Raw genomic sequence first — 288,358 nt, 5'->3', positions numbered from 1 at the left:
CTCAGGTGATGCTGCTGGCCTTGGGGCCACACTTTGAGAATCCATCTGACTGGGATAGATTTTTAAGGATCTGTGGTACTTCTAGATTGAGGGGTGGGTGAACTGTCGCATATGCTAATCTATAGGACCATTTAGTCATCAACTTTACCCAGAACCCAAAAGAAAGCCACCCAAGAAAAGATGAGGTTTTTAGTGCCAGCTTCTCATTGAAGGAGAAGGAGGTCACAGGTGAACCCCTCCCCAGCACTCACCTGTCTCCACCACCACACACATCCAGCTTCCTGGGTCACCCAGGCAAGAATCTGGGCTAGAAGGTGGACTCATACACAACTTATGTCCTTCTCTCAGGATGATTTTTAAATCTTTTCAATCCAACAGCCCCTGGAAAACTCTGTTTCCAGAGGTGCGATCAGCAGGGTGCTGAGGAATGCTGGTTGAGTCTCATCTCACAACCACGTTTCTGTTATGTCCTGACTGGATCTGGCTTTTTCTGGTGGCTGCCACAGTGGGGAGACGGCATGTCCAGAGGCCTGCCGTGTTCTGTCTCAGTGTCAACATCAGGGTCCCTCTGCCTCTGGCTGCCTTCATCTGCCCTCTGCTAAGACCTCACGATCTCACAGACCAGAGTGATTGCAGGCTATCCCTCAGCCAGCTTGCCTTCCCTCCAACTTGTGGATGAAATCCCACAATTAAAGACCCCTATCTCTGTCCCCCCAGAAGAGTGCAAGATGCTCATGCTTCTCAGAGCAGAGCATTGTCCATTGAATACCTGGGGACATTTATTTAAAATTAAAATGAAAAGCTGCTTCCCGAGGTGATCAAATCCAACGTTGTGGAGCCAGAGCCCCATCACCTGCATCTCAGAGCACCCCTGATCCCATCAGGCAAACTGAGGTTTGAGAGTCGACAAGAGGAAGCCTTGTCTTTAGGGACCGTGCAGGCTGCAGAGCAGGGAGCCGTCCTCAACCACTGCTCCGGACCAGGTTACCTCCACCCATTCAGCCAACACATTCACTGTCACTCCAAGAGGGGGTTTCCTAGACCATCACAGAGAAGGGGTGGGAGAGGGGAAGCAGAAACTCTCCCAGGCAAAGGTCAGCCAGAGACCAGCTAGAAGGGCCACTAAGAAGAGCCAGCCTTCCAGGTGGCCGGGGCAGAGGGGTGCTTGACCATGTGACGCTGCAGCCTCAGCCTTGCGGACTCAGCCTTGTGGACTCTGAAGTGATCACTGTGCACCAGAGAGCAAGTCGTCTTGCAGGGAACTGATCATTTTCCCCGCTGTGATAGACCTGCCTTGTCTTCCACACTGAATTTGAAAACGCTGGGAACGGTGTTCTCTGCAGACTTCTCACCTGTGTGTATGCACGAACACTCCGTGAACACCAACAGACCACTTGAGAGAGGCCTGCTAAACAGAGAATGTCACCTTCTGTGCAGAAACAGCCAACTGCCCCTGGGGGTTCCGGGGTGGGCTGGATCCCTGGGGTCTGTGCCGGCTTGGGGGCGAGAGCAGGAGGCTCTGCCAGCATGTTTTGTTTTTGTTTTTGCGGTACGCGGGCCTCTCACTGCTGTGGCCTCTCCCGTTGCGGAGCACAGGATCTGGACGCGCAGGCTCAGCGGCCATGGCTCACGGGCCCAGCTGCTCCGCAGTACGTGGGATCTTCCCGGACCGGGGCACGAACCCGTGTCCCCTGCATCAACAGGCAGAGTCTCAACCACTGCGCCACCAGGGAAGCCCTGCCAGCATGTTTTGATTCAGAGCTTCTCTGGGCCTGTCCAGGAGCTCTCTTGGGAAGCAGCCTAGACCCATCGGGTCCCACACAGGACCTCCCTCCCCAGGGGCCGGGCCCAACCCTCGGTGGAGAGCTCACTAGTGTAGCCTCAAGACTGCCCAAAGGCCTGCAGCCAAGGAAGGGCCAAGCCTGGGGCTCCCAGAGTCAGTCACAGAGGTGGGAGTGGGGAGAATGGGGCTGCTTTAGGGTGGCATCAGGCAGCTCAGCTCAGCTCTCCCCTACTCGACTCTTCCAAGGGGCCCCCTCAAATTCACAGCTCTGTGTCCACGGGGTCAGCGTGCAGCCTGGGGCAGGCGGCATTCCTGCAGAGCCCAGAGCTGCCCCATCAGTGGGGTGGGCCTCTGGACCAGCACAATGACAGCCCTGACAATACCATCACAGGAGCACCTGTATACTTTTAGGGATGTTCTGGAATTAGGATGCCACTTTGAAACTCCTTCAGACGCTCTATAACAGTGGTTCTCAGCTGAATGTGATTTTGTACCCCCCCCCCACCCAGGGAATATTTGGCAGTGCTTGGAAGATATTTTTAGTTGTCACAACTGGGAGGAAGGGATGTTACTGGCATCTCATGGATAGAGGCTCAACATCCTACAGCACACAGGACAGGACCCATAAGAAAGAATTTTCTGGCCCCAAATGCCAGTGGTACCAAGGATAAGAAACCCTGCTTTACATGTTTTTTTAAAAAAAGCTCATTTGTGTATTTTAATGATTCAGTTAAAAAGATCTCCCAAGCATGCTGTGCTTTCTCACGTCTCCAAGCGTTGCATCTAGTCCCACCCTCACCCCCATGCCAGCTCCCCAGACCACCCCACCCTGCCTGCTGGGTGGAGCCCTAGACCCTTGACCCCACCTGGCTCCAGGCTGTTTGCGTTTGTGTCTTAGTTTGAGTCTTTCCCAGAGCAGCTGCTGAGACAAAGTTTCATTGCAGTAGTTCATTTGGAGATAGTTGCAGGAAACACTTACTTGGAGAGAGGGGAGGAGGGCTGCTGAAGTGTGTGCTGCTGAGGCGCTAAGAGCACCTGGGTCTCAGTCCTGCTGGGAACCCTCAAGGCTGAGGGGACCCCCCTACCATGGGGCAAGGAAGACTGTGATTGGCAATCCCAGCCACTCCTGGGTGAGGGGTGACCCTGGGCATTGGCTCCCCAGCCCTTCCTGACATTGGGGCCTGGGCCTGCTCGGGGCGGGGTGTCTGTGGGAGGAGCAGGTGGCCTCTGGAGTGGGCCAGGGGCAAGGGCAGGGCTTTCGCCGCAGCTGCTCTCACTGAACTCTCCCAGCAAATGTGGGCATCACACCGCAACCATCGCCGTTCCCCCATAAACTCCTGTCCAACAGTGATCATGTCTTTCAGCTTTGTGTTCCCAGAGACAGAGGCCTGGTACCCTCAAGAGATAATTGATACAGGAAGGAAGGAACTGAATACCTGTAACATCCAAGTGGCTCCTGAAGGGATCAGTTACTTTGTTTCCAAACCCTGCCTGGTTTGCCAACATAATAAGAAATACACTGTGAGAGCCAATTAGCCAATCCACCCTGGTAAAATTATATTTGAAAATGCATTTTGTAAGGGCTTCCCTGGTGGCACAGTGGTTGAGAGTCCGCCTGCCATTGCAGAGGACACAGGTTCGTGCCCCGGTCCAGGAAGATCCCACATGTGTGGAGCGGCTGGGCCCGTGAGCCATGGCCGCTAAGCCTGCGCGTCCGGAGCCTGTGCTCCACAACAGGAGAGACCACAACAGTGAGAGGCCCAAGTACCACAAAAAAAAATAAAATAAAAAAAAATAAAAAGTATAAAATGTGGTAAAGGGGAGTCAAAAGATAAAGCTTTGGAATGTGTTCAAATTTAGGTTACTACCAATTAAACAGGCTACTACTTAAATAGGATGTTATATGTTATATGTGAACTTCATGGTAACCACAAGGAAAAATCTTATAGCAAATACACAAAAGAAAATGAGAAAGGAATCTAAACATAACACTATAGAAAACCATCAATACATGAGGGAAGAGAGAAAGAGAAGAAAGGAAAGAGATAAACTACATAAATAGCCGCAAAACAATTTACAAAATGTCAATAAGCACATACCTACAATAATTATTTTAAGCATAAACAGCTAAATTCACCAATCAAAAGACATAGAGTAGCTGGAAAAAAAAAAAAGACATAGAGTAGCTGAATGGATAACAAAACAAGACACATCTATATGCTGCCTATAAGAGACTCCCTTCAGAAAACAAGGGCACACAGACTGAAAGTGAAAGGATGGAGAAAGATATTCCATACAAATGGAAATAAAAAGAAAGCTGGAGCAGCTATGCTCATATCAGACAAAATAAACTTTAAAACAAAGACTGTAATAAAAAGACAAAGAAAGACATTACACAATGATAAAGGAGTCAATCAAGTAAGAAGATACAACATTCATAAATGTAAATTTACCCAACAGAGGAGCACCAAGATACATAAAGCAAATGTTAATATACTTAAAGGGAGAAATTGAAAGCAATAAAATCATAGTAGGGGATTTAACACCCCACTTACAATGGATAGATCATCCAGACAGAAAATCAGTAAGGAAATATCGGACTTAGGCAACATATTAGATCAATAAACTTAATAGATATATACAGAACATTCCATCCAAAAGCAACAGAATACACATTCTTCCCAAGTACACAAGGAACATTCTCTAGGAAATGTGACATGTTAGGTCACAAGAAAAGTCTCTATAAATTCAGGAAGATTGAAATTATATCAAACATCTTCTCCAACCACAATGGTATGAAAGTAGACATCAATCACAAGGAAAAAAAACAAAAAAACATGAAGATTAAACAACATGCTACTGAACAACCAATGGGTCATTGAAGAAATCAAAGGAGAAATTTTAAAATACCAAGGACAAAAAACCCCAGAAATACTAAAAGGGAAGTTCATAGCAATATGGACCTACCTCAAGAAACAAGAAAAATCCCAAATGAACAATCTAACTACACCTAAAGGAACTAAAAAAAAAAAAAAGAAGATAGGACACTGACTCCCACTTTAACAACACTGCTCCTTAAATGCTTCAATACATTCAAGGCTACTACAATTTATCCTGTGAATAGGCATTCAGGGACTTGTACAAATATATATTAAGTATGATGGATTATGTTAGAGTTCATACTTTGTCTATAATGGAGTATAGATGTTAGTACTTGTCCAGTAACTGACTAGTTAGATTATCTGAATATAAAGATGGCCCCTGTTCCATACAACTAATCCTGGCTTTAAAGCTAAAACCTTGAGCAGGATATTGAAGAAACCTCTGTTTTAAGAGATCTTTGATATCTCATGTTCTCTCAAGAGCATTAAATATTATACAGAATTCTGTCCAATTAATTAAAACCGACTTGCATTTTCTCTTTTATATATTAACCTCATATCACATACTAGCCAATAAAAAAAGAAGCCCAAAATTAGTAGAAGAAAGGAAATAACAAAGATCAAAGCAGAAATTAATGAAATAGAAACTAAAAAAAAAAATAGAAAAGATCAATCAAACTAAGAGCCAATTCTTAGAAAGGATAAATAAAATCAATACACCTTTAACTAGACTCAACAAGAAAATAAAAAAGAACTCAAATAAATAAAATCAAAGATGAAAGATGTTACAACTGATACATAGATGTACAAAGCATCATAAAAGACTGTTACAATCAATGATACGTCAACAATTTAGACAATCTAGAAAAAATGGATAAATTCATAGAAACATATAATCTTCCAAGACTGAGTCTTGGGGAAATAAAAAATCTGAGTAAAGCAATTACTAGCAAGGATATTGAAACAGTAATCAAAATCTCCCAACAACCAAAAGGCCAGGACTAAATGGTTTCACTGATGAATTCTACAAGACATTCAAGGAAGATTTACTACCTATCCTTCTCAAATTCTTACAGAAAATTGAAGGGAAGGGAAACCTTCTAAACACATTTTACAGAGCCAGCATTACCCTATACCAAAACCAGCCAAGGACACCACAAAGAAATAAAATTACAGCCCAATATCCTTGATGAACACAGATGCAAAAATCCTCAACAAAATGGTAGCAAACCAAATCCAACAGTACATTAAAAATATCATACACCACAATCAAGTGGGATTTATTCCACGGACGCAAGGATGTTCAACATCAACAAATCATATTAACAAAATGAAACAATAAAAATCATATGATTATCTCACAGATGCAGAAAAATATTTGACAAAATTAAACATCCATTCATGATAAACACTCTCAACAAACTGGCTATAGAGGGAACATACCTCAACATAATAATGACTATGTATGACAAACTCACAGCTAACATCATACTCAATGGTGAAAAGCTGAAAGCTTTTCCTGTAATATCAGAAATGAGACAAGGATGCCCACTCTTGCCACTTTTTCTTTTAAAGAAGATGTTGGGGGTAGGAGTTTATTAATTAATTTATTTATTTTCGCTGTGTTGGGTCTTCGTTTCTACGCGAGGGCTTTCTCTAGTTGTGGCAAGCAGGGGGCCACTCTTCATCGCAGTGCGTGGGCCTCTCACTATCGCGGCCTCTCTTGTTGCGGAGCACAGGCTCCAGACGCGCAGGCTCAGTAGTTGTGGCTCACGGGATCAGTTGCTCCACGGCATGTGGGATCTTCCCAGACCAGAGCTCGAACCCGTGTCCCCTGCATTAGCAGGCAGATTCTCAACCACTGCGCCACCAGGGAAGCCCCTCTTGCCATTTTTATTCAACATGCTATTGGTAGTCCTAGCCACAGCAGTTAGACAAGAAAAAGAAATAAAAGGCATCCAAACTGAAAAGGACGAAATAAAATGTCACTTTATATGATGTCATATCATATCATGTAGATGATATGATATTATATATAGAAAACCCTAAAGACTCCATCAAAAAACTGTTGAACTAATAAATCAACTTAGAAAAGTTGCCGGATATAAAATCAATAAACAGAAATCTGTGGCATTTCTACACACTAATAACAAACTATCATAAAGAGAAATTAGGGAAACAATCCCACTTACAATAGCATCAAAAAGAATAAAATACTTAGGAATAAATTTAACCTAGGAGGTAAAAATACCTATACAACTGAAAACTAAGACACTGATGAAAGAAACTGAAGAAGACACAAATAAATGGAAAGGTATTCCATGTTATATGTTATATGTGAACTTCATGGTAACCACAAGGAAAAATCTTATAGCAAATACACAAAAGAAAATGAGAAAGGAATCTAAACATAACACTATAGAAAACCACCAATACATGAGGGAAGAGAGAAAGAGAAGAAGAAAGGCAAGAGATAAACTACATGAATAGAAGATAAACATGAATAGATAAACATGAATAGAAGTATTAATATTGTTAAAATGTCCATACTACCTAAAACAATCTGCAGATTCAGTGCAATCCCTATCAAATTTCCAATAGCATATTTCACCGAACTAGAACAAATAATTCTAAAAATTTTATGGAATCACAAAGTTCCCAAGTAGCCAAGACAATCTTAAGAAAGAAGAACAAAGTTGGAGGTATCACACACCCTGATTTCAAACTATACTACTATATAGTATAGTAGCTATAGTAATCTGAATAGTATGATACTGGCATAAAAACATACAGAATAATAGAACAGATTGAGAACCCAGAAATAAACTTACACATATATGGACAATGAATTTATGGCAAAGGGAAGAATGTACAATGGAGAAAGGATAGTCTCCTCAATAAATGGTGTTGAAAAGAACTGGACAGTCACATGCAAAAACAACTAGATCACTATCTTACACCATACACAAATATTAACTCAAAATGGATTAAAGATTTGAATGTAAGACCCAAAAACATAAAATTCCTAGACGAAAACATAGGTGGTAATTTCACTGTCATTGGTCTTAGTGATGTTTTTGTGATCTAACTCCAAAGGCAAGGGAAACAAAAGCAAAAATAAACAATTTGGACTACATCAAACTACAAAGCTTCTGCTCAGTTGAAGGAAACCATTATCAAAATCAACAGGCAACCTCCCTAATGGGAGAAGATACTTGCATTAATATCTGAAATATGTTTATAAACCTCATACTACTCAACAACAAATAAATAAAAACCCACTTAAAAATGGCATGCTTGAATAGACATTTTTCCAAAGAATGCATCCAGATGGCCAGCAGGCACATGAAAAGATGTTCAGCATCACCAATTATTGGGGAAATGCAAATCAAAATACAATGAGATATCACCTCACACCTGTTAGAATGGCTATTATGGAAAAGACAAGAAATAACAAATGTTGGAGAGGATGTGGAGAAACAGGAACGCTTGTACACTGTTGGTAGGGATGTAACTTGGTGCAGCCACTATGGAGAAAAGAATGGAGGTTCCTCAAAAAATTAAGAATAGAACGACCATATGATCTAGCTATTCCACTTGGGGTATTTACCCAAAGAACACGAAAACACTAATTTGAAAAGATCTGTACATCTCTATGTTCATTGCAGCATTATTTACAATTGCCAAGAGATAGAAACATGGAAGCAACCTAAGTACCCATCAATGGATGAATTGATAAAGAAGACGTAGCATATATATATATTTTTTAAATAAAATATACATATATTATATATATAGAATACTACTCAGCTGTAAAAAAATGAAATGAAATTTTGCCATTTGCAACAACATGGCTGGACCTAGAGGGTATTACGCTAAGTGAACTAGGTCAGATGGAGAAAGACATATGCTATATGATTTCACTCATATGTAAAAGCTATAAAAACAAAACAAACAAACAAAACAAACTCATAGATACAGAGGACAGATTAGTAGTTACCAGATGTGAAGGGGGTTGAGGGGAGGGCAAAATGGTTAAAGGGGGTCAAAGATACGGTGATGGACAGCAATTAGACTTGTAGCTAGGATCACTCTGTAGTGTGTACAGATGGCAAATTGTATTGAATAATTCTGTACACCTGAAACTGATATAATAGGTAAAAAAGAAAAGAAAGAAAGTCATGGCCAGTAAAGTAATACATTTTCAAATCACCATTATGTTTAATGGAAAAAATCTGAAAAGACTATATATATATAACTGAATCATTTTGCTGTACACCTGAAACTAACACAACAGTGTAAATCAACTATGCTTCAGTTTTTTTTAAAAAGTGACAAACTATTGATGCATGCAACAACATAGATGGATCTCAAAAACATCATGTTGAATAAAACAAGCCAAACAAATAAAACAAAAACAAACACAAAAGTCATCGTTATGAAGAGTGGATGTCCCCAGACTACCAACCTAGGGATTCCCCCACCTCCCTCCTGCTGACCTATCTCGGAAACTTCTGAGGGGTCTGTGAGCCACCACAGGGCTGGTGACTGCAGACATCAGGTGGCCTCGGTTCCCACCCACCCGGCTCACCACAGCTGGCCACATCCTGCCCTGTCTCAGACCATTCTGGGAACCTTTGGTCGCAGTTCCTGACAGCCAGTTGAAACTAAGAGGGGAAGCTGTCTCCTGTTCTCTGCCCCAAGGTGGGGCACTGATCAGGGCCAGAAGAGCCCTGCACCTCCTCAGGAGCCACCTGGGTCCTGTCACCATTTCTGCACGCCCGTGCTTTTCCTGTGGTGGGCTTTTCCACCTGTCACCTGGCCAAAGCCCTTCCTCTTCACGCGGGACCTATGGTTCCCTGTGAGCTACTTGCTTATATGCCATCTCAGAGCCAACGTTTTTACCCTGATTAGGCCATCTGAGCCCTGGCACATCACATTGCTGCTAGGCTTGTGGGTGCTCTGGATCCACTCACAGCCCTGGTCTGGACAGTCGGCCCACATCGTACAGAGAGCTGACCTCTGCCCACACCACACCCCAGGTCCCAGTTCCTGTCACACCCTGCAGTGCTCCGTGCTTGCCCTTTGCCCTGTCTGGATCCCAAGGCCCTCAGGCTTCTCAGAAACCTGCATGGGGGGGCTTTGTCACGGTCCATGGGCTTCTTGCCACCAGCTATCATTTTGGAGCCATTATTAGGGCCCTGCGGGGTGAAATCTTGCTTGGATGTCTAGTTAAAGAGGTGGTTGTAAAAGTAAATGGTCTCCATGTGGTAGGAGAACGGATTAGGCCCTGGCCTCGGCCACTTCCAGCTAAGACTCTCAGGATCTCAGGGACAGGCAGGCTACTGTGCACCCCATCTCTCTGAATGGCACACCCGGTCTCCCCCAACTGAAATGCCTGGTATGCTGAATGTCACAGCTTTTCTCTCCCCAGTTCTTGCCCTGAGGTCACTCTCAAAGTTCGTCTTTTCATTTACTGCTTACACTTAACTTTTTTCTTAAAGTAAAAGACAATTTTCAAACGTACATTTGTGATGTTTGCCTTCCGCTCTCCCTGTCATCTTGCTGTGACTCAGGCTCGGGGAACCGGGAACCTAGAAATGGCAAGTGAACATCAAACTATGCAAAGAGTCTCAGCTCTGAAGATGAGCTCATGTGAAACCTTAGGTGACTCACTTTGAAAGTGAGGCCACAAGCCTGCAAAGAATCACAGGCAGGAAAAACACAGCTATAGACGCAGTTGGATTTTAATAAAACAAGTGAAAACAATTCCTACAGCATTTACTTGCTTAGTAGAAACTTTAGGACCGGAACAGATGTGTGTGTGAGTGTGTGCCAGTGTATGTGTAGTGAGTGTGTGTATCATGTGAGTGTGTGTTTGTGTGTACCCATATTAAAGCTTAGGTACAAAGCAGAAACTAACACACCAGTGTAAAGCAATTATACTCCAATAAAGATGTAAAAAAAAAAAAAAAAGCTTAGGTACCTTTGTTAGATGTGTGTTGGTTTGAGAGGAGGGTGTGTTGAATTTGCATACATGCCTGTATACCTGTATTATATACATGCATGTTGATTATACACATATATGTTGCCATATGTTGAATTTGAACATACATGTTGGGCTTGAGGAGTTGGAGTTTGAGGTCTAGGGTCTCCATGTACCCCTCAACAAGATGCAGGGGTTGAAGCCAGGGGTGGGGAGATCGCCCTGCAAGTGGAGGTGGAGAGAGACGTGGATCCAGCAGATGGAGCCGCTCTCAGCACTAGCTGCTCAGGGCACCGCCTGACCAGCTGGCTACATCGGTCTGGCCTGAGGCTGGATCTGGAGAATGTGAGATCTCGCGGGTGATGCTAACATGCAGGGAGGCGGGGAACTGCTCCTGCAGCCCAGGGCTCCTCCCACTCCAGTGCCTCAGAAAACACCTGCGGGTCTGTTAAAACACAGATTCTGGTGCAGGAGGTCCGGTGGGACCTCAGAGTCTGCATTTCTCATGAGCTCCCAGGCGATGCCAGACCTCTGCCCTTGCTTCCATAAAGAAAGTGGGCTCTTTAACAAGGTTTTCTTCTGCCCAGTTGCTTACACCAGCCAGCAGGGACACACCTCGCAGTGCCCTGGAGGTTGATGGATAACCTATTGCATTTATAGAGCGATCGACCGGGAGCACACGCCACTGTCTCTAAGACATTCTCAGTTAGCGATGACGCTATCGTCCACACCCACCAGTCTGCCTGCCCACCCCGGAGCTCGCGTCTCCAGCGGCTAAGAGGGTGAAGGCTCTTGCAGCCCCCAGCCAGGCCTCCCCAGGCCTCAGCCTCACCTCTCCTCCGAGACTGCACAGGGAGCACTTCCTCACCGTGTGCGCGCCGAGGCCTGAGGGCGGAGAGCGAGGCTGATGTGTCTCCTCACAGGCCCATTGGGTCAGGAAACCCCTGCTTTGAAGCCTGCAAAGGCCCTTGGTCCAAAAGGACATTTGGAAATCCTCAGTGTGACGACTGAGAGGTCGGATCCTTCCCACCACCTTGCCAACCCTGACTTCCCACTCCACCCTGATACACACACTGATCTCAAGCCGCGTCTAACCTCACGCAGCGCCCAGAGGGCACACGCTCTCCAGGCTTGGCGTCGGCCACCCGGCCCTCCGCTGCTGGGCCCTGCGTGTTTGTATCCGTTCTGTAAGACGGAGGTCAGGCCCCACCCCCGCCTTCGGTAAGCCTTACCCACCCCCCAGTCTGGGCTGGGAGCGCCCCCTGCACCCTCCTTAAGAGCAGCCCTGTCATCGCCTCCACCTTCTGGTTCTTCCCACTCTACTAGATTAGAAGGGTTTTGAGGACAGACATTTGGTCCTATTCACAGGATCCAATGTCAGTTCTGGGTGTGGCCCCACAAATGTTAGCTGTTAGTTGATAAATTGAGTTTAAAAAAAAAAACAGGGCTTCCCTGGTGGCGCAGTGGTTGAGAGTCCGCCTGCCGATGCAGGGGACACGGGTTCGTGCCCCAGTCGGGGAAGATCCCACGTGCCGCGGAGCGGCTGGGCCCGTGAGCCATGGCTGCTGGGCCTGCGTGTCCGGAGGCTGTGCTCCGCAGCGGAAGAGGCCACAGCAGTGAGAGGCCCACATACTGCAAAAAAAAAAAAAAATGAATAACAGATGAGAAGGAGGGAGGGAAGTTGGGAGAGAGGAAAGAATTTAGCTGTCCAAAGCCTGTTTCCTATTTCTTTTTAAGGCCTTGGGACTTACTCTCCATGTGGCACCGTGCGTAAGCAAGAGGGCCCGCTGAATGCAGCTGCTGCACCACCTTTATAGCCGTCAGCGCAAAGTGACAAGAGTGTAAACGTTTGTTGCTGAAGGGCTGAGTAGATCTACCCTTCAACTTGGTGGATACTCACGGCATAGTTACTATCCTGCAAATTCAGGTGAAAGTGCTCTAAAGGCCAGCAGGAATATTTAAAAATTCAAGATGAACACAGGTAATACTTTGCTTCATTGTAATCCAGATCAAATAAGGTTGAGAGTGGAGAGGGAAATAAGAGAGAAATAAGAATCATTTCATCTTAAATTGTCTTTCAACACAGTTAACAGAAAACAGGGTAAAAATACCACATACCAAAGCAGTAATTAGCATAAAACTCAAAAGTCATTGTCAGAGCCACCAGCCATCAGAGACAACTGCTAAGCAAGGAGCTCAGTGGGATGACATGGCAGCCACTCCAAAGGTAGCCTGCAGAGAAGTGTTGTCTGGACCTGAGACCTCTGCTCCACACGTGCCCACTCACGTATACACATGCACACACAGAGACACACATGCAGACACACACGTACACACAGGGACACACATGCAGACACACACGTACACACACGCACACTGTACACTTTTCCCAGAGTCACACTGAGCTCCAGACCACAGAGTTGCTGAGCCTACATTTCTCCCATCTCGGAGTTTGGAATCCGTCCAAAGGGGCCGTCTGTTTTCCCAGAGCCCTGGTTCCAAGTGTAGATTTCCCTCCTGCCCACTTATATTAAGCAATCAACTGTCAAACATTTTAATTTAGTGAATGAAAACCTCTTGACCCTGGAAGGCTGTGAATTAAATGAAACCTCATCTACACACCTGGCCACCTCCGTGGCTTCATCCCCCAGGTAAGCAGCCACTCAGCCACAGGGCATCAGGATTCCCAGGTGTTTCCTGGGGCTGCGGTGAACCAGATCCCACGGTGGGGTGGCTGTGGCATGTCAGTGTGAGAACAAAAACACTCCCCACATCCTGAAAGGTCACTGATGTTACATGCGCATTTTAATTACATTAATTCAAAAAAATAAAAACATCACTTCATGTAAAAAATTGGAAAAAATAGAAATCACACCCTCTCCTCAGAAAAGGGGCCAGGAACTGCATACTTCTAAGCACACCAGCAGAGTGAATGTAAATTGTGTTTCCACTACATGGGAGACCAGAACACCCTACACTCTGCGTTGGGACTGGCTGAAATGAGGCAAAACCCTCAGGAATGTGTTGCTCAAATACCACAGAGATCCAAGCCCTCTTGATAATGGAGCCTAGGGTCTGGAGGCAGATGCAGAATCCAGATGGGGGTGAGGGGAGGAGGAATTAGGGGAGCATTTATCTCTTTCGTGGCCAGGAGGGAACACAGAGAGAATCAGATGCATCAAGGAGGACTTCCTGCAGGAAGAGCCTCTTCATCCGGAAGCCAAAGTGTGGGTAGGATCTAATGAGATGAGGATGGTGAGAGAACAGCATGTGCAAAGGCCCTGTGGTGGGAAGCAGTGTGGCAAGGAAGAGGTTTCCACAGGTGGAGGGGAGAGGTAAGAGAGATGGGGTGTGACAAGGTAGGAGGTTGGTTGGAGAACTGACATGCAGGGCACCAGGCCATGAAGAATGGGGACTATCCTAGGAGCTGGGAGGGGCTGGGGTAAGGAGAGAAGTAATCACTTGTGCATTTTTTTTTTTCGGTATGCGGGCCTCTCACTGTTGTGGCCTCTCCCGTTGTGGAGCACAGGCTCCGGACGCGCAGGCTCAGCAGCCATGGCTTACGGGTCTAGCCGCTCCGCAGCATGTGGGATCCTCCTGGAGGGGGGCACAAACCTGTGTCCCCTGCATCGGCAGGCGGACTCTCAACCACTGCGCCACCAGGGAAGCCCCACTTGTGCATTTTGAAAAGATCCTTTAGGCTGCAGTGTGAAAGGAGAATTAGGGGCAGCTCAGCTGTGTTTGTGTATGCCCGCTGTGGAAGTTAAAGATGAGAAGGTCCTAGATCCAGCCCTGAGGAAAGTCAAAGGTTAGCCTCTAGTGAAGCCAGAGTTACCCACAAAGAAGAGCAAGGGAACATCAGAGAGGCAGATAAATAGATGATGAAGGAAAGAAGGACAGCCCAAAAGATGTGTCAATGTGACAGTCGGCTGAGGGGCCACAGTGAAAGAAATAGGGTGCTGGGCTTAGCAGCATGTAGGTCCTTGGTGACCTTAGTAAGAGATGTTATGGTTGGAGCAACAGGTCCAAACTAAATGGGAGTGAACTGAGGAGAGAGGCAGAAAGAGAGGAAACAGCAACTTTCTAGGAAGGAGAGGAAAGATAGTAGCCATGGGGAGGAGGCAGTTATCAAGGGAGGGGGTTCTTTTGCTGTTGTTGTTGTTATAATTGTTTAGAATGAGAATGTTTAAAAGCCCATCATGGGCTTTCCAGCTGAATATATTGCATTGACCAAACACTTGCCTCCTCTCCTTCTTAAAACCCCGCCAGAATGGCAATAAATGTATGAGGTTTGGAGGCCTAAGGGACAAAGAGAAATGGAACAGGGACATCAGGGAAAGAGACATTCATGGTACTTTTGGGAAAGAACACCTGGATGAAGGGGCAGGAACTGCCTTAGGAGGGGATAGATGCTGACAAGAAGAAGCCCAGGGAGCCTTCAGTCTGTGAGCTGAAACAGGAGAATCCAACTGGGAGCCTATGTCCCCATCCCACCTGTTCTCAGAGCACAGCCAGGTGATGGTTACAAAAATCTACACAAGGGGCTTCCCTCGTGGCGCAGTGGTTGAGAGTCCGCCTGCCGATGCAGGGGACACGGGTTCGTGCCCCGGTTCAGGAAGATCCCACATGCCGCGGAGCGGCTGGGCCTGTGAGCCATGGCCGCTGAGCCTGCGCGTCCGGAGCCTGTGCTCCGCAACGGGAGAGGCCACAAGAGTGAGAGGCCCGCGTACTACAAAAAAAAAAAAAAATCTACACAAGTGATTAAAGGGCACAGAACTACACACACACTCTCCATGTCAATTTCCTGGTTTTGATATTGTACTAAATCTATGTAAGCTGTGACCATCAGGGAACTGGGTGAAGGGTACCTTGCAGATTCCTATGCATCTATAATTACTTCAGAAAAAAAAAAGTTAAAATTTTAAATAATTAAAAATCAGAAAAGTCCTTTTTTTCTGTTGAAAGGTTTAACACATGACATCCCCGTTCCAGTGGGAAAATTGAAGGGTAAATATGTTCTAACGATATTTATGAGAACTAGGGTACAGACCCTCAGTGAGAAAGAACTGAATACCTCTCTGTTTACAAAGAATGGAGAGGAGGCAGAAAGACCCCATGTAAAGGGCCCATGGACCTGCTGCTCCTGAGCTTGTGGTCTCAACGTGGAGTGGGTTTTTTCTGAGATACCCCTTTCTGGACAATGCAATAGAATGCACAGAACTGAAAACCCTTGAGCCAGCAAGTCCTGGGATCCCAAGGTGACGGGCGAAGCTAGAGGAAGACCATGGAGCTGCAGGCTCTCTGAGCGCCTGGAGAAGTATTCAGAGCCAGGGCTGCTGGCCATTTCCTCCTTCCAGGCACAAAGCCTGGCCCTGCCTTCTTTCAGGTTCTCAGGTGGCTCATTGCCTCTGACTCAGCTTTTTTGATAACCACAGTCTCCGCAGCTCGGGCATTTGTTTCTCCTGGGTTTACCCACCGTTCTCCACTGACTCAGCCTGAGCCTCTACATTTAAAATCATAATGCTCCAAAGGTTTTTTTTCCTTTTTGTCCTCTTTACTTATTTTTAAGTGCCTAGGTGAGCCTTACAGCCTATGGAGCCCTGGAACATTCCCTGTGGCTTTTATTGAATGGAATTGGCTCTACTCTTTATGAATCAAAGTCAATTCCTTCCAGCATAATGGAATCTGTTTTCAGATGACTGGGGAGGATTCTCAGTTACCCTGGGGCTTCAGGCAGCAGGTTAGCCTTGCAGGCAGGATTTATTTCCGGTTTATGATTTGCCTCTGCTTTTGTCTGACTTTGCACGATCCTATAGCCCATAGAACTAGGAGTCTGGGGCACTTTCGTTGGCTTTACTAGTTAGAGATTGCAGCTCTGAAGCAAGGATGATCTGATGTCTTCACAGACTTCTGGGCCGAGGGACTAGAGAGATCCCTTTATTTTTTCCCTGTTGTTTGGAATAGAGAAGGGAGCAAGAGAGTCACTGTGGGAGGACAGGGTGGATTTATGTGCTGGGTTTATAGAAGACTGAAAGCATTTATACAGAAGACCTCCTGTGTTCACGCTATTCTTATTAGCATGAACCTCATGAAATTACCATATTAGTGGTTTAAAGTAGCCCAGTGTGGTCATTTCACATGGTTCATTCTAATATATTCCTTTGGTAGCTAACCCCCTCCCTCTACCAAAAACACAGCAATGTCTTTCCTCTCTTTCCCTTCCTGGTTATGCTTCCCCAGCAAGCCTCTGCTTATTCCAAATGCTCCCATCCTAAATAATTGCAAGATTTTCCCATTCCCCAGAGACAGCAATATTTGATGTGGTTCACACACAGAGGCCTTAAAGACAAAGGGGGAATAACTACAAAGAAAAGTGAGGGAAGATTATTTTCCAGGCCTGACCCTTTTAAACTTTCCATTGGTGTGAAAGAAGGGTAAAGATAATCACAGATGAGCCTCCTTAGACCCATCATCCAGAAAAGTTCCTTCTCAGGAAGGCATCATGGGATTTGCTCTCCCCATGTGCTTTAGATTTCTTACTTTCAGGGCCCATGCTGTTCTCTTTCTTAGTTTACTCTCTCATTTTGCCGAACCTCATTCTCAAGTAACTTCCTAAGAAAGGGGCATAGGAGGAGAATTGTTTCCATACTTGCTTTGTCTGAAAACATCTTTATAATGCCCTCAGACTTGGTTGATAATTTGGCTAAGTGTAGGATTCTGGGCTCCATCGTCTGTCAAAGCTACCGTTGAGAAATCTGGTGCTGTTATGACGACCATTTCCTGGCATGTGGCCTGGCTTATTTTTCCTTTCGTTGGAAGTCGTTAGGAATTGTGTTAAACCTTATATCAATTTTGGAGACTTGACCCCTTTTAATAAGTTGAATCTTCCAATCCATGAACATGGTATATCCCTCCATTCATTAAGATCTTTGATATCTTTTTTCAGCACTTTGTAGTTTTCAGGATACAAGTCCCGTGCATATTTTGTTAGATTTACACCTAAGAGTTTCTTTTTGTTTAGTGATTATCAGTCATATTATATTATATTTTAAATTTCAGTTTCCTTATGTTTATTGCTAGTATATAAAAATACAGTTCATTTTTGTGCATGGATCTTGTATCCTGCAAACTTGTTTATTAGTTCTAGGAGTTTTTTTTTTTTTTTTTTTTTTTTTTTTTTTTTTTTTTTTTGCTGTACGCGGGCCTCTCACTGCTGTGGCCTCTCCCGTTGCGGAGCACAGGCTCCGGACACACAGGCTCCGCGGCCATGGCTCGCGGGCCCAGCCGCTGCGCGGCATGTGGGATCTTCCGGGATAGGGGCACGAACCCGTGTCCCCTGCATCGGCAGGCGGACTCTCAACCACTGCGCCACCAGGGAAGCCCAGTTCTAGGAGTTTTTATGTTTGTTTTTGTTTGTTTGTCTTTTATAGATTCTTTTGGATTTTTATGAAGTCTATCATGCCATCTACAAATTGGGGCAGTTTTATTTCTTCCTTTATGACCTATATATTTTTATTCCTTTCTTTTCCTTATTTTGCTGTCTAGGACTTAACAGTACCATGTTGAATAGAAGTGGTGTCAGTGAGCATACTTGTCCTGTGCCTGATCTTAGGGGAAAGCATTCAGTCTTTCATCATCAGGTATAATGTTAGCAGTAGGGATTTTGCAGATGCTCTTTATCAAGTTGAGGAAGGTTCACTATATTCCTAGTTATCTGAGAGTTTTATCGTAAATGAGTGTTGAATTTTGTCAAGCGCTTTTTCTGCATCAATTGATAGATCATATGGTTTTTCTTCTTTAGCCTATAAGTATTATGGATTATGTTTCTTGATTTGTGAATATTAAACCAGCATTTCATCCTTAGAATAAGTTCGTTTTGCTCATGGTAATAACTATTTTATATATTGCTGAATTCTATTTGCTAATGTTTTCTTAAGAATGCACATGTCTATATTTATGAGGAATAGTGGTCTGTAGTCTTTTTCTGTACTTTCTTTGTCTGGTTTTGGTATCAAGATAATACTTGCTATATAAAATGAGTTGAGAAGTGTTCTCACCTCTTCTATTTTCTGACAGAATTGTTCAGAATCGGCATCAATTGTTCTTTGTACACTTTGGTAGAATTTCCAGAAAAACCATCTGGGCCTGAAGACGTCTGAGAATTTAAAAATTATGAATTCCTTTTCTTTAATAGTTATAGGGCTATTCAAATGGTTTATTTCACATTGGGAGAATGGTGGTAGATTGCACTTTTCAAGGAATTGGTTCATTATATCTAAGTTGCTGAATATTATATGTGTGGAGTTGTTCCTAGTTTTCCCTTATTATCTTTCTGATGTCTACAGGGAATGTAGTGATCACTTGTTTCATTCCTGATACTGCTAATTTCTGTCTTCCCCCATTTTTTTCTTTGTCAGTCCTGCTAGAGATTCGATTTATTGATCTTTGAGAGAACCACTGTTCATTTCATTAATTATTTTCCTGTTTTCATTTAATGAATTTCTGCTCTTATCTTTCTTGCTTCCTTCTTTCTGCTTGCTTTGGGTTTGTTTTGCCTTCCTTTTCTTGTTTCCTGAGGTGAGAGCTTAGATTATTGATTTGAGACATTTTTTTCTTTTCTAATCTCAGCTTTTTAAAACATGTTTTAATCAAGAAGAGTCTGTGCATTGTTTCAGTTCAATGAGTATGGAAGGAAAAACTTTTCCTTTTTTGTGAAAAACTGTAGAATTTCTATGATCCATTTAAATGCCCAGATAGTTAGTTTAATTCTACCCATTAAACGCGGTAAAACGTACCATTTTACAGACGTGAACCCTGACACTCAGAAGTTTAACAGTTTCTTTATTAATTAAGAATGATGGTGGAAGCAAGATTCCCCACCCTTCTCCCCACTATAGCATTCCATCCTGTGCTAGCCATCCTCACCAGTTGGGGCAGAGGCTGTCCATAAGGGACCTAGGCAGGTTCCATTCAGTCTCCCCCAAACCAGCCATGCACAGTCCACAACCCAGAGTAGATGTGGGGACTGTAAGAGAGAGGGTCAGTGGGTAGCATCTACCATCCTCTTCCTGCCCTCAGGCTCCAGTCAAGCCAGATGAAGGGAGCCAGGGACCCAGATATTGGGCATCCATGCATAAAGTCCAGCCTATGTTTTTCAGGAGGGTTGCAACCTCCAAAGTGCTAAAATAAATCAGCAAACTCCAAACAGACAGGGTGCTCCAACTCTGCTACTTACCAGCTATGTGACTTTGGGCAAATGTATGATTATCTCTGTGTCTCAATTTCCTCATCTGAAAAATGGGATGATATTGGTTTTCATCTCCTAGAGTTGTTCTGAGGGCTAAGGAGTTACTCTGTGTGAAGCTCTTTGAACAGTGCCTAGCAGGAGTAAGCACCAAGTCAATGCTGGTATTTGTTCTTACTGCCCCCAACCAAACTCCTTCAGCCCTTTCTGCTTAAGATCCATAGTGTTTGATGGTGGAGGAGGGAGGAAATTGGCAACTACTGTTGCAGTTCGTCTCACCACCTTCTCTCTCCACCCCATCACCAACCAACCCTTCGGCAGCCAAGAAAAAGCCAAGTTATTCAACAATGTTGCAGACACTTGTTCAAAAAGCCAGGGGCGCGGGAGGAATACACAGAAGTGGACCAAGCAGAGGGTGGACAGGTGTGCACGGAACAACCCCATCCACTGCGTGCTAGCTGAACGACTGGATAAACACAACTGGGGCATTTTTGTTGAATTACACCCATCCCCAGACTGTATATATCAACAGTCCTCCATAAACGGAAAACGCTTCTCCAGCAAGCCAGCCCCCACCACGTTTTCCCAGGCGCAGCATCCAACAAGAAGGGCACGTTTTTGGACTACTTTGACTCAAAGCATCAGGCTGCCGAAGACTGGGCTACCCAGTTTGTGGGATTCAGTGCCTGCATCGCCGCGAGCCCTCAGACAGCTCTCCTCATCAAAACAACGGAGAGAATCAAGGGTTCCTCCACCCAGTGGGATGCCTTGCAGACCACCCTTTCTCCTCTTGCTTTCAGAGCACACGGGCTTCCGCTGAAAACACACCACGTGGGAATACACACAAACGTGCTAGACCCTCACCACCTCCCCCCCAACCCCAGGCTGAGTTCACATTTCCCTGTCTATCTGCTCCCACTGAACATTCTGCCTGGCTGACTACCTACCTACTTATTTGTTTGTTTGTTTGTTTGTTTGTTTGTTTGTTTAGTGGTACGCGGGCATCTCACTGCTGTGGCCTCTCCCGTTGCGGAGCACAGGAGATCCGGGGCACGAACCCACGTGTCCTGCATCGGCAGGCGGACACTCAACAACTGCGCCACCAGGGAAGCCCCAGCTGACTACAAATTTGGAGGTTCCACACCCTCCTCAAGTTTGGTCATTTGCCGGAACAATTCACAGAACTCAAGGAAACACTTTACTTATGTCACTGGTTTATTATAAAGGATACAGCTCAGGAAAGGCTAAATGGAAGAGATACATAGAGCAAGGTATGGAGAAAGGGCTTGGAGCTTCCATGCCCTCTCTGGGTGTATCATCTTCCTAGCACATAGCTGTGTTCACCAGCCCAGAATCTCCCCAAACTCAGTTGTTTAGGGGCTTTTATGGAGGATTCATTATTTAGGCTTCATTGATAAAAATCATTGGCCTTTAGTGATTAACTCCAGCTCCAGCCCCATCCTCTCCCCAGAATGGGGCTGAAAGTTCCAACCCTGTAATCACATGGTTGGTTCTTTTGCTAACCAGCCCCCATCCTGAACCTATCTAGGGCCCAGCCACCAGCCATCTCATTAGCATGTAAAAGACAGTAAATTCAGGGATTTTAGGAGCTCTGTGCCAAGAACCAGGAGCAAAGACCGAATATTCATTTTGTTTTATACCACAAGGTCCATCGGCTTATCTTCCAGGGATGGTCAGACACATTACCTCCCTCACCAGGAGTACAGTCCTTCTGCAGCACACACACGCACACACAAACACACATGTGCACACACATGCACACACACATATATGCACAATTACATGCACACATGCATGCACACATGCATGCATACACACATACACCCCTATACACATTCATACACCCATGCACACGCAAACACATACAGTTACACACTTACATGAACACACATGCACACACTAGTCAGGTTTCTGAATATTAGAGACATCTTTATAAAATATGAAATATGAAAAGAACAATTCTTGGAATCTCTGTTGCCCTTGACTGACAGTGTGAATGGAGAAAGGGGATGCATGAAGCGTAAAGATGGGGACAGACGATGTACTAACTGTGAAGCCACAAAGTCGTGAGGTCCAGGTGTAGGCGTCTCTGTCAGCGAATGAGTACTTATCGGGAAAGAGTTCGGACAGCTAGTCAGAGGCTTCACTTGGCCCCAGCCAGGGTTGTTAGGTACAAAAGTTCCAAGTTTCATTTTTGCAAATCCAATCCAGATGGATGTTTCAGAGCTATTCCTCTCCAGCACTATGTAAATGACTTCCATCGTGGTGATCTTCTGGAGAACCACAAGACCTCAGTCCCCAACACTGCCCAGGGCTCCCCAAGGATTCTTTTCTACCAGGTTCCCTTCCCTGTGGCCCATCCAGCCTACCCTATGCCCTGCCCAGGGCTCCTGCCACAGCCTTGTCCACATGTGTGAACTCATACCACATTGTCCTGACTGTAGGCTTGAGGATCGGCCTCTGAAACCCCAAAAAAGTGGCAGGCACAATGACTCAAGATAAAAGCAAGACAGAGATCCAAGAGGCAGAGGCTGGGAGGGAGGAACAAAGGGAGAGAGAAGGTGCATTTATAGGCACAATTGTCTGGCCTTCCCAGCTTCTCCGTTCCTGCAGTCGGGTCCTTCAATGTCTCAGCTCTGCTGGGGAAGGCTTCCCTGTGGGTTAGAGTCTTAAAATTGGATGTCTTTTAACCAAGTGGTACCTGCATGCCAGGCTGCAGGCACTAATGTGTTGGGAAAATAAAATGTATTTCCTTTGTAAAAATTACAAATTAGTATATAATATTATATTACATATATCAATATATCATAATATATATTTGCTCAAATCATACTCAAGTTTGGGGCCACGTGGTTTTCAAAAGTATACAGAGATAAATCATCCTATCTTTTTATTTTAGTCCCATAAGCCTAGATTTGATTTGATAGTTTGAGACAGAGATGGACACATTTTTAAAATTATTTAGTACCTGGCATTTTCTTTTTCGCCAACTTTTTACTATGGGAAAATTTCAAGCACATAGAGAAGGGGAACCCATCGTACAACTCCCCCCATCCACCCCTGAAATCCCATAACTGCTAACATTTTGTCATATCAGCTTTATGTGTACATCCTGTTTTTGCTGAATTATTTAAAAACAAGTTTAAGGTAGCAAGACATTGCACTCTTCAATAGTTCAGCAGGCATCTCCTAAAAATAAGGTCATTCTAGACAAGTAGTGTGCCGTTATCACACCTAATAACACGAACAATAATTCTACAATATCATTCAATACACCATCATGTTGAAACGTCCTCCAAATTCTTTAATGCTGGTTAGTTGACCCCGGAGTTGATCAGGGTCCAGGTTTGTTATGAATGTCACTTCTTTTTAGCTGTTTTTATACTAGAACCATTCCCATTCTTTCTCTGACACTGACTTTTCTGAGGAGACCACGCCAACTGATACAGAATGCCCTGCTCTCTGGACGTGTCTGATCGTTTCTCCCCGGCGTCATTTATCCTGCTGGTTAAGACCTTCTTCCCCGTAAACCGGAAGTGAAGGTCACAGGCTTGACCTCTGACTGAATTTTAGCATTTTTAGCAAGAACACAGCCTTGGTGATGTGTGCTGGATTCTGGATCCCATAATATCAGGTTGATCCAATATGAGAGATGCTAAGCTTGATCCCACCTTGAGCCCCTGACAGCCAGATGTCTCCATTAAAAACAGAGAACGTTCTTCCTTTTCCAGTTAGCATTGTGTGCTTCACCAATTCTCCACACTTTCACCGTGCTGTGCATGAATTCACCTGGTTCAACTCAGTTATTTCAGCGAGAGGTGAACAATGGGAACTTCCTAATTCTCCTATTCCTTCTACCTTTATGAGCCACCATTCCTCTGTAAAGAGCTGTCGCTGCAGAGGGGGGGATTTTTGTTCAACAGACTCAGGGAGAGCTGGTTCTCTCCCGAGAAGTTATGAGCGAATATGATGTCTAGAGGTTGTGTGAGGGCACACAGGGCCCTCCAGTCAGGGCCCAGTGACTGAGCTTTAGGGCCCATGGAGCGGGGAGCAAGCAGGGGTGCACAGTAGGGCAGCCAGAGGACTGTGTTTGGAGAGAGCTGCTCAGGGTGGGGAATCTTTGGGCAAAAGGAGTCTTATCAAAAGAGGAGTTTCAGGAATCCTCTGGTCTCCCTTGGGACATTTACATTAAACAGTCCCACTGTTTTCCAGCCTTCTGGAGTCCAGGTCCTGAGGCTGCTTTTGGAGGCATCCCTAGACCTCAAGGTTGCCCTAGTAATGTCTGGATTTCAGACTTTGTCTAGTGAATGAAGACATGAGCACCAATCAAAACAAACTGCAGCCAGTAACCTAGTGGTGCATTTCTCGTAGTGTGACGCAACTAAATGAACAGATGTGTTGATGAGCTAACTGACCGTTTTGGTCAGGTGTAAGCACAGTGGCCAGTACCCTGTCTGGTTACCCTGGCCACGGTGAGTGGCTAAAGATGCATAGTCTCTCCTCTCCTTTTCCTGACTTGGTGCTGTAGGAGTGGAAAGATTAAGGAACCCTAATTATAAAGGTCCCCTTATAATTGGGGGCAGAAATGGCTTCTCAGAGCTTGCACAAGACACCCTGAGCCAGTTTGGAAGGCTACCATACTGGAGGGGTCTCACAGCAGTGCAGGCAGAGTACAGTAGATTAAGTGGAAACAGGGACAGGGCAGCACCAGCCCTCCACCGAGCCCCAGAGGTCAGCCAGAGCTCTGCAGTACCCCCCACCCCACCAGCCCGCTTTTTCTCCAGGGCTGGGGTTTCTCAACAGGGAACAACTGAGAAGGCCAGCAAAAGCGCTGGCAACTTGCACTCTGTTGTCTATGCCTCTCAGGGCTCAGTCCCACCCCTAATAAGCATTTGCTCCCAGCTCTAGGGGAAGGATGCTTGGGGCTCTTCCTCTGGAGGCAAGAGGGCAAATCACAAGCCAGGTAACTAGGGAGACTTTCCCCAAGATTCCCCAACTTGCTCCAGGGACCCCTGCAGTGCCTGTCTGGTCTGCCCAGGAATGCACAGCTTTGCTTTGGATAGCAGGCCTTCTGGTTCCTTTTTCTTGCCTCTCTCCTTTTCCTCCTACCCCGTTCTCTTTCTTTCTCCCTCCCGCTAGAAGCTTCCAGGGTCGGTTGCTGTGTTCACTTACTCAGGACCTTCACTTTCCGTGTCCAATAGATTTGGTAGTCCCCTCCCTCGGAATTCTTCTTTCGGAAGCTCTTCGCATAGATTATCTCATTTATCCACACAAAAGGGACGAATCCCCCTGAGCTGTGCCACGGAAGATCCACGAGCTCTTGTGCCCGGGGCGGGTCCGGGGATTCGGAGCTTGTGTGTGCCCCCCGGGGAACAGCCTCTGCGCTGGAGGCCCAGAGCACAACACGAGGGAGGTGGAAGGCGCAGGGTCCAAACCAAAATGTTGCCAGATGTTACCCCTCAAGTTGGGGGTCAGTCAGTTCCAACCCAAAATGATCATGATCGCGACAATTATGATAATGATAACAATAATCTGTCAGACACTCGCCCTCCGTGCGCCCTGCCCAAGTCCAACCCCGGACCCGGTTTGGACCTGCCGGCTGGGTCCTGAGCCCCTGGGTCGGCAGCCGGGAGCTCAGGAGGAGCGCAGGATCTGAAGGCCGTTCTGGGGCAGAGGCGGAGGGACAAGCCAAGCCCAGGGGGACTGCGGAGGGAGGCGGGAGGCCATGGGAGAATGTCTAGGACCCATCAGAAAGGGCCTCGACTGTGTGGGAAGGCAAGGGAGGCAGGAAGACCGGAGCACGAGTTCGGGGGCGGGAGTCCGGGAGCAGGACGCAGGGCTTTGGGGGCAAGTGCGGGCGCGGAGTGCGGGGGATGCTGGGGCGGGGAAGGAGGGACGCGGAGATGGGGGCGCGGCGCTGAGGGAAGGGGTATGAAGGTGGCGGGGGACAAAGAAGTGAGGGCAGAGGGCCAGGAGATGGGGGAGGGGGCAAAGGGTAGATGGGTGGGCGGGGAGATGCCGGGAGGCCGGGGGATGGAGCAGGGTGGGGGGAGGTGGGGTACGAGGCCAGGGGAGGAGGGGGCGTGGGGCCCGGGATGTGGGCGTGGGGCGGCCGGGCGGGGAGGCGGAGCTCGGGCCCCGCCCCGGCGGGCCGCTGGAAAAGTTTGCGCCCCGGCTGGCGGGGACAGAGGCTGAAGAAGCTGGTCTGGGAGACACGCGACAGGAAACCGGCGCCAGGCGCGGTGGCAGGACGAACCCGAGCGAGACGCTCCGGCCCGCGAACGTGCCTCCACTCCCGAGCCCCAGGACTATCCCGGCGTCCCAGCCCAGCTCGCATCTGAGCGGAGAAAGGGGTGTCAGGATGCCGGTGGCCCAAGTGCCCTTCCCAGACGGAGGTGAGACGGCACGGCCGAAGGCCCGGGGCACCCGGGGTGGGGTGGGGGCAGCCGGGTCCACTTTTCTCACAAATTTCCAGCCAGTCCTCGGCGCGACGGTGACCTGGGTGGGCGAACACATTACATCAGCATCACCCCCTCCACACAGATCATCCATTCTGGTGACTGAGCCGAGGCGGGGTGGGGGAGGGGATGGTCCCTTTTTTAAGTACAGTTGGAGCATTAAAATGCCGAAGGGAAGAGTAGTGACTCTTCACAGGGACGTTCCGTCAGTCGCTTTCCTGGGACAATTAAAAAGTTAGGCTCCCGCCCAGGATGAGGACCTGGGGACTCTGGAAGCGTGTGTATATGTGCTTGTTCTATTGGGGAAATTATTCTATTTAATTTTATTCGCCACAAAATTCCAGTTTTCCTTCTATGTCTCAAACAAGGCAGTCAGGGCTGTCAGAATCGGGGGGGGGGGGCTGGAAGAAAAAGTGCCTACCGTGCAATAAATGAGGTTCCCAGGGAAGATCAGTATGTTACATTCACAACAGATAAAGCTGGGAAGGTCCTTCTTTGGCCTGGTGCAGGAAAGTGCTAACTTTGCCACTTTTAACCCTCCAGTCTCCAAATGGTTCTCTCTCCTGATCCCTCTCCTTCTTACTTTCTCTCTCTTCCTGACATTGGACACTCCCAAGGACATATTACTTTGTGGTGTTTTTGTATTTAGAGGTAAGAGAGGGACTTCTTGTTGGATTTTTAAAGTGAACATGCTTTACTTTGAAGAAAGGTAGCAGCATGAACTGTGTCTGGCTCTTCTGGAGCTCTGGGTACTTCCAGAATTAGGCGTCTTTTTCAAGTCTGGAGTTAGAAGTTGCAGGCCTTGTATTTAATCACATGTTCCTAATTTACCTTTTAAACATTTATTTCTTCATTGATGAAAATCTTGCTGGCATGGTTAACAAAAACATAATTCCTAGAAAGTACGAGGGCAGGATTATGGTCTGTGGGTATATGAGTAATAAGGGATGGCCAAGCCTGTTGCTGGTGTAGGTGGTGGTTCTGGTGTGTATATATGTGTGGAGCGTGGTAGGGTGCGGTGTGTGTGTGTGTAGTACTCAAGGAGTTGTGGAATTATCCACATCTGTACAAGTTCTCAATTGATGCAGAGCTCAGTGCCAGTATGAATACTTTTGTTGCCGGAGGAGAACCATACACTGGATGTTCTCAGTCAGCAAACATTCACTTAGGGCCTGCTAGTCCAGGCGCTTTTGTTGCCTGACACCAGAGATCTGAAACACAAAGTCAGCCCTTAAGATATAGACAAAATGTTCCCTCAACCAGTTTTCGTCTCTGAAAATGCTGCTTTCCTCTTTACATGTGTGAATTTCATTAAAGGCATGACTCTCCTAATTTTCTACCATAATGTGGATACTGAAACTCCCATTTCCTGTACAAGGAGCCTTACCTATTGGCCTAATGAATTTACTTCTCAAAATTTACGAACTGATTTTTCTTTGTCTGGAAATAATGACACTGATTAGATTCCACGGTCTCTCTTCCATCTCCTAAAAATGTTTCAGGACCTACAGTGTATACATATATTTGTGTTGCAAAGACATGGGGATTCGAGCATACCATAATCTCGAAACATTTGGGGTTGCCCAACTGGAGAAACCCTTGTTTTTCTGCCAGGACTTGGGACTATGACTCTGGTGCTGCCACAGCTGGCAAGGCAGCCTCAGGCAATCTGTTACGTTGGCCAGTTAGCCAAGACTGCTGTGCCGTGGGCTACACGAGCCTTTCTGTTTCCTCACATTTGGCTTCGTGATTCCTTTCTTATCCGTTTCGGAGCCATTTCATATTATTCCTTTGCCATACATTTTCTGTAAAATTAATTAATTGCCTTAAGAGGTATTCCGTGATCTTTTGGAGTTAATATGATATACCGAGTGGAATCCTGTCTAGCTTTAGTTAATACTTTTAAGTTGTTGTTACAGTTACTAGGCATAAAGTTGCCTTTTCTTCTCTTGTTTTCATTCTACTTGTGAGGAATTACAGCTGCATCTAGAAGAGGCCAGGCAATAGGCCAGTCAGGTAAATCAGTGACAAGGTGGTTCCAAGGAGAGTGTGGTACCGATTGGGTGGCTCTAATGTCCCATCAGCACCGTGAGCTGGAGTGAGAGACCTGAGTCAGTTGACTAGGCTCTTGGGCCTTGAAGATGCCGCTCCATTTCCTTGGGGTCAGAGTTTTCCATATATTCCAGTCAAGCCCCCACATTAGCATTCCAGCATTCCGCCATCAGTTCCAAGCATGGTGGTGACACTCTTGTCACTATCGAGGTGAGGAACACATGGAAAGGTGACAGCCTCCAGAAGAGCTTATCCCTAATATGGTGCACTGGAATCCAATGACACAGGCATCCGGCCCAGCGCAGCCTCTTCCAAGCTGTGCTACAAAGGACACTGCGCCCGCACACCCAACCCCCCGGACTCAGTTTCCTCCTATGTACATTTGGAAGGCAGATGCTGTAGTGGGGATCAGACATGGTACCTGCAACGTGCAACATGCGGTACATGTGCAGTATCACCGAGTAAGAGCCCTGCTGTGGGAAAGGATGACAGGGACCCCACAGTTAGGACTTCCTGGGCAGAACACCTCTTATTTGCATATGCCTGGAGGAGCTCATTTCCACACACTTTCGTTCGTCCTGTGGCAGTCTTGGTAGGAATTCAGTCCCGTGCCCTTCCTTAGAACAAGTACAGAAGAGAAAGTTTGATAAGGCTGGTTGAAAACCAATGAAGGTAAAGACCTTTTGCATCTAAAGCAGTTGCCCTCGATCGACGAGCCAGGATGCCCAGGAGAGCACGCACGGAGGCAGATGCTCGAGCTGCACCAGGTCCTGGGTACAACCTGCTTTCCTGGGGCTCCCTGGACTGCCCCCAGATCTGTGTTAGCATCCGACCCTTGTTTACCGAGAGAAAGAGCTGTGGAGAAGCCACTGAAAAGCAGGAATCCTGATCAGGGACCAACTCACTTCCACACTTGAGAGAAGAAAGGGGAAGTTGTGGAATCCTGACGTGGTTCATCTGTAACAGCCGTTTTCTCACTGGGAGCTCCACTAATGGGCACAGAGCAACTCGCAGGCGTGCGAGGCTGAGTGTGTGAAGCCTCTTGTTATGAACTATCTCTGAAAGCAGAGTGAGGTCACCTAAGATGCTCGGAGTGAGGGGAAATACTCATTAGCAAAGGAATTTTGCTGGGGCCATGAAATGGCCAACTCATTATTTCCTTTCTAAATTCTTCTAAACAAAAAAACCAAAAAACCCCCTTGCTTTCCAAGAAATTTGGCTTGTTGGCAAATGCTTCATGTTTTAATTCAGTTTTGGGGATGAACTGGGAGAACGTGCCTTTAAAAATACAGTGCCCTGCATCTGACCAGGAGAAATAAATTTCTCACTATCTTATTGTGTGTGTGCGTGCGCTTTTTTGTTTGTTCGTTTGGGTTTTTTTTTTTTTTTTTTTTTTGGCCTTTACAGAGAGAAAGAGACAGACCCCAGATTGTGGAAATATTTTCCTTTGTTTTTTTCCTTTTCCTTCTTTTTACAGTTTGTTTATTTTTCAAATTGACATGTGTAGAGAAAGTGAATCTCTAGCACGGAAAGCACATCTGGAATCCATCGGCCCCTGCCGGGCTCACCCCTCCCCACAGATACTCCAACTTGGAATGGAGGGAAGAGGTGTGGGGTGACACACCTCTGAACCACCTTCTAGAAAGTGTCGTATTCCTTCTCTGCAAAAAGATAAAGGCTTGGTGTTGAAATGCCTTGAGGTAGACTTGAAGACCCCAACTGAATGAGGTTGAAGTGAAAACTCTTAGGTGTAGCGGGTCTCTGTTGAGTAGATGTAAGGGAAGCTCAGGTGTGGGCAGTATACTTCAGGGGACGGGTCTGTGGGGGTCTGGGCCACCCGAGCACAGTTTGAAAGTGAGAACTCTGCCTATGGACATAAGCAAGGCACAGCTCTGTCGGAATCTGGGTTTGTTGGAAGACCACTGCCCATAAGCAGGAGCATCTCTGTCCTGAGTATCTTCTATAACATGCCTGGCTTTTTGAATGTGTACACGACTAGCCAGCACCCAGCCACACTTCTCAGCATCAGGCTGTATTTTTAAGTATTCAGGTGGAAATTAAGCAGTGATCAGCCTTTTACAATGGAAAGGCAGATGCTGGTCACTGCCAGCCCCAGACACCTATCTTTTAAAATAAAACAAAACGTGAGCATTTGTAGTGTGTGACTCTCACCCTCTGTGTGGACTTCTCCAGCTTCCTACAAAAACCATTCGCAGGACCAGGGGCTAAGACCCATAAGCCTCTGCAGGGACCCTCCCATCAAAGCCCAACCTAGACATCAATGCTAGGAAATCCACGGTACTCCTTGGAAACACAGGCACATGCTCGCCACAAGGACATCCTCAACCCGTCCTAGCACCACTGCTAAGGACAACAACACTTGGAAACCACTCCATGTCCACAACCGGGAATGAATGGAGGCTGTTGCATCCATCCACACGGTGGGAGCAATGGGAAGGAATTACCGGCATCTCCACGCGTGGCTCACAGAAGCAGCCCATTGAGAGGACGGTGCCAGGCACACTGTATATCGTATGGCTCCATTTATATGCAGCCCAGACACAGGCTAAATTACTCTAGGGGACAAGATGTCCAGAGAGTGGTACTCTCTGGGAGTGACTAGAAGAGGCCATGAGGGATAGGATAGGTTGGTCTCCCAGGAGCCCTGGTGCCCGCAGTGCCCAGCAGCAGCAGGATGGTTGAGCCAGGGAGGGCCGATGCCCCACCTCACCATGAGCAGGACCTGGGAGGGGCAGGGTGTTCTTCCGGCAAACTCGGAGTCTGTGCTGCGCCCCTCGGGATGGAGGCCCAAACTCGCCCGTGAGATGGTTGGACTATGCACAGTGGTGTTCAGATGCATCCAAAATCAATCTGATCTTTAAACCAGCACTTAACTCTCAGATGGGGTCTACTTTCTAATGTTGATAATCCAAAGAAAATAAGCTTTTAGATTCCAAAGAGAGATGGATATCTTCCAGTTACGCAAAATGCGGAGATTCACATTTAATAAAAGAGGTTCTGAAAATATGTGCTCCCTGAGCGATAAATATTTAATTAAGGGAAACTATAAATCAAGAATTAATGGGAAAATATGTTCACCCTCAAGATTCATGGTCTGGATGAGTTTCTGGCACATGTTAGGCAATTTTTGTTTTGGTTGTTTTCTTGCTGGTTATCAGTTTTTATTGTTTCCTTTTGTTTCCTCCATTTTATCAAAACTCTACATATTCAGGAAAAAAAAAGTTGATGTGTGTCTACAAAGCCTGTGGTGTATTTCCTCTGCCCTTTATTTCCAAGAGAAGTCCAGATCCAGCAGTTTTAAAGGGACTCGCTTCCCTGCTATCCATACTATACAGCCTAGTCGGAGGGGTGGAGACTGTCCAAGAGGTATTCAAATGCCGTGGAGTTATCATGGGGGAAACTAAGGCACAGGAGACAAACTTTGGACACACCCTGGTTTCAAAAGCCTTTCAGCTGCAGATGCCTAGAGCCCTTTCACCCCAGTGTGAGTGGGAATTCCTGTACAATTCATGTTCCTATCCTTTTAGGTAATATTAGTATGTTTTTTATCATTCAGACGGCTCTGGTGCTGAGTCAGTTACCATTATAAATCCTCTTGTTATGTTGGCCGATATCAGGTCCTGGGAGAGAAACCCCTGATGGGAAAGCAGATGTCTCAGGCATTTGAGGCAAACCCGACACGATGGTGTCATGGACGGGGGGCGGCCACTTGGATGTGGCAGCAGGGGGTCTGGCATGGGGGGTGTTGCGTGTGTAGGGCCCTCGGGCCAGCCATGTGACCCCATTGCCGTCGGGGAAATAGCCGCTCTCAGGATGCTGCTGCTTTGTGGTTCTTGGTGGAGCGGCACCTGTGTTCCTCTTCCCTGCCTTTGTGCCATGCCTTTTCCATGAATGAGGTCACACGTGGTGCAGTGGTGGTGCACCTATGTGGGGATGCAGAGTACACTCGCCAGGGTTGTGCTCTGGGGTGGCAAGTGGTGGGAAGATAACCAGGCGGCTAAGGTCTCCTGTGCCTGGTTTCCTACAACAGCCAGGAAGGGTCAGCAAAGTGGGAGCACGGATTCTCCATTCGCCGCCCACAGATGACAGTACTTAGATGAGCAGTAATAAAGGGCACACACGTTTACTGGGCACCATTAATATACATGGTGCTGTGAGAGGAGAGATGCTGCGATCTTCACGGTGTCGGCATGGGGATTAAATAAGGGGCTCCGGGGAAAGTGCTCTGAGAGTGTCAGCTGCTGCGCCTATTTCTACTCTTAAAAAGACAGCTTGCAATTTGTTTTAAAAAGTGGGGTGCGGGTTTCCCTGGTGGCGCAGTGGTTGAGAGTCTGCCTGCTGATGCAGGGGACGTGGGTTTGTGCCCCGGTCCGGGAAGATCCCACATGCCGCGGAGCGGCTGGGCCCGTGAGCCATGGCCGCTGAGCCTGTGCATCCGGAGCCTATGCTCCGCAGTGGGAGAGGCCACAGCAGTGAGAGGCCCACGTACCACAAAAAAAAGAAAAGTTAAAAAACTGCACACAGTCGGCTGTTGTAAATTAAGCTCCTATGATCTAAATTATATATTTAAATACTCAAATAATTTTAATTTAGAATAAGTGAGTTTAGTGAAATCCATTTCTGCCTTGGTAGCTGGGTCTGCTTCACTGTGGACATCACAGGAGGCCGATGGATAAAGCCACAGGTGGGGTGGGGTGCATCCAAAGTCCAGTGGGGGAAGGACCATCGGAAGTCTGGCTCTTGGGTTTTCCGCCCCGCCCTCTCACTAGTGCTCCCAGGTTGGTTTCTTTCAGTTCACACACACACCGATTTAGTTTTGGCAGTTTAGACAGTTAGAGCTAAACTCTGAATTTTAAGCCAAACTCGAAAATCCAGTTGGTTGTCCTCTCTTTTCTTCCTTTAGTCTCAATAGCTGTTGATTCCACTTTTACAGGTTTGTATTTCTTCCTCCCCTGGCTCCACGCTCAGCTGCTTGCTAGGGGAGTGGCCATGTGGGCCGTGCGTGGCCTGTGCTCTTCTTCCTTTGGTGGCCAGGTGGTCGGTTTCCGAGCTCTCCGCTGGGCAGACCTGGGGGCCGTCTAGACTCAATTTCTGGCCCTGGCCCTGCTCCCCGGGGATCCCATCCAGGAAGTGTGAGTACTTCCCACAATGTTGCTCCAAAACCCACCAAGGATGTTTCAGAAATCGGACGGGCATTATTCCAGATTCTATTCTATTTTTTGGACCTGGCATAATACTGTTTCTCTCTCAGTAACTGGGAATAAGGGTTTACCAGCTCCTGTGCAGTAGATGGGTATGAACTGGTTAGCGTTCCGAAGTGCCTTGAGGCCCGCGCACCGCGATGAAGAGTGGCTCCCGCTTGCCACAACTAGAGAAAGCCCTCGCACAGAAACGAAGACCGAACATAGCAAAAATAAATAAATTAATTAATAAACTCCTACCCCCAACATCTAAAAAAAAAAAAGAGAGATTTCCAGATGGAAGTATTACTTGGGTGTGTGTGTGATGGTGACGTGACTGAATGATGGTGGTGCTCTTGCACCGAATTTCCCTCCTCAGCAACTGCAGACACAGAACTGCTCCCTCTGTCTCCATGGTCACTTAGGATCTTGACCTGTGTTAAAGGCCCTCTCTGGGCCCATGCGGACCAGCCGTCCAAATGCTTCCACATTTTTAGTGCCTTTCCCCAACTTTATTGTCGCCGTTGATCTTAGGTGCTGTTACTTTATCACTGGGCGCCCCCTCCTTTTATCTTTTTGCAGGAGCCTATTCTCAACACCCTAGCCGGGGTCTGGCTTGGATCACTATTGCAGCCTGAGCCGCAGACTTTCTTTGCCCGGGAAATGGACGTTCCCAGGGCGCCCTCTGGTGGATTCTGGAGCTAACCGATCGTGAGTTCCAAGTGATGGCGACGGTTCTCACGCTGCACCCCAGACCCTACACCTCCAACGAGACCCTGCACAAACATTACAGCTATGTAGGCAAGCTGAAGGACAGGCTGAAGGATGCCCCCGAGGGCAGCACGCTCACCACCATTGTTTTCTTGATAATCTGCAGCTTCATTGTCTTGGAGAACCTGATGGTTTTGATTGCCATCTGGAAAAACAATAAATTTCACAACCGCATGTACTTTTTCATTGGCAACCTGGCTCTCTGCGACCTGCTGGCCGGCATAGCCTACAAGGTCAACATTCTGATGTCGGGCAAGAGGACCCTGAGCCTGTCTCTGACGGTCTGGTTCCTACGGGAAGGCAGCATGTTCGTGGCCCTCGGGGCGTCCACCTGTAGCCTACTGGCCATTGCTATCGAGCGGCACTTGACCATGATCAAAATGAGACCTTACGATGCCAACAAGAAGCACCGCGTCTTTCTCCTGATCGGGATGTGCTGGCTGATGGCGTTCTCGCTGGGCGCCTTACCCATCCTGGGCTGGAACTGCCTGCACAACCTCCCTGACTGCTCCACCATCCTGCCCCTGTACTCCAAGAAGTACATTGCGTTCTGCATCAGCATCTTCACGGCCATCCTGCTGACCATCGTGATCCTGTACACACGCATCTACTTCCTGGTGAAGTCCAGCAGCCGCAGGGTGGCCAGCCCTCACAACTCGGAGCGGTCCATGGCCCTGCTGCGGACCGTGGTGATCGTGGTGAGTGTCTTCATCGCCTGCTGGTCCCCACTCTTCATCCTCTTCCTCGTGGATGTGGCCTGCAAGGTGAAGGAGTGTGCCATCCTGTTCAAGGCCCAGTGGTTCATCGTGCTGGCCGTGCTCAACTCCGCCATGAACCCCATCATCTACACGCTGGCCAGCAAGGAGATGCGGCGGGCCTTCTTCCGGCTGGTCTGCACCTGCCTGGTCAAGGGCCAGGGTGCCCGTTCCTCCCCCATCCAGCCTGCTCTCGACCCAAGCAGAAGCAAATCCAGCGGCAGCAACAACAGCAGCCCCTCCCCAAAGAGCAAGGAAGACCTCCCGCAAATAGCTGCCCCGCCCTGCATAACAGACAGAAACAAAACCCTGCAGAATGGGATCCTCTGCAAGTGAGGGCGCCGGGCTCCAGGAACGTGGGGTCCTTGCATCTCCATGGAACCAGCGGCAGCTAGCCCTGCGGCCACATTCTTATGGATTGCACGCCTCACCCACGGGGGCTATTCCAGAGCTGGGACTCAGGAAACCTGTTCTGCCAACAGCCTGCCTGGTGTGGATCGTCTCTTAAGGAGGGAAACCAAGGAATTGCCAACCCACTTCAGTGTAGACAGCGTGCCTTGTCCGTTTAGGCTCCAGGGTCTTCCAAATGTACCAAGCTGGCGATGTCATCAGTTGCTTTACCCTGAATTCCACTGACCACTGTCTGCTGTGCCTAGAGAAGGAAGGTCGTGGACCACACAGTGTACAATGTGTGTCCCAGAACATCAGGATGACGTCTGGTAACTTTACACTACACTCTGTGCACAGGATAGATGCTGTATATTCGTCATTTCTGTGTCACAGAGCACTTGCGTTTCATGTCTGCCATTGGTACATGCATAAGCTGCAGTATGTGATACTGTTACGTAACAGGGAGTACAGGTATGTTCTGACTGAAGCACCAGGTATGAGGCTATGGCTGGGAACTAGGTGGACACACTGGTCCCAGCCTCCTCAGACTGACATGAAGTCTCACGTTAAGCAGGTTTTGAAAGCCCAAATCCCCCCAAAGGGCTTGTCCGAGGCTGGTCTCAGATGTGTGGGTCTGACTCCAGACTGTCCTGAGACATACCCTTGACAGTGTCTGGAGTATCCTGGTGAGAATGAGCAAGTTCTGAGGGCGTACATCCCCCAAGGGGACCCCTGATTCTCTTCTGTCATTTGTCCCTGCAGTCTTAAGCACATCTAAGAGCCAAATTAGCCAAATTATGTGATTGTTTGGGGTTTCTCCAAATCACAGAAAAGCCCGCCAACGTATTCCAGGAGGCTGTGCCCCAGACCAACCAAGAAAAGAACCCACGAGGGGGAAGCAGAGGACAGACCCCTGGCTCATTTCACCTTTCCAATGTAATGGGGAGTTTCTATTGAATTAGAAGAGGTTTGCAAGACAGCACTGTGATCCTATGTTGAGTTTGAATCTGTATCAGAAAGCACCAAGTCAACAACTCCCTGTGTTGTCACAGCTGAGCAGCTGGGGCCGTCAGCAGCCTCATGGATTCCCGAAAGCTGACCCTGACCATGACTATTAGAGCAGTTTAACTGTGATCTGGCAGCTTGTGCTTTCTTCAAAGAAATATAGCAATACTTTAATCTTCCTTTTTCAACACAGGTTGACCCTGTATCACTGTTTACCTTAAGAAGCAATTACTTAGAAGGTATTTTTGTACACAGTCATCCCCAGTGATTCTTCATGCAGTACAAATGGGTGCAAAATACACAAATTTGTAGAGCTGTCATAAGCATATAGTTGATGTATTGAGTTCTTTGTTAAAAAAAAAAAAGCAACCTTTAAAAGGATTCTTTCTTGGGTAAGCGTCACATCAGAACCCCCTGAAGTTTTTAGGTTCAGTGGGACTTTTGCCTGAGTAAAGACTAAAAGAGTAGTCTTAATACATGAATAACTTTTCAAAGAGAAAGAGACTCCTCTTTGTTATATGATGCCAGTTCCTCTTTATTAAGGAAGATTTCTGTGGGTCCTGGGTGATCATGTACCGACCAACATCTTTCTTAATTTTTGTTACTGATGAGATAAATCCTATTTGTAAGGAGATGCTCATGGGTGGCATTTTTGTTGTCTTCATTACATCACTGAAAAGGAGCTGATTCTCTTGTCAAATAGCATGAGAAAATCCAGGGCATTTCTGGAAAAGTTAAGCATTCAGATACTGGGATAAGAGAACAACAACAACAGAATGGCCTCAGAGAGCCAAAATATTGAGTATTGCATTTTACCTTAGGTGGTGAAATGACTTAAGAAATGTATATGTTAGTTCTGAGTTGCTTGGGGGCCCCAGATATCTGGCACTAATATTAATAACACTATAACCTCAACTTTTTTTTGAGGTAGTGCAAAACTTTCAATCAATCTGAATGAAAAATACTCCAAAAAAGTAATTATGTTGATTTGATATATGCAAAACGTCATCAAAGTTAGTACCGATGTGTACGTTCCTAACTAGCTAGCTGGAAATCATTTAGAAGTTGAGTATGTCAAAGCCACAGAGAACCTGTGCATTAGATCTCGTTCAGTGAGTAACCTTTACTGCGTCCCATGTATGTTTGTTAAAAAAATAAATAAAACTCAAAGCCTTTGTATAAACTCATTCTTGGGAGTCCATGTGAGGGGCTGTGTACACTAGGGCTGCCCCTGGTGATGTGCAGAGTGGCAGTGTGACCTCTCACCTGGGACGTTTCTCTAGGAATTAAAACCCTCTGAGAATTCCAGTAACATGTCCCCTAGGCTTCCCACTAGCAGAGCTGGTGTTTTAGGAAACTTCAGGGTATTGGGTGCTTTTCCACCAATTTTGGTAGGTCAATAGGGAAGGAGGTCAATGGACTACCCTTTTGATAGGGGGAAAATTGTAGGGGTCATGGCAGCCAAAGTACAGCTGAAAGAGATGGGATGATGGGTTCTGTTCCATTTGGTGTAATTGAAGCAACAGGAGAGACTTGATCAGAACTGACCCTTTCTCTAGCTTTCTCCAGCACAAATGGCTAAGTTTTCGCTTCTCCACGCTACATTCTATGTAGAAGGAGACCAGTATTTGGCATCACTAGTTGGTAGTGACATTCTGCCACCTTTGACACTGCCCAAGGCCGAGTGGACAGAAGTTAACATAAATCTCAACAGGAATGCCTTTGCCAGGCCGCCATTTTCATCCCACACCTTTGGTGTCCCTGACGGGGTTCTGCTGTGATTGTATTTTAAGAGGTCTCCTGGGGAATAATAGAGACTATCTGCTTTCTACGGAAAGGTTTCAAACTCCACTCCTCTCCTTCATGAGGCAATGCAAGATCCACCAACCAGATGAGAGACTTTTCACGATATTCTTTATTGCCCTCAGACCCACATTGACAGTTAACATCAGACTATTTAGAGAACGGTTGTTTCCACCCTTGACCCCTGTTGCTTCTGCACTGGTAAAGAGCCTTTCACAGAAGTGTAACAAGGTGTACTTTATAGAAAACTTCTAGTTAAATGACCAAGTCCATGCTTTTAAATGTATCTACGAGTGCAAAACTTCCACACCCAAATGTTTTTAGTATCTAAGTCAAATATCAAAGGGTTTGCTACATAATCAGAAATGCACACACCACTATTCTGGAAATGAAGGCACGTTTTCCAATAACCAGTGATAAGAAGTGCAGCATTGCCTAAGTGGGTGTGACAGCCTCTGCCCCTGGGCCACAGTGATGGCGTCCAGGGACGACGTGTGGCATCTCCAGTTGGCTGCCCTACAAGCTCAGGGATGTGCCCAGCATGGCAACAGGGCTCACAACTGGAAGCCACATCATTTACTGAAGGAGTGAAGTGGATTCACTGAATGTGAGGAGGGAACTTAAGCCAATTCTCTTTACCCGTTGTGGTAACAAATATCCCAAATGTTGGCCAGATAATTTAGGCTTTATTATTTTTCGTAGAACAGAGATTAGAAAACTTGAAATTGGTTTTGTATTTCCACTCCTCAGAGATGTCCAAATACCGATTCTGTTCCAATATCAACGTAGAAAGTGGTAAATTGGCAATAAACCATAGACCTTCACAGTAATTCTTTTTTGTTTCACAAAAGTTAACGGAAAACAAAACACAGAATTTTCAAATATGTATCAATAGGTATAATTTGCCATCCAAATGCTTTTTAAAAATTAATAAATATCTCATTATTACACATTAGATGTACACGGAGTTCTCTCCTAATCCTTGGATTTAAACATCAAATTTTAATTCTTATTTAGTTCTGGATACAAAGAAACATTCATGTACTTAACTTTACAATATTTATTCAGGAACAAGTTATATTCAAAAGTCAAATGAACAGAGACCATTCCACTTGCAACCAACATACAGCTGTTACAAAAAAGTTAATTCAGTGTTCAAAAATGGATTTGCCCATTGATTTCTGCTTTAGTTGTCACTTGATTTGTGGTTAGAAACTTTGGTTGTGGTAAAAATGTCCCAGACAAGTGTGAATTCATGACCTCAAACACCAGGGCCACAGTGTGTGTCCCACTTGCATATATTCCTGCCTACAGCATTTCAAGGTGAAACAACAAAAGAGAAACTTTACATTGCATGAGATTTCCTTTCTGGTGCCTCCTTCCATGAGAATGGCTCTTCCAGCCCTCGGGAGGGAGCCCTGTGTATTTGGGCCCAGGAGAGTCGTTATTCTGGGCACCTGTGAATGCAGGAAGGAGGCGAGAGCAGGCAGGAGCAGCCTCACCTCCACCTCCAGCATCCCTAACACCGACCACTTTTCATGCACGAGGGGGTCCCGGCCTCCTCCTGGGCCACCCACGCCTCGTCTGCCTGTTCTTACCCTCCCCATCCCATCTGCAGCCTAGTTTGCAAAGCCTTCAGACTACCCAGACCCACCCAGGACTTCCACCCTCCAGGGTCCTAGTGAAGTTGGCCACACCAGCCATCAGGCCTGTCATGCTCCCACACCCTTTGTGCGTTTATTTCCTACTGGACTATATCCTCAGGCAGACGGAACCTTTGCACACTCACAGGAGCCCAGAACAGTGCCTGCCTCACGTGAACGAACGTAAGTTGAGGCCAAGAGAAAGCTGGTTAGAAAAGCCAACAAGCAGTGCGGCTGTACCCAGGAAGACCACACTTGGCCCCCAAGCATGCCTGCCCGGTTAGCCCCACCAACACCCACCCCTGCTTGGTTTTTTTACATGCTACTGGATGAACAGGGGATGTAGGTCTGGACTTGCCACCCCCTCCCTTCTTTTTTCTTTTTCTTCCTCTGTCCTCCCATCCTCTCCCTTCCTGTCTTCCCCCATGGACTTCTCTTCCCTTGTGTCCCTTTGTCACTTTCCACAGTGGAACCCCCGTGGCCCTCTTGTCCTGTTCCTGCAGCATCCAGGACCCTCCTCCCTGTGTCTGCAAATTCCAGGACATGTCGGTCCCCAGACTCTCTGCGTTTGTGTAACTTTCTAGTTGTCCTGGTGAGTTAAAATACCAAAACCCAGGGAGGAGTCCCGAGGTGCAAATTGCCCAGTCAACCTGCGTGTGCACACATACAGACAGAGATGCAAGTCCGTTGTAATCAAGGTAGGTATATGCATGTGTATATATGTATATACAGACAGACAGAGATGCACATCTGTCGTAATCAGTAGGTATATGTATGTGTGTGTGTATATATGTATATATACATACGCAATTGATATTCACAAGTCCTGGTATAAAGTTGCAATTTTTCTGGCTGCTATAAAATTTGCCAGTTTTAAAACTGTTTATTTGTTGCTTGCAAACTTATAAATATGTATAAACTCCATTATAAATAAATTGTGGCTGGCAGATGGCATTTTATCTGCCAGCAATGATTGCATGGAGTTATAAATGCTTATTAATCCTCCACTTTTAATCTCACAGCATGGACGCTGGGATCTATAACATGAAGTGGCATGAAAACATAATCGTATATTAGAGGGGAAAAACCATCAGTGAGACAGGTAAGGGCTAGCAATTCATACCTGAGGATGGTTCTCAAAGTCAAGACTGCCTACCAGCTTCACCCGCAATTTATTAGAAATGCAAATTCTCTGGCCCCATCCAGAACTACTGAGTCAGGAACTCCGGGAAGGACTCCCGATGGCTCTGATGCCTGCCTTTCACCCCAAGTCTGCTTATGAAGGCCTGGCTCTCTGCCAAAGGATTCCCTGGCTTGGTGTGCATAGGACTGGCCAGGGCACTGGGGCTAGAAACAGCCTTCCACCAGTGCTAGGCTGTTGGGGTAAATGTCTAGCTCTCCCCCCACGCTGGTGGATTAGCTCTGAGGTACGTCCAGCCCTGCCGCCCTCAGTCCCCAGTGCAATTTGTTATCCACATCCTGGTGACTTGCCTGACCACGCCTTCCTCATCAGCTTCCTTCCTTTCCCCACCCCTAAGTCTACATACGCTCTGAGCTTCTCTCAAGGTCTGCTTCTGAGGGACCCCGAACTAAACAAAGGAATAGAAACACTTCCTTGTCCTTGTGAATGACTGACACCTTTATGCATTTTGGAAAAAAAAGATGGAACATAAATGTAAACTCAAGGAGGGAAGCACTACTGGCCATTTTCCATCAGGGGCTGAGCTTTATGTACAAGCCCTAAAGGGCCCTAATAAGTCCTGCACTCTGTCCTAGATTCAGTCACTGACTGTCGCCACCCTCCAGCAAGTCAATTGGCTCTGGTTTCCTCACTGAAAACTGGGTCCCTCCAGCTGTATTATCCCAGGACGCTCCCTTACTTGCTGTCCTCTGAGGAGCAGGACAGTTCCAGGTTTACAACATGTGCCAGTCGTTTTTCCACTTCTCTTTCTCAGGACCAACTGAAAGTTTAACTACAGAACCCTAGAGTATCCTTCTGAAACCCAAGGCCAAGATCTGTGTGCCCTACAGTTACCTATTTGCAATCTTTCCACAATCTCCTTCCCATTTCCCACCGGGCTGTCACCGTTCACAGAAAGGCATTTATGGATGGCGTCCTTACATACTTGGCCAGCGAGGGAGCACAGATGTACACTTCTGAGGGTGAAGCCTCCCAGGAAACAACGGTCCTCCATGCTTACACATAGTCACCGGCCCCCACAGCCTCTCAGGACAGGGACTGCACAGCCCGGTGGTGCAGGCAGAGAGCCAGGGCTCAGAGAAACTGAGCAACCAGCTCAAGGCCACATGGCTCTGTGCATGCAGGAGCCAAGGTAAGCTGCCCAGGGAGCCTGGGATCCAAGGAAACGTGTGACTGGCCTTCAAGAAGCGACGGATTCAGGGAAATAAGGACCAGGACATTTGTTTGCAAGTGTTACTTATATAAAGGAGTCCCCCAGGCATCTGATGCTACCTGAAAGGAGAGCTCCATTTCAGGAAGTGGGCATCTTCAGGATAGCAGGCTGGACACGGAGCCAGGAGACATGAGTTGACACTGTCCCCAAGCACGGGGCCCTTTGAGGGGGCCGCACAAAGTGCTGTTCCATCCACTCCTCCCCCAGGCCTGCCCTGCTTTCAGGTCAGGCCTCTCCCTTCGCACTCGGCTTCTCACCATCTGTCCTCATTGGAAATGATCAGTGCTACCCTCCTCCACCGGGAGGACCCCAGTTGGGTCTTTGTCCAGCCACCCCAACAGCTGAGATGGCCCAAAACAGAATCATTGCTCAAATGAAACACAGGTAAAAGCCAGGAAGACTCCCGGTCCTCTGGCCTCTCCAATATAAAAAGTCCGGAAGTGGTGGCTTAAGCATAGGATTTAGGTGGGGAGTTATTTGATTTGAACACACCATCTGACTGTCCACCTGCTTCTTTTTTTTTTTTTTTTTTCCGGCCATACCATGTGGCTTGCAAGATCTTAGTTCCCCAACCAGGGATCGAACCCTTGGCCCCGGCAGTGAGAGTACCGAGTCCTAAGCACTGGACCGCCAGGGAATTCCCCACCTGCCTCTACTATGAGCTCTTCAGAGTACCCCTAGTAGTCAGGCGTCAAAGCTGACTGAAACCAGTGACCAGCGGCCCCACAGAAGCCCCGCAGGCCCCCAGCAGATAGGAGTGTCCCTGGAAAGCACAGCCAATTCACACAGGATGGTGTGAGTAGGAAGGGGAAGGGGGGGGGGGTCTCCAGAGCCACTTAGCAAGATGGGCCATTTTAGGACTGCTGGACCCTGCCTGGCTCTCCCGGCAGACACAGAGGCCTGGGTCAAGTGGCAGGGGGCCCACGGGATGGGCAGCAGGTCCTGGCACACTCCGAGGGCCCAGGGTGGCCCGGCACGGCGCTCAGTGACCACGCCCTGGGAGTTGGAGGCCCTGGAGCTGCCCCGCCTGAGGCTGCAGCGAAGTTTGCCTCTGAATCCCGAGCTCCCTGTGGAGCAGCTGAGAGAGTGGAACAGCTCTGCTGCCCACTGACCCTGTAGCCTTGAGCAAGGTGGGCACTACCTGAGCCTCAATTTCCCCATCTGTGAGTGAGGCTCCGTGACACCCAGCACGTGGCGCTTGAAGGAAGAGATGAGATGACCCAGGTGAGCTCTTACATGCTTTACATGCTTTACAAATGGGAGAAAACAAAGACTAGAAAATTGCTGCCATCTGCTACACCTCAAATCTGCTCCAATGGCTACAAAGGAGTGCCAGTTATGTCCCGCTAGCACTGTTCCGTGGGAAGCGATCTTAAAACCTGAGCTGAAAAATACATATTTTGAATGACTATTGAAACAATAGTTGATCCCCCATTACTTTTAATTTTCTATATGGATTCTCATGCAAAAAAACATATATTGCTTATCACCATTGAGATAAACACTAACTTCAGAGCAGAGAGCTACTAAACCTGCAGATTACCATTTCTTACACTCCCAAGAGAAAAACAAAACAGATCAAGTGTTCAGGGGCTCTCAGTTCTTAACTCTTGTTCCCTACTTTCCTTTGCCCTTAACATGAGAGTTTTGGCCTTATGCAGGGGGGCGTGCAAGTCTGTTGAAAGAAGTCATTTGATCCATTTTTATATGTGTGTACACTCGCACACAGAGAAGGATCATGCATTCCCCACAGAGGTCGGATTTTTATGTATACGTCTGCAGGGCTGCAGGCCTCAAGGAGACAGAGTGCAGGGCAATTCTCACAGCCACCCCAAAGTCTACATTGTCGCAGGGGAAGAGCCCGACCTGGCTGCTGTCCGGCATCCCTGTTCAGGCCCCACTGCTTTTGGATAACTTGGAGCAGGGTATCTGTTCTGCACCTGAAAACAGACCATTCTAGGAAGAGGCAGGGTGGTCTAGATTAGTGCCAGACTCCCCATAAAGTTCCAATTCACTGCAGAACATTCTAGAAGATTGAAGCCACTGTCAGCTTTGGTTCATTGGACCTTCAAAGGGTAAAAGCTCCACAGAAGGCTAACATGAATCCTTGGACCTGCCCCAAGCCATCCTCAGCCATCAGGTCTACCTCATCCTCCCATCCTGGCCACACACACCCTCTAAAAGTAGAAACAGGGTTCACACACGTAGCATTAGAACTTTGTGGAATTAGCGCTCATTCGAATTTTTTAAATCTACCACTAACTCCACATTCTGGAAGCATCAAACTTATTACTCTCCAATGCCAAGTGTGTGCAGAGCGTCCTTCTGTTGCACTGACGAAGGGGGTGCTGCCCACAATGCATTTCACTGGGACAAGAGCCAACGTGGCAGCACAAGTGAGAAGGTGCTAACGAATGAGTGAATCCTTCCATCTTTTAAAAGACAGCACCTGTAAATCGTATGGTAATCTCAAGCCAAACATTTTTTAAAAGTTAGAAACACTGTCTGTCGACTTCCTAACACCAAACGACCCAGTAGGAAATCAGTGTTTGATCCCGAAGGAAGGAGCCGGGACAAAGCACTGCCCAGGACATGAGTCCTTTTCATGGAGCAATTGGGAAACCATTGTAGAGACAAACCAGCCAATTTACCACCAATCTCTCCAGAAGTGGGACCTCAAACTGATTCCCAAAGCTCTTGAGCCTGGTCCCGAGCTTCAGGGAAACCTGAATCAGCCACAGCCGATGGAATGTCTCCAGGCAGGAACTCTGAGCACACGTGTTTGCACCCGTCTTCCGCAGATCGTACACATGCTTCTTCCTCTACTGAATATAAAGGGGGTGGGGTTTTACTAGCAGGTACTGCAGCAGCCCGTTGGCTAAGAGGATGTACAAACCCCCATCTACCCCTCCACACCTCCTCATTTTGTCCTTATACAGATAAAAACAAAGGAAGCATTGACCTGTCAAGATCTTGATCAGTGAGGCTTATTTTGTGCCCTATTTGGCAGTAAAGTGGATCCCCAAGAACCCCTGGACAACCAGGGTCATGGGAGACAGCATTCCTGTGCTCAGCCCTACCTGAAACAGCTGGAGTAATGCCTACTCTTCAGTGCAGCAGCCCTAATCTCTGGTGCTGGAAACCCCGTGCACACAGGAGTGATGCAGACAGCCTGGGAGGCGTCGCCAAGGAGGAGGGACAGCCATGAGGACCAGCACTTCACAGGGCTTTACATGCAGAGCATAGACAGCATCTTGCCTTATTTTATTACAATCCCAAGTGTTTATTACCAACCCTCCTGCTGCTTCTATTCCCTGTATTGTGCTTAGTAGGTAACACCTTCCCAGTGGAATGGGTCAGCTGAATTAACATTTTGCCCGGACAACTACAGTCAAACTTTGTTTTCATTAAAAACATACAGCACGGGACATCAGTCTTACATCTTTCTTAGTCTTAAAAAATATAAATATAGAGGGAAAATTTGTACAGGATGTATAGGTATGTACACCTTTAATATGCACATGAGAATTCGGAACAAGTTTATGAAACTTGCACTTTAAGGAGGCCTTCCTCCTGGGGCTTTTGAACAAAGCTCTGAGCCAGCGGGCAGATGCTTGAGTTCCCCTGGCCCAGCGCCCATCTACCGGGAAGACGTGAGCCCTCCTGACTGCAGGTGCGGTGTCGGGACGGGGCAGCTGGCAGGTCACGGGTTCCTCTCCACCGGCTGCTGAAGGCAGAGCTCGCTCCCGGCAGAGACGATGGGCAGGCTGTTCTCCAGGTGGTGGTTGATGAGGTCGTTGATACTGTCAAAGATCCTGTCCTTTGTGCGGATCTGTGAGGGTGCGGAGGGAAGGTTAGCACCACCCACAGGCAAAGGAAGGAGAACGCCCCCCCACTGGGAGTCAGAACTGGAGACGCAGCCTCCTTAGCGACCCAGGGTTTCCCTGTGCTTTCAGAGGTGGTGTCTGCTAAGTCCCTGGTCCCCGTCACTGGCCAGTAAATTCAGTCTGTTCATCTGTCCACCCCTCTGGGACTGAGCCATGGCCTCCGCCACCTTCAGCAACCAGGGGCCGTGGTGAGATCCTCTGCCTCCCAACAGCCTCCTCTCTCTGGCTCCGCTCCTGCCCTCATGGGATCCATCCCAGAAACCTCTGTCCTGCACCACCCAGCGGTGTCTGAAGGCTCCCCTGCCCCTGCCACCTGCAGCCCTTTGCCCGGCAGTACTGGCCCAGACCGCTTCTTCCACCTGACGACCTAGCTCAGCCTCCAGGTCAGCACCTTCAGGCCCCCGTCCTTCCTCACCACCCATCCCCAGGCCAGCTGTCAGCATCCTGTGCACCTGCCAGGAAGGAGCCCACAGTTGTGAGGAGGGGCTCCAAGTTCCCACTGGAGGGTGACCCTTGCTGGGATGGAGGGACAGTGCTGCACGTTTCTGGTCACTCAGTTCTAAAGCTTAGTAGGGTGCCTGTCCATGAACTTCTCCTGAATAGATGAAGGCCTGAGATGGGGTGAGGGTGCTGGGTGGCACTTTGCCTCTTCCCTCTGCACAATGGCCCTGTGCTCTGGTCCCTGGGGGCCACCAGTCCCCCCATCCTGAGCCGGTACACTCACAGTATAGACTGAAGGAGGCAGTATGAGTTCTGGCCAGGAGCAGTCTCCCAGCGTGCTCTGGATACAGCCCCGGGGGCCTGCTTCTTTGAGAGGGAACGCAGATGGGGTAGGGAGCAGGCACCTGTCTGTACCCACTAGTGCTCCAGGCCCTCACAATGGGTCTGGGATGCCTGGGTACCCCAACCTCTCTCTCCAGCCTCATTGCTGGGACCCGTCCCTCCCTTGGAACAACCAGGGAACAACCATCCCTCCCTCAAGGACCTGAAGGCACATCTATTCTCCTCACTTACTTGTCCCAATATTCTTTCCCCAAGTTCTTTTTTTCTTAATTTTATTGGAGTATAGTTGATTTAAAATGTTGTGTTAGTTCCTGCTGTACAGCAATATGAGTCAGTTATACATAAACATATATCCACTCTTCTTTAGATTCTTTAACAATATAGGTCATTACAGAGTACTGAGTAGAGTTCACCGTGCTATACAGTAGGTTCTTATTGGTTATCTATTTTATATATAATGGTGTGCATATGCCAATCCCAATCTCCCAATTTATCCCTCCCCACCTTTCCCCCCTGGTAACCATAAATTTGTTTTCTACATCTGTGACTCTATTTCTGTTTTGTAAATAAGTTATTTGTAACATTTTTTTAGATTCCACATATAAGTGATATCATATGATATTTGTCTTTCTCTGTCTGAATTACTTCACTCAATATGACAATCTCTAGGTCCATCCATCCTTCTCCAAGTTCTTAATCTCACTCTCCTTCCATAATGTGGCCACTCTTGTTTCTCCCCCTCCATCAACCCACCAATGGGGTGTCCATCTCTGGGTCTTCAGTCCCATATCTCATTCTCTCTCTAAATCTATGCTTCAGGTGTGCATATCAGAAGCCCCTGCCCAGGCCATCTGCCCTGGGCTTTAAACTTTTTAAAATTAAGATGCTCTCCTCTCCTGGGTTCCAACTCTGATATGAGGCTCCTCCCAACCCACCTCTGTAAGCACTGAAGGGGAAGAAACTTCCCAGGCCATGGGGTCCCCTGACTCTTGGGCATTAAGCCTCAGTAAGGGTGTAATCTGATGGGCACATTCAGAAAAAAATCTTTTTGCAAGACTTTCTGGCATCTTTGCATCAAGGTTGTTTAATCCTCCTGGGGCTCCTTAGAATTCCCCACCCAGAAAGGCTCCCTGGGTAACACAACAGGCCCCTTCCTTGGATGCTGAAGGCACCCAGGAGCTCAGCTTGAGCCTAGTATTATCGGGGTGTTGCCTTTACATCATTGACTCCTTATTTCCACTTCTTAATGATTGACACTCATTTATGTTCTGGGGCAATAGAGACAGATGAAGAAGGATTTATGCTGCGGAAGTGTCTGAGACAGTGGTCTAAACCTGGGCTCACGTTGGCATCACCTGAGTTGCTCTCAGTAACCCCATGCCCAGGCCAACTCCACCAGGAGCTTGGGATGGGGCCTGGGCACTAGCATGTTTTATGTTCCCTCCATGATTCCAACATGCTGCCAAGCTGAGGACCACTGGTCAGTGTTTTTGTAGTACATAGGCTGGCCAGTATAAACATGCACACATGTAAGCACACAGAAGAGTAAGCCATATAAAGAAATAGGCAGTTTACTTCACTCCTATAAATACTTGCTGAAACTCTGATCTGGCTCCTGCCCAGAGAACTTGCAGCCCACAGAGCCATCTGTGTGGACTCACCTGCCATGTGCTGGAAATGCCAATGGCTGATTTTAAAAGCCCAGCAGCCCAGACAAACCTAGGACAAACTTCTCCAGATATATAAAGGGATTCTGCTACAGTGATGACACATGAATGTTAACCCCAGAAAACTATGTTAGGCTTTGCATAGCAAAAAAGCATATAAAAGTGAGGATGAAAACCTTTGTTTTAGTTCAACATGCATATATTGAAAAAGGAGAAAAATCTGAAATCAATAATCTAAGCTTCCACTTTAGGATACTAGAGAAGGAAAAGCAAGTTAAGTTCAAATTAAGTAAAGGGAAAGAAATAATAAAAATTAGGGCAGAAATCAATGAAATTGAAATAGGAAATCAATACAGAAAATCAATGATTCCCAAAGCTAGTTCTTTGAAAAGATAAATAAAATCAATAAGCCTCTAACCAGGCTAAGTAAGAAAAAATGAAAGAAGACACAAATTACTAATATCAGAAGTGAAAGAGGGGTCATCACTACAGATCTCATGGACATTAAAAGGATAATAAAGGAGTATTACAAATAACTTGAAGTTTTCCCAGTAAGACCAGGAACAAGGCAAGGATGTCCCATCTCATTACTCCTTTTCAACATCATAGTGGAAGTCCCAGCTAACGCAATAAGTCAAGAAAAGGAAATAAAATGTATGCTGATTGGAAAGGAAGAAATAAAACTGTCTTTGCTCACAGATGATACGATTGTCTATGAATAAAATCCAAAAAAATCAACAGCAACAACAACCAAAAACAACCAACCAAACAAACATTCCTGGAACTAATAAATGATTGTAGCAAGATTGCAGGATAAGAGGTTACTATACAAAAGTCAGTTGCTTTCCTATGTACAAGCAATGGACAAGTTGAATTTGAAATTAAAAACATAATACTATTTATTGGGTTGGCCAAAAAGTTTGTTTGGGTTTTTCCCAAAACATCTTATGGAAAACCCCGAACAAACTTTTTGGCCAACCCAGTATATTTAGCACCCCCAAAATGAAATCTTTAGTTATAAATCTAACAAAATCTATACACAATTATAGAGGGAAACTACAAAATTATAATGAGAGAAAGTTTTAAAAACTAAATAAATGAAGATATATTTGGTATTCATGGATAGAAAGACTCAGTATTGTCAAGATGTCAGTTCTTCCCAACTTGATCTATAGATTCAATGCAGTCCCAATCAAAATCCCAGTAAGATACTGTGTATATTGACAAACTTATTCTAAAGTTTATATGGAAAAGCAAAAGACCAAGTGTAGCCAGCACAATACCAAAGGAGAAGAATAAAATTGGAGGACTGATAATATTCAACTTCAAGTTTTACTATAAAGCTTCAGTAATCAAGATAGTGTGGTATTAGTGAAAGAATAGACAAATACATCAATGGGACAGAATAGAGAGCCCAGAAATAGACCCACACAAATGTAGACGACTGATCTCTGACAAAGAAGCAAAGGCAATACAATGGAGTAAATATTGTCTTTTCAACAAATGGTCCTAGAACAGCAAATCGTGCTAGACAACCACATGCAAAAAAACTGAACCTAGACACAAACCGTACACTCTTCACAAAAATTGACTCAAAATGGATGATAAACCTAAATGTAAAATGCAAAACTGTAAAACTCTTACAAGATAACATAGGAGAAAACCTAGATGACTGTGGGTTTGGTGATGACTTTTTATTTATGATATCAAAGGCATGATCCATGAAAGAAGGAAATGAGAAGCTGGATTTCATAAAAATTAAAACCTTCTGCCCTTCAAATGACCCTGTCAGGAGAATGAGCAGACATGCCACAGATGGGAAGAAAGTATTTGCAAGAGACTTATCTAATAAATAAAATAATATATAATGACAATAAATAATAAAAATAAAATAATAAGTTTGGACTATTATCCAATACAATATTCTACTATACAAAGAACTCTTAAAACCAACAATAAGAAAACAAACAACCAGACTTAAAAATGGGCCAAATCAAGAATATATAATGGGTAAAAACAGCCTCTTCAATAAACGGTGTTGGGAAAACTGGACATACAAAAGAATCAAACGAGAATACTTTCTCACACCATATACAGAAATAAGATGGATTAAAGACTTAAATGTAAGACCTGAAACCATAAAACTTCTAGAAGAAGACCTAGGCAGACACTCTCTGACATTGGTTTTAGCAATAGTTTTTTGGACATGTCTCCTCAGGCAAGGGAAATGTAAGCAAAAATGAACAAATGAGATTACATCGAACTAAAAAGCTTTTGTACCGTGAAGGGAGCTATCAACAACAAAAAAAGGCCACCTATAGAATGGGAGAAGATATTTGCAAATAATAAACCCAGTACAGGGTTAGTATCCAAAATATACAAAGAACTCACACAACTCAACATAAAAAAAGAAAAATAACCTGATTAAAATTGGTCAAAGGACCTGAATGGACATTTTTCCAAAGAAGACATACAGATGGCCCACAGGCATGGAAAGATGCTCAACATCACTAATCACCACAGACATGCAAATTAAAACCACAGTGAAATATCACCTCACACCTGTCAGAAGGGCTATTGTCAAAAAGACAAAAAATAACAAGTGTTGACCAGGATGCGAAGAAAAGGGAACCCTCCTACACTGTTGGTGGGAATGTAAATTGATGCAGCCACTGTGGAAAAGCAGCAGGGAGATTCCTCAAAAAATTAAAAATAGATTTCCCATGTGATCCAGCAATTCCACCTCACTGTCCTAGAAGTATCTGCAAGGGTGGGAGCAGCAGTGGAGGTGGGAAGTGGTGGGTCAACCTCAGGATGTTAATTTTTGGAGTAGAGTATCAGGTTTGGGATCTGAGGGCACAGGAGAGACGGAGTGAAGTCTCTGAGCTCTTCTCACCACTCCCCTTCATTGATTCTGGACGTTTTCTCCATCGAGATTGGCTAAGCCAGGTGTGGACATCTGTCAGAAGGGACACCCTATGCCCGGGTTTTGCTCTGTAGTCTGGGCTCTTCACCTTGATGAGCAGTGGAAGAGGGTAGTGGTGGACGTGAGTGCCATGAGGATGGGGTGATGCAGGGGGCAGTCATCCGGGAGGGCAGAGGAGAGGAGAGCTAAGTTGCAGCCTGGTCTGACCACACCGGATCACCTCACAGGTGAGCCTCCGTGCCCTCGCAGATGTGGGGCTGCTTGATCAGCCCTTTGGAACTCTAACTTTCCAGCAGTATTGGGTTGATGAACTTTTGTTCTAACTGTTCAGAAAGTGTAATAATTCCTTGTTGTTTGTATCAACTAGCACAGCAAATTCTACCTTAAAAATAATTTGTTAGGAGCTCTGTAGATGGATGGAATTGTAGTCTCTCTAAATGCAGAACTTTCATCCCAGGAAGATCCTCCGGGGCCCTGCTAGTTCTAAGTGCTCACCTCTGTGAGGCTTCCAGGGTGCCAGCTGATAAGGCACTGCTCAAGAAAGCATCAAAAAAGTCCTAATTCCAGCTTAAAGGAGGAAGGCTGGGGCACTCACTCAATGCATCCCCAAGCTGTCTGACCCTGCAGAGCTCACCACCAGAGACCATGCCAAATGTACTTTGGCGGGGGAGAACCCTGGGCCCAGAATGCAGACCCAGGGAGGACACAGCCATCCCACAAAGCTAACCTGATAACTTTGTGAAAATCTGTGAACACAGAGCAAACTAGGAAGAGAAGAAGCGCAGAGTACCGTGGACAGCAGGCTCTCCTGCAAGCCTGCCTGGACTGCTGAGAAGCGGAGGTTGGACGCTCACCTGCGTCCTTACAGGTGAGGCTCAGCCATCCCTTTCCCAGGATAGAAGCTGCGTGCCCTTTGCTCCCTCTAGTGGCTGGCAGACCACAATGGCGAAGAAATTGAACTGAGAGCTGGAAGCTTCCTTCAATATTATCTGGTGTTGCCCTCCCCAAACATTTTCTTCTTAGCCGTGAAGCAACCCTGTGACACAAAGCCCCAGGCAGAGGCCCCAAAATGTACAAGCCAGGAAGGATGCATTCACTAGATGGTGGTTCTCAGCTTGAGCAGCATCAAAAGCCCCTGGGGTCTTCTGGAAGCACAGACTGCCTGACACCCCCACCCCAAGAGATTCTGACTCAGCAGGGGAGCCTGAGAATTTGCATTTCTAGCAGGTTCCAGTGGACAGGGGACCCCACTCTGAGAACCACTGAGCGAGAAGAGTACAGCTCGAAGCTCTGTGGGTCTAATTGCATTGTTGACAGGAACGTGACAGTACCTGTCCTGTTCATTCAGCCCCTCCACCCACCCAGTATCAAAACAGAAATGATGGGACATTCTCAAGATGCTCCACTGAGATGTAAACCAGCCAGACCCCAGCGCCTTCCTTCGTCACCCAGCTGGGTGCCAAGCAGCATCCTGTGTGCTTTGTGAACTACCATCGGACCTCCCCCCTAACCCCCAAGATAACTGTCTGGTGTAGTGACAAGAAGCTAGTTTCAAGCACCTGGGTTCCCCTCCCCACCTGCCACCTCCTAATGGTGCCATTTAGGGAAAGTTACTGACCTCTCTGAGCCTTCATTCCCATGTAAAATGGTTATATCATAATAGTCCTACTTCATAGGATTCTCATCAGAAGTAACTGATGAATGTGCATGAAAAACTTCACACAGTGCAGGGCCCCTAGGACGTGCTCAGTAAATGTTTGCTGTTCCTGTTTTTCATACCATACTGAGTAGTTTAAACTTACCACAAGAGGGAAGAGATATGGGAACATATGTATATGTATAACTGATTCACTTTGTTATAAAGCAGAAACTAACACACCATTGTAAAGCAATTATACTCCAATAAAGAGGTAAAAAAAATAAAAAAATATAAAAAGTTTTAAAAATAAAAAATAAAAAAAATTAAAAACTTACCCTGAAGGCAACGGCCATCCTGGAGAGATTTAGAGCAGGGAATGACATTAGCGGAGCCTCCTGCTGGCAGTGAAGGGTGGGGGGAAATGCACTGACAATCCAGGGAGAGAGGGACCCTTTCAGAGATATTTAGGGGATTGGTCAGTCAGAGAATGTGGAGTGTGAGAGGGAGGTGCTGGTGGCAGAGGCTTGCTGACTGGGCAAGCCATGGGAAGGCATCCAGGGGGAGGCTGGGGTGAGGAGCTGGGAACGATGGGATGATACCTTCCCCTTTAGACGTGGTGGGCTCAGGTTGCCTAGAACACTTATGTGGAGTTGCTCTGTAGGCATTTAGAAATTGTGCATTTAAAAATGGTACATTAAGAGAGTTCCCTGGGGGCCTAGTGGTTAGGATTCCAGGCTTTCACTGCCACGGCCCGGGTTCAATCCCTGGTTTGGGAACTGAGATCTCACAAGCCACGTAGTGTGGCCAAAAAAAAAAAAAATCTTGCCTTAAGGGGTACACTCAATCGATGACAAAATGATTACATTCAGCCCTGTCCAAAGGGTGGCACTAGAACAGGCAAAGCTGTCAGTTGAAGATGTCTCCTGATGAAAACTCTGATTCCACAGGAACAGTTGCACCTACAGACCTGCAGCCCTCTGTCTACTGTCTCAGCTTTGGCTGGATCCACTGGGACATCCTCCCACCCCCAAAAGTTCATGCCTGAATGCAACCTAACACAGATAGGATGTAGACCCACCCTGGCCACTTCCAGACTTGAAATTAAGGCACAGTCCAGGTCCCTCCTAAACCCAACGGCCACGGTGCTGGCTCTACATCAGCCCCCGGGGCTGCAATGCCAAGGGTCGTACTTGGAATCTTGCAGGCCAATTGCTTACATTTTCCAATTGATGCCTTGCTCCACATGAACACTCATTTTCCATCCAAATTGTAAGCCTGGTCATGAATCCCTGCACAGCTGGGATCCTGGACATCTTCCAATCTCTCCCTCCCACCCCATGGTTTCCCTGACCAGCCACATCCAGGGTGAAGGGGACTATTTTGGGCTGCCTGGCCCTGGTTCCTTCTAGGTGTAACGTCCCTTCCTTTTCCAGTTCCAAGGTACTAAGGAGCCTCAATCATCCTCAAGTTTGCCCAAAAGTCAGCAGAGTCTGTTTCTGATCATAGAAGAGAAAAAAGGTATAAGCCTGACCACGGTATCCAAAAGGGAAATTCACAGGAAATGTTCACCAGTCAGGGTTTCTTCAGAGCCATGCCAGAGAAGCACAGAAATGTTGCGGACATGTTAGCTTCAAGTTCCCCTAGGGCACTGGTGTATTTACAGAAAAAAGGAGGGAAGGTCCCTTACCAAATATTGAGTGGGGAAGATATTAAAATGTACCTATGTGTTTTTACTTCTTTAATTTAATTTTTACTTCATGTAATTGTCAATAGAAAATAGAGATGGGTGAATAGCTGATGTTTTACATAATTAAATGATTCTCTTCTTACAGGAAAGGTATGAGTAAAGGAATTCTAATTTAAAATGTAAGGCTGAGTATAGGCATTGTCGTATCCCATCTTCACCAACCCCAGTGAAATGACAGTAGAGGAATGAACTTCTAAAACAAAAGAGAAGGAGGTGGAGTGCCAGTGGATACTGTAACATCAGCACACTGTGGGCTAGCAGAAAAGAGGAAGCCTGTTGAAATAAAAGAGTGAGGAGGAGGGTAGCCTAGAATGTAGGGGGGAGGGCAGATCCTGGAGCTGAGGAGAGAGAGGAGCAATGGTGGGAGGGAGAGCAGTTAGGCTGCCTGGAGAATGCTCCAGAGTAACTGAGCCAGCAGCTCCACCACCCCTTCCTTCCCCTTTGCCTCCTTATAGCTAAACTAGTATTTTGCCTTCAGGGAAGAAGCCAGAGAATGTTTATCCAAAGAAATTAAATAAGACGTCTGGGGAAAATTAAGGCTATAGGAGGGTAAAGGTGATTCCAAGTAAAACGCTCCTGGGAGGTACCCAGCATAAAAGTCCAAGCCTCCTCCTCTCCTTCTCACCCTACAGTCCTCTAATCTGTCATACAACAGCTCCCCTTAACCTAATCCCCTCCAAAATATCCCTACCCCATGCCTCACCCACCACACACACATAATCTCAGTCAGTCTTCAATGCTAATGCCAGGAAAGACTAGAGGGAAAGATACCTAAATGTATTACAGCAGAGGAGATCCATCCCAGGAAAATCAATCCAGTCTCTTGTTCTTATATATGGCAAGGAAATGTACTGGGCATCTTAAGAATGTCAGTACCATGAAAAGAAAAATCATGATAAGCAAACAAACACCTGACCCCAGAAGTTAAGTTGGAAAATAGACAAAATATTTAAAACAACTCATATTAATAACACCAAAAAGTAAAAATGTTCTTCTTCTTTTTAACCATTAAAAAGAACAAGAAGAACAAGATGCACAAAAAAGTAAAACGATCAGAAGATAACAAATTTTCCTTTAGAAATTAAATATACAATTTGTAAAATTATACATATATTAAGTTTGGAAGATCATCAAGGAAAGCTTTCAGAACATAAGAGCAAATTTTCAAAGAACTGGAAACTTGCATGAAAGAAGAGACAGATCAATCCAAGAGATCCATCCCCTCAACCAGGTGTTCTAAGGGGAAAGAATAAAGAAGGTAAGAAATTATCAAAGAAATAATATAAGGAAATTGCTCTGACTTAAGAAAAAACAAAAATTTTCAGATGGAAAGGGTTCATCACATCTCTGGAAAAATGAATAAGAAAAGGTACACACAGATTCATGACCATGTCATTGTAGAAGGTAAAGAAAAAACTAAAAATGTCTAGTAGGTAAAGAAAAAGTAATCCACGAAAGATTAAGAATCAGAGCAGCCATGCTACAGCCAACCATAAGGTGAATCAAAGTGACTTCAAAATATATTTTCAGACATGTAGGAATGAGAAAGTTCATGCCCATGCACCTGTTTTGAGGAAGAACTCCAATTAAAGTGAGTGAAAACCATAAAAGAGGAAGACATAGTATATACAACAGGTTGAAACTCACCCAGGACTCGAATGAGACTATGTCCTTAGAATAATGGGTTTGCTTTAGAAATCTATTAGTCCACATTAGAAGAGAAAATCAGACTGTCTTCATGCATGTTCCAAAAATAGATGGAATGAGCTGGATAATAGTAATGGCATGGTGAGGAAAACTTAGGTCTCTTCTCTCAAGAAGAAGGCAATTGGAAACTTCAAGATTAACTTATTTAAAAGTAATTGTATAAAATAATATGAATATAATGTAATGTTGGGCCTAACATAGAAATGTAATATATGTATAACATATTTGCCAATAACAGTACAAAGGAGGTGGGCAGAGCAAAGCTGCATTAGGCTAGGGAAATAATTTCAGAGGGTAAGGTAATAGAACAATGCATTGTTAAGTCTGTAACATTAATATAATAGATTTAATATGTATAACAATAATGCCACACTAAGGGGATACATTCTCTGACCAAAATGGAATGAAACTGGGACTCAACAGCAGGAAAAAAATTCAGAAACTCACAAATACATAGAAATTCAAAAAAACTCCTACGTAATCAATGAGTCAAAGAGATATCAGGAGGGAAATAAGAAAATACTTAAAATAAATGAAAACAAAGACACAACAGACCAAACTTATGAGCTACAGCTATACTTAAGAAATTTATAGCTGTAAATGTCTATATTAAGACAGAAAAAATCTCAAATCAATAACATAACCCCTCACCTAAAGACCCTGAAAAAAAGAAGAGCATACTAAACTTAAGGCAAGCAGAAGAAAGAAAATCATAAAGCTTAAAGCAGAGATAAACAAAATGGAGAATGGAGAAACAACAGAAAAAATCAATGAAACCAAAAGCTGGTTCTTTGAAAATGTCAACAAACTTGACAAACCTTTAGCTAGATGGACCAAATTAAAAAACAAAGAAGACTCAAACTACTATACTTAGAAATGAAAAGGGGAGCATTTTCCCCACATTATAGAAATAAAAAAGATTATAACAGAATACCATGGAAAATTTTATGCCAACCAATTTGATATTAGTGAAATGGACAAATTTTTAGAAAGACACAGACTATCAAAACTGACACAAGAAGAAATACAAAATCTGAATACACCTATAACAAATGAAGATATTAAGCAGTAAACAGAAGTACCCCAAAAGAAAAGACCGGGACCAGATAGCTTCACTGCTGAATTCTACCAAATGTTTAAAGAAGAATTAATATAAAATTCTTTGGAATTTCTTCCAAAAAATAGAAGATGAGGGAATACTTCCAAATTCAATCAATGAGGCCAGTAGTACCCTGATACCAAAACCAGACAAAGAAACTACAAGAAAAGAGAACTACAGACTAATATCTCTTATGAATATGGATGCAAAAAATCCTCAACAAAAAATTCTAGCAAACCAAATCCAGAAACGTATAAAAGGAATTATACACCATGACCAAGTGGAATTTATTCCAGGAATGCAAGGTTGGTTTAACATATGAAAACCGATTGATGGAGTTGAATATATCAATAGAATAAAAAACAAAAATCACATAATTACTTCAATAGGTACATAAAGAGCATTTGACAAAATCCAACAATTTTTTTTTTTTTTTTTTTTTTGCGGTACGCGGGCCTCTCACTGTTGTGGCCTCTCCCGTTGCGGAGCACAGGCTCCGGATGCGCAGGCTCAGTGGCCATGGCTCACAGGGCTAGCCGCTCCGCGGCATGTGGGATCTTCCCAGACCGGGGCACGAACCCGTGTCCCCTGCATCAGCAGGCAGTCTCTCAACCACTGTGCCACCAGGGAAGCCGTCCAACACTTTTTTGTGTTAAAAGATACCCAAAAAAGTAGAAGGAAATTTACTTAACCTGATAAAGGACATCCACAAAAAACTCACAACATCATACTTAATGGTGAAAGATTGGATGCTTTCCCCTTAAGATAAGTAAAAAGATAAAGACGACCACTCTTGCCACTTCTATTATTCTATTGGATGTTCTAGCCAGGGCAAATAGTCAATAAAAAGAAATAAAATGCATCCAGATTTGAAAGAAGTAAACTATCTCTATTCACAGATAATATGATCTTATATGTAGAAAACACTAAGGAATCACTAAAAACTACTATTAGAACTAATAAATGAGTTCAGCAAGTTTGCAGGATACAAGATTAATATAAACAATTAATTGTAGTTATATACTTGCAAAGAACACAATGAGAATGAAATTGAGAAAACAACTGCATTCATGAGTGCATCCAAGAAACAAATATATAGAGAGGAATAAACTTACTAAAGTAAGTGGAAAACTTACACTCTGAAAACTAAAAAAACATTGTCAGAAGATATTCAAGAAGATCTAAATAAGTGGAAAAACATCCCATGTTCATGGACAGAAGATAGCACTGTTAAGATGGCAATACTCTCTATCCCCCAATTGATCTATACATTCAACACAATTCCTATAAGAACTCCATCTGACTTCTTTGTAAAAATTGACAAGCTGTTTCTAAAATGTATATAAAATTGTGAGGTTCCCTGAATAGCTAAAACAATCTTGAAAAAGAACAAAGTCAGAGGACTCACTCTCTTTGATTTAAAAACTTACTACTAAGCAACAGTAATCAAGACAACGTGGTACTGCCACAAAGGTAGACATAGAGATCAACAGAATGGAATTGAGATCCAGAAATACACCCACACATATATGGTCAATCAATTTTCAGCAATGCCAAAAATATTCAATGGGGTAAAGAATAGTCTTTTCAACAAATGATGCTGAGAAAACTGGATATCCACCTGTAAAATAATAAAATCAAAACATTACCTCACACCAAATATACAAATTTACTCAAAAGCCTAAATGGAAAAGCTAACACTATGAAACTCTTAGAAAAAACAGAGGGATAAATATTCATGAAAAAGACTTTAAAATAACTTGAAGGTGCCTTAAAGGTGCTCAAAGAACTAAATGAAGATGTGGAGAAAGTCAAGAAAATGATGTACGAAAATAATAGAAACATCAATAAAACCTATTTAGAAAACCTAAATAGGAACCAAAATGAAACTCTGGAGTGGAAAAGCACAAGACAGAAGAAAGAATCAGGGAGCTTGAAGATAGGAAAATTGAAATTTTTGAGTCCCAGGAACAGAAGGAAAAAAGATTGAAGAAAAGTGAACAGAGCCTAAAGGACCTGTGGGATACCATAAAATAGATCAACATATGCATTGCTAGAATGCTAGAAGGAGAAGAGAGGAAAAAGAGAAAGACATAGTACTTGAAGAAATAATGACAGAAAATTTCCAAATCTGATTAAATACATGAGTATAAACATCCAAAAAGCTCAATGAACACTAATAAGGATGAATATAAAGAGACCCACACCAAGACAAATTATAATCAAACTGTCAAAGCCAAGGACAAAGAGAGAATCTTGAAAGCAGCAAGAAAGAAGTGACTTGTCACATACAAGAGATCTTCAAGAATGTTGTCAGCAGATTCTTCATCAGAAACTTTGGAGGACTTCCCTGGTGGTGCAGTGGTTAAGAATCCGCCTGCCAATGCAGGGGACATGGGTTCAAGCCCTGGTCCAGGAAGATCCCACATGCCGCAGAGCAACAAAGCCTGTGCACCACAACTACTCTAGAGCCTGTGAGCCACAACTACTGAGCCCACACACTGCAACTACTGAGCCTGTGCACCTAGAGACCACGCTCTGCAACAAGAGAAGTGACCGCAGTGAGAAGCCTGCACGATGTAACAAAGAGTAGCCCCTGCTCGCCGCAACTAGAGAAAGCCCGCACTCAGCAACAAAAACCCAAGGCAGCCAAAAATAAATAAATAAATAAATACATTTTTTTAAAAAAAAGAAAGAAACTTTGGAGACCAGAAAGGCCGCTGGTTGATATATTTAAAAGCTAAAAGAAAAAGAACCCATCAATTAAGAATCTTATTTCCAACAAAACTGTCTTTCAAAAGTGAAGGAGAGATTAAGACATTCACTGATAAGCAAAAGCTGAGGGAGTTCATTTCCACTAGGCTTTCCCAGCAAGAAATGCTAAAGAGAGCCCTGCAGGTTGAAATGAAAAACACTAGATAGTAACTCAAAACTGTATAAAGAAATAAAGATCACAGTAGAGGTAAAATCATGGACAATTATAAAAGCTAGTATTATTGTAACTTTGGTTTGTAACTTCACATTTTGTTTTCTACATAATTAAAGAGATTATTAAAAATGTTAGTTTATGCTTTTGGAGACAGAGTGTATAAAGATGTAATTTTGGAACATCAACAACTGAAAGGAGTGGGAACAGAGCTGTAAAGGAGCAGAGATTTTGTATGCTATTGAAGTTAAGATGCTACAAATTCAAATTAGAATGTTATAACTTTAAGATGTTAAATACCATCCCCATAGAAACTACAAAGAAAATAGAATAAACACTAAAGAAAATTAGAAGGGAATTAAGACATTTCACTACCAAAACAATCAACTAAACACAAAAGAAGACAGTAATGCAGGAAATAAGAGGGGAAAAAAAGCTATAGGGTATATAGAACACAGATAGCAAAATTACAGAAGTCCCTTCTTATCAGTAATTACTTTAAATGTAAATGGACTGAATTCTCCAATCAAAACACAGAAATGTAAATAATAGATTAAAAAAAAATTTTTAAGTTCCAACTAAAAGCTATCTACAAGAGACTCATTTTAGATCCAAAGACACAAACACGTTGAAAGTGAAAGGATAGAAATATATATTCTATGCAAATAGTAAGCAAAAGAGACTCAGAGTAGCTATACCAATATCAGACAACATAGACTTTAAATAAAGTTTGCAAGAGACAAAGAAGGACATCATATACTAATAAAAGTTTCAATACAGCAAGAAGGTACAACAGTTATACATTTAAACATCTAATAATAGACCATCAAATTATATGAAGCAAAACTTGACAGAATTGAAGGGAGAAATGGACAGTTTTCCAACAGTAGTTGAAGACTTCAGTACTCCACCCTCAATAATGATAAGTAAGGAAATAGAGGGCTTGAACAACACAATACACCAACTATATCAAACAGACTATGCACAACACTCTAACATCAGAATATACATTTTTCTCAATTACAGTTTCCTAGATAGACCATATGTTAGGTCACAGATTAAGTTTCAACAGATTTTAAAAGATAGATATCATACAAAGTATCTTCTCTGACCCCCAATATCAATATGAGAAAAAAATTTTATAGTTTTAAGCATTTACATTAAAAAACAAGAAAGATCTCAAATCAGCAACCTATCTTTACAACTTAAGATACAAAAAGTACAAAGTAAACTCGAAGCAAGCAGAAGAAAGAAAATAATAAAGAATAGAGTAAATATAAATGAGATTGAGAACAGAAAAACAATAGAGAAAATCAATGAAACCAAAAGCGGTTTCTTCAAAAAGGTCAACAAAATTGACAAATATTTAGCTAGACTAAGAAAGAAAGAAAGAAGTTTCAAAATTACTAAAATCAGAAATGAAGTGGCAGCATTATTAATGATTCTACAGAATAAAAAGGATTATAAAATAGTACTATGAACAACAGTGTGCAAATTTGATAACCTAGACAAAATAGACAAATTCCTAGAAACACAAAACCTACCAAGACTAAATCACAAAGAAACAGAAAATATGAATAGACTAATAACTAGTAAGAAGATTGAATCGGTAATCAAAAATCTCCTAACAAAGAAAAGCCCTAGACTTGATGACTTCACTGGTGAATTCTACCAAACATTTAAAGAGGAACACATACCAATGCTTCTCAGATTTCTCCCAAAAAAATAAAGACAAGGGGATACTTCTTAGCTCATTCTATACATTCTATCAGCATTACCCTGATACCAAAGCCAGACAAGGCCACTACAGGAAAAGAAAAGTACAGACCAACATCCCTCAGGAACACCGATGTAAATATCCTTAACAAAATATTAGCAAACCAAATTCAGAAGCATATTAAAAGGATGATACACTATGACCAAGTGAGATTTATTCCTGCAATGCAAGAATGACTCAACTTATGAAAGCACATCACATTAACAGAATGAAGGGGGAAAAATGATCATCTCAAATAACACAGAAAACCTTTGACAAAGTTTAACACCCTTCCATAGATGGAAAATTCTTCAACATAGTACAAACCATACATGAAAAACCCATAGCAAACATCATACTCAATGGTAAAAAATACTGAAAGCTTTTCCTCTAAGATCAGGAACAAGGCAAGGATGCCTGTCCTCACCTCCTATTCAACATAGCAGTTCTGTTCAACATAGAACTTCTAGCCAGAGTAATTAGGCAAGAAGAAAAATAAAAGGCAGACAATTGAAGAGAAAGAAGTAAGATTATCTGTTTGCAGACAATATGATCTTACATGGAGAAACCCTAAAGATTCCACACACACACACACAAAAATTGTTAGTATCAATAAATGAATTCAGCAAAGTAGCAGGATATAAAGTTGACACAAATAAATCAGTTGCATTTCTATATACTAACAATGAACAATCTAAAAATGAAAATAAGAATGCAATTCCATTTACAATTACACCAAAAAGAATAAAATACTTGGGAATTAACTTAGCCAAGAAGGGAAAAGACTTGTACAATGAAGGCTGCAAAACACTGCTGAAAGAAACTAAAGAAGATAGATATTTTAAAAAGTGGAAAGACATTCCATGTTCATGAATTGGATGACTTAATATTGTTAAGATGTCAATACTACACAAAGCAAGCTGCAAGTTCAATGTAATCCCTATCAAAGACCCAATGACTTTTTTGCAGAAATGGAAAACTCCAATCTAAAATTCATATAGAATATCAAGGGGCATGAATAGCCAAAACAATCTTGAAAAAAAAAAAGTTAGAGGACTCCCAGTTCCTGATTTCAAAACTCACTACAAAGCTACAGTAATCAAAACAGTATGGTACCGGTATAAAGACAGGCATCTAGACAAATGGAATAGAATAGAGAGCCCAGAAACAAATCCTCACACATATGGTCAAGTGTTTTTTTTACTAGGGTGCTAAGACCATTCACTAGAGAAAGGACAGTCTCTTCAACAAAATAGTACTGGGAAAACTGGATATCCACATGCAAAGAATAAAGGTGCACCCTTAGCTAACACAATATACAAAAACTAACTGAAACTGGATCAAAGACCTAAATGTAAGACCTAAAACTTTTAGAAGAAAACACAGGATAAAAGTTTCAAGACATTGAACGTTCAATGATGTCTTAGATATGACACCAAAGGCACAGGCAATCAAAGAAAAAATCGACAAATTAAACTTCATGAAAATTTTAAAAGTTTGTGTATCAAAAGACACTATCAACAATATAAAAAGGCAACACAGAGAATGGAAGAAAATATGTGTGGATCATGTATTTAATAAGGAATTAATATCCAGAATACATAGAAAACTCCTACAACTCAACAATAAAAAACCCCAAACAACTGAATATAAAAAATGCACAAAGAACTTGAGCTGCCATTTATCTAAAGAAGATATATAAATGGCCAATAAGCACATAAAAAGATGCTCAACAAAACTGATCATTAGGGAAATGCAAATCAAAACTACAATGAAATACCATCTCACATCCATTAGGATGGCTACTATCAAGAAAATAGAAAATAAATGTTGGAGAGGATGTGTAGAAATTGGTACCCTTGTATACTGTTGGTGGGAATGTAAAATGGTGCAGCCACTGTGGAAAAAATATGATGGTTTCTCAAGAAAATATTACAAATGAATTACCATATGATCCAGCAAATCCACCTCTGGATATATACTATAAAAATTGAAAGCGGGGGGCTTCCCTGGTGGCGCAGTGGTTGAGAGTCCGCCTGCCGATGCAGGGGACGTGGGTTCGTGCCCTGGTCTGGGAAGATCCCACATGCTGCAGAGCAGCTGGGCCCATGAGCCATGGCCGCTGAGCCTGCGCGTCCAGAGCCCGTGCTCCGCAATGGGAAAGGCCACAACAGTGAGAGGCCCACGTACCGCAAAAAAAAAAAATTGAAAGCGGGGTCTGGAAGAGATATTTGCATACCCATGTTCATAGCAGCATTTTTCACAATAGCTAAAACATGGAAGCAACCCAAATGTCCATCCACTGACGAATGGATAAGCAAAATGTGATACATACATATAATGGACTATTGCTTAGCCTTAAAAAGGAAGGAAATTCTGACACATTCTACAATGTGGATGAAACCTGAGGGCATTGTGCTAAGTGAAATAAACCAATTACAAAAGACAAATACTGTATGATTCCACTTATATGAGGTATACTTAGAGTAGTCAAAATCATAGATACAGAAAGTAAAATGGTGGATGCCAGGGACTAGGGGGTGGGAATGGGAAGTTATTGTTCAATAGGTATAAAGTTTCAGTTTTGAAAGATGAGAAGAGTTCTGGAGATGGATGGCGGTGGTGGTTGCATAACTATATAAACGTACTTAATATCATTGAACTGTACACTCAAAAAGTGGTTAAGATGGTAAATTTTATATTACATATATTTTATCACAATAAAAAGTGAAGAGAAAAAAAAAAAAAGAAAAGGAAGAAAAAGTAGGCAAAGGATCTGAATAGACACTTCTCCAAAGAAGATACACACATGGCCAATAAGCACATCCAAAGATGCTCAACCTCATTAGTCGTCAAGGAAAATGCAAATCAAAACCACAATGGTATACCACTTTACATCCACTAGTGTGTCTAGAATCAAAAAGTCAGATAATAACAAGTGTTGGTGATGATATAGAGGAATTGGAACCCTTATACACTGCTGGTTGGAATGTAAAATGGTATAGCTGCTTTGGAAAACCGTCTGGCATTTCATCAAGTGACAAATTACAGAGTTACCGTTTGACCTAGCAATCCCACTCCTAGATATATATCCAAGAGAAATGAAACATATGTCCATGCAAAAACTTGTACGTACCATTTATAGCTGCATTATTCACAATAGCCAAGTGCCCATCAACAGACTAATCATAAAATGTGGTATGTCCAAAAATGGAATATTATTCATCCATAAAAAGGAATGGAGTGCTGACACATATTACAGCATGGGTAAGCCTTTAAAACATTATGTTAAGTGAAAGAAGTTAGTCAAAAGTCCACATATTAGGGCCTCCCTGGTGGCGCAGTGGTTGAGAGTCCGCCTGCCGATGCAGGGGACACGGGTTCGTGTCCCGGTCTGGGAGGATCCCACATGCCGCGGAGCGGCTGGGCCCGTGAGCCATGGCCGCTGGGCCTGCGCGTCCGGAGCCTGTGCTCCGCAACGGGAGAGGCCACAGCAGTGAGAGGCCCACATACCGCAAAAAGAAAAAAAAAAAAAAAAAAAAAAAAAAAGTCCACATATTATATAATTCTATTCACACATATGTCCAGAATTGGATAATCTATAGAGACAGAAAATAGCTGAGTGGTTCCTAGGGCTGTGGGATGGGAGGTATATAGGGAGGTGATAGCTAAGTGGTACAGCATGAAAATATTCCAAAATGGACGGTGATGATGGATGCTCGTATCTGCGAATATACTAAAAACCACAGAATTGTACACTTCAAGTATGTATTATGTAAATTCTGTCCCAACAGAGCTGTTTTTAAAGATCTTTATGTTTACCAGTTCATAGATAATACAAGAGACAAGAAGCAAGTTAAATAATGCCACAAGAAAGCAAGGACACAAATCACAACGTGGGAAATTCTACAGACAAATGTCCAGTTCATCAAACAAATCAAAGTGTAGAGGGAAACAGAAAGAACGCTTCTACAGAGTGCGAATCTTAAGAGACACAATGAAATGCGTGATGTGGACCATCTATGGATTCTGATTCCAACAAATTTACTATAAAAAGAATATCTTTGAGATAATCAGGAAATTTTGAGTATGTTTAGTAATTAGTTTTGGCTTTTGTTGGCTATAACAATGACATGTTGTTGTTGTTGTTTTAATGTCCTTATTGGTAGAGATGCGTGCTAAGGTAGTTATAGTAGGAATGATAGGAGGCCCAGGACCTGTTATGAAATACCTTGCAAAGCTCCTCTTCCCCTTGCTTTCCTCTCCTTTTCGGTCCTAAGCGAACAAAAAGTCCAAATGTCAAGAAGACAGGTGTCTGTGCTGTGGGGGTCATGTAGCCACAAGGGCCCCAAATGGCATCCCGGAGTGCGGGCAGAGTGGGTGTGCCCAAGGGTTGGGTGGATGGATGGACTGGCACAGGGTGTCAGAAGCATCCATGCCAAGGAGAAGGTTGGGCAGCCCACTATGGAAGTCACAGCCAAGGACGGGGAGGGCGTGTATGTAAGAGGATCGAGCAGTGTGGGTGTCAAAACATGAACAGGGTGAGGAAGGAACCCATGTGGGGAGCAGTTGGGCAGAGGAGTCGAAATCCAGGCTTGGTGAGGAAGGTTTCCACCTACAAGGAAGTTCATCAAAGAGGTAAAAACATTAAGAATAATGGGAGTCAGGTTTCTCATTGTTGGAGAAGGGAGTCCCTTATTTGTTACGGCAGCACAGGCTAGACTGACTGGTACAAAGGGAATTTCAAAATAACAACAGGACTTTACTAAGTGGAGAGATCAGGGGGCTTTTTGTTTTCTTAATTACCCTGAGAAGAAAATAAAAACCTGATAAATGTGGATGTTGGATGGTTGTCATGGTTTGGTGAGTTCAGGAATGCAAAAGCCCCTGTACACGCTCTCAAACATGCCGTAACCTGAGACCACGTTAACGAAGCCCATGGAATACCCAGCAACATGCGGCCGTAGCTTGTTCAAATGCAAGCACAGTGACCACATCACTTTGCTGGTCCTTCAAGGGCAAAGTGGTGAATCAATGATAAATGACTCAGGGAATAATTTTAGACACAGAGGGCTGACTAAATGATTCTGAAAGATGTTGAAAAGAAAAAAAAGTGCACCAGACTCCATATCTGAGGCTGTTCCTACAGACCCACTCGCCGGCTTCTTTCCAGCTGCTGTTATCTAGGGTCGGTAGCCTCAGCACCTCTGCAGGAGCTCAGAAGCCCTGCCACAGTGATCCTTGTCACCCACATTTCCAGCACCCCCAGGCGCCCTCGTCTTGAACAATCAGTGCACAGTGGGAAGGCACATAGGTTGGTATACTCTGGAGTAAATTTAGACGTAGAACTGTTTTGCATCCTTACTTATCTGAGTAATCTGTTCTGCCAAGTTTCCGCCTTTATAGTCAGGGACCAACCAATTACCATGAAAATCAGATGAATAAATATTGAAGAGAATGTGTTCATCGTCTATTTTGGTGTCCTCAAAGCAAGGAAGTGACATTACGTTTTTAATTAAGTCTTTCATTTCCATTTTCTTTTTCAGCTAAAGCTGTCCTCCATAGGATCAATTAAGCTAGATAATCAGATCCAACAAAAAGCCCCCCAAAAGAACAGTTATTAGTAGGTGTGATTTACAGATTTTCCCAACCATACTGCAAATTTCTCCTCCAAAATTAAAGCTGTAGAGACAGCACAGCTTGGGGTGTTTGGGCTTGCTCAGACACCTAGTCTAACTTCATGTCCTCCTTGTCTTCTACATTATCTTGATACTGGTTCATGAATGTATAATATATTAGTAGTAGTACATATCTTTTGTAAATCATATTTTTGTCTATAAGGACTGAGTGAACAAAAAAATGAATCATCTTTGATCTATAACGAGGTATAATTTAGCTAATTTTTTTTTTTTTTTTTTGCGGTATGCAGGCCTCTCACTGCTGTGGCCTCTCCCGCTGCGGAGCACAGGCCCCGGACGCACAGGCCCAGCAGCCATGGCTCACGGGCCCAGCCGCTCCGCGGCATGTGGGATCTTCCCAGACTGGGCGGGGCACGAACCCGTGTCCCCTGCATCGGCAGGCAGACTCTCAACCACTGCGCCACCAGGCAAGCCCTAGCTAAATTTTAACTTTAAAAAAATACCTAAAATTTTCAACTGAAATATTTATATTCTCATAGGATTTCTATTTCCCTCCTATTTTCCTTTAGATAACTACAACTAATTTAATAGGCAGCCAATGCAAATGGAAAGAACTCTGGACAAAGTCTGTGTAGAAAATCTCATTTGTGACCCCAGGTCACCTTCTTTGGTCCTCAACTCCTAACCTGAAAAACCCTGAGGCTGATTTATGTATTCAGTTATCTAATGCTTATTGAACACCAGCTATGTGCCAGGCACTATTCTAGATGGTGGGAAATACTGCAATGAACAAGACTGCTACCCTCATGCAGATTATAGTCTAGTGGGGGAAATGAAATAATAAACAAATTAGCAAATAAATGAGTGCTTGTTTGTGACAAGTGCTTAAGGGTAAAAATAAATCAGGGTAAAGAAATAGGGGGTATCTAGGGGATTCTATTTGAGGTAAAATGGTGGGGGAAGTCTCCTCTGACCTGAGTAAGCCTAGATCATTGTAAGAGGTGTGTATAACCACGTGATCTTGACACCCAAACCAGACGAGCACACACAAGTGAAGGAAGCAAAGACAATGAAGACAGATTTCTCTTATGAACTGTGCCTGAAAAAATCCTAAAGGAAATATTAGGACTCCAAATCCATGATTACTATGTCAAGACCAAGCAGGGTTTATGCCAGGATGCAACATCAGAAAAATCTACCTGTGTAATTTCCCACATGAATGGACTTTAGGAAAAAAATCATGGTATTATCTCAAAAGCTGCTGAAGAAGCATTTGATAAAGTTCAATACTTATACATGATAAAAGTAGTTGGGCCATTAATATGTATAAATAGGTAATGAGAGCAGAGATTGCCATTTTAACTGGCTCATGGACATATCTCAGGTGCCAAAAACAATGCCTGGATTAGTAGTCATCCAGTACACATTTGTTGAGTGAATGAATGAATGAAGTCTTTTAGGTTGATAAGGACATCTACCAAAGCTTACATCATCCTTAAGGGAACAAAACCTCAAACATTCCTTCAGGTTGGAAACTGAACAAGGGCGCCCTCTCCTGGCCAATGCTCAAAGGTGCCCTCTAATGTCTGGGATTGGAAGGCAGGCGAAAAAACTCAGTGTTTGCAATGGCAATGACCGCTGGTCCAGTAAAACGACCGCAATCAGCAAAATTTCCAGGCTCAAGATCACACTACTTTCCTCTCCCTGCAGCCACAACTACTGAGAAAAAGTGATCAAAAATAACATACCACTTACAACAGGAACTAAAACTAGACACCCTAGGAAGTAACCTAACAATGGAAACAGAAGAACTTTCTGGAGAGAATTTTAAAATTCTAACAAAAGACATCTTAAAACTAAATAAGTGGAGACATGCCATGTTTATGGAGGTGATGATTTAGTATTGAAAAATGTCAGCTCGACCCAAATTAATCTGTAAATTCAGTGCAAGTCCTATCGAAACCCCAGCATGTATTTTTGGTGACTTGATAAACTGAATCTAAAATCAGAACAAAGAATAAAGGTCTAGAACAGCTAAGACAACTTATAAAAAGGAGACTCAAGAGGAAGGACGCACATCACCAGATATGAAGACAGTTTAAAGCCGTAACGACTAAAGCAGTATGGAACTTGCACAAGGAATAGACAGTCAAATCAGTAGAACAAAACTGAGAGTCCAGAAACTGACCCATGACACAGAGACTTAGTGTGTAATAGAAGGAGCATCACTACCACAGAGAAAAGATGAATTATTTGGTAAATAGTGATGGGGGAATTGGCTCACTACATGGCGATTTTTAAAATGTTGGGTCCTATCTTATATCATCTTCCAAAGTAACTTCAGTTGGAATTGAAAGGTAAATGTGAAAGATAAACAATAAAGCTAGTAGGAGAAAATATAGAGTACCATACATCTGTGATTTGTAGGTGAGAAACCTTTTAAAACTCAAAACTATAAACCATAAAGGGGAAAATTGATGGATTCAGCTACATTTCCCCCCAAAAAGACTTTTATCTGATGAAGAATGTCACAGACACAACTATCTGATAGGTGAAGATGTGGGAGAGTACATATGGAGATTCCATTGCTGGAATAAACTCAAGAAAACCCAATAAGAAGATTAAAAGAGAAACATGGGGGAAAGATAGGAACATAAAATTTATGGAGAAACCTGTTAAAGTGCAATCAAAGAATTGCACAGCAAACAATGAGACATCACTTCACTCCTCACCCGCACCAGATTAGCAAAACTAGATAGAGAAGGGGTGGGTGTGGGACCCTCACACTCTGCTGCTGTGCATGTCAGTAGCCCAGCCATTCTGGAAGCAGATGCAACCCCTGATGACATTAGATGTATGTCCATCCTGTGATCAATACACTCCTGGGATATGCCCCAGAGAGACCGTCCCAGGTGCAGGGGAAACAGGCATGAGGTTTGCAGCACCTTCAGTTTTTCAATCCTTCACAAGAGAGCTCAGGAAGTGATGTGCAGATGGTGTATCCAGTGAGCCCCAGATGGCCCACCCAAGTAACAATTCAGTATACGGAAGGCACCACTGACAGATCTTAAAAACACGTACCGGAGGGAAAAAGAAAGAAATGATTTGTGGAATAACATCATGTTTGTTTGCAAATTTCTGAAACACACAAACACAAAATATGTATTTTCCCTGGTGTGCATATATGTAAAAAAAAATCCACACAACGAAAGAAGGTGAATTGGATATATGTTACATTCATGGGGAGTGGTTCCCCAGCTGGAGAGTGGAAGGGAAGAGAAGAAAAGGTGCAGAGGTCTAGGGAGCTGAGGTGTGCAGGCAACTTAGTCTAGACACCTGAGGCAACAAATCATCTCAGGTAACACCGCCTCTTTCCCCAAACACACACAGTTAAATTGTGTCCAAGTCCAAAGGAAGACTGTCTTCATTCCTACCTGTCAATCAAAAAATGCAACGTCCTTCATAGAGAACAGACTTGTGGTTGCCAAGGGGAAGGGGAGGTTGGGGAGGAAAGGATTAGAAGTTTGGGTTTAGCAGATGCAAACTATTATATATAGAATGGATAAACAGCAAGGTCCTACTGTAGAACACAGGGAACTATATTCAGTATCTTGTGATAAATCATCATGGAAAAGAATATGAAAAAGAATATATATATATATATATATATATATATGCATAACTAAGTCACTTTACTGTACAGCAGAAATTAACACAACATTGTGAGTCAACTACACTTCAATAAATTTTTTTTTAAATGCCATGTTCTTAACCACTATTGAGATAACTACCTGCTGCTTTGTTTTCACTGGATAAAAAAATTTTAAACAACAATCCTGGAATTTACTCAATGGCTAGGCTAAGGTAACTACATTTATTAAACTTAGTAATTCTTGGACTGTGCCAGGGTGAAGTCAAATTTATTTATTGACTGAAAGATGGTATATTCAGTCAACCCCATAGAATTATTCAGACACAACTGTATTGCCAGGAAGTGCCAAAATCACTGTCATGAGGTATTACTTCTCTGGGTGGGAAAGCAAGAGACTAATGAATAGGAGGCTTACTTACTGCTTCATCACATTTTATAACCTGCAAATTAAAGACTGGTGATTCAACTTGTAGAGATATTTGAGGTAAATATTAAAAGCCCAGGAGCCCTGTACTTCTTTGTCCACTATGAACGTATTTGGAAAGAAAACTTTCTCAGTGTTTGTATTTATTTTAAAGAACATGAGAATTAAGCCTTTCAACCTGGGCCCTGGGGATTTCCAAGTTTTATAACTTGCACAGGGGGCCCTGACCATGGTATTCCTGTAGCCTGGCTCTGGCCTGAAAGCATAAGTCCTCTGGGCCTGGTCTCCAGGGCCCTGGAGAAATGACCATCAGGACTTAGCAGGCATATGTGAGTAGAGGAGGGAAAGTGGCCCCCAGTGCAGTGACCCAGGGTAGACTGTCGGAGGGAGGTTGGCCAGTGCAGGCCACACTCCGCCCTGTGCTCACCGTGCCTTCCGGGTCCACGAGCAGCAGGTGCTTGGCCTGGCCATTGTGCATGCCAGTGAGGACAAAGGAGCCTGGGTTGGTGGTGCTCTTCCTGACCAGGAAGTCTCCGTCTCTCTTCAGTAGCCCCTCTGCCTCCTTCCTGCTCATCTCCCCTTGGTACCAAGGCTCTGCTTTCAGCTCTTCCAGCATCTTGGCATCCGGGGCTTTGGGTGAGATGGGGCTGATGCACTCCACGGAGGCTGCCTTGCTCAACAGAGGCCCCAAGGACTGGTTCTTGAGAGCATCTTCAAAAGGTTCTGCCAAAAACATTTGCCAGCAACACATTAATCCCAAGGAGAACAAATGATAGACAGTACAGTGTGAGGGTTGGAAATGCAAAGGCAATTTCTACCAGAAAAATAAGAAGTAGAGAAAAATGACTGGCTGGTAATACAAGACTCATCATAACAAGCATTTGAAAGCAAAGCCCAAATCTTGGCATGACTCATTCTGATGAGTCTGCTTTCCCAAGACAGCTGGGCATTGTGTCTTGTGCCAAAGACTCAAGCACACCCTTTGCCTCACTAGTTAGAATGACTCCCTTTTTGCACGCTGCAAGAGGCCATGAATATTACATGCCATCTACTTTCTCTGGAACATTGGCTAGCCTCTTCAACAAATGTGTTCTCTTCTGAATAAAAACCTGCCAATACCAAAGAAAATACACAAAGGAAGAGAAAAGTTGCAAGGTTTTGATTTCATGCAAAACTGAAACCCAGCCCAACAAGTGTTTCTTTCAAAATTTTTGTATTAGGTGAATTCTTAAAAGAGAAGAAAACTGACATTTATTGGGTGCCTTTTGTGTGACTTGCCCCAGGCTAGGAGCTCTACCTCCCCTTGACCTTCACTTGTTTCCCTGTAGAAAAAGGCTCTTGTGTGAGTGTTTGAGATTGAGCTTGACTTTATGCCCTTCAGAACATACTTCTCACTGCAGGCCATGGCTCTAACGGCAACAAATATCAGCGGTAAGAGAAGTCACCAGGCTCATCTAATTAAATCTCAATGTTCGATTTTCAAACAAGGCAATATGTACAACAGCACTCTGAAAAATGCCCACAGTGCCACACAAGTGTAAGCTGTTGTGATGATTATTTAGGACCCCACTGCCAACCTGCCACAATGCAAGCACCACAAGAACAAGAATGGTTCTCTCCTGGGCACAGCTACATCCCTCTAGTCCAACATTGTTCCTGGGACATAGTTTGTACCCATAAATATTCAGTGAGTGCTGTAAAATCAGACCAGTTTGCTAAATGTTGGTAGAGAATGGGCAGATGTGAAGTGAATACATGAAACCAAAACTAAATCATTTTGACACTTGTTAAATGATTTACAGATTTGGGGCAAAAAAGAGGTTAAAACTATGGACTAAAATTCTGTTCGTAGATTTTCTCTTTTTATGCTACTTTTTTTCCCTGATTACCTGGAGTAGTTGAAAATTTGTATTCTGTTCCTGTACCATCACCATCATCACCACCATCACCATCACCACAGCATCATCACCACCATCATAATCACCATCACCTCAGCCCCACCACTAGCATCAACATCATCACCATCACTATCAACATCATCATCACCATCATCATCATCACCAACACCACTATCACCATCTTATCATTATTATCACCTTCATTACCACCATTACCATCATCACCATCACCATATCATTATCCTCATCACCATCACTGCCATCACCATCACCACAACATCATCACCATCATAATCACCATCACCTCAGCCCCACCACTAGCACCAACATCATCACCATCACTATCAACATCATCATCACCATCATCATCATCACCAACACCACTAACACCATCTTATCATTATTATCACCTTCATTACCACTATTACCATCATCACCATCACCATGTCATTACCTTCATCACCATCACCACCATCACCATCACCACAATCATCAGCATCACCACCACCATCAGTACCATTACCATCACTATCAGCACCACTACCACCATCATTATTTAGCTATAGTGGTTCAAGATAAACACAGAGTGCTAGGTCTATCTTTCCATACTTTTCAATAGATACTAGCCTCTCCAGGGCTCTTTATACTTTCGGTTTCCCCTTCTCTAGTTTTGGGAGTAGGAGTAGAAATTGATGGATGAAAAAAGGGAGGTCTGGCGTTCATTTTTCCCATCTCAAACCCCAGCCCAATCTAACTCTCCTCAGGCTCTGGGGCCAAGAGTCACTGGTATATTGACTAAATTAAACAGTGAAAATTGTCTGACCATAAATACAACTACTAAACTGAAGTTGGGAGATATCGTTACAACAGGAGTTACCACTTTGCTCTGCATCTTGAGAAGTTGCTTCATACCTCCTAGGCTATTTCCACATTTTTTTAAATGAAGAGATTAGACGAGATGATTCTACAGTTCTTCTGGCTCTGGTGATTTTTAAAATCAGAATGGGAGTCCAGTGACCCATTCTGGGGAAAAATAGACTTTTGTTGTCATAGTACAGCCTGATTATAAAAGCACTCAGCCCTGTCCTCACCCACATACAATACCAGGTATGTATTGTATGTGGTGAACCAGCAGTGAAGTTACCAAACCTCTAGGGTTCTCTGTTTCCTCCTCTATAAAATGGTAATAATAATAATATCTACCCGTAGGACTATTGCAAAAATTAAATAAAATAATAAGCACCTAACCACGTGGTAGAAACTCACTAAGTGCTAGTCTCCTCTCCCTCCCTCTTCAACCTGTAAAATTCTCAAGGAAATTGAAAAAGAAATTTGGGGATGTAAAGCTGTTCATGAGCTTGGGAAGCTCTTTCAAAATTCCTTAACAACAATTTGCACTTTCATTAATCAGTTCACAGATGATTTATTTTTCCCAATCTATATGCCAAACAGAGGTCCATGGTACACATCATACTACAGAGCAATCAACAGGAGCTTGGGGTTACTCTTCTTATCCCATTTTATTTTTCATCAGAGTACCTGTCACTACCTGTAACACACAGTGGTTATTTAAACTTCATGGGAGTTGGGACTTTGTCTATTTGGTTTTCCTGTATATCCCCAGTAAGTAGACTAGTATTTGACACATGGTAGGTGTTCAGTAGAGTGGAAGAAGGGGAGAGAAAAAGTGAGAGGGAAAGTGAGTGTATGTAGGCAAACAAGAGGGTATATTACAATTTCTTGCTTATATGTTAGTCTTATTCAACAGCCTAACAGCTCTATGAAAACAGGGGCCAAGCCATTTCATCTTGGCATCCTTAAAACTGATACAGTATTTGGCACACAATTAATACCTAAGTATTATCCAATAATACTTAATAATAATAATAATAATTAATAATAATAATAATAAATAATAATCCAATTAATACCTAAGTGAATAAATAAATGAATGCGTTTATGTATATCATTTGTCTCAATACGATCTTCAAGAGCAAAGTCAATTATAAAACGGAGGTGGGGGGACTTCCCTTGTGGTCCAGTGGTTAAGAATCCGCCTTCCAATGCAGGAGACGCGGGTTCGATCCCTGGTCGGGGAACTAAGATCCCACATGCCGTGGGGCAACTAATCCTGCATGCTGCAACTACTGAGCCCATGTGCTCTGGAGCCTGCATGCCACAACTGGAGAGAAATCGGCATGCCACCACGAAGATCCCATGTGCTGCAACTAAGACCCAACACGGCCAAATAAATTAACTAATTAAAAAAAAAAAAAAAAGAGGGGGAAACTGCTTTGCCTCTGGACTGCAGAGAAGGTTGTAATTCCAAAGCAGGGGTCGGCCAAGTTCAAAGCCTTGAAAAGCTCAATCATAACCCAGAAAAAGACAGCTCATCAGTGTCATTAATCAAAACCCCACTAGAAGAAAATTCAGTAACTGCACAGATTTCAAACAAAAGACAATGTAAAAAAACAGCCTCAAAAGAGAAAAATCCAGTGGCAAATGGAAACCCACTCATGTCAAAGAGGTCTTTCCGTGGACTGCTTTCTGCACTGCTGCCCGTGGCCAGCCCAGCCTGCAGCGGGATGCACTGGGTGTTGACATAGGTGGGGGCTTCTCCTGTAGGGGCCACATGCGATTTCCTTTCCGGCATGCTGTAGATGTCCAAGGACCCTGCAACAAGAAAACAGCCCTCTTTTCTCTTCTGATTGTAATGCTATTCACGTTAAGCTATCCAGTGATTCACAGAAAAGTTCCTTTAGCCCATTCATAAGAAGATCCTTCTTTCAGATGCCCATCCGTTAAGTCTCCTCTCTGATCCTCTCACACCCTGTTGTACTCTGCTAGGATGCTCTCCACTCCTTCCTGTCAAAATGGGACCTACTGGCCCAGGATGATGGACGCCGTGAAGGTTAGGAGCCTTACCAAGACCCTAGGCACCTCTGACCTGGGCTGGGGGAGTGGCGGGGGTGGGTGCACACCTGCTGCAGAAGCTGCCTCAGCCTCCTCATCCCCTTTACAAAGGCCTGAGATCAAAATCACTGAGCAGGGCTTCCCTGGTGGCGCAGTGGTTGAGAGTCCGCCTGCCGATGCAGGGAACACGGGTTTGTGCCCCGGTCCGGGAAGATCCCACATGCCGCGGAGCGGCTAGGCCCGTGAGCCATGGCCACTGAGACTGCGCGTCCGGAGCCTGTGCTCCGCAACGGGAGAGGCCACAACAGTGAGAGTCCCACATACCGCAAAAAAAAAAAAAAAAAAAAAAAAAAACTGAGCAGAAGAACAACGGGCCTTATTTTCATTGCTCTTTTTTTAAGTGTAGGGGAATGCTTCATTATCTTAACTCCATTAGAAATGCACTGCAGGTGCTGTGACCCCCTTTTATTAGAAAGTTACTTCCTCATGAATGAGGCACCTTCCTTATAAAACAGAGTCAGGCTTGTGCCTTCATGGGACTTCCCAACTGGACCAAGACTCTGTCAAGGCAGGGTCAGGCTGTCCCTGTTCTTGTTGCCTGAGGCGAATGAAGTGTGTCGCCCTGCTTGAGCCACTATCCGATTCTTTGTATGGGATCGCTGTTTCTAACAGGCTTCCACAGACACTCTCAAGATCGCCTTGGGCCTGGAGAGAGGTCACCTCTCCAGGTGGTGGGCTGCGGAAGTTGGCTCAATCCAGCTGGCAAGAGTGGGTTCAGGGCTTTTGGAGAAGTCTTCCCAAGAGCCCACTGAAGGACTTTTGGCAGCACCACTGTCTCTGGCCTGCAAGCGTGAGAATGCAGGTGTCCTGCGAAAATCCCGTCTCTGGGGAGCATCTCCACAAATTCCTGAGCTGTGTCTACTCCTCTCCCTGGATGTGGTTTCTATGTGTCACTGGTCGTTCCTGAGCTACGAGTCCTGGCTTAGGGATGACTGTCTGCCGTTCAGACGTCTGTATGAACTGCAGACAACTCAGTCTGTAAAAATGACTTTACAAACTAATCTTTAAAAAGATCAAAAGCCCAATGAATAAGTTGCTGACGACGGCCCTTTCCCACTTCCGACAGTGGCAGGTGCTGAGTCGGGGACAGGGAGACACACCCTCCCTGGTGTTGGTACCCAGAATTCAGTTTCATTTAGGGGAAATGGCTTCTACCAGATCAATAAGGAACACTTGTATTTGTTCTATGGAAAAGATATTTATTGCTTACAAATAAGAACTTGACATTTATTTATTCTCTTTACACAAGAACTTGTGTAAGGCTCATTTTTGCCCTGGTGAACTTCTTACATTGTCTGTTCTTGGAACAGGCTGGAATAACTTGAATATCAAAAAAGACCTCATTTTCAAATAAACCTGATGAATTTTCAATAGAGTAAATATTTCATATAAGTAATGTGTCTCCTTTAGTCTTTAGCAGTTATATGTCTATGTACGCAATTGCTGTATAATACTTTTTAAATGTATATAGAACAAAGATGAAAAATGTTAAAAAAAAAGTGCCTCTGGCAAAGTTATAACTTTAATGTGCTATTTCCATCCTATTCTGAGATAGAGCCATGTGGTGTACTGACTGGGTTTTAGGGATTATTGGCTGGGCAGTATGGATGGGTCATCTTTCAGCTGGGGAAGGCAAGACATGAAATTCTTTCACCAGGGGGAAATTTTAAAAATATATTGTCAAGGGTTTCCCTGGTGGCGCAGTGGTTGAGAGTCTGCCTGACAATGCAGGGGACACGGGTTCGTGCCCCGGTCCAGGAAGATCCCAGATGCCTTGGAGCGGCTGGGCCCGTGAGCCATGGCCACTAGGCCTGCGCGTCTGGAGCCTGTGCTCCACAACGGGAGAGGCCACAACAGTGGGAGGCCCGTGTAACGCAAAAAAAAAAAAAAAAAATATATATATATATATATATATATATACATATATATATATACATATATATATATATACATATATATATATACATATATATATACACACATATATATATACACACATATATATATATATATATATATATATATATATATGGTCAATTACTCGCCAGTACAAATGGCAATAATGAATGGAAAAGCCTTAATGTTAAACCAACAAATGTAAATTTCTATACCCAGAAGTGTACATTGGATTTAGCTCATTTGTCACTCCATCTCCTCCAGGCCCTGAACAGTTAGTGGTCAGGGCCCCAGAGCTATTGAAAATGATAGAAATGTTTGAGGTGGGAAAAAGTTTAAAATTAAAAGAGACTTTAAAATTGTATGTATACATACACACACATATATGTATGTGTAGAAATAACTGTCTAGAGAATAGAGACATGTTAGCGGTTAGTTTAAATTAAATGGTCCTTAAATAGCCATATAATTTTTTTGTGTGTGTGTGGTACGCGGGCCTCTCACTGTTGTGGCCTCTCCCGTTGCAGAGCACAGGCTCCAGACGCGCAGGCTCAGCGGCCACGGCTCAGGGGCCCAGCCGCTCCGCGGCATGTGGGATCCTCCCGGACCGGGGCACGAACCCGCATCCCCTGCATCGGCAGGCGGACTCTCAACCACTGCGCCACCAGGGAAGCCCGCCATATAATTTTTAATGTGGGAGTTAGGTGCATGCTAAGAGGTTGGATAAGAGGTGGAAGTGTCCTCTAAGAGGACCCAGGGCTTGTGAGGGATTTGTATCCCTGGTACCATCTCTGCCAAGGGCCGGAATTGCTCCGCTCTTCCTGAAGCTGACTCTGGAGAGGGAAGGCAGGGGTGAGGCAAGGAAGGGAAAGCTACAAGCTACTGTTGGGAGCCACCGGGGTTCAGCCCTGCCAGGGAGCTGAGGGACAACACAAAGCACGCCCCACAATCTCCCAAGCCAGCCCCGTTTGAAATGGGTGCAGGTGCCCCTGGGGGAGGTGAATTCCTCAGCCCCTGGGCAGGCGAGTCCTCCTGCCAGAGAAAGGCCTTAGGAGGAAAGTCTCAGGGTGCAGGAAGCAATGGGGCGGGTGGGGGCAGTGAGCTGGTTCTGGTGTCAGGGGCGGCATCATCTGATGTGTGCCCTCAGACATGCCCGACAGCCATTATTTCTATTTCTATGATCTGGCTTGGAACCTGCAGCCACACCCACAGCAGGTATTTCCAGTGGGTCACTCTGCCACTCCACAGGAGAGGAACTACCCACTAGGGAGCACGTCACTTTTGAAAAGAATTTTTTATGTTTCTTGTCCACCTCACCTTGCCTCTCACCTTGCCTGACAGGTGTTTGCTGCCAGTCTTCGCCAAGCGGGTCTCCTAAGTGTCTCCCCTGGTAGTAAGTTTGCTCTTTTCCTGCAAACTATAGACATATGTAAATACACAGAGTGAAAAAGTCATCCTCTTCTTGTTTCTGCATCTTTAAAAGCCATAGTACAGTAGAAGGGCCTTCAATGGCCAATGGATTGCATGCCTATTACACCCAATTTTCCCTTCATGCTTCTCGGTTGGCATTAAGATTTGGGGAATAAGTTTGTGTGGGTGTGAGAAAGAGGCTGTATCTCATCAAAACTAAAACTGCCCCCTGTTTTCATTACCCCCCACATCCCTCCCCTAAGTGTGACATAAATTGAGCTCTTTTACATGTAGCCACATCACTCAACATGACCTAAAATAGATTTCAGTTAAAGATTATCTCTGTGTCAGAACATACTGCCCACCCAGCACGTACACCCATAACCATTCATGCCTTGGCAAGTCCACCTTGCTGATTTCTTCTCAGTGTTAGAGCTACTGACACTTGGTTTCAATGTTATTTGCCACTTTCATTGGTGTCATTGTCATTCACATAAGGTAGGTGACATCAAAAAATTCCCTATAACGAAGAGATATCATGGAGATACCATAACTCTAGAAAAGGAATGCCTTACTAGAATTTCGAGTTAGAGGGAAAATCAGGGAAATGAGCAAAACAGAAAAACTCAAAAATATCTCATGTTAAAGGCTTACATCCACTCTCCTTTCAGAGAACCCAAAGCACCCCAGGCCTTTTAGAAGGCTTGAACTCTCTCTTTTCCTCATTAAGTTCACAGTAGAATGGGATTTGTGCTAGGATGAAGAGGGAACTCCCAGACTCAGGAATCACAATATAGCTCCAAGGCATTTGACGTTAAAACAAAAGCTTCCCTACTTGTCTGCTTTGTGAAATTCAAGGGGAAAAAGTTTGTGAGTTTTTCCGTCTGGACCTGAAAATAAAGTTGAAGAAAGCAAAAGGAAAGTTCAGTTAGCCACCATCCAAGCAAAAAGGTATAAGATTCACCTGGGCTGTGTCAGGACCGTGGGGTCTGGCTTTCAGTCGAGCATCTACAAACCCCCCTGGAGGAGGCATCTTGCTTGGAATGCTGTTGTAGTATGGGTGGTCTGAGCCATCACCCTCCTCTTCAGTCCATGGCTCATCTAGACTCTGCATTCTGTTAAAAGAGGGTTTTCAGGGACTTTAGCCAAAAGTTGAGCTTTCAGTCAAAACCAAAATATCTAATGTTAGTCATTGTTGCCCCAGAAAGCAGAGTTTAGTCACTGCCCCTTTAGCCATCTAGGTCTCAGGCATATATATAAAGCAGATGAGTGGTTTGGCCAAATTTCCCTGACTTATTCACAGTTCTACCCTTTAGGAAATTCTGGTCATATTTGAAACAGGAAAGAACTCCTTTTAAAAAATTACATTTTAATGAGGAAAAATATAATTTATATGTAAGGATAACCAGTTTCTCAAGGCATAGACACACATTTTAGTACATTATGAAATTTACCCAAAACAAAATTAACTTTAAAATGGAGATTCAGTGACCTCAGGGAAAATGGCAGAGTAAGGACCTCTGTAATAGCAACAAGAAAGCTAGCAAAGAAAGTTTCATAATCAACTTTTTCAGAACTCTGGAAATTAACCAGAAGCTTGTAGCAACCTAGGGCATGTTTATTAAACAAACAAAAACCACAAACAGCTGTCAGAACAACAGCTTTGTTGCATTTTAACTTGCTTTATTGTCATCTCCATGGTAGCCTTAAAAACCCAAATCCCACAGTCACAGTGAAAACCAGCAGCCTAATAGCCATGGGAGGGGGCAAAAGAGCATTGAGGCTCCTTCAAAGCCCTATTCTTAGAGAACAGTCATTATGACGCTTCTGGTCATTCTCTAGAATCCTCCACTCCAAAGGTTGTCTTTATTTGACCTGATTCAGAGCTTGTCCAGGGAACATAGCTTCTTCCCCAGGGTCATTTGTCAAAAACAGTTAGAGGCACTTCTTTAACATTGTGGCTCCCTGAAACAGTAGATAACATTTGGGGTTAAGAGTAAGCTAATCAGAAAGCTTAAAAGAAAAGCTGGGAAATAATAAGCTTTGACATAATTCTGGCAATCTAGAAGGCTACATGTATACGAGGGCTGTTTTCATGGCCAGGGTTCTGTTCCTGCTCAGAAAAGATGTAAAAAAGCTCTAGTTCTCACCTGTGACTGACTTTGAAGCTTTGCACAAGCAGGAAGTAAAGGTTAATGCAGAGTTGTCAGCTGCATAACTGAGTGTTGAAGGAGTGCCCCAACACACACACAGAACCCCTCAGCAAAAACTGTGGGACTTAGTGGTTTCAGACATTTAAGGAAATCTCTTTTCAGTCATTGGCTGTCTACTAAATGAACTGGGCTGAGTTGTCAGTGGCCATATATGACAAAAAATACAGACTTTACTAAGTTAGTTTAGAAAAGTCATTACAACAAACAACCACAACAAACAGCAACAACAAATCCTGAGGAGGGGAGAAATCTGATTTCCAGAGTTGTCACACCATTTTATTTAAAATTTCCAATTTCAACAAAAAATTATGGGATGCAAAGAAACAAAAAAAATTGGCTCATACACAAGAAAAAAAAAGCAATCAACAGAAACTGTCCCTGAGAAAACTCAGGTTTTGGACTAACTAGACAAAGACTTTAAATTAGCTACTTTCAATATGTTCTGAGAACTAAAGGAAACAAAAAATCAAAGACTTTAAATTAGCTACTTTCAATATGTTCTGAGAACTAAAGGAAACAAAAAATCAAACATGACAATGCTGTCTCACCAAATGGGGAATAACAAAGAGATTCAAACCTAGACACCTCATAATCAAACTGATTAAAGCCAAAGAGAAAGAATCATGAAAGTAGCAAGAGAGAAGCAGCTCATCATATACAAAGGATACTCAATAATATTAACAGTGGATTCCTTAACAGAACCAATGGAGGCCAGAAGGCAGTGAGATGTCATATTCCAAGTACCAAAAGAAAAAGACTATCTACCAAGAACTCTACATAGGCATAGTTTGTTTTATTGTTCTTCACTTCATTGCATTTCACAGATTCCACAAATTGAAGGTTTGTAGCAACACTGCACTGAGCAAGTTTTCAGTGACATTTTCCCAACATCATTTGCTCACTTCCTGTGTCTGTGTCACATTTTGGTAATTTTCACAATATTTCAAACTTTTTCATTATTCTTATATTTGTTATGGTCATCTGTGATCAGTGATCTCTGACGCTACTATTGTAATTGTTTTGGGGTGCCACAAACTTCATCCATATAAGATGGCAAACTTAATCAATAAATGTGTGTTCTGACTGCTCCACCAACTGACTGTTCCCCCATCTTTATCCCTCTTCGCTGGCCTCCTTATTCCCTGAGACACAACAGTATTGAAATTAGGCCCATTAATAACCCTGCAATGGCCCCTAAGTGTTCAAATGAAAGGAAGAGTCATATGTCTCTCACTTTAAATCAAAAGCTAGAAAAGATTAAACTTTGTGAGGAAGGCATGTCAAAAGCTGAGATAGTCCAAAAGCTAGGCTTCTTGTGCCAAACAGTTAGACAAGTTGTGAATGCAAAGGAAACATTCTTGAAAGAAATTAAAAGTGCTACTCCAGTGAACGCCTGAATGATAGGAAAGTGAAACAGCCTTATTGCTAATATGGAGAAAGTTTTAATGGTCTGGATAGAATATAAAACCAACCACGACATTACCTTAAGCCAAAGCCTAATGTAAAGCAAGTGTAAATCTCTTCAATTCTATGAAGGCTAAGAAAGATGAGGAAGCTGCAGAAGAAAAAGTTGAATCTAGCACAGGTTGATTCATGAGGCTTAAGGAAATAAGCCATTTACATAACATCAAAGAGCAAGGTAAAGCCCCAAGTGCTGATGTAGAAGCTGCAGCAAGTTATCCAGAGGATCTAGCGAAGATAATTAATGAAGGTGGCTACACTAAACAACAGATTTTCAGTGCAGATAAAATAGCCTCATACTGGAAGGAGATTCCATCTAGGAATTTCATAGCTAGAGAGAAGTCAATGCCTGGCTTTAAAACTTCAAAGGACAGACTGACTCTCTTGTTAGGGGCTAATGCAGCTGGTGGCTTTAAGTTGAAGCCAATGCTCATTTACCATTCTGAAAATCCTAGGGCCCTTGAGAATTATGCTAAATCTGCTCTGCTTATGCTCTATAAATGCAACAACAAAGCCTGGATGACAGCACATCTGCTTACAGCATGGTTAACTGAATATTTCAAGCCCACTATTGAGGGCTACTGCTTGGAAAAAAGATTCCTTTCAAAATATTACTACTCATTGGCAATGCACCTGGTCACCCAAGAGCTCTGATTGAGATGCCAATGAGATTAATGTTGTTTTCATGCCTGCTAACACAACACCTATTCTGCAGCCCATGGATCAGGGAGTAACTTCAATTCAAGTCTTATTATTTAAGAAATGCATTTCATAAGGCTGCAGCTGCCATACATAGTTATTCCTCTGATCGATCTGAGCAGAGTCAATTGAAAACTTCTGGAAAGGATTGACCATTCTAGATGCCATCAAAAACACTCATGATTCATGGAAAGAGGTAAAATCACCACCATTAACAGGAGTTTGGAATAAGTTAATTCCAACCCTTATGGATGACTTTGAGGGGTTCAAGACGTCAGTTGAGGAAGTAACTGCAGATGTGGTGGAAATAGCAAGAGAACCAGAATTAGAAATGGAGCCTGAAGATGTGACTGAATTGCTGGAATGTTATGATAAAAATTTAATGGATGAGGAGCTTCATCTTAGGGATGGGCAAAGAGAGTGGTTTCTTGAGATGGAATCTACTCCTGGTGAAGATGCTGTGAAGATTGCTGAAATGAAAACAAAGGGTTAGAATGTTATATAAACTTAGTTGATAAGCAGTGGCAGGGTTTGAGAGGACTGACTCTAATTTTGAAGGTAATTCTGTGAGGAAAATGCTATCAAACAGCATCACATGCTACAGAGAAATCATTCATGAAAGGAAGAGTCAATCAGTGTGGCAAAATTCATCATTGTCTTGTTTTAAGAATATGTCACAGTCACCCCAACCTCCAGCAACAATCACCCCTGATCAGTAAGCGACCATCAAGACTGAGGCAAGGGCTTCCCTGGTGGCGCAGTGGTTGAGAGTCCGCCTGCCGATGCAGGGGACACGGGTTCGTGCCCCTATCCCGGAAGATCCCACATGCCGCGCTGCGGCTGGGCCCGCGAGCCATGGCCGCGGAGCCTGTGTGTCCGGAGCCTGTGCTCCGCAACGGGAGAGGCCACAGCAGTGAGAGGCCCGCGTACAGCAAAAAAAAAAAAAAAAAAAAAAAAGACTGAGGCAAGACCCTCTACCAGCAAAAAGGTTGCAACTTGCTCAGCTGATGGTTAGCAATAACGTTTTTAGCAATAAAGTATTGATAATTAAGGTGTGTACATTATTTTTTAGACATAATACTATTGCACACTTAATAGACTACAGTATATTGTAAACATAACTTCTAAATGCACTAGGAAACCAAAAAATTTGTGTGACTTGCTTTATTGTGATATTCACTTTATTGCAGTGGTCTGGAACCAAACCCTCAATATCTCTGAGGTATGCCTGTACCCAGCAAAACTATCCTTCAAAATGAATCAAAAGTTAAAACAGTGCCAGATAAATAAAAGCCTAGAAAATTCATCACTAACAAATCTGCACTATGAAAAAATACTAAAGGAAGTACTTCAGGCTAAAATGAAAGCCACTAAACAATAATTCATGTCACATGAAAAAATAGAGGGTAATGGTAAAGTTAAATACACAGGCAAATATTAAAACAGTATAAATATAGTTTTTGTCCATAACTCTTTTCCTCTCCTCTCTGATTTAAAAGACAACGGAATAAAGCAATAATTATAAATCTGTGTTGATGAGCACTCAATGTATAAATATGGAATCTTCATAACATAACAGCACAATGGAAGGTGAAGAAATAGAGCCACATAGGAGCAAAGTTTTTGTATACTATTGCAATTAAATTGGTGTTAATCTGAACTAAATTGTTACAAATTAAGATGTTAGTTGTAATCCCCAGGGCAACCACTAAGAAAATAACTTTTAGAAGACAGTTAAAAAAAAAGAAAAAAAACCCAAGGTAATGAAAAGTTCACTCATAAAATATTTATTTGACACCAAAGAAAGCAGTTATGGAGAAACAAAGGGACAAAAAAATGACATAACACATATAGAAAAAAATAGCAAAATGTCAGGTAAAATCTTAATTTATCAGTAATTACATTAAATGTAAACACATTAAACACTCCAATTAAAAAACAAAGATTGGGGCTTCCCTGGTGGCGCAGTGGTTGAGAGTCTGCCTGACAATGCAGGGGACACAGTTTTGTGCCCCGGTCTGGGAGGATCCCACATGCCGCGGAGCGGCTGGGCCCGTGAGCCATGGCCGCTGAGCCTGTGCGTCCGGAGCCTGTGCTCCGCAACGGGAGAGGCCACAACAGTGAGAGGCTCGCGTACCGCAAAAAAAAAAAAAAAACAACAAAGATTGGCAGAATGGATTTTTAAGATAACGTGATCTGACTATATGCTTTCTACAAGAGACACATTTTAGATTGAAAGACATTTTAGATTTAAAACACATTTTAGATTTAAAGATTTAGGCTGAAAGTAAAAGGATGTAAAAAGGTATTTCATGCAAACAGTAACCAAAAGAGAGCTATGGTAACTCTACTAATGTCAGACAAAATAGACTTCAAGACAAAATTTTTACTAGAGACAAAGATAAAAGAGCAACCAGTCAAGAAGATACAATAATTATAAAGCTATATGTACCTCACAACAGACCCTAAACTATATGCAGCAAAATCTGACAGAATCAAAGGGAGAAATAGTGCAGTACTAATATTTGAAGACATCAATACCCACTTTCAATAATGGATAGAACAACAAGAGAGAAGATTGGGAAATAGAAAATTGAACACTATACATTGACTAGACCTAATAGCATCTATAGAACACTCCATTCAATAACAGAATACAAATTTTTCTCGAGTCCACATGTAACATTCTCCAGGATAGACCATATGTTAAGCCACAAAAAAAGGCTCAAAATTTTTAAAAGATTAAAATCATGCAACATATGTTTTGAGACCATAATGGAATTAAAGCAGAAATCAATACAAGAAAGAAATTTGGGAAATTCACAGATATGTAGAAATTAAACAACACATGCCTAAATAACAAATGGATCAGAAAATAAATCACAGGGAAATTGGAAGAAACTTTCAGATGAATAAAAACAAAAATAACATACCAATACTTATGGGCTGAATGTAAAGCAGTGCTTAGAGGGAAATTTATGAACTGTAAATGCCTATATGATAACAGACAATCTCAAATCAATAACCTGACCTTCTACTTTAATAAACTAGAAAATAAGAGCTAAACCCAAGCAAGCAGAAGGAAGAATAATAAATATTAAGGTGGAAATAAATAAAATAGTAGAAAATCAATAGAGAAAAGCAATGAAACCAAGAGTTGGTTCTTAGAAAGATCAACAATATTGACAAAGCTATAGCTAGACTGATGAAGAAAAAAGAGAGAAGACTCAAATTACCAAAACTAGGAAGGAAAGAGGAAAGACTGCTACCTACCACACAGAAATTAAAATGATTATAAGAGAAACTATTAAAAATCATATGCCAACAAATTAGATAACCTAGATGAAGTGGAAAAATTCCTATAAAGACTCAATCTTCCAAAATGACTCAAGAAGAAATAGAAAATCTAAACAGAACTGTAACAGATAAAGAGATTAAATTAGTAATCAAAATCTTGCATCCCAAGAAAAGCCCAGCATCGTATGGCTTCTTGGTGATTTCTACCTAACATCTAAAGGAGAATTAACAGCAATTCTTCATAACTCTTCCAAAAAAATAGAAGAGGACAGAAGTTTCCAAACTCAGTCTCTGATGCCAGTATTACCCTTATATGAAAACCTGACAAAGACACCACAAGAAAAAAAACCCAAAAAACTGCAGACCAATATCTCTTATGAATATGGATGGAAAACAAAATACTAGCAAACCAAGTCGAGCAACATACAAAAAGAATCATACACCATGACTGAGTGGGATTTCTTCCAGCAATGTAAGATTGGTTCAACATTCAAAAATCAACTAATGTAATATGTCATACCAGTAGAATAAAAACAAATACCAAATACTCATCTCAGTAGACACAGAAAAATCATCTGACAAAATCCAACAATTTTCCATGAGAAAAACCCTCAGAAAACTTGGAATAGAAGGGCATTTTCTCAACCTGAAAAAGCATCTATGAAAAGCCCACAGCTGAGAACACAATTAATGGTGAAAGTCTGAATGTTTTCCTCCTAAAATTAGGAACATGACAAGGTTGTCCTGTCTTTCCACCTCTATTTATTGTACTAGAGATTCTAGCCAGGACAATTAGATAATAAAAAGAAATAAAAGAATTCAGATTAGGAAGTAAGAAGTAATAAAACTATATTTATTTGCACAGGACATGATCTTGTACATAAAAAGTACTAAGGAATACACACACACACACACACACACAAATGATTAGAGCTAATAAATGAATTCTGTAAGTTTGCAGGATACATAATGAATATTCAAAAATCAATTGTATTTTTATACATTAACAATGAAAAAGCAGTTCCTTTTATTATAGTATCAAAAAGAATAAAAGATTTATTCTTTTGGTAGTAAAAATTATCAAAGCAAGTGCAAGACTTGTACAATGAAAATTACAAAACACTGTTGAAAGAAATTAAAGAAACTCTAAATAAATGGAAAGACATCCTGTGTTCAGGGATTGGAAGACTAAATATTATTAAGATGGAAGTACTCCTCAAATTGGTCTATGGATTCAAGACAATCTCTATAAACATCCCAAGTGCCTTTTTTTGTAAAAGTAGACAAGCTATGCTAAAATGTATTTGAAATTGCAAGGGGCCCAGAATAGTGAAAACAATCTTGACCAAGAATAATGTAGTTGGAGGACTTATACTTCCTGATTTCAAACTAACTATAAAGCTGTATTATTCAAGGCTATGTGGTACTGGCATAAGGACAGACATATAAATCAATGGAATAGAATTAAGAGTCCATAAATAAACCCATACATTTATGGTCAATTGATTTCAACATGGATGCCCAGACAATTCAATGTGTGAAATAGTCTTTTCAACAAATGGTGCTGTGACAACTGGATAGCCATTTGTGAAAGAATGAAGTTGGACCCTTACCTCACACCATATACAAAAATTAAGTCAACTGGATTAAAGACCTGAAAATAAGAGCTAAAACTTAGAAGAAAACATAGATGTAAACCTTCGCGACCTTGGATTAGGCAATGGTTTCTTACATATGACACCAAAAACAAAAGCAACCAAAGAAAAAATAAGTACATTAATTGGACTTCATCAAAATTAAAAACTACTGTGCTTCAAAGGACATTATCAAAAAAATGTGAAGACAACACAAAAAATAGGAGAAAATATTTGCTAATCATATATCTGAAAAGAGACATATCTACAATATACAAAGAACTTCTATACAAGTCAACAATAAAAAGCCGAATAACTCAATCTTAAAAATGAGCTAAGGATTTGAGCAGACCTTTCTCCAAAGAAGATATACAAATAGCCAATAAACACATGAAAAGATGCTTGACATCATTAGTCAACAAGAAAATGCAAATCAAAACCACAATCAGAGACCACTTTGTACTCACTAGGATAGCTAAAATCAAAATGATGGACAATAACAAATGTCAGTGAAATTGGAACTTTCATACATTGCTGGTGAAAATATAAAATGGTACAGCCACTTTGGAAAACAGTTTGGTAGTTTCTCAATATTTTAGCATAGAGTTCCCATATGACTGAGCAATTCAGCTCCTAGTTATATATCCAAGAGTATTGAAACATCTGTCCACACAGGAACTTGTACACATCTTCAAAGTAGCGTTATTCATAAGAACTAAAAGGTGAAAATAACCCAATGTCCATAAACTGATGAATGAATAAACAAAAGGTAACATAGCCATACAAAGGAATATTATTCAGCCCTAAAAAATGCCATACTGATACATGCTACTAAATGGATTAACCTTGAAAACATTCCAATAAGTGAAAGAAGTCAGGCACATATTATATGACAACATTTATATAAAATGTCCAGAATTGGCAAATAAATAAAGACAGAAAGTAGAGTAGTGGTTGTCTGGGGAAAGGGGGCTGGAAAATGGGGAGTAACTGCTAATGAGTATGGGGTTTCTTTCTGGGGTGATGAAAAATGTTCTGGAATTAGATAGTGCTGATGATTGTACTTGTTCTATCTTTGACAATACTAAATACCACAGAACTGTATATTTTTAAAGGGTAATTTTATCATAAATAAACTATATATCAATTTTTAAAAAAATAATAAATGGAGCTTTGGCTACATTTGAATTCTTTTTCATTGTCTTCTCTGGTTTTGTGTTGAAAATAACCTTGGATTTCTGCAAGAGAAATCAGAGGAAAAAATCTTCTAAGGAAAATCATACCATACCAAAAAACCCATTCATTTAAAAGTATGATTTTTTATTTCCAGTTGGAGATGGGCGATGAATCCAGATCACAGAGTCTCTCCCCCAATAATTAATACAATGAACAAAAAATAATTCACGAATAAGTAAAGCCATCCACTCACTAGCAGCAAGAGAAGAAGGAAAGAGGAAGTCATGTGCCACCAACATGGAACTTTGAGATGCTGGGGCAGCTTGCTGGGACCTAATGCGGCCCCACTCACTCCACGCTCCCCTGTCCCCAGCTCTACACTGAGGAATGTGGACAAAGAAGCGGACTGTGCCAATTCTCATACCTCCAGCTCATGCCCAATTTGAAGAGAAATGGCCTGAGCAAGTGAGCAGAAAACCCAAGGAGAACTGCTCACAAATAGAACCTCCTGTTTTGCTGGCCCCTGGGAAATCTAGAAGGAAAATGGGCCAGTGCCCTCCACAGTCCAGGGTCCCCATAACAGGGCAGGGAGGGGAAGAGGGACATGGCAGCTGGAAGCAAGGTGAATTCTCTCATGGCCTAGGATATCCCCAGCTGGGACGGAAGGTGGTGCATTCCCACCTGCTCCCTGGATCTCAGACCTGCTCAGTGGACACAACAAGCAGCTTGTCAGACAAGATGAGACTGATGTCAGGGAACACAGGTCCCCTTGTTCCTGCTCTGCTGTAGAAACGTTATACCATTACTTGCATATTGGGTTGAAAGTTTTCTCGGTAGATAAGATCTCTCTACTTCATTGTCTTTCCCCAAAACTTCTTCAAACTTTATTATATAGAAACATATACAGGACTTCACACCTTAAGTATATTCCTGGAGAAGGATGGTAGTTCAGTTAACTCCCCCCACTCATTTTTTGACATATTATTTTAATAGGATTTATTTGACTTCTTTGCAACATTTCAAAAGTACAGAAAAGCCTAAATTAATATAAAAGCCACCTACACATCCACCACTGAGATTAAACAAGTATGAACATTTTGCTATATTTGATACCTTTTTTTTAAAGAAATAAAACTTGTCAAACTTGCTTTGGATGAAAAAATACGTGATATTAACTGTAAAATGCTAATGGTAGAATCTAGACGGTGGGTATACAGGTGTTACCTGAAAATTCTTTTTGTATATTGGAACACGGTTGTTATAAAATGTTAGGGAGGAAATACACTTAACAAAATCAGTTAAAGCCCACCCATATCCCTGTCATCCTCAGATGTCCTAGAGTTGGTATGTAATATTCTTGCATGTTTTTATACTCTTTATACACATGCACTTATCCATAAACTATATATACAATTGTTTATGTGTTCTTAAAATTTCCATAGATGGTTCATATCCTTTTACACTCCATTTAAAGTATTTGAGATTAATTCTGGTAATACACATATACTGATGAATTCTGTTTAATGACTATGTCCCATGATAATATAAAATTTAGAACTTTTTGTTCACCCACTCTCCTGCCAAGGGCTATCGGGTCCCCTCCACTTTCTAACTCTTTTTTCACACAACTTGTATGAGTTTGCAGAAGTCTTTATCAACCAGGAAAAAATGGGGCCTTCACAGGCACCTCCAGAATGAAGGTCTTAACGGAAATTTTCCAGTGGATGAAGGAAAAAAAAATTAAAAGTCTCTTTCAAGAAAGGTGAAGGGCTTCCCTGGTGGCGCAGTGGTTGAGAATCTGCCTGCTAATTCAGGGGACACGAGTTCGAGCCCTGGTCTGGGAGGATCCCACATGCTGCAGAGCAACTGGGCCTGTGAGCCACACTACTGAGCTTGCGCGTCTGGAGCCTGTCCTCCGCAACAAGAGAGGCCGCGATAGTAAGAGGCCCAGGCACTGCGATGATGAGTGGCCCCCACTTGCCACAACTAGAGAAAACCCTCACACAGAAACGAAGACCCAACACAGCCAAAAATAAATAAATAAACAAATGTGGGGTTAAAAACAAAAACAGGAGAAAAAGTGGGTTAATAGCTAAATACTATTTCAAAATTACCAAATCATACCTCATTTCTAGCATGAAATAGTAAAGCAAAGTTTAAAAAAAAAAAAAAGAAAGGTGAAGACTTCAGAGAGATGAAAGGAGGCTTCATAATAATGAAGGTAGAGGTAGGCACTGCCTTCACAACTAAGTCCTGGAATGTGGCTGCAGAAGTTGGAGAAAACATAAAAAGTAAATTCAGGAGAAATAAAGTTTTATTGACAGCGAACGCACCATTGTAATAGGCTTTCAATAGGACAGGTGACTGAATAACCAACATGCACCATATTATTTTTTTTTTAATGCTGCATGGAATATTCTTATGTCCTAAGGAAACTCAAGGATAGACTCTGAACATTTTTTATAATAAACTAAACATCTCACAATTCCTGTTTACATTTACTATTTCAGTTAACACTCAAAATACTGCCTAGCCACTATTATTCTTATTTTACAGAGAAAACTGCTGAGACCCAGACTGGTTAAAGAACTTGCCCAGGGCCACACAGGCCATCAAGTCTGAAAGCTATGAAAGCCAATAAAGCAGAATCAATGCTCGTCATTCCAAGCGGAGCGCCTCACGAAGGGAGCCTCTGAATCAGGACTTTGGCTAACCCTGAGGACAAGGACAATGGGACAGGTAGAACCTGTGGTGACACCGACCCAAGGAAGCAACATATGGAAACATCACGTGCTTGCAGAGGAAACAGAGCAAAAACATATTACAATGTTTTTTTTTTGTAACCTTGGCTACTGTCACTATAGTTTCAAGAAAATGTTTTTCTAAACATTGGGAGAATCACCCATATGTCGGCTTCCATCTGTCAGTTTCCTGAGCCATGGCCCAGCACCAGCCAGGTGTCTCTGGGCCCAGGAAGCCCTGAGATTAACTGTGTCTGTTCAGAGCACTCCTCGGGGAGGTGGTTTTGTGGTTTCCTCCTTTTAAGTGTTTTTAAGAGGAAAGGTCAGAAAATGCAGAGAGGCCACTGCAAACGGTGTCACAGCACTACTCACCGGTCATGGAGAGCGGGGATCTTGGAAGGACACTGCAAATATTGCTTAAACCGGAGCTCAAAGGCTTGTCCGATGGAGCCGATGACCTCCTGGGCCAGCCCGTCACAACATTCCAGAATGTGACAAGCTGTAGGAGCAAGGGACACAGGCTCATTAGAGACAGACACTGGAGCTACCCAGGCTCCTCCTTCCTGAGGGTGAAAGCCCGCAGCCTAGGGAAGAAGAGAGGGACAAGGAGGTGCCTTTCATGACATGTCCTGTCATCTCTGCGTGCAGCTTAATCCCTGAGAGCCCCCAGCAGTAACGTTTCACCGCAGAGATCCATTTCTTAATAGCCTATTCTCTCCCAAAGTAAAGGTTCTATTTGTAAGTACGTTTTAACATTTTAAAGTTCAACTTGATTGCTCTTCTATTGCTTTGGAGTCTATAAAATATCAGCTCAGAACTTAGTAGGGAAACAGGGTTTGGAAGGAAACCTTAACAAGACAAAGAACCTGATAGTAACAAGAAATGAATCCCTTTAAGACCCCGCGAGGCTTAACAAATGGACTTAAACCGGCTCTTATTGAATGAATCCTGAGGTATCCGATGGACTCAGAGCAAGCTGTTTGCTTACTTCCTAGTGGGAGTAAAGTGTCACCACCAGACGTGGCAACTCAAAGCAATAAGATCAACAACCTTGTAAGATGAGTTTAAAGGGATATTAATTAACCACTATGACCATTCCACCACATGCCACCTGCATCTACACTGGACGAGACTGGATATTCATGCCAGTTCTCAGAAAAGGGGTGTTGGCAGCCAGACGAGGGCCCCTCATAGACCTGGAGCAACCCCTAACCCCTTTGGGGTGCCCGCTGTCTTGGTGGCCAGGCTGGGGTGTAATCCATGCAGAACCTTTGGAGAAAAGAGGGTTGAGTGGGGGAAGGCACCAAAGAAGATCCCATCTCTGCTCTACAAGGAAGTAGAATGTCTTCTCCCCAGACATACGTCCATGGCATCCCACAGAAGAGTCCCAGCCCCTTCACGTTGTCCCGTGACCAGCGTGACATGCTCTGTTACTAACGGGATAAAAGCATCTCCCTTGAGAAAATGACAGATGCATGTGTCACACTCCATCTTTCTCTTGCCACCAGTTAGGATACAATTGTGTTTCAAGGAAGTTCCTCCAGGAGCACAGTGGGTGCCCAGCAGTGAGAAGAGGCATTGCTACAGGGGTAGCCATTCCCCAGCAGTGATTAGGGAGATGCAGAAGCATCCCTCTGCTGCAGGAGAAGCGAGCACAGAAAGAGGACTCATTAAGGTGGGAACTGCGAGGGAAGGAACAGAGACATCACCACCTCCACAGTTTGGCCGCTTTTCCATCACGATGCCGCCTTCTACATGCACAAAGACAGCCAGGCACCACAGAGCTCACCGTGATGGTGGCTGCTAGGGTGGGGGGCCTCAGGCTTCTCCTCTCCCTAGGCTCGAAGAGGGAGCATGCTCCTGAGGACACAGGAACAAGCATTTCCTGGGAAGAGCAAGTGTAACCGGATTGCTGCTTCAGACTGCAATGCAATCCCTTGGATACATTAGCCCTATCTCAGATATGGCCAAGGGATTTGTCCAAGGAGACAGGTGTCCCGGCTGTATTTTATTATTGAGTATTGATATTGTTTTATGTTATTATTGATATTAGTATTTATTATCAACCCGGTTAGGCACAAAGCAAGGCCATATTAAGCAGCTGTTGGAGTCATGGGGTTGTTCGTTAACGGATAGCAGTGGAGGTGTCTTTCCAGCCAATAAGGAAGTAGGAGTCTAAGACAGAGTGAGAGAAAGACACCTGGATCCCCCACCTGCCCTGTGTTTCCAGCCACACCTGCCCCCTTCACGCAGCATCAGCACCAGCCAAGAGAACTGGCTGGCCAGTACTTCGGAGAAACAGAATAAAAACTGCGGACTGGCCAAGAAAGTGAAGCTTATTTTTCTCTTAAGGAGAAAAGCAGTGCCCTAGCCTTAGTGAATGAAGAGCAAGGTTTCTGCAGAGGGGGCCATATGATCAATCCACACGGCCCCGTCATCTTCTACACACTAGAGAGCACGAGGTTGGAAGTGAGTCTTCTTTAAATCGGGTCCTGGGACATTGGGAAGATGCAGGGCTCTGGGTGGAAGCACCCTCACTCGGTGAGGGTGGAGCCCTGGCATCTGGTCTCGATACCAGAGGGTGACAGGAACTGCAGATGCAGAATTAAAGCACGACTGCAGGCTCTGGGGCCTGGCTCATTCCTCGGTGGACCGTGAAAACATCATCTGTTGGCTAGGTCTGAGGATCCTTCCGTAGAATGGCCCCTCTGTGTTCCAGAAACCCCTCCAAATCCAGATCTAACCCTGAGCTGACAGTCTCTCTGGACCTGTATTTTCTCTGACTGTTGCAACAGTCTTTAGCGAAAAGCCACTGTCTTCTAACCTCATCTGTGTGGCTCAGTGTGTGTGAGGAATGATGAGGTTCTCGCCACAGGTAACCATCGGGGCTGCTTGTTTTACATCCCATGAGGAGAGGATGGATGGAGGTGTCATTCATGAGCAAGAAGGAGAAGAACTGGATGAGAGGCAGGTACAGTGTGGTGGGGCCCAGAAGCAAGACTCAGAATGATGTTGTAAAGCCTAAAACATGGCCCAAAACAAACATAGGAGCAGCAAAATGGGGTCATTCCTCATTCTATCCCTTCTGAAGGGGACGGGCTCTTTGGCAGTGGTGCAGTAGTGGGGGGTGGGGGGGCGGCGTCTCCAGGGTGGAGGTGGGGGGTGCTTGTCTGCCCATGCTGGTCTCACTCTCTGACCAATAAGCAAGGCTTATGTCGCTTTCCAGGAAAGCCAGCTCAGACCCCACAGCAGCCAGCTCAGCCCTGACACTAGTGAGGGGACTTCATCAGGCCTCACCACAAAGGCCACTCCCCACCTGGGATGAGCCACTTGAGAGCAGGATGTGCTGCGGCCCTTGTAATCATGCCAGATAGAACTGGGGCACAGCGTCTTTCCTCACACAGCAGCCTCCTAATGGGTCAACCACACATCTTCCCCGCACTGGCAGGTCCGAAGTCCCTCTGCAAGTTTCCCAATGGCTCCAAATAAGTCCAGAGGCCAGTGGCTGCACCTGCTCATCGGTGTTCAAGACTGCCCTGGCCATCTGGGGCCTCCATTCATCTGAGCTCGCTCTCTGAGCCCTGCCTGGGATGGCTGCTCCGTTAGTCAGCACAGGCAAGCGACGCCACCATAACAAACAGCCCCAGCATCTTAGTGGCTGAAAACAATCCCATTCTCACTTGTTCATTTCTGGGCAACTCTCCAGGTGGTGACGCCGTTAACCAAGCTGCTTTGATCTTTCAATCCTGAATTTCAACACAAGGCCTGCTCCCAAGCCAGGGAAGAAAGGGACAACAGGGCCTTGCACCAGCACTAACCGCCTCATCCATTCTCCTCTCACACAGAACTGTCGCCTGGCTCCTCCTCCACCCGGGAGAGGCTGGTAGTACAGTCTCCTGGGAGCTTGGAAGGAGTGAGGTCAGGACGTCAGTGAGCACTGGCAATGCCTATCACAGGCACCAAACACCCACAACGGCTTTACTTCTTCTTCTTTTTTTTTTTTTAAACGGTATGTGGGCCTCTCACTGTTGTGGCCTCTCCCGTTGCGGAGCACAGGCTCCGGACGCGCAGGCTCAGCGGCCATGGCTCACGGGCCCAGCCGCTCCGCGGCATGTGGGATCTTCCCGGACCGGGGCACGGACCCGTGTCCCCTGCATCGGCAGGCGGACTCTCAACCACTGCGCCACCGGGGAAGCCCTCAAGGCTTTACTTCTGTAAATAAGAAATTGTCAAGATTTTCTCATGCTTACTAGTGAAGAACTCTCTACTATACTGAGCATGTGTCCCAAATATGCATCTACTTATTTATAAATTATGAACATATATTCCTGTGTTAATATAATAGTATGTATATTATAAAAATATCTTTTAAAAGATGTTAAAAATGATACAATAAAGATAAAATAAAGTTCAAGATGTCTTGTTGGCCCTGAAAGCATCACACTGTCATTTATTATCTCAAATCAAGATAAATACTTTGGGTGAGGTTCATCATAATGATGATGGATAGAAATTCATCCTTCCATCTTTGAACTATTTTTCTTTATCATTTTGAGTCTGGAGGGGTTGCTTCCTTATCTTAGCTGATTAGATTATTGTTGGGTTTTTGTTTTTATTTTATTTTTTTTGCTTTGTAAAAGTAAGACCCCACTTCCCCACCCCCTCTGTGGCCAGGAGCAGCTGACACACAGAAAGGGTGTCACTGGCTCACTGCACCCTTTACGTATGAATATGGGGTAATACCCGCTCTATCTCAGATCAGTGACTATAGACAGAGGCTCCAGCATGGGTTTCCCACCACAGTCGCTGCTTCCACACCCTGTGGGATGGGCCACCCCACCTCAGTGGGCATTGTTTTCATGGGGCGACTCTGCAAGTATGAGCAGAAAACCTCTCAGGATCTGTGCTGCTCTTTTAAGAAGTCATGACCCCTCCCACCCACACCCACACCAACCCAACTCGTACTTCACAGCCATCTGGCCTCCACAAGGCAGCCCAGCCCTTGAAAGGGTCCCGTCTCAGACTGTCCCACTGTCCTCTTATCTAGACTCACGGACTCTCCAAGAGTTCAGATTCATAGCCAAGTTCTCTACCAACTGGTGACTGACATAGGGAACCTCGGAGACACCTGGAGTCGTTACCTAATCAGAAAACCATCTCCTACCAAACAATGACTGCTGTCTCTTCCTCTTAGTGGGCTGATAACTCTCACCCCTTAAAAGGAACACTGAACACCAGGGAATTCTTACCAGAGAGCTGGAGGCTCCAAACTCAAGCATACTTTTCAGCCAACCCTAGTCTGTTCACGGCATATATCCACACGTTCCTCATTGTTCCCGAGTTTTTTTGATCTGAGACAGGTAAGAACTCCAAGATTCAGCTCCCATGCTCTTAATTAAGAGTTGTTTAATATCTGTCCTAGCCCCAGAGTGGAAAACTAAAACTTTATGAGGAGATAATGGTGCACCCATCAGACTGGCAGGGATTTAAAAGTCTGAAAATGCCAAGTGTTGAACAAGAGCTGAAGCCAAGGAGCCCTCCTGTGCCACTTGTGGAATTATAAAGTGAAATAACCATTTTTAGAAAACTGAAGATGTCCCAGAACACAGTGATTTGTCCCAGAGGTATAAACCCTAAGAAAATTCTTGCACATGAGCACAAGGCAAATGTACAAAATATTTACTGCAGACTTCACTCAGTAGACGCTTATGGAGCACCAGCTCTGTACCAGGCTCTGCCCCAGGATCTCCAGATACAGCAAGTAACAAAACAGATTCCTGCTCTCACTGACCTTACAGTCTAGAAGGTGGACACTGAAAATAAAGAAGGAAAAATATACCATTAGAATGGGTTGAATGGTGCCCCCCCCCCAGTAGCCAAAGCCCTGTCTACATCCTGACCCCCTGAACTTGTGAAAATGAGTCTTTACAGATGTAATTAAGGACTCAAAATGAGATCATTCTGGATTAGGGTGGGCCCTAAATCCAATGACAAGTGTCTTATAAGGGTCAGAAGAGGAGGTGACAAAGACACAGAGGAGGAGGTGATGTGAAGATGGAGGCCAAGACTAGAGTGATGCAGCTACAAGCCAAGGACTCCTGGAGCCAACAGACGCTGGAAGAAGCAGGAAGCCTTGCCCCCTGGAACGTCTGGAGGGAGCACGGCCCTGCTGACACCTTGATTTCAGACCCTTAGCCTCCAGAATTGTGAGAGAGCAAACTTTTGTTGTCTTGAGCCACAAAGTTTGTAGTAATTTGTTACAGCAGTCACAGAAAACTAATACAACCATAAAGACCATAATGTGAAATAAAGGGGGTGATGAGAATGATGTTGTAGGGTGACATGTAGGATGACCAGGGAAAGCCATGTAGGAGGTGGCATCACAGAAGAAGTCTGAAGGAAGTCAGGAAGTGAGCCATGGGAAGGTCTAGTCGAAGAATGTTGCAGGCATAGGGCTCAACAGGTGCAAAGGCCCTGAGGCAGGTGCTTGCTTGACATGTTCAAGGAAGAGCCAGAAGATCAGTGGAGCTGGAGTGGAGGTGAGGGGAGATCACAGGAAACGAGATAGAGGATAGAGCAGGAGTGAGCTCACATCGTGATGAGTGAGACAAGCAGATACTTTGTGGTAGAAGGAAAGACTTAGCTCTGTGGCTTGTCAAGGTGAGGGGGCTAGGAGGCTTCTGAGCAGAGATGTGCAGCAGGCTGGTAACTACACAAGTCTGACTTTCAGCCAGAAGCCTGAGCTACGCAGGAACATTCACAGTCTTTGGCACAGGGTATTTAGAGCCCAGGGACTGGCTTGTTTATTTAAAAAAAGAAAACGCAAAAAACCATGGTTGACGAAAGCCAGATATGGGGAACAACCTAATCATTCACTCACAGGCAAATTAACCTCCCACCACAGTGTTATGAGATGGAATTTAACCTCCTGGCTTAAAAAAATAAATCATTGCTTTCACCTGTTATACAGAAGAGGTTTTACTCCTAGGGGAAAGAAAAGCCAGAGAAGGTTCTGTATTATTTAAGGAGTTCATACTCTTTAAGTTTCTCCCAGAAAGTCACCTCCTGCGGCCTACAACTGTCTGAGGCCAGAGAAACCCTAAATTCAGTGTTGAAATGACCATGAGCTAGTAGAGAAGCCTGGAGAAGGAAGCGCAGCCATGTGAAGCAGTAGTCCACGGGGGGCTTCCCTCTCAAGCCCAGTCACCACGTTCCCCCCTTATTCAGGAAATCCTGGGGAAAGGGCAGCAGGATGTGTTAGAAGCTATACCGGCTGAACACTCAGGCCTCTCTACCATCAGGTCAGCACCATAGGATATGACTTTCCAGGCAAGTTCAGGAGTTCCAGAAGGTGCCTGAACAGGGATGCTATTGTGGTTATAAATTATAGGAATTACATGCCACCTGCAGGCAGCCATATGTCTAATTAGGACATTGATTTTTATGTACTTTTGTGACCCAAATAGTCCATTTTGAACCAATAGACATTAGGTTTCAGGGAATGGGAGTCCTTGGGTAGTAATATAAATTCCAATGTGAAAAGAAAATGGTATATTAGGATCCAGCAAAGCCTGATTTGTTGGGCGTTTTATCCTACATATATCAGTAGTCACCTTCCAGGTCTCCTGTCAGCCCTGCCTTTCAGCTATAAGGTGCCAACCTCATGAAACTTCACTCATTTGCCATCTCTGTCTCCTCAGGATGGTGGTGGTTACCATAGAGCTTAATGACATGGGTCAGAGATCCTTTGCCCTTCCACCAGATTAATTATATAAGCCATGGATTCTTGATACTAGAGAGAAAAATATAATTTTTTTCTCACTGTAAATACCGCTAGATTACCCAAACACACACACCAGAATGTATAAGCAGGAATCAGTGCGGAAAGGACAAATGATAACGGTGAGGGACTTTGACCCATCTCTGCAGGATTTTGACAGAAGACTTTCTGGGCTCCAGATGTGCCTTGAGTAGCCTGCCTGCCTTGAGTAGCTCTGCCTGCAGTCAGGGAACCACAATGGGGTCAGCACATCCACTGGGGCCTCTGCGTGGGGAGTTGGCTATTTAAGAGTCCAAATAAGAACATTCACTCCCAGAATTTCTTGCTAATCTGACTCCTGCATGGCAAAGGCCATTCTTATTCAATTAAACTCTCTTCCCAGCCTAGGGCAGGAGGAAAGAGAAGAGAGCAGCGGGGGGAGCCCTCCCCCAGCTCCTTGCGGAAGGAGGCAACGGTGGGTGGACACATAACGGTGGGTGGACACATATCGGATGGAGGCAAAGCGTGCTCTGACATACTGTTCATGGCCAGATCTATGACTCCCCTACCTTCCCACACTGCCTCCCAGGAGGCTGGGGCTGCCTGTGTTCGTGCGGGAACAGAGATGTGATGGATGAGGAAGGCTGCAAATTCCTGTCGGAGGGCAGGTCTGGTTCCCCTCCCCTGAATCTGAGCTGCCTGGGACAGCTTTGACTAGTCAACTATGACAGAGATGAAGCGGTGCCTGGTCTTTGGCATCCACTTTGGCATCATGGAGCCCAGAGTTGCTATGTGGGAAGTCCTACTGCCCCGATTCAGGGGCCACTTGGAGGGACCCTGAGACTCCTTGCAGAGGGATAAGGACCCTGCTGGCTTTGGCTTCTCGTCCTCCCTGCCAAGGTCCAAGGCGTGGAAGTGAAGTCAGCTTGGACCCTCTAGACCAGGCCAGCCACCAGCCAAAGACCACCCAATACCCCATTGATGCCACAGAGAGCAGAAGAATTGGCCAACTGAGCCCTGCCTGGACACTGGATACTTCATCATATCAAAAGATATTTTTAAATGATGGCTGTTAGGCCATTAAGATTTGTTACAGGCAACAGATAACTGGAAGGAGGGAGTGATCCTCTCCTATCAAGCAGCTCAAAGGACCCCTATGCTGCTGGTGCCCCCAAAGCACCAGCAACAGCGCAGAGGTCTGGCGTTCGTCTTCACACCAGCACTGCATGAGGGTCCCAAAGGGAGCTGGTCCAGCAACCACGGAGCACATGGAGTGGATCCTGATTTCCATGACTTTGAAAAGGTACTGTGGACAGAAGGTGCTGCTGCTGGTTTGCAGCCGTAAAACAAGGTATCAGCTTGTATGCTTCCACGGCCCTAAGTCAAATTGCACAGGGTTAAACTCCTTCAGGGTCTGGACCTAGAGCCTGATTTCTCAGCCCCGGCTGTACATGAGAATCATCTGGAGAGCTTTTAAACAATACAGTTGCCTGGGCACCCCTCTCTGAGGCCTGAACATTGAGTTTTTTTAAGGCTCCCCGGGTGATTCTAAAGTATAGTTCATTTTCAGAACCATTGACCTAGGAGCCATTAAGGGTGTGAAAAAAAAAGTCTAGGATTACTTGAAGTGAACTTAGAACAAGCAAAAATAAAGGAAGAACTTCAACAAGTGTTAACTCTGGGATGAGTGCAGCCTGTCACCTCCCCCTCCCCAAGGTTGGTGGGAAAACTGAATGCTAAAATCTCATCTGTGGTGAAATTTTAAAAGAAGAAGAGTCTATATATGTATATGGACAGATATAAAACTTCTGCAAAGCCAACTAGGAAATCTTAACAATGGGTACCTGGGGTAGAGGTGGGGAGGAGGTGGGAAAGCAATGGGTGGTAGAGGGAAGTGTCATCTGTAGTGTTACAAACCCCACAGGTGACCTCCGTCAGTGAGCTCTAAATTGGAGTTGTGCAGCACCCGGTGGCTGCCCGGGATTCAAGGGTAGCGCCCCCTAGTCAGCCCACCTGCCCAAGCTTGTTAACATCGGAGAGGGGGACCCTTTGGTTTTGTAAATGATGAAAGAAATGGGGTGGTGGGTGTGGAGGGAGGGTCTAGGAATAAAGGTTCCATGAAGATGGGAAGTACTTGGATGTTTCAAAACCCCTACCCAGCCTGTGTCTGAGGCCCTAGCACCTTTGCGGGGTGTAAGTGGGCAGCACCTGAGCTTGGACACTGGCTTCCAGGGCCATGCAGAGCAGCATGAGGTTTCTCGGGGAGACTTCGTTGGCAGTGGATGCACAAGGAGCTGTAGCTGGGCAGGAGGCCAGCGGTTTGCGAAGTCTTCAGGTGTAACTGAGGGCACCTTCGGAGTATGAGTGGGAGCTGCCGTGCGCAGGTCAGGTGTACCAAGCTCTAGCCATCCGGATACAGGTGTGTGTTTAAAGCTCCCAGACATCCAGCATCTCCTAACCCAGCCAGGTGTGCCGCCACGCTTCACTGCCTGCAAACCTCAATTATCGCTAACAGTACCATATGACACTGTTAGTTTGGAGGAAGAAGGCTGAGATCATGAGGACCATCTGGTATCCATTGTTAAGCCTGGCTGCGCCTGAGTGAGAGATGACGAAAGTCACACATGGCTTACCTCTGCGATTAACAGGGTCCTTAGCTACGTAGGCAACGTAGTCTGTTGTATCCTGTGAACGAAAAATGAGATGTCACATCACTAATCACAGGTGAAGACAGGACAGCAGACACATCATGCATACAGCAGCTCAGTCATCAAGAGTAGCCCTGCTGACAGCCCAGCATTTCTCCGACTGTACAGTGGGCAGGAATCACCGGGGATCTTGTGAAATGCAGATTCTGACTCCGCAGGCCAGGAGCTGGGCCCGAGGTTCTGCATCTGCAGATGGCTCTCACGAGACACCGATGCAGCTTCGCCACACCCACACTTTGAGCAGCAAGGGTGTGAACGGCATCCATTCTCAGCATGTCGGATCACCGAGGAGCTATAAAAACACCAATACCTGAGTCCCACCTCCCAGATAAGCTGATGTAACTGGAGTGGATGCGAGGCCCAGGCATCAAGGAATTTTAAAAGCTCCCCAGATGATTCTATCATGAACCAAGGCTGAGAGCCACCGCTGTCACGTGTCTCCACCAACGATCCTCAAACCTGAGCTGGGGTCAGAATCCCCGGCAGGGCTTGTGACAGCACAGATTGCTGAGCTCCAGCCCAGGGTATCCGATTCGGCAGGTCTGAGGCAAGGCCCCGAAATGTACATTTCTGACAAGCACCCAGGTGCTGCTGCTGATCTGGGGACCACACTGAGAAAATGAGGAGTGATGTTCAAAGGCTGGTTGCAAACATCCTTCGTGGGTGGATGAGATACGGATACGAGGACATAAGTAGTCATTTTAATCCTTTTAAGATGTTTCCAAAGCATGAGCTCTATTTAGAAGTCTCACCCTTACACATGAAATATAAGTCCCCTCGCCTGCCTCATCTACTTGGCACGCAGAGGAAACGATGACCTCAGGAGTGATCCGAGGCGACCATGTGAACTTTGGTTTCTAAACAGAGGAAACAATAACTCTCTTAATTCTTGAAAGCCAAAGAAAGACTTTCCTGCAAAGTTGACATTTTCAACATTCAAAAAGTCTCGGGGGGGCAACTGGTAAAGGTCTCCCCACTGTTTGGGATATTTCCCCCATGTGTTGGTTTTGGAGGACTCCAAGGTTATTGATTAGCTCCCAATGCTTTCAGCACCTGCAAGATTCTCTGTCGTGAGTTCCCTTCTTTGTGATACTCTATGGGCAGGAGAAACGACCCTTTCTTTCTCCACAGGGCTCCAGAAAACCCTCCCATGTGAGAGGGGAAGAGGGAAAGTGAGTGTGGAGGCAGGGGAGGAGGATGCTGTGCTTATGAGCACCCACTGCAGGGTGCAAGTCACTTTTCCAAACATCACTGCCCTGGAACTCAAAAACACCCATTAAGACTAAGAAGGGAGAGAGCTCTTCCAGCAGCTCTTGACGTATTGGACAGCTACCCTGAGGTCATTCTCCATCATGTAGCCTATCTAAGCTGTTTCCCCTTCCTGCTCAGGCCACTGCCCTTTGGTGTATTCACAGACTGACCTGGGAAAGGGAGTGGGAGACCATCAAACCGGTCGACCTGACTTCCTGCCATTTCATCAAGGAAGATCGGGTCAGAATCTGAAGTTACTGGCAAAAAGAAGGATTGTAGCTTGTAATCATAGACACTCTTCCTGGATTCAGGAGATGTGAATGTCAGAAGTGGACTTAGGGAGCGCTAGTTTCTCAGTCTGAGATCCATGGAACCCTAGGGTGGGGCAGGTATATTCTCCAGTGTTTGAGATGTCACCAGAATCTCTTTTTATGCTTTCATCTCTATGATAATCTTAAAAGTTAGTACAGTAATATGCAGGATCATCTGAATGACACCTGTGCCATCAAGCTCTGCACGCAATTTCAGTGCCAAGATTTTCAGTGGGGTTTCCAACATTATGGGTGCCAGGTTTTTAAAGAATCAGAGAGAAAAGAACAGTCAGATGGCTTTGCCCCACCTGAAGCAAATTAACGTCACATTTGTACACAATGATGTACGACTGAAGTGTTTACTTGAATAGAAGAAATCAGTGGAAGGAGTGAGTCATCTGGCGCCTGTGGTAGTAGAGAGATGCTGACCTCAAAGGCTTCTGCACCATGGTAGCCAGTTCTAGAGTCACATTGGGAGCAGAGATTTAGTTTCAACAAAACTTCACTCATCACAGTAAATTAATTTTACTTTGAATGTTACTGACTTTACTGTGTTTATTTGTACTTAATTTCCAAGTTTGATTGGGATTTACAGTTTAATAAAAGGAATAAACATAAGGAGTCTATACGTAATTTATTTTTGTACATATTTGTGTAACAAAATTAAGTTGAGTCCACCTTAGTAGCATATACAAGGAAACTCTTTTTTTTTTTTTCTTTTTTTTTTTTTCTTTTTTTTTTTTTTTTTTTTTTGCGGTATGCGGGCCTCTCACTGTTGTGGCCTCTCCCGTTGCGGAGCACAGGCTCCGGATGCGCAGGCCCAGCGGCCATGGCTCACGGGCCCAGCCGCTCCGCGGCATATGGGATCCTCCCAGACCGGGGCACGAACCCGTATCCCCTGCATCGGCAGGCGGACTCTCAGCCACTGCGCCACCAGGGAGGCCCAAGGAAACTCTTCTTCTTAAATTCTTACTCCAGTCTGAGAAATGCTCCTCTGGCTCCAAGCTAGGAAAGAAAGACTAGGCAAGAGATGTGATGTGTCCCTGTCACTCAGATGATCAGTGGCCAAGCCAAGGACACAGCTTTTCCAATGCCAATATTGATGCATTCCCGGCACAGTGGGGGAGTGTATTGCTGTTAAAACAATGTTCTTGACATCACCCAGTCACACAGTGAGCGCTCTAAGTGCCAAAGATGGGGATGCCAAGTGCTTGTTCTGTATTTACCCATGTCTGTTCTCACTCCCCAAGTTTTTCTGAGCCTGACCATTATTCGGGCATTCTTTTGGTGATCTTTTAGAACTGCTAATAATAGTAGATTATAATTGTAGTATGCCTTTTTTAATTGCAGGGATTAACTGTGTTTTCCAGTCTGTTTTACTTGACATTTCAAAATACCATTTTCATACCCAGTAAACTGAGGCACAAAGCAAAAAGTAGATACATACTTAGCAGCAGAACAAGGAATAGGACCTGGAATTGTTGGTTTTATTTAAAAGGTATACCAATTGTAATGGTTATAAATAAATCTGGAATGAGAACTCGTGCACAATGTGATGTGCATTTGAATTGGTTAAAATAAAAAGTAACCAGGCTTCCTGTCCCCTGGAATCATGACATTTTCTGTATCAGAAAAAAAAAATATTAAAAGTTATGAATTACTTTAAGGGTCACTGAATGTTTCCTTTTTTTAAGAAGAGGTGATAGGGAAAATTGAAAATAGTTCACGGGTCTTTGTGCATAGTGGAGAATAAAATAATTTTAACACAGGACAATGTCTTTGGCTTTCCATTTCTAGATCTCTGCATCTCCAATCAATGTCAACATGAAGATGAGGTTTGAGACAAGTTCTTGAAAGGAGATATTGATGCAGGTGTGCAAGGTTTCTGCCTCTTATTTTTTAAACTGGGTTACCTTCCAAATTTAAGAAACTATGGTTCTAAGCATCACATTAGGCAAGCAATAGTTGGTAGACAGCCACTGCAAATTAACTAGATCCGGTTACAGATATAAGTATAGATATGTGTATATGTGTAGTCCAGGTAGAGAATGAGTGTATAGCTATGTCTAGATGTAATCTTCATAAATGCTCCTTAGATGGGCTTGATTATGGAACACTTCCACTTTCTAAACATACATCTCAGTGAGGTATTTCATTTTGCAGTGGATCATAATAAATTAAAGGATTGGAAAGAAAGTAAAGGAAGGGAAGGGAAGGAAAAAAGAAGAGGAAGCATCCTGGAAGACTTCTGAAAATTAGACCCTAAGTATGAGATAGGGCCAAAGCCAGTGGAACCCACTGAATGAGATGTTTCAATAATGCTCTGGTCATCCTGCGACACTTTAGCAGAGGATTAAGGGCCAAGAACCATCTGCAGGGTGGCCAAATCCCTCTCCTGCCAGTGCCCTTGGCTCAAGGGTCTGAGACAGGGAGACGCCTGGGGCCTCTCCCTGCAGCCTGCATCTCCCCAGCAGGAGCTCAGTGCTAGGGAGATAGGAGTGATGCCTCCCTGGAGGCTGTAGCAGGTGGGAACATCGAGATTGGAGCCAGCAGTGGAGATCACTCCCTCGATTTGGGTTTCAATGTGCCCACAGCAGTTCTGCAATCAGGTTACCCAGGTAGGAGTATGGGAGGAAAGGTATATGAGTTAAACACAGGGCATGGGAAAAATCTCCTTCTCGGGCTAGAAATAAGACAAGGTTCCTGGCCTTGGGATAAGGAGTCATATAATGCACTAATTACTCAGGCTACCTTGGACCAGTAAACTCTTACATAAAATCTGAGCATTGCCTACCGATAATTTGACAAAATAATATAAACAACAATAATGATAACAGAAACACTGCCCTGCTTGAGGAGGAAGTGGTTTTCTGAGTCCTGCCTTTCCTGACACTGAAACTGAATGCTGGCATTGTATCATAGAATTCCTGACCGAATGTGGGGAGCAAATTCCCTTGTTATTCCACCTTCTTAATAAAAGAAGCAATGAAAACTGGAACATTCTCATATTCTCTATCCTCTCTCTTTTTCTCTCTCTATCTCTGAAACTCCTTCCCTGTTGGCAAAACAAAGCATTAAAAGACTACAGTGTTAAATTTGGAGAGAAAAATACCAATTTCAAATATTTATGAATAAACCAGACTAAGTAAATTCACAGCCTTTGAATAGACTTGAAATCCAAAAACGGAAGACTCCAAGGGAGAGCCAGTAGAAAAACAGGAACAAAGCAGGATTAGCAGAGTCACGAGTGCATTCCAGCAACTTGAGAAACCAGGGGGCTATGTCATTACCCCTTAAGAAAGCCAGTGCTTCAGGGATTTTTGACAGCTTTTTACTAATGAAATGAAATTTAACGGTAGGTCCTTGTCCTGGGTTACCCCTAAAAAAAAAATGAGAGTCAGGAAGAGCTTATGAAAGGGAAGTGGAAATAGTTGGTATCACAGTTAACTTTCTTTATAGGGTCCTAAGAGGCATGCTTCTGAAGCAGGGCCCCTTCGCAACAATTCTGACAAGAGCAAGAGGAAACAACTCCAAGGGCACTTACCGGGTCTCCGCCAGAGGCAAAGGAGATGGACTGCATGTGATGATTCGCTATAATCTGCCAGGTCCAAAACAAGAAATGAGATGTGCCGTTATTACCCTTCCCATGTCTTGGAAAACTTAACTGTTTGTTGGCAGGAAATACAAATCCACAAGGATTCCTGAAAATTGGTAAACTTCATACCCAATGAAAATAACAATGATAAAAGTAATAACAATAGATAACCCTGAATGAACTTTCACAACGTCAGCCGCTCATCTAGCTGCTTTGCCAGAATTATCTCATTTAAGTCTCACAGCAGCCCTATGAGGTAGGAACTATTGCAATCCCATTTTACAGATGAAGAGCCTGAGGCCCAGAGGGGCTAAGCAGCTGGCTCAAAGCTCTACAGCTAGTTAAAGGCAGAGCTGCGACTGAACACAGGTGATCTTAACAACCATGCCTCTTTGAGAAGGAAAACGTCTCAGCCACACACCAAAACATGTCAACTGTGCAGTTTCTGTTTCCAAAGACACATGGGGTCTTTGGTGCAGACCCCATAGCTGGAGTGGAGGGAAGTGTGGCTGTCCCCTACTTCAGCCATCCCATTTGTATCATGAGCACATGAATTAGAAAGCCTGCATCCAAGATCAAAATTGGTGTCTTCTCAGGGACTCTTGTAATTTATCAATTTAAAAACCACCGAGGCTGTTCCAAGTAAATTTTAAATTGGGAAATTTCCATTAGCATTATAAACTGCAGCATACAGTGGGGTTTCGTAGACACTGAGTAAATTAGGAGCTGCCCTAAATTTAAAAGGCTACATAAGTCTTCCATGCTATTTTTATCTTTTTAAAGACAACATAGTGACATTGAAGTAAATTTCCGGGGGTGGGAACAGCACTCTCATCTCCATCCCAGCATAACCAGGTTTCTTTCTGCACAGCCCCCTCAGGTCCTCGCCGGCAGGCAGGCAGGCAGAATTTACAGAGCTGTAATCCTACCATCGAAGGGATTTTTCCAACCATGCTCCAGGAAAACTCAAAGCAAAACTATAACTGAATTACAAGATAAAATGAGATATTTTTAAATGCCTACTTCACTTGTTGGCACTTGCAAAACTACTCAGGATCTAGAAAAACCCGAGTATATAGATGAATAAAAACAATGAGTCCAGCTCTGTAGCCTGTACCCAAACCCAGCTGGATCAGACTAATAGTTGCCCTTTGCAGCTTTCTGAATTCTGCCTCTAGTCCAGTCCCCAGATGATGACAAACTATGACTTCTAAAGTTGTTCATTTTTTTGCTTATTGAATTTTTTGTTTATTTAATTTTTGATTCTAAAGCAGCTCTAAAGCTGGGGTTTGGAAATCAAAGTGAACACAAAGATTTAAGAAAAAAATGGAAATCATATTTGGCCAACGTGACTGCTACTGTGTGATTGTATGTTGTCCCTTTGGGTAAGATAGAAATTGAAAAGGAGAGTAAGAAAATTAGAGCTAATTAACTAAAGGATGTGTTTTGCTCTGAGGGTGTTTCATCTTGCTGCTTCTCCTTGAGAGCTCTGAGAAGGAGAGCTAGCTTTGCCTTTCTGCTGGCTCTCTGGTTTGGGAAGGGTCTGCCCACTTGGGCTCCTTCTGTTTGCTACAGCCCGGCCCTTAACTCGGGAGAGGCAGAGGGAGGTGAGCTCTGGGTCCTGCCAAACCTTCCTCAGACTGTGCTCATGTCACCCGAGCTGCCAATCCCCAGGCATCCCCCCAGCCCCGCACTCCCTCCCATATCCACATAAACCAAGGGCAAGACAATGAGACCTGGACACGCCCAACCAGCCCCTAACCGAGGATGGGAAGGCCAACCATGGTGACCTCATCGTTTCTGCTCTGAGAGTCTGCCTCTCTCTCCCTATTTTTATTTTTTGCGGTAGAAGGGGGAATTAGGAGATAAGATCTCACAGAATTGAGGACTGTGGTCTGAGGATTCCTAGAAACAAAAGGTGCAGCAGCCACATGAATAAGAGTGAAAGAGATCAGACTTGTGGTTGCCCAGGCAGAGAGGGTGGAGGGACGGATTGGGAGTTTGGGGTTAGCAAATGCAAACCATTACGTATAGAATAGATAAACAACAAGTCCTACTGCATAGCACAGGGAACTGGATTCAATATCCTGTGATAAACCATAACGGAAGGGGATGTTCAAAAGAATGTATATAAATGTATAACGGAATCACTTGGCTGTACAGCAGAATTAACACAACATTGTAAATCAACTGTACTTCAGTTAAAAACAAAAAGAATGGAAGTGAGCGTGTGAGGGCAGCACCGAGCGAGGTGCACCCCAAGCCACCACGTGCTCAGCAGGAGGCGGCTCCAGAGAAACGCTGAGCCTCTTGCACGTTCTTAATCTGCCACCTAACGACTGGTTACCCATCCCTCGGAAGGGCTGATGAGAAAAGACAGGGGATTATCCATCCGTTGCGTGAGGACAAGGGAATGGAGTGAGAAGTGGCATCCACTATGTCAAAACCCAGCCCAGGCGTTGCCTCTCATTTCTATGCTAGATCTAGAATTTATTTCAACATCTTGGGTTGGGGCAGGGGTGCGGTGGTGTCCCATTCATCCTAAATGAAGCTGGGGATGCTGCTTGCTTACCCGGGGAATATGGAATCAATAAATCTGAATATGTATAGCAACATGAAGGTACCCCTGGGCATCCCTGGTAATACACTGCCAGAGCCAGGAAGTGTGTCCTTCAGAGGTCTGGTGGATTGCCCATCCCTCTCCATGTAGGCACATCTGAATCCCAGCTCACACTGCCAGCAACAGAGGCCCAGACTGGGCAGAGCAAGTGAGGGGTGGCTTCGCTCCACCTCCCACCTTTATGGTTTATGAGCATCTTCACCTCCTTTGCCTCCTTTGGCCTTCAGAACTCCCCTGCTGGCTCCAGGACAGCTACTCATACACCCACTTTCCCAGCTAAAGGAACTAACAATCAGAGAAACTTAAGATATAGACACTGAAGAAAAACCCAACTCTCGTAAGAGTTTGCCTCAGTAAGCATCGTCGTCCCCACCTCAGTCAGTAAGGACCCCGTCCGCACTGGACATGCCACACATGCGCCATACTGCATCAACCCATGACCCTGTCAACTAAGAGAGGCTCCAAAATAACAACCCACAAAGAAATAAAAAATACTGTCAATTAAACCATGACATGCCACCATCTCAAAGATGATAAATGTGAAAATAAAATGTGGGCTCTAGAACCAACAAAATACAATATTAAAGAAAGCAAAATAGGTCAAGGACATTGAGAGGAGACTTCTGCACATACACACACCTCTTTTTACACTGTAAGTAAACCGATGAGTTCATGCATTATCCTCAGAAAAAAAAGGTAATTTATGGCAGAATTCAAGAGACCCAATTCCATCTATCATTCTGTTGGCGACCTTTGGAAGTGGTCAGAGTTTGTGGACTGGTGAAAATTTTACACAAATGTGCTCCGCAGGGACCCGGTAAAGCTGGAAATGGGAAGCCCTGTGCAACAGCCACTGTTTGGGGGCTATGGGCAGGGTAGGGCCTGAGCATCTACAGACCTGTTTCGAGTCTGGGGTCCGCAGGTTCAGGCTGGCGGTGGATATGGTCAGGGAGATGCTCATCCCCGCAAACTGGAGGTTGCTCTTGCCCAGGATGCTGGACAACATTTTGCTCGGAGGCTGTGAAATCAAGCAGCATTATTTTAGCTTTCCGTTCACAGGAGGCCACATTGTCAAGGCCTCTACGCTGTTATCTTCCACACCTTCAACCTCCACCGTCCCCTCTCATCGGGCACGTGAAGGCAACATTCCAGGAATGAGCTGGGAGTGTGGGATCTGACACTAACACACAAACTCTAGAGTACGCAATAGGCAAACTGTACAGCACCTAATATACACACACTGAGATGAGGACTCTGCTGGAAGGTCAGAGGTGTCAGTATACCAGGCAGCTCCTGTTGGGATGTGTCTCATGGGGTCACTCATAAGTCCCAGGAAGGCGCCACAGGCCAGGGCCTGAAGCTTTGCAGCCTCAGAAACCAGTTTCATCCTACCAGGAATCAAACTACTCAGGACCAGACTGAAATGGAGCAGCTCATGGGGCTGATGAGCAACTAAATGGTCCAGTTAAAACTCAGGGGTCTGGAGCCAGCACAAGGATGGACAGACCCAGTGCTGCTCTAACTGGTGCATCAACCAGCCCTTCAGAACTGTCCTTGGCACAGGGACCCACTAGCTGTCCCTTCCTTCCTTTTCAGAGTAGAACATGCCCTCTTTTGAGATGCCCATTAAGACTAGTTCTTAACCAAGCAGGCATCGCTTTTGAATTCCCTACCAGAGCTATTTAAAAATAGAGATGTCTGGGTCCCACCCCAGAGATTCTGATTAAGCATACCAGGGGTGAAGCCCAGAAATCGACATTGTTTCCACCACTTTCACCAAGAGGCCTGAGAGCGAACCCCGAGACTTGCCGGTCGGGTACCCAGTGGCTGTGAAAGATGAGGTTCCTTATCTCAGTTCTCAGATGCCCTCCTAGTCCCTGTATTCAAGATTCTGGAGCCTTGCCTGGCTTCTATGTCCCCTGTGGGCTGACTGGAACACAGGCTGGCACATCTAGATGAGTCTTCATCCAAAGTTCTCTGCCTGAAACCCAGTTGCTCTGAGGGCTCACAAATGTCTCCAGGCTACGAAGACAGAGTTGACCCTCAGCCCTGGGAGCATCAGAGGCAATCACACTGGTTCAACCACCTCCAGGATGAAAAGGTTGAGTCCAGGGGTTGAACGTGCAGACTGTGGAGCCAGGTGGCCTGAGCTTGAGCTCAGCTCCACCACCTTCTTGCATTGTGGGTTCTCATACCTCTGCCTCAGTTTTTATCATCTGTAAAATGGGGATATTCAACGGTGTTCTAGAGCTGTCTTGTTCCAGCTAATGAGAGACAATTATTAAATTTTTAGGAATTTTATGAGCTGGCCATTAAAAAGAGCTGCTATTAAAAATTAATTTACGTAAACTTACAATTAAATCAATTACGTCTTTAAAAAAACAATAAATACTCAAAACTCATCATTTCCTAATTGCTTCCACATTAGCTATTGCCTCTGCTGTTCAGGTTATTTAGTGTGGACAATGTCCTTGTCCACTTCATGTAGTGGGGACACTGTAACGGTGATCTACCGCACATCTCTTCCCAACTCCACTTTAGAAATGTCAGGTTAGAGCTTGAAATCGGCCATTGGGGAAGCATTTATGCCACAGAAACTGGCAAACACAGCAAATTTAGTGCTTCTCAGTCTCCACCTCCAGCCCCAAGAGCCTGTTGTTAAACTATTACCAGCACACCACTGAGGGCATCAACCACAGAGTCGTTCTAATGAAATGAACTAATATACATAAAGGCTGAGAAAAATGCCTGGTGCTGGTTTACGTGTCTTTCAGTGTAGACCTGGGGTGTTTATTTTGACAACACTATCAATTAGCCTTGATAGCTAACTGTCCTCGTCAACCACGTGGCAAAGAGGGAATATAAGCTCTTTTTGTTTTTAAAAGTGACAAGAGTCACTGTGAGTTACCTCCTTTATTTTTATTTATTTATTTATTTATTTATTTTTGCAGTACGCGGGCCTCTCACTGTTGTGGCCTCTCCCACTGCAGAGCACAGGCTCCGGACGCGGAGGCTCAGCGGCCATGGCTCATGGGCCCAGCCGCTCCGCAGCATGTGGGATCTTCCCGGACCGGGGCACAAATCCGTGTCCCCTGCATCGGCAGGCGGACTCTCAACCACTGTGCCACCAGGGAAGCCCGAGTTACCGCCTTTAAATCAACAGATGTCTCTTGGATCCCCTCTGCCCAGCAAAAAAAAAAAAAAAGTGACAAGAGCCGGGCCATGGAAAAGAGAAACGGGACAACTGTGTGTGATTAAAGATGCTGAGTGGTGACAGAAGAGAGAAAAAGTAAAGGAGACACAGGTAGACACGGAGCCGAGAGAACAGTACCTTTCTTTTCCTGAAGGCTCCCTTGGCGCCAGGGACGGCTTCGCAAACCCGGCTGATGGCTTCCCTTAAGAGAACAGGAAGAGAGAGATCCATTTTATCCCATCCTTCAGGATTACATAACCCAGACATTCTACACGTGCCAAAAACAAAACTAAGCAAACCACATCTTAGAGCCTCTGGCTGGCAGTATCCTAATTCTTTCTGTTGCTGTGGTTGTATCCTAAGGGTGCAATATGAATCGATGCCACACTTTCTTTTTTCTGTTTTTAATGTTTGCTTAAGATTATATTTTAGAAAATCAGTGCCCTGAAGTGCTGAAGTGTACTCTTCTGGATGTCCTCTCCATGGCCATGGTCATGGCACAAGGCCCAAACCTAATCAAGCATTGCTATTGATTAAGATCTTTCTGAAGTGAGTCAGAATGTAATTAAAAGAAATGTGGTCCTCTGAGTTTTATTCCCAGCTTGTGCAGTTACTAAATATCATAAAATCAAGAGGATTTTGAAGGAGGACAGGAACTCCAGGGGTACACAAATGAGACAGAAATGAGGCTCTGCGTAGGCATTTCTAAAGCATCTACAGTGTGCTGGGCATTGTCTTCAGGAAGGAGGCAAGGAGCATCCTAGGTACCAAGGGGGCCTGACAAAAGGACCAGCTGCAGAGGGTCTGACCCACAGGTCTGCCCGGGGCAGGAGGGCACGGGAGCAGTGGGAGGGTGAAAAAGTAAGACTAGACAGAGGCTGCTACAGTCCAGAAGCTGGAGGCTGGTGAGGATGTGGCTTGGGCAGGTGCTTGAAAGCAAGCATAGCTCAACTTTGTGACTCGGCCTCAGTGAGAAATAATGGGTGATATGCCAAAGGCGGCTCCAAATTCAGGAGCCCAGAAAGGAGCTGGGTGAACATCTCAACTCCCACACGGGGAAGGACAAAATAGTAAAAGAACACACACACACACAAAAAAAAAGGAATATGGAGAAACCCTGAATGATAGAGAAGATAATAGGTCCTTAGAAACATTCCACAAATGTTCTCAGCTGAATACTTCTTGAAATTATTTTCTATCATCTAGAAACATAATTACTGTCACAATACAATGCTTTTAAGAGAAATATGACCTTGTCAAATTAGGTGAGAGACTATTAAGATAAGCTTCACATTTGCCATTCAATTCATTGTACAGAGAGAAGAAAGAAATACTATTCTAAAAGTTCAGGTGCCATAAAAACTATAGATTATGAATCACCATGACTCAGAAAAAGTTTGTTTGAAAGAAACAAATGTTTTTTTGATGTTTATCCTTAGTCATTTATTTTATAATAATATTCTAAAAGTGGTTCTATCAAAATAATCATCCAAAGTATTTTCTAAAGGTAAATTCCTTATTGAAGAGAGTCAAGTTGTTTCTCTAGAGAAACATGTATAAAAAGTATCTATATTTTATCTGTTTAATTTTTAAAACTTGATGTGTGTCTGCACTGTGCTTATTATATTAAATGATACATTTAGCTGAGCAAAGCAGCTCAGTCCCTGATAGTCCCAATAGGCTGGAAAGACATTATTTAGTGGAAAGTTTCCAGTAAGTCATTCCTTAAATACCCTTAGTAAGCATCGTATTTCTTTTCCCATCCACTGACGTAGAGGACAAGAGAAAAAAATCAGTCTTGGATGACAGTTTTCAAAAAGGAAATGTCAAATGTCTCATTTATTATATAGGTTCCACATCATCAAACGTCTAATCTAGTCAGGCTATGAAGCTTGGGCAGAAGGCCTTGCTACTTATGTGCCACTTTGGGAGACGGAGGTGGAAACAACCAGTGAGCATTAAGAGTGGGATTGTGGAGAAAATGTTGCAAATCATAAACATGGTCTATCAAACAAATCCTCCCACAGAGAGGCAAACAAGCATCTCAGAGAACATTCAGAGCCTCAATATTCTGGCCTTAAATTTTGCAAATGTAAGACATTCCAGAAATTTATCAGAGCTCATGGACTCAAGAAAGTCCTAGGGGTCCCCCCTGTGAGCCAACCTTTAGAATCCCCTAAGAGATTTGCAAACCAAGCTGCTTTTCAGAAGAATGCTCTCCTTTCATCACTGGCAAAAATTTGTTTCTGATGCTCATATAAATTGTGTGTGTGTGAATTCTCACTTCAACCAGGTTGATGGTATCTATTTCTGTTTGAAATCGAAATGTGACGTAACTATTAGCAATTGCAATAGTTAGATGACTGAAATTAGTAACTTGAACTCCAAAGTCTAATTTAAATCTAACCATTCTTATCGTCTCTCCTTATTGCCTAGCAGAGTGCCTTTTGGTGAGTAGAGCTATTTTAATTGGTTCTTTTAGCAATAATTATTTAGCTTTCTGTAAATCCATGTAATCCCAGTTGGAGCCTCAGGTAGTGACTTTGCCCTGTTTTTAGTAATGGAGAGTGCTTCCCAACATTCTGTCCAGTAAGACCCCATGTTGGTAAGCCAACTCAGACCTTGGAGTTCAGTTAATATGAAAATGGAATATTTGGCACCTCCAGAGTCATCTGAAAGTAACTGAAGCCAGCCCCAAATGCTAATCCTTACTTTCTCATGACTTCACCATCTTCCCCTTTTGTCTAAAATTCTCATCATTAGAGCCAGTACCTTTGACATTTTAATAGCTTTTTCATTAGAATGTAGTATTGGATCCTTTGAAATCATGCAGCACCATCTTACTCCCTACTCACCCATCTCATTGCTACCCACCCAGCCTCCCCAAACACACATACACACACACACACTCGTATTTTACAGACTAAAAGATAAATAAAAATAGGACATCTGCGTTACTTCTACACTCATTCACTCCTATTCTAGTGGGGGTGTGTGTGTGTGTGTGCAACAAACGAACACATATAATGGTAAATTGCAGTCAATTTCATGAAGAAACAAGAAGGAGGGCTATGTAGAATGTGTAGATAAATAGTACATGCCACCCCCAAATATGTCTCTCTGGTATAAGGATCATTTTGAGCTGAAGGCAATTGAGAAGAAGCAGATACAAGAAAAGTCCCCTGCACTTCCCCTATTGGCCTAAAAGCAGGACATAAATTTGTAAAGGCATCCCTTTCCCCTCTCTACCAAGAAGGACAGACATTAATCACTGGAGACAACTCTAGACCCTGATCAACTAAGAGATGCACCAGAGGAATCTGCATAACAAACCTTGCTACTAGCTCTTATCTTCCATAAGTTTCTTCATAAACTTACCTTCCCACAGCTTGTCACTCCCAGAAACTCAAAGTCTTTTTTTCTGTGTCTGTCAATTCTGTACAGATTTTTCATCTTCGATTAAGATATAAGCCCAAGTTCTAACCACTTCTTTGAGTTACTCATCACTGAATTTCACTGTGAGCATGTGTACTTCGTACTTTAATCAAGTTTGTTTTTCTCTTGTTAATCTGTCTTCTGTTAGTCTAATTTGCAGGGTCGCAGCCAAAGAATATAGGAGGGCGGAGCACAAAAGTTTTTTTCCTTCCCTACAGAATAAATGCTGTAATGCATGTCAGTAGGGGGGAAGAGTTACCCAGTGAGTGGCATTTGAGTGCCTGGGCAACTATCCAAGAAAAAGTAAGTTGAGTTCCTATCTTATGCCTTACATGCAAATAAATCCTAGATGGATTGCAAATTTAATGTTTGTGATGAAACCATAAAAGTACTAAAAGAAATTGGGAAGACATTTTTAATCTCTGAATCTTAGAATGATACAGAAACCATAAAAGAAAATATGGACACAATATCATAAAAATAAAACTTTATGCACAAGAAAAAAAATGGTAACATTTCACAGCCAAAGAGATAATTGTCCTAATATAAGTCAATAAGGAAAACATCAAAAACCCAATAGAAAATGAGTGAAAGATGTGAACAACGAGTTCACACAGGAGATAAATGGCACTTGAAAATATGAAAAGATTCTCAGCTTTACTCATAATAAGAATACAAATTAAAGCCTATACTAAAAGTCAATTTTCACAGCCAAAGATTTAAGCTTGATAAGAACTTGTAGGTAAAGTATCCCACATCAGTGAGAATGAAGCTTGTTGCAGCCTCCGTGGGGGCAGACTGGTCATATCCCTAACAAAACCCTTTCATCCAGCAGTTCTACTTCTGGGAATGCATCCTCTAAATACTCTCAGAAACAGGCCAGAAGACTCACATACACACTAGTGATTGCAGCAATGTTTTAACAGAATGATAGGAAACAATCAATACCTATCAGGGGCCAGTTCAATAAATTATGGTACCTCCATAAGATGGATCATCAACAGCGTTGTTGATGGTGCCCTCTCCACTCTCACCTCCCTTTTCTCCTCAGCTCCCCCCAGGCCACTCTTGTTCCTACTAAGTGTTCTGCAAAGTCGCCAACATCCTCCCTGGCACCAAATCGACAGGCGATCTGCTGTCCTCACTTCCTTGACACACTTCTTGTTCTTGACTTCTTGATCCCACAGTCCTCTGACGTCCTCCACTATCCTGGGTGCTCCTGGTCAGTTTCTTGCCTTCTCCGTGACTCTACCTCTAAATCACAGAGAGTCCCAAGGATCCGTTCCACCCACCTCCTCTCTGTCCTCTGCGTGACCTGCACGAGTGGATGGTACAATCTGTGAACGAGTTTACTGCCCCAGCGTCTTCTGTCTAAATCCACTCGGGGCCAGCTCCTCCCTGGCCCCGGACGAAGCCCCGGGCATGCCCCGTATCTAGTCCACTCACTTCCAGAGAAGAAAATATCCTCAATAACTTACAACTTACTCCATTTTCCTATTTTTAAGGTAAAAATTCTCAGTCCCAGCATAATAATAAAAACCCAGAACATCATTTAGAGTTAGAGTTCTCCTCCTTCCCTTAGCACTGTCTGGGGCCCCAAACCTCCCAGTGGCCAAAGAAGGAGGTGCCTCCCAACCTTCTGGCTGCAGTTTCTGACCCCTTGGCTGCGATGGTGGTCTGGGGGTGCCTATGAAGAAGTCAGGGAGCACTGAGTGACACTGACAGCCCCGGCTGGGCCCTCTGGCCAGGGCTGAGGTTTGCAGCCGACTCCTCCCACAGCCACTTTCCTTGTTTCTTTAAGGCTCCTCCCCCAACCCCGGGAATATTAGGGTGCCCGTGCTGTGAAATGGACAGTGTCTGTTCTTCATCCACCCACACACCTTCCCCCTCCTGGCACCAACACCCATGGGGCAGGTCCAGCCTCTTGCTGCTGACACGGCCCCAATCTTTAGCAGTAAGCTTTCCAGGGCGGGTCCAGTGGGCTCATGGCCCCATTAGGGTGCCTCCTGCCCACAGCACCTTCCATCAGTGGGAGGTAGTTTCTCCCCAAACACACTCACTCCTGCTTCAGGTCTCAGTGATGTGGTCCAATGGGCTCCCCAGGCTCTGGGTGACACATGCCAAAGTCAGCGTCATCTGCTGAAAGCCCCTCACTCTATCTGAAGCAAGGGGGAACCACCTGGCCCCTCCCACATTATCAGGGTAGGGATCACAGGACACAGGACTCTAGCCAAAGAAATCCTCTCTGTAATTCCCAACCTCATTCATTATACTTTCCAGGTGAGTGTTGGACAAATAACAGCAAAATAGTTTCCCACACCCATCTTGTCTTCTCAAACCCTGCCTGGGTGGTCCCACACCATAGCTCTTCAGGACTGCTGGAGCCATGCCCTGATTTGGATCTCAGCTAAACGAAGACAGAGTCTAACTGTACTCTGCAGTTACCTCCATCCACTCCTGTCCTAAGGTGTCTTATTGTCTCTAGCTCCAAAGGCCTCATATGTCTTTATCTCCAGCCTCATTTGTCTTCATCTCCCAGGATGTTGGTACCAAGATTTTATAGACAATTACCACATGCAATTGATATCTCCAGCTCATTGTCTAAAGTCTCCTCAGACTTAATCTTTTCAAACAAAGCCTTGACTGTCCCCACCAAAAGTATTCCTACACTGGTCTTCCCACGGCAGAAAACGAGACCATGGTTCTCTAGAGAGCTGCCCTCACCCCCACCCAGGAACTGTCCTTGACCCTCCTGTGCCACGCCCACACCAAATCCATCACAGCCCTGACCACCGTGGAGAAGGCAAGACACTGTGTTCTCAAGAAACCTACAGGGGGCTTCCCTGGTGGCGCAGTGGTTGAGCATCTGCCTGCCAATGCAGGGGACATGGGTTCGAGCCCTGGTCTGGGAAGATCCCACATGCCGCAGAGCAAATGGGCCCATGAGCCACAACTACTGAGCCTGAGAATCTGGAGCCTGTGCTCCGCAACAAGAGAGGCCGCGATAGTGAGAGGCCCGCGCACTGCGATGAAGAGCGGCCCTCGCTTGCCACAACTAGAGAAAGCCTTCGCACAGAAACGAAGACCCAACACAGCCATAAATTAAAAAAAAAAAAAAGAAAAGAAACCTACAGGGCAGCGGAGGAGATTAACAACTCATGGAATAGCCTAGAGAAAAAAGTAGCCACAGCATGGGCACTATTAACTACTAGAGGGCGATTCTGTCTTTCAGAGAAACGAGAGGGCATGTACACCCAGTCCACAGAGAAGCCTCATCACTAAAGGAGCTGGAACCCAGGGGTGGTAGAAGATCTCTGGAGAAAGTACAGGTTGGAACTGGGACCAGAGGAGCGTGACATGATGGAAGTGTGAGAAGCAGCCTTGCGGAGCCGTGGCTGTGCCGGGAAAGGGCAGACTGGCTCAGATCTGCAGAAGGATGGCAAAAAGAGGCAGAGGAATTTAGAATTCAGACTCAGGCCCGAGAAGCATCCAGGGATGCGCTGAGGGGTGATAAACAGCAGAGGCCTTTTAAATAGGGCTAATGTGATCGAAACAGGATTGAATGGACATTAACCTAGCAGCAGTGTGCAAGACACAGAAAGGGCTGAGAAACAGCAGGCAGGGAGACCAGCCCAGACTTTGGTGGCGAAAATGACAATGAAAAGAGGCCCATTTGGAGAAGAAAACTCACAGGCCTGCCTGATCATGGAGAGTAGGGCTGAGGGGAGGGCCATAGACAGCTCACTCTCACTGTGGGGACGGCCTCTCTCCCTCCCCAAGGACGCATGAAAGCAGCCAGTTATCTCCATAGTGAAGCCATGAGACAGGCAGGTAATGTATGAGAGCCAACACACAGCAAGGATGGAGCCAGGAGGCTGCCAGCCAGGGTGAGCGGGCATGCAGGGGCCCAGAGTGCTAAGAGGGGCACTTAGAGCAAATGGCTTCTTCCCAGCTTCGTCCACACAAATGAATCAAAAAACTTCCCAGCACCTACAACCTAAAGCATCATACAGAGTTAAACACAATTTTAGCCATCAAAAATACCTCAACCTTAATTTGTCAAAAGTAATTTCACCAGAACAGGTTGAAACAGCTTAAATCTTCCAACCATAGGTATGTTGCAAGCATAAGTAGAGCCGTGAATTTTGAAATCTGTGCACCACTTGAAAAATCAGTGAGATAACAAAGCAAGTTCCCTAATTGTCATAATTTTACAGTCACCCCTGCTATTTTTATCCCAACATTCCCAATGTTTGTGATTTGCCCCAGACACACATACATAGTAGGTGTCAATAACTACTGATTGAGGATTATTAAACAGATGCAAAAAAAAACAGTATCCTATAATTTCTCATTTTGAAAAAAAGCCCAGTAGGAAACTAGAAAAGAGATTCCTTAACCTTGCTGTACAATATCTCACAAAATGAAAGATAAACCCTTAGGATTGCTAAAAATGTAGAACCAAAGAATAAAGCCCTCCCGAGACAATAGTGAAGCTAATATTCCTAATGGTTTAAATAACTAAAGTTCGCTCAAGGTCACAGGTGGTGTCACAGACATCTTTGTTTGAGAGATCAGGGACTTGCTTCATTCCTATGAATAGTTTCAATGAATTTTCTTTTCCCTTTTAAAATTCTAACCGTTGGGTTAGAAAAAGTTCTCTACTCCCAATTCAGCTGCTTCAAGATGCTGATAAGCCAATCAAAAAGAAAGTTACACCTCATAATTGCTGTTTATGGCAGGTACAATTTTATAAAAAGCCAAGGTCGGGCTTCCCTGGTGGCACAGTGGTTGGGAGTCCGCCTGCCAATGCAGGGGACGCGGGTTCGTGCCCCGGTCCGGGAGCATCCCGCATGCTGCAGAGCGGCTGGGCCCGTGAGCCATGGCCGTTGAGCCTGCGCGTCCGGAGCCTGTGCTCTGCAACGGGAGAAGCCACAACAGTGAGAGGCCCACATACTGCAAAAATAATAATAATAATAAAATAAAATAAAAAGCCAAGGTCTCAGATAATCGGGATGGGTCCACCCAACCACATTATGCTCCAGGCAAGATGGTGCCACTTGCCTTCAGAGCGCCAACCACGAAGGGGCTGAGAGGGGCTGCCCAAAGCAGTGTGGAATCCACAGACCTTGGAAACCTTGCATATATCTGTCTTTACTGCCAACTTTTTGGAGAGATGCATCATCTGAGATCAACTACCACAAGCTTTAAAGAGCCTAACTCTGCTGAAATCTGCTTCCTAATAGCAAAGCGGAAATACAGGAGAAGCAAGCAAACCTGATCCCAAAGTCTCTGACCTTTTGGATACACATACCAAAAACACAAGGGGACCTGACATTTGCCAGGCTCTGTGCTATGTGCTTTCAAGGGATGGCCTCATTTAATCGTCACACATCCTTGGAAGGTAGGAGCATTGATGCTGGTTTTATAGTTGAGGAGATGGAGGCACAAAGTAGTTAAGCAACGTGCCTGAGATCACGCAGCCAGCAAGCACCTAAGCCTGCTCAGAGCCCAGGGAGTGAACCCACAGCTTTAAGAACAGGCCACGTGGGAGGTCCACGGAGATGGCACGTTTTCTGAACTCCAGTCTCTCTCTGGACCTAGGGAGAGCCCATCCGCTTGTTCCTCCACAAGGTCACCCACAACAGGACTCAGAATCTTAAGAGTTCTAACAATCACAGAACCACATAAGGCCTTGGAAATCATCAACACCAATTCTAACCCACCAGAAGTGGTGTGCAAGTTGGGAAGCGTGGGAACCAGAAACCAGGTGCCCTATGTACAAAATCTACCTTGAGTGGATAAACAAACCACGTTCAGAGGGCTCAAGAGAAACTGCGCTGGGAGTGAAAAAGAGCAGCGACGCACACACAACATCAACCAGCCTGAACAAAATTATGTGGCATGAAGGAGATGAGGCAAAAAACGAGTCTGTGCTGCATGATTCCACGCATATGAAAACTCCAGGAAACGCACACTAATTATAAGTGCTGATGCTGCGTGGGTGTCTGGGAGGTGGCAGGGGGAAGGAGGGGGCCTGTTCCCATACTCCCTGGGAGAAGCCTAGGCCCAGGATTTCCCATCATATCCCCCGAAGGTCAGGGCAGGCCTCCATCACCAAGTCTCTCTGTGGCTCTAGTCTTGACTGAACCGCCTAAACCTGGACCAAACAAACACCTGGTCTTCCTTCCCTCCGTCCTCTGTGTTCACTTTTCTTTGTAAAATGGTAGCTACATCGTTGTGGGTGACCCTTTGGCCAGGCAGCTCAGACACCTGGGCCACGCCTGCTCCCGTGCTGTGCTCTCGACCGCACTGCAGACTGAGAAGCCATTTCCCAATGAGACCTTTCCTTTTAGGATCCTGCGGGTGGATGGATGCAGGTCTTGGAGGAGGCAGCTAAAAATAGGCTCAGCCAACAGGAGGATCTCGAATGCAGCCCTGTTAAGAGCCCTGTGTCACACACAGACACGTCCTCTGTCATTATTTTCTGTCTATCATGACATTCTGACATCTTAAAGAACTTTTCTAGCTGGGGAGACACCACCCCTCTGGGGTTAGTCAATTCTTAGAGACAGCAAAGGGCCCATTCGGATCACCTATGACATGCAGATTAAGCAGTGCAGGGCCAGGCCTCCTCTCCTGGTCCCTGCACCCCCAGAGGCAACATTCCTCTGCCTTACTCATCTCAGGACCAGGTGCCAGGCAACTGCCACCAGCCCTATAGCTCAGAGCCCGCAGGAGGTGCCCGAACTAGCCATCCCGAGCTGTCCACCCTGCCCTGCCTTGCCTTTCGCATGGAGACCCCAGTAAAGGCTCTGGCCTAAACCTCTCTCCTGTCCTCTGCCTCCTGCCCACCCTGGTGTTTCCCCCTGTGGCCCCCGATATCAAGGTGCACTGGGGTGCGGGGAGCTCATGCCAGCCTCACAGCAACTCAGGAGGCCGTCTCGGTCAGACAGCTCCTCCTCTCTACTCTTGGGGGGGGGGGGCCCTCTTTTTTTTTTTTTTTTTTTTTTGCGGTACACGGGCCGCTCACTGTGTGGCCTCTCCCGTTGCGGAGCACAGGCTCTGGACGCGCAGGCTCAGCGGCCACGGCTCACGGGCCCAGCCGCTCCGCGGCATGTGGGATCTTCCCGGACCGGGGCACGAACCCGTGTCTCCTGCATCGGCAGGCAGACTCTCAAACACTGCGCCACCAGGGAAGCTCGGGGGGGCCCTCTTAGTGAGCTCCCCCTTTCGGGGCAGCTGCTGAGGGTCGCAGGCCGGGGAGGAGCCCTGGGGAGTCAGAGGAGGGGAGGCGAGGGAGAGCCAGGTGACTCCGCCCACCCACACCCCACGCCCACCTCTTTCGGCGGTCTACTTCGCTGGTCCCAAAACGTCCTCCCTGTCACCATTTTATTAATAATAAGACAACGACAGATTATTATATAACTCTAGAAGACGAGCAGCATGGAATTCAGGAAGCCAAAGTACAAATTCCTAGAAATAAATGCTCCATAGACACAATGGGTTGTTTTTCTCAGAAATATGTTTAATATCAGGCAAAAGCTACAAGGCAATCAGTCAAAAGGACGATCGCCGGGCCCCGTGGGAAAGGACGGGGAGGCCCCCAAAGAGGTGGGGAAGTGCAGGGCAGGGGCCAGGGGAGGAGCCGCAGGAGGGACATGAACAGGCCGGCGGGCGGAGGGTTGGAGAATTCGGAGCACGGGAGTCAGCACCCCCGCCGCCGTGGGCCGCAGAGGTGGCGAGGGGTGCTCCTGGGGCATGGGGCCCCCCTCCGCGGATCCTCAGAAAGTGCCTTTCAGTGAGAGAGTACATCTGCAAGGCAAGAGAGAACATGCTGGTTTGATTCGTCCTCAGGTATAAATGGTGTTAATCCCACCCCTTCCTGGGGGAGGCACAGCCTCATGGTGGCTTTTATCTAGACAAGCTCTGTTTCCTTTCTCTGATCATTCAACGAGCTCCATTCATCATAGGCTGCTCTATTTGGAAAGGGTTCCCTTCTTAGTCCTCTTGTCTGGCTTTCTGTCGGTATTTGCCTGTTTCTATGTAGATGTGAATTTGTGGAATTTGTGGTTGAATTTGTGGAGGAGAAAGGACAAGAGGGCACAAGACAGGGGCCTGAGGGAAACATTAGGAATAAACTTTCAAAGAAATATACTTGGGCAGTTGCTGTGTGGAGGTAATTCTCTCAATTTAAGGGGCAGAGTGAGAGGGGACTGGGGGTCTGGGGCCTGGAGGGTGGGTGTTCAGGCTCCCTGCAAATGAGGACTCTAAGCTGTAGGAAGGGGGCTCGCACGCACGCACGTGCGCACACACACACACACACACACACACACGCCGTGCTAAGTCAGCACCCCAAGAGTGAGGGAGCTAGCCTCTGCGGTGTGCCTTCACGCCCCTCATCTCCCTGAGCTGCCACCCGTAAGATGTAGGCACCACCCTTCCCTTTGGGAAAAATAAACTAAGATAAAAGGAATTAAGCTCAGAGAAGGTACTTAATTCTTCCCAGAATCACATCGTATTAGAAGAGTCAAAATCTGAATTAGATCTTCGAGGCTCCACAGCCAGGCCTTTCCCAGCCCTGAATCTCCTTAGAGGCTGTGGTGGGGAGGCCCTGGCCACCTTAACTCATCGGATGCACCCAGTGACCCAGGGGCCGTCCTGCCATCAGCCTCCGTGAGCGAAGAAGCAGGCACCCCACGGTCACATAGGAAGAAGCGGCGAGCCCTGTCAGGCCGGGACATCGGCCGTGGGTTGTGATCTTGCCCCGTTGTCACAGTGCACAACCACCAGGGGCAGCCCCACTGGGTGTGCCGTGCTGCTCAGTGACACTGGGCACGGCTCCAGAGCCCTGTGACTTCGTCTCTCGGGAGGATGCTCAACACTCCCGAGCTGCCTTCCAAAGCTACCCAAGCACAGCATCGGGTCCACACAGAATCCCATAAACACACACGATGGATGGGCGCCCAGCATTGACGAGCCAGGTCAGGAGAGGGCCTTCAGATGCAGCGTCTCACTAAGATGACAAGACACGGGGGGCAGACACCAAACCCCTGTCCATTTCCCTCTCCTGGGGAGGCCAGCAGGTCAGCCGAGACCACAAGGCCAGCACTGGCACTGGGGTGGGCCTGGGCCAGTCCCTCCCTCATGGGGCTCGAGCGTGTGCAGAGCAGCCAGACCCTGTGGGCAGCAGGGATGGACAAGAAGAGCCGTCCACACAGGGTGGGCTCAGAACTGACATAAGAAGGGAAACCAAATGCACGAAGTGAGGAGAGGAAGGACCACATCCAGCCCCACACTATGTGACATGGCCTCAGAGAAAGGAAAGACCACGGGCCTCCGAGTGCAGGGTCAGAGCAGGGAAATCCTTGGCCCTCTGGGCACAGGCTGACCCCCTGGGGGTTTTGGCAGGCTCCCTGTTGAGAAGAGTGCCAAGCCCAGTGCAGGAAAGGGGAGGGCAAGCAAAGACACACAAATGAAGAGAAGGGAGGTTGGGCCTGGAAGGCAGCTCCAGAGCACAGAGGATGCCCAGAAGCAGGACCTTGAACGGGAGCCAAGGCTGCAGGCACGTAAGCCACAAGGGTGGTGTCATGAACGCTGGGGGAAATTGTGTTGTTGAAGAGACATAAGGAAGAAAACTACTGGGAAGTAATATGAAGGTTTGGTAATGTAGAGACAAATAAGAAAGACTCTTTTCCTTCCAACAGCAGTAAGCACATAGAAAGGGGAATGTTGGGGTGAAGGGTGGGGAGCCCCATGCACATCGAGGCCGAAACTGTGCAAGACCCAGGATGGAGTGTAACACGTGGTGCAGGGCCTGCATGAAGACACGTTAAAATGTTACCACAGGACATAACAAGGTCTGAATCAACGTCCCCAGATATAAAGACATACTAATAGTATATGTAAATTGCTTTGATAACTTAATTTGATTATAATTGTAATCATAATGAGACCTTTTTGAACTGAGCAGTATGATGTTAGACTGCATAAAAAAGTTCAAATATTGTGAAGAAATGTTTTTAAACAAAAAGAAAGTCTAGCAAGGGGCAACACCTCCTACGAGATCAGAAATAGGACACCATCACCACAAAGATCAGAGCCGTAGGTTATTGGTACACGGAAGAAAAATCCATCCGTGGACTGAAATAGGGCCCAGAAACAGAGCCAAAGAGATAAGGGAATTTAGTAGATGATAAGGTGGAATTTCAACTCAGTGGGAGATTCCAGTTTGGGCACCTGTATCTTATTACAGGTGAAAAAAAGGCCCAAGTATAAAAAGTAAAGTGAAATATTAAAAAATCATTAGTATAATCTCACAGTGAGGGAGATATTGTGTTGCAAAATATTTCCAGCACATATAAAATGTGCAAAAAGCGCCCCAAAATTGATAAGACAATGAAAAAGAACCCAATAGAAAAACAGGCAAGTGAGGTAAAAGTGATTCATTAAAGAAATTAGGGGCTTCCCTGGTGGCGCAGTGGTTGAGAGTCCACCTGCCAATGCAGGGGACACGGGTTCATGCCCCGGTCCGGGAAGATCCCACATGCCGTGGAGCGGCTGGGCCCGTGAGCCATGAACGCTGAGCCTGCGCGTCCGGAGCCTGTATTCTGCAACGGTAGAGGCCACAGCAGTGAGAGGCCCGCACGTACCGCAAAAAAAAAAAAAAAAAGGAAATGAAACCAGCCAGCAAATATGCGTGAGAAGATGCCACCTTTCTGGAACACAAAAACCTCAAAGGAAAACAACAGCAACATTGTTTTGACCATAAAACTGGTAAATTAACAACATTAAGACCCCGTGCTACAAATTTGTGAAGAAAGGACTGCATTCATAAATTGCTCGAGATGGTGTGAACTTGAGAAGCGACCCTGTAGCAGCCCCACATCGAAGAATCCTATGGAAATCAGATCTCCAGCGCAAAGGATAGAGACCCGTGTGACCTTGCAGCGCGGCTTTGTCCAGCAAAACAACAAAAATGGGAGGAATTGCCTAAATCATCATGTAGCCATTATGACTTGCAACTATAAAAAAATGAGTTAGACCCAAAGCTACTGGTCCATTCCTGAGGAAGGCAAATTGTGGAGAAATGAGTGTGGTACCAATCCATTTTCAACAAAAAGATGGGGAGTTCCTGTGTGTGTGTGTATGTGTGTGCTATGTGTGTGTGGTGTGTGATATGTGGTGCATCTGTGTGTGTGTGTAGTGTGTGAATGCAAAAAAATGCGGTTACCTGTTACCTTACCTCAAGTAGGTGTGATTGGAACAGAGAGAAACTTTATCTTTTCTTTCTGTACTTGTATACTATTTGACATGTTACAATAAGCATCTATTGTTTCAATTAAAATTTTAAAAGAAAAAAGTTTAATAGAACAAGAAATTAGTCCGTGGGGTCACATGCATCAATAATTCATTCTTTTTTATCACTGAGTGGTATTTCTAGCAGGTACGTACCAGAATTTGTTTATTTATTCACTGGTTGATTGATGGTTGGGTTGTTTCTAGCTTGGGTCTATTATGAATTATAATGTTATGAACATTGACCTACTGTGGACATACGTTTTGCTGGGTTGTATGGTAACTTTGTATGAACTTATTTAAAAAACTGTCCAACTGTTTTCCAAAGTGCTGTGCCCTTTTGCATCCCTACCAGCGATGGCACACAACAAGATGGGGGTCCCCAAAGCATTGTGCTGAATGAAAGAAGGCAGACACAGAAGACCTCATTTGGTATGAATCTATTTATGTGAACTTAGAGAAAAGGTAAAATTATAGGACCAGAAAGTACTATGGTTGCCTGGGGCAGACTTGGGGATGGCTATTGACTACAAAAAGCATAAGGGAATTTGGAAGGGGAGATAAAAATGTTCTGAATCTCCTTTGTGGTGGTAATTAAATGACTATATAACTGCCAACATTAATCAAACTGTACACTTAAAATGGGTGGGTTTTCTTTATGTAAGTCAGACCTCAATGAATCAAGGGGAACATTTATAGTCACAAGAAATTTTTTTAATAAAATAAGAAACATAGCCTACGCTTTGACCACCACTGCACACTAAAGTACATATCCCAGAGGAAAGATGCACACGTTCCCTGGAAGACACGCACAAGAATATGCATAGCAGCTGTGGGGTATCACACTCCCTGGGTACCACTCATCAGTAGAAAAGAACAGACAACAGCAGGAATTAAGGTCAAAGAGAATATGATGAGGGAAAGGAAAAAGGCAGGCACAAGGACAGCCTATATCCCCCCATTTATGAGAAGTTCAAGAACAGGGTGGGGTTTTACCAGCTTGGGAAGGCACAGAAGGCATTCTGGGGTCTGGTAATGTTCTAAGTCTTGATCTGGGTGTCAGCTATTCAGCGTGTGCACGTGTAAAATTCCAGTGAGTTTTACACTGAATATTTGTCCACTGTACTGGAGGTATGTTATACCTCAACAAATTCATTGTTAAACACAAAACAAGAATGAGAAGTCAAACAGGAAAACCAACCAGCATGATTGGAATGTATTCTGCTCTGTCATTAGGACCCAATGTAGCTTCTGAAGCTAGAGAAAAGGGGGTGAAAATAGTTTTGGGACGGGAATATGATCTTATTTAAGGAGAAACTGGAGGAAGAAGTGTTTCTGGGCAAATACTTAGGGGTCTAATGCGAAAGTGAGTCTCTGTGGTAAAGAATGCTGGGAAGAGCTGAGGTGGGATGGAAGGAAGTTGGGAACCCGAGAAGCATTTTCAAGAAGAGCACACACAATTTGAAGACACTGACTCTGAGGCTGGTGACGGGGTGATGTTATTGCCAAGGTAGGAAGATTGTAAAAGTAATAATAATAGCCCCAACTAACACTTCTGGAGAGTTTGCTAAGCGTCTGGCCCTGTTCTATGATTTTGAGCATATTAATATTTTAATATGGGAGGAATCATTATGATTCCCATTTTACAGGTGAAAAACCTAAGACCAGAGAGGTTAAGTGGCCTGTCCAAGGTCACACAGCTGGGAGGTGGCTGTGGGGAGTGGATCTAGTTTATAGCATAAGCCCTGGATGCTGGAAGAAATTGGACGAATTCAGACTGGGGCACCTGGCGTTAGAGTCACAACGAACACCCATCACCTAGGAGGGGATCAAATGTAAACTCACATGTGAAAGGAATTTGAAATAAAAAAGCAAAACACTCTACAAGTATAAATGATCATTCCTGTTGAAGCCACAGTGAGATGCCATGTCATACCTATCAGGATGACTATTATTAAAATAAAATTTTAAACGAAGCCTAAAATAGTAAGTGTTGGCAAGGATATGGAGAAACTGGAACACGTGTGCATTGCTGGCAGGAACGTAAAATGCTGCTGCTGCTGTGGGAACCGGTATGAAGGTCCCTCAAAAAATTAAACACAGATTGACCATATGATCCAGCAATTCCACTTCTGGGAATATATCTATCTATCTATCTATCTATCTATCTATATATATATATATATATATACTATATATCTCCAAAAAAGCAGGGACTTAGGTATTTGTACACTCATGTTCATAGCAGCACTATTCACAATAGCCAAAAGGTGGTAGCAACCCGTGTCCATTGACCAGATGAATGGATAAACCAAATGTGGAATATACATACAGTGGAATATTATTTGGCCTTTAAAAAGGAGGAAATTGACACATGCCACATGGATGAACTTTGAGGACATTCTGCTAAGTGAAATCAGCCAGTTATAGAAAGATAAATACTGTATGATTCCTCCTATAGGAGGTCCCTAGAGGGTCAAATTCACAGAGACATAAAGTAGAATGGAGGTTGCCAGGGGCTGAGGGGAGCAAAGAATGGGAAGTGATTATCTAATGGGGACAGAATTCTAGTTTGGGAAGATGAAAAAGTCCTAGAGATGGTTGATGGTGACGGCTGTACAACAATGTGAATGTACTTAACGCCACTAGGCTGTACAGTTAAAAATGGTTAAATGGTTAAAATGGTAAATTTGATGTTTAGCCAAAATAAAAATAACAGCAATCATTGCTGTCAGAGCCAGACACCAAGGGGCGTGTGTACAACCACGAGCACCCTGGCAGCAGCCTGGCATAAAAGTGTAGTGTGTCTCCCACCGGGTCATAGGTGACTGAGTGAGATTCATGGATTTTAATCTTGTCCTTCATTCTGAGTATAATTAAACCTTCAGTATTTCCTGTCAAGTGCATCATCATTTTTTAATACATTTTTATGCCCAGAATGACAGAATTCCTGCCTGAGTCTATAAATAATTGAGCTAAGGCCCTTTCAAACCTAAATGATAACATGCTTCTCGTGGGACATCCTTCAGCACATCCTGTGCTCTGCAGCTATTAAAAGGCTTTGTGGGCGTCTGGCCACATGTCAGAAAGTGCTGCCTCAGATGTAAACAAACCACAGATAAGAAATAATGAATAACATCTATTTAGGCACATACATTTCAGAGGATCAGGGTCTACTCTACTACACGCACTAATGTTGAATACGGACGGATGAGAAAGTTGTATTCAGATGAAAACAAGAATTTTGTCAAACATACAAAATGTTACCAGCTAATAACTGGGCATGAGATGATTCTCAGTTCCCCAAGAACAGGGACATCGTTACTTGCTTGTGTCCTGGATTCAAGGAGTCGGGTGGAGACTGCAAGGTAGAACCCATCCACCCCCAAGTGAGGTCTGTGCTCAGACTTGGCTCCCACCAGATGTGAAGGGCTGAGTTAATTTCCATTAAGACCCAGTGAATAGACTGGAGGGAGTGACCTGGAGATAATATATGCACATAACATAAAATTAAATTAATAATATGAACCTGATTACTTAATATTACATTTAAGAAAAAAATGAAGGCACAAAACTTTGCATAAAGTGTGATTGCAAAATTGTGAAAGATTAAGGGAAAACTTTCCCTTCCTTTTTTGTGTACTTTTCTTTGTTTTCTAAAATTTCTCTGGTGGGCGTGTATGTATGACTTTTATGATGAACTCAAATTTAGTTTTAAGGTGCGGAGGTTAGTGTAAAGCAGCAGTTTTAATCCAGGGGACACTGGGCAAGGTCTGAAGATGGTTTGAGCCATTGCAATGTTGGGGAAGGGGGTATCTAGTAAGTAGAGCTCAGAGGGGCTTCTAAACATCCTGAAATGCACAGAACAGTCCCCACAGCAAAGCATGATCTGGCCCCAAATGTCAATGATGTCGAGGCCGAGAAACCCTGGCGTAGAGACTATTTTTTGTTTCCCATATGGGACCGCAGTGCCGGGACCCCACTCTCCAGGTCACCAGCAGTACCAGGGGTGTGTGTGTGTGTGCGCGCGTGTGTGTGTGTTTTCCCAGGAGGAGCCCATGGGTGTGCTCTTTACACGAGAGAAAGATGTCCAAGGAAGGGAGGCTTGGTGTGAAAATCGCTGAAGTGGCTACACCCACTCTCCCAGTACACATTCAGGGAGTGCCCGGTGTGCAGGCTGCAGGGAGGGCCTGACCCCACCTTCACCGTCACCTGCCTGTCCTGCAGGTCTCAACAGGTCAAGGGGGAACAGGGGTGAGGACAGGCTGGGCCTCTGAGGGTCACAGGCAGCAGGGAGCATTTGCTGGTACTTCAGATGCTCCTCGAAGGGTCTGAAAACCAGAACCTCAGGATCTGCCACCGGCTTCCCTCCCCAGAAGGAGGGGCCCTGGGTTCTGGACAGAGTGGAGGTAGACAAGGGGTCCAGCAGCCACCTATGTGAGGCTGGTCCTGCTAAACTCAGGACCTGAGGAAGTGAGGATTGTTTTGTTAAAATAGAAGAGAGCATAACAAGGAGTGACCAGGGCCTCACAGAGTGTGGAAGACACTGCATGAGGCAGCTGGGAGCCAGTCGCCCCAGCCCTGCAAGGGGAGACTGCTGGCACAGGTGCTCCCATCCCAGGTGACAGGCAGAGTTACAAGTTCCACCAAAGGGGGAGCTGAAGAGACCCTGGGCCCTGAGGCGGATGCCGCAGAGCAAGGATACCAGCCAGGTCAGGTACCAGCAAGCAGAAGGAAGAGAAGGAGTTCATTCTTTTAAAAGAACACCAGCCACAAACCATGTCCCCCCAGAGGAGGCAGGATTAGACTCACCATTCAACAATATGTCTCTCTCTCTCTCTGATACTTTAGGTATTAAAGTACATTAAGTTAAATTACAGATTAGCTAATTGAATTTAATTTCCAGTGCTTAAAGGCTTTACTTCCAAAGGAGTTATAAGTTGCTAATCTGGAAATTATCCAACAAGTCTTCATTTTTCCAGGTTATAAGTAGAAAATTAAAATATGAAGAGAAAGGACACTATCCCATAATATTATATTCCAACAAAGGGAGCCAGGTCTTCTAAAACAAGTGCCTTCCATTTTGCTCAGCAGATATAGCTGCACTAATTTTCATAGAAAAGGCCCAGGGGGCCAAAAGGAAGGAGAAATTTAGTATCATTTTTTCCACTCAGAGTTTGTCATATTAATCACATCTTCTGGGCTGCCACTATTAGCAATTTGCTTTTTCTGGTGCTTTATTTTTAGTCATTTCCCTAGATTCATGAAACTTTAAGATTTCAAAAAAAATTGATTGAGCACCTACTATGTGCTGGCCCAGGGCCTAGGTCTCTTCTAGGGACAGCCTGTCGCCTTTGTGGGCCATGAGAATACCTCCCTGAGAGCTCACCAAGGAAACTCAAACCCAACTTTCAAGGTAACTTGGCTCAGTCCCCACTGCATTCAGACATTTTAGACTTTATTCTTTTTAAATAATAAACAATAAATATTGAAAGCTTTTAATGATGAGAAATGTTTATGATTCTAAAGGAGGAAAGATGAACATAAACTTTTATATACAGTCTGAACACTATTATATGAACAATGTGTATGAAAAATACCCCATCTTAACTCATCAAAGTTGACGTCATCAATATGGAGACAAAGTGACACCATGTACCTCCTAATGTCATGCACTGAGAAGGACAGGACAATTTCTATTGTTTACTGCCAGAAATACATAACCTGAAATGAATCATGGGAAAGCAACAGGAAAATTAAAAGTGACGGAAATTCTACAAAATAACTGACATGGACTCTTAATAAATGTCAATGTCAAGAAAGACAAAGAAAGGCTGGGGAACTGTTCCAGATTAAAGGACTCCAAAGAGACACAACAACTAAATGCCATGTGCGAGCCTGGATGGAATCCTGGACTGGACAAAAACAGCTATGGAGGACATTACTGGGAGAACTGATGAAATGCGGAGATGGGGTGTAGATTCGATAATAGTGTTCTATCAGTGTTATAGTTCCAGATTTGATCATTGTGCTCTGGCTATGTAAGAAAATGTCATTGTCCTTAGGAAAGACACTCTTACATAGTTAAGGCCTAAGAAGCACAATATCTCCAACTTATTCTGAAATGGTTCAGGAAAAAAAAGAGAGATTTGCAAGAATCCTGTGTCCTATTCTTACACCTTTTCTGTTAGTTTAAAATCACATAAAATATTTTTAAATGCATAGAATACATGAAGGAAATGCTACATTTAGTCAAATTGAAGATGCAATTGACTACAAAATGGTTCATATTTTATGTCTCAGAAATAAAGAAAAAATGCATATTGTATGTCCCACAACTAAAGAAAAAAATTTGACACAATACTTCATCACTTAAAACTTTTCTTTTATACTTTCAGAGCACTTTTTTAGACTTGTTAATGCATAGATTTATAGATATATATATATAATATATATATATTATATATATATATATATCACTCTTCTGTATATGTAAAACGGAATAGGTAAGTGAAATAAATAGACTAAAATATTCCTCCAACCTCTTTGCATTGTGGTTTCAACACTTCTGAATCACATCTGATTCAGTTGTTGGTATCTGTGCATTTCTATGTAAAATCATCCTCTGAGCCATCAAGAATGTAGGTGGGACAGCAGTTTTTAAAAGATCACTCACTCCATGACTATTTCGGTATTTTCTTCGAAGCCACTGAAGCCTATTATACAAGAGTTAACCCTTGGCCTTTCCAAAAGGGCTTGGGGGAAGGATTTTGACCAACTCTGAAGACTCATGGTCCCTTAAATGGTTGGTGGACTGACCATTGAGGGTCAAAGTTGTCTACTTGAACTGACATGAACAACAATCAGATTGTCAGGTGCTCAGCAATAACAGCAAACATACAACTGTAGTCCACTGGGCAGGAAGAGGTTAAGATACGACTAAATATAGATGCATCCAGATATCAGAGATGTTAAAATGTGAAAAGAGTGCATCTGAAAGTTGGAATGTGGTGCTGGGTTTGTGGGTAGGAGGTTACACTGCTTCTATACGGTCCACTTTTCTACCAATATGCACACATTAATTTCTTGGTGTCATTTTTATACCCAGAAAAAAAAAAGAATACATATTGATCTACAGAATAGAGTTAGTTCATGAAAATTTTATGCCTGATTATTGTCTGTGCATTCCCGTTGTTTCCCAAGGCACAAAATTCTCCACCTTCTAGTTCAGGTCTAAGAAGCTTCTCTGATGTAAAATGCATTAACTGACCCAATAATATTAATCAAAGTCTGTGAAGTGTAAGGAAAAGCCCATCTCTGATGATGCTATCAAAGGTCTTAGAAGTTTAGAGGGTTCTCTTCCCTAGGGAAGAGAAGGAAGTACAATGAATTGATTCTAAGAGGCACATTTTTTCATATTTTAACATTTCTGAAACCTCTGTGGGCCAGGCAGCAGTCATTATGTAGTTACCATTTCCTGCATATACACATCACAATTTGCAGAATGAGTATCATTAGTTTGAAAAAAAATTTTCAGAGACAATAGTGGAAAGACGGGTTTCTTGAGATATTTTATATAAGGTAAAATTCACTCTTTTAGATGTTCAGTTCTATGAGTTTTGAAAAGCATGTACAGTCATGTAACCACCACAAAATCAAAAGATAGAATATTTCCATTATCCCTGAAAGGTTTCCGCATGCCCTTTTTGACCTCCAGATCTTGGCCACTGGTGATCTTGTGATCTGATCTCCGCCTCTAGCTTTACCTTTTCCAGAATGTCATATAAATGGAATCATATAGCATGCAGCCTTTTGTGTCTGGCTTCTTTCACTCAGCACAGTGCTTTTGAGATTTATCTATATTATTGCATGTATAAAGATTTTGTTGAACAGACCATTAGGATAGAATCAGTAATCAAAAACTTCCCAACATAGAAAACCCCAGGACCAGATGGCTTCACTGGTGAATTCTACAAAAGTACAGGCCAATATCCCTGATCAACATAGATGCAAAAATCCTCAATAAAATATTAGCAAACTAAATTCAACAACCATTAAAGCATACCCCATGATCCAGTGGGATTTATTCCAGAGAGGTAAGGATGGTTCAACATTTGCAAATCAATAAATGTGATACATCACATTAACAAAAGGAATGGTAAAAATTATAACGATAATATCAGTAGATGCAGAAAAAGCATTTGACAAAATTCAATATCCAATCATGATAAAAACTCTCAACAAACTGTGTATAGAGGGAACATACCTCAATATAATAAAGGACATATGTAACAAACCCACAGCCAACATCATACTCAATGCTGAAAGCCTGAAAGCTACTCCAAGATCAGGAACAAGACAAGGATGCCCATTCTTGCCACTTGTATACCACATAGTACTGGAAGTTCTAACCGGAGCAATTAAGCAAGAAAAATATATGAAAGGCATCCAAACTGGAAAGGAAGAAGTAAAACCGTCTCTATTTGCAAATGACATATTATGTATAGAAAACCCTAAAGACTCCACCAAAAAAACCTGTTAGAACTAATAAAATTCAGTAAAGTTGTAGGAAACAAAATCAATACACAAAAATCATTTGCGTTTCTATACACTAACAATGAACTATCAGAAAGAAATTAAGAAAACAATCCCATTTACAGTTGCATCAAAAAGAATAAAACACCTATGAATAAATTTAACCAAGAATGTGAAAGATCTATACACTGAAAACTGTAAGATACTGATGAAAGAAACTGAAGAAGGCACAAATAAATGGAAAGATATTCCATGCTCATGGATTGATAGAATTAATACTGTTAAAATATCCATACCATATACAGCAATATACAGATTCAGTGCAATCCCTATCAAAATTCCAATAACATTTCTCACAGAAATGGGCATGACACAACCAAAAAAAAAAAAACAACTAACAAACCTTTCACAGAGAAAACTCTAGGGGTACATGGTTCCATTGGTGAATTCTACCAAACATTTAAAGAAGAAATAACACCAATTTTTCACAGTCTCTTCCAGAAAATAAGAGGGAACAATTCCCAGTTCATTTTTTGAGGCCAACATTACCCTGATACCAAAATCAGACAAAGGCATTATAAAACAAAAACAAAAACAAAACAACTTGTGAACTTACATACAAAACACTGACAACATAGTAGCAAACTGAATCTAGCAATATATCAAAAAGATAATAATACATCATACACTGGAGGGGTTATCCATGGCTTGAGAGGTTGGTTCAACATTAAAAAAAATCAATCAATGTAATTACCCATATCAGCAGACTAAGAAAGAAAAAATATATGAAAATCTCAATAGATGCAGAAAAGCCTTTGATAAAATTCAACACACTCATTCATGACAAAAGCTCTCAGCACACTACCAATAGAAGGAAACTTCCTTAATCTAATAACAAGACATCCACAAGAACCCTATAGCCCATGTTACAGTTAATGGTGGAAAACTAAATACTTTCCCTCTAATATCAGGAACAAGGCAGGAATGTCTACTTTCACAACTCATTTAACATTGTACTAGAGATCTTAGTCTGTGCAGTAAGACAAGAAACAAAGAAAAGTAAAAGCCATACAAATTAGATAGGAAGAAATAAAACTGCCTTTATTTGTAGATGACATATCATCTATATAGAAACTCCTGAAGACTCTACATCAAAGCTATTAGAACTAATAAGTGAGTTTAGCAAACTGTGGGAAGGTTTGTTTGTTGTTTGGTTTTGTTTTTTAATTAATTGATTTATTTTTATTTTTTGGCCGTGTCGCATGGCATGTGGGATTTTAGTTCCTCGACCAGGGATCAAACCCATGCCACTTGCACTGGAAGCTCGGAGTCTTAACCACTGGCTTACCAGGGAAGTTCCCTGTTTATTGTTTTTACCATGAATTTAATTTCTTTAATAGATACAGACCTATTATGTTTACCTATTTTTTCTTTAAGCCACTTTGGTAGTTGTACCTTTAAGGGAATTTGTCTATTTTATCTAAGTTATTCAATTTGTTGATATAAAATTGTTGATAATATTCCCTTCTTATTCTAGCAGTGTCTGTAGTATCTGTAGTGATGTGTCCTTGCTGTTACTTGTAATCTGAATTTTCTCTCTCTTTCCTTGACCAGTCTAAGTAGTAGTTTATCAATTTTAGTGCTTTTTAAAAAACACTTTTCAGGTTCAAATATCTTTTCTATTCTTTTTCTGATTCCAATTTTATTGATTTCTCATGCTCTTGAAGTAGTCTAAAGGACAATAAAGCTTAAAAAAAACATAGATAGCAAGGTTCTAAGTCAAAGAAAAAAGAAGATTCACTATATTCAGACTCTGAAATAGAAGAAATTTTTAGGAATACCTTTTTCACATTACTTATATTTTCCTTCTAACAAACATAGAAGTATTATAATGATATAAATCTGTGTCTGCAAAATTCCAAAATAGCTTTTTCAATATATGTAAATGGAATCTAAGTGATGTGGAAGCATTGTGTCATATTTTAATAGGCAGTGCTTCCTTTTTTTTTTTTAGTGGTTATAAAAAAATGAAGTGTTTTGTATAGGAGATGGTATTTTAGAGTAGATGAAATATGGCCTGTGTCTTTAAAAGTCTAATACAATGTGCAAGAAGGTAAAAGCCTGCAGAGCAATTCAAACAAAGTGGTCTTATAGCTCAGGGCAAAAGCAAATACTTCTTGTGGCTGAATCTTTGCCCTTGAGGTGTGACAGTGGACCAGCAGAATGGGGCAGTGTGTAGGTCGGTGTGGTTGTGCAAAGGAAGCATAATGGGGAGTTATAAGAAATATATTTGGAAAGTTATGCTGGGGCAGGTCAAACAGAACATTGAATAACAAGTTAAAATTGTTTTCATTGTATTCTGCAGGTAGTGGATAAAACAATGAAACTGAACAGGAAGTAATATGTTTCAGGCACATTCAGGATTAGCAAGTAGAAAGAGAATTGAAGGAGAGAGAGACTAGAAGAAAGGAGAGAAATTATTCAGGAGGCTTCCGAGGGAGAATCAACAGCATTGGTAATTGAACAGGGAGGAGAGATGATATAAGACTGACTCCCTGGTTTCTACTTCAGGAGAATGTGTGGGTTGTAGTTATGACAAGCATTCAAGGAGACGTGAGCTGGACCTAACTATGGTAATAGAGGTGAGAATGGAGGGATGTAAACAGAACAGAGAGGCAGAGATAGGTTGCTTAGCACTTGGCAACTGACCGAGCATCTCCAAGAAGACACAGGTCCAGTCAGCTGCTAAAAATACAGGGTTGGACTTAAGAGAAGATCCAGAGGTACAGATACAGATTTGTGGCTTATATACCTAGAAGTGGTATTTAAAGCAATGAGATTACCAACAAGGAGAGGATATAATAAAAATGAAAATATTAGCATTAGTTAACATGCCTTGAGCCCTTCCATGTACTAGACAGCATGTTAAGTGCTTTTCAGATATTAACACAATTTCTTCTCAACCCAATGAAGAAGGTACCATTATGATGCCCATTTTAAAGATGGGGAAAGTGAGACCCAGAGAACTTAAGTTATTTGCACAAGATCACACAGCTGGAATGTTGTTCAGCCTAGTAGAAGCCCAGATAATCTGACTCCAAAACCTGCAACACTAGCTTCCCTCGGCAAGGGCAAAGGGTTCCTTATGGAATGATATATTTGGGGTAAGTGAACTCAGAGAAAGAGTCCGAAAAGGAGCAATCAGAGGGGTACATTCTTATACACATGTGCTTCTGGAATGAGTATTATAAATATACACCATACCAGATGGTCCTTAAGGAGAGTATGGAATGAATGCCACGTATTCATCTTATGGATTCTATTTAAACCATTCTAAGCCCCCAAGCCATGGATGCTCTCCATTTTTTAAATTTTTGGATGAGTGGGATCACTTGAAAAAATAATAAATGGACCTATTTTCAAAGCTGTGGCTTCATAGATGGTAGTTGCAAATGGCTCAGAAGTTAACGATAGAATTCTGGAGCGTTGCTTCTCCAAGTGTGGTACCTGATCTTGCAGCATCAGCACCCCCTGAAAACTTGACGGAAATGGAAATTCTCAGCTCCCACCCCAGTCCTACTGATCAAAAACTCTGGGGGCCCAGCCATCTGTTGTAACAAGGTCTCCACGTGATTTTGATTTATGTCCAAGTCTGAGAACCACTGCTCTAGAAAATGAGGTGATATGTGTATGTGTGTTAAATCTTTGGGGACCCTGTCCCAGGTCAGGACATATCTGTGTGGCCCCTCTATGCCCAGCCTGCTGGATTCTTCAAGAAATCCATAGTACAGTGGAGCCCAGGTTAGGTGAGAATTCCTTTCCATGTGGTGTAATATGGTAGAGAAGAGACAGAGATCTTCTGTTCCTATTGCCGTCATCCAGAGATATGAGCAGGCCACCTTGGGGATCACCCAAGGCCTCGCCCCAACCCAGTGCAGCAGAATCTCCATGGCAGGGCAACATGGTAATTGACAAGTTTCCTGTTTCCTCTGCCTTCACGTAAAGAGCGACATGTCTTTACCAACCAAAGGTTTCACCAGGAGACACAGCCAGCTGCTAAAGAAGTAAATAAATAACCAAATAAACAAACAAACAAATAAATCTTGAGGCTTTGCACATGAGGCTCTGCAAAGTCCTCGACTAGCTCAGCTTAAACTCTTAGACACTCTATCTAACCCGTTTCTCTGTATTTCAATGATAACATTTCAATGAACTTATCCTAGCCACTTTCCCTTCCTAGCCACACATCCTGTGAGATCCTGGCTCATCTGTACAGTCAACTGGAGGTCCAAGCCCATGCCAAGCCCTGAGTTGCCTGTCCATGCATGCCCAGTTGACCTTGACACACCCAGCCAGTAGAAAGATATCTCCACCCAGGTTCATAGGAACAGGTCCCATGGTTGGAAGTTTTCATGCCCTTGGGCACTATGCCCTCACTGGGAGAAACAGCTACATAACTTGCACCTGATCTCCATAACCAGCTTGCCAGAAAATTACGATGATGGGGTCATCCTGACAAAGTGTTAACCAGTGTTTGAAATGAAAGGAGAAACAAGGAAGTAGAATAATGTCTGTATTTTCCAGCTTGGGAAAAAGACAAGAATCAGGCTGGTTTATTCCAATGGTCAAGGCGAGTAAAGGAATACGACTCACCCGGAACCTCTGGGAGAGAAAGATGGCACCTCGTCCTTCCCACCCAGCCCCCTCCACCTTACCCAGCCCACCCCGTCTCACCCCACTCCTACGCAGCCTTTCCCATTTCGCAGCCCCTCACCCAGCCCACCCTTCCTCATCTCATCTATCCTCTCACCCCCCAGTCACCCCCTTCCCACTCCCCCTCTCCCCATTCTAACCCAGCCTACTCACTTTGAGCTAGTTAAGGTGGCAAGGGCCTCATCCTGTCTACAAACTTTTTATATGAAAAGTTTTTAAGGACACTTTTATTATATTTCTTTCCATTATTTAGTGAAATTCAATGAAGTGTTGCTGAAGCACAGGACAAACATTCCCAGGATGAATAAAGCAAGTAGAATGGGAGTAGCACAGTCTTTGCCCCCAACTGACCCTTTTCCTTATGTATATTTGCCCCATTCATCCCAACTGGACTGCAAGTGCCTCATTTTCTTTGTGCCCTGCTCAAGGCCATCATGTCACTGTGGTCAGGAAAGGAGCTTTATAATTAGCATTGAATTTCCATCTTCCAAGTGTGCCCCCCTGCCCAGTGTGTCTGGGGTTTGCCAGCACGTGTGGCTTCCCGAAGGATGCAACCCTCTTGATCAAGCAGCAACAGGAGACTCTTGATTCTAGAGTACGACTTGCTCTGGTTCCAATCTCGAGTTTGCCACTTGCTGGCTCTGTGATCTTAGACAGTTTTTGTAAACTTTCTGATCCTCAGCTTCCTCATCTCCAAAATGCACACAACCCGCCTCCCAGGGATCCTGAGAGAAGACCCCACACGCTCTCACCACTGTCTGAAATTATTAGGCGAAACGACATGAAATGGCTGACATTTGATGACTTTCAACTACATAAGCGACAAGTTCATGTGGTTCACCTGAACACCCTTCTTTTGTATATGTCTGTGTGCTTATTTTCTCTCTCTGCTGTGGAAGGTTTGCTTTTATTTAGTGTTCTGTTCCTAATACCTAAACAGTGACTAGACATGGTACATGATCAATAAAAATTTGTTTAATGAATGAATAACATGCTTAGAGCAATACAGTAAGTATTCAATACTAGTGTTATTATTATTATTAGCAGCAGCAGCAATTGGCAAAGCAGGAAGATAGAATGAAATACTAGATAATATTGGCTCAAGTGAAAATTAATGCCACATTACCAAATATTTTATCTTTTTCAGTAGCTTCAGTTTGTTGCATCAAACCAAAGTTTCTTTTCAGCTAGAAAACCTACCCTGAATGGAATTGATTGATATTAATAATTAGAGTAATATCAATCTGCAGTTGATATTATCATATACAGACATTTGGAAAGGGTGAACTGCAAAATTAAATCCATGGCAAAAACCCTATCCAGATTTGCTGAATACCTACTATGTGCCAGGTGCAGCCCCAGAGTTGTGTAGGTCTCATCTCTAAGACTCTCAACAAGCCTGCTTATGTGGGTTCCATCCCTGTTCCATGGGTGAGAAACCATCGCTGAGAAGTAAGGAGAAGCTGGAATGCACCTCTCTGGTGAGAGGTAATTCTGGGCCAGTATGCAAGGATCCCTTTACTCACCTGCTAGGTGAGGAACCCCAACCATGTAAATACAGCTCTGCTATGTGGGTCAGCAGACTGCTGTCCAAAGATCAGGCTGGGACAGCTGCTCAGAGAGGAGGTCCCAAGAGAAAAATCCAATTCAGAGAGACAGGCCCAGGAGCTGAGTGATTGGAGCCACGAGCCTTCAGCCAGAGCTGTCATCTTGCAGCCCCCAGCCTACTCTGGGCTCCAGGGACGTCCACATAAGCATGGCCACGCTGCCTCCAGGGCCAGGGTCTGGCCTCTGCTGCTCTGATGGAGGCTTTTCCACCCTCTGCTCCCTACCACACCCTCCCTAGTACGCTCCCCACACCAAGTCTCAGGGTCTGCTCAGGGGACAGATTAAGGCACATACATGTACGTGTGGGTCTGGTCAAGGAAATGGCCTTGAGACCTTTCCTGTACATAGCCTGCGCCAGGTGTTTCAAGAAGTAATGTCTCATTTAATCCTCACAAAGCAGGTGAATGCCTCAACATGTATTAGCATGAAGAGACAGAACATGAAATTGAGGCCTATCGGAAAGCAGACACCCATGTCCCTTTGTCCCAGGGCCCAGGTGTCCTAAGGCAGCCGGGCTCGGGGCAGGACCTCAGATGGGTGCAGACTGTGCCCTGTGTTCCTTCACTGCATCCGACTCAGGCCCCACCCTTTGGCAGGCATTAGAATTACTGCACAGAGGCAGACAGGCAGAACCCCTTGTGGGGCCCAAGTGGAAGCAACTGCCTCAGTTTTATGCTTCCTTCTGGTCTGCCATGTGGTCAGGGGAGAAATTCACCAGGGGTTAAATGCCCCCTTCCCCAGGAAGTCCTTCCAGACTTGTCCAGGCCCCAGGGACCTTCTTCCATGTTTCTGTGGTACTTTTCCCATGCTTCCTGCTGCCTGTCCCACTGCCTTGTGACTCTGGGCCTCTTTCCCCAGTCGCAGTTTCTTGGGCACCTGTGATCCGTGCACCCCTGTCTAGCACATTCTCGCACGCAAATGATGACGAAGGAGGCACAGGGGCCCAGAACTATTCTGGTTGGTGTTAAGCCCTGAGTAACGATGTAGAAGTAAAGCGGAAGGACACAGCCTGCTTCATCCAAAGCCCGGATGCGTTTGCACGCAGGCAAGCTGGTGTTTTCAAAAAGAATTCTAAACTGAGAAAACACTAACTCCCCCCCCTTGCCAGGCCTCGCCCCCCTGGGGGTGGAAGGCTTCGAGAGACTCAGTCTGAAAAACGTGCTCAGAAAAAGTAAATTTAGAACAAGCCAGTGGGGCTAAAATCACAAGTTAACCAACCTGCGCTAGTCGAGTACACAGGGATGGGTGTGCAGGCTGTTCACACCTGCCGCTTTCCTTTCTAATTCTGAGAGTCAACCAGTCTCAGGGAAGACTTTTACAGATTTGCTCCTTTTCCTGGCATGTTGAACTTAAATCAACATTACAGGTGTTTATTTTGTAGTGAAAAAGGAATTCTCCAATATCATGACCGAGGAGTCTAATTGGAGAGTTCAGATCCGTGGAGCACCAAGGCACCTAAGCAAAAGTCAGCCTTGTTTTCCATGTCACCTGCCAGGCGTCAAGCACACATCTTAACATCCCTGATACGCTGGGTTTACAAACAAGGGACCTTCCAAATTCTTCCTCTCAGCCTGCAAAGTGAGAAAGCCACAGAACCAAAGTCCTGCCGGTTTGGTGCAGCATGTGGAGTCCATGCCACAGTCCAAGAGGGAACGATCACCCCAAACCTGAAAAGAAGATGTTCAGAGTCCCCCCACCACCATCACCCTTCCTGGGTGCTTCCATCTTTCTACTGTTCAGGGTAGTGCCACCAGACCCCGTGCCATTCCCTGGACTGTGTGCAGTCCTCCCAGAGGCAGAGGTGTCCAACGCCTTACCTGCCTTTCGTCCTCTGCATCCATCTTCTGCCCTCGCAGCTCCTCCCAGGTGGATGCTGCCCTGAGGATGGGAAAGCCTCCACAAACAAGACAAATATCTTGTTAGTAAATATGGCCTTTGCCCAAACCACACCCTGTGCACTGCTCCGATCCCCGTGAACTGGTGATGAAATGGCCACACGACACAAATGTTTGAAGCGAAATGGTGAAGGGTTGCAGTGGATACGGTGTGGGGGGAGGGGGCCAGGGCTCCTGGCCCGCAGCCTGGTTGGCCCCTGTCTTGCAGGAAGTCCAACAAGGGCGCACGGTGCCGGAGGGGGGCTTCAAGTACACGAGGGGAAATGCACTGCGGCTGGGATGGCTGCACACGGATGAGGACGCGCGGGGACTGGATGGAGCTGAAGGACTGCGTGGTGAAAGGTTTTACCTTGGCCTTTTTCTCTTCTTTTTGAGAGCACTCAGCCGGAAGGGACTGGAGGAGTGAGTGTTAACCAAGCCTGCCAGGTCGACTCAGGGAAGGGAGGGTGGACAGAGTGGAGACGCTGCACCGAGGCCGTCTGACTTGCCTTCCTTCAGGCTGAGGATGGACCCCTCCATGCACCCGACTGGCGAGAAATGCCCCTGCAAGCCAGGCCGCCATTCTCACTGTAGCAGGAGCATCCGTGATTCTGAACACCTCGTCTCCCGGCTCCCTTCTCCCCCCGGCCTCCAGGCAGTGCTGGCTATTTTGTTCAAACTCACAGCCCTGCAGCTATCACAGTGCCCAGCACTGTCAGACCAATTCCACGTGGTCACACATCTACCTTCTAACCAAAGTGTCCGCATGAAACATCAGACAGAGAAGATCCCAATGTCACAGCGTTCAGTCCCACTCACCAGCTCACGGCTGATGCTGTGTCCATTACACTCTGCCTCCTCGGGCTGTGGTAACATGAGAAGGTCGTGGCCAGGTGACCCTGAACTTCAACACATGTACTAGCATCCGCGATAAAAGTCTCTGGAGACCCCATCAGTAGGTTGGATAAGAACAGGAGGAAATACTTTCCCCAAAGAAGAGTGTTCTCCTTTTACAAATTTTGAGTTTGGTTTCAAACCAAAAGGATTTTACGCATGTTCCTGGGGAATTTTTGAAAAGCCCCAATTCCAAAGCAGAACCCTTCAGAGGGTGGACGCAAAGCGGAATGCCAGGGAGTGGTCACATCCACAGGCAGTGCTGGCCAAGGTCTGGGCCAAACCAGTATCTTCAGGGTCATTGAAAATATGACAACTTTAAAATGAGGGAAACGAAAACCGTTAACTAGATCCAACTGTTTACTCTCTACAATTTGGAAAAGCAGGTTTGTCTTGGGCCCTGGACAACATTTTATTAACAGGAGCTCACCCAGGAAGTGTAGCAAAACCACGCACACTGAGTGCACATGTCTACATGGGCCTGAGTGGGAAGCAAACTCAGCAGTTATCGGATGAGTCCAAGCGGTGCAGGAGGTCAGCTGGGGTCGTTTAGAACCAAAAATACACATCAGATGTTCATACTTGCTGTTGGAGAAGGACCACCTTGCTGAGTGCTCTGGGTTTAACTGCGTATATATTTATAGCCTCCCATGCCCTAAAAACCGCTTAAGGTGATTTCCAATAATAAAAATAAAATTTAACACGATAAATCAAATAAAGATTAGCAGATGGGATGGGGGAAAGAAAGTAAGGCCGTGCTATTCCCATGACCACAGCACATGGGAGCTTCCTGTCACCCTGCAGGTTGGCCCAACAGCCTGCTCTCCAAGAGTCAGACCGAGAGCACGATCTCCCCGGAGTGGGCCCCATCTGATGAGGCACATCTCGCTCAGACGGGAAGTACAGTAACTCAGTTCCACCCCTCCCCCAAGGCAAGGTGGGAGAAGTCGCAGGAGAGGATGTCTCAGGGAGGCACAGGTTGTGGTCCCCATGGGCAGAGTGGCCAGTCGCCGGCAGTGGCCATCAGCGTTGTGCCACAGTCACCTCGTGTGGAGACCCAGTGGCTAAACTCAGAAGAAAGCCGAGGTCTCTGACTGACCTCTGACTGGGGAGCTGGGTCTGCTCTGCTTGGGACCCCCACCTTCCCTAGGGTGACACCAAGAAGAGACCCTCCCCCAAGGCCCTCAGGGGCTGCACAGCACGGTGTGAAATCTACACGGGGAGAACAGTCCCTTGTGGGTTTCAAGGACTGTGACGTGCTCCTGGTGGTGGGGCAGGAAGCAGAGTGCAGTTGCCACAAGCTCTAGAGTGACCCACCTTCAGCAGCTGGATTCCTGTATGGCCTTAACAGTGCCTTGTCATAGGGAGTAGGGAGTCTTCCCGGACAGAGGACACATTGCGGGGAAGGAGCTCAAGAGATTCGCCCTCTGCGAGGCCATGCCAGGTGTGTGACCAGGGGCACGTTGGGAAGCTAATTCTTCTACAGGAGCTATTTCTTCTTCTGGTGTGCGTCTGTCCCCTGGGCAGACTTTCACAAATACCCAGTCTCTCAACTCCTCCATATACCCCACCAGCAGGCTGACCCGGGGAAGCAGTGGCTGTCGAGGCCACGATCTATATGCCCTCAAAGGCCCCCATGCTTGCCAACACACTTCTTCGGACACTGGGGTCTTGTGTCCCAGTACGTGTTGAATACAAGCTCAGGCAACAGGACGGAGCAAACACTTAAGCAAGGCTGCCCTTTTGCCAGGGCCTGTCCTGTGGGCATCCGATATAGAAAGTGTTCTATTTGCCACAACAACCATTGGGATAGAAATTAGCAGAGCTGGGCTCCACATACAGGCCATCTCCTCCACACGGCGGGCACTGATTACTGTGAACGAGTCACCAAGCGCCTCTGCCCAGAGCGCTAGGAGGGCAAGGCCATAAACAGTCACCATCAGTGGCAGCTCCCGGGTAGTTTTTAAAGTGACCTATTAGTTAGAGATCAGTAATCCAATGCTGGTGTGATTGCAAGCCCCACAATCAATCTGAACCCCGACTCAGGAACAGCATAAAACTAAACTGACCCCAACAAAAGGACATCTGGTTTGGCTGTCAGAACCTCTAAAAGACACAACTAAACCTTGAAATAGTAGAACAGATGAGTAAGGATTGGTTGTTTTCTTATAAAAGATATATATATATATGTATGTATTTTTATGAAAGGCATGGCCAAGAAGCTTTGGAAACAGGTTTTACTAGGGCCTAATATAACAATTACATTAGATTTCCCTACAACCTTTCACGAATGACTTTAGTATATAAAGTAAACCTCGGTGGTAGAGTTTAATCATAGGGTGTTTAACACTCAGCTACCACGTAGGCTTTAAAATATGCCACGTCTACAGGACATCATTGGGCATTCCTGTCCTGGGTGCAAAGGCTTCTTTCTGACGCTGACTTGTCAAATTGTTTCCTACAAGTGGTCTCTGGCTATTAACTAAAATAAGAAACATGTCACATGATAAAAATGAGGCAAACAATAGAAAGCATCATAAAGAAAAGCAAACATAGTTTTCAAAAATCTAAGAAATCCAAAAGGATGTATATATATATATATATATATGTATAACTGAATCACTTTGCTGTACGGCAGAAATTAATACAACATTGTAAATCAACTATACTTCAATTAAGATACATAAATTGATTTTTTCTTAAAAGTCTAACAAACCCAAAGCAATTATGGTATAACCAGAATGCAACACCAAGTTTTCTGAGTCAAAGAATGGCACTCCACTTGGCCCATTACATTGCTGTACCTTTGCTGAAATCTAAATGGAATGGGATTGGATATCTGTTCCACGGCTTTCTTCTACCACTACTATAGGTGGTCTCAAATAGTGCTGAGACCTTCATCCAAGGGCACACTGGGTGAGCTCACTGGTCCCCACCCACCTCCAGTCCTGAGGAGCAGGACTTGCTCTGTGCCCCTCGCAGTCCCCTCAGTCATTTGCATGTGCATCTTTCTCCCCCCAAACCAGGAGGTCTTGCAAAGCGGGACAGCCCAAGTTGGCCAGCATGCTGCATGTGCACAGCCACAGTAAACACTCGATAAATACATCAGAAGAATTAAACTGACATAAAATCATCTCAGAAGTTCTAATATCTATAAAGTGAATTCAGTAGAAATGGTCAACAATTCTCTTTAAAAAAAAAAAACGCACCATACACAACACTGTAAATCAAATATACTTCAATTTTTTAAAGCTTTTTTAAAAAAAAACAACTGCCACCGCCCACAAGAAGGTGACCAGTGTCACAGGTTCCAGTATCCCCAGGCCCGTGGCCAAGCACTCTACCCACCCTGCATGGCACGTGCATTATTCATGGCTGGGATGAATGAATGATTGATTAAACATTCAAACTTTTCTTTTAAATGCTCTCACTTTAAAATACCATTCTTTTGCCTTGGCAATTTCCATGAACCATTTTGTACAAATATGTAGAGATGGATTATTCCCTTGGTGTAGATTACTACTGTTGGTGTGCTCCCAATACGTGTGTCTTGAGTTGCTTTAGAGAGAAGGGGAACATCAACCCTCTGAACAAGAATTTCTTCAATGAGCAAGAAGAGGTTTCATTGTTGTACTTAAAGCATAGAATTGAGGCAATGTACACTACTGAGTAGCTAATTACTACCAATAATTGATTTCTAAAGCTCAATCTTTAGTGTTTGGCTTGCTAGTCCAAAGATATCCAATAGAGAGATTTGAATGAAATAAAAATGAGGCATTTTCTGATATCACTATTTAGATTAAACAATTCCAGGACTGCCAAAGCAATATAAGCTCATCACCCTCAGAAATGTAGCTTTTTCGCAGACCCAGTCCTAGCTTTCTGGTTCTCTTCTTCAAGATGACTTGAAATTGGCATTTTTCTAAAGGTACACGCTCTACTAGGCTATGAATTTTTTAAAAACAATGTTCAAAAACAGAACTGACCCTCAAGAAGTTTAAAATCGAGTTGATGTTGGAGAATATATAAACCTGTTCAAAACCACTGACACCTTAAAAGAATTGGTCAGCTTTCTAAATGACTACTCCCTTTAAGATTTCTACTTCCAATTCTATGCATTTTATTCTCTATGTATACTGTTGGAAATTCTCTCTGACATCTTGATTTTCTTTTTAAAAAGAAATAACACAGTTCAGTAGATTTTAAAATATCAGTCTGGTCTTAGAGTTTCATTTATTAAAGAAGCAAACATAAACACTCCATTTGTCTGCAGCTTAATTATAAAAAGAGCTTAGAAGTGGAGAGTGTCCTTCAGGGGGTTTGTATTAAGACACACATGTCACAAACATGGATGAACACTAGAGAGACTTGAAACAGTGGGTCCTGACTACCTGTCACCAGTCGCCTGCACTCAAGGGGCAGACTTCCCCTCTGGAAATTTCTAGTTGTTAACCTCAGAAAGCATTCCTTTCCAAAGTAAAATCACAGGAGTCCATTTTCAAGAGGGCTTACCTGGTAATTTGAGTCCTCGTACTGAAGTCAAGTGACCTCATTGAGCGAAGAACTTCAATGCACCCCAAGTACTGCAAGGGGAGAAAACGTAAATCATGAGCACGGAGAACTGACATGAAGAGACAATTCCTAACTACAACAAGGCCATTTTGGGAGGCAAACACATTTCTTAGCCACATTTTAACTTTTTATTTATGGTGACACTTGGTTCTGTTTCTATAAAAATAATAAAAGTAATAACTCATACCCATCAGCAAATACCCTGAGTGCTGACATTTGACACTATGCTTAACTTTTCTGAAACCCATTAGTATTTTCACTTTCTTTAGAAATACATTTTCGAAAACTTTTGTCATGGTATAACTAGCATGCTGTAAAATGCAGAAATTTGTTTTTTTTGATGTGGACCTTTTTTTTAAAGTCCTTTTTTTTTTTTTTTTTTTGCGGTACGCGGGCCTCTCACTGTTGTGGCCTCTCCCCTTGCGGAGCACAGGCTCCGGACGCGCAGGCTCACGGGCCCAGTCACTCCGCGGCATGTGGTATCCTCCTGGACCGGGACACGAACCCGCATCCCCTGCACCGGCAGGCAGACTCTCAACCACTGCGCCACCAGGGAAGCCCCTTTAAAGTCCTTATTGAATTTGTTTTATGTTTTGGTTTTTTGGCCGTGAGGCATGTGGGATCTTAGCTCCCCAACCAGGGACTGAACCCACACTCCCTGCATTGGAAGGAGAAGTCTTAACCACTGGACTGCCAGGGAAGTCCCCAGAAATCTTAAATGTGTAAGTCAATGATTGTTTAAACATGTACCTGTCATGTAACCACCACCCAAACCCCAACATTCCAGCAACACATTTCTAGTCCTTTACAAAGCTTTTAAAGAAAGAATTTTAAAGAAAGAATGAAAACACTATAATACCAACATTTTGGCCAACATTAAACTTCATTATTTAATAAATGTATTGTGGGTTATATGAATAAACTATAGATTAGCCCCAAAGGTGCTTTATTTTGGTTTACCAGAAAGACCTCTTCTGCATTATTTAACATAAATTTTCAGAATTTCAACTTACACATCTAAATTTGTAGCTAAATTTTTTATCAGCTTTACACGTGAAAATGTATGTGTATATGGCCACAACTAAAGATACAGACAAACCACTAGAGTGGAAGGGATAGAATATTTGTGTTCCAAAGCCCTTGGGGAGCTTGACAGTACAGATGTTTTATACCAATGTCTTTAAATTTAGACTTAGCAGGAAGAGAGCCCATGGTGTAGTACAGAAAAGACTGCATTTGAATTATTCAGAAAGGCTCAATTTGAGCCTGACTCTGTCATATATTCTTACATAAGTTTAAACTTCTCTGAACTGTGTATTAATCTAACCACTGCACAGTCACAGAGTTTTTTAAAGACTGTCACCTCCATCAGTTATGTGGGTACCATGAATGGTCACAGAGACATAGGAATTAGACGACCACTAACATTGCAGAGTCATGTGATTAAAATGACAAGAGCACAGAATCAGCTGAATACAAAGACCAGCATCGCAGGGTTATATGACTACCTCCACCACCAAAGTCGAAGACTTATACAACATCATCACAAAGTTACATGAATACCATGACCAACATTGCAGAATTATGTAAAGGCTACGACCACGTCACAAGTCACATGAACAACAGTGCACGGTTATGTGACTGTCACCACCGCTATTATAGTTGTGTGGATGCCATCACCACCACAGCAGAGTTATATGACGACCACTGTCACTAGGGTATGTGGAGACCACAATACACTCTACCGAGTTATAGGATTGCCACGCCCAACACTGTCACAGTTATGTGAACATCACAACAACATCCCCGAGATAGGTGAATACCACCATGAGCAACATTACAAAGTAATGTTAATTATTTCCACCAAAGTAATTACTTCCACCAAAGTGGCAAAGTTGTGTCAGTATCTCTCAGAGATATATGACTACCATCACCACCACCATTTCAGGGTTATGCAAATTCCACATCCATGGTCACAGGCTTAGGGAAACCCCATGACCACCGTTGCAGATGTGTGAATATGACATGGCCGCTGTAGATCATCTGATTACTATGCCCACTGTCACAGAGTTATTGAAGACCACTTTATAACATTGCAGAGATATGTGAATACTACCAACACCACCACAGCATAATGTGAACTCTGTAAACGCTCTCTCAGTTATGGGAATATCACTACCTCACAGTGATATGTTAATGCCAACACTACCATTGTCATAGAGCTATGTAAGTTCCATGACCAAGTCCTGTTATCTAAATTACACCATCACCACCAACACAAGATATGTGAGTAGCACCACAAATGTTGCACAATTATGCCAACACCATAAGAAAATAATGTCTTAGGGTTATAGGAATACCATGACGAATTTCACAGCATCTGTGAACACAACTTCCACCAATGTTGCAGGGTCATGTGAATACATGACCTTTGCCACATAGTTATTTGAATACCACCTGTTGGGTTGCACCCTACAGGCCTGCAAGCCCTGCACTTGCCCAGCCTCAAGACCCAAGAAAGAGCTCAGAGTCAGTGACAGAGACATCAACAATTTAATGGATAGGGGGATCTTACAGGTCTGAAGCAAGGTCCTAGAGTGACAACCGGCCGCGTGCAGCAGAGGGCGGGCAGGACATGGCAGTAGTCTTCACTCCCGGGGGAGAGGGAGGTTACCAATTATAGGGGGAATTGACATCAGGTTGGCAATCAGTTACCAGGGAAACCAGCAGAGGAGCACATCCCTCACTGCCCCTTTGATAAGCTGTCACAGTGGAGATGCCCTGATCTAAATCTTAGAATGATCACTAGCTGGGGCTGAGGGCAAGTATGTAGGAAGGTCAGTCATGTGAGTAGGGTGTAAGTGAAGCAAGTATTGGTCAAGCAGGGAATGCACAGAGAACCAAAGAACAGCCATCTTGGGTTGCCCCATCATACACCACCTCTGCCCCCACCATGGTAGTATGTGAAATGTGAACACTTGGCCAACCACAGAGCCATGGAAATAACATCAGCAACAACATCATAAAATCACATGAACGCACCTACCACAGTTGCTGATTATGTGTATGCAGACATCCCACCATGACAGGGCTATGTGGATACCGTGACCAAAGTCACCGAGCTTTGGGAATAGAGAGCCAATGATGAGGTTATGGGAAGACTACCACCAACGAAACCATTGAGTTATGTGACTACCACAACCAACACCACAGGTTGTATAAATACCATAACCAACATCCAACATCAATTGAATATCATCAGCACCACACTATCGCAGTTATGTGAATATCATGGCCACCACAGCAGAGTTATGTGAAGACCGCCTGCACCCATGTCACAGAGTAACCAATAACATGACCAACATTGCAGAGTTAGATGAATACTATCACCTTGATCATTGCAGAGTCATGTGAATACCTCCAACAACAACTTTGCAGAATTATTTGAATAACACAGCCAACTCTGCAGGGTTATATGAATGTGACTACAACCAATGTCACAGATTCTTGTGAATACCATCACCACCACTAACGCAAAGCCACGTGGATCCCCTGACAAATGTAGCAGAGTAACATGTAGACTAACTTCTCAGAGTTATATGATTAGCACCACAACCTTCACAGATAGGTCAGTACCTCCACTGCTATCACAGTTATATAAAGACCATGACCAACTTCAGGGAATTATATGATGACCACCACCACCACGTTTGCAGTGCTACGTGAACACCACCACCAACATCGCCGAGTTGAGTTACCCTCCCAAGGGGCTGTAGCAATTTGTCCTCTCAGCACCATTGTCTAAGAAGGTGTATTTATCTATCCTTCATAACAGTGGACAGCAACAGTCTTTTGAACCTTTGCCTCTCATGGGCAAAGATTTCTTTTTTTAGTTTTGTTTTAATTTGAATCTCTTTGATATCTAATAAGATTATGTAGTTTTTTCATTTGTTTATTGGCTATTTGCACTTCTTTTTCTGTTAATTGACTATTCATATCTTTGGCCCAATTTTCTATTAAGTTCTTTATCTTTTTCTTATAGATTAATGTGATATTAATCTCCCATTCAGTCATTTTTCTTTTGATGGTCAGTTTCTACATTTTACCTAAAAGAATTGTTACTGTAGAAATATGGTAATAATTACTGTGATCACATGTCTATCCTTTTCTGTATGGCTTTGGAATGCCCTGTCTTACTTAAGAAGGTCTTGTGTCCCTAGATTCTTATTATATTCTCCCAAATTTTATTTTAACAATATTTATCATTTATTTATCTATACGTTCACTTTAATGTTTTTCATTTACCGTTTTTATCGATTTGGTATTTTTCTATACAGGCTATGTCATGAATTATAATACTAGCCTCCAAATGGACTACTACTTATATCAGTAGCACTGATTTAATAATTCATCCTTGTCTTCCTGGATTGATGTGCCAATTTTGTGGTATATCAAAGTCCTATTTCTGTATGAACTTTTACCTAAACTCTATTCTATGTCATTTGTCAATTTCTGTCTCTTGTATATATTTTTCCTTGAGAACTTTAAGATCATTTTGTCAAGTTCTCCTGCCCTCAAGAACTATTTGGATTACGATCAAAATTTCATATATTACCTTGAAGAGAATTACATTTATTATTAATTTTTTGTATCCATAAACATGAGAGTTGTTTCCATTTCAGATATTACTTATCACCTTTAATAAGACTATCTGATTTTATTATATATATATATCCTACACTTTTCTTCTTCAGTGTATTCCAAGGCATTATTTTCTAAGTTTTGGTAACCACAGGGAATGAGAGTTTGATTTTTCCATCCCATGTCTACCTGGTTTTTACTACATAGAAAATTCAATCAGTGGGCTCCAGAGATGTACAAAACTGAATTGTGAAAGCCTGGGCAATGGAGCCTAGAAAACCTCCCAGAACTGAAGACAACCTCCTAATGCCAAAGAGATTAAAATACAAAAGAGAGTGTACATTCGTGGAATTTAGATGCAGAAGTCCCTGCATCAGCCTCACAGGAATTCCAGGAAAAGAAAGAAAAAAAAGTAGAGGGAAAGAAATATTTAAAAACAAAGAGAGTAAAATTTATAGTGTTGTAGGGAGGCTACAAGGCTCAAGAAGAAATATGAAGAAAGATCCACTTTTTTCATATTTCAGTACAAAAGGACCAAGAGAGAAACATCCTGAAAACATTCCATGAGGGGGAAAGAAAATAGGTTACTTACAAAGAAAGTTCTCTTTCAGCATCAAATACATGAAAACAAACAACATCAGAAGACTGAAAAAGAGAAGTACTAAGCCAAGAATCTTATATCCATCCAAACTACCATTCAAGTGGGAGGGCAAAGCAAAGACTCAGAACCTACAGATGCTCTCTGAAAGAATTATTCCAGGAAAACAGGAATACAAAAAACAGAAGGATGTGGGCTACGAGAAACAATGATATGAAAAGAATAAAAAAAAATTATAGGTACACCTTATGCCTTAATAATTATTGATGCATAACTCCAAATATTTTTTTACAATGACAGGGAGCTAAAATCTCAGAAGACCTCAACATGGCTGGTAGGGGACAGATAAAAAAGAGTGGTTGAAGAGGATGAGAGAAGCTTGCTAAAGGCAGTTGTGTTTTGTGAAAGTAGGGCCAGAACTAATTCTAGGTAGCAGTAGAAAAATGTAAAAAATTGTGTAAAAAATTGTAAGCCACTATAAAAATAAGAATGAAATGATCAACTTCCAAACTAAATAGCCCCAACAGCAAAAAGAAGGAAAAAAATTAAAATGCACAAATGAAAGGGAAAGAAAAAACATTAAACAAAACATCAGTGATAGGTCCAAACACCTCACTGGTCACAAGAATCATGAATGGATGAAACCCACTAATTAAAGGTCAAAGACTTTCACACTGATTAAAAATATGTGTGTACTGATGAACCCAGTGGCAGGGCAGGAATAAAGACACAGACGTAGAGAATGGACTTGAGGACATGGGATGGAAAGGGAAGCTGGGATGAAGTGAGAGAGTGGCATGGACATATATACACTACCAAATGTAAAATGGATGGCTAGCGGTAAGCTGCTGCATAGCACAGGGAGATCAGCTCGGTGCTTTGTGACCACCTAGAGGGGTGGGATAGTGAGGGTGGGAGGGAGGCTCAAGAGGGAGGGGATATAGGGATATATGTATACATATAGCTGTTTCACTTTGTTGTAGAGCAGAAACTAGCACAAAACATTGTAAAGTAGTTATACTCTCAATAAAGATATAAAAAGGATATACGTGTATTAAATAAACTGACAAAGAAAATACTAAGAAGATAAAACAGATTCAAATCAGGCAAATGCTAACAAAAGAAAGCAGGGAAATAATATCCCATTTACAATCAAAAGAAACAAGAAACATGAAATAAAGAAGAAATTTGTGAGATTAAGTTGAAAAAAAACTTTAATGAAGGATGAGTAAATTTTTTAAAACCTGCTTATATGGAAAGACATACCATGATTTCTGGATTGGATGATTTACTACTAAAAACATGCCAATCCTCCTCCAAATTCATCTATAATTTCACTGTGATGCCAGTTAAAGTCCCAACAGGACTTTACCCCCAGAACGAGAAAAATTAATTCCAAAACTTATATCATAAAGGAGCATCCTTAAGAACACAAAGAAATTTCTGAAGAAAATAAAAATGAAAAGTAACTGGTGAAAATTATGTGATATTGACATGGGAATAGACAAATCATGCAAGAGACTAGAATGGGGCTGAGAAGAAAAAGGTATACAGATCTGTGGGTGTCACTAAAGAAAAGATAAGCCAGTCAGCAAGTGTGAGGATTTGACTAGCTGTACATTAGGAAAAGATCTATCTAGACAGCCCTGCCCACAGCTGTTGTGTATGGTGTATGAAAGGCACGCCCTCTCCAAAATGCTCACCTAACCCCATGCACAAAAATAATCACAAAAGGATTAAAGAGCTAAAGCTAAGAAATAAAATTATTGAAACGTTACAAGAAATAGAAAATTATATTTCTATCAAAAGACCTAAAACTCAAAGGCCATAAGTGAGCTCATGAAAATTAATCATTTGTGAAGAAAAAGACAAACGATATAAACAATATGAAAAGGCAAGTGAAAGACTGAGAAAAATCCAAAACAGACAAAAAAATTAAGCAAGCCCATCAACTTAATAGACAAAATGTGGGCAAAGGATACAAACAGAAGATTCACAGAGGAAGAAAGACAATTGGCCAGCATGCATCTGTAAAGACGAGTGCCCAGATGGATGGATCAGAGAAATTAAAATAACACCAGAAAGAGATACAATTTTTCACCCAGCAGAATAGTGAGTTGGGTGAGGAAGCAGGAAAATGGGCCCTGTCACACATTCTTGTAACACATGTAATTTGGTGAAAACTTTTTGGAAGACTATTTGGGTATCCATGGATATGGAAAATGTGCTTGCCTTTTACCCAGTAATGTTATTTGTAGGTCTCTATTCATGCATAAGTGCATGAAATTGTACATGCAAAATATTCATTACTTCATTGCCTCTAAAGAGTGAAAATTTGAACCCCCTCCTCAAATGTTGATCAATAAATGTATAGTTAAACACTTAGGGCACATCCAAACTGTGGTTCCAAAGGCAGCCATTTTTTTAATGATTTAAGCTTAGTCTCAAAAAAACACTGTTACTTCCTCCACATTTTACTGGTTAAAGCAAGTCACAGTGTCAGCTCAGATTCAAGGAGAGGGGACCACTTAAGGGTGTGAACAAAAGGATGCTTGGTTCACTGGGTCCACCTTTGAAGACATAAGGGCACAGAGAGGAGACAAAGGTGGTGCAGATACTGCTGGGAAGCACAGTGGGAAGGAGGAATGATTAGGAAGAAGTATTATCCCTGAATACTTCTACATTATTTAGACATTTTATAACAAAAACATGTTCATTTATTAATCATACAATTACAAAATGAGGAAAAAATAAAAAAAATTTTCCACCAAAAGGAAAAGACCATGCTTAATAAAATTGGACCTCCAAGCTATGATGTAGAATTGATCACAAAGTGATCAAGGTCATCTGGTATCTCAAATTACAAGGGATCTGGAACAGCCCGCCTGAATCTTCTGGAGAGCTACCTTGTTCTGATAATGCAATGGAAAGTGAAGTGGTTAGTGAAAACAGCCACACCTCTCGGGTAGGCTATTCCTATCATGGGCGTCTTTGAATTCCATCCCCCAGCCTCAGCAATTGGTCAAGGGTGGGTGTGTGATCCCAGGCAGGCCAAGTCACAGACCTGGGAGTTTTGGTGGAATTGCCTGGACTGTCTACTCTCTAGGAGCCACAAGCTCCAACACAGCTTCTGAGAGCTGAAATGATCAACAGTTAACAGTAAGTGTTCCTCAGTCCCCATACCTTTCTGGCCAGAGGAGGTTAGAAGAATTTATGAATAATTAACCCTGGTGATCTCTAGCTTCAGTGCCTATCAGAGGCCCCTTTCAAATTTCATTTGGAATTATGGTAAGCCCAGGCTTGTTATTTACAAGCATGGCCCATAAATGGGGATGTTGTCCATCTAGACCTGAAGAAAAGTCTATTATATCTTCAATATTTTGTTAGCCTACTGAGTAATTTGCCTTTTAGGCTTCTGGTACTGAGCAAAGAAGCATCTCTTAAATGACTGTAAAATGCTTAAGTAATCATTAAATCATAGTTATTAATAAGATAAGCATTTGTTTACTAACAACAGGTAACAAGACCCTACATCATTCATGACACAATTAATAAACACTTATCTGCACCTGTAGAGAGAATTTGAACAGGTATTGTGCCTTTGAAGACCTTACAGTTTCTGGTCATCCTTTGACAGCTACACCATGGGGCAGCAAAAGAAATGTGCCAGAGCCAGGATGAAAGACAAATTGCTAGGAAATTGAAGGAGAGACCACAAAGCACTGTCCATATGAACTGTTCATCTGAGGCAGTGACTCTCTATGTGTGGTCCCCTGTCCAGTAGCAGCATCTGGGAACTTGTTAGAAATGCAGGTTCCTAACTTACTGCAAGCTCTCTATGGATTCTGATGTCCACTTAGGTCTGAGATTTATCTGTATAAAGACTGATCTAACTTTCTGAACTTTCTTTATCTGATCAGTGTTGTATGCAGGCTATGTAAGTTCAAATCTTGGTTTTTCCATTTAATAGTTGAAGGCTTAGGGGGTTTTTTTGTTTGTTTGTTTGTTTGTTTGTTTTTGCGGTACGCAGGCCTCTCACCATTGTGGCCTCTCCCGTTGCGGAGCACAGGCGCCGGACGCGCAGGCTCAGCGGCCATGGCTCACGGGCCCAGCCGCTCCGCGGCATGTGGGATCTTCCCAGACCGGGGCACGAACCCGCGTCCCCTGCATCGGCAGGCAGACTCTCAACCACTGCACCACCAGGGAAACCCAACGCTTAGTTTTTTGAAATAAATCTCCCAGAGCCTTGCTTTCCTTAAACAAGAACGGTGATGTCAATATCTATGTCCTGAATTTGCCATGAGTATAAAACTCACCTGTAAAGTATTTCACATAACTCCTGGCACACATGTGGCTCAAGATACCAGTAATATTATTTGTACACTTCAGGCCAGGTTCCTAGGGTACCTTCATACACGGGGCTGAGGGCTCAGCTACAGTTCATACTTAGCTAAAAATGGCATATGTTTCAGTGTGTTTTATTATTTTCAAACTCCAGCTAACCTTGAGGGTCCCAGGACTTTGTGGCTTTTGGCTCCTGTTTTCTGCAATAAGCCCTGGACACAGCCCTCAGGTAGGGCCTCCGAACATCCCAAATCTTAGGAAACCGAAAGCATAACATTGGTAAATGGACTTTGTGAAAACCCAAGTTCACAATATTAAAATAAAGTATTTCCAATTGTGTCGGAAGGATTTCTTCAGGAAACAGAGGAATATGGGCAAACTGCACTATTATTAGCAATAATAACTTAAGAGCTCAGAATAAAATCAGCTTTCTGGATGAGAAACATTAAAAGCAAAAACATCTAGGGTTGGAGACAGAGTTCCTATAACAGAAATAAGTGTCACCGATAGAATAAGCTGAGCCAGCTTGTTCAAGAATTCAAAGAAAATTTTTTAAAAAGGAATTCAAAGAAATAATGGGGTGTGTGGGCAAGAATCCAGAGCCATCAGAAAAAGAACTAAAACTTACAAAGATCCTGAAAGAAAACTCAATTCATTCGGGACAGGAGGAAAATAAGGGAAAATGTTGTGCCTTCAATACGTAAGAAAAGAGTGGTAACCGCCGATAGCACTAAGACAAAAGGCATTATTTTGTAAAAGAGGGTCTTGATAAAGACGTTTCTTGGCAACTGTGTGCCTGAGCCAGCTACAAATGAACGGAAAGGGCAGGAAGCCAAAAATGAGTTGGGAAAGATTAGTCACAGGGCTGTCACCCTCCACGGGTTCTAATGGCTGTCGCCTTACCCGGAGAACCAGGAGCTGCCATCTCAGAGGTCTACAGAGACCTGGAGACCCAGAGCCTCGGCTGTGAGTGTCTAAGGACAAGGGGGACATCGGAATTGTCCTAGCAGGTGTTTTTTTCCCTGCCCCACTAGGAGTTTTAGGGAGTGAAGGGGTCTGGGAGATGGAGACACATTTGGGGGCCAGAATGGCAAAACTTCCCCATGGGATGCAGGAATTTAAGGACTGAGGGACCGGGTCCTAGAACAACAGAAGACTGGACTCGCAGGAGGGCTGAGAGGCCAGGGGAGGTGTGTAGTGCTCACTGAAACCTGCCACTCTGAACCGACAACTCCCAGGCCCCGAAATTTATCCCACTCTTGCTGATTGCTTGGGCCCTCCGGAACCTGAGGGGCAGAACCTCTTGCATGGTTAGTTAGAGTGTAGTGTGCTTCACAAACTGGCAGGCAATATTCAGATTACAAATACACTCCTCACTCTTCGGGGAGAGGGAGATACCACTGTGCCCACCCTCAGGGCATTGAGAAACACCCAGACTTTCAAAGCTGTGCCCACCCTTCTTGGGCCTTCACGGGCAGCTGGGGTTGTTTCCTGAGCCCTAGTGCTTGTTCTTCAGGACCATGGGCAGATCTGAATTTTCACCCTGAGGATCCATCTGCAAAGGACGGTATTTAAAGAAAGATAAAGTCTAGCTTGAAATTCCATGAACCTGAGTAATAGAAGGGTAAACCATAAAAAAAAAAAAAAAAAAAAAAAAGTCTGCAAATGTTAAAATAAAAGGCAGGGCAATATTGTCTTTTTTAAAAATAATAATAATCTAGATAAATGCCTTCTTTTTCCTCATATTTTCTCTGCCTAATCAAACACACATCCATATTTCTCTCTCTCTCTCTCTCTCTCTCTCTCTGTGTGTGTGTGTGTGTGTGTGTTTATACTAATAAAGGATATGACACGATACACACCTGGCATGCCACAGGGAGTATGCTGAGGGAGAGAAGTGGCCTCGTACTTTGATGTTATGTCAAGGATGGATGGATTTTCACGTGTGTGTGTGTGTGTGTGTAACAAGTGCAAAAAGAGTAGATGCATTAACCTTATAATAAAAACATTTTTAATCTGTACACCCACACAGAAAATAATTTTTCTATACGTATAAAGAGGCTCTTTTCTTTTTTTTTTTTTTTTTTTTTTTGCGGTATGCGGGCCTCTCACTGCTGTGGCCTCTCCCGCCGCAGAGCACAGGCTCTGGACGTGCAGGCCCAGCGGCCATGGCTCACGGGCCCAGCCACTCCGTGGCACGTGGGATCCTCCCGGACCGGGGCACGAACCCGCGCCCCCTGCATCGGCAGGCGGACTGCCAACCACTGCATCACCAGGGAGAGGCTCTGTCCTTTTGCTCCAGAAACTTCATTGCTGAAATTATAAGGAATGGGTCTTAATGATCCTCACTCCTAAAAAAGCTTCATACACAAAGATGCTTTATCAACTATTATTTACTACAAGAACAACAAAGACACAAACTAAACACTCCTCAGGAGATGAGGGTCAGTGTGGTGAAGCTATTGGATGGACTATGTCATCATCACATATTTATGAAGACTGTATAAATACTGGGAAAAGAATGCAACATAGTCAATTTTTAAAAACTATATAGTATGATAATAACCAGGTCTTTCAAAAGCTACATATAAAAAAAGGAAGTAATTATACCAAAATGTTAATCATTAAGAGCAAACATTTATTAAGCACTCACTATGTGCCACACACGGTGCTGACCATTTTGAGTGGTGATTCCTGCAATAGCCCCACACAGCAGGTGCTATCACTAGCTCCATTGTACAATGTGGAAACGGAGGCAGAGTGTGAAGAGGGAATTTCCAGGACATACCCAGGTGACCACCAAACACGTGAAGATATATTCAACTTCATTGGCACTCAAAGCTATGCAGTGTAAACCGCACCAAGAAATTGAAAATTGGCAAAAATTGAAAAGTTTAATGACATTAGTGTTGGTGGAAGTGAGATGAAACAGTGCTTATTTACTGTTGGTGGGACCATAATTGGTACAAGCATTTCAGAGAATGCCTCAGAAATTTAGATGTGCACTCTTCTCTTTTGATCCAAAGCTTCTCTCGTGGAAAATTACTCGAGGGAGATTCTCACACATTTTAAGAGCGGACATGTGCAAAGATTTTTACTGTGTGATTGTATTAGAAAGAAATTAAATCATGGTTTATCCAAGAAGTAATTTTTTAATGGATCTGTTTTTGAAAAATTCCCAAGGCAAGTAAAATAATAATAATAATAGTAATAATAATAATAATAAAAACTTCGGGAAAGTATGATACCATTTATGTTAAAACTGAAAAAGGAAACCCCACAAAACTACATATTCCTAGTAACATGTATGTCTGCATAGATGCATGTATATGCACAGAGAAAAAGATCTGCAAGAACAGGCAGCAAACTGGTAACTGCAGTGATCACTGGGAAGGAATCTTATACCTGACTGTTGTGAAGAGGGACTTTTGCTTTTTCACTCTATGTGACATAATTTTTTTCAGCAAGAATGTACCCATGTATTACTTATGCAATTACAAATAATTACATAGCTAAAGGGCAAATGAAATAAACCATGCTTAGAGTAATGGTTCTCAAAATTGAGCATACGTTAGAAGCACCTGGGCTTGTTGAGCCCAGAGTGCTAGGCCCTCCCCATTGTAGAGTTTTTGACTCAGTAGGTCTGCATGGGGTCTGATGTTGATATCTGGTCAGAGGCCACACTTGGAAAACCAGTCCTTAAAAAGGTGAAATGCTGATCTTACAGGGTCACAGAAGAGCCAAGATTTGAACCCAGATCACGTCATATCGGACCCTAACTCTTGATCTCAATCACCTGCTGCCTAGGGATATCTTTATGTTGTGGGATTAAAGGGGATTTGTTTTTGACCATTTTTTAAAATATATATTTTAAATATACTTATTGGGTTTTTAAATATAATATCAATCATCCTGAAAATCCATAAACAATACTTTCTATATTTTCCAAAGTTCATAAGTATTCATTGCTTTGGTAATTTTTTAAAAATTACATAACAAGCTCCCTTTGTCTCAGTGAAGCATCTGACAGAGACAGGGACTTCCTGGTGTGAACCTGAGCTGAGCTCCAAACAGGACTTAGCTCTCTGGGGTGGGAGACGAGCTCTCACTCCATTTATGATGGGCACGCAGAGCTGGCAACACATATCCTTTCCCTAATAGAAGGGCATCACCCCAAAATACAAATAGGCTTAACTAAGCCAAGGAAATTAAGAAGGAAGTGCATTCGTATTATGAATGAGATTTTTTTTCCTGTTTAAAAATTGATAAAAGTTCTGGATGATGTTAGCTGCCTGCAGGCACACTGCAGCCTCCCCCTTCCACTCAAATCCCCAGTCCTGGCAGAAGAGCTATAAAGAATAGGTGAATCCCTAATTACAATGGAAAGCAGAAGAAGGGGCATATCAGTGGACCAAACACTGTGTGCACAGCCGAGGACTGACACAGGAGCAATGATAAGCACAGACAGCATCAAGAGGATGTTGCCAAGAGAATGCCTTGTTCAGGCTTCATCCTGGTTCTTGAGCTAACTGCTTACAGGGGGACTCTGATTACAATGACTGACTTAGAGTAATCAAGACCACACCTAGAGATGGGCACAGTTCCTGAAATCCATTGCTGCTACATATGTGGAAAGAGCAAATGGAGACTGAGGAATCAACCACACTAAACACCAACGGTATACAAGTACAAAGACTGGGGATGAGGAAAAGAAAATTTAAAAGACATTGAAGATAGATTCAGACATTTCAACACCCATCAATATAAGATGCAGGCATCAGAATACAGAGAAGTAATAGAGAAGACCCAATTTCTCCCTTGAAATGTTCCAACAAGTACTAAGCAAGATTAAAAGAACAGGGAATTCCCTGGTGGTCCAGTGGTTAGGACTCTACGCTTCCACTGCAGGGGACATGTTCGATCCCTGGTCAGGGAACTAAGATCCCGCAAGCCACACAGTGCAGCCCCCCACAAAAAAAAATGACTAAAAGAACAAATGAACAAAAACTCCCAAGTCTTGGTGTAATGTCAGAACGAAGATAAAGAAGAAATTCTAGAAAGTTTGGGAGTTGGAGATGAACATTCAATTACTTAAAAAAGAATTAGACACAAAAATGTGAAGGTAGTTAATGCCTTCTGAACTGTGCACTTAAAATGGTTAAGATGGTAAATTTTCTGTTTGTATATTTTAACACAGTTTAAAATACATACATACATGAATACATAGATAAAAGAATGAGCAGATGGACAGCAGACCTCTCATCCACAACTTCAGATACAAAAAGACAATGGAGCAACATCTTCAAAATTCTGAAGGAAGATAATTTTTAAACCTAGAATTCAACACCCAGCTAAACTACACTGTGGAGGGGGACAGGTAGAGAACATTCTCAGATGCACATAGATTCAGAAAGTTTACTGCACAGAAACTCTCTTGAAAGAATTACTTGAGGCTGTACTCAGCAAGAATTAAAATAAATCCTAGAAAAAGAAATGGGAAATAGGATGCAATATTTAATAATCAATGAAATTAACTGTTAAGTCTAAACATCTATGGCTGCATCTTAATATAATAATAATCTGGAACTAAAGTTCTATGTAGGCATGGAAGGTAGAAGGAGCATAGCAGAGGGAGGATGGCAATGAAGAGAAATGAAAGGTGGTGAGGCTCTTGTCTCCTTTGGACTAGAATACTGACGAACTTCAGATACTAAAGCTAGTATTAGAAAATACCAGTTTAAACTGTGCATTATATTTTAAGGTAACTTCAAGGGGAAAATACACAAATGAAAGGTGATCGGTTTCATTAGTCATCAGGTAACTGCTCATTGAACCACAATGCACACACTACACACCCACCCTAGTGGTAAAGTGGAAAATATAATATCAAGAGTGGGGGAGGATGTGGAGCAACAGGAACTCTTTCACTGCTGGTAGGAGTGTAAATTAGGGCAAACACTTGGGAAAACTGTTTGGCATTTTCTTCTGAAACTGAATATGTGCATACCCTGTGATCCAGCAATTCCACTCCAAGAGAAATAAATCCATCTGCCACCAAAAGAAATGTATGAAAATATTCAGAGTAGCACTATTCATAATAGTCCCAAACTGAAGGAAAACCAAATATCCATCAATGGTGTAATGAATAAATAAATAGTAATATATTCACAAAGTATAGTGATTGATGGTACAGCAATGAGAATTGGAAGAACCTCAACTATATGCAAAAGCTTATCTCTGTAATTGACAAAGAAGACTCTTCAACCACGTCATTCGTTCTCTAAATGTTGGCAGAGCCCCCACTCTGTGCCAGAACTAGTCTAAGCAGATGGTAGGATACCAGCGAACAGGATAGGTGAGGTCGTTCGTGCACTGACTGAGGGTCCATTCGAGTCAGGAAAGTAGGTAATAAATATAAATAAATAATTGTTCTATCCTTCACCTGCCTTTTGGGCTTCATGCACTAACTCCACACCCATACTCCTAACCAAACCGAATTTTCCATCACTACCTTCTCCACCCCACCTTCTCACACCTCCCGTGTCCATATATGCAATGAACTGCTGCCTGCAATCCCTTCTTTCCTCCCCTCCCTTCCACTTCCCCTTCTCAGATCCCCTCCAATCCTTAACGATCCACATCAAATATCAGACACCCAGAAAGTGCCCCTCCCCCCTCAAGTAATAACATCCCTTATTGTATGAGAGCGCTATTTGTGTTCTGCTGCCATGGACCTCTTTGCCTGTTTGCATGATGCCTTTTCACCATTTTATCACGGCGCAAGGCTTTGCACAGAAAATGTAACAAAGTTACGCTGCCAAAATTAAAAATGAAGAAAAGTTAAACCTTTAGGGCTCTTTGTCATTGCCATGCCATCCCTCCCTATCAATTCCCTCACATCCCAGGATGCCTCCAAAATGTCGAGTTAGTGCCCTGCATCATTGTCCCCTAACCTAGTGCAGGCTCCAGCACCCATTTACACATTTTGTCACCCAGAAGAAGCTGCAGGGTTGTGTCTCTATTCCTCTTTGCATTCCTAATGCCTCACCTGGAATGGGTACAAAATAAATGTTTGGTGAATGTATTCACTAAAGGCTAATGAAGTTAAAGATGCTTTCAACATCCCTCCAGTAATCAGAACTAGAAAGCTTATAACACTTCATTTGATAATGCAGAAATCTCATGAATCACAATTTTTTCATTAACTTTTCATTTCACTTATTAGCACCAATTTACAATGGTTTGTGATATGTAATGTACTTGAACATTCTCTGATTGTGTTTCCCTGAAATTATTCTGGAATGTAGATATTTGACTGTTAAATAAGCCTTTTCACTTAGCTATATTAATCCAAGTGAATGTCTGAGACTGTATTTTAAGTTAAAGAACAATACGAAAAAACAAGGTGGGGGACGGGAATGCTGATCCTAGCAAAGGAAGAGAGGAGTAAAAAGCACAATAAATATTTGTGACAATATTCTGTAATTATTTCAAAATAAAAAGTTTTTTAAAAATATTCAGGAATGGAAAAAAGCAGACTATAATACTATTGCTATAAATTTCAACATTTTCTCCAGTTTACCTAGGTGTCAATTTTTCCCCATCTAGAGCAGTATCCTGGAAATGGATACAGGTAACATTCAATTGGGATTACAGGTGCATTTCCTAAAAGACCAGCAAATTGATAGTTTTCCAATTGAATCACATACTTAGTTTCCCAATGACTAATTACAATTTTTAAATGAATATATATTCTATGAGTTAGCCACCTAATCTCTAAGTCTGTATGTTAACTGGCATGTGTTCTTTTAAGCCGAGTACGCCATAATGACACAATTCAACATGAATTTAATGTTTCTATGTGCCAAGTGCTACGATATAAAAATGAACAAGAAAAACCACTGACCTCAAATTTCACTCCTCTGTCTTCCGTTCTTTTAAAAGCATAAGAAGACAGTTCTAAGAAAGGCACATGTCACTTTTGCTGGCTGGCGAATGACAAAGCCTTGTGAAGCTTTGCATATTTCTGCATTCAGCTCGATAGACAAGAGTGGACTTTGGATTCATACTGCCCTAGGTTACAGACCCACCTCGTGGTTGTGTGAACTGCAGCAAACCACTGAGACTTTCTGAGTCTCTTTTTCCTCATCTGTAAAATGGGATTATTGTGAGAAATACACGAGACAGCATGGATTTTAAACAAATGGCATTAATTAAGCCAGTCACAATGAGTGAAAGCTACCTATACTATATTCAGAACACTGACTATTCATCCACAACACACTCCTGTGATAAGTATTTCAATTGGCTTTTCATAAAACTTGTACCGATTTATACATCAGCTCATGGTGTCTGAGAGTACCTTTCCCCTCCCTCTTTGCCAACTCTGCAGGATGTGATTTATTTTCATTTTACTATTTACCTGAAAATCATAATTTTTACAACGAACTTCATTGCCTCGGAAATGAGATTTTATTTACATTTTAATGCCTAGTCTCTTTCACCTAATCTAAGGAAATAATGAGGGGCCCATCAGAAAAGGCATGGCCCCTCCACACCCCGCTCCTGAGACCTTTCACGCTGTGCCCTGTTATCTAAAACACTTTCTTCCTTTCTTCACCTAGATGACTGCTCTGACATTCAGACTTCACATGCTTGATGAAGTCAAGTCCCCTCTTCCCTCTGGCTCATTTTATTTAACATACCCACATTTTTAGCAATTCTGTTTGATTGAGATATAATTCATCTGCTATAAAAAGTCATCCTTTGGGGCCTCCCTGGTGGCGCAGTGGTTGAGAGTCCGCCTGCCGATGCAGGGGATACGGGTTCGTGCCCCGGTCCGGGAGGATCCCATATGCCGCGGAGCAGCTGGGCCCGTGAGCCATGGCCGCTGAGCCTGCGCATCCGGAGCCTGTGCTCCGCAACGGGAGAGGCCACAACAGTGAGAGGCCCGCATACCGCAAAAAAAAAAAAAAAAAAAAAAAAAAAAAAAAAAAAAAAGTCATCCTTTGAACATGTACAATTGTCAGTTTTAGTATATTCACAATATTGTACAATCTCCCCCACTATTTAACTCCAGAACATTCTTGTCACCCCCAAAATAAACCTGGGTAGAGACTCATTAGCAGTCTCCACCCTCTCTCCACCCTAGCTCCTGGCAACCACTAATCTACTTTTTATTTCTACAGAATGGCCAATTCTGGCCATTCTATATAAATGGAATTATAAATATGTGCCCTTTTGTGTCTGGCTTCTTTCACTCAGCATGTTTTCAAGTCTCATCCGTGTTACAGCACGTGTTGGTGTTACATTCCTTCTCCTAGGTGAATACTATTCCACTGTATCCATTCAGCAGCTGATGGACACTTGGGTTATTTCCACTTTGGGGCTATTATAAAGAAAGCTGCCATGAACATTCATGTAAGTTTTCATGTGAACATATGCTTTCAGTTCTCTTGGGTGTATACGTAGGAGTGGAATTGCTGGGTCATGTGGTAACTCTATGGTTAACATTCTGAAGAACCACCAAAACTTTTTCCAAAGCAGGTGTAGCATTTTACATTCCCATCAGCAGCATATGAGTTCCAATTCCTCCACATCTTCACCAACAGCACTCGATATTGTTTGTCTTTTTAATTTCAGCTATCCTAGTGGGTGTGAAGTGATATCTTATTGTGGTTTTGATTTGCATTTCCCTAATGACTAAAGATGTTGAGCATCTTTTCATGTGATTACTGGCCATCTGTATGTCTTTTTTGGAGAAATGTCTGTTCAAATCCTTTGCTCATTTTTTAAATTGGGTTATTTTTGTCTTTAATGTTGAATTATAATAATTCCTTATATATTCTGGATGTCAGTCCCTTATCAGACATATGAGTTGCAAATATTTTCTCCCATTCTCTGGTTGTCTTTTCACTTTCTTGACAGTGTCCTTTGAAGCACAAAAATTTCCATTTTAATGAAGTTCAATTTATCTATTTTTCTTCTGTTGTTTGTGCCTTTGGTATCATAGCTGAAAAATGATTGCCTAATCCATGATCACAAAGATCTACTCCTATGTGTTTTCTAAGAGTTTTGTGGTTTTAGTTCTTAAAGTCTTTGATCCAGCATGAGTTTATTTTTAGATATGATGTGGGAAGGGGTCCAACTTCATTCTTTCGCATGTGGATATCTAGTTGTCCTAGCACCATCTGCTGAAAAGACAATTCCCCATTGAACAGTGTTGGAACCTATGTCAAAAATAAATTGACCATAAATGTATGGATTTATTTCTGGACTCCCAATTCTATTCCATTGATCTATATATCTATACTTAGGCCAGTATCATATTGTCTTGAAAACAGAAAATGTGAGTCCTCTAACTTTTTTCTTCTTTATCAAGATTATTTTGGCTCTTCTGGGCATAGCTGCATTTTAAATTATTTGATTAGTTTTTTTTTTTTTTTTTTTTTTTGCGGTACGCGGGCCTCTCACTGTTGCGGCCCCTCCCATTGCGGAGCACAGGCTCCGGACGCGCAGGCTCAGCGGCCATGGCTCACGGGCCCAGCCGCTCCGCGGCACGTGGGATCCTCCCGGACCGGGGCACGAACCCGTGCCCCCTGCATCGGCAGGCGGACTCCCAACCACTGCGCCACCAGGGAAGCCCATTTGATTAGTTTTTAAATTGTCTTTATTTGATTAGCTTATTTCATTTGTTTCTGACTTCCTAACCAGAATGTAAGCTCTATGAGGCAAAAGACCACATCTGGTTTTTTTTTATCCCCAATTTGTACCCTCTGCAACTGTACAGGGCCTGAGTATAAACTCAGTGCGATTTACTGAGTAAATGAATGAATGATTGAATACCCAAGCTTTTATAGTGATAAATATTGGAAATAGCCTAAATATTAAAAAATAAGAAAATGTTTAATTAAGTTATAATGCTTTAATGGGATAGAATATTATTCAATCATTAAAAACAATGTCTTCTAGGGAATTCCCTGGCCATCCAGCGGTTAGGACTCCCTTTCACTGCCAAGGGCCTAGGTTCAATCCCTGGTTGGGGAACTAAGATCCCACAAACCACACAGTGCAGCCAAAAAAAAAAGTCTTCTAATAATGTTGAATAATTTGGAGAATCATTGAACCTGATCTCAATTTTGCATAAGTAAAAATAAAGGCTAAAAAACATCATGGAAATCTTAATAGCAGTTACTATGAAAATTGTGATTACAGGTAAGTTTAATTTTCTTTATTCTTTTCTCTAGTTTCTACTTTTTCTGCAGTTAGCATGTATCACTTTCATAAGAGAAAGCTAAACATTATTAACTAGAAGTATCCATATTTAGTAAGGTTGTGTACAGACTTTGGGTTTTGCAATAATGGTCAGTGAATCTCTTTTTACGATTTTGTTGTTAGTGGCACCAACCCCTAGTGACTTGAATGGCTTCAGGTTCTATGGAGAACTGGCACATGCGATGAACTGTTCTCCAGGAAATCTGAGTTAAATATATGGGGCATAAAGTACACTATAAACGAGCTCCTGCTTGAGTCTCATCTCTGACTTGGTGAATCATCACTCAGCAACCTGTGAGAACCCAAAGGCCCAGGGCAGGCTGTGAACTTCACCTCTTTCACCCAAATCCCCAAATCCCCATTGGGTGACCCCAATAGTGAGCACATGTAAGGGCTACTATACCCACTATCAAATAGAGTTCAAATGTCATCAATTTATAGAATGTGTGGCAACTGGTTTTTTGTTTGTTTGTTTGTTTTTTAAATTTTATTATTTGGCTGTGTAGGGTGTTAGCTGCGGCACTTGGGATCTTCACTGCAGCATTCGGGATCTTTCGTCGTGGTGCGCAGGCTCTTCATTATGGCGTGCGGGCTTCTCTAGTTGTGGCGCGTGGGCTCTAGAGAGTTGAGCTCAGTAGTTACAGTGCGTGGGCTTAGTTGCCCCACGGCATGTGGGATCTTAGTTCCCTGACCAGGGATTGAACTCGCATCCCCTGCATTGGAAGGCGGATTCTTAACCACTGGAGCACCAGAGAAGTTCCTGTGTGGGGACTTTAAATTCAAGCAAAATTCTGTTCCAGAAATTTTAGGTTTGAAAAATCCTTTAGAACTACTGAAGTTAGCTGTGGCCCAACTATCTTAGCAAGTCGATCACAAACCCTTGTGTTCAAGAGCTACTTCTCTACAAATAACAAATGTTGGAGACAGTGTGGAGAAAAGGGAACAGTACTCTACACTGTTGATGGGAATGTAAAATGGTGCAGCCACTGTGGAAAACAGTATGGAGGTTCCTTTAAAAACTAAAAATAGAGTTGCCATATAATCCAGCAATCCCACTCATGGCATATATACAGAGAAAACTGTTAATTCAAAAAGACACACGCGGGCTTCCCTGGTGGCACAGTGGTTGAGAGTCCGCCTGCCGATGCAGGGGACACGGGTTCGTGCCCTGGTCCGGGAAGATCCCACATGCCGCGGAGCGGCTGGGCCCGTGAGCCATGGCCGCTGGGCCTGTGCGTCCGGAGCCTGTGCTCTGCAACGGGAGAGGCCACAACAGTGAGAGGCCCACATACCGCAAAAAAAAAAGACACACGCACCCCAATGTTCATAGCAGCACTATTTATAAGCCAAGACATGGAAGTAACCTAAATGTCTGTCGACAGATGAATGGGTAAAGAAGAGGTGGTAAATATATATCTATGTATAGATATAATGGAAAATTACTCAGCCATAAAAAAGAATGAAACAATGCCATTTGCAGCAACATGGATGGACCTAGAGATTATCATACTAGGTGAAGTAAATCGGAACGAAAAGGACAAATACCGTATGATATCATTTATATGTGGAATCTAAAATATGACACAAATGGACTTACTTATAAAACAGAAACAGACTCACAGACATAGAAAACAAACATATGGTTATCAAAGGGGAAAGGGAGTGGTGGAGGGATAAATTAGGAGTTTGGGACTAGCAGATACCAACTATTATATACAAAATAGATAAACAACAAAGTCCTATTGGATAGCACAAGGAACTACATTCAATATCCTGTAATAAACCATACTGGAAAATAATATATGATATATATATATATATAGATATATATATACATATATATATATACATATATATATGCATATATATATATATCACTTTGCTGTACACCAGAAACTAACATTTAAATCAGCTATATTTCAATTTTTAAAAAAAGAGCACCTTCTCACAATTTTCAAGTCAACCATGCCCACTCTCCCACTTATATAACATGGCATGTAATTCTGTCTGGTATTGCTATGAAATAATTTCAGGTTCCAAAATGATTTGATTTAGTGATGCTAAAGTTAAGATTATTTGTTATAAGTGTTTGTATATATATACATATTTTTTAAAGGAAGAAGGTTTACTGACTACAAAGAATTGACATCATTTTCTGTACGGTAATCAAATGAGTCATCACATCTGTACATGACGTTCTTCCAAATGAATGCGAAGATGCTATTGATAACGCTATTGATTTCCCAGAGAAAGGTTATATTTCAGTAACAGAAAGGCAAGAGGACAGACCTTTTTCTTAGGCTTGCTCATTTTTCCAGACAGATATATAACACCTTCTCTTCTCAGAGAGTATTTGGCATATGCTCTCTCTTGTGTATCAAATTAATTGCTTTGAGATTTCTCCTCCAGGGAGTGGAGCCTGGTGATAAGTGTTTTGCTGCTTTGGTCTACCTCCTCAAGGACTTTCTTAACCATTATGGGTTTGGCCAGATCTTTGATTTGGTTTCCCACATTTCCAGATACATAATCTTTAGACTTGTAACCTTTGGACTCACAAGCCCCATCATCTCGATGAGGGGACAGTAGGTCTCGATTTCTTGTTCCAGGTGGACTTTGATGTCCAGGAGCTACTCGTACTCCAGTTTCTGGCCCTCGGTCTCCATCCTGACCTGGTGTAGCTGTTCCTCCAGGGCCCCGATCTGAGCCTGGATCTGGGCCAGATGCACACAGTAGGTGCCCTCGGTCTCTGTCAAGGAGCACTCCAGGGAGTGTTTCGTGGCTAGGAGAGACTGAAGTTCAATTTCCAGCGTTTGGGCTGAGGTGGTGGCTCCCATATCCTCCGAGATCTGCTGTTGCAGTGAAGCGCTCTTTTCATTCAACCAGGCCTCGGAGTCCCTGCGGTTCTGCTTGGCCAGGGCTTCGTACTCAGCCTGCATGCTGTTCAGCAGAACCGTGAGGTCCACACCGGGCTGTACATATTTGAGAAAAGAAAATTCTAGATTTCATCAATTAATTTGCCTAATCTACTTTATATGAGATTTGGTATCCTTAAAGTTATATATTTATAAGATTTCCTGTAAAAATAGCCTTGAGTTTATTGAAATGTTACTGCCCACACAAGAAGAATGGGCCATACTTAACAGTACTAATTTTGCCAATATCATAGCTTTTTTTAATTTAAAAGTTCATGGACGTAAACTAATCAATGGTGGCAGAAGTCAGAAGAGTGGGTACTCTTGGATGGGTCCTGACTGGCTGGGGCACAAGGAAGCCTGGGAGGACCTGGGAATATGCTTTTGGTCTTTGTCAGGTACTTGTGTGGGTGTGATGTATTTGTATATATATGGTGCTCTTTGAGCTGAACATTCAAGGTTGCATGGTCTACTATGTAGTCAACAAAAAGAATAAAAGATCATTGCTTTTAAGAAAAGCCTCGGGCTGCCCTGGTGGCACAGTGGTTAAGAATACTCCTGTTAATGCAGGGGACACGGGTTTGAGCCCTGGTCTGGAAAGATCCCACATGCCATGGAACAACTAAGCCCGTGCGCCACAACTACTGAGCCTGTGCTCTAGAGCCCTCAAGCCACAACTACTGAGCCCACATGCCACAACTACTGAAGCCCGTGTGCCTAGAGCCTGTGCTCTGCAACAAAGAGAAGCCACCACAATGAGGAGCCCGCGCACCACAACAAAGAGTAGCCCCCACATGCCGCAACTAGAGAAAGCCCGCACACAGCAACGAAGACCCAATGCAGCCAAAAATAAATAAATAAATTTTTTTAAATAAATTTATTTTTGGCTGCATTGGGTCTTCGTTTCTGTGCGAGGGCTTTCTCCGGTTGCGGCGAGCGGGAGCCACTCTTCATCGGGGTGCGCGGGCCCCTCACTGTCGCGGCCTCTCTTGTTGCGGAGGACAGGCTCCAGATGCGCAGGCTCAGTAAGCTGTGGCTCATGGGCCCAGTTGCTCTGCGGCATGTGGGATCTTCCCAGACCAGGGCTCGAACCCGTGTCCCCTGCATTGGCAGGCAGATTCTCAACCACTGTGTCACCAGAGAAGCTCCTAAATTAATTAATTTTAAAAAAAACTTAAAAAAAAAGAAAGCCCTCAAAGTCATTTTATTTTTAATACTCAACTTTTTCTGATGAATCATGTATGTTCATTGTACAAAAATTTGGAAAACACAAACAAGCATCAAAAGATGAAAATCATTTCTAATCAACCCACCAGAATAACTTGGCTTTATAATAAATGTTTGAAGCCCTGTAACAGCTCAGTTTCTGTTCCCTGGCTTATAGGGCAGCTGTCAAGCTCTTTATGAGAACCTATTAACTTCAACACTGACACTGGAAGCTATGGCCGCATAGACACCACACACCCACAATGCAACCTGTTTCCAGCATCCATGCTGCTTCTTCCCAGCAGCAAAAACCAGTTGGCTGATTTTCAAAACCAGTTACTGGCAATTACCTTGTTATTCACCCTCCATGACAAAACCCATGCTGTTCATACTGCAGCCCCCAAGAAAATGTGCAGATGCTGTGAAGCTGAGAACCCAAAATAGGCACCAGGAAGACCAGGCAATCACTTCCCAGCTTTCATCCCATCGAGTCTCAGCCTCACGTTCACCTCGGTGGCATCGAGAGCAGCGCTGCACCATCACATCCATCTCCTGGAATGGATTCACATGTTAGGAGGCTGAGCTGACACAGAAGTTGGAGTTATAATCTTGTGGTAGGACGGTACTCTTTCTTGACTAAAGCAAATGAATAATCAATCTCTTTGACTGAAGACAGAGGTCATCCCTGACTCATGGAACTTTGGAGAGGTGAGCTCCAGATTCAATAATAGGGACACAGATGGCTCAAATAGCAAACTTTCAGGAAGCCTCTGTCACCTGCCAGACACTGTGCCGGTTGCCCTATTAATGATCATTCACTGCACTCCTCCTGACTACTCTATAAGACGATGCTGTAGTCACCCCCATTTCAGACAAGGGACTTGAGGCTCCGATGCACCTCTTCCTGGTAGGCATCACCCTGTGGAAGGGAAAATTAAGAGTTAAGTAGAGTTGTCTGTCATGTGTCCAGAGAACCCGGGGTACCTGCTGTTAAGAGTAAAGCCAGAAATGTGTCTCCGGTGCAGTGGCACAAAGGTCACATGACGTGATGAGGTAGATGCCGCAGGACAGTCTTGTGGGAATAAATGCGTTGGATGTTGAGAGAGGTAACAACCCACTTTCAGTTTCCCTATTTCCTTCATCAGATTCTTTTCAGCTCCCTTACAGGGAAGAAATTAGCCATTTGGTGCCATAGGAACCCTAGGGCTAACGTTTCCTTAGCTAGTGCGACAATTCTCTTTTAATCTTTCATCTCACGGGGAAAATTATTAATACAAATGCCATATAGGCTTTCATCAGAAGAGCCAGGATGTCATTGTAAATGTTAGCTGGTGGCGTGTGTCATCCATCTCATTTACGATGAGGAAGCTGAGTCAGAGAGAGGAAGTATGACTGGGGTTTGGTTAAAAGTAAATCACTGTGCTTCATTTCATCTGAAAATCACAGCAACGCAATAGGCCACATCTGCTATTCAAAGTCAAAGGAAAAGATGGAAGAAATATTCCCAAAATACATATGGGTATTACAGCTAAAGCCCTGTCCTAGTTCATGTGTAAAGGAGGCAAAGCTGACCAGCCCTCTTTATCCTATGGAGTGTGTCTCCATTCACCACTCTCATCCTCACTCTGACACTGAACTAGCTGCTTGGTCTCAGAAGATACATTCTCTCACCTTGAGCATTGGTTTTCTTCACCTCCCACTATCTGAAAAAATAAATAAAAAGATTATTGGACAAGATGGCCCCTGAGGTCTACTTAGCTTCTCTCTGTGTAGGTGAACCCCTTGCAAGCCTAGTGCCAACAGCCACCTTCTTAGCCCAGCCAGCCTTCTTCTGTGGGCCCACTCACGGGCCCTGGAGCCCCAGTCTCAGTACTGGGCCTCCGTTTAATTGCACCAGACTGTATCTGGATTCCTGGCTTCGCATTCCACTCCTTGCCACACTCCCTTTGCCTGGAGCCCACCTCACTGTCCTGGCTCTTAGGGAGCTGCCGCCAGCCCAGGGCCTGGACTCTAACAAACTGAGAACAGGGCCAAGCTGTCTCGGAAGCCTTGTCAGGGCTACAGGATCTGTTGAAATAACCCCTTCTACATTCCTAGGATTGGTGACTTGTATCTTCTCTCTTTTGATCTTTGTCAGTCTTGCTGGGTTTATTCATCTTATTGATTTTTTTCAAAGAAACAGATTTTTGTTTTATTGACTTTTTTCTATTGATTTTGTTTTTCATTACCTTGATTTTGCTTTCCTCTTTGTTATTTTCTTATGGCTGCTTGCTTTGGCTTTATTTTGTTCTTTTTTAGTGTTGAGCTAGATACTTGGATTATTGGTTGGAGAACTTTTTTCCAATGTAAGCATCTGTGGCTATATACTTCCCTCTTGGCACCATTCTAGCTGCGTCCCACATATTTTAATATGATGTAGTTTCATTTTCATTCAATTCTATGTATTTTAAAATTTTCTTTGAAATGTGTCCTTTGTCCCATGGATTATTTATAGGCATGTGGCTTAATTTCCAAGTGTTTGGATATTTTCCTGCTGTCTTTCCTTATTGCTTTCTAATTTGAATCCATTGTGGTCAGAGAACATACTCTGTATGATTCCAATTATTTTAAACTTGGTTAGATTTGCTTGAGGAATGGTCTGTTTTGGTAGATGTTCCATGAGCACTTGATAAGAATGTTTTTTCTGCTGTGGTTTCATGGAGGACTCTATGGATGTCTACTAGATTCTGTGGTTGATTATGATGTTCAGTTTTGGATATCCTTGATGATTTTCAGCACAGTAGCCTATCAATTGCTCAGAGTGGGCTGTGGAAATCTCCATCTATAATTGTGGATAGAGACAAGCATTTCTGTACTTGTTTCTACTATAAGAATTAGTTCATATTACTCACACGTTGTTGCACCATGCTCTTCTCAGCCAGCGATGCCTCTTTTCCAATAAACCATAATAAAATTCTAACTCAGTTTTAAATGTCTGTATGTTACTGCATGGTTTTGAATGCATCAGAACTTAGAGCACCACTATATTGTGGGACATTCACTTTGTTCTATGGGTGGCATTATTCCCACTGATGATTCCACTGGCCTTCTTAATTGCAATTCTGAGCTTTGATGACAAAGGCTGATGGTTGGAAGGTCTCAATTGTTGAGTGGCCTATAGTAGGAGGGTGGGAGGGCAGAGGTGAGTTTACACTGGGCCTTTAGATAAAAGGAAGTGTGACTCTGAAAATCATCTGCTTGTAGATTATAACAAATAAGGCATAAAGAAAACCCTATCATCCTTTCTTGGAAAAAGGCGCAGCTGCCTCTTAGACAAAGATGAATTTATCTCTGTCGTGTAGACATATGAACTAAGGTCCAAATTATTCTCAGGACAGGACAAAACTCTACAAATAGAATATACACCAACACAAGCAATTCCACCAAATTCTTTACATGAGCAAAATCTCTTAAATGTAATTTACAAACTAAGACGTAAACAGGTAAGAGAATCCAGGATATCATGAGATCAGGACTGTTGACTGAGTGAGAAATGTTTAGCTTGGAGAGGAGAAAGTGAGGGAAATATACCTCCAGCTCCCAGCCTCATGAAGGGAGGTTGCCTAGTGTAATCCAACAAGGACCAGCAATGGACTGGTTCCCCCCATTGAAGGGGCAGCATCCTGACTCCAAGGGGCTACAGACCCTGTTACCGACAAATGGCAGCCAACATCTCAGCGTCCCTCTGACTGTGGCCAGTCTGCAGTGGAATGTCTTTCCCACCCACCGCTAGTCAAATGCCGTGCCCACTCCCACCTCCAAAGTGTCTCTCACTCTGGTTCTCCTGCTTGAACATCCTCCATCCCTCCACCTACCCAGATCTGGACAATCTTTCAGGACCCAGAAAAAACATCCCACACCCTCTGAGAAGCCTTTCTTAATAACTCAAGCCACCACCAATCTCTCACCACGCCTTTAGCACCTTATTAAACATGGTATTTTTTTCTTTCTTTTTAAAATGGAGCAGCTTTTCCTCCTCAACTGGATCACAAGTCCCTTTCGGAAAATCACCCTGTGCTTCTTTGACAATCTACAATACCTTCCACAGGACAAGGCAAGTAACGGAGCCCTCAAAAAATACTTGTTGATACATTCATTTTCCCTCATTCTTTTTCATAAATCCACGTGCTTTAACTAAAGGTGGGGGCACGTGGAAGTGTGCAGGAGTTTAGCTTTCTGTTTGGAAACGTCCTGGTGACATTTGGCTATACAATATTTTACCTTAATAATGCTTATTCATGGCTCTCATTAAAGTTGATTCTCTTACTGAAACCCTTCTGTAATTAGCTTTAAAGAAAAAGAGCAGTAAAAACAGAATTCATGGGTCTGCTAATAAGGCTTCTCATCTATGGAACAGCCTGTAAAGACTTTGGGTGGGCTGTGTCATACATGTCAGTTCATGGAAAGAACAATCATCAAGGGATTTTTAAACAGAATGGGGCTCAAAATGTGCCTCTCTGAAGTTACATTCTTAATCACCAACCATATATAAATAGGCCCACAGGTCACCCTCCTCACCAGTCTCTTTTGTTCTGTCACATTCCCCAGTGTCCTACAGTCACCTTGATTCCTCCCTCTTCACATGTTAAGTGTTTATCACTGGCTCTTTCCCCAGGGAAGTTTTGGGAAGAGGCAGCTGACCTCCTTTTCCAGAATTCATGGCCTTCTATCAATCACACACCTGTAAAGCCCCCTCTGGAGAATGATTTCCTTGAAAGCAAGGACCATTTAATTCATCTTGGGTTCTCAGGAGCCCCAGCAATAGGCATCCGGTAGGTTCCCACTTAGCATGGATTGAATCAATGAACACAAAGACAAACCCACAGGGCTATGGAGATCCTAAGAAGTGATCATTAACTCTGCCTCGTACACTCTGCTGCTGAGTCTTGAAAGCTAACAGAGAGTTATTTCAGGCCAAGATGGAGTGGACAGAAAGGGCCCAGAGCGGGAGAATTTGAGCTAAGGCCAGAGTTGCAACTGGTTTGGGGAAAACAAGCTGTTTCATGTAGCTGAAATATTGGTGGTTGAGGGGCAAAAGATGAAGCTCAAGAGCTAAACTGAAGCCAAACCATGAAAGTTTGTGTGTCATAATAAGGCATTTGGATTGACTTCTACAAGCAAAGGCAAGCAACAGAGAGCTCTTAATTAGAAAGATGAGAGATATTTATTTTACAAAGGTAAATGATTCACCACATTAATAGAAAAAGGGTGAAAATATATACTTATCTCAAATGCTGAAAACTAATTTGGAAGTTCATTTGGAAAACTAGGGTTATAGGAAATGTTTATTAACTTGTAGAAGTGTATATAATAGTAAATGTCCTCCTTTATAATAAGTACAGAAGACTGACTTTGTAGCCAGAAGTGAAAAAGTCACCTTCAATGAATGGATAAAGAAGATGTGGCACGGGCTTCCCTGGTGGCACAGTGGTTGAGAGTCCGCCTGCCGATGCAGGGGACACGGGTTCGTGCCCCGGTCTGGGAAGAGCCCACATGTCGCGGAGCGGCTAGGCCCGTGAGCCATGGCCGCTGGGCCTGCGCGTCCGGAGCCTGGGCTCCGCAACGGGAGAGGCCGCAACAGTGAGAGGCCCGCGTACCGCAAAAAATAAAAATAATAAAAAAAAAGAAGATGTGGCACATATATACAATGGAATATTACTCAGCCATAAAAAGAAATGAAATTGAGTTATTTGTAGTGAGGTGGATGGACCTAGAGTCTGTCATACAGAGAGTGAAGTAAGTCAGAAAGAGAAAAACAAATTCCGTATGCTAACACATATATATGGAGTCTAAAAAAAAAAATGGTTCTGAAGAACCTAGGGGCAGGAAAGGAATAAAGACACAGACGTAGAGAACGTACTTAAGGACACAGACATAGAGAACAGACTTAAGCATACAGGGAGGGGGAAGGGCAAGCTGGGACAAAGTGAGAGAGTGACATGGACATATATACACTACCAAACATAAAATAGATAGCTAGTGGGAAGCAGCCGCATAGCACAGGGAGATCAGCTCGGTGCTCTGTGACCACCTAGAGGGGCGGGATAGGGAAGGTGGGAGGGAGATGCAAGAGGGAGGAGATATGGGGATATATGTATATGTATAGCTGATTCACTTTTTTATAAAGCAGAAACTAACACACCATTGTAAAACAATTATACTCCAATAAAAATGTTAAAAAAATTTTTAATTTAAAAAATAAAAAAGTCACCTTCACCAACAGAATTGATTACTGTACTCTAGGTCCCATGAATGTAATAAGAAAAGAAAAGATTAATATTAGCTAAAACTTATTGTACACAGAGGCAAAAATATTTGCCCAAATAGGAAGATTCATGTAGAAGAATGTTCATTATTTTACAGTCTGTGATAAATTGGAAACTATCTACATGTCTAACAATAGGGAACTGACTGAATAAGTATAAGCACCTCCTTGTATACGAATATTAAGCAAATGCCAAAAAGAATGAAGCAGAATTATAGGTACTAATATTGAAAGATTTCCAAAGCATATTAAATGAAAAGAGCAAGTCACAGAACTATGTATGTAGAATACTTTGCTTTGTGAAACAGAAAAGAAAAAGAAAAGATAAAAGAAAGGAAGAAAAAAAAGTGTGTATGTGTGTGTCTGGAAATATAAATAACAAACAGGTGATGGTGATTACCTCTGAGAGGAAGAAAATTAGAAGGGAAAGCAGCTGAAGGGAAACTTTGAAACATCTAAGTTAAGACTATATTATATTTTTTAGCCAATTTTAAAAGAAAAGTCTTTCGCAAAGCAATCATCTGAAGACCAGTTAGTTTATTGTAATAATCACAGAAAGAAATGGTGAAGGCATGAATCAGGACAAAAGGAAAGGAAAAGAAGATTTGAAACCCTGTTGAGCAGAAATGATAGTTTAGTGACTGAAAAGATGTAATAAGTTTAGGAAAAGGAGGTATTCAAGGATGGCGATGAGGTCTCAAGTTTGGGAAGCAGGTGAGCAGTGACACCATTGACTGAGGAACAGAATGTAGGCGGGAAAGGTCATGAATTCAGTTTGAGACCTGTTTCATTTAAGAGGCCATGAAACAGTGGATGGGTATGTTGCATGGTCAGTAAGCAATACAGACCTGGGCCCAATGTATGCCACTGCCCTTTGACACATGACACTGGTCCAAGCCACCGTCACCCCTCCTAATTGTCTCCCAACTGCCTCTACTTTCATTTCTGCCTTTCCAATCTGTTCTCCGCACAGAAGATAGAATAATCTTTCAGAAACTCTCCAGTGGTTTCCCACTGCACTTGCCTGGTGCGGGGCCACCTCCTAGGTACCCCCTCCCTGACTCAATACACTAATTACATTGGATACTGTCAGTTTCTATCTCCTTCTCCTAGAATGCAACACACACGCACGCACACACACACTCATGCACAAAAACATCTGCACACCAATCCCATCCATTTTCCTGGGTATCTAGGGCTCCACTTCCGTATCACCTCCTCAGAGAAGCCAACCTTGATTTCTGTATCTTCACTACCAATGCGATCTCCTGGTATTTTCTCTCATCTGGCTCTACTACTGACACTGAAAGAGCAGGAAGCATGCATATTTAATCACCTCTTTATCCCCAACTCCTAGCACAGGGCTACCCCAGAATGGCAATTCAATAAACACTAGTTGAATGAAATAATTGATTAGTATATTGATGGGGGAATAAATTAATAAGTAGAGGGTAAGTCTGTTCACAAATAATCAGAAATAAGAAAAAATAAAGAGGAACCTGCAGATGCCGGGAGTTTGGGAGAAAGATTGTGAGGTGGCAGCGCCAGGTGAAAAGGAGTTTTTGATTTTATAATTAGGGGGTCACCAAGGAACCTTTTCCAGACACTGTCCGCGGGTCGGGAGAAGCCAACTGTCTCATGTTGGTGTGAATAAGATGAGAGAAAGTGAAATGAGGAAGGAGGGGGTGGGAGAGGGAAGAAGGGATGCTTGGAGGGGAAGCTGTTTTAGGTACAAGAAGCCTAAGGACAAGGTCACAAAAACAAGTTATATTTTTTTAAAGGTAATACTCAAACCTCATCACTTGCTAATCCTTGTGTGACATGTTACTATCGTCCACACCCTTGAAGTTAAGACTCTGCAAAGCTGTGTTACTGCACATCCTTTCCCATCTCCCAGTGGCAGCGGGGTATAACTATTTATACCACAGGAACTGGCAAACCCTATAAATCATGACGTTTTTGTCCACAAAGCCAGCTGTTAATGTTTCCCAGCATACCCCTGCCCTGGGAGCCTTAGTCAACAGATAGTACAGGAATGAGGATTGGGGCGGGGGGAGGCGGCGGGGTGGGGGTGGTATTTGCAATAAAAGGACAGGAGTTTGTGGGCCACACTGGAACATCAGAATCCCCTCTCCTGGCCATAATTTGATGACCTTTATTTTCTTCTTCCACGTGAGTAAATAAGTCTCTCTGCAAACAAGGTTATTATCTATTACAGGAGTTGCTACTTCCAGCGAAAAAATCACAGCTCAGTCCTTTAGATGGTGCAGGCACCGCCGCCTCACAAATAACCATCCATAAAATAGCAGTGTCTCCAGCTCAGAGACCAGGAGGAGAGTCTGGAGGGGGGCGGTCCTGAAGGAGTGAGACCAGTGGGACCAGTGAACTTGTTACGACTTCTGGTGATGACATTAGGTGTGACACCATCATTTATCAGGTGCAGGAGGCCGTTCCAGCCTCCATTCTGGGCACACTATTACCACTGGTCCTATAAAGACCTATTTCACAGCTCTTCTGGTGAGCAGGGGTCATAGTTCATCTGTCTCATATTCCAGGACCTCAGTTTGAGGGTTAGGCTTGAGGAATTTTTAAAGGTGTCTCCATATGGTGCCCACAGAAATGGTAAAGAAACCTGAGACTCTTCCAGGTGAGTTATTTTGTCATTTCTTCCTCTCATCTCCATTCTTCCAGAGAATATGAATCTCCTTAAGTGTTTGAGTCAGCTAGTGGCCACTCTAGATGAGACTCCAAAAGTTTGGGTACAGCCTGTGATGGTAAATTTCACGTGTTCACGTGGCTGGGCCACTGGGTGCCCAGATACGTGATCAAAGATGATTCTGGGTGTTTCCGTGAGGGTGTTTTTGGATGACTTTAGCGTTCAAATGGATAGACTGAGTACAGCATACTGCTCTCCCTAATGTGGGTGGGCCTCAACGAATCAACTGAAGGCCTGACTAGAACAAAAGACTGACCCTCCTGGGAAAAGAGGGAATTCCTCCTACCTGATGGCCTTCAAGCTGGGACAATGGCTTTTTCCTGCCTTTGGACTCAAACGGAAACACTGGCTCTTCCTGGGTCTCGAGCCTGCTGACTCACCCTGCAGACTTCTCAGTCTCCATCATCACATGCACCAATGCCTCATCACAAATCTCCTTCTATATATATGCACATCCTATTGGTCCTCTTTCTCTGGAGACCCTGGACTAATCCACTACTATAAAAACCGTTTGGGAGAAAACCTGTTCCTAAAAGGATCATCTGATTGCTAGAGGAGAACCCACCCAGGCCAGGAGGTAGGGTGGTCCAGGGGAGCCTGAGCAGGGTGGGTGTGGAGGTACAGCTCCCACCCCATCCCCTGGGGGTGCCCATCAGAGGCGTCTCCTGAATCCCAATATCATCACCTCTGAAGGAGAAATCACAGAGGCTGGCCCACCTCCTCTGCCTTGGGGACCACAGAGTCGGATGCAGGGATGTTCCAGTGCCTGTGACCCTGACCGCGTTCTGCCAGACTTGGAACCGCTATTAAGCCTAATCCTGCAACTTACTCATCAGAACCTTGAGTTTTGTCAGTGCTGATGTGGGAGCCCCCCCCCCCAGCTCTGCAGGATTCAGGAAGCGGGGGAGGGGTGCCGACGGCTGTGAGCTGACACCTGTAGAAGCTGGCTACCGGGTACCTTTTAGATCATTTCTCTTTTGTTTATGTTGATATGTTTTGTATGTTGTATGTATGTTTGAAAATGTCCACAGCAAACGTCTACATTTTATAAAGAAAGGCTTACAAAAGAACCAGGTGAGTGACATCACAAGAGTGACATCTCTGCTGCCAGCAAGAGAAGGTGGCCGTTCAGTCTCTGCCTTTCGAGTCCATGACCCTGTTTCTCTGGGGGCCCTGGGGCCCATCTGAAGACAGGTCCCAGCCTCCGGAGGCTGCCTTTCTCTGCCTGTCCCTCTCAACATTCCCGCCTTTTAGAAATAATTCAGTGTTGGCGGAAGCAGGCTGTGGGGACTTCTGCTTGAACAGGCCTCTGCTCGGGAAGATCAGAGGGTCCAAACTGAGGTCCGGAGGGAAAGGAAGTGAGATGGACGTGCCAAATCCTAGGAGGTAAAGGGCTCTTCAGCATCCAACATGGCGCAGCCCAGTGGTCCCAGCAGGACCGAGATGCGTGCATACACTGCATTCACCTCCAGGAGGACTGATGTGTCGTGAAAGGGGCTGGCTCTTCCACACAAAGAACTCTCAAAACAGTTATGTTTTCATTGTTTTCTCCCAAGAGGTAAAAGCACTGTTACTCCCTCTTTGGGGGAAAGCATAAGGGACCCCGATTTTATAGTGTTTCTGCTGAAAACCAGGCCAGGGCTAGTTTTCCATCAACAGAGCTAAAACTGTGTTGTGGTTTTTCAAGATGTTTTTAAACGGAAGGTTTCTATATGGGCCAATGGTATTAGAAATGCTGAATATTTGCAAAGCAAAAAGCAATAGGATTGAACCTGGTCTGTCGGTCCCTCTAGAATGCCAAACAATTATATTTAATGGAATTTGATAAAATAAAGTCTGTCAGAAGGATCCCAGCAGAGAGCACTACTGGTGTGAAGTTGGGTAAAAGTCAAGTTCCACTGAGTTTGCAGGTTTGGTACAAGTATAAGCTCTTAAAATTCGGAAAGAAATCTTTGCTGTTTTTTCTGCCCATTCAATAGACAGGAGTGAGGAAATGCTCTTCTGAGGGGCCTTCACTTAAGGAAGACTACACATTTCAAATGACACACTAGGATGGCTTCAAGTCTAAAGTAAGCAGCCAGCGTCGGGAATTCCCTGGCGGTCCAGTGGTTAAAACTCCACGTTTCCACTGCAGGGGGTGCTGGTTCGATCCCTGGTGGGGGAAGTAAGATCCCACATGCTGTGGCCAATAAATAAATAAATACATACATACATACATACATACATACATATAATAATAAATAAAGTAAGCAGCATCGTAACAAGTTTTTTGAACATTCTTTCTCAGAAAGCCTTGGCTTTGAGGGGTTTCAGATATTCTGATTCTGTTGGGCATCAAGAACACCAGTGATAAGGTGAGGCTCCAGTCCCTCAGCTCTCCCTTCTCTGCAGCTTCTCTTCCAGCATCTAGGTTTCCCTAGAGCTCCCACAGGAGATGAGATCATGGCTAGAAACCCAGATCTCCGCTGGAAGGTGGTGGAACTTGCCAGACCTCTCTTGTAGACAGGTAAGGCAAGTCTGAGCCCAGAATCCGAGGGCCAAAGACCATGGATGCCCTGAGCTGCCATCATCTGCCAGAGCAAGAGCAGAGGCTGATCCGAGCCTGAGGCACCGCACAGAGTCAAGAGGATGCAAGGGGATGCCCGCTCCCCAAGAAGAGCAGCAACTGGTCCTCTCCTCCCAGGCATATCAGGGGTGCACACGGCACCTTCTGCCCACCAAGGTGAAGAGCACAGCATTGCCTGAACCATGGAAACTCAGTCTATGGCTTGGCATCTTGCTGGAATCCAGTGGTTCTCATGGAGATTCCTGGCCCCCCCCACCCTCCAAGTTTAACTAGTGCCGTTCTGTTTGTTTTAGGGAAACCTCACCAATCCTAGTGCTGGGAGGCGCAGACTGATACACAGCAGCATGCCACCCCGGTGGGGGGGGGGAGGGGAGAGGCAAAACCACATGGGGACAGAATGATTTGTTGTTTCTTTACCTCAACTGAAAATCAATACTTATGAATTTACAGGACCAAAAGCAACTTGTAAGATTATTGAATGATTGCACACCCACACACACACACCTCCCATGGTCAGCGTCCATCCTGTTGTGCACTTACACACACACACACACACACACACAGAGTTAACATCCACCTACTCAGTAGGCCATTCTTACACTTAATACCTCCCACCATAAAGACATTCTTTATCCACTGCATATTGTAGATATTTTATGCTAAAATTCTAATTCTTTTCTTATTCTTTACCCAGGAAATATGCACAACTGATCATTTCTTTCCATTTCATCTGAAACTGTCTTATTTCTTTTTTTTACAACATCTTTATTGGAGTATAATTGCTTTACAATGGTGTGTTAGTCTCTGCTGTATAACAAAGTGAATCAGCTCTATGTATACATATATCCCCATATCTCTTCCCTCTTGTGTCTCCCTCCCACCCTCCCTATCCCACCCCTCTAGGTGGACATAAAGCACCGAGCTGATCTCCCTGTGCTATGCAGCTGCTTCCCACTAGCTATCTATTTTACGTTTAGTAGTGTGTATATGTCCATGCCACTCTCTCACTTTGTCCCCCCTTCCCCCTTTCCGTGTCCTCAAGTCCATTCTCTACATCTGTGTCTTTACCCCTGTCCTGCCCCTAGGTTCTTCAGAACCATTTTTTTCTTTAGATTCCATATATGTGTGTTAGCATATGGTATTTGTTTTTCTCTTTCTGACTTACTTCACTCTGTATGACAGACTCTAGGTCCATCCACCTCACTACAAATAACTCAATTTCGTGAAACCAGCTTATTTCTAAATTAAGTAATTCCATTTAACTTCATTTGCCCTTGGGTATTTTCATTTAAAATGCTGAAGCCTCATTGTACTTCTCTCTGAACCCCACAAAACTTTCTGGGCAGCAGCACCATGGGGTCTGGCCCTGGCCCGGAGAAGCACACCCTGATACCGCGGTGCAGCCCAGAAGCCCCGTTCTTCCAGATGCATGAGGTGCAGGAGCAAGGAACTGCCCCAGCCATGACACCACCTCCTCCCCCATGCCACAGGAGCCTCGCTGAGCTTGTGCTCAGCCCACCCTCTACTTCCTGCGGCCCCATGTAAAGGTCCAGAGAGGCGGGCTGACCTCTTGAGCTCCACACTCTGAGGTGGCCAAGCGGATCTGGGGTCCCAGTGTCCAGGCACCCCCCAGACCCTCCACGTCCAGGCCACGTCCCTGCTGGGAGACACGACAACCAAGCAAGGGGCTGCAGGCTTCACACATCCTTCAGGATGAGCCTGTTGGCTGGAAAGCCAGCCTATTACATGTTTTACATGTTTGCTGCCCAAGTGTCCCATTACCACTACTTTGCTTCAATGATATTTATCATGTATTCCCCAAAAACATGACATATATTCAAAGACAGAACAGAGTGGTAGCGTAGAAGATCAAGAAATCTACTCTTTGTGACATTAAAGTTTCATCAAACGCTTATTTTTTGGAATTATTGTCTCTTAAACATGAATATAAAAGCGATGAATGAAATAATCAGGTATTTCTGGAAATAAAACAGTTACTATTTTCTAACGACCCTGTCCAAAGTCATTACAAGTTGTGTGTGTGTGTGTGTGGTGTATGTGTGATGTGTTGTGTGTGTGATGTGGTGTGTGTGTGTGTATGTGGGGGGGACAGGATATATATGTGTGTGTGTATGTAAATGTGTGGTGTGTGTGTATATGTGGGGGGAAGGGGTATGTATGTGTGTGTGTGGTGTATGTGGGGAGGTGGGTTATGTATGTGTGTATGTGTGGTGTGTGCGGTGTGGGGTATGTATGTGTGTATGTGTGGTGTATGTGTGATGTAGTGTATATGTGCACACACACATTTAATGAATCTGTTATACTTGTGTCACATAAAAAAAGAGATGTCCAGATCAAATTAGTAATTTTGTCTATTAATCTCAAAAGGGTTTCTTAAACTGTTTTTCAAACGATTTAGACAATTTACATGTAAGCCACCCATTTATGAGATTTTTCAACAATTTTAAGAAAAAAAATCAACTTTTAAAGTTGTATTCTACATCAAGGAACAATTTTTTAATCTAGAATTAAAACAAAATTCACTCAATCTCACCATAATGATATATCATGGCTATACTTGAAATAGCTTTGTTGATGACAGTTTAATATGACCTTAGCTCACAGGTATCAAAAGAACACAATGTTAAGAAAAAAAGTTTAGATATTTTTGCTAAGAAAAAGATTTAAAATGTTTTTAAAGACAGTGAAAAATATACCAACTGAGAATAAATTTTAGAGTACAGTTAATAAAGACCATCTATAAAAAGCAATAGAACATTTATAAATAAAATGAATAATTTATACCACCCTAAATATCATCAGATTCGCAAATAGGAGAAACAAAATATTTTTTAAAGAGCTCTTGTAAAAACAAGGCTTCATTCCAAAAGAAAAACAATCCAGCACACCAGGAAATAATTCAGTAGTTCTCTGTTAAAATCTCCTGTAAACAGCTCGTATCATAGAGCTCTTGTCAGTAAAGATATAACACTCTTTGCAGACCAAAACCTCAGCCGTCTGAGGGAGGCATCATGGGATTAATGGACACATAACCTACTTTCTCACTGTGTTGCTGGTGATCAGCGAACACTTGGGCCTCTTGACTCTTGCCATGGGCCCTCAGGTCAGTCCTAAATGCGGTCACTTTTATCCTGTTTTGAGTCTGTGGCGTGATGTGCTGTAAAGAGAGCCCTTCTTTTGGGGAACCCCCACCCAGGGCTGCCAGCTAACCCAGGTACCTCCCGCACAGTATTGCCTTCTGCTGCTGGGGGGTGGGCGGTGTCAAGGCTGAACCTCAAGACCACGCTTGTCTTCAAATGGCTACTCCACCTCAGCCAGTGCCTATTTTTAAGAACTGACTACCAACCGTTCATGTCTATCTTCGCTTCCTAAACTGTTCTCTCTGTGGATCTGCAGGTGGAACACCCAAAGAGCGCCTTCGGGACCTGCTAAAGACTCTTATCAGCCCCCATGGGCACTCAGGCTCTTCGCCAGCTTGCACTTTTAGGCAATAGAATTTGAAAGTGGGCAGCAGCGTAATCAACACTTGTCTGTATTTCTCTAGGCCTCTCAAGTTCAAATTTAAAAGAGTCTTAAAATAGAATTGTAGGGGCTTCCCTGGTGGCGCAGTGGTTGAGAGTCCGCCTGCCGATGCAAGGGACACGGGTTCATGCCCCGGTCTGGGAAGATCCCACATGCCACGGAGCGGCTGGGCCCGTGAGCCATGGCTGCTGAGCCTGCGCGTCCGGAGCCTGTGCTCCGCAACAGGAGAGGCCACAACAGTGAGAGGCCTGTGTACCGCAAAAAAAAAAAAAAAAAAGAATTGTAATGAAAATATCCACTGCTCTTTGCTGTTATGATGTTCCTTTTCTGTCTATAAAGGGCATATTTTCTTGGTCTTTCTCTTTTGTGTCACCAAAAGAAAAAACCCAGTGTCAGGCATACTTAGGCAGGTACGAAGATGCTGCCAGTGGGGTCTCCTGATGTAAATAAATACAAACCTGGAGGCTGCCTGGACTCTTCCTCATCTGCATACCCTCATGCTGCTATTAAAAGCAGACTCAAGTGATGGCATGAAGGAGAAATTAAACATGCTCTGAACTTGGAATTCTACTGCTGCTCAGGTACGTCTATTTTTAAATTTTAAATCCTTCATTAATTAATATTACAACCTTTTGTTCAAATAGTTCGATGTTTCCTAATGGATCAAAACCAGCCAGACTTCAGGATTTTACAATGTCCACTTTCATGTAAGTAGATTACGTTAAAATATCTTTGAAGAATATATCTGTGTGCAATATCTTAATATTGTCTGTAGGTAAGTATTTCTATGAGACAGGAAATCTATAATTAGACAGCAGATGAACCTTCCAGGAAACTGGAAAACATTTGGGGGTTTTCCTTAATTTAGAAATACATTTAAATCAAAGAGAATAAGAAGTTCTTTCCCAAACCCTAAGCCTTTAGATTTTGCAGCTGACTTAACAGGCATGTTATAAAGATTGCCCCTTTCTATCTACCAGAGATCTTTTAAAGTAAGGATACCAATAAAACTATTTACAAGTCAGCAAATAAGACCAAATTAAGTTTTTTTCAGTTTTGTGATTTTTCAAGAGAATAAGTTCATGGTTCTAAATTCAATATGGGCAGTTCAGAAATGTGCACCAACAGAGGGCCACGTGATATTGTGAATCAAACGTGCACAGAAGAAATTGTCTTTTAGTGTCTGGTCTCCTTTGCTGTGTGATTTCAAACTTCTCCAGGGAAGCCTGAGCGTCCTATGTTGCCACCATTCACCACTGAAAATGAATCAGACCACAGCAAGGGGCACTGACTGGCCGTGCTATATGCCCCCAGGTCACTACAGTCTCATGGCACAACAATGTGACCTGAAATCCAGAAGGCTCTGGGCAGACCCAGCCTTCTGCCTATTTGAGTGTTGCTGCTACTGCTGCGGGGTGTGTCACAACCTAATGGCCCAGCAGAGCAGACTAGTTTTAGCTGCTCATCATTCTTCAGCCACAGCTGACATTTAGAACTGGATGTCTGCCTTCATCCTTCAAAAAGCAAGAGTAAAGCCCTAAGCAAAGTGAATGATTTCTTTTTTTTAAGGAAAACTTTTAAGGCATAAGTTTGAAAGTTCTCCCTCCCTTTGGAAACTACCCTCTATGTTCAACATGACAGGTATACAAAGCTCTGACAACATCTGTCTATTTCAAACATAGGCTGTTTTTTTCTTTAGATAGCAATTCTACTAATATGCCACACAATATACTCTGGCATCACCTCTTCACCTCAGAGCTGTCAGGGATTTTTGTTTGGTTTTGTTTTTTCTTTTTTTCTTTGGCTCCTGGTTATACAATTTAAAGAAGAAATACAAGAAGAATATTCTTTTTCTTTTATAATCAACTCCACCTGCTGTGCATACTTTATGCTGATCTTCATCCCTTTTGTAAAATATATTATTATTCCATTTTCAGAAGTTAAGAATGAAGATGAAATTAAAAAGCAGCTTCCAAAGGAGAAAAGGCTCATGTTTAACACTAATGATCACATTCCTTTGTCGGTACTTTTTAGATAGTTAAAGATAATCCACAAAGTTAACTGTTTCCTTTAATATTTGGTTCAAAATTACCAAGATACAACATTTTCCCTGGGGATGTGATCTGTAGAATTTTTAAACTGGATCTGTAGCCAGTATGTATTGACTAGATGGCCTGCAGGTTTCTCAATGGGGCTGACGACACTGTGGAGACAGAGTTTGAGCCTCATTTCTTTTTTAAACAAAAAGCCATGCCTTGGAGTGACCAGTCTGAAATAATGTAGTTTTGACCCCTTCCCCCTGTCTGTAGGCTATCTGCTCAGCTGGAGAGCGCTGTGGTGGCTCTCTACTGCCCGGCAGCCAGGAGGACATGATAAGCATGTGGCAGGCCAGTTGAGTGCGGCTGAGTATTTGTTCTTTAAATATCATAGAATACTTGCATAAGGGAAGAATTTTGTGGACTACATCCGGCGTGATTGTATAATTCCTTGTGTTGGAGGAAAAAAATCTCCTTTCCAGCCTGTGGCTCAGCTCTCTTTAGCCTATTTAAATGGAAGACTACAGTCCCCAAGGAAAAACAGTCCCAAATTCTCCTTCTGCTGCTGTTAACCAACACAGTTAGGCATGGAATAAAAGGCAGACACTAAAGAATACCTTGCTGGATGAGAAAGTACGACCCATCTGGTATAAAGCAAGGACAGCACTTGGCCTGCACTGAAAGGAGCTGGAAATTCTTGCTGTGGCAGAAATAAAACCACCTACCCTGCCGCCTGGGGCAAACACAGCAGAAGTAGTGACACCACCTGCCTTTCTCATCGCAGGGGCTGCCCAGTGCCTGCAAGTCTGTTCACCGTACCCTAGGTAGGCCTGATGCACAGTTTCCAAGGATAGTGGTCCATGCCGAGAGGGGTACTGACCGGACACATGGCAAAGCGAGGTGGCAAAGGCATGCCAAAGGAGCGGAGCCAAGGGAAACCAGGACAGAGTGAGGTCACCGATTTCAAACCGTCTCCCAATGGATGCGCAACGGGCGCTTTTGCTGTGCCGGGTCCCCGCAGCCAGGCGAGCTGACTGCGAAGGAGTGCGCACCTCCCGGCCTCCAAGGCGACCCACTGTGCCGGACGCCCCTTCGCCCGGGCTTTCCCACCCGGCAGCCCGCGCCCGCACCCACCTTGACGACGTAGGTGACTCCGGCCCCCAGCACCTGGTCGCTAGCGTGCGGGGCGCGGGGCGGCGGCTCGTCGCCGGGTCGGCCCTTCCTGGCGGCGCGCATGGCCGGGGCGCGGGGGCCGGGGGGCGCGCTGCCGTCCGGGGCGGCCAGGCTGGGCGCGCTGCAGCTGCCCGAGAGCCGCGCGCCCGCCCGCTCCCTGGCCGCCGACAGGCCGCGGAGGCCCGAGCTGGAGAGTTTCAGGTGGGACACCTTGTGGAGCAGGTGGCCCAGGCTGCCCGGCCCATCGTCGGGCGCCCTGCGCAGCGCGTCTCCGGACACCAGGTAGGGGGCCGCCGCCGGGGCCGCGCGCGCCGCCGAGACCTTGCCACCGCCGCTCACCGACAGGTTGTGCAGAAGGTCATCGACCGATGTCACCGAGTCATTCCTGAAGCGATTGTACTTGGTGCGTGGAAGCATGCCCCTCCGTGGGCTCGCCGCATCCGCCCGGGCGCTGCAGGTGCCGGCCCCGGCGCGGGCTGCCGCGCATAGCAGGCGAGCCGCGGTCCCCGGGGCGGGACGGAGCGGCCGGGACAGCCGGCTGGGGGGCGCGAGCAGCGGCGCCGGTCTACCACCGCTAACAACCCGCACGGCCGCGGCCGCGCAGCCCCGGCCCCGGACTCGGCTGCTGAGGGCGGCACGTTTGCTTTGCAAAAGTCATAGTTTCCTCTGATGAGCGCCCAGCTGCTTGGGGCTGCTCACAGCAAAAGCATGACTCACTCCGAGAGGAGACCCTTCTCAACAAAGGCTCGGTGAGCACTGCAAATCACTTCCTGTAGCAAAAAAAAAAAGAAAGAAAAAAAGAAAAAAACACATACACCCACTGACAGCACACTAGAGCCAATCAATTCTCAAATTTCCTTTCTCTACCTTCCCAGATATTTCCTTCCAACCTTTGGTTATTCACCTCCCCATCCCCCGACCCTCCTCAGCATTTGTGCCAGAGGTAAATCCAGTTCCTTCAGATGATCAGATGAACTTTCTGAAACCCATTATTCTATGCTAGGGTTCTTTTTTTCTTCCTGTTCAGCCCATCTGTGTGAGCCTGGAAAAGTGTCTGACGGCGCAGCGTTAAAATGTGACGAAGGATTTTTAAGAATAAGATCTTCAGCGGATCCTCATGAATTCTGATTTGGAAAGCAGCAGGAATTGTTAAATAGCCAAAAAAGAAAGAAAAAAAAAAGGAAGAAGAAGAGAAGGGGAAATATTCACTCCCAGGTGAACATAAAATACCAATTTCCAGGGTACCTTTTCTTTTCAGATCGACAGAGCAGCCATGACAAGTGCCTTTGTGGCAATGCAGTTCCTCAAAAAAAAAAAAAAAAAAAATCTGCATAGGAACTTCTGCCCAGAGCCAGTGAGGGTCTCTTCCCTGCTAATTTACCACAGTCTTTCTCAGCCAGGGTTAAGTTGAAAACCTACTTCCGAAAAAGAAGAGAGCTTCTTTGATGAATGGCAACAAGCCCCAGAAATGCATTCCAAAAAGGGGGCTGTGCTTGAAGCTTTATTCCAACTGAATGTGCTCAAGCTCTGGAAAAATGCCTAAAAACGCTACAAATACATTTCAATATCCCTTTAGTTGCTGCTTGCAATCCTGCAATAAGGAGGGGGAAAAAATGCAGCTGCTCTGATTACACATCCAATTCGCAGAAAAATGCCTTATCTTCAGGAGTCAGACACGGGCTGCAAGTGAAAAACACAGGCCTCCTTCCTGTCAGGCAGAACAGAGCATTGCCTCCCCCGCCCCCAGAAGGTCTCCGGAGGCGCAAACCCACTGACCCCTGTCACCATGCGCTCTGCCGGTCTTCATTGTCTATGAGAGAAGCGCTCCCTGTCCAAGTTTCCCGGCTACTGCTGTGCAAACAATGAATTTACCTCTAGCATGTTATCAGGTCCCCCTGAGTCTTCTCAAACCCACGACTAGACATATGACACTTGAGGCACCGAGCCTTGAAGAGCTTTATGGAACAAGGTGTAAGGAGTGCCCCTGATGGCGGGCCAGGTGAGGCCCGCTGCGGGGAAGCAGGAGCGCAGAGGAGCGGCGGCCCCCCTCCCAGGGCTGCAGGCCTAGCCGAGCAGCCGCATGGCACTCATTTTTTTCCTTCCCCTTGCTGGCATAGCAACAGCAAATGCACACCCCAGAGAGGATGGTGATGGGTATCCAAGTCCCCCCAAATCTAAAGCCAAACTGCCCTATCATTCCCAACCCGTGATCTTCATTAGAAGCAGACAAAAACAGCAAAATGTGAATGAAATGCTGTTTGTGTGAATGAAAGGGCTAGCGAGCGAGCCAGCGTTTCTGTGAATGAAGCAGGGCCTTGCAGCCGGCGCCAGGCAATCCCCTGGTTCCAGCGGACTCAACCAATGAGCATCCGCCCTGATGACTCATTCAACAAAAGCTTGCTCAATAGTGGAAGATTCCATTTCAATCAAAGGCGGGATCTTTCATCCAATGGCAGTGTGGGAAAAAAAAAAAAAAAAAAAAAGCCAGCCTGATTACAAAGATGCAGGGAGGAAGGAGAACGCTGTTACGAAGAGAGGAAAAACTAGTTTTTCCAAGGAAATTCAAGAACCATTGGATAGGTATGAGTGTGAACAGGATTGCCCTCTTGGAAGTGAGCTGTGCCCTAAAACTTTCATTCAGCCATTCAGTTACATCAAGGAGCACCCATGAATGTGCCATTCTGTTCAGCATTTATTATGAATGTACAGTGAATGCACATTCAAACCTAGGCTCCTCGCCCTTGATTCTTTTTGTGAAAGGAATATAGAACAGGCATGCACGTTCTGAGTCTCCAAGGAGGAAAAAAAAAAAAAAGCTACACGGTTAACCCTTTAACCAACAGGAGACTTTTATTTCTTTTGTTATGATGAAGCAAGTAAAGGGAAATTGACCATTTTAAAATGTAAATAGCAATATAAATTTACCACATGTAAGAAGATACATAATCTAAGAGTGTGATTAGTATTTTAAGAATACAATAGTACAGTAAAACCTCACTTATCAGGAAAATGGTATCAGCATTTTGGAACGTAGGAGAAAAGCAGAAAGACAATCCCAAAGGCTTCTTAGCAGCAAAATAGAAGCTGCAAGCCCAGCCAAGAAGCACCACCCCCACTCTGGACAGCCTTGTGGGCCCTCACCGGGGGCTGTTACTGCTTATTTTAGACATTAGCCCAAAAGCCCGAGTATTGAGTTTATCAGCCTGTGACTACGTAAAGATGGATGATGGATGAAATTTTCATAGTCTGGTGACACAGACAAAAACAGAAAAAAAGGAAACCATTATTAAGTCAGCCTCAAGAAAGCCAGGCAGCCTTTCCAGAATATTTCAGTTTTTCTTTTTAAATCTATTCATTTAAAAGCATATTGATTTTCTATTGCTGCCATAACCACAAAATCAGTGGTTTAAAACAATACAAATTTGTTATCTCCTGGTGCTGTAGGTCAGAAGTCCGAAATGGCTTACATGGAGATAAAGTCAAGATGTGGGCAGGGCTCATGCCTTTTGGAATTTCTGGAGAAGAATCCTTCTCCTTTTCTTCTTCTGCTTCTAGAGACTGTCCAAACAGGTATTCCTGAGGATGGGCCATAAGCTGGGCCCTGGGGAGTGTGGCTTTGCCCCATAGAAGGTTTCTTTCTAGCAAGAGAGGCAGAAAATTGAAAATTAATATTATAATGCAGTATGCTATGTAAATGTTTTAATATGTGTGAGATACAAAAACTATCCAGAGGGGGCCATCCTGAGCTTGGCTTAAGCATGTCAGGGGTGACTTCAGTGGGGAGATGACCCCCCAAGCAGAGTTTTGAGGGACTGCTGGGATCTTCCAGGTAGGCTGAGGGGAAAAGGTACTTTGGGGTGAGATGCTGTGTGGGGAACAGCTCAAGACTTGAGCGGACTCAGGATTTCCAGAATCCTGTGTAGATTGGTTGGGCTGATGTGGAGTGTTGGGAAGCCAGGCCACTAAGAGGGCTGGACCTGGAGGGTCTAGGAATATCCGGTAACTTCCTCAAGATGCTCAAGCAGACCTGCAGTGGCTTGAGAGGGGTGACACAGTCAGGTTTGCATTTTATGTGGACACCTTGACAGTGATGCAGGGTGGCTCTGGGGAGTTGTTCACAGATGGGGTCTTAAAGGAAGGCCAGAACAGTGGTCTGGAAAGGAGACAGTAAAACGACCTGGATGGACAAGGATGGGTGAGGGAAAGTGGGACAGGTTGGCTTGTCTGGAGGCAAAGTTGAGATGGAGTTTGTGGGGGGGGGGGTGCAAGATGCATTAGGGACCAACCTCCATGGAAGGCAGGAGGAGGCTGCAGGATTGGGCATGGTGAGAAGTGCGGCTTTGTGAAGCCACATATGCCCCAGCCTGGTGACTCCCCCACTGAGGGTCCCCCTAGGGTCTGCAGGGCCCCCCTCGCCCCCTCACTCCTCACTCCCTCAACTGGACCAGGAGTAATGGCCTCCAGCCAAGCAGCCTCTGCAGCTGAGCCCTTGAAGGAGTGGGCAGTGGAAACTACCTGCTCACCACAGCCCGGCAGCAGGGCAGGAGCCGGCTGTGGAGGAGTCTGATCAGGGGCTGCTGCATCTCCCCTGGAGAGGAATGCAGAGCAAAGGCTGTCATTCTGACTTGCATGGTGAGCCTGAGTGAGTCTCAACCATTAAGATAAAGAGCACAGGTGGCTGAGGAAAAAGTAAGGGCTCGGTTCTGAATGCATGTGAGTAGTGGCGCTTCCATGGAGAGCCGTCCAGAGCTGAGGAACAGCCAGGGCTGGAGGTGGAAACTTAAAAGCCATAGGCGTGCAGGTAATGTCAAGTCTCCGGAGGCTGGCGCAAACTTAGGCAGGAAGAACAAAAAGGAGGGATTCCCAAGGAAATGCCAGACTTCCCGCATGGGGGCTGAGAAAAAATGATCAGGATTTGGAGGATACATATGGAAATCAAATTTGATGGATGCCATGTGTCTTAGTTGGGATTGCTATAACAAAATACCATAGACTGGGCAGCTTTAATAATACACGTTGATTTCTCACAGTTCTGGAAGCTGATCGAATCTCCAGCAGATTTGTGTCTGGTGAGGACCCACGTCCTGATTCATAGAGTGCCACCCTGAGTCCTCTGGTGGTGGAAGGGGCAAAGGAGTTCTCTGATGTGTCTTTTCTAAAAACACGAATCCCACTCATAAGGGCCCCATCCTCAACCCCTACTCACCTCCCAAACCCCAACCTCCATATACCTTCACACTGGAGGTTAGGTTTCAACATATGCATTTGTGGGGCACAAATATCGTTTTCAAGAGAAAATCAGTGATGGTTAATAAGAGGAGCAGTGGCAGTCATAACTTCTTTGAGCATCCCCGCGTGCCAAGTGATGCACTCCTGTCATCTCCTTCAATCCCATGACCTTGAGATAGAGTTTACATCCCATTCTGCGCAGAAGGAAACAGAGGATCCGAGGGGTTATTATGAGATGTGCCCAGGCCACACAGGGTTAGGAACTGGCCATTCTGTCTGACTCCAAACCCACGTTTATGCTCACAGCCTCAGAGAGCTCAAGTAAGGACCTGCTGAGAATCACCTATGGAGGCGGTGATGACCCATCACAACACCTTAGCAGGAAAATGGAGGGGCTGCCACTTAGGTCACAGGATGGTGCCAACCGGATGGGAGATGATGAAATGTATGAAAAAAAATTGTACTTTTCAGAAGACTAAGTGCAACCAAAGGGTAGATATAGGACAATGGTTGAAAATACAGCAGGGAGTATAGAACAGGTGATAGAAGAGTTACGGGCATGTTTAGAGTAAAGGTGAGGGCTTTAGAGTAGAACAGAATGGGAGAAATGGAGATCCAGGAAAGGGAGGGTCAAGAGGATAGGTGGAGCTATCACCCTAGAAAGGATGGTGGGGAGAGGGAGGAATGGGGGAGCAGATCATTTGGGGTTGAGTAGGAAACAGGTGGTTTCAAGGAGGAGGCCTTAGCAAAGAGATATTTTCAGAGATGGGGTTAAGGAAGTCCAAAAGATGGTGACTGTGGACAAGGAGTGTACCAGTTCTATAAGCATCAAGCTATTAGCCACTGCAGCTGCTCAAACTGTGCACCCTAAGGGGAATTCAGGATGGAGAAAAACAGGAAACATTCTGTGCCTTGGCTAGTTAAAATGCGTATTTCAAGGGACAATTTCAATGAACCCAGATCCTTGCGCCTTCAAAAACATAGAAAAGCACTAAAATCATTAAGTTGAGATGTCTGTTTTTTGTGATGAGCAGTCATCTTCTGATGTTTGACTACATTTTTTTTGACAGCAAAAAAACTCAAATATATCCTGGCTCCGCCCTTACCTCTTCAGAAAAATTTCTTCAGAGCTATCTCAGAGGATGTCTCCTGGGTATAGTCCTCAATAAGACTCCCAAATAAAATTTAACTTGCAACTTTTAGGTTGTGCATTTTTCTTCAGTCAATATAACACACCAGGGATTCCTAAGAGCCAGAAGACATTCCCACCTTTAGGGCTGAAGGAATGGGAAGACAACTGACTTTCTGGAGCCAGTGGAATTCCAGCTGGAACTTTGGAGGTAGGGCCTCCAGGAGGAGTTATAGTTTGGGAGGAATAAAGTTGCTGACAGAGAAGTAGGACCAATGATGTGGAAGGAACAGAGATTAAATACCCCAGCTTCTCTCTCCCCGGGCTCTGACATCCTGTTATTGCCTCTTATTAGCCAAACTCACGGGAAGCCAGAGGTCCAAGGAGATTGGTAATGGGGAGTGAGGGGGCAGCCTCTCAGGCACAGAGCAGGCTGGGCAGGGTAAAGGGACGTGGGCCACAGCCAGCGCCGTGAGGATAAATCTGTCTGTGACCATGGTAAGAAGCCAAAAGATTTTTATACCTAATGTGGATGTTACACCTGATTTCCTCTGTAACACAAAAGGCAAGATTGTAGTTAAAAAGTAAGAGGGGGGCTTCCCTGGTGGCGCAGTGGTTGAGAGTCCGCCTGCCGATGCAGGGGACACGGGTTCGTGCCCCGGTCTGGGAAGATGCCACGTGCCGCGGAGCGGCTGGTCCCGTGAGCCATGGCCGCTGAGCCTGCGCGTCCGGAGCCTGTGCTCCGCAACAGGAGAGGCCACAACAGTGAGAGGCCCGCGTACTGCAAAAAAAAAAAAAGTGAGAGGCCCACGTACCGCAAAAAAAAAAAAAAAAAAAAAATCAAAAAATACGTAAGAGGGGTCCATTTAAGTACGGAAATTGAGGTGAGAATGAACACTTAGAGTGCCTGCTGAGGGGAACAGAGGATGTTACTGAGGAAGAGCGATGGTATCCCTGCACAGCGTTATGAACCCACCATGACTCTGTGGTGTCCCCGAGGGCAGAGGTGTGATTTTTTCTAAAGGGTTCATCTGCCAACATATGAGCTGGAAGATAGTAGATCACTAGGTAGAGTGTTCATTCGAGGATGCAGGCAGAGGAGGAAAGGAGAGGAGAAAGCAGGCTAGCGGGAGTGGGACATGGGCTGTGGGGAGAAGAAGGACAGAGATGGAAGTGGCCATGGAAGGAGTATCAAATGCAGCCCTGTGGCCTTGAAGAGGAGGAGCACCGGGGAGGTGGCAGCCTGGATCCTTTGGGATGCAAATCTCAGGGAAGTGGCAGGGAGCAGAAGGTCCCTAATGGTGCCCCTGAGGCGGAGGAGCAGCCTCACAGGTCCCTGGATGTAGGAATGTCTGTGGTATAGGAATCCTCTGTAACACGCCACCTGATGGCGAGAAACCTGGGTGCTGAAAACTGGGTGTGCCAATGGTTCAGCACTGAGGATAGTTTCTTTTTAAAAATTTAATTTTGTTTTTTTTTAAACTGAGGTATAGTTGATTAACAATAGTATATACGTTTCAGGTGTACAACATATTGATTCATAATTTTTAAAAATTACACTCCATGTATAGTTATTATAAAATGTTGACTATGTTCCCTGTGCTGTACAATATATCCTTGTATCTTACTTATTTTATATCTAGTAGTTTGTATCTCTTAATCCCCTACTCCTGTCTTGCCCCACCCACCCTTTCCTCTCCCCACTGGTAACCACTAGTTTGTTCTCTATATCTGTGACTCCGTTTCTTTTTTGTTATATTCACTAGTTGGCTTTATTTTTTAGCTTCCATATAAAAGTGATAACATACAGTATTTGTCTTTCCCTCTCTGACTTATTTCACTAAGCATAATACCCTCCAGATCCATCCAAGTTGCTGCAAATGGCAAAATTTTATTCATTTTTATGGCTGAGTAATATTCCATTTTGTGAAAAAAATCACACCTCTGCCCTCGGGGACACCACAGAGTCATGGTGGGTTCATAACGCTGTGCAGGGATACCATCGCTCTTCCTCCGTAACATCCTCTGTTCCCCTCAGCAGGCACTCTAAGTGTTCATTCTCACCTCAGTTTCCTTACTTAAATGGACCCTTCTTACTTTTTTTTTATTTGATTTTTTTTTCTTTTTTTTTGCGGTACACGGGCCTCTCACCGTTGTGGCCTCTCCCGTTGCGGAGCACAGGCTCCGGAAGCGCAGGCTCAGCGGCCATGGCTCCATACTGTTCTCCACAGTGGCTGACCAACTTACATTCCCACCAACAGTGCACAAGGGTTTCCTTTTCTCCACATCCTTGCCAACACTTGTTATTTGTTGTCTTTTTGATAATAGACATTCTGGCAGGTGTGAGGTGATATCTCATTGTGGTTTTGATTTGCATTTCTCTGATTAGTGATGGTGAGCATCTTCTCATACACCTATTGGCCATCTGTATGTCTTCTTTGGGAAAATTTCTGTTCAGATCCTCTGCCCATTTTTTAGTTGGGTTGTTTGTTTTTTTGATGTTGAGTTGTATGAGCTGTTTATGTATTTTGGATATTAACCCCTTATCAGATACATCATTTTCAAATATCTTCTCCCATTCAGTAGGTAGTCTTTTCATCTTATTGACAATTTTCTTCACTGTGCAAAAGCTTTTTAGTTTGATGTAGTCCCACTTGTTTATTTTTGCTTTTGTTTCCCTTGCCCGAGGAGGCGTATCCAAAAAAATATTACTAAGACCAATGTCAAAGAGCTTACTGCCTATGTTTTCTTCTAGAAGTTTTATAGTTTCAGGTCTTACATTTAAGTCTTTAATCCATTTCAAATTTATTTTTGTGCATGGTATGAGAGAGTAGTCCAGTTTGATTCTTTTGCATGTAGCTGTCCAGTTTACCCAACAGCATTTAAGAGGCTGTCTTTTCCCCATTGTATATTCTCACCTCCTTTGTCATAAATTAATTGCTCATATATGTGTAGGTTTATTTCTGGGCTCTCTATTCTGTTCCATTGATCTATGTGTCCGTATCATACTGTTTTTATTATTGTAGCTTTGCAATATAGTTTGAAATCAGGGAGCCTGATACCTCCAGCTTTGTTCTTCTTTCTCAAGATTGTTCTGACTGTTTGGGGTCTTTTGTATTTCCATACAAATTTTAGAATTATTTGTTCTAGTTCTGTGAAAAATGCCATTGGTGTTTTGATAGGTATTGCTTTGGGTCTGTAGATTACCTTGGGTAATATGGTCATTTTAACAATATTAATTGCCAATCCATGAAGATGATTTATCTTTCCATTTGTTTGTGTCATCTTCAATTTCTTTCATCAGTGTCGTATAGTTTTCCTTATATTCCTTTGTAAAATAAATTATAGCTTTTCCAGAAGAATTAATTCATTTAGAAAAAATTTAGGGACTTCCCTTGTGGCCCAGTGGTTAAGAATCTGCCTGCCAATGCAGGGGACACAGGTTCGATCCCTGGTCTGGGAAGATCCCACATGCCACAGGGCAACTAAGCCCATGTGCCACAACTAGTAAGCCTGTGCTCTAGAGCCTGCAGGCCACAACTACTGAGCCCACACAACACAACCTCTGAGCCCATGCGTTGCAACTACTAAACCCCATGTGCTCTAGGGCCCGCATGCCACAACTACTGAGACAGCATGCTGCAACTACTGAAGCCTGCGTGCCTAGAGCCTGTGCTCCACAACAAGAGAAGTCACAGCAATGAGAAGCCAGCACACAGCAACAAAGACCCAACGCAGTCATAAAAAAAAAAAGAAAAGAGAAAATTTAGTGGAGTCTATAGTCCTGTCAATTCCTTGGTCAGATGCGCATCTAGTTTTACGTAGAAACAATTTAATGTTTCTCTTTTTCCTCTAAAGAATCTATTTTCAGAGACAATTTGTTTTATAACATAATCTCCACAAATATATTTCATTGCTGAATCATGTTCCATGGAATTGAGAAAATATAATTCCCTTAGGCCTTCCCCATCACTGGACACTTTTATTGTTTCTAATTTATCAGTGCCATAAACATTGCCATAATGAGAGCCTTTACACGTCCAGCTTGCTTTGTATCATTGGATTATTTTTCAGTATAAATCCCAGGGAAAGCAAACTTCCATAGCTCTTGATTAGTATTGCGAAGTGCCTTTCCTGAAGTCCTTTATGTTTTCAGCTCTGACAGCAGTCAGTAGGAGTAGACCTGTGTCTCTGAAACCTTTTTTTGGTTTTCATATTTGTAAATGGTTTCTCTTATTTAATAGTTGCAGGATGGTTATTCAAGGGTCTGGGCTTTTAACTGCTGGAGACAATGCCATACCTCTGCCTTCATTCTGATTGGTTGGCTCCAAACCAAAAGTGGTGAGATTTGCCCAGACCTGGAATGGGGGCCAGGGGTGGGGGGTGGGGAGTCTGCCCGTGGACTTGAACTTGTACAGACCCTCACCCATAACTTTCCATCAAACAGAGGCCTTGCTTTGAATCTCACACTCATCTTTCTGGACTCACAGTATTGTTTGGGCTATTTTTATTTTGGATTATTTTTGCCAGACTCTGTGTGGGTTTTTACTATAGTCAAATGTTTACCATTTTTACCTTTTTCAAAAAATATTTCAGTATATATATAATTATGTATAATATAGTTAAATTGTTATATAATTACTTACATATTGTAGAATATATTATGCATTATGATTTACACATAAATATATATACTAATATACTTATAATCTACATTGGTATAATACTGATATATATTAATTAAAAGTACTACTTCTCTTTCATATGGATATGTGCTGTGATTCATACATAATTATATATACTAATATATTTATATAGCCTACATTTGTACAATGTTTATATATATTAATTATATGTATTATTGCTCTTCCATATGGATGTATTATGTCTTATGATTTACACATAATTATACATACTAACATGCTTATACAATCTTTATTGGTATAATATTTATATATATTAATTACATGTATTATTTCTCCTTGATGTGGAGAGTCAGAAGCAGCAACACTGGTGCATCAATATGCTGACACTGGTACCCTGGAAAGACCTTCACTGTCTCAGAGGCACTTAGCAAGACTTGAGAATGCAAATCCTGTAAGTTTTCCCACGGCAGTCACCATGCTGTGCTCCGTAGTTTTCAGATGAGGATCCCCTGGTGGGCTTAACACCACGAAAATGGCTGGCCCCATCTGGAGTTTCTGATTTAGTAGTTGTCAGTGGTTCCCAGGTGATCACCATGCTCCCCAGTTGGTTCGCACATAAACAATGCCTGCTGACCACTCAGCAGCTGTGCAAGCCAGTGATCCCCAACTGAAAACCAAACCCCTGGACATGTTCCAGCCACGGTGCACAACAGACTGCAATGGCTCCACCTGCCAGCATCTGGGAACATCAAGGTGGTTAACCTTGATAAGGCTGGCAAGACAAAACTCTGGCAAATTCCTGTCACGAGTCTTTGAGGAGCTCAGTAGAACTCTTGGAGACCTTCACAATGTGAAGTCCTTCTGCAACAGAGTTTCTAATGTTGGCTGCACATTGGAAATCTTGAGAATTTCCTAATCAAAGAAGCCAGAAATTTAAACCAAGAACCCCCACAAATAAATAATAGCTAAAACAATGGGCCGAATACTTTTCTAAATACTTTAAATGTTCTTTCACTTTTACAAGCTCCCTAATCACATATGCACTGCTATTGCCTTCTGTATGTGGGGAAACTGAGGCACAGAGAGCTTAAGTAATGGTTCACAGTCACAGGCTAGTTTCTCTCTCTCTCTCCCACTGAGGCTTTTCCACACAGAATGGTCTCTTTGGACCTGAATCCTGGTCAGTCTCAGTATTTATGTGCTTCAGTTCTGGGAAATTTTGCTGTGTTCTTTCATTCTCTCTTCTTATTTTCCCTTCCTTCCTTCCTTCCTTTCTCTCTCTCCTTTCTTCCTTCCTTCTTTCTTTCCTTCCTTCCTTCCTCCCTTAAGTCCTTTATGTTTTCATAAAGCAAAAGCTAACACAACATTGTAAAGCAATTATACTCCAATGAAGATTTTTTTAAAAAAGAATCAGGATCAGGGAATTCCCTGATGGTCCAGTGGTTAGGAGTCTGCGTTCTTGGCTTCGGCACCTCTGGTCCACCAGGCTGTTGATGACTGACCTACAGCCTTAGGAGTTAGCAACACCAGGTACCTGGGGACTTGCGTGCAAAGGAGAGGGGCTGACATAAGCAGGCATACTTGAAAGTCTTTTTAAAAGTAGTTGGATCCCAGGTCTTTTCCCCACACCACACATCCAGGCTGTAGCTTCCTGCCCACCCTGTCAAAGATAAGCTGTTTTTGCTTTGGAGAAGGTGGAGTGGAGGTGTCTGTCCTAAGACACCAGGTGCAGACAAGAGTGAGCACAGCAGGGGAAAGGCTAGGCTAGGAAATGTACCCACTGTGAGGCCACCGCAAAGGCCTCCTGCTCTTCCCTTTTGATAATTAAAACCCAACAGAAATTTAAAAATCCATTTCATACAGGGGTTGGAGAATAAAATTGAGGATGTCTAGAAAGCCAAACAAAATTACAAAATGATGGAAAGTAGAAAAGATAAGAAATTAGACCTCCAAACCAGAAGATTCATTAGCCAAATTATAGGAGTTGCAGGAAGGAAAAAGAGAGATGGAGATAGAGGGGAGAAGGGAGGGGGGAGGGGGAGGGGGGAGGAAGGAAGGAAGGGAAAATGAGAAGAGAGAATGAAAGAACACAGCAAAATTTCCCAGAACTGAAGCACATAAATACTGAGACTGACCAGGATTCAGGTCCAAAGAGACCATTCTGTGTGGAAAAGCCTCAGTGGGAGAGAGAGAGAGAAAAACAGGTCACATATAAAGAATCAGGTTGTGGGGGGAGGGGGAAGGGTAAGCTGGGACAAAGTGAGAGAGTGGCATGGACATATATACACTACGAAATGTAAAATAGATAGCTAGTGGGAAGCAGCCGCATAGCACAGGGAGGTCCACTCGATGCTTCGTGTCCACCTAGAGGGGTGGTATAGGGAGGGTGGGAGGGAGACGCAAGGAGGAGGGGATATGGGGATTATATGTATACGTATAGCTGATTCACTTTGTTATCAAGCAGAAACTAACACACCATTGTAAAGCAATTATACTCCAATAAAGATGTTAAAAAAAAAAAAAAAAGAATCAGGATCAGGGAGTTCCCTGACGGTCCAGTGGTTAGGAGTCTGCGTTCTCACTGCCGAGGGCCTGGGTTCAATACATGGTCGGGGAAGAAAGATCCCACAACCTGCGTAGCACGGCCAAAAAAAAGAGAAGGAATCAGTATCAGTGGACTTCCCTGGTGGCACAGGGGTTAAGACTCCACACTCCCAATGCAGGAGGCCGGGCCCGGGTTCCATCCCTGGTCAGAGAACTAGATCCCACATGCATGCCACAACTAAGAGTTCACATACCACAACTAAAGAGCCCATGTTCTGCAACTAAGGAGACTGCAAGCCACAGCTAAGAAGTCCACCTGCCAGGAGAACACGGTACAGGAATGTAAAACCGGACACAGAGAGAGGCAGTTCAGACTGCTGATGGGGGCTTGGGGGTACTACTCATGATAAGTACAAAGAATACGAAACAAATTAAAAAGGCAACTTTACATCTCCAAGGAATGTAAAGAGTTGGGGCAGAAAAGGAAGACTAATTTCAGCGTACTACATGGGTCAGTTCTCAGTAACATTTGCATAATCAAAATAATGTAAACACTGAATATTAATCTAACCAAAATACACTATAATTGTATTGGGAGAACTGGGGTTTGGAAAGTGCATATGTGGTGTGAATGTATTATAAATTTCAAAGAACCAATTGATTCTAAGAAATAATTGAAACTCATTGCTGCTGGGGTGTGAGCAATAGAAAAAGAATGGATGGGGGCTGCCATTTTTCCAGACAGGCCTTGTACAACTGATGGACCCCTCCAATGACGTGCACACATAATTTCAGCCCAGAGGTCTGTAGATCAAGTACTGCAATCAGCAACCCCAACCAGGAAAATAATTGTATTCTCCCTTAAGCCTCTGATTTTGACAGTTTTGTATCTTCATGGTCTTACCAGAAGTAACTGGCTGTACATGTATTTCCAGACATCTGAGTGAATTGACATGTTGGGTGAAATTTCTTATGATTGTCGGTCGGTCTGCGTGGTGAGAGATGCCTGGTTTTATAGAAATTCATACTGAATGGTTCTGCCAGTCATTTGACCTGGGCTTTGGCTGATCTTTGGGTCACTCCTGCTGGCAGCCTCAAAGGCCCATCTATCCTCAGGGCAGGGTGTTACCATTTGCTAAGAGGGCATGCAGCTCATTCATAAAACTTTAATCTAGCAGGAATGCAAAATGGTGCCAACACTTTGGAAGGTAGTTTGGCAATTTCTTAAAAGGTTAAACATAGACTTATGCACCCGGCAATTCTACTCCTTAGAATCTACCCAAGAGGAAGGAAAATGTATGTCCACAAAAGACCTGTGCACAGAAGTTCATAACATCATTACTCATAGTTGCCCAATAGTGGAAACAACCCAGATGTCCATCAACTGGTGAATGAAACACTACTTTGTAGTAAAAAGGAACAAACTATGGATACACACTACAACATAGGTGAACCCAAAACTGCTACGCTGAGAGAAAGAAGCCAGACGCGGCAGGCCACCAGAATGATTCTATTTATACGAAATGTTCAGAAAAGGCAAACATATTGAGACAGGAAGCAGATCAGTGGATGCCTGCGGGGGCGGGGGCAATGGGGGGTGGGTGGGCAGTGATTGGGGACTGACTACAAATGGGCCCAAGGAAGGTTTTTAGGGTGATAGGAACATTTTAGAACTACATTGTGGTGATGTAGTACAATCCCGTAAATTTACTAAAAATTACTAAATTGTAAAGATTATTTACTAAAACATTAATTTTTAAAAGGGGGAATTTTATGGTATGCAAACAATCTGTCTTAAGAAAAATATTTTGAAATACTTCTTTATAAAGAGTGGAAACTAAGACATGATTTCGTGTAAAAGCATTTCCATTCTGATTCTCCCAGTGATATTACAGGTTAGACCTTCCTTTAAGTCCTTTATTCTTCATACAAGATATTACGTGAAGTCAGCTGCACTACACCTCACCAACAGCAAAGCTGTCTGAGGTGGGATGGGGTGAGATGGAGAGAGAGATATCTAGAAATATAAAGGATCTGCAATGGTAGCAAAAGAGAGAGAATATTTTCCAGCTTTTAAAATGAGGCAGACTATAATTTGAGTTTTCTCTGAGGAGTTGTGACCCCATGACATGGCATTTTGAAGGAGAAGATCTTCCCTTAGGGCACTTCTCAACATTGAATGTTAGTCAAGGGTGGTGATACTGGGTCCCATCCAGACAGGGTGTTGATGTAAATCTGGAATGATACAAATGTGTGAAGTGGAAAGATATAATCCTACCAGCAGTTAATGAAAACTGGTGTCCAATATTAATCTACGATGGTCTACTATAAAAAGTCATTTTTTAGAATTCGTTTTCAAAGTTGAGTTCTTTTTGTGGGAACTTTTCAAAATTGCACGCTTTACTGCTTCCATTTGGCTTTGCTTGCAAGTTTTACCAAACCATCAAAGCATACTGGGTTTAAAGAGTTAGCGTGGGGCTTCCCTGGTGGCGCAGTGGTTGAGAGTCCGCCTGCCGATGCAGGAGACATGGGTTCGTGCCCCGGTCCGGGAAGATCCCACATGCCGCAGAGTGGCTGAGCCTGTGAGTCATGGCTGCTGAGCCTGCGCGTCCGGAGCCTGTGCTCTGCAACGGGAGAGGCCACAACAGTGAGAGGCCCGCGTACCGCAAAAAAAAAAAAAAAAAAAAAAAAGTTAGCATGGATATAGGGGGAAGCATGTATTTAGGGGGAGTATGACTACCTCTAGCTTGGCCTAAGACCTCCCTTTCAAGGATAGAGAATAATGGAGGACTGACTGATAATAATCTGTAATGTTATATAACCTATAATACTATAAATTAATACCAATATATGAATAATGCATAATGATTCATACTACTATACGTGAACATTTCCCTACCCTGAGTCTACAGGCTGCCATCTAATACTGTTAGTTATGATTAGCTTTGTCCTGTATTTCCCATTCTGAATCAGACACTTACTTAGAGGTGTGGGCAAGAGGAAACAGCTTTTCAAATTCAGATTTTCCAAATGAGAGTTTAGAGTAACCATTACTTGATGCTAAGCATTCACATCTCCTATGACAGTAATATTAACTGACTGGAGCATAGAACGTATCAAATTCAAAACACTGTAAAGTTTGAGTTAGATATCTGAGTGATATTTACACCTTAACAAAAGGAGTTTGTGTATTTAGACATATCAGACCAGTTCTATCAGAGAGCCAGGTCAAGAAAAAGAAAAATAAATGATATTTTTAGTTCCAGGAGACTAGGGAATTTCGCCTCTGTTACTAGTAGATCTGCATGATTGGTGCAGTATTGTCAGGATGGACTAGATTATACTGTGGTAACAAAAGACCCAACATCTCGTGGCACATTATTACTTTATCTACACAACAACCCTGGGTCAGCTGCACTCTGATCTCTGTTGTCTTCTCTCAGGGACTCGGTTAGCAGAGCAGCCTCTTATGTCCATGATCCTGTGCAGAGAGAACAGTGCTGGCAATGCTCACACCTTCAAGCTTCTCTCAGGAAGTGACACCTATAACTCTGCTCACATTTCACTGGCCAGAGCAAGTCATGTGACCATGCCTGAGTCGTGTATGGTGATGCTGTTCCATCTTCCTGAGAAGAGTGGAGCAGTGATTAGTGAATGGCTGGTAATGCAGTGTTACATAGCCACACTTGTCTCTACTGAGAAGTCTGTGAGGTCCCCAAGGGCAAAGGCTGCCCTAAGAATCCCTGCACCTTCAGCATCTCAATTCTGCCTGGCACAAGTTCTTGCTCAATCACATCTCAGGAAACACCAACCCAGTGAATGGTTGATAAATGGATGGATGAAGTATAAATGAATACTAAGGTCACATAATCTAGGGCTTGACTAGAGAAACAACACAATGATGCCTGTTGTCACCATTTTTATTCAGTATAGTACTAAAAGTCCTAGCCAAAGCAGTTGGGCAATTGGGCAAGAAAAAGAAATGGAATTGATTATAATTGGAAAGGAAGCAGAAAAATTATCTGTGTTCACAGATGACATGATCTGATAATGTAGGAAACTCTAAAGATTACACACACACTCACAAAGAAAAATTGATCTCCTTCAAAGAGACAACTGAGGTTTTTTTGCAACTTTTTCAGCAAAGTTTCAGGATACAAAATCAACAGACAAAAATCATTTGTGTTTTTATACAGTAGCAATAAGCAACCTGAAAAGGAAGTTAAGAAAACAATTCCATTTACGATAGCATCAAAAAGAAGAAAATACTTCAGAATAAACTTAACCAAGGAGGTGAAAAACTTATACATTGAAAACTACAAAATGTTACCAAAAGAAATTTTTAAATAAATGAAAAGACATCTGTGCACTTGGATTGGAAGACTTAATATAGTTAATATGTTAATACTTCCCAAAGCAATCTGCAGATTTAATGCAATCCTTGTCAAAATTGCAGTGGTGTGTTTTGCAAAAATAGAAAAATCCATCCAAAAATTCAGATGGAATATCAAGGGACCTGATAGCCAGCACAGTCTTTTTTTTTGTTCAATTAAGTCAACTTTTATTTTGGCATCAATATTATAAAATATTCCCATGCTACAGTTTGAGAACACCAATTCTAAGAGAATAGAACACTGGATTCAGATAAATAACTCTTTTAGTAATCATTAAGCGCTTGAAAACTTTAAAAACAGGTACAGGTGGGGAAGGGAAGATTCAGCAGGCTTCATGAAAGGACCATGACAAGAACAATATCATTTCAGTTCAGTATAGCAACGCAAGATTTCTTTATCTACTACTTTATCAACTTGTCTACTAGAAAAAATGTTAAGATTTTCTTTCTTATTATTTTTCAGTTAGCAATTAATACAAATATTTGCCGCCTCTCACAAATGCTATCCCAGGAATATCTAAAGGTAAGAGTTTATAGGAATATTGGCTTAATTCTAGAGAATTCAATTAAGTAGTACTGCTTAAATTGTTCTCTTTGAAGGAGATCAATTCAGTGAAAATAATCATTTGGGGCTAGTATAGGACACACATCAATGGGTTCCATTTAATGATAGTTAAAACCATTTTAACATCTCTGAAAATATTAAGTTCAAGAATTTTAAAACAATTCTTATACGGTACTTATTATTAAGCAGTCTACTTGAATTGAATAATGAAATAATGTTAGCCTTGGGAGATTCAAGGTAAATAAGAATAACATAATGAAATCAGCCTCCCCAAATGTTTTAATATTAGAAATAATAAAGACAACCCATTTATATAAAAATATTACATTTAAATAATAGTAAATGGTGACATTTTTCAAGATGAAGTTTTTAGAAGAAAGGAGAGGCTGGTACTTCTAACAGAAATATTTAATAAATAGTGTAATGGGATTCTAATGGTATTATCATTAGGGAATAAATAATAATGGATGGAATGAAGATGTTTTCATTTGTAATTATATCCTCAGTTATCTAAATTTTTCCACTGGAAGTCTAAAATCTTGTGATTGAGTATACAGAAGAGCGTTAAGTATGTGCCACTTACAAGAGCAAAGTAAGACATCAAATAAGAATTCTGAAGTTACAGTCTCATTTCCAGGATCCTGCAGAATACTGATCTTGTTTTTTTCAACTTTGGGTTAAAATATCTACAAGACTGTGGTTGGGAGCCTCTAAATGCAGTAGTCATGTTTCTTTCTTCTGGGACTTGTGCCCTCTACCAGTTCTTCTCGATCTTCTGGAGACAGGAGATGATACCTCATTCCACTTATTACCATCTTAAAGCATTCAGGATTGTCTTGAATAAGTGGTTCAGCTTGTACTGTTTTACTTAAGAAATTCTTTGATGCAAGACAAAACCTGACTTTAGCAAGGATGTCAACCATAAATGGCTGGCAGTGAGGTTCATCATATTTCAACCACCTGACTGCAGCATCATAAACCTGACCCTCTGCTCTTACAGTCAGAGTGTCCTGGTTGAGAAGATGTGTAACTCATCAAGTTGTAGAAACTCATCAGTTTTATAAACTTCAGTAAAACGCTGATGAATAAAGTCATCTGCAGTTGCTTTCAATTCAGGACACTCTAGACCCTCTGCTAGCACACTTATACCAAGACCATTTGAAGCATCAACTTGTTCTTTCCAAAAAATCTACACACATTTTCTTCACAGGTTCAATCTGGTACTGGTTTGCTGCATCTAACAAAGACTGAACATTGTTGCTATTCACAGAAATTCTAGTAGTATAAGCGAATTCCACAAGTTGTTCAATAATGGTCAGGTTCAGCATCTTTGAGTTCTGCTTCAAAGGACGTTGATTCAAGCATGTTAGCTGTGAATATTAAGTTTAAAAAAATGACTGGCTGCAGCAAGGACAACACGATGCGCAGGTATCTTTCTTTCCTGGACTTTAAGGATCACATCACACAATATTTTCTTTGGATTTATGTCGCTTGTCAACAAGGTTCTGTAATCAGTACCTCCCAGCGTGATTTCAAATTGACCCTGGGTACAAATCTCTGGGTAGACTGTAGATTCAACTACAGTTGGTGGTGGATTTAAATCACTGTTTCCACATGTTATTCATGATGCTCATGAAGCCCGCCAACAATTTAGCTTCTTCTCGAGCAGCAAGTTTCTTCTCAGTCTTCTTCTTGCTGCTCTTCTCCACACCATAGGCTGCCATCCTCCCTCAGCACGGTTCACGCCAGGGCTTGCCAGGCCAGGAGAGGGGCTGCATGCTCCTGGCACACTGAGGATTCTGCTTACCAAACACCAAAGCCAGGACTGCAGCTGCAACACCCTGCTCCCAAATGCGTGGGCAGTGGTGGCCTAGCCACTGTGGTAGGACAAGGTCGGATGGCCCCCTCAGAAGCTCACAGGGAGGAAATGTTGCTGGCTGGGCTGCATCTCCCATCTCCAGCAGAACTGGAGCCCGGAGGAGGAGCTTGCACTGCCAGCACAGTCTTGAAAGAGCAGAACAAAGTTGGAGGTCGCACACTTCCTGATTTCAAAATATATTACAAAGCTACAGTAATCAAAACAGTGTGGTAGGGGCTTCCCTGGTGGCGCAGTGGTTGAGAGTCCACCTGCCGATACAGGGGACATGGGTTCATGCCCCGGTCCGGGAAGATCCCACATGCCACGGAGTGGCTGGGCCCATGAGCCATGGCCTCTAAGCCTGCGCGTCTGGAGCCTGTGCTCCACAACGGGAGAGGCCACAACAGTGAGAGGCCCACGTACCACCAAAAAAAAAAACAAAAAACAAAACAGTGTGGTACTTGCATAAAGACAGATCAGTGAAATAGAATAGGTAGCTCAGAAATATATCCTTGAACATAAGGACAAATGAGTTTTGACAGGGGTTCCAAGACAACTCAATGGGGAAAGGACTATCTTTTCAACAAATAGTGCTGAGAAAACAAGATATGCACATATAAAAGAATGAAGTTGGACCCTTACTTTACATCATATGGAAAAATTTATCAGAGGTACTTCCCTGGTGGTGCAGTGGTTAAGAATCTTCCTGCCAATGCAGGGGACATGGGTTTGATCCCTGGTCCAGGAAGATTCCACATGCCGTGGAGCAACTAAGCCCATGTGCCATGACTACTGAAGCCCGCATGCCTAGAGCCTGTGCTCTGCAACAAGAGAAGCCACTGCAAATGAGAAGCCCACGCACCGCAACGAAGACCCAATGTAGCCAAATAATAATAATAAATAAATAAAAACCTTAAAAAATTTATTAGAACTCAAAGGCCTAAACATAAGAGCTAAGACTATAAAACTTTTAGAAGAAAACAGGGAGAAAGGTTCATGACTTTGGGTTTGGCAATGATTTCCTAGATATAACACCAAAAGCACAGGCAACAAAGAACAAGTAGATAAATTGAACTGCATCTAAATTTAAAACTTCTATGCATCAAAAGACACCATCAACAGAGTGAAAAGACAACCCACAAAATAGAAAAAGCATTTGCAAATGATGTATCTGATAAGAGGTTAATATTCAGAATATACAGACTGGATAAATATACAAATATGTATGTATAAATATACAAACTCATACAACTCAACAATTTTTAAATGAACTAAAAATGGGCAAAAGACTTGAATAAACATTTCTCCAAAGAAGATATACAAATGGACAATAAGCACATAAAAAATGCTCAGCATCACTAATTATTAAGGAAATTATTATTATTTCCTAATTATTTCCTTAAATTATTAAGGAAATGTGCAAAAGCTTTGAAGTTTCATTAGGTCCCATTTGTTTATTTTTGTTTTTGTTCTCATTACTCTAGGAGGTGGATCAAAAAACATTTTGCTGTGATTTATGTCAAAGAGTGTTCTTCCTATGTTTTCCTCTAAGAGTTTTATAGTGTCTGGTCTTACATTTAGGTCTTTAATCCATTTTGAGCTTATTTTTGTGTGTGGTGTTAGGGAGTGTTCTAATTTCATTCTTTTACATGTAGCTGTCCAGTTTTCCCAACACCTCTTAATGAAGAGACTGTCTTTCCTCCATTGTATATCTTTGAATCCTTTGGCATAGATTAGTTGATCATAGATGTGTGGGTTTATCTTTGGACTTTCTATCCTGTTCCATTGATCTATATTTCTGTTTTTGTGCCAGTACCATATTGTCTTAATTACTGTAGCTTTGTAGTATAGTCTGAAGTCAGGGTGCCTGATTCCTCCAGCTCCATTTTTTTCCCTCAAGATTGCTTTAGCTATTTGGGGTCTTTTTTTCTCCATACAAATTTTAAGATTTTTTGTTCTAGTTCTGTAGAAAATGCCACTGGTAATTTGATAGGGATTGCATTCAATCTGTAGATTGCTTTGGGTAGTATAGTCATTTTCAGTATTGATTCTTCCAATCCAAGAACATGGCATATCTCTCCATCTGTTTGTGTCATCTTTGATTTCTTTCATCAGTGTCTTATAGTTTTCTGAGTACAGGTCTTTTACCTCCTTTGGTAGGTTTATTCCTAGGTATTTTATTTTTTTGTTGCAATGGTGAATGGGACTGTTTCCTTAATTTCTCTTTCTGATCTTTTGTTGTTCGTGTATAGGAATGCAAGAGATTTCTGTGTATTAATTTTGTAGCCTGCAACTTTACCAAATTCATTGATTAGCTCTAGTAGTTTTCTGGTAGCATCTTTAGGCTTCTCTATGTAGAGTATCATGTCATAGGCAAACAATGACAGTTTTACTTCTTCTTTTCCAATTTGTATTCATTTTATTTCTTTTTCTTCTCTGATTGCCATGGCTAGGACTTCCAAAACTATGTTGAATAAGAGTGGTGAGAGTGGACATCCTTGTCTTGTTCCTCATTTTAGAGGAAATGCTTTCAGTTTTTCACCACTGAGAATGATGTTTGCTGTGGGTTTGTCATATATGGCCTCTATTATGTTGAGCTAGGTTCCCTCTATGCCCACTTTCTGGAGAGGTTTTATCATACGTCGGTGTTGAATTTTGTAAAAAGCTTTTTGTGTATCTATTGAGTTGATCATATGGTTTTCATTCTTCAATTTGTTAATATTGTGTATCACATTGGTTGATTTGCATATACTGAAGAATCCTTGCATCCCTGGGGTAAGTCCCACTTGATCATGGTGTATGATCCTTTTAATGTGTTGTTGGATTCTGTTTGCTAGTATTTTGTTGAGGATTTTTGCATCTATATTCACCAGTGATATTGGTTTGTAATCTTCTTTTTTTGTAGTATCTCTGTCTGGTTTTGGTATCAGAGTGATGGTGACCTCATAGAATGAATTTGGGAGTGTTCCTTCCTCTGCAATTTTTTGGAAGAGTTTCAGAAGGATGGCTGCTAGCTCTTCTCTAAATATTTGATAGAATTTGCCTGTGAAGCCATCTGGTCCTGGACTTTTGTTTGTTGGAAGATTTTTAATCACAATTTCAATTTCATTACTTGTGATTGTTCTGTACATATTTTCTAATTCTTCCTGGTTCAGTCTGGAAAGTTATACCTTTCTAAGAATTTGTCCATTTCTTCCAGGTTGTCCATTTTATTGGCATAGAGTTGCTTGTAGTAGTCTCTTAGGATGCTTTGTATTTCTGTGGTGTCTGTTGTAACCTCTCCTTTTACATTTCTAATTTTATTGATTTGAGTCCTCTCCCTCTTTTTCTTGATGAGTCTGGCTAAAGGTTTATCAATTTTGTTTATCTTCTCAAAGAACCAACTTTACTTTTATTCATCTTTGCTATTGTTTTCTTTGTTGCTATTTCATTTATTTCTGCTCTGGCCTTTATGATTTCTTTCCTCCTACTAACTTTGGGTTTTGTTTGTTCTTCTTTCTCTTGTTCCTTTAGGTGTAAGGTTAGATTGTTTATTCAAGATTTTTCTTGTTTGTTGAGGTAGGATTTTATTGCTATAAACTTCCCTCTTAGAACTGCTTTTGCTGCATCATTTTTTGATTTCCTCTTTGATTTCTTCAGTGATCCCTTGGTTATTTAGTAACATATTGTTTAGCCTCCACGTGTTTGTGCTTTTTCCATTTTTTACCTGTAATTGATTTCTAATCTCATAGTGTTGTGATAGGCAAAGATGTTTGGTATGATATCAGTTTTCTTAAATTTATCGAGGCTTGACTTGTGACCCAAGATGTGATCTATCATGGAGAATGTTCTGTGTGCACTTGAGAAGAAAGTGTAATCTACTATTTTTGGATGGAATGTCCTAAAATATCAATTAAATCTATCTGGTCTATTGTGTCATTAAGGCTTGTGTTTCCTTATTAATTTTCTGTCTGGATGATCTGTCCTTTGGTGTAAGTGAGGTGTTAAAGTTCCCCACTATTACTGTGTTACTTTCGATTTCCTCTTTTATAGCTGTTAGCAGTTGCCTTATGTATTGAGGTGCTCCTATGTTGGGTGCATATATATTTATAATTGTTATGTGTTCTTCCTGGATTGATCCCTTGATCATTATGTAGTGTCCTTATCTCTTGTAACAGTCTTTACTTTAAAGTCTATTTTATCTGTTATGAGTATTACTACTCCAGCTTCCTTTGGATTTCCATTTGCATGGAATATCTTTCTTCATCCCCTCACTTTCAGTCTGTATGTGTCCTTAGGTCTGAAGTGGGTCTCTTGTAGACAGCATATATATGGCTCTTGTTTTTGTATCCATTCAGTGAGCTTATGTCTTTTGGTTGGAGCATTTGATCCATTCACATTTAAGGTAATTATCTATATGTATGTTCCTATTACCATTTTCTTAATTGTTATGGGTTTGTTTTTGTAGGTCCTCTTCTTCTCTTGTGTTTCCCACTTAGAGAAGTTCCTTTAGCATGTGTTGTAGAGCTGGTTTGGTGGTGCTGAATTCTCTTAGCTTTTGCTTGTCTGTAAAGCTTTTGATTTCTCCATTGAATCTGAATGAGATCCTTGCCGGGTAATCTTGGTTGTAGGTTCTTCCCTTCCATCACTTTAAATATATTGTGCCACTCCCTTCTGGCTTGTAGAGTTTCTGCTGAGAAATCAGCCGTTAACCTTATGGGAGTTCCCTTGTATGTTACTTGTCATTTTTCCCTTGTTGCTTTCAATAATTTTTCTTTTTCTTTAATTTTTGTCAATTTGATTACTAAGTGTCTTGGCGTGTCCCTCCTTGGGTTTATCCTGGCTGGGACTCTCTGTGTTTCCTGGACTTGGGTCACTGTTTCCTTTCCCATGTTAGGGAAGTTTTCAACTATAATCTCTTCAAATATTTTCTCGGGTCCTCTCCTTCTGGGACCCCTATAATGTGAATGTTGTTCATTTAATATTGTCCCAGAAGTCTCTTAGGCTGTGTTCATTTCTTTTCATTCTTTTTTCTTTATTCTGTTTCACAGCAGTGAATTCCACCATTCTGTCATCCAGGTCACTTATCCGTTCTTCTGCCTCAGTTATTCTGCTATTGATTCCTTCTAGTGTATTTTTCATTTCAGTTATTGTATTGTTCATCTCTGTTTGTTTGTTCTTTAATTCTTCTAGGTGTTTGTTCTTTCATTCTTCCAGGTCTTTGTTAAACATTTCTTGCATCTTCTCGATCTTTGCCTCCATTCTTTTTCTGAGGTCCTGGATCATTTTCATTATCATCATTCTGAATTCTTTTTCTGGAAGGTTGCCTATCTCCACTTCATTTAGTTGTTTTTCTGGGGTCTTATCTTGTTTCTTCATCTGGTACATAGTCCTCTGCCTTTTCATTTTGTCTATCTTTCTGTGAATGTGGTTGTTGTTCCACAGGCTGCAGAATTGTAGTTCTTCTTGCTTCTGCTGTCTGCCCTCTTTTATCACAGTTTTTAACAAATTTTTTTTTTAAACTATATGCCCATCAGAACAAGGAGGCTTTGTAGAAGAACAGAAAAAGGAGTTAGGTGTAGAGTTGCCATATTCAGGAGAAGAAGAAAAAATATAAGACACCCAGTTAAATCTGAACCTCACATGAGTCATCTTTAATTTTTTAGTATGAGTATACCCCATGCAATATTTGGGTCATAGTTACATCCAAAAATCATTTGTTGTTTTTCTGAGATTCAAATTTGCCTTGGTGTCCTATATTTTATCCAGAAACCCTAGTTAGGTCCTGACCCAGGATCCTGAGCTATCTTCCTGGATATGTCTACTTCCAGAGCCTCTGCCGTGGGCCACATGCCTCCCCCTAATGTCCAGCTCACCCAGCACGTTCTTCTCTCCACTTGGATAGTGGAGCTGTTTTCCTACAGGAAGAGGATGTGCTGGGCCAGGGAACCCTGCACTGGAGGACATGCAAGTTCAAGTTCTCTCTGTCAATTACACAATCCCAATTCTGCCAAGTATCTTTCCTTCAGCCTGGGTCAGGCATTGCGCTGTGGGTGCCAGAAACCACACAGGCATTACAGGGTCCTGGGTGCTTGTACAGCGAGTTTCACAGGGCAGAGGGAGCCCAGAGGAGAGGGAGGCAGCTGCACTGTGCTGGTGGGGCCAGAGCAGGCCCAGCAGAAGCCTCAAGATGATTATAAGAAGGTCAGGGGATTCAGTGTTCACTAAGTCTTGTGAGCCGGACTTTGAGTCCGAGTGGTTGGCATGGCTGCACAGAATAGGGGATCCCCTCTAGTGAGCCTAGGGCTTGTACTAACTCTTTGGTTAACAGGAACTTCTAGAAGTTTATTAAACTGTCTTTTCATGTGACTAGGTTCACAGACTAGAAGCAGGATGGAGAATGGACTGGGAAGGTGAGACTGGAAACAGAATAACCCCTGGGAGACATCTGTTCCCCACCATTGCCCAGATGGGGAGGATGAGGGACTGATGACAGGATGGATAGAACAGGTGCGTCTCATCAGCAGGTGGAACTCCTGGTCTGCAGACCAAGGGCCAGACAGCATGTTCTCCAAGTCAGAGTCCCCTGGGCAGCTTCTTTGAGCACCGCTGGCCCTGCCTCCTGGGGCACCCACTTTATCAGATACATTTCTCTTCCTGAAACTTCTCTCTCCGTACCACCCCCATGCTCCAGTTTCTCTTTTGAAATTTTTTACACCTACAGAAGCATTGGAGGCATAGGTTAATGAGCAGCCTTGTATCCCTCACCTGCATTCACAACTGTTTACCTTCTGCAGTACTTGATCACACCTTTTCTCTCTCAACACATTTTCAAACCCTTTGATAGCCCACTGCAGACATCACACCCTTCATCTCCCTTGGCCTGAGGGACCTCATACTCTTCTCATGATATCTCATCCTGTCTTTTGATCCATTGTCCCTACATTAAGTCCAAGCACTCAGGTTAAAGACACAGCCACCTGATCTTCCCATTGTAAAGGTATCTCTCTCCAACACAATCCACTTTTAAGAAATCCTATCTGTAATATGAGATTCCTTTTGAAAAGCATGTTGAGTGCTGAATTCATATATTAAATTTGCCTGAAGTGGGTGAGACCTATGGCACATCTTAACACTTGGCTTGCTTAAAGTGGGGGAACTACCAAATTTGTACATTGTATCCACTGTGACACTAAGGGTTTTTTTTTTCTTTAAACAACTTTGTTTATTTATGTAACAAACATTCTTATTGCCTCCATCACCTGCTATGCAGCATGCTGGTGGGTGATACAAAGGTGATTTAAAAAAAAAAGTGATCCTTCCCTTCAGTCTAGGGGGGAAAAATCCACATATCCTGCTAGTTCAACACCATGTGATAAGTGGTAAGAATCAAGAAATGATGGAATACAAAAGAAGTGAGTAGTGTTGTGCCTCAGAGAAAGGGTCAGCAGATTGGTTTGGGGCTCTGCAGAATTGTTTGGGCTGGGGGAGCAGGAGAGAGGGCAATGTGAAAAACACACCCCAGGCCTGCACCTCCCCCAGTTGAGACCCACTAACCTGGGTAGAAAGAGCTTGTTCTGTTTCCTGCACTGTCAGGTCCCACTCAGGAACCCAGGGTTGTTGTGCTGTGTGATGGCTCCTCTGCCTATCCAAGCCCCCGCAGCCCTCATGAAACCGGCAGTCGGTGGTGTGCTGGGGTCTCAGAGTTGAAGACCAAGCCCCAGAAATGCTCAGGCTCCCTTCACAATCCGTGACAGATCTGCCATCTGTAACTGAACCTACAAGTTTTAAGTCCCAGGCTCTATATGGTGAGCACATGTCCCTATCTGTCCCAGACACAAGCTCTATTCAGGGTGCTACCTGTGATAAGTCATTTCCTCCCTTGAACTTTTAGACCCTCACCCGCCGAGTTTTAAGTGGTTTCTCCAGTTCCAGGTATGGCGGCAGCTGCTGGAGTTCCTTTTCATACCACTCTGTGTTTCCTGGAGCAAGATCCTTGCCCCCCTGCCTTTGTCTTTTCAGACTGAACAGACCCTTTTCAATGCTGCTGCCAGCAACCCACCCTCCCCTCCTCCCTACTGCTTCACCTGTGCTTCTGCGACAGCCCTAAAGTGCTACCACTAGAATGGCAGTCAATATTCTAGGTGCTGGAGCAGAGAGCAACTGTCTCACAGGGGTAGGAATCTACCACCATATCTGAGATTGACTTTAAAATGCTTCAGAAGAAAAAAAAAAATGTTCGGGGGTCCAGGAAACAAGATTGGTAAAATGTCGATAAGCAGGAAGGCACCATGAGAGTGCAAGGGAGGTCATTATAGGACTCTTTCTGCATTTTTGTGTGTTTGAAATTCTCCATAATGAAAAGTTAATAAGTGGAGATTGAAATGATGTACAAAACGTCAAAAACAGCACCACAGAATCCAATTTCTTGTTGCGTTTTCTGTTACCGTTCTGACATAAATGCACATTGTCTAAGCTCTTGATGCTTCCTGATAATTTAGAGAGTGTTTAGATATCAGTGGTTTCCCAAAGATAAAAATACAATATCCTTATTCACTAATACCATAGACTAGCTCATCATCCCACGCAGGAAAAAACCTTTTCATAGTTTGTTTCCATGCGTTCTGGGTCAGTCAGAGGGGCATGGACCCCACTCTCCTGGAATGTCAAGGACAGTGGGCCATTTCTCCAGATTTGCTTTCCTATATCCACAATCAGAAGGTTCCAGACCATTCCAGACACTGAGGCATACTTCATTCTCTGCTAGCTCCTTCATTCGTTTATTTAGCAAGTATTTATTGGGTGCTCGCATGTGCCCATGACATATTGGCACACAGCAAGGAAGAGGACAGAAGCAGTCCCAGATAGTACACAACTCAGGAAACAAGCAATTACATCCACATCTGGGAGATCCAGGGGTCTAAGGAGCCCTTGCTCCAGCTTGGGTGGGTCAGGGAGACTCCTGCAGGAAGTGACATTTTAGCTAAGTCCAGAAGGTAGCAAAGGGCTTGTGGGAGTTTTCCCCCAAGCAAAGGGAAAGCATGTGAGCCGGCTGGGAGGTGAAGTAAAGCCTGTCCACAGAAGGAGCAAGAAGGAGGTGGTGCCCGCCTGCTGACGGAGACCAAAGCTGTAGCATATGCTTAGGGTTTAATGCCACGGTCCACTCTCACCATCTCAAAATTCTTAATAATTGTATTTTTTTTTTTTTTTTTTGCTGTACATGGGCCTCTCACTGCTGTGGCCTCTCCCGTTGCGGAGCACAGGCTCCGGACGCGCAGGCTCAGCGGCCATGGCTCATGGGCCCAGCCGCTCCGCGGCATGTGGGATCCTCCCGGACCTGGGCACGAACCCGTGTCCCCTGCATCGGCAGGCGGACTCTCAACCACTGCGCCACCAGGGAAGCCCCAATAACTGTAACTTTTGACTTTGTGTTTTGTAAGCAGAGTCAGTGGAACAGTGGAGTGTGCCCAGGGAGGTTAGCTCATGGGGTCCTACCTCCATCTGTCTCCCCAGGATGAGTTCTCAGCTTCTTGCTTCCGCTTGCCTTTGCGGGGATCTGGCTCAGACGCGCTGTCCCCGTGCTGTGACCTCAGCTGCTCTCCTCTCCTATCAGAGAACCAGGCTCACATGGGCATGCCTGCAGCATCTCAGGTGGCATGAGGTGGACCTGTCCAGCTCCCCCAGCTCCAGGCTGGCTGTACCATTGCACACCCTGGTAGGCAGCCAGTGGGAGGTCATCTCTTGGCTGGAGTGAGCCTCTTGCCCATCCCTGTGGGAGTCAGCCATCTGCCATGGGTGGGCACAGTGGTCCCATGAGAATGGGGGAGGCTCTGCTTCCCCAGATCTCCCCTCACCTGGAGCATAGCACATCTGTTCTGAAGCTGGCAAGGGGGAACTCAGCAGCCCTGTGGTCGAGCCAGTGCCAGGACACCAAGTCATAGGCAGGGACCCAGGGAGCCTGGGAGCACTCCCTGAGCCAGCTGTGTGCCTGGGGTCTTCTCTGCCTCCTTCCCTCCTTGAGTGTCTGGGCCTGACTCTACTAGCCAGCTTGAGGAAGCCTCCCAGGACCAGCCAGGAAACATAAACTGTGTCATTTCAGTGACTGCATACAAGCCAGATGCTCTGCTGTTTGCACTTAAAATTGGCATTGCCCAGTATAAAGATGAACAATAACATTCATGACAACTCATTTTTTTTCCTTAGATCATTAAACACAAAAGAAGATAAATAAATAAACACCATTAAAAGTGGAGAAGGAACGTACCTGAGAAAGAAAAAAGCTTTCGAAGTAAATTTAAGGCACATTTTCCCTACTTATTTGAACAAGGGGCTTCCACATTTTCACTGTGTGCTGGGCTTGCACATTTTGCAGCCAGCCCTGGAGGGAGGATGTGTGTGATGAAGCCAGTGAGTGAGGAGTGAAGAGGTCTAGAAAGACCTTGCAAAGGAGCTTGACCTCATCTCAAGGGCAACGGGAGCAGCTAAGATGTCTGCAGTGCACAGCTCTGGAAGGACAGAGCCATGCCAGGATGATGCCCATTCCCCCTCCCTACCACCCAACCCGACAGCAGCTGACTGGACCAGAGGGAACCAACCTGTTGACGACTCAATGCTCAGTGGCCAATCAAATGCTTTCTTAAAAATTTGAACCAAGGAGAGCATGGCTGAGAGAGTTAGGAAATGAGCCAGGTAGATGAAGAGCTCAAAGTGAAGTTTCACAGAAACCTGCTGTGACACCTTAGAACTGCCCTGAGCTTTGTGCTTTCAGGTCTGGCTGCTCAGCTTGTCCTTGGGTCCCTATCTAGGGCCTACTTTTGTCACCATGTAAAGAGTAAAAGCGTGCCTCCCTACATCCAGGCAGCTGGGGGTGTCCAGACACCCTGCTCAGTGTGCCAGCGTGAACTGACACTTCTCTGTGCCCCAGATCAAGAGCAGGGACACACTTGAAACTTGTTTTATACCTCTAATAAGTGCTGATTGCTCAGGCAAACATGCAGGATACTGCCTAGCAGAGCAAGTTTTGCCCTAGAAATACCCTCTCTTCTAAGTGACGCTCCTCCCGGTGACCTGGAATGCTAGCTCACCAAGTGGGTTTATTAAAAGAGTGCCACTGCATTGGGAACTGATCCTTAAAACACTGTCTTCCAAGCTCAGTCCAAAGGCCAACAAGAGGCTCTTCATGTCCCAGGGATGTTCTATTTCTCAGACGACCATATGGTTTTGCATTAATAATTACTCAGATGTCTGATGTTTTGTCCAGAGCAGCACTGTTCTTTCAGTTGCACTGATGACAATTTGTATAGTTTGGCATGCTTCAAAGTTTCTCCAGTGGTGCTACAAAATCGTCAAATTCTCAAAGGAAATTAACTTAAATAACTTCAGTTTTTAAAATTTTTGAGATGTAATCGACCTATAACATATTAGTTTCAGGTGTACCGTGTAGTGATTTGACATATGTCTATATTGCAAAATAATCATCACATTAAAGTCTAGTTAACATCCATCACCGCATGCAGTTAACAATTCTTTTTTCTTGTGATAAGAACTTTTAAGATCTACTGTCTTAGCAACTTTGAAATATACAATACAGTACTGTTAACTATAATCACCATGCTATACATTATATTCCCATGACTTATTTATTTTATACTTAGAAGTTTTCACCTTAGTTTTTAAAATGCATTATCATGTAGAGGAACATAAGAACTATGGATTTTAATCAATTGAAATATTGTAGAAAGGCCAGGCTGGGACCCCTATAGGGTAGAGAGGCAGGAGAGAGAGACATGTGTGGGCTGGATCAATCTGACAAAAGATGGGGACAAATGTGGGGATTAGAACCTTACAGCTTGTATACAATCTGACTGCTACTGGCAATTTGGTTGGCAGGTTGGACCAGCATTTACGGAGTGCTTCCAGGAGACAGAGGTGGTGAGAAGCATTTTCTTTGGAGCAACTGATTAATTTCCACACCAAACCCCTATGAGACTGGAAGTATTGTCTGCAATTTTGCAGATGAGAAAGTGAAAAGAGAGAAGTTAGGCATCTTGGAAGCAGCAGTGGGATATCAGGACCTCAGGACCACCACGTTCCCGCAGCGCTGACTCTGGGGTTCAGTCTATTCTGTGGTATCAGAGAGAAAGCCTGAGACAACTCTTTAGTTTTCCAGAGGAAATACATGCAGAGTCAGGAAGCTAAACTCTGTGTGCCGGTTAACTGGAAATGTCGATACATGGTGATTAACCACCCATCTGTTCATCCTAAAATGGCAGATGAAGGGTTGAAGATGACTTTAAAATAGGTGATGGAGGCCAAAGCCCTGAGGGATGCCACACTGCATTTCCCATGGGAAGACTGGTGCCCTGGTGGAGCATTAAGGGCAGCCTCATGTCATCAGTGCAGCAGGGTTGCCACAAGCACAGCAGTCACTTGTCTACGCCTCGCATCACGCAGTATCTCCTACTGCAGCAGCATGTGGCAGAAGGCCTTCCAGTCACAGGAAAGGCAACCAGCTCCAGTTCCTGAGACTCTGCAAAAGGACTCCCACTGCCTCTCTTCACGTCGGCCCTGTCTCCCTGGCAACACGCTCCCCACGCAGCACACAAAACACAAACACGGACAGACAGCAGCTCAGTGCAGACGGGAAATCTGCATGAGGGCTTCTCCAAGAAGTCTGGCCACTGTCCTTCCACTTCCCAAGACTGCAGGGGGACTCACAGAAATTCAAGAAATATAGCTGGGCTGCCAGAAACCAGCATGACCCCAAAGGCTGGTAAATGCGGCAAAATTATTATGGGCAGCCCCCAAGAGAAGAAAAACACAACTCAAGAAAATGAACCGGGGCTTCCCTGGTGGCACAGTGGTTGAGAGTCCGCCTGCCGATGCAGGGGACACGGGTTCGTGCCCCGGTCCGGGAATATCCCACATGCCGCGGAGAGGCTGGGCCTGCGCGTCCGGAGCCTGTGCTCTGCAATGGGAGAGGCCACAGCAGTGAGAGGCCCGCGTACCGCAAAAAAAAAAAAAGAAAATGAACCAATTTTGACCTTACAGTGGAAGTAGGAATTAGCATCTAAAGGCTCAAAACATACTAATCCATGCAGTATTTTATATTTAATACAAAATTTCCTATCAACTTCAAGCACCTCCCCATTGCTTCCTGTGGATGAAAATATTTACTCCTAAATATCCCCTGGCAGCGAGGAAGCAGTCAGGACAAAAAGAAAATCATGCACTCAGGTTCTTTACCAAGCAGTGGTAGGCTGGAGCTAGCTGGTACTGGTCTTGGCAGTGTGGGGGTGGGAGGATGTGGCAGCTTGAAGAAGGACCTTGGTCCTCATCTTCTTTGAAGAAAGAATTCAGCAAAGAGACAGACTGTGAAGCAGATAAAATGTTTATTAGAAGCAAATTACATGTGGAAGAACACACGGTGAACTGGCGGAATGAGTTGCATGGAATGGGGGTGGGTTAGATTGCTTATATGGGAGTAGTCTTCCTGGTTGTCTCTGGCCAATCATCTTGCTTGTGCCCATATTTGGCTTGACTCAGGGTCCTTCCTGGTGGGTGAGTGTGCATCCCTCGGTCAAGATGGATTCCAACAGAAAGGTTTCTGGGAGGTTGGCAGCACAGATTACAGCCTGGCAGCTCCTTCCTCCTTTGACACCTTTTCTAGACTGACGACCTTCTCCGCACATGTGTGGGCTGGGAAATCCCCTTGACCCCAAGAATGAGAAAAATGTGGTCATTTTGTCTTTCACCCAATCAGGCCTGATGGCTGCTGCTAGTTACTTATCTCAAAGTGTCAGCACGGAGACTGGCTGCAGCTGCTCAGCCTGGGGTCCACCTGTCTCCTACCTCAGTACCAGCTCACAAGAGCTGGTTAAATTGTCAGGGATTGTGTGAGACTTATTTTCTTAGTAGCTTAAAATTAGCTGTGGTGGAGCATTGACACCACAGAAATCGGCAAACATTGATCAAGGTTTATTTGTCTGTTGTTTTCCAAAAAGCTGATTGTTAAACATTTACCAGCATCCCAACCCCCATCTGCTACTTCCCAGGTGGGCTTGTCACTATTTCAAATATTATTTTTTGAAATAATTTTCACCATTTCAAATATTATTTTTCCTCTATTCATAAAATAGGAATCATAATTCATACCCCTCAAAACCAATTTTTCCTAAATGAGAACAATGAATGTGAAAGTGCTTCGTGAATTACAAAACAAATGGACAAATACCTGCATTTTCTTATACCTTCACACACTTGTCCTTAAAATATGCAAGAATGTCCCTGCCTTCCTTTGCCTGTGGATACCAGAAATTTCATTTCAACCCTTACTTTCTTTCTTTCTTTTTTTTTTTTTTCCATGTTCATACCTCTAGTTTTTAATTTAAACTGAGGATTGTCAGGTTTCTGCTTGTTCCTTCATAAGGAATGTCAGGGAAAGCTATGGTGATATTAAAAAGCACAAGAGAGCCTAAAGCCCTCTTTCCATTTTCTGGGTTCTTTGCAAACATGGGCTTAGTGCCTACCAGGAGTCACTAAGTGGAACTAGAGGACACCTACCTTTCGGGGCCTTAAGGCAGAGTGGAGGGGCAGGCATGGATCCACTCTGTGAAATGGGATCCACAGCCATCAAGCTACCCAAATCTTCCCCAAGTAGCCACCCCCGTGTTTCTCTGGAGAGGTAAGACCTCCATTTGTTCACAAGTGGAAAGTTGCTCCCATCAGATGACTCCCACCAATGGGAGATGTCCCTCAAAAATGTTAAATTCTTGCTCTCGTTTCTGAACCATGAACTCCCCTCTCATTTTCCAGAAGACACATTGCATCCCTAGAGAGCATGGTGAGGCAGATGACCCCATCCTCAGCAATCTCTGTGAATGTTGGCAGCTGCAACATCACTCTCTCTTTCTTCACAGCGATGCTGTGCAAATTCCAACAGCCTCCAACCTAGGATCAGACGCCTCCTTGAAAGCACTGTTATCTCATGGCCTTCACAGGCTTGAACAATTCCCTGAATTTCTCCTGAGTTGGCCTGGGGCTGAGCCAGCACCTTGGGTGGTGACCTCGAACCGCATAGGGCTCCCCCTAGCACCTGTGGGTCTGGCTGAGGACCACGATGCTCACCTGGAGTGCTTTGCCCAGATTCTGATTCAGAATCTTTTCCACTCTCAGGTAGATGACACATCTGCAATGTTCCTTGACTTCTTGCCACTTAATTTTTGTATATTTCCACTTCTTTTTTGTAAATGACACGTTTCATTATTTCTCTTTTTTTTTAACATCTTTATTGGAGTATAGTTGCTTTACAATGGTGTGTTAGTTTCTGCTTTATAACAAAGTGAATCAGTTATACATACACATATGTTCCCATATCTCTTCCCTCTTGCGTCTCCCTCCTCCCACCCTCCCTATCCCACCCCTCTAGGTGGTCAAAAACCACCTAGCTGATCTCCCTGTGCTATGCGGCTGCTTCCCACTAGCTATCTATTTTACCTTTGGTAGTGTATATATGTCCATGCCACTCTCTCACTTTGTCCCAGCTTACCCTTCCCCCTCCCCGTATCCTCAAGTCCATTCTCTAATAGGTCTGCATCTTTATTCTCGTCTTGCCCCTAGGTTCTTCTGACCATTTTTTTTTTCTTTTTTCTTTTTTTTAGACTCCATATATATGTGTTAGCATACGGTATTTGTTTTTCTCTTTCTGACTTTCTTCACTCTGTATGACAGTCTCTAGGTCCATCCACCTCACTACAAATAACTCAGTTTCGTTCCTTTTGATGGCTGAGTAATATTCCATTGTATATATGTGCCACATCTTCTTTATCCATTCATCTGTTCATTATTTCTCTTAATCAGATAAGCTGTACTGAGCTCCTGGCCTCCTGGGACAGCAGGAAAAGTCCTCTTTGTCACCTGTGAGTACCAGAAAACTGGTGATGGGGCAGGTGGGCCTTTGGTGCTCCTGATCTGCATCCTTACACATGCTCCCAGTTGCCCTGGGCAGCTGCGGGCTTGGCTCCAGGCTGACTTAGAGCTGCCTCTTGGAGGAGATTGTTGTCTTCTCCTCAGACTCTTGATGCCACTGAGCAGTGCCACCAGCCTCTACAGGTGTCCCCTTATTAGCAGTCCACACTGAGCCCCCAAGGGCCAGGGCGTCCTCCAGCCCTGTGTGTACACACTCACACTCACACACATATATACACACACTCACTCTCACAAAACCCCAAAGCCTGTACTTCCTCTTACTCCAGGGCCCTCTCTTTCCTGGACACCCAACCCCACTGAGGGCCAAGCTCTGGTCTCCTTTTCCAAAACCACTGCCTCCAGCTCGTCACCCTCTGGGGTCTGCCAGCTCAGCCCTCCTCCACAAAACTGAAACACGCTTTCTGAGGAAAGGACACCCCTGAAATCACCATGCAGGCAGCTCTTACCCAGGTGCTTCTGGTGTTTGCTGTGGAAGAAGATACTAAAAACATCATTTAGTATTTTCTTAAATATCCAATTACTGAAAATCCAGGTTAGCAAAGGCTAACATAGTAGGTCCAATCAATAATGATTTCTGTTTGAGACAGGCAAAGTTGACAGCTGTTTGCTCTGAGTAAATTCATTCCTCTCAATTATGCAAATACATATTACTAGATCTCAGATGTTGAGCTAAAGGTTTACAAAGATAATCTCCTTGAATGCTCAGAGAAGTCCCATAGGAACGGTTACCCCATTTTATAGATGTAGAAATAGACTCAGAAAAGGTTAAAAATGTAGCTAAAGCCACACAGCTCTAGTGGGTAACTGGATTCTAATGCATATACATCAAACTCCAAACCCAGTGCTTTTAGCCCCCTTTTAGTCTTATTATCAATGTCAGAATAAGGTAGATCTTCCCAGCTGGCTTAAGGAATATGACTGGATGACCAACAGGTACATGAAAAGTGCTCCATTTCTAACCCAATCATTGGGGAAATGCAAATCTTAATCACAACGTATGACCTCACATCTTTTAGGATGGCTGCTATCAGAAAGAGGAAAGATAACAAATGTTGGTGAGGATATGAAGAAAAGGGAACCCTCCTACACTGTTGGTGGGAAAGTAAATTGGTTCAGCCACTATAAAAAGCTACTATGGAGGTTCCTCAAAATATTAAAAAATAGAACTACCATATGATCCAGCAATTCCACTTCTTGGCATATACCCAAAGGAAATGAAATCAGGATCTCAAAGAGATGTCTGTACTCCCATGTTCATTGCAGCATGATTTACAATAGCCAAGATAAGGAAACAATCTAAGTGTCCACTAACAGATGAATGAATAAAGAAGGAAATCCTGCCGTTTGTGACAACATAGATGAACCAGGTGAACATTATGCTAAGTGAAATAAGCCAAGTGCAAAAAGGCCAGTACTGCATGATTTCACTTATATGTGGAATCTAAAATAGTTCAACTCATAGAAACAGAGAGTAGAATGATGGTTACCAGAGGCTTGAGGGTAGGAGAAATGGGCAGATGGTGGTCAAGGAGTACAAAGTCTCAGTTATGCAGGATGAATAAATCCTGGAGATCAAATGTATAACAATGTGACTATAGTTAACAATATTGTATGGTAGTCTTAAAATTTGCTAAGAGGGTAGATCTTTAGTGTTCTCATCACACATACGCAAAAACTGTAATTCCAAAATCATCTTATGGTCAAGAAGTTTTGCCTACAAAATTCTCACTGCCAATTTAAATATACAATAGAAATTCATTTAAAGAAACTGCAGTTATTCATATATAGTAATAATATGCAATCTTTAAAAATTATGACATATATTATGTTAATATAATTTTGCTAACTAAAAAAGCGTGTTACAAAACATTAAATACCCTGATCTCAAATATTTAAAGCTGTATATATACATAGACATGTACATGTTATGCATCTTATAAATATAACAAAATGTTAATATATTTTTGCTACACAAAAGACCCATGTTACAAAACATTATAAACTATGCTTCTGCATAGGTAAAATCTACATGGCATACATGTGTTGAGAGAGACAGTTCCCCACGACTGCTCCCACATCTTACCAGGTGTTCCAAGAATTTGAGGGCTTGACTCCTCTTTGTCCAGGCCATGTCTCAGGGTTGTGTTTGCAGCAAGCAACGCTGAGGCATGAGGTAATGTCCTCTCTGGGACAAAGAGCAGAGCTTACTGCCTGTTATAAAAAGCAGTGGGTTTCCCCAAGCTCACGTTCTTCTCCTGCAGTGCAACTCACTGCCTATGTGGTGCCATCCAGGCTCTCCATGTCACAAACAGGCTGATGCTCAGGCTGCCTGCTATTTCGAAAGTAATGACATTCTTTGTCTCATGTCTTCTATCAAGATCCATGAAAAATAATCAGAGCTAAAAACAAGCTACATAGATCCATATATGTCCAAATGCATTTTACTTTAGTGTATATATATAAACAGACATGCTTATCTCCAGGTGATATTGTCACAAGTGATCACTTCCTGTGTTATGCTCGTTTTCCCTATTGCTATAATTAACTTGTATTATTTGCAACCAGAAATAAGCAATAAATGTACTTTTAAAACTAGATATTAAAAAAAACTAGATGTAGTGTGATTTCGACTATATAAAATTCACTAAACATATACTATCATTTTTTGCATCCACTCCCTACTCTCCATGTAAGCAGCAGCATCTCTGGTGGCTGAGGATGTCATGGGGAGTAAGGTGACATGGGTCTATCTCATGGAACTCCCCTGGAATCTCATAGAATTTACATTAAACGGAGGGGAAATGACATTTAAATAAATGAGGGGTGAAAAGATAAATTTGGAAGAGAATATTTGCAAACCACATATCCCACAAAGGGCTAGTATCTACAATGTATAAAGAACTCACAAAACTCAATGGTAAAAAAGCAAACAATCCAATTAGAAAAATGGGCAAAAGACAAGAATAGACATTTCAGTGAAGACGATATACAGATGGTAAATAAGCACAATGAAAACAAGTTCAGCGTTATTAGCCATTAGAGAAATGCAAATTAGAACCACAGTGAGAAACTAGGTCACTCATACATTGCTGATTGGGAATGTAAAATGGTAGAGCCACTCTAGAAAACTGTTTGGAAGTTTCTTAAAATACTACATATGTAGCTATCAGATGATCCAGCAATTACACTCCTGAGCAATTATCCCAGAGAAATGAAAACTTATGTGCACCCCAAAACCTGTACATGAATATTTATAGCAGCTTTATTTGTAATGACCAAAAACTGGAAACAACCCAGTTGTCCTTCAATGGGTAAATGGTCAAACAAACATGTTACATCCATATCATGGCATATGACTCAACAATAAAAATAAATGAACTATTGACATACACAACAATCTGGATGAATTTCCAGATAATTATGCTAAGTGAAAAAGCCTGTCTCAAAAGGTTATATACTATCTGTTTCCATTTATATAACATTCTTGAAATGAAAAAATTACAGAAATGGAGATCAGATTAGCACTTGCCGGGGGGATAAGGAGTGGTTGGGGTGGGGAGGTGGGTGTGGCTGTGAAAGGGCAACATGAGGGACCCTTGTGATGATGGCAATGCTCTGTATCACTGTCAATATGGTGGTAGTATTACCCTACAGCTTTGCAGATGTGACCATGGAGGGAAAGTGGGTGAAGTGTACATGGCATTTCTCATTATTATTTCTTTACAATTGTAAGTGAATCTACAATGATCACAAAACTAAAAGTTTAAACAGATATTTAAAACTTAAATTTAACAACAAAAATACAAATTAATTTTTCAAAAAAATGTAAGGTATAGAAGAGTGTATTTAGCATGCAACATTTTCATTAATAAGAGAGAAAATAAGAATTTAGAAATATCAAAGCAGAAATAAATGAAATAGAGACTAAGAAAACAATAGAAAAGATCAATGAAACTGAAAGCTGGTTCATTGAAAGATAAACAAAATTGATGAAACTGTAGCCAGACTCATCAAGAAAAAAAAGGAGAGGGCCCAAATCGATAAAATTAGAAATGAGAAAAGAGAAGTTACAACTGACACCATAGAAATACAAAGGACCATAAAAGACTACTGCAAGCAACTATATGCCAATAAAATGGACAACCTAGAAGAAATGGACAAATTATTAGAAAGGTACAACCTTCCAAGACTGAACCAGGGAGAAATAGAAAATACCAACAGACCAATTACAAGTACTGAAATTGAATCTATGATTTAAAAACTCCCAAGAAACAAAAGTCCAGGACCAGATGGCTTCCCAGGTGAATTCTATCAAACATTTATAGAATAGTTAACATTTATCTTTCTGAAACTCTTCCCAAAAATTGCAAAGAGAGGAACACTCCCAAACTCATTCTATGAGGCCACCATCACCCTGATACCAAAAGCAGGCAAAGATAGTACAAAAAAAGAATGTGACAGACCAGTATCACTGTGAATATAGATGCAAAAATCCTCAGCAAAATACTAGCAAACCAAATCCAACAACACATTAAAAGGATCATACACCATGATCAAGTGGGATTTATCCCAGGGATGCAAGGATTCTTCAATATATGCAAATCAATCAATGTGATACACCATATTAACAAATTGAAGAATAAAAGCCGTACGATCGTCTCAGTAGATGCACAAAAAGCTACTGACAAAATTCCACACCATTTATGATAAAAACTCTCCAGAAAGTGGGCATAGAGGGAAACTACCTCAACATAATAAAGGCCATATATGACAACACCACAGCAAACATTAGTCTCAGTGGTGAAAAACTGAAAGCATTTCCTCTAAAATCAGGAACAAGACAAGGGTGCCCATTTTCGCCACTATTATTCAACATAGTTTTGGAAGTCTTAGTCATAGCAATCAGAGTAGAAAAAGAAATAAAAGGAATATAAATTGGAAAAGAAGAAGTAAAACTGTCACTGTTTGCCGATGACATGATACTATACATAGAAAATCCTAAAGATGCCACCAGAAAGCTATTAGAGCTCATCAATGAATTTAATTACACAATGAAATAAACACACAGAAATATCTTACATCCCTATACACTAACAACAAAAGATCAGAAATAGAAATTAAGGAAACACACCCATTTACCATTGCAACAAAAAGAATAAAATACCTAGGAAGAAATCTACCTAAGGAGGCAAAAGACCTGTATACAGAAAACTACAAGATACTGATGAAAGAAATCAAAGATGACACAAACAGTTGGAGAGATATACCAAGTTCTTGGACTGGAAGAATCAATACTGTGAAAATGACTCTACTACCCAAAGCAATCTACAGATTCAATACAATCCTTATCAAATTACCAATGGCATTTTTCACAGAACTAGAACAAAAAATTTCACAATTTGTATGGAAACACAAAAGACCCTGAATAACCAAAGCAATCTTGAGAATGAAAAATGGAGCTGGAGAAATCAGGTTCCCTGACTTCAGACTATACTACAAAGCTACAGTAATCAAGACAGTATGGTACTGGCACAAAAACCAAAATATAGATCAGTGGAATAGGATAGAAAGCCCAGAGATAAACCCACGCACATATGGTCACCTTATCTTTGATAAAGGAGGCAAGAATATACAGTGGAGAAAAGACAGCCTCTTCAATAAGTGGTGCTTGGAAAACTGGACAAATACTTGCAAAAGTATGAAATTAGAACACTCCCTAAAACCATACACAAAAATAAACTCAAAATGGATTAAAGACCTAAATGTAAGGCCAGACACTATAAAACTCTTAGAGGAAAACATAGGTAGAACACACTATGACATAAATCACAGCAAGATCCTTTTTAACCCACCTCCTAGAGAAATGGAAATAAAAACAAAAATAAACAACTGGGACCTAATGAAACTTCAAAGCTTTTGCACAGCAAAGGAAACCATAAACAAGACCAAAAGACACCCCTCAGAATGGGAGAAAATATTTGCAAATGAAGCAACTGACAAAGGATTAATTTCCAAAATTTACAAGCAGCTCATGCAGCTCAATATCCAAAAAACAAAAAACCCAATCCAAAAATGGGCAGAAGACCTAAATAGACATTTCTCCAAAGATACACAGATTGCCAACAAACACAGGAAAGAATGCTCAACATCACTGATCATCAGAGAAATGCAAATCAAAACTACAATGAGATATCATCTCACACCAGTCAGAATGGCCATCATCAAAAAATCTAGAAACAATAAATGTTGGAGAGGGTGTGGAGAAAAGTGAACCCTCTTGCACTGTTGGTGGGAATGTAAATTGATACAGCCACTATGGAGAACAGTATGGAGGTTCCTTAAAAAACTAAAAATAGAACTACCATACGACCCAGAAATCCCACTACTGGCCATATACCGTGAGAAAACCATAATTCAAAAAGAGTCATGTACCACAATGTTCATTGCAGCACTATTTACAATAGCCAGGACATGGAAGCAACCTAAGTGTCCATCAACAGATGAATGGATAAAGAAGATGTGGCACATATATACAATGGAATATTAATCAACCATAAAAATAGAAACGAAACTGAGTTATTTGTAGTGAGGTGGATGGACCTAGAGTCTGTCATACAGAGTGAAGTAAGTCAGAAAGAGAAAAACAAATACCATATGCTAACACACATATATGGAATCTAAAAAAAAAAAAAAAAAAGGTCATGAAGAACCTAGGGGCAGGATGGGAATAAAGATGCAGACCTACTGGAGAATGGGCTTGAGGACATGGGGAGGGGGAAGGGGAAGCTGTGACAAAGTGAGAGAGTGGCATGGACATATATACACTACCAAACGTAAAATAGATAGCTAGTGGGAAGCAGCCGCATAGCACAGGGAGATCAGCTCGGTGCTCTGTGACCACCTAGAGGGGTGGGATAGGGAGGGTGGGAGGGAGACACAAGAGGGAAGAGATATGGGGATATATGTATATGTATAACTGATTCACTTTGTTATAAAGCAGAAACTAACATAGCATTGTAAAGCAATTATACTCCAATAAAGATGTAAAAATAAATAAAATAAAATACATAATACTGAAATGTAGATGTGTGTAGCCTTGGCATTAAAAGGTACGTGCAAATGAAAAAAAAAAAGAAGATATGGTACATATATACAATGGAATATTACTCAGCCATAAAATGGAACGAAATTAGATCATTTGTAGAGACGTGGACCTAGAGACTGTCATACAGAGTGAAATAAGTCAGAAAGAGAAAAACAAATATCGTACATTAATGCATGCATGTGGACTCTGAAAAAATTGGTATAGATGATCTTACTTACAAAGCAGAAATAGAGACACAAATGTAGAGAACAAACATGGATACCAAGGGGGAAGCGGGAGGGTGGGATGAACTGGGAGATTGGGATTGACATATATACACTATTGATACTATGTATAAAACAGATAACTAATGAAAACCTACAGTGTAGGTCAGGGAACTCTACTCAGTGCTCTGTGGTTACCTAAATGGGAAGGACATCCAAAAAAGAGGGGATATATGTATACGTATAGGTGATTCAGTTTGCTGTACAGTAGAAACTAACACAACATTGTAAAGCAACTACACTCCAATAAACATTTTAAAAAAAGGAAATAGGTATGTGATTACAACTTGTGACAAGAGCTCTGAAGAACAGTGAAAGGGTGATGGTGGTCTCAGATAGCAGCACAGATGATGCTGAGCTCATTCAAGAGTGTCTGAAGGCCTTTCTAATGAAATGACTTTCAATCTGTGACCGGAGTCCAGGAGCACTGCTGGGGCGGCAGAAAGAAAGGCATTCTGGGCCATGGAAGAGGGCAGAAGTGTGAGATGCTCTACTGCAGGTGTCCCCAGACCCCAGGCCACAGGCAACTACCAGTGCTCGCCTGCTAGGAACAGGGCTGCACAGCAGCAAGTAAGTGGCGGGAGAGCGAGTGAAGCTTCATCTGCGGCTCCCCGTTGCTCCCTGTTGCTCACGTTACCACCTGAACCATCCCCCCCCCCACCTCACTGTCCGTGGAAAAATTGTCTTCCATGAAACCAGTCTCTGGTGCCAAAAAGGTTGGGGATCGCTGCTCTACTGGACCCGAGAGACTGGGCTGTGAGCAAGAGCGAAATGTCAGGAGGCAAAGAGGCCAGGTGGGCAGGGACCGGCTCCAGGCAGACCTCGCAACCCATGGCACTGATTTTGGCCTTTATCTTAAGAGAGTCAGAAACTACTGGTGTTTGAAGCAGGGAACTGTCAGGTCTCCTTTTGAATTTTGGAGCATCCCTTTGAATGCTGAGCAGAGAATGGATTGGAGGGGGCACAGGGGAGAGCCAGCAGGTCCAGGTGAGGAGTCAGGTGACCATTTCAGTCTGTACTGTGGAGTCAGAGCAGACATGCAGGTCAGGGCACAATGAGAGAGTGGGCACATCATCTGTTTACCAAGAAGGAGGCAGGAAGAAGGTCTGACTGAGGAGAGAAGATCAGAGGTTGGGTTTGAGTTCTCCTGAGACCTCCAAGTGCAGGTGCCCAGGGGAGATGGGGACTCAGAAGAGACATCAGGCTGGAGTGAAGCAAAGGTGGTGTTTGAAGAATCCTGCAGGAAAGTTGTGCCTGCTCCAGATCTGTAACAGAGGGAGGGACCACTAAGCCTGCACCTGAGGCGAAGCAGCAGGATACATATCCCTGGTAGAATGTGTGACCTTTCTTCCTTTCTTCTAGCTTTTCAAAACAGTGCAAATCAAATAATATTCCTGCTGACCCCATGACAACATTTTTGGTCAGAGCTTTTCCCTCTCAGCCCAGACCAATACAGTCCTGGATACTCAGTAACAACTCCCCACGAGCGATCAGTTTTCATTCTCCAAAACAAAACAAGTGATTTGCAGCCCAGAACTTGCAGGAAGTCCTGGCGGTTGTGACAGATCCCTTCTAGAAATGTCCAGGGACAATTCCTGTGGGCGGCATCTGAACTGGACAACAAATAGCTTTATTGAAAGATTCCAAAGGACTCTTTTCTTAAACGTTTATGATATTAGAAATGAAATGGCCAACACTGACAGAGGTCCTGGCAAAGGACTCTCAGGAACTGAGTCGCCACTGTTGTTAGCCTGATAAGCGTTAGTCCCAGCTCTTTGGGGTTAACAGGGGCAGATGGCAGCGGTGATGAAATCAGGGCAGGAGCTTAGACGGTGGAAGTTTCCACCTAGGTACACGGCAGAGGGTACCCCACTTGATTTCGGTTTTTCACTTTCTTTTTCCCTGAAAGTTACACTTTTCTATACACACACTTTTTTTTCCCCTTAATTCACTGTGTAGATTCACCCAGTCACAGACTGTGATTTGCTGCCCTGCTCTCTCTGGTTCAGGGCAGTGAAGTGTGAAGGTCAATGGGAAGTTCACCAAGAGAAGGTGGCAAGTCTTCCCCAAGGGGCTGAGGGTGGGATGCAAGGTAACCTGCATCCTCAGAGCAGCAACTGTCAGCACCCTGGCAGTGAGCACAGTTCCCAGCAGGAGTGAGAGCTGGTCCTGGGAGCAAAGCCACATTGGTGATTGGTTCTCTGCCTTAACTCCCACCACCTTCTCTTAAAATATGTCCATTCCCCACTTCACACCCATTAGGATGACTTCTACCAAAAAAAAAAAAAAGAGAGAGAGAGAGAAAGAGAGAGAGAGAGAAAGAAAAGAATTGTTGATAGGGATGTGGAGAAATTGGAAACCTCACCATTCACACATTGCTGGTGAAAATGTAAAATGGTACGGCTGCTTCGGAGATAAGTAGGGTGGTTCCTCAAAAAATTAAACAGAAGTACTCTATGTGATCCAGCAATTCCACTTCTGGGTATATACCCAAAAAAAAATTAAAGGCAGGGATTTGAACTGATATTTGTATGCCTGTGTTCATAGCAGCATCATTCTCTATAGCCAAAGGATAGAAGTAATTGTGTGTGCATTGATGGATAAATGGATAAACAAAATATGGTATATCTATAAAATGAAATATTATGCAGCCTTAAGAAGGCCAGAAATTCTGACACATACTACAATATGGTTGAAACTTGAGGATACTCTGGTAAGGGAAATAAACCACTCACAAAAGGGCAAATATTCTATGAAGAACTGAGGGTAGTCAAATTCCTCGAGACAGAAAGTAGAAGGCTGCCAGGGCCTGGGGGGAGGGGAATGAAGAGTTAGTGTTTAATGGGTTGGAGGTAAGGGTTGGGGTGATAAAAGCATTTTGGAAATGGATGGTGGTGATCGGTACAGAACATTGGGAGTATACTTACTGCCACTTCATTGTACACTTAAAAATAGTTAAAATGACAAACTTTGTGCTAGGTATATTTTACCACAATAAAACGTTTTCTGAACAAGTCCTCCCTTGCCTTGTTGCTGGTAAACATGGTGGAAGAAAAAATTGCCTCGAGCACTTTCTTTGCTGCACATAGTGATATTCAAGTGACTTTCAACTCCTATAAAATGTCTGTAGTAGGGCTTCCCTGGTGGCGCAGTGGTTGAGAGTCCGTCTGCCGATGCAGGGGACACGGGTTCGTGCCCCGGTCCGGGAGGATCCCACATGCCGCAGAGCGACTGGGCCTGTGAGCCATGGCCGCTGGGCCTGCGCGTCCGGAGCCTGTGCTCCGCAACAGGAGAGGCCACAACAGTGAGAGGCCCGCATACCGCAAAAAAAAAAAAAAAAAAAAAAGTCTGTAGTAATGCAACCAGCTTCCAAATTCTCTTCAAAGGAAAAGAAATCCAGCCACTGATTTTAATCTAGTGAAAACTCCATCACTAACTGATTTGCAGGCTCTAGCCCAGCTCTTAGTTTCTAGATTGAGGTCTCATTATTCTGTATTCTGAGGTCTGTATTCTGATGACAGCTCATAGAAGCTCCCAGAAGCCATGGACATGGCACCCTGGGCCTCCAGTGTGCCCACCGCTCATGGTCCTCTGCTCTGCTAAAGCGGTGCTGTGGTTAATGCAGGGAACCAAAGAACCCACACCCAGGATCCCTAGATGTGGAAGGATTTAGATTTCATTGTATTTTCTGCACAGTGTATAAACAATGTTATTATTTCAGAGAGTTATGTTGTTAGATGTTTTACTCATTACTGTCTTAATGTAATGTATTCGTTCTAAGGTCCTGGGCCTAAGAAAACTCTGGATGTTCTTACATCAAAATAGATGAAAATTACAACTCGATAAACAATAATAGAGATTTATCAGGGCACCTAGTTCAGTGTCCACCCAGGTTAGCAGAGTGGAAAACCTGCCCCAGCCAACATGAGCAGTTCCAACATTCAACCACCTCCCCAGGAGCAGGATCCTTGGAAAATCGCCTTCAGAAGTTAATATAACAGCCAGAATCAATTTTCAAATAGTGTTTCCATAGTGAGCACTTTAATTAATTTCTCCATGGAGTACCTACCATCTTTCTTGAGGGAAGAACCTCTCTGTATGTCGGACAACCTGTATGGCTTGTGCTTTAGTTTTTCTTCTTAGCTGAAGAACTTCTCGTGAATGCTTTGCATGTTAAATGCCTGTCTCCTAAGTACTGTCCTGACCACAATCACTAAAATAAAAAACAACACATACACCTAAAAATAAAGACTTCAAGGAAGAGTGCAAAACCTTGATGATGAGTATCTCTCAGCAGGAGATTTCTGGAGAATCTTCATATTTGTCTTTGTGCTTTCGTATAATTTCTAAAAGTTTTACCAGGAACACATACAGGTTTTTCACCAGCATAAAAGGCTACTTTTTAAAATAAAACTCAGGTCGCCACTACAAAGAATCTTTAGAAGTAATTTATTAAATGACATTTTATTATTCTTTTAGTTCTGATTCACAGAAGCACCTAATGTTTTCTAAATAGAAACAAAATCTCTCATAGCAGCCCTAGAATATCCCAAATGATCAGATATGCAAAAGGCTCAGTACTAGCTACGGTGCTGATACAATCCAACCCAAAAAAGTGATAATTCACTATAAAGAACATTGAATAAAAACACAAATGGCACACAGTCATTCAATTAATACAAAATCATATCAAATCATTAATTCTATAAAGAATAGATTTCACGTACATCGTTTCTGCCTCTGACATACATAACCAGTCCCCTCCATGGGATGTTCATGTCTGGACAAACATCTAAATGCATATGACACTCTGTATTCCCCCAAACATATTTTTCTTAAATACAATATGATTTAGATTTAAAATAGTAAGCATTTGTGCTAAACTCTTTGGAAGCAAGACTTGTCACAAACATGCTATGTAAAGGAAATTTTTTTTGAAAAGTCATGGTGCACTCATTTCTTAAACACACTGAGACCTACTGTAATTATTTCAATATGAAATTCCTGCAAACCCCTCCTGCTCTTGCTTGCTTCCTCTCAGTGAGTTACAATGTGTTTCCATGGTAATCCTGTTGCTAAGGGGGACCCGAGAGCATCAGCATGTTATCTGCACTTTGAGACGCTGTTAGTCTGAACGGCCAGGCTGGCTGGAATATTGAGATTTAATTTAGGGTCATTTCCCTCCGTGTCTTCACAGTGAATTCAGCAGAAACTGTTAGAAGTCGTCCCCGTGGGAGGGAGAAGTATGGACACTTCCTAGGATCACCTCTGAGCTTTTACGCCCTTTGGATTACATTAGCCTTGCTTTTCGTCATCCTCCTATGACTTACACACTAGAATTCTAAGAAAAAATAATAATAGCAATTACCAACATTACTAAATGCCACATGAAACTGATTTTGTTGAATGTTTATAAATGGCAAATATAAACTAAACATCAGTAGTTAGAAATAAACATCATTTTGATTAATAATCTGAAAGATTTTAAACATTAAATATTTAGAAAGCCCCAAATGAAGCAAATCAAAATATTTTTTGAAGTTTCCCTTTCAATGTCTCTGAAATCATATTCTGGCAAACAGATTGTAGCATTTCATCAGAATCCTGATCGGAATCCAGAATCTTCCATCAAGCCAATTTTTATTGAATGCTTTCTTTCTTGGGGATAAGTTTTATTGTTGTAAGTTGTAATTCCTTAAAGTGGCCTAAGTTTCCTGATTCCATTTTCTTGTTCTCCTGAGCTTTGCATGAAGGAGGACCTTTCTGACGGCACCAAAGTGGTTGTCCTTGACCAAAACAAGGGCTGAGAACCTAATGCATCTCCTGGCCTAGCCCAAACAGGGGAAATGGGGTGGGGTGGGGGGGCATCCTGGCTGCCTGGCCCTCACTACTCGGGAATAGCCATATCAAGTCCCAGCTTCTAAGATGAGTTCTGGAGGCCAGCATGGTGGGGAGCTGAGGAGGTTCTCCTGGGCTTTCAGACAGCCATCTTCTCACTGTCCCCAAATGGTGGAGACAAGGGGAGCAAGATCTGTGGTGTCTCTTCTCATAAGGGCACGAATTCCACATAGGGGTCCCACCCTCATGACCTCATCTAAACCCATAATTGTCTCCCAAAGGCCCCACCTCCAAACACCATCCCATTAAGGGGTAGGCCTTCAACATATGAATTTGGGGGACACAGACCTTCAGTCCAGAGCAGGATCCACACCTACACCCTTACTTGATAAGTAAAGAGGGTTTGGAAAAGAGTAGCTTTGCCAGGGCATCTGCTCTCAGGGTGATCAACCATCTCAGTCTGCTCAGGACCTCCATTCCTCCTGGACACACCTTCGATTTTCCTGCTGGTGAACACGTGCCTGGTGGAGCTGACAACTGTGCCATCAGCCGAGCTCCCTTCCCAGCTTTGCCGTCCCTTCAGTTCCTCTCAAGCCATCACATCAGGATGCAGCATGGATTATACAAATGAGTGACGACGGACTGCCCATGTGTTTCCCTTGTATTTCACTGGCCCTTTCACATGTGAAAGGAAAATGTTTTCAGTTTGTTACCCCCATTTCATAGTCCAAATGTGGAGCGCCTTGTGAGTGAGGCCAACATGTGAACTCAGGACCCTTTGACTCTAACTTATGCTTCAAGAGAGCCCCCTGACCCCAGTGGCCACCCTCTGGGTAACTACCTCAAAATAAAAACATCAGCTCTTGAAGGGCTGAAAGCTCTGGAGTGCTGACCCAGACTAGAGAGGGGTTATGATGCAAGATGCCATTTCCATCAATATGCAGAGAACATAAAGACAACGAACACTCACTGGGTGTTACCCAACTAGTCCACGTTCACACAGTTCACTCATCCCTCCCTAGATAGACAACCCAGGAGACCAACCTAAATCCACAGATGACTTCATCAGGTGATTTACAAAGCTGTGTGCATCACACACACACACACACACACACACACACACAAAACACCACACATACACACCCCATACATACCCTGAAATGGGATTTCTGGGGTTCCTGTCTCTGAATAGATACAGACCTATTTGGGGAGAGGGTGGCATTGCAGGAGAAGGAAGTTTGCCCTAACACACCCCCCAGGATGATACAGATAGTTCACCTAGTCTCAGGTAGGCCTGACTCTAGGAAGAAGATTAGTGGGAAGATATAGCACCTCTTCCCAAATTTTGCTGTGAGATAAAGTCAGGAGAGGTCTTCCTCAGACTCTCTCAATCTGTGTAAGGCAGAATAAAGCTGGCTGCAAATACCCCTGCACTCCTTCCACAGAGGGGAGGGGTCCATTCTCTCCTCCCAGCTCTGGGCTGGCTTTGACCCATCAAGAATGGTGAAAATGGGGCTTCCCTGGTGGCGCAGTTGTTGAGAGCCCGCCTGCCGATGCAGGGGACACGGGTTCGTGCCCCGGTCTAGGAAGATCCCACATGCCGCGGAGCGGCTAGGCCCGTGAGCCTGCGTGTCTGGAGCCTGTGCTCCGCAATGGGAGAGGCCACAATGGTGAGAGGCCCGCGTATCGCAAAAAAAAAAAAAAAGAATGGTGAAAATGGTACCATGCCAGTTCTGTAACTAGACTTACAGCTTCTGCCTTGATCCCGTGGAACCCTGAGTCACCATCTATAGGTCTGACCACCTGGAGGCCTCCATATTGTAGGGGCGCTCAAGCTAGCCATGTGGAGAGATTGTGTAGATAGAGAGAAAAAAGAGAGAGAGAGACCCAGCCAAGTCCCAGCCAAGACCCAGCCATTTGAGTCCTCCCAACTGAGGCCCCAAACATGGTGGAACAGGGATGAAGCATCCCTGTCCAAATTCCTGACCCTCAGAATCAAGATAATAATAATAAACAGTTGTTTTAAGCCACTAAGTTTTATAGGGATATGTCATGCAGCAATGCAAAATCAGAACACTGCCTGATTGGCAGTAGCTGCTCAGGGCTCCACCCCAAGCTCCATCTCCATCAGCATGCTCCTTTTGGGTGAGCCCATCCAGCTCCACTTCTTTAAATCCCATTCCTATACCGATGAACTTTCCCCTTAGGTCCAGACATACATTTCCATTTGCTCACTAAGTCACTTCCACTCACACATGCCATATGCATCTCACACTTAACAGGGCCAAAATTCAACTCTTGTGGGTTGAATTGTGTTCCCCCAAAAGATGTGTCCATATCACATTCCTGGAATCTGAGAATGTGACCTTATTTGACAAAAGAATCTTGGCAGATGTAATAAAGCTAAGGATCCTGAAGTGAGAAGATCATCCTGGATTATCCAGTGGGCTCTAAATCCAATGTCGAGTGTCTTTATAAGAGACACACAGACAGAAGAAGAGAAACCCATGGGAAGAGAAAAGCTGAGACCAGAGTGATGTGTCCACAAATCAAGGAGTGTCGACAGCTTGCAGAGGCTGGAAGGGACAAAGAACAGGTCTCCCCGTAGAGCCTTCCAAGGGAACATGGCCCTGCTGACAACTTGATTTCAGACTTCTGGTCTCCAGAATTATGAGAGGATAAGTTCTCATTGTTTTAAGCCACCTAGTTTGAGGTACTTTGTTACAGCGCCCACAGAAAACTAATACAATTAGCCTCTCTGGTTACCAAACACAAACATTAATTCTGGATTATTTGAGCAGAGAAGAAATGGGTGGTACATGGGCTGTAGGACCAGGCTTGGCTGTGAACCCAAAGATGCAAAGCAGAGCCAAGACCCTGCCCAGGAATAATGGCTTTGAGGTGCTGCCACCATTGGACACTCTGCTACACAAGGACATCTGGCCCAGGCCTCTGGACAGCTGTTTCTACAGCAGTTCCCTGACTGTGCCCCATGTCACCCAGGTAGGATGCTACACCTGAATGTCCAGTCAGCAGCCAGAATGTGCTTCCCTCTGTACCAAGATTCCCACAAAACAAGATGTCACCAATCACAGATGTTTACTACCCACTCCCAAACGGCATCCCCTCAGGCTTACCCACCCCATTCATCTCACTACCACACACCCATTAGCAAGCAGAAACCCTAGTGCATCCTTGCTTCCTGCCTTTCCCTCACCTTCCACATCCAACCCAGCACAGGTCCTGATGGTCACACCTCCAAAACAGATCATCTACATTCCCTTGTCTCCACTGCTCCTCTCTGCTTTCACTTCTATGCCTTCCAAAGATGGCAGCCACAATGAGTCTTTTGAAACTGCAAAGCAGATCTTATTAAACATATCACTCACTCCACCTGAAAGGTCCTTGCTCTTCTCTTGGCTCCTATACCTTCTAGTTGTTGCCTCTTCTGAAAATCCTTCCCTTTTGGCCTTCTGTAAAGCAGCCCCATCAGTTTCAACAATGGCCCCCAGTGTAAGTTGCATGAGGAAAGGGCCCGCAGTCTTGTCCACTGCTGGGTCTGCAGCAGTTCAGCCAGTGCCTCCTTAAACACTGAATGAAGGAAGGAACAGGTGGATAGATGGATGGGTGCGGGGGGTGGGTGGATGGGCAAACTGTGCATAAATACTCATTTTTGTCAGTGATATGAATTTTTTTCCTCTTTGTGGATGATTTAGAGGAGTTTGGAAGAGGTTTTGAGGTGGGGAGCGGTGGATGGCCCAGACAGCCTTTTAAACTGGAAACACCTGTGTGTGCCATCTGATGCCAGTTTTGCACATGCATATGTGACTCACCCATGAGTCCCGTGAAACTTCACCTCCACAATGAGAGCATATGTTTTCTGTTATCACATGAACCTCAGACCTGGAGGTGTAGGCAGCCAGTTGGCTTAGTCTGGAGGCTTGATGTCTCCTGTGGTGATACTTGATGGAAGGCCTGCATGGGGTGGCGAGCGGGCTGGGAGGCACCAAGTGTACAGAAGGAGAAGCCATTTACCCTCTCTGGACCTGGAGTTCTTGTTTGTGAGATGAGAAACATGATTGTGACAGTGTATTCCAGCTCTAAATTTATAAAAATATTAACTTAGTTATCAACAGTTTTTATGCTTGGAGCCTGAGCACCCACAGTGGGAAAGCACTGCTGGAGTGAGCCTCCGGCTGTGCACGGTTAAATGAGGGCTACAACATGGAAACGTGTGCAAACACAGTGGCTGCTGCACAATCACCACCAAGCCATCCAGTATGACTGGAGAAAGGGTCTCATGGGCTGAGCTATGTCCCCCAAAATTCATATGTTAGAGTCTTAACCTGAGTACCTCAGAATTTGATTATATTTGGAGATAGGGTTTTTACAGAGATTAGTAAGGTCAAATGAGGTCATGAGGGTGGACCCTAATCCTATCTGAGTGGTGTCCTTATGAGAAGATATAAGACAAGGTTGTGCACCCAGAGGGAAGACCATGCGAGGACACAGGGAGAAAGTAGCCATACACAAGCCAAGGAGAGAGGCCTCAGGAGAAACCCATCATGCCAACACCTTGATCTCAAGACTTCCAGCTTCCAGGACTATGAAAGAATAAATTTCTCATGCTTTAGATCCCAGTCTATGTACCTTGTTATGGCAATCTGAGCAGATTGGCATTAATCTTAGTAACAATACCTACTTGATTCTTTGCAGAGCCATGCATTAAACCTGTAAAACCTTTTACAGTACTTTCCAAATTCTAAAATGTGTTTCAAACTCCTTTGCCTTAATAAGTAAAAATTTTAAATTACAAAATGTAATTAAATGTTTTGTGATGAATGATAAATTCAGTCATCATTAATTCTTCTGATGTGTATATCTTATGATATTGTAAATTATTTGAAGTATGAATACTGTCCAAGACACAATCTAGAATTTCTTTTTTCTTTAAACCATATACATGAGCTTTACTTTGATGAAATGTCCTTTTTTCTTCCTGAAATGAAGGTGAAGATGTGCCATTGGACTGACTTGCTTCCCAGTGTAAAATCACTGCCCCTTCAGTAAAATTAAGTTTTAACTTGCAGGACAGAGAAGTCCCCTCAGGAGGCACTGTTTATCCCACTGTCACTGGAGTGGCATTTAAGCATCCAGTTACTTCAGATTCAGGAACAACCTTCACCATCCCCCTGTGGGGTCGACAGCTTCAGAAGATTAACTCCTCAAGAGGACAGGGAGGGCTACTGCAACTTTTGATCACCACACTCTTTTTTTTCTAGTAAAACGTTGTCCTCTGTGGTGTTTCTGGGCTACTGAAGACCCTGAAAATCAGCATAATTTTGGGTTCCTTACAGCTGCCAGGGATACCTCCATGCTTGGTATTAGAGAGCATCTGACTCCAGGGGAACCAATCCAGTCAGGCTCTAGAGCAGACTCCCACACTGCCTTCCACATACCAAAAATCTCACTGAGAGATGCATCTGGGGCTAAGAGAAAACCTACCAAAACCGCAGCTTAAACTAATTAGGAGGGGTCATTTTTCCCCCTATACAAAAAGCAGTCCCAGGGCAAGTAGTCCTGCATTATTTCAGCAGGTCAAAAAGCTAAGGATTCTGTATCATCTTGGCCTTTCCCTCAGGGTGAAAGACGGCTACTATAGCTCCAGCCGTCACTTCCACATTCCATTCAGAAAGGAGGAGGAAGCCACAAGGAAAAAAGCAAAGCAAAACTTTCCCAGAAACTCACAGTGGGCATCCACTTATGTTTCTCCGGCCAGAACTGTGTTATGAACTGCCTCTGGCCACAAGGCAGAATTTCGGACAATCCACCCTGTTGGCTTCCTCCAGTGGAATCAGAGTACTGGCAAAGAAGAAGAGGGGAGAATAGACGGTAAATAGGTCATTCACACTGGCTGGCCCATGATAGTCATTTAAAAACAGAATCTCCTTAAGTAATATATGCTTATAGAGTAAAAACAGATTTCATAAGATCCACCAGTCTCAATATTTCATTGTCATATTTTTATCACAAAGACTTTCCACATGTGAACATATCATTTTGATAAAACTCACTGGAATCTTGGGGGAGATATGGCAGCTTAAACACATCCCTTTACTTTCATCCCCTCCCCAAATCCTGCTAAAACAATAGTGAATAGAGATTTTGAAGACATTAACCCACAAGACAAAAGAGAATGGGAGAGGAGACAGTAAGAACTAAAACTGGGAAGTTGGCAAGCATCTGATTCTGCAGACCTGAGAGAGCCAAATTCTGAGCTGGCTATGCAGATAGATGCTAAGCTGCAATCTGATTTTCACAGTGGAGCCCCTGAAAGACTCAGAAATCAGAGGCTGCAGTCCTCTTGGAAGTGGGAGCACAGGTGGCCTTGGAGAAGAAGGTGGCTCAGAGGCCGGGACTGAGGTAGGGGCCAGCTATCCACTCCCACCCCCACTCCCACTCTCACCCCACCCCCACACTCACACCACCCTAGGGAAAGATGGAGGGTGATTCTCTGCAGAGGACAACACTGAGGCTTCTGCTTGGGAACACCACACAGTCAAGTGCGGGAACATTCTAAGTGTGATAATGTGTTTATAATCACAAATATATGTTTGGTCTTCATCCTATTTCTGGCACAGAGCTCCTAAAACCCCTGGAATTTCCCAAGTAATGAGAGTGATAAAGGTGTCTTTTGTTATGTTAGCAAGGTGACTTCTGGAAAGCCCCTAGGTCACCTTAAGGATGGGAACTGCTTGTCAGGGGAAGCAACTAAGTGATTAGAGCATTGGACCATTCAGTCCCACCCCCCCCCCACCTCCAGGGAGGAGAGAGGAGAGGAGCTGGGGGTTGAATCAATTGCCAAAGACCAGGGATTTAATCAATCAAGCCCATGTAATGAAGCCTCCGTAAAAACCCAAAAGGTCAGGGTTCAGAGAGCTTCCAGGTTGGTGAACACATGGAGATTCCAGGAGAATGGCACACCTGTAGGGGGCATAGAAGCTCTCTAACTTTTCCCCATACCTTGAAACATGCATCTCTTCCATCTGGCCATTCCCGTGTTATATCCTTTTATAATAAACCAGTGATAATCTAGTAAGTATTAAAAAAAGAAAAGACAACCAGCCCCAAATGGAGTCACTTATGCTAAGCCCCAAGTCACCAAACCAGGACTTAGTTACATTTTCAACTCTCTCAGAAATGGAATCAGGAATCAGTTAATCAGGAATTTCCTGATCAGCCCCAGTTAGATAATCTGTCTGATAGACCCCTGCCATCCCCCAAAGAAAGTAACCTTGCAATAACTAACTCACTTTTTTGCTGAGTATAACTTTCTTGTTCCCACTTTTACCTATAAAAGTCTTTCCTTTTGTACAGCTCTTCAGAGCCTCTTTTGCTAAAATCTGCTAAATTGTGAAACCAAGCAGTATCCTCCAGGGCCCTCCTGGGTACAAAAGCCCCTTCATGTCCCCTGTTTCTTGTTTGTAGAAAAAGGTTTTAGTCCCTTAGGCTGTTCCTGAGTTCCAAAGAGCAGACTCAAGCAGTTACTAATTGAGGAAGTGAGGGAATGCAGAAACAAAGGAAAAGCAGTCAAGTAAGGAAAGTAATAATAGCTTAAACAATAGTTCAGCAATAAAACAGAGTCCTAGTTCCTCCTCAAGGGCTATGCATAACGATCTGATGCATATCGTTGAGTTGTTCTGCAGAAACAAAGACCCCCCAACCCAGGTGGCAGATGGTGACTACATGCTGATCACGAGCACATAGACCCCAGACTGGTTAGAATCAGAAATCTGATGATTAAGATTCTGAAAACATCACACTGTTACCTCACTACAAACCAATCAGAAGAAAGTCCACATATTGCAACCCTCCCCCCAGATGTTGCTTTTAAAACCTTCCCTGGAAAGCCATCATGGAGTTTGGGTCTTTTGAGCACGAGTTGCCCATTCTCCTTGCTTGGTCCTCTGCATATATAAACACTGTTCTTTCCTTCACCACAATCCAGCTTCAGTAGATTAGCTTTGCTGTGAGACAGGCGCGTGGACCCAAGTTTAGTAACACCAGAGCCAGGAATTAGGCAACTAGAGACCATCCCTATAGCCCAAAGCCCACCAAATTATTCCAACTAGGCAATCCTAACTCTTTACCCAGCTCTGCCTTGCCTTTTCACAGAAACCCCAATAAAGACTCTAGCCTAATGCTTTCCCTTTGCTCATTCTGCCACATGACCAAGCTTGGTGCTTCCCCTGTGGCCCAGCATGGGGTGGCATGTCTCTCTCCTCTCAGGAAGTAACATATAAAAATCTTCTTTCAATGGTATTGGCCTCTCTGTGCTGCCACTCAGTCACCTCTGTAAATTTAAATCCTGTGGGTACAACTGAAACAATTGTGAACAAAAGGAGTATCCTACAAGGTGACAAAGGGGAAAAAGCAAGTTGAAGAAAGGATAAGGAGTTTGTAAAGGTAATGGAAAAATGCCTCCAAGATTCTGGGAAAACTATTTCCAAACCAGTGCTCTATGACCAGCATATAATAATGTGTGAGTGTAGAATTAAAAATTTTTCAGACATTTGAGTTCTCCAACATTTACCTCTCATGCATCCTTTCTTAGGAAGCTACTGGAACTGTGCTTATCAAAATTTAGTGAGAGAATTCTAACTCAGTAGGTATGAGGTATTGCCTGAGAGTCTGCATTTGTTGTAGCAAGTTCCCAGGTGATGTCAAAGCTATCAGTCCTCCAGGCCACACTAGAGTAGCAAGATGTTATAGGATGTGTCTCATCCAAGGAAGGGAATACTCAGACAGAAAGAAGACAGGACACAAGAAATGGGGGGTTCAATCAAGACAGAGGAGGGGGCTCGCCAGGATGGTGATGCATGGAGATACCAGGAGGACAGGAGAGTACAGGAGTGAGAGTAAATTGATGGACCTTCTAAGGCAGCTAAACACATTAACAGAGATTACAACACGTGGTGGAAAGTTTGAGTTTGAGTTAGTGATAAGGGCACAGAAGAATTAAGCAAATGGGGGAAGAATCCAGGACAAATTTTAAAACTGCCAGAAAGAAAAGGTATTCTTAGTATACCCTGTGGCTCAGTGGTAAAAGACATAGTTATAATAATAGAACACTAGGTAGTGATCTTTAAAAGTTATGAAATAATTATCTTGGGGGGATGGACATAGGAAATGGGGATGTGAGGGAGGGACAAGAGCTGAAGGCTCCCAGAACTGGGAAATTATTATGAAATAATTATCTTGGGGGGATGGACATAGGAAATGGGGATGTGAGGGAGGGACAAGAGCTGAAGGCTCCCAGAACTGGGAAATGAGTGACAGAAGGGACCAAGGGGAACCACAGCTTTTCACAGAGAGCATTGTAGAACTGTTGGGCTGCACCCAGCAGGCCTACAAGGCCTGCTCTTGCCCAGCTATAAGACCAAAGAAAGAGCCTGGAGTCAGCAATAGAGACATCAATGATTTAATGAATGGGGGAGCTTACATGTCTGAAGCAAGGTCCTGGAGTGACACCCCACCATGTGTGGTGAACATGGTGGCAGTCTTCGCTCCCCAGGGGAAGGGGAGATTACCATTTATAGGGGAATTGACATCAGGTGGGTTCATTCGTTACCAGGAAACCCAGTAGAGGGGCACGCCTGTCACCACCCCTTTGAAAACAACAATCACTAGCTGGAGCCTGGGGAAAGTACATAGGAAAGTCAGTCATATGTGTAAGATACAGGTGAAGCATGCACTGGTTGGGCAGGGGATGTACAGAGAGCCAGAGAACAGCCAGCTTGAGTAGACTGTCCATACAAGAACTATTTGTTTCTTAGAGCTATGTGTATGCATACCTGATTATAATAAAACAAAATTTTAAAAAGTCAATGATGTAGATTTCAGCATAAACAAACCAGAACTTAAATAAGGGTGGACATCCCTGAAATTTAGAGTATCTTTGTAGAAAGGGTTCCTAAGCAAAGAAGTATGGGCAACATTCCATTTGTTAAACCAGTGGTGTGCTGGTAAATGTTTAACAACTAATTCTTGGGGTCAGGGTGAAGGGAGAGCCCTGAGTCCTACTATTTGCCATGTTCTATGTGTATCCACTCAATGTCACACCTTGGCTGATGTCAGGCCACCAAAGTGACATTGCTGAGTTGGGAAGATATGTGTACAATTGCTCCTGCCAGCCAATATGTGTGGCTCCAGGATAATCCACTTTGAGAGAATGAGCTCTTCCAAGAATTTTAGCATAGAAATTGCTTATATTCAAATACATGCTACTAATTACTATGAAATAAAAATTCATATTTCATGGCAAGACCAGAACAATTTAAATATGAAAAAATTTTCTCTGCCCTCTACCGTGCATTGTATATCAGCATCTTGCATCAACCAAACCTCCCCTAACGGCAGAACCATGCTCAACCATGAAGAGCAACCTTCTCTTAGCATCCACAAGACAACCCCTTAAAGATAACATTCTTTCCTGATCTTGTAAGGGGTCACCATGACCCACCACTTTGTACTTGCAGATCTGGATTATGTAAACTGTCAATAATATAGGCTATTTAATGTACAGCCCTATGTCTCAAAAAATTTATATAACTGTGCTTTGATTTCTAATGGCTGGAACAGTTATCAGAGCTTTCTGAGGGACTGTTCCCAGGTTATAATCCTCAATTTGGCTCAAATAAAATTTTCAATTTCTTTCTTAGATTGACTGATTTTTATTTTTATTGACATTACAAATGAGTTTCATCTATTTATTTAAACATGTTATTTGGAATTACGTCATCAGAAGTGAATTCAGCATATTCAATCTTTCATGTAAATACAAGTAAATTTCTTTTTAAATAGTACATCATTAAATTCTCACTATCAGGACAAGTCTTCCGTCATGATTGGCTTTAAGCACTTTAACACAACAGGCTCCCTTGTATCTCAGAGAACTGGTAACATTGGAACATCCCTAACATGACTTTCAGAGGGCTCATAAATTCTGTGATCTGGGATGCTCAGGAAAGAATGCATCGGAGGTCCCGTGTACAAAACACTGTAACAGCTAACACTTTCAGAATCCTCACCCTTGCCCCCACAGCACTAAGTATTAATGCATGTGTTCCCCACAACAACCCTGTGATGGAGGGACTGGGGCACAGAGAAGTGAAGAAAAATTTCCAAGTTTCCACAGTCAATAAGTGCAAGTAGGTTTTTGAACCTGCAAAGGCAAGCTTTGAACCACACGCACAGCAATGGTTCTCAAAGTGGGGTCCCCACCGGCAGCATCAGCATCCTTGAGAACTTGTTAGAGAAGCAAATTCTCAACCACATCCTACTGAATCAGAAACTCTGGGAGTGGGTCCCAGCAATTTGTATTTTAACAAGTCCTCCAGGCGTCTCTGATGCTTGCTCAAGTTTAAGAATGACTGCTTACAGTCTAAGGCCTCTAATTACTGATAGAATATCATTCACATTATTTATCTCTTTGCTATCTCACACATCATGAATAATTCCATGACCTCTAGCTTCCAAATCACTAATTCTTCCTTCAGTTACTCCCAATCAGTTACTATACTCATTCAGTGAGTACTTAATTTCAATAATTATATGTTTTTTTCATTTCTGTAAGTTCTGTTAGTTCTCTTTCATAATCCTTCCATCATTCTTTATAGTTTCTTATTTGTTATTCTATTTTCAAACTTCGTTTTACTTTATTCAAACACATTCATTGTAGTTACTCTATATCCTATGTCTAAAAATTCCAATATTTGAAGACTTTAGGAACCTATTTCTGTAGACTGTTATTGCTGTTAGTTCTCATTCAAGCTACCTTATTTCCTTCTGTAGCTGTGAATGGCTTCCGTTTTGCTAACCTCGTGTGAGAATGTTTGATACGTAAGATTATGTTTAGGTTCCTGAAAGATGTGAGTGTATTCCCATGTGTTCCCTGGGATCACAGTCAATTTGAAACCATGTGAAAAATAAATTCCAGGTGTTTAGGGTCACTCCAAGTGTGACTTCAAGGTGAATGTCTATATGAACACTGGCTTGTAGTTAAAATGCTCAGGGAGGTTTCTGCTCATCTAAGGGAATGACAGCAATTATCTTTGTATTCTCCACGTGGTAGGGAAGGCTTGTTTGTACTCCACTCCTGCACTGATGGAGTGCACTTTGGGGTCCCAGCTCAAAGCAGGAGGTTCTCCTCTTAGAACTTACACCTGGTTCAGCAAATGACCTCAGGTTGGGAGCTGGTTTCAGTAACCAACTTCCCTGTTTAGAGTGTTGCCTTCTTTCAGTTTTGTCCTTACTATTCCTTACTTTGTGTATCAGTCAAAATCCTCCAGAGAAACAGAAACAAGATATATGCAATACACATATAGATATATAGTATATCCAGGGAGAGAGAGAGAGAGGTTTTTTAGGGATTGGCTTATGCAGTTGTGGGGCCTGGTAAATCTGAAATCCATAGGGCAGGCCAGAAACACAGACAGGAGCTGACACTGCAGTCTTGAGGCAGAATTCTTCTGCAGGAAACCCTGAATTTTACTCTTAAGGCCCTCAACTGGTTGGATGAGGTCCATCCATGTTATCAATGGTAATTTCCTTTACTTACAGTCAAACAACTATAAATGTTAATCCTGTCTACAGAATCCCTTCACAGCAGCATCCAGCACCTTCACAGATGGTTGACAAAACATCTGCGCACCATAGCCTAGCCAAGTTGAAATAAAATTAACCATCACACTTTGTTTCCAGATCATTGATAGATTTAAGAATTTTTTTGTTGTTGTTATTAATCATTACTTTCAGCTGTTTTTACTGAGAGAGTCAGGAAGAGTTCCTGGTCTACCATAGTGCCAGATATAGAAGTCCTTTTTATTCTTTATACCAAGAATTGGCAAACTATAGCTCTTAGGCCAAATCTGGATCACCATCTGCTTTTGTACACTCATAAGCTAAAAATGCTGCTGTTGTTTAATGAACTTTACTTTTTATGAACACTTTTTAATTTACAAAAAATAGCAACGGCAGTACTGAGTTTCCATGTAACCCACACCCACTTTCCTCTGTTATTAATGTCTCACATTAGCATGGCACATGTGTCACAATTAATGAGCCTATACTGATACTTTATTATTAACTAAAACCCACACTTTATTCAAGTTTCCTCAGTTTTTCCCTAATGTCCTTTTTCTGTTCCAGGATCCCATCCAAGCTACATTTAGTCGTCATTTCTCCTTGGGCTCCTCTTGGCTGTAACAGGATGATTTTCACATTTTTTAATGGTTGGGGGGGAAAAATCAAAAGAAAAATACCATTTAATGACACATAAAAGTTAAATGAAATCCAAATTTTATTGTCCATAAATAAAGTTTAATACGAACACAGCCATGCCCATTTGTTGACATGCTATCTTCTGCTGCTTTCCCATGTCAGGGCAAAGTCAGTCTGCATGGTCCAAAAGGCCTAGAATATTTACTATCTGGCCCTTCACAGAAAAAGTTTGCCAACCTCTGCTGTATTCCAAGCAAATCCAGTAGACAGTTTGTATAGCACTAAGGGGGAGATGTCTTCATGAAAACATACGAGGACAGTCAAAGAAAACTCTAGGCGTTGACCGTTCCCATATACTTTGTGACCAAAATGGCCATCAACACAAGTGCTGTTGGTGAGCTCCTCCAGGTGGAAAGGTAGAGCTTCCAGAAGGCAGGGTTGAAGGGAGAAGTCTCCGGCATGGGCTGTTCCACTTCTCTCTTATCAGGGTCATCACTTGGAGGAAGTCACAGATGCCTCCCTTACCCATCCAAGCCTCCCTCCACAGTGTTCCAGTTACCACTCCACAGTGCTGACTCCTGCTTTCTTCACCCTCTCTCCTCAAGAACCAAAACACAAGGGAAACTGAGTGAAAGGGCTGGTCAGCAGGAAAAGCTTATGAAGTAACAGCTCACACCACTGCACTGCAGTAGAATTCCATCTGAGGAAAGCCTCCTCTCTAAGGTGTGGTGGCTGAACTTCCCAGAGGAGGATTTTGTACATCGGGAGTTCAAGAAGCCAGTTCCCATTTGTGGGGCTCCACTAAGCCCCTGTCTCAATAGCTCGGACTGCTATAACACAACACCACAGACGGGGTGCTTACACAACAGACACTTATTCCCCACACTTCTGGAGGCTGGAAGTCCGAGATCAGGGCACCAGCATGGTCAGTTCTGGTGAGAGCTCTCTTCCTGGCTTGCAGACAGCCACTGTCTTACTGTGTCCTCACACAGCAGAGAGAGGAGAAAGAGAGGAAACTTTCTGGTCTCTTCTCATAAGGGCACTAATCCCTTCATGGGGGCCCTACGCTCATGACCTAATTTCCTCTCAAGGCACTCTCTCCAAATACCACCCCATAGGGGTTTAGGGCTTCAATATTTGAATTTGGGAGACATAATTCAGACAATAGAACCCCCTATTTAGGCAGTGACCTTTTTGCTGCTGGCTAGTGATCAGAGCTATCATGACTCCAGTTTAGCTAGCCAAACTGCTATTAAGGGTAGTATATAGCCTTCCAGATAGGTTTATTGTGTGTTTAGTCTGCTAATTGAATCAGTTTAAGAACAACCTAGCTGAGAAGCCCAGCACACTCTGGCACAATGGCTGTATTTTACACTGAAGGATTTGTCATGGATCTCTCAGTTACAAGTGAGAAACCCAATTCAAATAAACTTTTTTTTAAAAAGAGGAATGTGTTGGCTTGTATGACCGGGAAATCAAGCATGTCGGGTGTTTCTAGGATCAGACAAGTCTGGATCCAGATGTTCAAATGATATCATCACTGTCTTCTCTCTCTCTCTGCCTGTCTTTCTTGGCCTTATTCACAGGCAGGCCCTCTCCTTGTGGAAGCAAGATGCTCCCCTCTTTGTCTCCTGACTCATGGGGTCCTTCCAGTCATCTCCCTCCAGAAAGAGTGAGGGGTTTTCCCAGCTAAACTCCCAGAGAAGATGATGATTAGTCTGATATGAGTGATGGCCAGACCCCAAGCCAATGTGGCTTGGAAGGTGGGCACTCTAATTGTTCATAGTTGGGCCAGTGCCACACAAACTACATGGTTGAAGCAGGTTGATTATAGAATGGCAAAGAGGAATTTGCCCCTCAAAAAGTGACAGTGGGCGTTTCACTCTTCCAGCCCTCTCTAGGATAGTCTCCTTGGTGAGTAGAGTCCATTTTCTCACACTAACTGGGCATTCTTGGTAGGTTCCTGGGAACATACTGCTATAAGTTCATCATTGATTCATCATATTTTCAGCAGAAAAAAATGGACTTTTTTGTTCATTTACCCAAAAAAAGACCACATAATGGGAGAATGAATAATGGGTTCATACACTCCATCCCTTATCCTATTTTTCTTAATAAATTTATTTGTTTATTTATTTATTTTTGGCTGCATTGGGTTGTCGCTGCTGCCTGTGGGCTTTAGTGGCGGTGAGCGGAGGCTACTCTTCATTGTGGTGCACAGGCTTCTCACTGCGGCAGCTTCTCTTGTGGCGGAGCACGGGCTATAGGAGCGTGGGCTTCGGTAGTTGTGGCGCAAAGGCTTAGTTGCTCCGTGGCATGTGGGATCTTCCCAGACCAGGGCTCGAACCCATGTCCCCTGCATTGGCAGACGGATTCTTAACCACCGTGCCACCAGGGAAGCCCCTCCATCCCTTATCTTTGAAGATGCAAATCTTTCTAAAATGTATTAAAGAGTAAACTATCTTCTGTAACAGTGGAGAGAGCATACTTTAAACATTCTCTGATGTCACAGTCATTTATAATGCATATGCACACATTATTACTGTTTCTAATCCTCCCCTCACAGGTAGCCTTTACCTTACACCACTGGGGAGTCTGCCTCTAGCTGTCTTCCCCCTCTTTCTCACTTTTAACCCACCAGCCTGAGACTCCCTAAACCGCCCAGCCTGCAATTCTCTGCCTGTTGAATCCATGTGCTCAAAGCATAAGACCAAAGGGCCTACCTTACAGAACAGAACACAGAAGCACCAAGGGTTTAGGTGTGTTATTTCTTTCTTCCCTGGGTCACTACTGTCCAGAGGGCAGGCAGGTGCACAGGTCCAGAGGAATTCTTCTGTTGCTGGCCAGCTGGGTGGTCATGTGCAGGTGAGCTTCCCTGACTGATTCTGTGCCAGTAAATGAGAAAGGCGGTCCCACTGTGACAGGTGGTTCAAGGGGACATGCACACAAAGTGTGGCCTGACTCCCCAGCCCTGCACCCCACCCTCTGCTTCTGTCAACACAGCGTGAGACAAGAAAGGCAAGGTCACTTCCCAAAACCCTAGTTGGTCTACACCAAGAACCCAACACCAGAGGAGAGGACAGGTGTGTGCCCCTTAGGCCCCCAGCCTCCCTGTCCTGTCCCATCTCCCCAAGTCTTCCTGCATCATTGGCTTCATGAAATACTGCCTCCCAGTCCTTCTTTCAAGGGCTCAAAACTAGACACGGTCTTCTCTGTTACCATTTACTTCATCTGCTTGGTTGCTTTTCAAATTCTAAGACCCTTAGCATGAAGGAGGGGTCTGTAGCCAGGGAAACATAGCAGATGCCTGCTCAGCTCAGCCCACCCCTGGCTCTGGATCTCAGCACTCCCTTGGTCATGAAAATTGACCCTGAGTCCTCCTTTCTTGCATTTTCCTCTGCTTCTCTTCAAAGCCTGCTTACCTGTAGGCCTTTTTCTAAATCTGCTGATAACCCTGACTGAGTTAATTTATGGAATATCTTTCCCTCTGTCAATACAGTGAATCCCCTTTGAGGTATCTTGCCTGGCTGAACTGGCCCAGACCTTCTCCCAGGGTCTGAGTCCAGTTAATTTAGTTCCCTGCCTTTTTAACAAATGAAAGTTACTGAAATCTGACATCTCAATACATAGGCTGGTACTATGAAAGTCAAAAACTGCTAATAATAGAAGGAAACAGTTAAAAAATAAAACAGCTACAAGTGGGAAGCATGTGTCTATGCACTAGCTGCCTCTTTTTCTTGAAAGAAGAGAAAGGCTTTCTGCTATTTCTCATCATTGTCAGAAAATAGGGGAGAACCAGCTTCCAGAACCAGAGCCATGTGTCCCATCCAAAGGGACTTCCTAGGGGATCTGAGTATCACACCTAGCTGGCTCCCTGACTTACATTGAGCCTAGCAGTCAGGTCTGGAGACCATTCAGAGCAATTTATTTTTAAAAGTTGTTTTGCTTGGAAAAATTCCCACTCATTAAATGGAAAAACATGGGACACATATTATTATATATATATTTTTTTTTGCGGTACACGGGCCTCTCACTGTTGTGGCCTCTCCCGTTGTGGAGCACAGGTTCTGGACGTGCAGGCTCAGTGGCCATGGCTCACAGGCCCAGCCGCTCCACGGCACGTGGGATCTTCCCAGACCGGAGCACGAACCCACGTCCCCTGCATCGGCAGGCAGACTCTCAACCACTGCGCCACCAGGGAAGCCCGAAACAAATTTTTAAAATGGAAAATCTCAGCAAAGAAATAAAACTTTTTCTAGAAAGAATCAAATGAAAAATACAATAACTGACATTTTTAAAACTCACTGGGTAGACTCAGTAGTAGAGTGGAGATGACAGGATAGAATCAATGAACGTGAGGACAAATTCAATAGATTTTACTCAAGATAATCAGGATATTTTATCTTGAACAAGATAAAATAGAAAAACATGAACAGAGCCTCTAGGATCTGTGGGGCAGCAACAAAAGATCTAGTATTCATATTATTAGAGTGTCAGAAGCAGAAGGAAGGGGTGTGAGACTGAGAAAGTAGTCAAAGAAATAATGGCTGACGATTTCTCAAATTTGGCAAGACATATATAGGTGTCCCCCACTTTTCAAAAGTTTGATTTATGCCACTTCACTTTTACAAAAGACCTGCATTGGTACCTGTTTTTGCCTACGGAAAGAAATTCAAGGAGGATTTTTCTTTCACCAAAAAAAGGAAAAAGGTGAAAATAGTGTTAGCATTTGTATTGCAGCAGCCATTACAGAGGCACCAAGGACCCCAAGCAGTGAGAATGGCTCTGCCAAGCTCCTTCCCTAGAAACTGCACTCAGCATCTCAGCATCATGCTGCCATAGCTTTGAACTGTGCTTTATCTCAGTTTATTATGTGCATCTGCTAGCAGTATGCATCCTAAAGTAATTGCTTCCTCTCTTTACACCATTTTGTCTTACAAAAGGTTTCATAGGAACACTCTGCTTTCGGACAGTGGGGAAAACCTGTGCCTACAAATTCAAGAAGCTGAGGAAAGCTCACATTGGATAAATCCAAATAAATCCACACCAAAACTTCCTAATTAGACTTCTAAAAACTAAGGACAAAGGAAAATTTCTTAAAAATAGCCAGAGAGAAACGACACATTCTCTACAGAGAAAGACCAATGTAAATGATGGCAGATTTCTCACATAAGACAATGGAGGCCAGAAGGAGGTGACTTTTTCAAATTTTGAAAGAAAACTGTCAATTTTGAATCCACTATCTGGATAAACTATCTTCAGGAAGGAATGGAAAATAAAGACATATCTCAGATTAAGGAAAACAGATAGTTTGTTGTTAGCAGAGTAATCCTTTAAAAATAGGTGAAAGGGACTTCCCTGGTGGCCCAGTGGTTAAGACTCTGCATTCCCAGTGCAGGGGGCCTGGGTTCGATCCCTGGTCAGGGAGCTGGATCCCACATGCCGCAACTAGGAACCCGCATGCCACAACTAAAAGGATCCCGCATGCTGCAACTGAAGATCCTGCATACCACAGCGGAGATCCCGCACCTGGCAATGAAGATCCCATGTGCTGCAACTAAGACCCAGTGGAGCCAAATAAATAAATATTAAAAAATAAAAAATGAAAGTAGGCGAGAAAGCTCTCCAAACAGAAAATGGCAATAGAAGTAGGCTAAGACCTTCAGAAATTAAAAAAAAAAGCAACAAAACAGCTAAAAATAGAGGTATGTATAATATAATAGATCATCATTTGCCTCATGAGTTTCTGTAATTATATTTTGTGGCTGAAGCAAAACTTATAACACCATCTGATGTGGTGCTCAACATATGAAGAGGAAATACTGAAGACAATTATACTTAGAATTTGGGGAGGGTAAGCAATGCTCATCTGTGGCCCTGGTAGCAGCCCACCGACCTCAGCCATGGCTATAGACTCTCCATCCTTCAATTCTCATTTTGAACATTTCTGCTGCATCTCTTTAGGTGGGGTGGGGACATAATGGAATAAGGAGTGAGAGGTAGGCGGCCAGCTGTGGACAAAGCTGTGGAGAGGAGGCTGGCTCCTGCAGGTGGCTGTAGCTTGACATCCAAGGCAGAGGCTCGGGCCATTGCCAACACCTCCACTACCAAGAGGCAGGGCCAGGACCCTTCCAGGAGTGCCGCTGTGTTCTCTTCTCTATCCCAGAGTCTCCCTACTCTCTCAAGCCTTGAGTCTGCTCATTTCCACGTTTTGCACCCTAGGTTGATTCCTCACTCCACCTGACTGTGATTAGGGAGAGAGGCATGAGTACCAGGGCCAGGGCCACTTGTAAAAAATGGCTCTCTGGCTGTCCAGGGCCCAAGGCCTGGCCAAGAGGGTACTGGCTGAATCGCAGTCCTCATTTCCCCTGTGTTTAAATTACCTGCAAGTAATTTAAACCGTTTTGTCCTGCTCTTAGCAGCATTATACCCCATGTAAATGTACGTTGATTTTAGTATACTAATTACATTTTGGAAGAAGGAAGGAATGAAAAAAAAAAAAGCCAGTTTCTCTGTTATGCTGTTTTTTCCAATGGTTGCTCATACACACCACCCCATGGCAGCCACAGATGCCCCTGTGCAGTGAACAACCTACCCAATATCACATCGTGGCTCTGTCCTACAGAAGATCTAGTCTCCTGTGTACTTTGTCACTTTATGTCCAGAGAAATCTAAAGATTACATCCTGAGGTGAGGACCACTCTGTTACCTGCCTTCTTGCCTTTCTTTTCCAGAAGACAGCCTTTGCAGGGCCTGTGCATTCTACCTGCCAGCCATGTTCAATTCCTGTGCTTAGTGGCTCCTTTAAGCCCCTTCAGTTACTATATCAGTACTTGCTACTCTCTATGAAATTTCAAGGGAGAAAAAAGGTCCTTCGCCTGCGTAAGTCCCCAATATGGAATCTGTTTTCTCTTCATTGTTTCCAGACAAATATTGAGATCTTCATTGTGCTTTGAAGATTGTTAAGCACTTGAAATGTGTTTGTTTACATCTATCATATTAATATTCTCCTGAATTATTTTTTAATATTAGTCTTCCATATTGCTAAATGGCACAGGGTACATATATCCCTGCATGAAATGTTACTAGAAGAAGGACAGAAAAGGCAAAGAGGAAGCTGGAGTCTCTGGAAACTTGTAGACCAGATTCTTACACATCATCACTTGTATTGTGTTTTTGTGGTCTTATTTTCTTAGTCATCCTGATAACCATTAAATTATTTCTCCTGACCTGCCTAACCTCTCACTGAAACACCCTCTTGGTGAGCAGGAACAAATGATTTGCTCATAGATAGGTTCTGCTCTTTGCAGATGACAGGACACCTGAGCCATAGGCTCCTGCAGGACCTGAAACACTACTACATTTTCATAATGTAGCGTAAGTTTTTTAAAGCACTGTAATTAAAATTGAAAGCAGGGCCTCCCTGGTGGCGCAGTGGTTGGGAGTCCGCCTGCCGATGCAGGGGATGCGGGTTCGTGCCCCGGTCTGGGAGGAGCCCATGTGCCGCGGAGCGGCTGGGCCCGTGAGCCATGGCCGCTGGGCCTGCGCATCCGGAGCCTGTGCTCCGCAACGGGAGAGGCCACAACAGTGAGAGGCCCGCATACCGCAAAAAGAAAAAAAAAAAAAAAAAAAAAAAAATTGAAAGCAATCTCAGAAAGGCATGTGTTGGATTTCAAGAATTCTTACTTGTTTCCTAATAATTTTTTAAAAATCTGTGGTCTGCCTCTGTTTTTAAGGACGCCTTGAGTAAGAAAGGTCTCTGCACATACAAGGGGGATTGCAAAGAAGCAGGACCATTTGAGGGAGACTAGACCAGGGTAGAATTAGAAAATTTGTTATAGTTTAACATTTTTTCCATATTATACTTAAAAACATTAAAAATGTTTTTATCCACATAGAAAATGATCTATTATCTTATTTAAAATGTTTCTGTGATAGGAAGAATTTTTAAATCCTCTCACATTGTGAATAAGCAAAAAAAAAAAAGTTACAAAAATTAAGAAGAAAGAATGGAAATTGCCATTCAATAGAGACTGATCCTAAACATAGATTAAGGGACCAGGCAAGAGAAGTCACATGGTTTTCAGATTCTAGCTACACAGATTGAATTTTTTATGAATTATGTGAATTTATATTACTTAGTAGATCATTTATCTCCTTCCAAACCAACAAACTAAATGAATTAAAAGGATTAAAGGATTAAGATGAAAATGTTTTTCAAAATTACAAATAACTCAAAGAGTTATTTGCTGCAATATATTCTAACACTGTCACATTGCACATACTTTTTTAAAAAATTCACAAAACAACAATTTGTCTTATATGTTTAAACCGTTGTTGAGTATGGTTTCACTAACCTTCTCATTTGAAAAAAAAAAAAAAATCTGAGCCTGTAAAATAACTAAATTACCTGCAAGTAATTTAAACCGTTTTGTCCTGCTCTTAGCAGCATTATACCCCATGTAAATGTACGTTGATTTTAGTATACTAATTACATTTTGGAAGAAGGAAGGAATAAAAAAAAAAAAGCCAGTTTCTCTGTTATGCTGTTTTTTCCAATGGTTGCTCATACACACCACCCCATGGCAGCCAATTAAGGCCATATTTCACTGGGGAGATTTGACTGCTTTTTATTTATTATTATTACTGCACCACTCTATTCTCGAAATGTCACTGCTCATGTCATCGTAGCAAAGCAGGCTACGAAATGCTTCAACATTTACCGTTTCCAAGTTCACGTTAGTACAGGATTAAATCAATTTTAATTTCGCCGAGAGAGTCTCATTCTATTTTTAAACGAATCCAATTCAGCCTCGGGTCGTTGTCATTTTAATGGTGAAAGTGTGCCACTTGTACACACATCCGCTTCTCCAGGCGATCTTTGATTTGGGTTGTTATGGAAATGAAGCCGCCCCAGTCAGGTTTAACCTGCGGAGAGGTGAGGACTACCTGTCAAAAACTCCCCAGGGCAGATCCTGCGCCCGGGGGCGCGCGGAGGCTGGGCGCAAGTGGCTGCTAGCTCCAGCTGCGCCTAGGACGCGCTGGGAGGGCATGGGGACCGAGCGCACCTGAGCCCCAAACTCCAGCGCTAGTTACAGAAACCCTTGAAATACTAGAGAATACTGTAACTGAAAGGCACAGACGATCAGTTTCATCGTTCCCACCCGGGAAAGTAATGTGATGGACGCAACATAGCAAGAACTGTGACACTTAGGCTTCCCTGGTGGCACAGTGGTTGAGAGTCCGCCTGCCGATGCAGGGGACACCGGTTCGTGCCCCGGTCCGGGAAGATCCCACATGCCGTGGAGCGGCTGGGCCCATGAGCCATGGCTGCTGAGCCTGCGTGTCCAGAGCCTGTGCTCTGCAACGGGAGAGACCACAACAGTGAGAGGCCCGCGTACCGCAAAAAAAAAAAAAAAAAAGAACTGTGACACAGCGAAATCTGTCCTGTTATCTCGTTAGCGCATCTCCAAAGAGAGTAAGGTCATTTAGCAAGCCCCACTGGGGCTTCAAGGAGCCAAGCCAGGGACCTCAAGGTAGGACTCAAAATCTGCCTTTCTTTTTTTTTTTTTGGAAATATGGTAATTGTCACCAATATGGCCACCTTTGCTGTCAGGTGTTCTAGTTCTGGTGGCCTAATAGGTGGCCAGATTTGATTGTGTGAACTCCAGTCATCTCAGGGTGCTTTATTTTGTGTGATTTTGTTTTCTTTTTTTTTTTTTAACTGAAGTATATTTGCTGTACAATATTATATAAGTTACAGGCGCACAATATAATGATTCACAAATTTTAAAGGTTATATTCCATTTATAGTTTTAAAAGTTATACACCATTTACAGTTATTATAAAATGTTGGCTATATTCCCTGCATTGTACAATATATCCTTGTATTTTATACCTAATAGTTTGTACCTCTTACTCCCCAATCCCTATCTTGCCCCTTCTCCCTTCCCTCTCCCCAATGGTAACCACTAATGTGTTCTCTATATCTGTGAGTCTGCTTCTTTTTTGTTATATTCACTAGATTGTTTTATTTTTTACATTCTACATATAAGTATTATGGTACAGTTTTGTCTTTCTCTGTCTGACTTATTTCACTCCAAGTCCATCCATGTTGCTGCAAATGGCAAAATTTCATTCTTTTTATGGCTGAGTAGTATTACAATGTGTATATATATATATATATATATATATATATATATATATATATATATATACCACATCTTTATCCATTCATCTGTTGATGGATACTTAGGTTGCTTGTCTTTTCTTTTTTTAAATACAAAAGATTCGGAAAAATTCTGGGGTGCTGGCTGGGAATACACTTCTCCAGTTATAAATGGGCTTCTATTCTTCAATGTTCCTGCCAGGAAAGATGGCACCATTTTCCACACTGGTTTTTCTACTTCATGCCTCTTGTTTTTAACAGCTCTAATATAGTTGGTTCATTCATTCAAATGTTGTGTTGCAGATACTACAAATCTAAAATAAAATAAAATAAAAATCCCCCAAAGGACTTCCCTGGCTGTCTAGTGGTTAAGACTCTGCACTTCCACTGCAGAGGGCATGGGTTCAATCCCTGGTTGGAGAACTGAGATCCCGCAGTGCGGCCACAGAAAAAAATAAAGTCCCCCAAATCTCAGTAGTTCCTTCATACCTAGAGACAGCACCTAGATGGAGAGGGCACTCTCACCTGGTAATGTGGAGTCTTCAGTAGAGAGTGAATGCCAGGTGGGAAGCTGCTCCTTCCAAGTTTGGGGGAATCTAGCTCATGTCTTTATCATCAAGCTTAGCTTCCGCCGGGCATATTGCCCACAAGGCAAGAGACTAAAAATGCAGATTCCTCCATTAGAGTTTTCTGTCCACGGAAACAGGAGTTTCACGTGCTCATTTATCAGTGATATTATTTGAAACGTTCCAGTGTTATTACAACCACCATAGGAACCCCTGGTACCATAAGTTCCATTAATTTTAAACACTCTGTTTTACTTGATATACAAACATTCAATGCTTGAGGAAACGCAATACATAGCAATACTGAATCACAAAATATAAGTGGGTAAATACTAAGAAAAATCATTTTTCCCTTTGGGATTTTGAATCCCAAGGGTGGGCAGTGGAGGTGGCAGGGGAGAGGGACAAGCCAGTATGCAGCCTCGAAGGAAGGAAGAGGCGGGTGGCACTGACCACACCAACACCACTGTCTTCCCTCTGCTGAATTTCTTTCTTGGATTTCTGGTCCCCAACATTGCCTGTCTTGGCCTCATTCAACTTAATTCTCACAAGACAGAATTAGGCTTTCTCAGAAGGCACGTCTTAGAACCAGCAGGTGAGTTGGTCGAGTGCAGCTCTGAAAGCTTTGCTTACCAGCCTTGAATGCTGCTTCTTGCTCTGGGCCCTTGAAACCTCCTTGCCTACCTATATTAATGCCCCATGGCTTGAGCTTTGCCACTGAGGATCACCTGGACCCACTGTCTTGGGGTCAGAGTCCCTAGGGAAGATGCCATCTTCCCTGGAGCTCACCTCTCCCTGGGCCACTTCACCCTGTCCTCTCTCCTACTTCCTCAGAGGCCTCCTCAAGTTACCTGTCTATCCCTGAGGGAATCTTCCCCAGTTTCCCTCTAAGGACCCGTTGACAGTCCCCCACCCTCCTCCTCCTGAGAATGGGAAATGGCATCCAACTTCCCATCACTACAGATATGCACTATCCCACGAAAATAAAAATAATCTGAATATGAACAGTACTCATGGAGAACTGTCAAAGTGAAATTATTTCCAACCAGTCACTGCTGTGCATTACTTAGCCAGCCCTAGACAGGAAATGCCTTTCAATATTCCTTTGTGTGTGGAATACCAGAGACCCTTTTAAAATGTAAGTTGTTCCTGTTTATAAAACACACCCAACAAGCACAACTGGTACGATGTAACACAAATGCAATTTTATTTTCCTTTCCTGTTGTCTCTTTAAAAATGTGCTCGAGGGCTTCCCTGGTGGCGCAGTGGTTGAGTGTCCGCCTGCCGATGCAGGGGACACGGGTTCGTGCCCTGGTCCGGGAAGATCCCACATGCCGCGAAGCGGCTGGGCCCATGAGCCATGGCCGCTGGGCCTGCGCGTCCGGAGCCTGTGCTCCGCAACGGGAGAGGCCACAACAGTGAGAGGCCCGTGTACCGCACACACACACACACACACACAAAATGTGCTCAGTGGGGGATGTTTATCAACCTCGGCCCTTGCTCAGGTAGGTCCCAAATATGCCCAAGTTAAAAAAATTTTTTAGGGCTTCCCTGGTGGTGCGGTGGTTGAGAGTCCGCCTGCCGATGCAGGGGACACGGGTTCGTGCCCCGGTCCCGGAGGATCCCGCATGCCACGGAGTGGCTGGGCCCGTGAGCCATGGCCACTGAGCCTGGGCGTTCGAAGCCTGTGCTCCGCAATGGCAGAGGCCACAACAGTGAGAGGCCCGTGTACCGCAAAAAAAAAAAAAAAAAAAAAAAAAAAATTAAATCTTAGGTGATTTTAAGTGACCAACACAGGCTCATTTGGTAGCTGAGTCACCTCTCCCCGCACTGGGCTCTGAGCTGGGCTGCAGGGAGAACCAGTTCTGCCTCCCCTTTCTTGCTCGTCCCCTCCCCCTACACTGATGAGCTACCTGTCTGGTCTCTGGGCTCGGCAGGAGAAAGGAAATGGGGGCACAGAGTCCTTACCTGACTGAAACGATTACAGAATGCTTTGCCCTCTCTGGGATGGCCGCTGACAAATGCCAGCTCTTTGCTCTCATAAGCACTTTCACAGCAGAGAATCAGTGCACACACATCCCCTCCCCTCCTCCCTCCCCCCTCACCCAGGTCCCTTCCACTGCAACACCACCACTCCCACCCCACCCCCCAGGCATAGGCAATACATCCCATCCCGCAGACTGCCGCTCCCTGCTGTGTCCCGGGCTTCTGATGGTCCTCCCCTCCAGACTCACCTAGGGGAAGTCCCACTGGCCTCCCAAGTGCTCCTGCCTCCCCAACTTGTTACCAACTAAATCAGGTCCCGCTGTTAGCCCTTACAAAATCAATTACATACTCCTAAATGGTAGAGGAGAAAGGGGCCTTCAATCAGAAGGCCGGCCATCTGGGGAGATGGTGGACTCAGCATCCCCCAAAAACCACCTCTGAAGATTGGCTTGGCCTTGAGAGGTAATCTCAGTTAATCACTGGGATGTGCAGCAGGCTTGTGTACAGGCTTGTCGATTCCTTGTGATCTTCCTCTAGGTGTTATCTTGTTCACACAGTTTGGTCCACATAGTTTGTTCCTGAGATTACTGAAGGGGAAGCTAGGGAAGAGATCTGGTCATCAGTTAATTACCTACTCTTCATTTCTACTTCTTTGATCTATAGAAAGAACCGACAAGTTAGGCAAGGTTTTGTGTGATTAAAAGATTTGAAAGGTGTGCTTGGGCTGGAGATGAACAGAGCGTGGGGGTGCCTGGGTTAAATGTTAGTTGCAATATAGCTTTGCGAAAGTGACAGGAAAAGGGGCTTCCTGCTGAGAGCGGTTTCCTGTAAAGAGCTGCTTACAAACTCTTGCTCATAGGAACCTCATTTATTCCCGTGTACCCTTTAACTGGGGAAGCCTTTCCAGTTATTATTGCTATATAACAAAATACCCCAAAACTTAGTGGTATAAAACAACCACCATTTTGTTGTGATCATTTGGTCAGTTAGAAACAAACATCCCAATACAAAACAGGTAAAAGATTAGAACAGATACTTTACCAATGAAAATATAAAAGTGGCATATCAGCACATAATAGGATGTTCAACAGTATTAATCACGAGGGAAATGCAAATTACAACGTCAATGAGATGTCAACACACACCTATTCAAATATCTAAAATTAAGAAGACTGACCATACCAAGTGCTGGTGAGAAGGTGGAGACGCTGGAACTCTCACACGCTGCTGCTGGTGGGATGTAAAATGGGACAGCCACTTCTGAAAACAGCTTGGCATTTGATTCAGTTCAACATGCAACTACCATGTGACCCAGCAACTTCTCCCCTAGATATTCACAGGAGAGAAATGAAAACTGATGTCACACAGGCTTGTACAGGAATGTTCCCAGTGGCTACACGTAGCACAACATCAGGTCGTGGTCAGGGAATGTGGTGGTCCTGACGTTGATCTTTTGATGCTTGTCCTTCCCTGTGGCCCCACATGCTCTCAGTTTTCATAACTCTCCTACATAAGCTAAAAAACGGTGCAATCGCAACAGAGTTTAGTATAGGAGTTGGTGAACCACAGCCTACAGTCAAGGATAGTCACCTGCCTGTATCTTGTAAATAAAGGTCTATTGGAATACCATCCTGCCCCTAATTTAGGTACTGTCTATTTAGCACTATGACTGCAGAGTTAAGTAGTTGTGATACAGACTATATGGCCCTTGACCTCTGGTCAAGCAGAGAAGAGCTCAGGATCTGGTTCAGGTAAGCTCAGATTCTGCTGTGCCTCTAACTGGCTGAGTAATCCCAGGTCAGTTACTCAGCTCCTCTCTGCGTCAGTTTCCTAAGTTAGCAGGAGTTAGGCATGTAAAGCACATAGAATGCTGCTGGTAAGCACTTCACAAATGTTAGCAGTTATTATTATTTGTTTGGCACAGGGTCCTAAGAATGTGCTTTATTTTATTTCCAGCTTTTGATTTGGTTCTTCAAATATTTCATATCTTTACTAAATATTTGGCTGATTGATCTGTTCATTTCTGGAAGAGATGTGTTAAAATCTGCCACTATCCTTGTAGATTTTTGCTTTATAATATGTTGAAAAAGAGTTGTTATGTATAAAAATTAATAAAGAGAAACCTCAATTAAAATAGAGTCAGGAGGCCAGAAGGGGGAGCTCTCACACCCCACAGGTGATAGCAGAGCCCGAGAGGCAGAAGAAAGTCTTTCTCTTCTTACCTGGTAAGAGCTCAGCCAATGAGAAACTGCTAATTCAGCCAATGGAAAAGCAGTATACTCTCAATTCCTCCAATGGACTCTTGGTTTACTATGGCCCTCCCAACTTCCTTTCCCCCTCTTTCAAAGAGTCTTCTTGTTGCTTGAAGTCTTGCACATGGCTTGCCGTGGTTGCAGACCCCAAATTGCAATTCTTTGCTGATACCAAATAAACCGATTTTTTGCTGGAGAAATAACTGAGAGTCTATTGTTTTAGGTCAACATAGGTCTTGTGCTTTTTAAATTGTTATATCTTCCTGGTAATTATTCCTTTATCATCAATAATGACCCTTATTAATCCTTAAATATTTTTTCTTCAGAGTCTAATTTATCTTAAATTTATACTGCTATATCATCTTTCTTTTGGTTACTGTTTTTAAAAGTTATATATCACGGTCATCATTCCTTGATTATGTCTTAGGTGCTGTCTCATAAGTCATAGAACTCAATTGTTTTTTCTTATTCCAAATGAATTTTTTTTTCTTGTATTGGATATGTTTAATACATTTTCATTTATTGGATTATAGATATATTTGTTTATTTCTTTCATTTGATTTAGCTTTATGTTTCCTTTCTATCAAGCTGATAATATTTTCTCCATATTCCTTTTCCTCTGAATTGCTGAAAGGAAAACCATAGCCCCCAAAATGGTGTCACTCATGCTAAAAGCCCATGATACCCAAACTAGATTTAATACCTGATCTAATTGCAGTTTCAACCTCTTCCAGAAATGTAATCTTAATCAACCAGTTTGGAATTTTCTGGTCAGCACCAATGAGGAAATCTGTCAAGAAAATGTCCTGATATAAAAATAATCCTTTCTTTTATTTTGCTAATATCTCCCTTGCTCCACCTTTCTTCCTATAAAAACCTTCCATTTTTTTACAACCCCTCCGAGCACCCTTCTAGTTGCTAAACAGGATGCTGCCTGATTCATGAATTGCCTAATAAAGCCAATTAGATTTTCAAATTTACTCGGTTGAATTTGTTTTTTAACAGTATTAATTTAGAAGTTATAATCTTTTTTTGCTGAGATAGAGACAGAAGAGAGAGATTTTTAATAATAGGTAACCCAACATAAGGATTTTAAAACTTAATCATGAATTACATGTCCCATCCCCCAGCTTCCCTCTCCAGAGGCACCAACTCTTACCAGGTTTCTTCCAGGAACATTCTATGCTTCAGATACTGCGTTGAATTCTCCCCCACGTTAATTTTCAAGTCTACCATCTGTTTTTCTCCCCCTTATTATATTCCTCCTTTTTCCTTAATCCTTCCATTCTTCCACCAACCTTAGCAGGAGGAGACAAGCAGAGAGAGACAAGAAGTGGAGAACAGAATTTGGAAGTGAGGGAAGAAGAAAAGAATTATCAAAGAAACTTAAACTCAGAAAGAAGCTTTAAAAGGACTAGTCCAACCAGAGTTCCATATATATTTGGTCTTTGTTCCCAGTTCCTGGCAGAGCTCTTAAAACCCTCACAATCTCCTGAGTGGTTAGAGCGTTCATTATTATTCATAAAGAGACCCAGTGAGTTTATTTTAATGAGGTGACTCAAGCTGGGGTCTCAGGATGGGGCTGATCACCAGAAGGACCAAACAGGAGATTAGAGGGTGAAGACTTTCCTAGACTTCCAGATGTGGAGGGGAGATGGAGATTGAGTTATAAAAACCCTTGAACAATGAGATTCAGGCCGCTTCCAGCTTGATGAACACATTGATGTGCTGGGAGGTGGCTTGTCTGGAGTGGGCATGGGAGCTTGCACCTCCCACCCCTTACCTTGCCCTCTGTATCTCTTCCATGTGGCTGTTCTGATTTGTCCCCTTTACAGCAAATCAGGGAATGTAAGTAAAGTAAGAATAAGGTCTGTGTGTCTTTCTAGTGAATTATCGAACCTAAGGAAGAGGACATGGGAACCTTCTATTTATAGCTGGTGGGTCAGAAACACAGGTGACAACCTGGGGTGAGAGTTGGTGTCAGAATGAACCAGAATGAATGAATTGTAGGACACCCACCTGGTGTCAGAATTGGAGAACGGATTGGTGTCAGGAAGCACCCCATGTCTGGTGTCAAAAAAGAGACATCACATTTCCAGAAGAGGAAAACAGGGATGACAGGCATGAGGGACACTGCATTGCTTCACCACACTCTGATTATACATGTGTGAGAGTTAAAAAAAAAAAAAAAAAAAAAAACAACCTTCGAGAAGATTGAGCCAGTCCTGGATGAGAGGAGCAGAGATAGCTTTTGGGAAGAACCAGAAGTCCCCAGATGTGCTGATCAAACGCTGTCCCACTTCATCACATGCATCCTTCTGATCTCAGATGAAGGAAACAAGTCAATACGGTACACAAATCCCTGCATAGGAAAGACACTGGTGATGTGCAAGTGTCTCTTTTGTTTCTTGGTAAGAATTTTCATTCTGGGGACTTCCCTGGTGGTCCAGTGGATAAGACACCATGCTCCCAATGCAGGGGGCCTGGGTTTGATCCCTAGTCGGGGAACTAGATCCCACATGCATGCCACAACTAAGAAGTCTGCACGCCGCAACTAAAGATCCCACCTGCTGGAACTAAGACCAGGCACAGCCATAAATAAATATTAAAAAAAAAAAAAGAATTTTCATTCTGAAGATCTTTTACTAGGATTTGAAAATCTGGTAAACCAAAATTTTGTTGACTTGATTATAAGAAGATTGCCAAGGAAATAGCTTTAAAGTATGCAATTTTATTTGCTAAATAGGGTAAACATTCCATATTTTAAAAAGTTTTAAAACATTATATTTTCCTTTGACTAATAAATTTAAGTAACAAAATAGAGCATGCATACATTCATAGACATATGCATATTTTTAAGCTACTCGAATTGCTAAACTTCTTACAACCAAAGAGACTATATTAGTCAGGAGTTCTTCTGTTGCAAGGGACTGAAACAGAATTCAAAACTATCTTAAAAAAGCAAAGAAAACCTAAATAAATGGAGGGCATGCCGTATTCATAGGCTGGAAGACTCAAAATGGGAAAGGTGTCAATTGTGCCTAAATCGATCTATAGATTTAATGCAATCCTATCCAAATCCCTGCACATTTTTCCCCCTTTGGTATACATAGCCATGCTTATTCTAAAACATATATGGAAATGGAAAGGTCCTAGAATAACCAAAACAGTTCTGAAAAAGAAGAATAAAGCTGCAGGACAATTCTTCCTCATTCTGATGGGCTGAGTTGTGTCCTCCAAAATTTATATGTTGAAGCCCTAACCCCCAGTACCTTAGAATGTGACTGTATCTGGAGACAGGGACTTTAAAGAGGTGATTAAGTTAAATGGGGTCAAACAGATCATGAACCTAGATGTAAAACATAAAAATATAAAACTTGTAGGAAAAAATCTTTGGGATCTAGGACTAGGCAAAGAGTTCATAGACTTGACACCAAATGTGAAATTCACAAAAGGAAACATGACAAATTGGACCTCATCTAAATTAAAATGTTTTGATCTGTTAAAGGCCCTTTAAAAGGATGAAAAAATGAGCTACAGACTAGGAGAAAATACTTGCAAACCACATGTCCGACCAAGGACTAGTATCTAGAATATATAACTCAACTCACAACTCAACAATTAAAAATTTTTTCAATTAGAAAGTGGGCAAAAGGGGGGCTTCCCTGGTGGCACAGTTGTTAAGAATCTGCCTGCCAATGCAGGGGACACAGATTCCAGCCCTGGTCCGGGAAGATCCCACATGCTTCGGAGTAACTAAGCCCATGCGCCACAACTACTGAGCCTGCGCTCTAGAGCCCACGAGTCACAACTACTGAGCCCACATGCCACAACTACTGAAGCCCCCCTGCCTAGAGCCCGTGATTCACAACAAGGGAAGCCACCGCAATGAGAAGCCCGTGTACCACAAGGAAGAGTAGCCCCTCTCACCACACCTAGAGAAAGCCCACGCGCAGCAACGAAGACCCAGTACAGCCAAAAACAAGTAAATTAAGTAAATTAATTTTTTTAAAAAAAGAGAGTGGGCAAAAGGGACTTCCCTGGTGGTCCAGTGGTTAAGAATCTGCCTTCCAATGCAAGATACACAGGTTCGATCCCTGGGTGGGGAACTAAGATCCCACATGCCTTGGGGCAACTAGCCCTCTCACTGCAACTGCTGAGGCCATGTGCTCTAGAGCCTGCGCACCACAACTAGAGAGAAGCCCGAGCACTGCAATGAAGAGCCCACGCACCACAACTAAGACCTGATGCAGCCAAGTAAATTAATTAATTAATTAATTTTAGAAAAAGAAAAAATGGGCAAAAGACATGAACAGATATTTCACAGAAGAGGACGTACAGATGGCAGATAAGGACTTGAAAAGATGTTCAATTTTATTATTCAATAGGAAAACATAAATTAAAACCATAATGAGATATTGCTACACTTTTATAAAAATAAAAATTAGTGACCACACTAAATGCTGGCAAAGATGCAGAGAAACTGAGTCACTCATACATTGCTGGTGAGAATATAAAATGGTACAGCCACATTGGTAAATGGTTGGGTAATTTCTTAAAAAATTAAACATGCAATTACCATATGACCCATAATTTTGTACTCTTGGGCATTTATCTCAGATAAATGAAAACTTGTGTTCACATCAAAACCTGCATACTAATATTTATAGCAGTGTCATTAGTAAGAGCCAAAATTGGAAAGATCCTGGGTGTTCTTAAACTGCTGCGTGTGTGACTTACCATAGAATCTACTCAGTAACTTTTAAAAAATGAACTACTAATGCAAGCAACAACTTGGATGAATCTCTAGAGAACTGTGCTAAATGAAAAAGCCAGTCCTAAAAGGTTACATACCACATGATACCATTTACATAACATTCTTGAAATGGCAAACTTACAGAAGTGAAGAACAGATTAGCAGTTGCCACGCATTAAGGATGGAGAGGTGAGAGAGGCAGACAGAGAAGGCGTGACAACACTGGGGATCCTTGTGGCGATGGAACTGGTTGGTACCTTTGTTACCAGGCAAGGGCTGGCTGCCTGACGCACATAGAAGACGATACTATGGCACCAGCTTTTGAGAAAAGAAAGAGCTTTATTGTGAGGTCAACCAGCAAGGAGACAGGAGGCTAGGCTCTCACATCTGTCTCCTGCATCCAGGGTTCAGGGCGAAATTTAAGGGGGTAGGGGAATTTCAAGCTTGGAAGCTGATTGGCTAGTCTCATATCAGTACAAGCTACACATGCTGCTGGAAGCCAGCTTTTCCTCACTGAAGGACTTCTCACTTCATAAAGGGCTCCAGTGGCAACACTTCTATTCTTTATGTTCCACATTCTTGGTTCCGGGGTCATTCGGGAGACATGGGCTCCTGTCTTGCATATGCGCAGTGCTGTCTCTGTAAAATAACTCCAGGTTTGATTCATCAACAACCTGCTTTAAGGAGGCAAAACCAGTTTAAGCTGGTCAGTGTTTCATGTGCTATTTTATGTTGACTCTGGTGTGGATACACAGACCTGCACATGTGATAAAACTGCACAGGATGACACACACACACACTCACATACACATACAGTTGCACACAAATGAGTATGTGTAAAACAGGAATTCTGAATAAGACCTGTGGATTATATCTGTGTCAATATGCTTGTTGTGGAGGTACTACAGTATTGAAAGATGTTACCGCTGGGGAAACTGGGTAAAGGGTACATGGGATCTCTCTGTATTATTTTTCACAACTGTATGTGAATCTACAATTATATTAAAAAGTTTAAATACACTCATTGTCATAGCACATTATTCACAATAGCCAAAAAGTGGAAGCAGCCCAAGTGTTCATCAGTGGATACATGGTATAGAAAATGTGGTCTATCCATACAATGGAATGTTATTCAGCCTTAAAATGGAAAGGAATCTGACAACATGGGTCAATCTTAAGGATATTAGGCTAAATGAAATAAGCCAGTCACAAAAGGACAAACAAACACTGTCTGATTCCATTCGTATGAGGTTTCTAGAATAGTCAAATTCAAAAAGACAGAAAGTATACTGGTGGGTGCCAGGGGCTGGGGTGAGAACGGGTGGGAGTTAGTATTTAATGAGGGCAGGGTTTCAGTTTGGGAAGATGAGAAAGTTCTGGAGATGGATGGCGGTGATGGTTGCACAATAATGAGAATGCACTTAGTGTCACTAAACTGTACACTTAAAAATTATTAAGATTGGGCTTCCCTGGGCTTCCCTGGTGGCGCAGTGGTTGAGAGTCCACCTGCCGATGCAGGGGACACGGGTTTGTGCCCTGGTCCAGGAGGATCCCACATGCCGCGGAGCAGCTGGGCCCATGATCCATGGCCGCTGGGCCTGCACATCCGGAGCCTGTGCTCCGCAACGGGAGAGGCCACAGCAGTGAGAGGCCTGTGTACCACACACACAAAAAAAATTAACATGGTAAATTTTAGGTTATGTGTACCTTGCCACAGTTTAAAAAAATTTTTTTTTATGTTTAAAAAGAAAAAGACAACTAGCTTAAGCAAAGGAGAACTGGAAGTGACTCACTGGCTCATGTAATGGACAACCTTAGGCATGGGTCTGGGTCCCGGCATGGCTGGCCCCAGGGCTTAACATGGGGTCACCAGGACCTGTCTCCTCCATCTTTGGGTCTGCTGTTTTCTCTGTAACATCCATCTCAGGCAAGCTCTCACCACTTGAGGGCAAAAATGGCCAGGGGCAAGTCTCGGGTGATATTGTTTACAAGAAATGACATCCAGAGGGAAAAGCAAAACCCTGTCTCTCCAAATAGCCATTTCACTTCCTAAAAAGAACTCAACTAGTAGAGCCCAGGCCTCAGGTTGCACCTGAGGTGGGGAAAATGGGGCATGTGATTGACACCCCCTGCCCAGTGTTACCTGGAATGAACTCAGTTCCATTTCCAGGAGGAAGGTCTGCAGGTATGTCCACCACAGTGAGAACACAAAATTCATGACATCAAAATTGTACTTCAGGACTTCCCTGGCGGCGCAGTGGTTAAGAATCCGCCTGCCAATACAGGGGACACGGGTTCGAGCCCTGGTCCGGGAAGATCCCACATGCCACGGAGCAACTAAGCCCATGCACCACAACTACTGAGCCTGCACTCTAGAGCCTGCGAGGTACAACTACTGAAGTCCGTGTGCCTAGAGCTCATGCTCCACAACAAGAGAAACCACTGAAATGAGAAGCTCACACATCACAACAAAGAGTACACTCTTGCCACAACTAGAGAAAGCCCGCATGCAGCAACGAAGACCCAACGCAGCCAAAAATAAATAAATAAATATTAAATATTAAAATATTAATGATTAATTATTTTAAAAATTGTACTTCAATATGATGGTATCAAGAGGCTTTTCCCAGAATAAATAAATCCTGGAGCATCTAGACACAAAAATGGGCAAAATTGTACAAATTTATAGAAACAATTCTCTGATGATAACTGAATCACTAGGTCTATGGAGTATTACAATTTATATTGTAAAGAAAATGAGAACTTATAATCAGTGGAGACAAAGAAGGTGGCTTGGAATTAGGAACAAAGTTTTCTGTGCTTTAATGGCACATATTTCTGCTGTATTTGGCAGGAAGCTTTGTTTCTATTAAGATTCTTCCATTTAGTTTTTCTAGAATTCCTCCTTGAAACAGTCTGCAGGGAGTGCTGGTCAAGGACACTGGGTATGCACATACGACACAGTATTAATCTACTTTGCAAGTATAACCTAAGGTGCCTCTTTTGCTAAGACAGGACTCTTTGTTGAGCAGGCGTTTGCAGCGCTTGTGTGCGGGGTGTAGAGATAAAACAGAACCAGGGACAAGGGTGGTGGCCTTGGCTGACTCCAAGACAGTTAGAAGGAGCCCATGTGGCTTCTAACGGCTCTTCCCACCCCCTTGCGTCATGCCCTCCCCTGTCCAGAGTGTGGGCGTGAGCAAGGTGAAGTGCGCATGTCCAGGAGGTTCAGAGCAGGCAGTTCAGGTCTGCTCTCTGGAACCGTGGGCCCCAGGGCAGGGCCTCTGGCCCCTTTGCATGACTCTCCTGCTGCACTTTCCTTGCTGTGTGGCCGCAGGCCTTGGCCCTCTGTGCCTCCCTCAGAACCCTGCCTACAGCCTAATACCCTGAATGTATGCCAGCTCAGGTGGCTTCCTTGTCTCCAGGAGGCAACAGAGCCTGGAGGGTCAGGATTCAGGGCCCGGTTGCAGAAGACAGCTTCCGGAGAGCATTTTCCCAGGGGCAAAACATTGCTTAAATTACCATGAGATAGATAGACCGAAGTATCCACAGGTAAAATGACACGTTTTCTGGGATCTGCTTTAAAATACTCCAGTTTAAAAAAAAATACAAGGGGAGTGTTAAAACAGTAGAATGTTAATATCTGTTGAAGCTAGCAATGGATTCGTGGGGCTTACAATACTGGTGTCTCTACTTTTGTGTATTATTTGAAGTCCTCATAACACAACAGATTTTAAAAGTTGTTGTCAACTTTGACCTCCTACACCTTTGACCCCTTTGGCAGGCTGAGCAGTCATGCACAAGGCACGCTGGAGGACACAGCAGGGCTCTCGGCCAGCAGGCACGAGTACGGCATGGTGGTTACTAAACATAGTGTATGGTCAGGCCACTCAGGTTGACTCTTCTCTTGATCTCTGTACATTCCCTGCCCAACGAGTGCCTGCTTCACCTACACCCTGCTCAGGACTCACCTTCCTACCTACTTGCCCCAGGCTCCAGCTAGTGATGTTCTTATCAAACGGTGGTGAGGGGCGTGCCCCTTTGCTGGTTTCCCTGGTAACTAATGAGCCCACCTGACATCAATTCCCCTATAACTGGTAATCTCCCCTTCCCCCGGGAGCGAAGACTGCCACCATGTCCTGCCCGCTGTCCACCGCACACGGTGGGGTGTCACTCCAGGACCTTGTTTCGGACATGTAAGCTCCCCCATCCTTTAAACCATTGATGTCTATGTTGCTGACTCAGGGTTCTTTCTTTGGTCTTGAAGCTGTGCAAGCACAGGTCTTGTAGGCCTGCGGGGTGCAACCCAACACATGGGAACACTTCTGGACCACTCTCCAGAGCCCCGAGTTCCTTCCCTGTCCCCTGAGTCACCCCCACCCTCCACAGAGACCCCAGAGACCCCATAATCCAGCCAATGGAGGAGGGGCTTGGAGGGGCTCCTCTCCAGCTGTCTGGCTTTTCTGATTGGTGCCATTGCCAAGCCAGTTGTTAAGGTTTGCATGTGGTCCCTGAGGATGATTAACAAATAGGAGAAGGGAGGTGGGACCAGGGATAGATGATGGTTCCCTCCCTTCACTGGGTGACTGAGTTTTCTGTTGGGTGAGGGGTCGTTGCACCAGCAAGAGCGAGAGTGGGAGCACCTCCCAGGTGTGGTGAGGCTGGGGGGCTGAAGGGTGGGCGGTGAGACACATGGCAGGTGGGCTCACTCAAAGCCAGCTTCCTTCCAGCATGCTTCCCGCACTGCAGTGACTGGAAAGCTGACTGCATTTCCCAGTCTCCCTTGCCGCCAGGACCCTGAGTTCAGCCAAGCAGATGGCAGAAGGGAGTGGTGAGAAGTAGCGCAGGGAAACACGTCTCCTGGGGCAGGTCCGGTGGAGGTTCTAGAATCACAGAGGATTGATTCTGGCATGGGAATCCCATTATAAAAGTCCTAAGCATCTTCTGGTTCCCCTTGGTTCCTCCAGGAATTTCTTTAAGCCAATCAATACTCTTTTTGCTTAAGAATGCATTTCTTTTTGCTTAAACCCACTTGAGTGGATTCCATGCCCACTTTGTATAATAGTTCATGCTAGAAGAGCCACAGTTTTCTTAAGAATTTAGGGAAGAGGGGCTTCCCTGGTGGCACAGTGGTTGAGGGTCCGCCTGTCGATGCAGGGGACACGGGTTCGTGCCCCGGTCCGGGAAGATCCCACATGCCGCGGAGAGGCTGGGCCCGTGAGCCATGGCCACTGAGCCTGTGCGTCCAGAGCCTGTGCTCCACAACGGGAGAGGCCCCAACAGTGAGAGGCCCGCGTACAGCAAAAAAAAAAAAAGAGAGAGAGAGAGAATTTAGGGAAGAGAGCGCTGTACTCAAAGGATAATAGATAAAAAGCTAAACTAGAATGAAAGACCCCAGCCTGAGCTCCAGAAAGCGTGCCTCACTTGGCAGGGCCTGTGACCACCCCTGACCTGTGGCCCCCATCCCCCAGAACTCTGGTTCTCACTTCTAGGACCCGAGCCTTAGCATCGGTCCACTCTCAGCTCCATTCCCGAGTCCCCTGAAGAAGCTTCTCCTTTCTCCACAGCTATTGACTTGCCAGAGCCCTCCTACGCCTTTTCATCCATTCTTTCACCTTGGGAAGGATGTTCATTTCTAGGGCTCGGCCTTTGCTGACCAGCACATCTAGGACCCCACCCTCGGTCAGTCCTGACCAACTCAGACCCCCTCATGTCCAGGCTCACCTCCCGGTCCCCGGTGTCCCCTCAGTCCTCATTCACTCTGTCACCTACAGGTATGGATCACGATTGAGTGTTGTTATATGAGGGCCCAGGGTCCATCAGCACTTTTTCTAAAAAGCCTTCTCTTATCAAGTCAACCTTGTCACTGCTGTGCCCCCATCACATTGGTCTGCCATGGCCTTGTCACATGCCTGTCCTCCCTGGCTGAGAGGAGGCACAGAGACCAGGGATCATCCCCGATGATCCTGATGTGGTCAACAGATGCTTTTTAATGGAATTAAATGTACTCATTGTATTAGGGTTTCCCAAAGAAACAGAACCAATTGAATGTGTGTGTATAAAGAAAGGTTTATTTTAAGGAAATGGCACACACGATCGCGGGGGCTGGCAAGTCTGAGGTCCGCAGGGCGGGGTGCAAGGATGGTGGAATAGCTGATGCTGATGTTGCAACCAGAGTCAGAATCCCCTCTCCCCCCTGGAGGTCAGTCTTTGCTCTTAAAGCCTTCAACTGAGTGGAAGAGCCCCACCCACATTGTATTAATATAAAGTAATCTGCTTTACGCAAATCTACTGATTTAAGTGCGAATCTCATCTACAGAATACCTTCACAGTGATGCGTGGACTGGGCACCATAGCCTAATAAAGGTGACACATAACATTCACCATATTGATACACCTTTTGTCCAACACCTGGTAGTTGTTCAACTCTAACTGAGCAGGACCCTATGGGGCCTTCCCAGGGCAGACCTTTTCCCCCATCCTTTGCTTTAGCTCCTCTCTGAAGTCCCCAGATAACAGTATCTGAGGCACATTTCCAGATGTGAAAAACCCCCACCAAATGAAAGGTGTTAACTACTTGATGACCATGAGCACGTAGCCCCCAGACCTACTGGTGCCTAAGGTCTGATCATGTTAACGCCTGTTACCTCACCAACAGCCAATCAGAGAATTGTGCACGAGCTGATCACATACCCTGCCACCCCCTTCCCTCACCTGGCCTTTAAAAATGCTTTGCTGAAACCCAGGAGTTCACGGTTTAGGGGGGGAATGAGCCACACATCTCCCTGCATGACCCTGCAGTAAACTCTCTCCGCTCCAAACTCTGACGTTTCCCACTGTGCTTCAGGCACACGAATTTGTGCTAACACAGTAAGTGAGGGAAGGAGGAAGGTCGGAGGGAGAGGGAGGAGGTGGGTGGGGGGCTTCGCTCTCCCACCCGCCCCAGGTTAGGTGCGCGGGGCTCATGAGAAGACAACCAGGCGTCCGGATTCCCCTAACTCTGTGGTGTTAAACAAAATCCAATCCCATAAGTGGTAAAGCTCTAGCTGGCTTTATTGAACAATTCATGAATCAGGCAGCAAAGGACTACAGAAAAGGAAAGGTTTTGAAAGGCATGACAAGGAAGTCATAAACAAACCAAAAAAAATGATTTCAGGCTTAGGTGACCTACCTATGAGGGACGGAAGGGGTCTATGTGGTAGATTACCTTGTCTTCCTTTGGGGCATGGAGAGTGCCCATGTGACAGATTACCTCATTGGGGTTGACCAGAAAACTCCGTTCCTGAGAGAGGCTGTAATGGCGGTTGGGTTAGGTGTAAAGCCCCGGGTTTGGTGGCATGGCTTAGCATAAGTGACTCCATTTGGGACCTGTGATTTTCCTTTTAACAGTAGCTAGGTGAAAGTTTCCAGAAACAGGGCATTTCCTTTTTCCAGCTTTAGTTTCTGAACTTCCCAGTGCTGAGCTGAATGGACACCTCACTGTCTCCTTCCTCTGGGATTAGCCTGGCCTCCTTGGGTTTCCTAGGAAAATCAGGAACATGCTAGTAGACTGGACCTTAGGAAAAGCAGCATGACTGCAAAGGAGTGCCTTCGTCAGCCCCACAATGCCCACCTTGAATTTCAAATTGCGGCCCATTTTTTTAAAGCAATGTTTTCTCTCGGTCTGCCTGTCTAAACTCTCCCAACCCAGAGCCTCTCTAACCACTTGCTGGCAGCTCTGAGGAAGGGCTGCGTTATCTCCAGAAGGCACCCGCACCCCAGTGTATCTCCCCAAATATTCACACATAGCATAATGTGTTATTTTAACATACTCCAAACACTCTCTCAGAATATAGTTTAAAACACATCGAATCACTTCCTTATGATGCAGTGATAAAAACTCGAAAAACAATTTAGTTGTGACAGATTCCATCAGGGAAAAGAAAAAAATCTTGCTTTAGTTTTCACTTTCTGTGACTAGTTACCTCTCTTTTAAATGTTGTTTCAAATCTTCCTCATTTGGAAGCTCCTTTACACCATTTATGCCATTTCATTACATTCCTTATTCTTCTCCTAGACTACACCGACTCTAAATTTGCTTCCTGTTTTCAGAAAAAAGAAGAAAGGTGTCTGCAAAACAATACAGTAATGTTCCTAATGAGGGTCTGAAGCCCATGGCACACTTCATCAGCAGAAACCATTTTCCCAAGATTAGAAAATTTCGGAGGCAAGGCGAGGAGTTCCAGCTCCTGAATCTTGTCCCCGGAATACCCTGGGAGGGGCAGGCGTGGTGGGGCAGGGCTGCTGGGCTCTGAAGTAGGAGCTCCCTGTGGCTCCCAGGCCAAGTTCAAGTTCAGGGACCAGACCGGAGGTCAGGTCCAGCCTCTAAGACACACACATCAGCTCATACATGTGCTTTCCCGGAAATTCGTTCATCCATACCAGGCAAATATCAAAGCCGATAGCACATTCTCAGGGAGCTGAGACGGATGGTAGACCAAATAGGACATGGTAGAAAAACACACTTGCTCACCGTGTACTTCTGAGAGCTCACTCCTGACTTTAGGCATTTCTTTTCTTCACACTTGAACACACAGTCAAGTGGCTTAAGCCTCCAGTGAGGAACCAGTCCCACTTGCCCAGGACTGTCCCAGTTTTAAAACTGAAAGTCCTGTGTCCCTGTTATCCCCTCAGTCCCAGGTAACAGTTTGTCACTCTACTTAAGTGGGCATCTGACTGAACCCAGGTATGAGACCCTCAGAAGGCACACACCAGATTCATAGCAGGCAAAAACAATCAATGCCGTTCGAAGTTGGGAGAATGCTGACTTGAGGAAAGGGCTAACAACTGAAAAGGGACCTGGGGTCTCTGGGGGGCTGGTCAAATTCTAGTTCTTTATCTGGTGCTGGTGGCCTGGAGGTTCAGTTTGCAAAGATGCTGTGAACTGCTCCATGTGACGTGTGTACTTCTTTGTATGGATAACACACTTCGATACAGAGAGAGTCAGAGAGAGGAGGTAGATTTGCAGCATCCCTCGGGATTTCCTACAAGGTTTTCATTAGATTCCGCTCCTGAGACTGGAATGAACTAAATTTTGTTTCCTCACAATTCATATGTTGAAGTGTTAACTCCCAAGGTCACTGTATTAGGAGATAAGGTTTTAAAGGAGGTGATTAGAGTTAAATGAGGTCATAAGGTTGAGGCCCTAATCTGATAGGATTAGTGTCCTTAGCAGAAGAGCAACAGACATCAGGGCTCTCTCCCTCCATGCTGCGAGGAAAAGCCATGTGAGGACACAGCAAGAAAGCAGCTGTCTCACCAACACCAGCCCTGCCAGCACCTCGCTCTTGGACTTCAGCCTCCAAAACTGTGAGAAATAAATGTCTGTTGTCTAACCCACCGAGCCTGAGGTATTTTGTCTTGGCAGCCAAGCAGACTATGATGAAACCTATCTGAGTACACTGTAAGAAGTCTTCCTCCCTCCTGGTCACCCCACTGAGGCCACGGTCACGGCCAGCACCCTGGGTATCCTTTTAGAGATATTCTGTGCAAGTACAAAGGGTGATATAATATACCTGCTGTTCTGTTCTGCCCACGGCAATTTTCACTTTCCACATTAATAAGGAAAAGTCCTCCTTAGTCTTCTTATTACAGACAGAGTATACCATTTAATGAATGTAGCATCATTTATTAAACCATTCCCCTATTAATGGACATTTTGGTTGTTTCCAATATTCCCATTCCATGTTTCAATGGAGAACTTTTATTTATGTCATTTCACGTGTGCATGAGTAGACCTGGGAAAGCTCTAGGAGTGGACTTAACTAGGCCTCTTGGTCAGATGTATTAGTTAGGTCAGTAGATGTTGCACAAGTGCCCTCCATAGACCTTGAACCCATGGCACTGGCAGTGCCCGTCTCATGCCCTCACCCCACGGTGTGTGGTCACACTTACTAATCTTGCCAATACGAGAGAGGAAAGTGATCTCTCAAGATTAAGACCACTCTCATGTTCTGGTTTTCTATTCATTTCAATAAAATAATGCCAAGCCCAATAGACTGGTCAAGGAATTACACAACTGAACACCCCTGCTGAGAGAGGATGGAAAGTGGCCGAGTGGCATCTTGGCTGGCAGGCAGAGGTCCCAAGCCATTGCGCAGAACCTTCATTTGTCAGCAGAACTTTGCATCTCAAAGGCCGTTTAGGTGTGACAATATGAACTGTGCAAAAATCTGTGTCCTCAGAGGGGAGGCACAAGCAGCCGAGGCCCAGCTCTTGCTGAGGCAGCCCAGTTCTTCCTTGTCCACTGACCAACACAGAGACCCTCTGCCTCTCTGCTCTGGTCCAACGTGACTTCATCTGGGGGAGACTGGGCCCCAAAGGATTTGCTAGGCCACAAATGCATGAATGATATATTGCATTTTTACTTTTGCTCCTTGTCACTTATACAGCATCCCTTATCACATTTGTATTAATTCACTCATTTGATTACTACTTATA

General features: G+C 43.6%; 3 protein-coding genes and 1 pseudogene across 4 annotated transcripts; 1 reads left to right on the top strand and 3 right to left on the bottom strand.

The window, feature by feature from the left end:
• Positions 1 to 26,064: 26,064 nt before the first annotated feature.
• Positions 26,065 to 37,731, top strand: S1PR3 (sphingosine-1-phosphate receptor 3). Its single transcript, XM_081238471.1, has 2 exons — positions 26,065 to 26,311; positions 34,210 to 37,731. The coding sequence occupies exon 2, from the start codon at positions 34,353 to 34,355 to the stop codon at positions 35,487 to 35,489; it is 1,137 nt and encodes a 378-aa protein (XP_081094597.1). The 5' UTR covers positions 26,065 to 26,311; positions 34,210 to 34,352; the 3' UTR covers positions 35,490 to 37,731.
• Positions 37,732 to 45,397: 7,666 nt separating this feature from the next.
• Positions 45,398 to 196,281, bottom strand: SHC3 (SHC adaptor protein 3). The gene is made up of 12 exons (XM_081238046.1): positions 195,299 to 196,281; positions 151,965 to 152,035; positions 115,234 to 115,297; positions 112,801 to 112,920; positions 109,232 to 109,285; positions 104,051 to 104,102; positions 94,031 to 94,157; positions 81,402 to 81,552; positions 80,357 to 80,444; positions 76,673 to 76,831; positions 72,688 to 72,983; positions 45,398 to 46,240 (listed from the first exon to the last, which is right to left on the bottom strand). The coding sequence occupies exons 1-12, from the start codon at positions 195,752 to 195,754 to the stop codon at positions 46,112 to 46,114; spliced, it is 1,767 nt and encodes a 588-aa protein (XP_081094172.1). The 5' UTR covers positions 195,755 to 196,281; the 3' UTR covers positions 45,398 to 46,111.
• LOC308618794 (keratin, type I cytoskeletal 25-like) lies at positions 175,264 to 177,548 on the bottom strand (the record flags this gene model as incomplete). Its single annotated transcript, XM_081237064.1, is given in 4 exon segments — positions 175,264 to 175,451; positions 175,454 to 175,508; positions 175,512 to 175,850; positions 177,468 to 177,548. Coding segments are annotated over 4 exon segments (663 nt in total).
• An 18,181-nt stretch (positions 196,282 to 214,462) lies between the features above and the next one.
• LOC308619315 (kelch-like protein 7) lies at positions 214,463 to 215,567 on the bottom strand (annotated as a pseudogene). The gene is made up of 2 exons: positions 215,449 to 215,567; positions 214,463 to 215,348 (listed from the first exon to the last, which is right to left on the bottom strand). The product of its transcript is annotated as a kelch-like protein 7 (transcript).
• Between the last annotated feature and the right edge of the window lie 72,791 nt (positions 215,568 to 288,358).

This window comes from Mesoplodon bidens, assembly GCF_964165515.1.
Source record: "Mesoplodon bidens genome assembly, chromosome: 6".
NCBI lineage: Eukaryota > Metazoa > Chordata > Mammalia > Artiodactyla > Ziphiidae > Mesoplodon > Mesoplodon bidens.
Note: the sequence above shows the minus strand (reverse complement) of the source record. Positions and strands in the feature narration are given on the sequence as shown.

What these genes read in the sequence shown, in the direction of transcription:
- S1PR3 (XM_081238471.1), top strand. Translation starts at nt 34,353, where the DNA reads ATGGCGACGGTTCTCACGCTGCACCCCAGACCCTACACCTCCAACGAG.
- SHC3 (XM_081238046.1), bottom strand. Translation starts at nt 195,754, where the DNA reads ATGCTTCCACGCACCAAGTACAATCGCTTCAGGAATGACTCGGTGACA. An exon ending in ACGAGGACTCAAATTACCAG is followed by an intron (nt 115,298 to 151,964) that starts GTAAGCCCTCTT and finishes TGTTCTCTTAAG; the next exon opens with GGAAGCCATCAGCCGGGTTT. An exon ending in GAGCCTTCAGGAAAAGAAAG is followed by an intron (nt 112,921 to 115,233) that starts GTACTGTTCTCT and finishes TTGATTTCACAG; the next exon opens with CCTCCGAGCAAAATGTTGTC.